This window comes from Hemitrygon akajei, chromosome 10 (assembly GCF_048418815.1).
Source record: "Hemitrygon akajei chromosome 10, sHemAka1.3, whole genome shotgun sequence".
Taxonomy (NCBI): domain Eukaryota; kingdom Metazoa; phylum Chordata; class Chondrichthyes; order Myliobatiformes; family Dasyatidae; genus Hemitrygon; species Hemitrygon akajei.
Genome location: NC_133133.1, coordinates 101719454 through 102007811, shown reverse-complemented (window position 1 = coordinate 102007811; position 288358 = coordinate 101719454). Strand labels below are relative to the sequence as shown.

Below are 288358 nucleotides of genomic sequence, written 5' to 3'. Positions count from 1 at the left end.
AAGTAGTAGATATCTCATTTGCCACAAACACGTGCTAAAATGGTTTTGTAGTAGTAAATGCCTCATTCCTCAAAAACCCATACCAAAAAAAGCTTTAAAGAAGTAGAATCAAGAAAATCTACAGATGCTGGAAATCCAAGCAAGAAATGAGACATCTAGTACTGTAAAACCATTTTGACATGTGTTTTCATGTTTTACAATATCTACTGTACTTCTGTGAAACCATTCTGACATGTTTCCAAGGGATACAATATCTACTTCTGTGAAACCACTCTGACATGTGTTTGTGAGGAATGAGAAATCTACTAATGTGAAACCTCTTTGAAATAGGTTTCAATGAGATCACCCCTCACTCTTCTGAATTCTAGTGAATACAGGTCCAGAGCCAACAAATGCTCTTCAGATGAGAAGCCAATCAATCCTGAAATCATTTTTGTAAACTTCCTTTGAAGCCTCTCCAGTTTCAGTACATCCCTTCTAAGATAACGGGCCCAAAATTACTCACAATACTCCAAGTGAGGTCTCATGGGTGCTTTATAAAGTCTCAACATTACATCCTTGCTTTTATATTCTAGTCCTCTTGAAATAAATGCTAACATTGCATTTGCCTTCATCACCACAGACTCAACCTGCAAATTAACTTTTAGGGAGTCCTACAAAAGAACTCCTAAGCCCCTTTGCACCTCAGAATTTTTGTATTTTCTCTCCATTTAGAAGATAGTCAACCCTTTCATTTCTTCTACCAACGTGCATGACCATGCACTTCCTGACATTATATTTCTTTGCCCATTTTCCTAATTTGTCTAAATCCTTCTATAGCCTCCCTACTTCCTCAAAACTTCCTGCCCGTCCACATATCTTTGTGTCAACTGCAAACTTTGCAACAAACCCATCGATTTCATCATCAAATCATTGAAATAGAACATATAAAATATCGATTCCAACACAGATCCCTGTGGCGCCACTAGCACCGGCAGCCAGTCAGAAAAGGCTTCGTTTATTCCCATTCTTTGCCTCCTGCCCATCAGCCACTGCTTTATCTCGGCTGGAATCTTTCTTGAATTGCCACGGGCTTGTAACTTGTTAAGTAGCCTCATGTGTAGCACCTTGTCAATGGCCTTCAGAAAATCCAAGTACACAACATCAACCAATTCTCCTTTGTCTATCCTGCTTGTTATTATTTTTTCAAAGAATTCAAACAGATTTATCAAGCAAAATTTTCCCTTGAGGAAACCATGCTGACAACGGCCATTTTATCACGTGCCTCCAAATTTTCTGAGACCTCATCCTTATTGATCAACTCCAACAACTGTCTAAATATTGAGGTCAGACTAAATGGCCTATAGTTTCCTTTGTTCTGCCTTTCTCCTTTTTTGAAGAGTGGTGTGACATTTGTAATTTTTCAGTCTTCTGGAATCCTTCCAGAATCTAGTCTTTGTTGAAAGATCATTACTAATGCCTCCACGATCTCTTCAGCTACCTCTTTCAGAACTCTGGGGTGTACATCATCTGGTCCAGGTGACTTCATAACTTTCAGACCTTCCAGTTTTCCAAGAACCTTCTCTCTAGTTACGGTATCTTCACATATCTCATGACCCCTGACACCTGGACTTCCACCATACTGCTTGTGTCTACCACTGTGAAAACTGATAGAAAATTCAGATTGTCTGGCATTTCGTTGTCCCCCATTATTATGCACCGTTTTCCAGTGGCCTGATATCCACTCACATTATCTCTTACACATTATGTATCTGAAGAAACATTTGGTTATCTTCTTTATATTATTAGCTAGCTTACTTTCACATTCCATCTTTTACCTTCTTAATGACTTTTTTAGTTGCCTTCTGTTGGTTTTAAAATCTTCCCAATCATCTAATTTCCCACTAATTTTTGCTCTATAATACATCCTCTCTTTGGCTTTATGTAGGGTTTGACTTCTCTAGTAGTAGATATATTATTCCTCACAAACCCATGCCAAAGTGGTTTCCTCGTAAATCAATGTCAAAGAGGATACACGGTGCTAGATGTTTAATTCCTCACAAACCCATGTTAAAATGGGTTCACAGTAGTAGATGTCTCATTCTTCACAAACCCATGTAAAAGTGGTTTCACAGTCGGAAATATTTCATCCTTGCAAACCCATGTCACAGTGGTTTGAGGCCACACTTGGAGTACTGTGTCCAGTTCTGGTCGCTTCACTATAGGAAGGATGTAGAAGCATTGGAAAGGGTACAGAGGAGATTTACCAGGATGCCACTTGGTTTAGAGAGTATGGATTATGATCAGAGATTAAGGGAGCTAGGGCTTTACTCTTTGGAGAGAAGGAGGATGAGAGGAGACATGATAGAGGTGTACACGATATTAAGAGGAATAGACGGAGTGGACAGCCAGCGCCTCTTCCCCAGGGCACCAATGCTCAGTACAAGAGGACATGGCTTTAAGGTAAGGAGTGGCAAGTTCAAGGGGGATATTAGAGGAAGGTTTTTCACTCAGAGAGTGGTTGGTGCGTGGAATGCACTGCCTGAGTCAGTGGTGGAGGCAGACACACTAGTGAAGTTTAAGAGACTACTAGACAGGTATATGGAGGAATTTAAAGTGGGGGGTTATATGTGAGGCAGGGTTTGAGGGTCAGCACAACATTGTGAGCTGAAGGGCCTGTAATGTGCTGTACTATTCTATGTAATAGTAGATGACTCTTATGCCAAAAACCAATGCCAAAACTGTTGAATAGTAGTTGCTGCCTCATTCCTTGCAAGCCAATGTCAAAGTGGTTTCACGGCAGCAGATGTCTCAATTCTCATAAATTCACACAATATTTCATAGTAGTAGATGTCTCATTCCTCAACAACCCATGCCAAAACAGCTTCACATCTCATTTCACCCAAACCCACTTTAAAATGGATTCATGGTAGTAGATGTCTCATTCCTCACAAATGCATGCCAAAGCAAATTCACAGTAGTATGTCTCATTCTCGCAAAACTGTGCCAAATTGGCTTCACAGCAGTAGATACCTAATTCTTCGCAAACAGGTATCAAATTGGTTTCACACTAGATGATGTCACATTCCTCACAAATCCATGCCAAAGTGGTTGCACAATAGTTGATGTCTCATTCAACCAAAACCCAGGACAAAATGCATTCAGCACAAACCCATGGTAAGGTAATTTCACAGAAGCATATGTCTTATTCCTTACAAACCAATATCAGAATAGTTTCACTGCAGTGGATTTCTCATGTCTCACAAACTCACGCCAAAACAATTTCTCACAAAACTCGCCCAAAATGGTTTCACAATAATGTCTCATTATATAAACCCAATAATGTCTCATATATTGCAAAACATGTCAAAATGGATTCACAGTAGTAGATGTATCTTTCCTCACAAAGCCATGTCAAAGTGGTAACACAGGAGTAGGTATATCATTCCTCACAAACCCAGTGGTTTCACAGTAGTAGATGTAATTGTAAGCCCATGTTAAAATGGGTTCAGAGTTCTGGATGTCTATTTTGCTGCACACCTATGCCAAAATGGTTATGTAGTAATAGAAGTCTTATTCATAGAAACATAGAAACCCTACAGCACAATACAGGCCTTTTGGCCCACAAAGTTGTGTTGAACATATCTTTACCTTAGAAATTACTAGTAATAACAGCCCTCTATTTTTCTAAGCTCCATGTACCTATCAAAAAGTCTTTTAAAAGACCCTATCGTATCCACCTCCACCACCATTGCCGGCAGCCCATTCCATGCACTCACCACTCTCTGAGTAAAAAGCTTGCCCCTGACATCTCCTCTGTACCTACTCCCCAGCACCTTAAACCTGTGTCCTCTTGTGGCAACCATTTCAGCCCTGGGAAAAAGCCTCTGACTATCCATATGATCAATGCCAATCATCATCTTATACACCTCCATCGGGTCACCTCTGATCCTCCATCACTCCAAGGAGAAAAGGCCGAGTTCACGCAACCTATTCTCATAAGGCATGCTCCCCAATCCAGGCAACATCCTGTAAATCTCCTCTGCACCCTTTCTATGGCTTCCACATCCTTCCACACACAACCCACTGGATCAAGGCTCAGGGTAATCCAACGAAATTGATCCTGGACAAGCCTCCATAAATGAAACCCTACTGGTTTCCTTGGCTGTAGAAGTCTAGGGAATATACCCATGAGATTGAGACAGCGCTCCCACCCCAAGCCCCCAGTTTGTGTGGATGCTGTGTAATTTGCTACCCTGTTACAATTCAGGACCAAGAAATTACAGCCAGCATACTACATATGACTAAAGGAATTATATTTATGAATCTTGAGTTAACTAATGGGTTAGTAAATGAAAATAAAGAAAAATAAAACAATAAGGGCCTTTATAATTATAATTGTCCAATGTGCACAATTTGGAGCTCAACTCTTCCCAAAATTCATTTTCATCAATCCTCAGTCAATCTTTGTTGCCTGGCTCCATCGATTCATGGTCCCCCACAGAGACGAATCCTACAATTGGTTCTCTCCAGCATCTTCCCTCTTAATCTCCCGCCGAACAAAGGACCCACGTCACATTCCAAAGCACCTGTTATCTCTAACCATAACCCAAACACTCTTCCACAGAAAAACCATTACGTTAGCAGTGAAACCTTTCCCAGGGTGTCACACATGTAATATTGGATCACTTTTCTCATTATACTTGTTCATTTATTTCTCTTTCTCTAGTTTTAGGACTTCTAAAGATCTGAATACATTTTAGGTCATATTTATGCAGAAGTAGAGAAAATTCTACAGTGTTCACAAACTTTCTAGCAGTATTGTTTGTTCCAATGTACATGTGACAAATAAAGCTAATCTTTAAAATTAGTATCCTGCAAACTGCTGACCACAGCTACATAATAACCAATCTTGTCTGCTTATTGGTTTCCATTTCTGAACTTGCAACTCCAAAGGTGCCAGAATCTGAATCAGAATCAGGTTTATTATCACCGCCATGTGTTGTGAAATTTGTTAACTTAGCAGTAGCAGTTCAACGCGATACATAATATAGGAGAAAAAATAAGTAATTCAATCAATTACAACCTGTCAGAATGCTCTCCATGGTATATCTATAGAAGTTTTCGAGTGTATTTGTTGACATACCAAATTTCTTCAAACTCCTAATTGTCATTGTCTTGCCTTCTTTATAACTACATCAATATGTTGGGACCAGATTAGGTGCTCAGAGATCTTGACACCCAGGAACTCAAAACTGCTCACTCTCTCCACTTCTGATCCCTCTCTGAGGATTGGTATTTATTCCTTTGTCTTACCCTTCCTGAAGTCCACAATCAGCTCTTTCGTCTTACTGACATTGAGTGCCAGGTTGTTGCTGACTAGATTGATCCTGAAATTTGTCACTTCATAAGATAAAACATTACTTCCCTTTTCTGAGGCTTGAAATAAAAAGCAGGGTACATATCCAAGCCTATCTCTTTTGGCAAGGTTGTCATCCTACACCCTTGTATGGTTTCATTGTCAGCAGACACATTCTCACTCTTGCTTCAAGTTTCAGCAAAATTGTTTACTTCAAAGAACATCTCCATGTATTCCGAAGTTCAAAAGTTCGAAGTAAATTTATTATCAAAGTATATACATGTTCCCATATACTACCCTGAGATTCATCTTCTTGCAGGCATTCACAGTTGAACAAAGAAATAAAATAGAAGCAAAGAAAAATGCAGCTGAGCAAGCAATAATCAAAAAAAGACAAAAACAAAATAATAATAATATATAGACAACTAACAAAAATACTGAGAACATGAGTTGTAGAGTCTTTGAAAGTGAGTCCATAGGTTGTGATATCAGTTCATTGTTGAAGTGAGTGAAGTTATCTGTGCTGGTCACAAGCCTGATGGTTGCAGGGTAATAACTGCTCCTGAACCTATGGTGTGGGTCCTAAGGCTCCTGTACTTCCTGCCTAATGGTAGTAGAAAGAAGAAACCAAGGCTTGGCTGGTGGGGGTCCTTGATGTGGCTTTCTTGTTTACACCACTGCTTGTAGATGTGATTTTCCTATGATGGACTGGGCTGTACAGATAAGATGAGAACTCTTTATGCACTTCAGCATAGAGGACACGATTTCCATTTTAGGTGGGTTGTATCTGATCGGCCATCTTCTACTGTTCCCACTTTAACAGTTACTAGGCTTCCCTCAATGTCTGCATGCATTCTTCTTTCTTTCTCCAGTGTGTTCTGGTCTGAATTTGAGGCCCATCATTTCACAGAAATAGGGAAGTCTTCTTATTCAGAATGTTGTGAATCTTTGTGATGGCATTAGAAGCAGATACATTAAGGATATTTAAGAGACTTTTGATAGGCACATGGATGATAGATAAATAGAGGATTATGTGTTTAGATTGATATTAGATTAGGTTAAAAGGACAGTACAATGTCATTAGGTGAATGGCCTGTACCGTAATGTATTGCTGTATGTTCAATGTAATTGGCTTCCCCAGAAAACCCAGTATGCACAGTCACTGTGTGGAGTCAAGGCTGTGATGTTAAATTTTAAAGGAACCAGGAAATGTTGGACTCTAGTATGAAAGTGGATTTGAGGTTGAAATTAGTCCATGTCTTTCTGAATAGCAGAGAAAGCCATTCCATTTTTCCTGTAATCTTAGATCACAATTTCAAGGGACAATTTTTTCAAGCATGTAGAAGTTAAGTGACAAGATGACTAAGGATTTTTAAAAAATGGAAGGGATTAATTAACAGACAGAGGAGAATCTCCTTTAAAATTTCTCTGCAAAAGAACTTGTGAGATTATGGAAATGTCTGGACATAGGAAACCAGTGACAAAGTTTGGCCAAGGTTAGTCTCATTCCTAACCTCACTAGTTGCACTAGTGTAGTGTTCATGTGGGTTATGTTCTGGTGCCTTCACATGCTCATCTTAAAAACCACGGTATTTTCACCACCACTTCTCTATCCACTAATGTAACAAGCCCACTCTTTATGACCTGATGTTGCTCCGTTTAAAAGAGAGTTCAATAAGAATGCAGATAGGAGTAGTTTAGTGGGATGTGTGCCAAGCACAAATAAATGGATCTAGCACCATGGTTGGCATGGATCAGATGATCCAAAGGGCCTGTTCGCACTCTGTATCATTCTATGACACTGACTCTGTCAAAAAGGATGACATTTTTGACCTTGAGCAAGTTAAAAATGTATCCATATTTAACAAACTGACATATTTGCACTGCTCTTGGATAACTTTAATATTGGTGTATTAAACCGTAAGGCATAGGAACAGAATTAGGCCAAATGGCCCATCGAGTCTGCTCCACCATTCAATCATGGCTGATCCTTTTTTTTTCTCCTCTTCAATTCCAGTTCCCGGCCTTCTCCCTGTAACCTTTGCTGCCATGTCCAATCAAGAACCTATCAATCTCTGCCTTAAATACACCCAAAAACCAAGCCTCCACAGCTGTATATGGCAACAAATTCAATAAATTCACCGTCCTTTGGCTAAAGAAATATTTCCGCATCTCTGTTTTGAAAGGGCGCCCTTCTATCCTGAGGCTGCGGCCTCTTGTCCTAGACTCTCCCACCATGGGAAACATTCCTTCTACATCTGCTCTGTCTTGGACTTTCAAAATTCATATTTCAATGAGATCCCCCCACATCTTTCTGACCCACAGCCATTCCTTTTATGATAACCCTTATATACCTGGAATCATCCTTGTGAACCTCCTCTGGATCCTCTCCAATGCTAGCACATCTTTTCTAAGATGAGGAACCTCACCAGTGCCTTATAAAATGTCAGCATCACATACTTGCTCTTGTATTCTAGACCTCTTGAAATGAATGCTAACATGGCATTTGCCGTCCTAAACGACTCAACCTCTAAGTTAACTTTCAGGGTGTTCTGCACAAGGACTCCCAAGTTCCTCTGCAACTCAGATTCCTGGATTCCCTCTACGTTTCAAAAATACTCCGCACATTTATTTCTACTACCAAAGTGCATGACCACACATTTTCCAACATTGTATTTCATTTGCCACTTTTTTGCCCAATCTGCGCAAGTCATTCTGCATCCTACCTCTTTCCTCAACACTACCTGCCCCTTCACCAATCTTCATATCATCTGCAAACTTGGCAACAAAGCCATCTATTCCATCATCTAAATCATTTATATACGGCATAAAAAGAAGTGGTTCCAACACCGACCCCTGCAGAATACCGCTCGTCACTGGCAGGCAACCAGAAAAGGATCCTTTTATTCCCAGTCACTGCCTCCTACCAAACAGCCAATGCTCTAAACACGTTCAAAGAACATGTTCAAACATGTCCTGATGAAGGGTCTCGGCTCGAAACATCGACAGTGCTTCTCCTTATAGATGCTGCCTGGCTTGCTGTGTTCCACCAGCATTTTGTGTGTGTTGTTTGAATTTACAGCATCTGCAGATTTCCTCGTGTTTGCTCTAAACATGTTACTAACTTTCCTGTTGGACAATGGTCTCTTAACTTGGTAAGCAGCTTCGTGTCTGGCTCCTTGTCAAAGACCTCCTGAAAGTCCAAATATACAACATCCACTACATCCCCTTTATTTATCCTGCTTGTAATCTCCTCTAAGAATTCCAACAAGTTTATCAGGCAAGATTTTCCCTAAAGGAAACCATGGTGACTTTGTCCAGTCTTACACAGAAAAATAGAAAACCTACAGCACCATACAGGCCCTTTGGCCCACTAAGTTGTGCCGAACATGTCCCTACCCTAGAAATTACTAGGCTTACCTGTAGCCCTCTATTTTTCTAAGCTCCATGTACCTATCCAAAAGCCTCTTAAAAGACCCTATCGTATCCGCCTCCACCACCGATGCTGGCAGCCCTTTCCACGCACTCACCACTCTCTGAGTAAAAAACTTACCCCTGACTTCTCCTCTGTACCTACTCCCCAGCATGTTAAACTTATGCCCTCTTGTGGCAACAATTTCAGCCCTGGGAAAAAGCCTCTAAACTATCCACACAATCAATGCCTCTCATCATCATATACACCTCTATCAGGTCACCTATCGTCCTCCGTCGCTCCAAGGAGAAAAGGCTGAGTTCACTCAACCTGTTTTCATAAGGCATGCTCCCCAATCCAGGCAGCATCCTTGTAAATCTCCTCTGCACCATTTCTATAGTTTCCACATCCTTCCTGTAGTGGGGAAACCAGAACTGAGCACAGTACTCCAAGTGGAGTCTGACAAGGGTCTTATATAGCTGCAACATTACCTCTGTTCTTAAATTCAATTCCATGATTGATGAAGGCCAATACATCATATGCCTTCTTAACCACAGAGTCAACCTGCACGGCTGCTTTGAGCATCCTATGGACTCGGACTCCAAGATCCCTCTGATCCTCCACACTGCCAAGAGTCTTAACATTAATACTATATTCTGCCATCATATTTGACCTACCAAAATGAACCACTTCACACTTATCTGGTTGAACACCATCTGCCACTTCTCAGCCCAGTTTTGCATCCAATCAATGTCCCGCTGTAACCTCTGACAGCCCTCCACACTATCCACAACACCTCTAACCTTAGTGTCATCAGCAAACTTACTGATCCATTCTTCCACCTACTTATCCAGGTCATTTATAAAAATCACAAAGTGTAAATCCCAGAACACATCCTTGGGGCACTCCACTGCTAACCGACCTCCATGCAGAATATGACCTGTCTAAAATCGCTCTTTGCCTTCTATGGGCAAGCCAGTTCTGGATCCACAAAGCAATGTCCCCTTGGATCCCATGCCTCCTTACTTTGTCAATAAGCCTTACATGAAGTACCTTATCAAATGCCTTGCTGAAATCCATATACACTACATCTACTACTCTTCCTTCATCAATATTTTTAGTCACATTCTCAAAAAATTCAATCAGACTCATAAGGCACAACCTGCCCTTTACAAAGCCATGCTGTCTATTCCTAAGCATATTATACCTCTCCAAATGTTTATAAATCCTGCCTCCCAGGAACTTCTCCATCAATTTACCAACCAATGAGGTAAGACTCACTGGTCTATAATTTCTTGGTCTATCTCTACTCCCTTTCTTGAATACAGGAGCCACATTCACAACCCTCCAATCATCTGGAACCTCTCCTGTCCACATTGATGATGCAAACATCATTGCAAGAGGCTCAGCAGTCTCGTCCCTTGCCTTGTACAGTGGCCTGGGGTATATCTCATCCAGACCCAGCGACTTAACCAACTTGATGCTTTCTTAATATCTACATGCTCAAGCTTTTCAGTCTGCTGCAAGTAGATACTACTATCACCAAGATGCTTTTCCATAGTGAATACTGAAGCAAAGTATTCATTACGTACCTCTGCTACTTCCTCTGGTTCCATACACACTTTCCCACTGTCACACTTGATAGGACCTATTCTATCATGTCTTATCCTGCTGCTCTTCACATACTTGTAGAATGCCTTGGGGTTTTCCTTAATCCTGCCCACCTTCTCATGGCCCCTTCTGGCTCTCCTAATTTCCTTCTTAAGCTCCTTCCTGTTAGCCTTATAACCTTCTAGATCTCTAATCTAGCTCTCTGAACCATTTGTAAGCTTTTCTTCTTGACCAGAATTATTACAGCCTTTGTACACCATGGTTCCTGTACCCTACCATAACTTCCCTGTCTCATTGGAACGTACCCATGCAGAAATATTCCCTGAACATTTGCCACATTTCTTCTGTACTTTTCCCTGAGAATATCTGTTTCCAATTTAAGCTTCTAATTTCCTGCCTGATAGCCCCATAATTCCCTTTATTCCAATTAAACACTTTTCTAACTTGTCTGTTCCTACCTCTCTCGTATGCTATGGTAAAGGAGATAGAATTGTGATCACTATCTCCGAAATTCTCTCCCACTGAGAGATCTGACACCTGACCAGGTGCATTTCCCAATACTAAATCAAGTACAGCCTCTCCTCTTGTAGGCTTATCTACATATTGTGTCAAGAAACCTTCCTGAACACACCTAACAAACTCCACCCCATCTAAACCCCTAGCTCTAAGGAGATGCCAATTGATATTTGGGAAATCAAAATCTCCCATCACGACAATTCTGCTATTATTACTCCTTTCCAGGATCTGTTTACCTATCTGCTCCTTGATATCCCGGTTACTATTGGGCAGCCTATAAAAAAACACCCAGTAAAGTTATTGACCCCTTCCTGTTCCTAATCTCCACCCACAGAGACTCCATAGACAATCTCTCCATGGCTTCCACCTTTTCTACAGCCGTGACATTATCTCTGATCAACACCATTTTGTGCCTCCCTCTTTTGCCTCCCTCCCTGTCCTTTCTGAAAAATCTAAAACCCAGCACTTGAAGTAACTATTCCTGTCCCTGAGCCAACCAAGTCTCTGTAATGGCCACCACATCATAGCTCCAAGTACTGATCCACACTCTAAGCTCATCCGATTTGTTCACAACACTCCTTGCATTAAAATAGACACATCTCAAACCTTCAGTCTGACGCATCCCTTCTCTATCACCTGTCTATCCTCCCTCATGCGCTGTCTCCTAGCTTCCTCTGTTTGTGAGCCAGCCGCCTCTTCCCCCCTCTCTTCAGTTTGGCACCTGAGAATATTTCTATCATGTAGAAACCTTTGATTTCTGTCCATACAAGCAGTCCTTGCATGACCTTTATCCTCCTCCACCTCACTATCTGCTCTAACACTCTGGTTCCCCTCCCCCTGCAAATCTAGTTTCAACCCCCTGGAGCAGCACTAGCTAACCTACCTGCAAGGATGTTAGTCCCCCTCCAGTTCAGGTGCAAACCGTCCCGTAGGAACAGTTCCCACCTTCCTTGGAACAAAGCCCGATTGTCCAGAAACATGAAGCCCTCCCTCCTGCACCATCTCCTTAGCCATGTATTTAGCTGCATTATCTTCCTATTTCTACTGAGAGCAACACTGAGATTGTAACCCTACAGGTCCTGTCCTTCAACTTTGCACCTAACTCACTAAACTCTCTTTGCAGGACCTCCTCCTTCTTCCTATCCATGTCGTATAAATCTACATGGACCATGACATCTGGCTGCTCAGCCACCCTCCTGAGAATACCAAGAACTCGATCAAAGATATCGCAGATCCTGGCACCAGGGAGGCAACAGACCATCTGGAATTCTCGATCTCTCTCCCAGAACATCTTATCTGTCCCCCTAACTATTGAATCATCTATCACTACTGCTCTCCTCCTTTCCCTCCTCCCATTCCAACCAGTCTTGGTGCCAGAAATGCGACCACTACAACTTATCCCTGGTAGGTCATCCCCACCAACAGTATCCAAAATGGTATATTTATTGTTGATGTTTCTTGTCCTATGTCACCGAGTACTCCATCACTTCAACCTTAAAAATTGACTCTAACATCTTCCCAACCACTGAGGTCAGGCTAACTGTCTATAATTTCCTTTCTGCTGTGTTTCTCCTTCGTTACAGAGTGGAGTGACATTTGCAATTTTCCAGTCCTCTGGCACCATCTTCCCTGAATCTCACAGAAAATGGTAATTCTATTTGTAGGCAGACTGCTGTCAGTTCTTTCCTTGAAATCTATTAAACAAGTAACAAAGCAAGAGTCTTCTGCTGACTAAGCAATGATTTTTTCATTATATTCTTCAATTTCTTCTAATAGAATTGTCTGAAACAATTACTTAAAAGAAAAATTATAATTTGAATGTAGAAAATGTACTTGAGAACTTGTCCACTAAAATTCATTTTGAAGAGTTTTACAAAGCTTTCCCTTCTGCAAGAAAACTGCTTCCCAGGTCAGCTAAATGTTGATAAGCTTCATTAACAAGCCAGCACACAAAAGAAAGCAATTATGAATTCCTGAGCCTACTACAGCAACATGTCCTTTCTAACCATTTTTTTGCCATTAATAAAATTACACGGAGTCATTCACAGGACATGAATCAGTATAATGTATTTACTGTAAAATAAATGCACTTGGCAAGAAAGCAGGAATAGACTTCAGCAAAGTGCTATCCCTTTGGAAACTTGAGATCAGGCCTGTTGATTAATCTTTTCCAATTTGTGCTTTTCTGGAAATAAGAACACCATGTTAATTTGTCTCTATTCTTCTCTCTAGAATGCATACTGATCGCCAAACAGCAAGCAGTGCAACAAGGTCAAACCAAGAGAATAATATTATTTCACAAATGTACCTGAGATAACAAGCTTTTCCTTGCCATCCTTCAAAATAATTAAGACCATAAGAAATGGGAGCAGAATTAGGCCATTCAGCCTATTGAGTGTGCTACGCCATTGCATCATAGTTCAAAGGTCCAATTTAATGTCAGAGAAATGTATACAGTGTACAATGTCCTGTGTATGTTACTAAAAAGGGCTTCTTTGGTTTGTTACGAGTAGGAATGTTTCTTTGTCTGTTAAATGTTTCTCTTGCCGTTGTTTCGCTTTAGAATGGCTGATAAGGTAATTGTATTCATTTGTTAATCAATGGGGAATGTTATTGTGTTTTGTGAGGCTGGGAACTTGGGGGAGGGGTTGCGTGGGCTTGGGGGTGGAGGGAGTCGGGAGGGAGACGCCGAGGAAGGAGGACGTGCACTCGGAAGACCACCGGGGAGTCCGAAGTGGAAGACGTGGAAGTCGGGAGGGCAAGCGACGAGGAGTCGAATGGTTCGCTGGTTGAGCTCCAACGAGTGCACTAAACTGACTGAACTTTGATAAGTTGGCGCCTTTTGTTTTTTTCTTGTATATATATATTTATTGTATTGCCTAATACTCTTTTAATTTTAGTAAACTCTTTAAAGTGTATTTCATACCGGTATTTGTTGTGGGTTTGATAATGTTGGCGGGCGCGAGGCATAAACGCGATTCTCACAGCACCTGCGTGTACGGGAGGTGGGTTGGTGTGTGGCTGGATCTCCTTTTCCCCTAGACATGTACCAGCCTGTTGGGTAAGTGTTACAACAGTATACATCTTGAAATGCTTTTTCTTCGCAAACATCTACAAAAACAGAGAAGTGCCCCCAAGAATGAATGACAGTTAAACGTGAGAACCCCAAAGTCCTCCCCCAGCTCCCCCCTCCCACACTTAAGCAGCAGCAAGGCAATGAAACCCTACCCCTGCAAAAAAAGTGCACCCAGTACTGAGCACAAGCATGAGCTAGGCAATAACAAAGACACAGACCGTTATTAACCGTGGTCAATTTATTATCCATCTCAATCCCATTCTCCTGCTTTCCCAGGTGGATGGGAACTGGAGTGATAGTGAAGAAGATGAGGTAGTTGCTTTACAAACAGAGGCAATGTACAATGAGACTCGTAGCAAGGAGAGGCTGATGATAAGGCAAATTGCAGTCAACAGGATGAGTTGAAATGTAAAAGGCTGACAAAACTGAAAAAGATGAATGCAGGACCAAAGGTGTTCTATTTGAATGCGCGGAGTATACGGAATAAGGTAGTGAACTTATAGCACTGTTAGAGATTGCCAAGTTCACTGTTTTAGGCATCACTGAATCATGGCTGAAAGAAGATTATAGCTGGGAACTTAATATCCAAGTATACACATTGTATTGAAAAGACAGGCAGGAAGGCAGAGGACGTGGTTCCATTGGCAAAAATGATATCACATCATTAGAAAAAGGTGACATAAGGTCGGAAGGTATTGAATCATTGTAGATAGAACTAAGAAACTACAAGGGTACAGACCTCCCATACAGTAGTGATATGGTCTACAAATTACAATGAGAGAGATTGCCCAAAAGGACAATGTTATAATAGTCATGGGGTATTTCAATATGCATGTAGATTGGGAAAATCAGGTCGCTGTAGGATTCCAAGAGGGGAAATTTCTAGAATGCCTACTGGTGACTTTATTGAGCAGCTTGTGGTTGAGCCCACTAGGGGATCAGCTTTTCTGGATTGTACATTCTGCAGTGAACTGGAATTGGTTAGGGAGCTTAAGATAAAAGAACCCTTAGGAGCAAGTGATCATAATATAATCGAATTCCCCCTGAAAATTAAGAAGGAGAAACAAAAGTGAGAAACAACAGTGGAGTAAAGGAAATTACAGAAGCATGAGAGAGAAGTTGGCCAGAATTGATTGAAAAAAAACTCTGGCAAGAATGATGGCAGAGCAGAAATAGCTGGAATTTCCCAAAGCAATTTGGAAAGTGCAGGATATATACATCGCAAAGAGGAAGAAGTATTCTGAAGGAAAAATGACCCAACCATGGGTAACAAGGGAAGTCAAAGCCAAGGAGTGGACATGTAGTTGAGCAAAAATTAATAGGAAGTTGGGGGATTGGGAAGCCTTTAAATACCAACAGAAGGCAATTAAAAAAGGCATTAAGGAGGAAAAGATGGAATATGAAAGTAAGTTAGCCAATAATATTAAAGACGGTACTAAAAGGTTTTTCAGATAAAGTGTACAAGAGAGCCAAGAATGAATATTGGTCTGCTAGAAAACGATACTGGAGAGGTAGTGCTGGGGTCAAGGAAATGGTGCATGAACTGAATAAGTATTTTGCATCAGCTTTCACAGTGGACACTAGCAGTCTGGTGGAAATTCCAGGTATCAGGGGTCATGAAGGGTGTGAAGTTACCATAACTAGAGAGAAGGTTCTTGAGAAACTGAAAGGTCAGAAGGTAGATAGGTCACCTGGACCATATCATGCATGCCCCAGGGTTCTGAAAGAGGTGGCTAAAGAGATCATGGTGGCATTAGCAATGATCTTTCAAGAATCACTAAACTCTATAATGGTTTCAGAAGACTGAAAAATTGAAAATGTCACTTCACTCTTTACTCTTCAAGAAAGGAGAGAGCCAGTTGGTCTGACCTCAGTGTTTGTGAAGCTGGTGGAGTCAATTATTAAGGATGTGGTTTCAGGGTACTTGGAAACACATGATAAACTAGGTCGTAGTCAGCATAGCTTCCTCAAAGGAAAATCTTGACTGACAAATTTGTTGGAATTCTTTGAAGAAATAACAAGCAGGATAGACAAAGGAGAATCAGTTAATGCTGTGTACTGTACTTGGATTTTCAGAAGGCCTTTGACAAAGTGCCACATGAGGCTGCTTAACAAGCTACGAGCCTGTGGTATTACAGGAAAGTTTCTAGCATGGATGAATCAGTGGCTGATTGGCAAGAGGTAAAGAGTGCAAATAAAGGGAGCCTTTTCTGGCAGGTTGCCAGCAGCTAGTGGTGTTCCACAGGGGTCAGTGTTGGGATCAATTCTTATGTTATATGTCAATGATTTGGTTGATGGATTTGATGGCTTTGTTACGAAGTTTGCAGATGATATGAAGATAGGTGGAGGAGAAGTTAATTTTGAAGAAATAGGAAGGCTACAGAAGGACAGACACGTTAGGAGAATGAGCAAAGAGATGGCAGATAGTATATAGTGTTGGGAAGTGTATGGTCATGCACTTTGGTAGAAGAACTGAAAGGGTTGACTACTTTCTAAGTGGAGAGAAAATACAAAAATCTGTAGTGCAAAGGATTTGGAAGTCATTGTGCAAGATTCCCTAAAGATTCATTTGCAAGTTGAGTCTGTAGTGAGGAGGGTAAATGCAATATTAACATTTATTTCAAAAGGACTAGAATATAAAAGCAAGGATGTAATGTTGAGACTTTATGAAGTACTAGTGAGGATTCACCTGGAGTATTGTGTCCAATATTGGGACCCCTTATCTTAGAAAGGACATGCTGAAACTGGAGAGAATTCAAAGGAGGTTCACAAAAAATAATTTCATGAAGAGTGTTTGATGGTTCTGGGCCTACATTCACTGGAATTTAGAAGAATGAGAGGTGACCTAATTGAAACCTAGCAAATGGTGAAAGGCCTTGACTGCGTGGGTGTAGAAAGGATGTTTCCTATAGAAGGAGTATCTAAGACCAGAAAACACAGCCTCAAAATAGAGGGGCCTCCTTTAAGAAGGGGGATGAGGGGGAATTTCTTTAGCCTAAGAGTACTAAATTTGTGGAATTTGTTGCCACAGGCAGCTGTGGAGGCCAAGCCGGTACGTATATTTCATGAAGAGTTTTGTATATTCTTGATCAGTCAGGGCAAGAAGGAAATAGGGAGAAGGCAGGAGATTGGAGCTGAGAGGAAAAATAGATCAGCCATGAAGAAATAGCACAGGAGTCAATGGGCCAAATGGCCTAATTTTGCTCTTATATCTTATGGAAATCTTTGATGTCCTCATTAATCAAGAACCATCCTCCACTTTAAATATATCCAATGACTTGGCCTGCACAGCCACCTGTGCTGAATTCCACAGTTTCACCACTCTCTGGCTAAAGAAATTTTTCCTCATCTCTCCGCTGGTCCTAGACTCAACTGCAAATGAAACATACTCACAACATCCACTCTACCTCGGACAATTAATATTTGATAGGTTTCAATGAGATCCTCCCCCTCATTCTTTTAAACTCAAGCATGTACAGGCCCAGAGCCATCAAACACTTCTTATTTGATCATATACATGAGAAAATTTGCTGATGCTGGAAATCCAAAGCAACACACAACTTAATGAGTAGTATCTCTCTGCTGTAATACTTGGAGAACCCCATTACACTCCTCAGAATAGTCCCTCCAAATCTGTATGGTCACCTGCTAATCCAGTCGATATTTTGGGCTGAGACCCTTCATCGGGACTGGAAAAAAAGGTGAGAAGTCAGGATAAGAAGGTGGAGGGAGGGGAAGAAGTGATACTAGGTGATAGATGAAAGCCTTAGAGGGTGAAGAAAAGAGCTGGGAAGTTGAGTGGTGAGAGATAAAAGGCTGTGGAGGGGGAAGCTGATGGGGACAGGGTGGAAGATCATGGATGAAAGGGAAGGAGGAGGATCACCAAAGGGAGGTGATGGGCAGATAAAGGTTTAATGTGAGAGAAGGAAAAAGGAATGGGGAATGATGAAGGGGGGAGTGGCAATTACTGGAAGGTCAAGAAATCAATGTTCATGTCATCAGGATGGAAGCTACTCAGATGGAATATAAGGTGTTGCTCTTTCAACCTGAGTGTGGCCTCATCACAGCAGCAACCTGAATTTCCAATCTATTGTCATACCACTGTAAATTTCCTTTACCCCACTGAAATACAGCTACATCAGACTGTATTTTCTCCCTATCAAAGTTCAAATTGAACTCAACCATATTGGGTTCACTGCATCCTAAGGGTTCCTTTACCTTAAGCTCCCTAATCACATCCGGTTCATTTACATTACACCCAATCCAGTATAGATGATCCCCTAGCAGGCTGAAAGACAAACTGTTCCAAAAAGGCATCTTGTAAGCATTCAATAAATTCACTCTCTTGAGAACATGATTTTCCCAATTTACCTGCATGTTAAAATCTCCCATGACTTTCAATAACATTGCCCTTTTGACATGCCATTCTAGTTCCCATTGTAATCTGTAGTCTACATCCCAGCTACTATTTGGAGGCCTGTATATAATTGCCATCAGGGTCCTTTTGCCCTTGCAATTTCTTAACCCAAACCATAAGGATTCAACATCTTCCGATCCTATGGCACACCTTTCTACTGATTTGATGCCATTCTTTACCAGCAGAGCCATGCCACCCCCTTGGTCTACCTTCCTTTGATATATAACATTTTGATAACCCTTTCATTCCTTGGATCATTGTTTCAAACATCCTCTGAACCCTCTCCAATGCCAGCACATATTTTCTTAGATAAGGGGCCTAAAACTGCTCACAATATGGTCTGACCAATGCCTTATAAAGCTTCAACATTATGTCCTTGTTTTTATATTATCTTCCTCTTGAAATGCAAGATAACATTGCGTTTGCCTTGGTGGGACTAATATTATGAGTTTCTCCCTGTTTAGAAAATAGTCCATTACTGTATATCTTCTACCAAAGATATAAAGTGCATGACCATTCGCCTAATGTGCGCATTCTCCCAATGTGTCCTAAACCTTCAGGGGCCTCTCAACATCTGCAACATTTTTCCAACCTCAAGTCAGAATAACTGACCTATAATTTCATTTCTTCTGTCTCCCTTTCTTCTTGAAGAATAGAGTGACATTTGTAATTTTCCGGTCCTCTAGAACCATGCCAGAATCTAGTGATTCTTGAAAGAACATTACTAATGCCTCCACTATCTCTTCAGCTACCTCTTATGGAAACCTGGTGTATAGTCCATCTGGTCCACGTGGCTTGTCTACCTTCAGACCTTTCAGCTTCCCAAGCACCTTCTCCTTAGTAATAGCAATGACATTCACTTCTTCCCCCTAACAACCTCAAATTTCTTGCATATTGCTAATGTCTTCTACAATGAAGACCATGCAAAATACTTTAAAAAGTTTATCTACTATTTCTTTGTCCCCTATTACTACCTCTCCGCGATCACTTTTCCAGCAGTCCAATATCCACTCTCATCGTTTACTCTTATATATCTGGGAAAATCTTTAGGTATCCCCTTTTCTATTATTGCCTAACTAATCTTCATATTTCATCTTTCTTTATGTCTTTTTAATTGCCTTCTATTGGTTTTTAAAAGTTTTCTAATCTTCTACCTTTCCACTACTTTTGTTATATTACACATAGTATTCTCTTTGGCTTTTATGTTGGTTTTGATTTCCCTGTCAGTCACAGTTGCCTCATCACCCCCCCCTTTAGAATACTTCTTCTTTGGCACGTATCTATCCCGTGCCTTCCAAATTGCTCCCAGAAGCTCCGGCCATTGCTGTTCTGCCATCATCTCTGCTAGTGTCCCTTTCCAATCAACTTTGACCAGCTCTTCTATCATGTCTTTATAATTCCCATTACTCCACTGAAACACAGATACATCTGACTTTAGCTTCTCCTTCTCAAACTGCAGGGTGAATTCTATCATATCATGATCACTGTCTCCCAAGGGTTTCTTTACCTAAAGCTTCCTAATCAAATCTGTGTTGTTATGTCCAGAATCGCCACTCTCTGTTTGGGCTCAAACACAAGCTGCTCTAAAAAGGCACCTCGTAAGCAGTCCACAAATTCCCTCTCTTGGGATCCAGCACCAGTCTGATTTTTCCAATCTGCCTGCCTGCAAAATCCAGACAGGCTCAAAATGCCAGTTTTAGTGAATTTGGGGAGGGGTGCAATGTATGATAATGTAATTGGTGGAAACGTACATGATTCACAACCACCAACATTGAGTTGGGGTTCACTTTAAGAGAGTGGTCTGACGTGGTGACATAATTACATGAAGTACTGCTACTGCACTTTGTTCAGTGTTTGGATTACAATAAATGAGTTGTTAGAGCTTTTCTTAAACATAAGATGCCTCATATCATTTTTTTGTGTGAAAACCTATAGGAGAAAGTAAAGGATAGAAGTGCAAGGCTTATAAGTCTGTGACTTGTGGCATACTGCAGGGATCAGATCAGATCAGACCTTGTTGCTTGTGATAGATAGTAACAACTTGGATATGATTGCAGCAGGTATGATTTATAACCTGCAGCTGGCACATCAGTTAGTGGCATGTGGATAGCAAGGAAGGTTGTCTAAGGCTACAGCAGAATATAGATCCAATAGAAAGTTGGAGAGCTATTAAATGGAATTGTTTGATCCAACAAGTCATGTTGATGCATTTTGGAAAGCTAAACAGGGGTTCAAAGTTCAAAGTAACATTAGACCATAAGATACAGGAGCAGAATTAAGCCATTTGGCCCATCAAGTCTACTCCACTATTTCATTATGGCTGAGCAATGTATCAACCTCTGCCTTAAATATACATAAAAAGTTGGTTTCCACAGCTGCCCATGGCAAAGAATTTTACAGATTCACCACTCTCCACCGAAAGAAATTCCTCTGCATCTCCATTTTAAAAGGGCATCCCTCTACTCTGAGGGAAGTTAAAATCACCCATGATAACAACCCTGCTATTTTTGCACCTTTCCAAAATCTGCCTCCCAATCTGCTCCTCAGTATCTCTGCTGCTACCTGGGGGCTATAGAATACTCCCAATAGATACAACTGGTATCATCCACAACAACACTGCACAACAGCATTAAACAATAAGGGCTACACAGCAATATTTATGTAATTCTCCAGAAAGCCACAATACTAAACACCACTGGAATAATCTGTAAGTTCCTTTCCAGCAATTGACAAATGTACATGCTTGGCTATGCCCACATTTCAGATTTTACCAGCTTCAGCTGCAAAAAAATGAAAATAATAATAATAACTTAATCATAAAGCACTTTTCATACAAGTTCATAGTGCTTTTCAATGCAATAAAGTGCAAACGTGAAAATAAAAGACAGTGATGTTAGTTAAAAGCAAGGTTAAATAAATAGGTTTTGAGCTGACATTGAAAGGTATCAACTGAGTCTGCGTCCTTTATAATTTTAGGTATTAAGTTTAGCAGTTTAGCAGGTTAAAAGCTGACCTGTCAATAACTGGAAACACTTCTAACAGGGATTCAATATATATTTTAGTAGTGAGCAGACCCGGAGGGGCGAAGGGAAAATTAAAACCTTCTACACATAATTGGCAAAGATGCTTTGAACATGTATAACAGCTTTCAAATTGACGAGACAGCCTTTACACTAATGACAAAAATGCAAGTATTTTATCCTAAGTAAAATTCATCACTTTTGAAAGTTATAAGCTATTTTCCTGTGACCATAAACAATGTGCTAGCTTTGACCAATACTTAGCTGAGCTTCACACTCTGAGTAAGTCCTGTGAGTTTGGAGATTTGAGAGATTTACTAGTTAGGGACAAAATAGTTTGCAGAATCTTTGTTTGGCACAACATTGTGGGCCGAAGGTCCTGTATTATGCTGTAGGTTTTCTATGTTTCTAATCCCAGATAATGGATTTAGAGAAAGATTCTCCATTAAAAGATTTAACGCTGGAAAAAGCTGTGGTTATGTGTTGGACAGTAGAGACCACAGAATCTCAAGCTAAGGAATGGCACAGGGCCGAAACAACTGTGCATGCTGTTGAGAGGGGCAAAGCACAAAGTGTTTTCCAGAGCAACAGCATAGCAAAGAAGTAGGCTCAAACAGCAAATGTGGAGGTAAGCATGTTCCGAAGATGTGTCCTGCTAGGATTGTGGGAAGCAAAATCAATTTGCAACATGCTGCAAAGCTGGATCCACCAAGAAAAGTGCACATGGTTGCTGAGGAAATGAATGAACCCTAACCCTAAAGAGATCGCTACTGATCATAGAAGAGTGAGAACAACCAATATTAGGTCTGAGTGCATGTAAAAAGCTCAACCAGATGAAAAGAGTTTTGTAGTAACTTCACAGTCCAAAGATGACCACACTTTACTCATGGGAGAGTACACAAATGCCTTTGAGTGGCTCAGCTGCTTACCTGATGTAACTCGAGAAACTCAAAACAACATCTATGAGAGCTCCAGAGAGGTTATGTAAGCGAAGCACAAGAACTCCACTTTCCATAGACATCCATACCAGTTACACCTGCATGACAGTCAGGATGCCAGTGCTAAGCAGAATGATTATGATGAAGAAGCCGCCTATCTTGCTTCCACATTATGCAACTTTGGCTCAAAATCTCTCATCAACTTCCAGTTGAAGACAGGAAATCAGAAATATTTCCATGATCCTCTCTGAAGTTGAAGAAAACTAAAAAAAGATGGTGAGACCATAAAGACTCAAAGGTCAGAACAACAGCACCAATTCAACACAATGCTGCAATCTATGATACGTAGTCAATAGAAGGAGATCTGTGAATTGAGACAGAATCAATTGAAACTTGTGATTTTCTTTCACTGATCACATGGATGTAGTACAGGGCTCCATTTTGAGGCATTTTGAGCAAGACAAGAACAGAGACAAGCAGATAGGATCTTGGAAGAGCCTTGTGAAAGAAATGAACATATAAACCAGAGTTCTCAAAAGGACACTAATTGTAATGCTGCAAGTGAAAGCAAGACATCTGTGGAAACAACTAGCAGATCAAGAAGGATCACTAAATGACCATAAAGATGGACTGAAAGTAGCTGGGTAAATAAAGAACTCTATTTCCTTGTTACAATAAAGTTAATGTAAATATCCATGTTGGAAAGCATTATTTTTTCTTTCTATGTTCTATAACATAGCACTGTGTTTGTTTTTCTTTAAAAGGTCAAAGATGTGTAAGTATATATGTACATAATGAAGAACTACAGTTCCTGGTGTGCAATGTGGGTGGTTCACCTGAAACCAGAAGTAACATTGGCACACGCTCAAGTCAAGCTGGAGCCATATTGTAAATAAATATGTTAGTTTTACGCTTGCTAAGTTAGTCCTTTATCAAGAACTAACATAACACATGCCTGGAGAGCACATTCCAGGCATCCACCACTATCTGAGTCACCAACCCACCTGGCTCCTCAATACCTGCCCCCTGGTGTTAGACATTTCAATCCTGGGAAACAGGTACTCACTGCCCACTCTATCTGTGCCTCTCATAATCTTATCAAACTTTATCAGATCTCCCCTCAGTCTCCAGTGCTCCAGAGAAAACAAACCAGGTTTATCCAACCTCTCATGATAGCTTAAGTCATCTAAACCATACAGCATCCTGGTAAACCTTCTGCACCCTCTCTAAAGCCTCAACATCCTTCCTATAGTGGGGCAACCAGAACTGCACACAACACTCCCGATGTGGCCTAACCAGAGTTTTATGAAGTTATAACATAACCTCTTGACTTTTGAACTCAATGCTTCGACTAATTAAAGCAAGCATTCCATAAGCCTTCTAAACCATCTTATCAACCTGTGTAGCCACTTTCAATGGGCAATGAACTTGGATCTCAAGATCTCTCTGCTCAGCAATGCTGTTAAGGACCTTAAACACAAAATACTCTGCAGATGCTGGTGTCAAAGCAACACACACAACACGCTGGAGGAACTCAGCAGGTCGGGCAGCATCCATGGAAATGAACAGTCAACATTTTGGGCCAAGACCCTTCATCAGGACTGAAGAGGGAGGGGGCAGGGGCCCTATAAAGAAGGTGGGGCGAGGGTTGGAAGGAAAAGGCTGGTAGGTGCCAGGTGAAAAACCATTACGGGAAAAAAAACATTACGGGGAAAGATCAAAGGGTGAGGGAGGGAAGCAGGGAGGGGATAGGCAGGAAAGGTGAAGAAGGAATGTAAAGGGAAAGCATTATGGGTAGTAGAAGGAGGCGGAACCATGAGGGAGGTGATAGGCAGCTGGAGGAGGAGGCAGAGGGAAACTGAGATGGGGGAAGGGAGGGGGAGGGAATTATTGGAAGTTGGATAATTCAATGTTCATGCCAAGGGGCTGGAGACTACCCAAATGGTATATGAGGTGTTGCTCCTCCAACCTGAGTTTGGCCTCATCATGGCAGTGGAGGAGGCCATGTATGGACATATCCGAATGGGAATGTGAGGCAGAGTTGAAGTGGGTGGCAACCGGGAGATCCTGTCTGTTGTGGTGGACGGAGCGGAGGTGCTCGATGAAGCGGTCCCCCAATCTGCGTTGGGACTCATCGATATAGAGGAGGCTGCACCAGGACCTTGTCCTTAACAGTGTACTATCTCCTTGCATTTGCCCTACTGAGGTGCAACACCTCACATTTATCCGAGTTAAACTCCATTTGCTATTTCTCAGCCCATATCTGCAACTGATCTATATCGTACTATATTCTTTGCCAGTCTCCTACACTCTGCACAACTCCACCAATCTTGGTATCATCTGCAAATTTACTAATCCATCATCTATATTTTCATCAAAGTCATTTATATACATCACAAACAGTAGAAGTTCCAGCACAGATCCCTGCAGTACTCCACTCATTACAGACCTCCATCTTGAATAAGTTTCTTCAAAAACTACTGTCTGTCTTCTCTATGCAAGCCAGCTCTGAATCCAAACAGCCGATTTGCCATGAATCCCATACATCTTAATCTTCTGGATTAGCCTCCCATGAGGGACTTTGTCAAATGGCTCACTAAAATCCATGTAGACAACATCCACTTGCCCCACCCTCATTAATTTCTCTTATGTCAATAAACTCAGTCAAGTTGGCCAGGCATGACCTGCCATGCACAAAGTCATGCTGACTCTCTCTAACAGACCACGGGTTTCCAAATGCTTACATATCCTATTCCTGAGAATTTTCTCCAGCAATTTCATTAAAACTGACGTGAAACTCACCAATCTATAGTTCTCAGGATTTTCTCTTGTTCCCTTCTAAAACAGATGTACTGTATAACATTAGCCACTCACCAGTCCTCCAAGATCTCACCAGTGGCTAGAGAGGAAACAAAGATACTGGTCAAAGGCCCAGAAATCTCATCTCTTGCCTCTTCAATAACCTAGGGTTTATTCCATCAGACCCCAGGAATTTATCCACCTTATTAGGAATCCCAACACTTCCTCCTCCTTGACCTTGTTATGTACCTCGTAACTGGGTGTCAGACCAGCAAAGACAGAAGTATCTGTTGGAGTCTGGTGGTACCAAAACTAAAGGTGTTTATTAGTAAACTACACTGTACAGTATCAAAAGTGCAAATATACATATAAAACAAGTTAGCAATAACAAACCTAAAAGTGTAGGAATAATAATTAGCAATAATAAACAAGCTCTATCGATGTCTAGGGGTAAATGAATTGTCATAGAAAAGTATAAAGTTCAGTTCATGCATGCTGAGGTAGTTATGGTTGTTGTGTTGTAATCATTGGAGAGAGAGAGAGCGAGCGAGATGTAACAGCTGCAGCAGGCAAACCTTCTATTGCTTTCTGATTCCGTCATGTCGTTGTGGTCATTCAGTTATGACCCCTTCCATCCTTCAGCTAGACCGTTCTTCTGTGGTGGACTCATCACTCTGGCATGAGTGGACACACACGCAAGTCCCCACCGGCTCTGCTGTAACACTGCACTTTATTGACCGATCTCCTGGTTCGGTCTCCGAAACCCCCACCTTTCTGTGGGTTCACAACACTCAGTCAGTGGCCACTGGTGTGTCTGAAGGGTGTCTCTCCAGACCTGTCTTTTATCCCTACTCACGGGGTCTCAGCTATCCATCAACTCTGAATGACTGTGTCTATCAAATCAGGCCACTCCTGCTGTCTCCTGAGGAATGTTAACGAGCAAAGTAAAGTCCTTGTAGTGAAAGGTAAATAATCCAGGAAGAGTCAAAATACAATAAACCAACAGTCTCTCTCTCCCTCTTATCTGTAGCAGATGTTCTTGCCTGGGCTTTATCTCTCTCTCTGAGTAGCAGCATAGCAACAGCAATAGTTTGTAGTTCTCAGGAGGGTGGGGGGGAAATGGTTAACTCTGCACCCCATTGTCCATCAGGTCTGTCCATCACTCATAACAACCTTTAAATGTCCTAACACACTTATACATTCAACACTTATCTCCTGGTACTCCATATTCTTTTCCTTGGTAAATATTGAAGCAAAGTACTCATTAAGTAATTTACTCACATCCTCCACATGCAAGAAAAAGCTCCCTCTTTATATACATCACAAACAGTAGAGGTTCCAGCACAGATCCGTGCAATTGTGATGTATAGTGTGGTCCAATCTTCACCCTAGTTACACTCTTGCACTTGATGTAAGTTGATTCCTTAAGGTTGTTATAGCCGGGGATGGTAATGGGGTCAAGCTCCCACTACCTATTAAATGCTCCCAATGGTATGTGACTCAAATAGCCTCTAACAACCAAGTCCAGCTCCTGGCCTTCACATGTGGCTTAGCTACTAAACCCAGTGGAACTGTTTATGCTGATAGGAGAAGGAACAAAGGTGGGCTACTGGCTCCTTAAAACCAGTCACTTCAGACAGATGGGGCTCATCAGCAGTGGTTGGCACCTCACCTAGAAGAAGGAAATCTCTGATGTCAAACCTTCACTGCCTTGCAGCTATACCCACTCATGGGGAAGGCTTCGAGATTAAAAACTCTGAGGGAAAAATCCAAGGTTGGAGTCCCTAAGGTAGTTCTACATTCGGTTCAATGCTGACTGACAACTCTGTAATGTTGCTGGTGTCAAACTGCATCAGTCTCTGCTGTTCCTTTGGGTTCATTGGATGCGTGGAGAGGGGGAGCTTGGTATATGGGCAACAGCTTGCTCTCTATATTGACTGGCTTTCACATGTAAACAGCAAGAACGCAACATGCATGGTCAACCCTGACCAACGGAAACCTCATAATCTCATCTTGATATATGTATAGAATGCCTTGAGATTCATTTTAATCCTATTTCCGAAGAACTTCCATGGTCCCTCCTGGCTTTCCTACTTCCCTTCTTTAGCTCTTTCCCATCTTCTTTATACTCTACATGTGCTTTGTTTGATCCTAACTTCCAAACCTTTACATACTAATTCATTTTTCTTTTTGACTGAATTCATCATCTCTATGGACATTTAAGGTTCTCTTATCTTTCCATTCCTGTCCTTCATTCTAACAGGAACATACCTTTCCTGTATGCCATGTTACTTTTAGTTAAAGGCTTTTGCTGCAGCTGACCTTATTCTTAATTGCTCATATTTGTTGACAGGATAATAACATTTTAAAAAAAGCTCATTCAGACTCATTGCTCTCCCTTCTAACGTCAGTACAAGTGAGGCTTCAACAGCTCACAACCTTGGAGATCAGAGCACTCACTGTGTCTGGAGCAGTCTATGGAAAGTCTCTACCACTGAAATAAATGAATGCTTATTTGTAATCCTCTTCTTGACCATTCCACATTCTCTCCTGATTGCAGAACTGAAAGAACCAGGTGCAGAACTGAAAGCACTTGTCTCTATGTTTCAATGTGTTTATAAAGTTTCAACATTACATCCTTGAAAAGGATTTTCAAAAGGTATGTATATTTCACCATATACAACTCTGACATTTTTTGCAGGCATTCATAGTGGAACAAAGGATTACAATAGAATCAATGATACACGAAGACTGATAGGCAAAGGTACCTTTGGGTTTGAGCCCATAGTTCTCTGAAAGTGGCAACACAGAGTGGTGAATGAAGCATATAGAATGCTTGCCTCATTGGGCAAGGCTTAGATTATAAAAACTTGGATTTTATTTTGCAACTTTACCAAATGGCATCCATAAATTTGTTGATGATATAACCATTGTTGGCAGATGGTGACAAGTGGACAAACAGGAGCAAGATAAACTAGTTAGTTGAGTGATGCCATGACAACTACCTACGGTCAATTATGGATAACTCTGAACATCCTCTACATAGCACCATCCAGAGACAGAGAAGCAGTTTCAGCGACAGGTTACTATCGATGCAATGCTCCTCGGACAGGATGAAGAGGTCAATACTCCCCAATGCCATTAGGCTTTACAATTCTACCGCCAGGACTTAAGAACTTTTTAAAAGCTATTATTAATGCTTTTTGAGATAGTGATTTAGATGCATATCATATTTTTTACTGAGTTAAGTATTGTATGTAAGTAGTTTTGCTACAACAAGTGTATGGGACATTGGGAATTTCCCCATGGGGATGAATAAAGTATCTATCTATCTATCTATCTATCTATCTATCTAGCACTCAACGTCAGTAAGACCAAAGAGCTGATTGTGGACTTCAAGAAGGGTAAGATGAGGGAATACAAACCATTTCTCATGGAGGATCAGAAGGGCTACATCACCATCTGGTATGGGCAGGGTGGGGTTGATTCTGCACAAGATCGAAGTAAGTTGCAGAAAGTTGTAAAATTAGTTATCTGCATAATGGGTATTAGCCTCTGTAATATCCAAAACATCTTCAAGGAATGGTGCCTCTGGAAGGTGGTGTCCATCATTAAGGACCCCCATCTCCCAGGATATACTGTATTACCATCAGGAAGGAGGTATAGAAGCCTGAAGGCACACTTTCAGGATTCAGGACAGCTTCTTCCCCTCTGCCATCCGATTCCTAAATGGACATTGAACCTGTGAATACTACCTCACTACTTTTTTTAATTTCTGTTTTTGCACTACTTATTTAACTTAGCTATGTGATATATACATAATGTACTTCATTTTTTTCTGAAGTTATCATATATTGCATTGTACTGCTGCTGCAAAGTTAACAAATTTCACCACATATGCTGATTTTGTCTGATTCTGAGGGGTATACATAAGGTAAATGCAAGCAGGCTTTTATCAGTTGAGGTTGGGTGAGACTAGGTCATGGGTTAAAGGTGAAAATTTAAATGTTTAAGGGGAACATGAGGGGGACTTTGTCACTCAGAGGGTTGTAAGAGAGCGGAATGAGCTGCCAGCACAAGTGGTGAATGCGGGATCAATTTCAACACTTAAGAGAAATTAGGATAGGGTTATGGATGGGGTGGGCATAGGGGATATGATCCAGGTGCAGTTCAATAGCATTAGGCAGAATAATAAACAGGCTGAAGGGCCTACTTCTGTGCTGTAGTGCTCTATAGCTGTTTGACTCTGTTTCTGTATAACTCTCATATGATGCCAGAAATTGGAGTGCAACAATTCAGCTACAATGTAAATATTGTGCTTCATCCACAGCAAGATACTAGTTCAAAGTCATTTTCATCCCTATTTTCTAATACTGCTTTTTGTGACATTCCCAGCTTCCCACTTCTCCTTCACCTGGCTTTACCTATCACTTGCGAGCTTGTTCTCCCCTCTCCTCCTCCCCCTTCCTTCTCATTCTGGTTTCTTCCATCTTCCTTTCTAGACCTGATGAAGAGTCTTGACATTGATTCATTTCGACTTCTGGAGAAACCCTCCTGGTCCAATGGGCCGCACTACTCAGCAACACATCTATTTAACATGAGCTTAATCACAGGACAATTTGCAATGATCAGTTAACTTACTGACTGGTATGTCTATTGAGGAAACCTTATGTCCCTTGTGGGTACCTAAGGAAACCCATGCACTCACAGGAAGGAGGTACAAAGCTACGCGAGTGCCTGTCTAATTCCCTAGTAATGATTCTTCAGCAGGCAGTCAGTCCCAGATCATAGAAACATAGAAAACCTACAGCACAATACAGGCCCTTCAGCCCACAAAGTTGTGCCGAACATGTCCCTACCTCAGAAATTATTAGGCTTACAGATAGCCCTCTATTTTACTAAGCTCTATGTACCTATCTAAAAGCCTCTTGAAAGACCCTATCATATCCACCTCCACCACAGTTGCCGGCATTTCATTCCATTGAAAATCATAACAGCTTTTTGATTCTATCTTTCTTCTATTTTTATGCAATGTTTTAAATATTCTGAAAGTGATGGAAGTTAAAAACTTTAAAATATGGAAAGTTACAGCAGAAGGGGTAAGTCTTTTAGGTAATGTTAGAACTATAGTCAAGATCGAATGGCTGGGAACAAACAGAATGTTATTTATTTAGAGATACAGTGTGCACCACTCAGCAACCCACCAATTTAACTCTAGCCTAAGCAGAGGACAATTTACAATGACCAATTAACCTACTAACTGCTACGTCTTTGGACTGTGGGAGGAAACTGGAGCACCTAGAGGAAACTTGCACACTCATGGGAAGGAGTTGTAAATTTCATACAGAAGATGCCAGAATTGAACTCCGAACTCCAACTGTAACAGCCTGAGCTTTACCAGCATTGCACTAACCACTAACTGTCCTACACAAGGTTGGAACATCTACCCTATCTATATCCCTCATAATTTAGAATGCAACCTCATTTTAATCTACATATTGCCATTTCTTTGGGTCAGCAGCACAACAGGCAAAACAAGGAGGGAGTCAGCCAAAAGACAGGAAGATGTGTCTCCCAGCTGAAAAGGAGGTCTCTCTGGAGGGGAACTGAACACCAAGGTACAGAAGTACATTCATATATTCATCTCCTTTGGAGAATGCATCAGGATCTCCTTTTTCCCAAAGAATGTGGTGACAGAGATTTAGCACACCTTGGAGTTAAGAAGAACGTTAAGGCTTGCCTTCCCTGTGAATGGGAATGGGGCTTTTTTGCTTAAGGCTCTTCCCAGTCTGGCATTTAAAACAGAAAGTAGCACATTGTACATTTGTAAGGCTCTTGAACAGACCATGAAGATGAGCTCTTGATCTCAGTCTACCTCATTGTGGCCTGTGCACCTTAATTGTTTACCTGCACTGCACTTTCTCTGTAATTGTAACACTACATTCTGTTATATTTTTTCTTTTGTACTACCAATGGACTACCTGAATGGCAAACAAATGAAGGGCCTCAACTTTTGTTAAAGTGGAATCCCAATGGCCATGATTTGAGAAGCGCTATGCTGTTGTAGCTGAACTCACACTTTGGATAACCTCAAATGGAACTTGAGATATTGGCCATCGGGTACTGGACAATGGGTGAAAGTGGCCAGTCTTTTCTACTGCAAATATGATCAAAATTCTGTAAGAGATAAGGGAGTTCCAGAAAGATATAAAGCAGCAGCTAAATGATATTATGTCAGAGCTCGTCAACGTCAATCAAAAAATAGCGGTGGCAGATCACGTTCAAAACGTTGAACGAATACTGAGTAAGACAATAAAAATATTAAATCACCAAGAAGGTAAACTGCTTGACCTGGAGGGAAGATCACGGCGGAAAAATATCAGAATATACAACGTTCCCGAAGGAGCGGAGGGCTTGTCTATGACAGAGTTTGTCGGAAAGTTGCTGTGGGATGCGCTGGAGCTTCCTTCAACTATGGAGCTGGAAATCAAGAGCGTGCTACTCCTGAAACGTACCCGGGATCAGCCACGCTCAATAATAATTAAATCCCTTCGGTACAGTACCAAGACTGAGATTCTTTGAAGGGCCTGCAGTAAGAAGAGGGTGTTCTTAGGTGATAGATTAATATATTTTGACCAAGATTACCCCCCAGCGATCCTGCAGAAACGTAAAGATACTCTGAAGTAAAGCGAGTACTAAAGCAAAAAAGGATTAGATTTCAAGCTCCATACCCTGCTAAACTTCGAGTGTTTTCTGAAGCTGGGTCGCAGTTGTACCAGACAGTGGAAGAGGCGACTACAGACATGAAGGCCGGGGGTTGCCCGTCAGAGTGATCAAACCGAGGAAAAGCCTGGCAGAGGAATTATCCCACTCCGCTTGGGAAATAGTGCGAGAATCAAGAAGGCAGGAGATGGGAGGAGGCCAAGAGAAGTATATCAGAAAGAGACCGGGAGTTTTCCAAGGAGAGTCCTCACCCACTCCAGAAGAGCCATAAGGTTTGGCTAACTTTTAAAATGCTGAGAAGCTAAACAGAAGCAAAAGTAGATGGTGAGATGTGATATACCTATCTCGAGAAGTACTTATTATAACATGGATTTTATATTACTTATAAAATTACTTATTATTCTTTATTCACTCACTTATTCCTTTTTCCCCACCAAAATGAGAATATATATGAGAGTATATGTGTGTGTGTGTGTGTGTGTGTGTGTGTGTCCATATATATAAGGAGTACACAGGGAAATCTTATCTGTGTAATGGATTTGTTCACTGACTTTTATGAATACTGCAATGGGGGCCCTCAACTCACAAGTAGGAGGGGTTATCCCCTACAGCTAGATATTTCCTCTAGCTCAACGCAGGGTCATCTACTGGAGACCTCAGCCTTGGAATCACACGTTCATTGCCATTTTTCTTATTATTTGCGTTTCTTGGTTCTTATTCGTTCAGGGAGTAGATCAATTAAGTTTTATTCTAATTTCAATGATACATTGACAGATAAATATTGATGGCTAAGGACAAGGGAAAATTCATTTCTTTTAATGTCAATGGGCTATTAAATCCAATCAAATGTAAGAGAATTTTATCCAAAATGAAAACAGAACAAGCCCATGTAGTATATTTACAGGAAACTCATTTAAGTGATAATGAGCATAAAAAACTAAAGGGAATGGGCTTCATTAATTTGTTTTTCTCCTCATATAAATCAGGACATAGGAGAGGAGTTGCTATTCTTATCTCAAGTAAGCTAAATTTTGAAAAAGTATTCAAAATGGGAGATAAAGAGGGCAGATATATTCTGGTAAGGGAGAATATAGACGGAACTTCATTTACTCTATTGAATATGTACGCACCCCCGGGAAGTGATATTGGTTTCTTTCAGAAAATTACTGATATTATGGTAACGGAAACTGAAGGTCTCCTGATATGTGGGGGAGACTTAAATTTACAATTACAACCAAACTTAGACTCTTCCAATAGAAAAACCTATGAAACAAAATCTTTACATAAGAAAGTTAATACACTTTTGAGGATGTTGGTTTAATTGATATATGGAGGGACCTTTTCCCCAACAGAAGGGATTACACTCATTATTCTGCTCCCCATTCTGTATATACAAGAATAGACTATTTTGAAACATTTGGAAAAGACAAAGACAAAATAAACACCTGTGGAATTGGGACAAGAGATGTAAGTGACCATGCACCGATATATTTATCTGTTGATTTTGACCTACAACCAAAGAATACTATTTGGAAACTAAATTCAAGTCTACTCAATGATCCATACTTTAAGGACCAAATTGAAAAAGAAATTGGTCTCTATTTAGAATTTAATGATAATGGAAAGGTTTCTCCTCCCATTTTATGGGATACTCTGAAGGCTGTCTTAAGAGGGAAAATTATAGCGATATCTTCATATAAGAAAAAAAATAAGAAATAAAACATTCGAGGAATTACAAAATAGGCTGAAGGAACTAGAGAAAAACACAAATTGAATTTGGCACAGGATACATTAGGGGAAATTAAAAGAATTAGGAATGAAATTAATAGTTTGGCTATGCAAGAAATCAGGAAAAATTTAATGTTTCTGAAACAGAGACACTATGAAAGCAGATCAAAATCTACGAAAATACTGGCATGGAAACTGGGAAAAAAAGATAGCAGAAAATACAATTCATAGAATTAGAGACCCAAGAACGAAAATGATAAAAAATAAGCTAAGTGAAATTCAAGAAGCTTTTGAAGTGTTTTACAAAACTCTATATTCCAAAGTTCCAGGGGGAAGCATAACCCAAATTGACACCTTCTTGAATTCTCTAGAGTTACCCACTTTAAGCCAAGAACAAAATACAACGATGACTGCTGACATAACTGAAGTTGAATTAAAAGCTGCAATTAGTAGGCTTAAATTAAGCAAGTCCCCACGATCAGATGGGTATACAGCAGAGTGGTACAAAGAATTTAAAAATGAGTTAATTCCTGTTTTACTCCACACACTGAACTGGGCTCTAAAAAAGGCACAAATGCCACTCAGTTGGAAGGAAATGATAATCTCAGTAATACTGAAAGAAGGCAAGGATAAAATGGAACAGGAGTCATTTAGACCAATATCCATACTTAATGTAGATTATAGATTATTTACCTCCATCGTGGCCAAATGATTAGAGGAGTTTCTACTCATACTGATACGTAACAATCAGACAGGTTTTATACGACAACGCCAGACACAAGACAATATACGAAGGACACTTCACATTATGGATCATATACAAAAAAAAATCGAAGCAATAGTGATAAGTGTGGACACTGAAAAGGCATTTGATTCGGTTAATTGGAATTTTCTTTACAGAGTTTTACGTAGATTTGGTTTCCAAGACACAATTATTAAAACTATACAGACACTATATGACAATCCTACTGCTAGGTTTAAGATCAATGGATATTTATCAAATAGTCTTACCCTAGAAAGGGGCATGAGACAGGGTCATGCATGGTCAGTGCTACTCTTCACGTTATATCTGGAACCATTAGCTCAATACATCAGACAAAATGAGGATATCAGGGGAATTACTATTAAAGGGACAGAGCATCAATTAGCTTGTTATGCGGATGACATTTTGATCTATTTAGGGCAACCAACATACTCTTTACCTAAATTGATGCAATCCTTTGAACAATATGGTCAATTATCAGGATACAAGATCAACATAGATAAAACCCAATTACTTTCATATTACTATAGCCCACCAAGAAAAATTGAAAGTAGATATCCCTGGGCATGGCACACAGAGTCTTTCAAATATTTGGGCATCATTATGCAGAAAGATTTGGCAAAATTATCAGAATGTAATTATCAGCCTTTATATAAAAAAATTAAGGAAGATATGGCAAGAAGGAACTTGATTCATTTTTTCAGTCTCAGTTCAAGGATTGAGTCTATTAAAATGAATATACTGCCCAGACTGTCATATCTCTTTCAGACCCTACCAATAGAGATTAATCAAAATCAATTCAATGAATGGAACAAGTTGTTATCAAGATATATTTGGCAGGGTAAAAGGCCTACAGTTCATCTCAAATCTTTGCAATTAGCAAAGAAAAAGGGGCGGATGGGACCTACCTTCTCTTAGAGATTATTATTTTGCAGCACAGTTGAGAGCTGTGATATGTTGGTGCAACCCATCATATGACACTCAATGGAAAAACATTGAGGAGCGGGTACTTCCCATCCCCATACAAGCAATTTTGGCTGATAACAACCTGCAAAAGTACATAAATACTATTGATAACCCATGGTTGAAATTGACTCTTCAAATATGGAAAACTACTATAAAAGAATATCATCTAGATGGAGATATTGCAATTCTTAAATGGTGTGCCTATGACTCTGATTTTACACCAAATAAATTGGATGCTAGATTTAAGGACTGGACAGCTAAAGGAATAACAGTTCTTTGCAACATAATGAAAGAAGAAACACTGTTCAGTTTTGAAATGCTTAAAGAGAAACACTTATTGGAAAAACAAGATTTTTATCGGTATTTACAGATGCGACAATATGTTAATAAGATGCTTAAAAATGTAACCAAGGCAAGTACATGCTTGATAGAGCTCTTTAGAAAAGCATATAATTCAGGTAATGGTAGTAGTATAATTTCAAGCATGTATAAGAGGTTGTCAAATCTCAAAACACATTCAACTTCATACATTAATACAAAATGGGAGAAGGAAGGAGGGATAATTATATCTGAGGAAGAATGGACAATAATATGGAGGTATCAATGGAAGTGTACCAATTCACAGAAATGGAGGGAGTTTGGATGGAAAAACTTGATAAGGTATTTTATTACACCCTCTCAGAAATCCCATTATGATAGTAACCTCCCTGTTTACTAGAGAAATTGTGGAAATTAAAATGCAAATCATTATCATATTTTTTGGGACTTCCCTGTTATCAAAAACTATTTGAGAAGGATACACAATGTCCTACAAGACATCTTTAAATGTGAAATACCCTTAGAGAGTAAGACCATATATTTTGGATATATACCTCAAGAATGGTTGAAAAGAGAGAAATATTTAATGAATATACTGTTGGTGGCTGGTAAAAAAGACTCTTACTAGGAAATGGTTATCACAGGAGAGCCCAACTTTAAATACATGGATGGAAATTACAATGGACATTTACAAAATGGAGAAGATAACAGCATGTGTTAATCATAAGCTGGAACAATTTGATTCATACTGGGAAAAATGGTTTAACTACATAATGCTTCGTAGGCTTGATTTTATTCTCACAGTTCAATGAATATGTTGTAAAAAAAAATCACTCCCTACTTGTACATGGTTCTTTCCTTTTGCTTTTCTTTTTCTTTCCACTCTTTTCTATAAGTGTATACCTCAGATAAATACTTTGTGGAGATTTGTGATATATATGATTATATGATATATATGTACAATGTCTGAAATACATCTTATGGAAATGATTGATGATGAACTTCAATAAAAAAATAATTTACAAAAAAAAAAGGAAAAGGAGCTGTTTTTGAAGCTGATGGCCCTGGTGTGGATGCTACGTAGCCTCCTCCCTGATGTGAGTGGTACAAAAAGTCCATGAGTTGGTTGGATTGGATCCTTCACTGTATGGCTGGCCCTGTTTGACACCTTTCTGTACATTTCTCCTTGCTTGATGGGAGGGGTAGTGGGGTGTCAGTGATAATTGGGCAGTTTTGCTTGTCCATTGTAAAGCCTTCCTGCAGTGCCATACTGCAGTTTCCATACCATGCATATTAGGATGCAAATCTGTAGAATGACTTGAGTATAGATGTGTATAGTCTAGCTCTCTTCAGCATCCCCAGGAAAGAAGGATAAGATCGTGTTGGGGGTCAAATGCTGGTGAGGCCCACAGTTAGAGTAGAGAGAACCTACAGGGACAATAAGAATGTGGGATTTGAGAAAAAGGATTGGTCAAGATCTTTTTTCTTCTTTTTCAACATCATCATTATGTGCCTTGTCATGTGACATGGGTGGCCATGGCCTCATGACCATGATTGTTCTTGACAATTTTTTCTACAGTAGTGGCTTGCCATTATCTTTTTCTGGCTAATGCCTTTAGAAGACATGTGACTCCAGCCATTATCAATATTGCTCAGAGATTGTCTGCCTGACATCAGTGGTTGCATAACCAAGATTTGTGATATGCACAGGCTGCTCATATGACCATCCACCACCTGCCTCCATGGCTTCACATGACCCTGATCAGGGGGCTAAGTAAGTGCCACAGCTTGCCCAAGAGTGAAATGCAGATTGGCAGAAGGAAGGAGCACCTTACACCTCCATTGATAGAGATGTTTCTCCACCTTGCCACCCTATTTCTGTTGTAACTTCAACCAACAACTCTGTCAACCACTTCATTCTGTCTTTGGGGTGAATAAGAAGAAGATGCCTTTGGAACCAGATTTCTCCTGTTTATGTTTGCTGCTGATGATGACAATTACTCATTTTCTTCTTTCTGGAGGACAGAGGGAAGACTGTCCAATGATTGAATCATCGACCAAGTGTGGTTGTGAGGAGTTTGGGCTACTTAAACACAAGGCTCCAAGCATCCCTAATTGGTAGAAGTATCTGTTCAGTGAATGCTGCCCTTGTATAACATAGAACATTTTGAGGATAACAAGGATGTTTAGAAATTGGATTTAGCTGTGTTTGGTGAGCTAAATGTGACTATTTAGCATCTAGAGCCAGTTTGGATTCCCGAGAATAAATAAAAAAAATTGTTGAAAGCTTGTTTAGAACAATATTAGTATGATTTATACCCCAAAGCAATTGCTAAAATGGAGTCTGCATAATTTAGTTTCACATATCTCCTGACTCAATGTTCAGGTTGGGGCAACAAACCTTAAGGGCACATTCTCTAGAACAGCATAAATAATAGACATTGATGTTCCCATAGAGGACACAGAGGAGGCAAACTGCAGGAGATTAAGATTTTGGTTCTGCAATCACATAATTCCTGATCTTCATTGACCGAGGCAATAAAGAATACAGTAAATGTTGGTTAATCACTGACAGCATAGTATCAAGTTAGACAACCAATTTAATGTGCCCTTTACTGTATGAATTAATCATGTGATTAATGCAACACTAGTACCCAGTATCATCCCTATAGCGCTATAGGACTATTCAAACTAAAACTTCACTCCATCTTAAAAGTTTCTTCCCCATAGGTAGTTAATCTGATTGGCCATTCTAGTTTGGTACTCCCATCCACCTCTATCTATTACCCCTGTAAATGCACTGCAATGTAAACACTTTAAACCACTTTTTATAAAGCTGTTTACATTGTAAATACATGCTGGTATTACAGTATGTAGTTACACAACACAGCAGTGTCAAAACTTTCTGAGGAGACTGGGGTGTACAGGGCTCCCCACACCTATTCTAACAACATTCAATAGGAGCACCACTGAGTGTCCTGTCTGTCTGCATCATTATGTAGTGTGGAGGCTGCAAGGCATCAGACTACAAGACCTACGAGATAGTAAAAAAACACCAAGAGGATCATTGGGGTCTCCCTTCCCCCCATTTGTGACATTTACCAAGATGAAGCCACCATCAATCCCTCAATCTGTTTGACCCACTCCAATCAGGAAGTATCAGGACTAGAACTATCAGACTACACTGTACAGCATACATTGTAAATACCTGTTTTGCACAGACTGGAACAGCATTCCAATCTTGTTATAGACAATAGGTGCAGAAGTAGACCATTCAGCCTGCACCGCCATTCTGAGATCATGGCTGATCAATTACTATCAATACCCAGTTCCTGCCTTGTCCCCATATCCCTTGATTCCCCTATCCATAAGATACCTATCTAGCTCCTTCTTGAAAGCATTCAGAGAATTGGCCTCCACTGCCTTCCGAGGCAGTGCATTCCAGACCCCCACAACTCTCTGGGAGAAGAAGTTTTTCCTTAACTCTGTCCTAAATGACCTACCCCTTATTCTCAAACCATGCCCTCTGGTACTGGACTCTCCCAGCATCTGGAACATATTTCCTGCCCAATCCCTTAATAATCTTATATGTTGCAATCAGATCCCCTCCCAATCTCCTTAATTCCAGCGTGTACAAGCCCAGTCTCTCTAACCTCTCAGTGTAAGACAGTCCGGACATCCCAGGAATTAACCTTGTGAATCTATGCTGCACTTCCTCTACAGCCAGGATGTCCTTCCTTAACCCTGGAGACCAAAACTGTACACAATACTCCGGGTGTGGTCTCAGCAGGGCCCTGTATAAATGCAAAAGGATTTCCTTGCTCTTGTACTCAATTCCCTTTGTAATAAAGGCTAACATTCCATTAGCCTTCTTCACTGCCTGCTGCACTTGCTCATTCACCTTCAGTGACTGATGAACAAGGACTCCTAGATCTCTTTGCATTTCTCCCTTACCTAACTCTACACCATTCAGATAATAATCTGCCTCCCTGTTCTTACTCCCAAAGTGGATAACCTCACACTTATTCACATTAAACGTCATCTGCCAAGTATCTGCCCACTCACCCAGCCTATCCAAGTCACCCTGAATTCTCCTAACATCCTCATCACATGTCACACTGCCACCCAGCTTAGTATCATCAGCAAACTTGCTGATGTTATTCTCAATGCCTTCATCTAAATCATTGATGTGAATCGTAAACAGCTGTGGTCCCAATACCGAGCCCTGTGGCACCCCACTAGTCACCACCTGCCATTCCGAGAAACACCCATTCACCATTACCCTTTGCTTTCTATCTGCCAACCAGTTTTCTATCCATGTCAATATCTTCCCCCCAATGCCATGAGCTCTGATTTTACCCACCAATCTCCTATGTAGGACCTTATCAAATGCCTTCTGAAAATCGAGGTACACTACATCCACTGGATCTCCCTTGTCTAACTTCCTGGTTACATCCTCGAAAAACTCCAATAGATTAGTCAAGCATGATTTGCCCTTGGTAAATCCATGCTGGCTCGGCCCAATCCTATCACTGCTATCTAGATATGCCACTATTTCATCTTTAATAATGGACACTAGCATCTTCCCCACTACTGATGTTAGGCTGTCAGGACGATAGTTCTCTGTTTTCTCCCTTCCTCCTTTCTTAAAAAGTGGGATAACATTAGCCATTCTCCAAACCTCAGGAACTGATCCTGAATCTAAGGAACATTGGAAAATGATTACCAATGCATCTGCAATTTCCACAGCCACCTCCTTTAGTACCCTAGGATGCAGACCATCTGAGTTGTCCTGAGCAATGACAAAAAAAGTTCTATTCTAGTCTTTATATAATTCTTTATTCTGTATAATTGTCGAAAGTTGTTGCATTTTGTTGCATGTCATGCCAATGCACAACGTCAATTTCCAAATGCATATAAGTACATTTAATCCTTCATTTTTGCCTACAGAGGAGTGTCCTTCCCAGCTGACTTGTGCAGGAATTAACAATTAAGCTTGATTGATTTTATGTCCTTATGGCAGACAATCTCTTCTGTTTCATTGATACCTAACTTGTTTAATTACAAATGAAAAAGGGATCTGTTTGTGTACTGAAGCACAGTGTTGGCATTTAACTCAGATCTAATGATTTACTGATCCATTGTGTTTACAGTTTAGCTATTATAAAAATTTTCAAAATGTAGACAAGTTTAGCAATATCTAAAATGCTTTTCATTAAAATATGTTTATATCTTTGCCACTCCTTAAATATGGAAGTTGCACGATCATGATAACCTGCTTACAGCATATTGCAGTCAGAATAATAAACCATTTATAGTATGTAAACAGCTGTTTGCTTGTCCGTTAAGGTTACAGTTAGTACAGAGCTTTTTATAGCAATTTTCCTCCAGCTAAGTTCAGTACATCTCCTCAAATTTCAATTCATATTTGCATTAAGTCACAGTGGCAATATTTTCCGAGAGCTAATTTCTTTGCAGTTGACAGCCACTGCAGTGCAGTGGTTGTAGCAGCAACCCACTCCCTACAAACTCCTGACGCATTCTGCACCTCCTCTCCATTTGTAATAAAATTCCAACATCCTCAGTGAATAATAGACCACCCGGCAATGATCATACCTTCAACAACACTTCATTTCTGAACAGAAAGAGCTAGTACTTCATGAATCCCTAGCAGTATTTGGGATCAGGAACAAAAACATGCACATCTGTATATCTATCACTGATAGAAACAGCTATTCCTTATCCAAGAGTAGTCAACAGTGTCACCTTCATTTAGAAGGCTGAGAAGATTCCAGTGATGTCTTTGGGGTGACCAATGATATTGCAACATTGTATCTGTAGAGAAAAGTGAAATAAATTTTAAATGGTGGGAGGGGGGAAGCATCACAGTGAAAGTTGAGGTTTCTCTTTCAATGTGGTCATTCAGGTGGCTGAACAATGCTGTCTCTCAGCTTCAGTCACCCAGTTTCAATCAGATCTCCATGGCCTGTACAAAGTTTGCATGTTCTCATTTTGATGATGCGGATTTCTTCTGTGTGCTCCACTTTCCTTCCACATCTGATAGACGTGCGGGTTCGGAGGATAATTGATCACTGTAAATTAGTCCAGGTATGTCAGTGAATGGTGGAGTGAGAGCTGATGGGAATAATATTAATTAGGATAGGATTACAGACCATCTCCAGGTTATGGACACTCCTACATATGAACAGGCTCCCGTATATTATTTTTATATAATTCTTTGTTATTTTATGTAAACATATTTTTATAACATTCATTATTCTGTATAAATGCTGATGTTGTTACTTTTTTGTTACATGTATCACCAACACAGAATGACAATTTCTTTATTCAACATGGTGAATAAAGTTGATCCTTAATCCTTGGTATGCAGACACACTCATTTCAATGAATGGCAGAACTATTTTATTCACTGTCTTCACTTTTAGTAACCATTCTTTTATATCAGTCTTAGGTACTTTTGAGTTATTCATTACAATATTGTGGAGATGTGATTACCATATCAATTGATTTTGGGTATTTTTTGACTTACAGACAAAATATACTCATGGATTCATAAAAGCAGAACTGTTTCCTTGCCCAGAAATGACCTTTTCCTCATTATGACTTGATGTTGGACGCTAACAGCAATACACAAGGCTAAGCTGATTTCCCTTCATGTGTCCACTGTTATGAACAACTGGAGTCAATTAACTCTGAAATATGGATTTATTTGTATTACAATGTGCTGTTGAGATTTTTGCCTGCTCCTTGGGTATTACACTGATGTAGAGCAGCACCATGGTTCAGTTGTAAAGTCACTGCCTCACAATGCCAGCGCCTGGGTGCAGTCCTGACTTTTGGTGCTGTCTATGTTGAGCTTGTTACAATGTAGGATTCTACCACATTTCAAAGACCAGAAGATTGGAAGGTTCATTACCCGTTGATATTTGACCCTAGTATGTAGGCGTGGTAGAACCTGGGATGAGAATAGAAATGGATTTAATGTGGTTGATGAAGAGTACAGATGGTAGATCAAAGGCCCTGTTTCCTCTCAAATTCTATGACCCTGAGGGATCATTTAAATCATGTGAAATATGTGACATGATTCTTAAGCAGAGCCTAAAATTTTAAATCTAATACATAGCATTTAAAACTAATGGGTATTGATCACCAGTGGTAGTTAAGTGGAAACTGACACTACAACACCAACCATTTTCTAGGAAGGTTGATTCGAAAAGTGACACAATATTGCTGCAGGTAGTGATACTGTCTAACAGTTCCCACAGCCTAGGTTCAATTCTGAGTTCAGGCATTGACTAGATGAAGTTTGCACCTTCAAAGTTCAAAGTGAATTTATTATCAAAGTACATTTATGACACCATATGCTATCCCTGAGATTTATTTTCTTGTGGGTATTCACTAAATACAAAGAAACACAATGAAAAACCTCACAAAACAAAGACGGGCAAACAACTGATGTGCAAAAGATGACAAACTGAAAACACAGGATGAAAAAAATATATAATAAATAAATATGCAATAAATATTGAGAACATGCGATGGAGAGTCTTTAAAGTGAGTCCATAGATTGTGGGAATATTTCAATGATGGGGTGAGTGAAGTTCAGTGAAGTTATCCCCTCTGGTTCAAGACCCAGATTCAGTTCCTGAAACTGGTGATGTATGTCTTGATACTCCAGTATCTTCTTCCAGATGACAGCATGGCCTGTGTGGTGATGGTCCCTGGTGATGGATGCTGTTTTCTTGTGAAACCTTCTCCCTATGACCACATGGATTTCCCTCTGGTCCAATTTTGTCCATTATCCCAAAATCATAATGGTAAATTGATTGGCAGCTGCAAATTGCCTCTACCATTAAAGGTGACAAAAAACTGGGAGAAGTTGATGATTAGGTGAGAAAAGGGTGCAGTGAGGTAAGTGGGGGAATAGGATTACTGGATGTGCCCTGATAACCAGCGGCCAGCATATTGTTAGGAGAACCATAGAACTGTAGAACACTACAGCACAGTACAGGCCCTTCAGCCCTCCTTGTTGTGCCGACCCATATAATCCTTAAAAAAAAGGTGCTAAACCCACACTACACCATAACCCTCCATTTTTCTTTCATCCATGTGCCTGTCCAAGAGGCTCTTAAATATCTCTAATGTTTTAGCCTCCACCACCATCCCTGGCAAGTCATTCCAGGCACTCACAACCCTCTGTGTAAAAAACTTACCCCTGATGTCTCCCCTAAACTTCCCTCCCTTAATTTTGTACATATGCCCTCTGGTGTTTGCCATTGGTGCCCTGGGAAACAGGTACTGACTATCCACCCTATCTATGCCTCTCATAATCTTGTAGACCTCTATCAAGTCCCCTCTCATTCTTCTACGCTCCAAAGAGAAAAGCCTCAGCTCTACTAACCTTGCTTCATATAACTTGTTCTCCAAACCAGGCAACATCCTGGTAAATCTCCTCTGCACCCTCTCCATAGCTTCCACATCCTTCCTATAATGAGGTGACCAGGATTGAACACAATACTCTAAGTGTGGTCTCACCAGAGATTTGTAGAGTTGCAACATGACCTCTCTACTCTTGAACTCAATCCCCTTGTTAATGAAGCCTAGCATCCCATAGGCTTTCTTAACTACCCTATCAACCTGCGCAGTGACCTTGAGGGATGTGTGGATTTGAACCCCAAGGTCCCTTTGTTCATCCACACTCTTAAGTAACTGACCATTAATCCTGTACTGTCTTCTGGTTTGTCCTTCCAAAATGCATCACCTCACACTTGTCTGGATTGAACTCCATCTGCCATTTTTCTGCCCAACTCTACAGCCTGTCTATATCCTCTTGTAACCTTCGACAACCTACAGCTCCATCCATAACTCCTCCAATCTTCGTGTCATCTGCAAACTTACTCACCCATTCTTCCGCCTCTACACCCAGGTCATTTATAAAAATCAAAAATAGCGGGGGTCCCAGGACAGATCCCTGCGGCACTCCACTAGTCACCAACTTCCAGGCAGAATACTTTCCTTCCACAACCACCCTCTGCTTTCTTCCTTTAAGCCAATTTTTTATCCAAACAGCTAAGGTTCCACTTACCCCATGCCTCATGGACCTTGTCAAATGCTTTGCTAAAGTCCATGTAGACCACATCCACTGCCCTACCCTCATCAATTTCTTTTGTTACATCTTCAAAAAACTCAATCAGGCTCGTGAGGCATGATCTTCCCTTCACAAAGCCATGTTGACTATCCATGAGTAGACTGTACTTCTCCAAATGCTCTTAGATCCTATTCTTAAGAATCCTTTCCAGTAGTTCGCATACCACCGACGTAAGACTCACTGGTCTATAGTTCCCAGGTTTCTCCCTATTAACTTTTTTTAAACAAGGGAACTACATTTGACATTCTCCAGTCCTCCGGCACTTCCCCTGCAGCCAAAGAGGATTCAAAGATCATAGCTAATGCTCCTGCGATCTCTTCTCTCAATTTCCACAACCTGGGGTGTATCATGTCCGGCCTTGGGGATTTATCAATCTTAATGTTTTTAAGAAGATCCAGCACTTCCTCTTCCTTAATCTCCACATTGTCCAGCACACAGGCCCACTCTACTTGGACCTCATCCTGATCAAGATCCTTTTCATTTGTGAATACTGAAGCAAAGCATTCATTTAGGACCTCCCCAACCTCCTCTGCTTCCAGGCACACCTTCGTTCTCGTCATCCTCCTATTCTTCACATATGCATAGAATGCCTTGGGGTTCTCTTTAATCCTACATGCCAAGGCTTTCTCATGCTCCAAGGAGGTATGAGATGTAGAAATATCTATAGATGTCTTTACAAGATTTCCATTCAAACTAATCCAGGATATTCTTTTACTGAAAGCAAGTTGGTTAATACATGCTGATGAGAGGTCATTTTTTTTCTTTGGGTAGGAGCTAGAGTATTATTGTTGCTTCCCATATCTTCTTCTTGGCACAAGAATTACTGCTTTTGGAATGATGGCTAAGCTAACACTTGGAGTATGCTGTCCATTTTTGGCCATCTCAGTACAGGAAGGATGTGGAAGCTTTAGAGAAGGTGCAAGGGAGATTTATCAGGATGCTACCTGGATTGGAGAGCATGTCTAATGAGGAAAGGTTGAGCAAGCTGGGGCTTTTCTCTCTGGACTGAAGGAGAATGAAAACTGATTTGATAGAGGTGTTCAAGATGATAAGAGGTATAGATTGAGTGGATAGCTGGAAACTTTTTCTCAGAACAAAAATGGCTAATATGAGGTGGTATCATTTTAAAGTGATTGGAGGAAAGTATAGGGGAGATTGTCAGAGGTAAGTTTTTTTTATATGGAATGTAATGGTTGTGTAGAGTGTGCTGCCAGGGATGGATTGGTGGCAGATACATTACGGGCATTTAAAAAAATCTAATTAGGTATGTGGATGAAAGAACAATGGAGGACTATGTGGGAGGGAAGTGTTAGATTGAGATTAGGACTGGTTAAAAATTGGCACAACATCATGGGCTGAAAAGCCTGTACAATTCTGTAACTGTTCTATGTTCTAACTATATAGTGTATCTTCCTTTTTATCTATGATTACTACACCTACAATGTACAGTACACACCCTTTAGCCCACATTGTTTGGTGCCTCTACTGCTATCCCATGCTCTATGTAAAAATACTTACTTCTGTTAACCCTCTGTACTTTCCTCCAATCACTTTAAAATTATGGTCCCTTGTATTAGCCATTTCTGCCTTGGGAAATATTCTCTGGTTATCCATTCTATCCATGCCTCTTATCATCTTGTACACCTGTATCAAGTCACCTCTCATCCTCTTTAGCTCCAAAGAGAAAAACCCTAGCTTACTCAACCTATCCTCACAACACATGCTCTCTAATCCAGGCAGCATCCTGGTAAACCTTCTCTTTAAAGTTTCCACATCCTCCAGAAATGAGGCAACCAGAAATGAACAAAATGTACCTATTGAGATAAGAGAATGCTGAAAATCCTGGAAGAAACGGGACTCCTAACAAATTTTGAAGTTCAGGCAGTATTTGTAGAGGGGGAAGAGAAGAGAACATAGAACTGTATGGCACAGGAACAGGCCCTTTGACCCCAAGATATTATACCCAATTAATTAAACTAGTAGCTAAATGCCTAACTAAACTAATTCCTTCCTACCTGCACAGTGTCCATATCCCTTAATTCTCTGCATATTCATGTGCCTACCTAAGAAGCTCAGGAACATCTCTGTCATACTTGCCTCCACCACCACACCTGGCAGCACATACCAGGCACCCACCACTCTCTGGGTGAAAGAAAAACTTGCCCTGCACACCTCCATTGAAAGTAGCCCCTTTCATCTGCACATCCTGTGGAATTAGAAAAAGTGTCAACTCTTCAGGTTGATGACCAGTCTAAATGCACATTTACAACACATATTCTCATCGGGCAGTATATTAGGAAATTGATTAATCAGGATCAAAGGTTATGGGGAGTAAGCAGGAGAATGGGGTTGAGAAGGGTAATAAATCAGCCATTGTAAAATTGCAGAGCAGACTTGATGGACCCCAATGCCTGAGTTCTGCTCCTATGGTCTTATGGTCTAAATTAAATTTATGCAACTCAGTGATTTATCTGAAATATGCATTCAAGATCCTGATATGCTTTGCTGACAAACAAGAGAAAATCTGCAAGTGCTGGTAATCCAAGCAATGCAAAATGCTGTAGGAACTCAACAGGCCAGGCAGCATCGATGGAGAAGATTAAACACTTGATGTTTCAGTCTGAGACACTTCATCAGGACTGGAGATGAAAGATGAGAAGCTAGAGTAAGAAGGTGGGAGGAGGGGAGGAAGAAATACAAGGTAGTAGGTGATAGGTGAAACTGGGAGGGGGAGGGGTGAAGTTAAGAGCTGGGAAGTTGATTGGTGAAAGAGATAAAGAGCTGGAGAAGGAGGAATCTGATAGAAGGCCATGGAAGAAAGGGAATGGGGAGGAGCACCAGAGGGAGGTGATAGGCAGGTAAGGAGATAAGGTGAGAGAGGGAAAAGGGGACGGGGAATGGTAAAGGTGGGAGGGGGTGTGGCCAATACTGGAAGTTCAAGAAATCGATGTTCATGCCATCAGGTTGAAGGCTACCCAGATTGAACATAAGGAGCTGCTCCTTCACCCTGAGTGTGGCCTCATCTCAACAGTAGAGGAGGCCATGGAGTGACATATAACATATAACCGTATAACAATTACAGCATGGAAACAGGCCATCTCCGCCTTTCTAGTCCGTGCCGACGCTTACACTCATCTAGTCCTACTGGCCCGCACTCAGCCCATAACCCTCCATTCCTTTCCTATCCATATACTCATCCAATTTTACGTTAAATGACAATACCGAACCTGCCTCTACCACTTCTACTGGAAGATCATTCCACACAGCTACCACTCTCTGAGTAAAGAAATTCCGCCTTGTGTTACCCTTAAACTTTTGCCCCCTAACTCTCAAATCATGTCCTCTTGTTTGAATCTCCCCTACTCTCAATGGAAAAAGCCTATCCACGTCAACGCGCTCTATCCCCCTCATTATTTTAAATACCTCTATCAAGTCCCCCCTCAACCTTCTACGCTCTAAAGAATAAAGACCTAACTTGTTCAACCTTTCCCTGTAACTTAGGTGCTGAAACCCAGGTAGCATTCTAGTAAATCTTCTCTGTACTCTCTCTATTTTGTTGACATCTTTCCTATAATTCAGTGACCAGAACTGTACACAACACTCCAAATTTGGCATTACCAATGCCTTGTACAATTTTAACATTACATCCCAACTCCTATACGCAATGCTCTAATTTATAAAGGCCAGCATACCAAAAGCTTTCTTCACCACCCTATCCACATTAGATTCCACCTTCAGCGAACTATGCACCATTATTCGTAGATCACTCTGTTCTACTGCATGCTTCAATGCCCTACCATTTACCATGTATGTCCTATTTGGATTATTCCTACTAAAATGTAGCACCTCATGCTTATCAGCATTAAACTCCATCTGCCATCGTTCAGCCCACTCTTCTAACTGGCCTAAATCTCTCTGCAAGCTTTGAAAACTTACTTCATTATCCACAACACCACCTACCTTATTCCATGTTGGAATAGAGATGGGAAGTAGAATTAAAATAGATGGGAGATCCTGCTTTCTCTGGCAGACAGAGCAGAGGTACTCAGTGAGGCGGTCTCCCAATCCATGTTGGGTGTCATCGATATATAGCCATATCAGGAGCACTAGGTACAGTAAATGACCCCAACAAGCTCACAAGTGAAATGTTGCCTCACCTGGAAGGACTGTTCAGGGTCCTGAATGGTAGTGAGGGAGGAGCTGTAGGGCCTGCCAACCTGATGCTATGACTCGATTTCTCGAACTTCTGGTAATGGGTCCCCCTTCTCTTTCACCATTCCCATTCCCATTTCCCTCTTTCACCTTATCACCTTACCTGCCCATCACCTCACTCTGGTGCTCCTTCCCCTTCCCTTTCTTCCATCATCTTCTGTCTTCTCTTATCAGATTCCCCTTTATACAGCCTTTCACCAATCAACTTCCCAGCTCTTTTCTTCACTCCTCCCCCTCTCCTGGCTTCAACTATCACCTACTACCTTGTATTTCTTCCTCCCCTCCTCCCACCTTCTTAATCTGACTTCTCTTCTTTTTTCTCCAGTCCTGATGAAGGGTCTCTGACTGAAACGTCGACCGCTTTACTGTTTTCCATAGATGCTGCCTGGTCTGCTAAGTCCCTGCAGCATTTTGTGTGTGCTTTGCTGGCAGATGGGAAAGAAGCTAGAAGACTGGTGATCAAACAAATTTTGTCAAGCTTACTGGCACACTGATTATTTAAAAGGGACTCCCGATTAGTGCTCAAGGTTGGGTGCTTGTGTTTCGAGAATCAGTCATCTTGTGGTGTCTCTCGGTCAAGCTGCTGATATTCTGTTGAAATTCCTATGAATAAACTCTTGTTTCTGTCTCTATCTGGAGTCTCTCATTGCCCACACTCAGTTCAGTCTGACGAAACAGAGTCAATCCCCTGCCCAACATGAAAGTACCCAACTTTGAAAATTAAGATCTTGCAGAGAAGATCGCATTAAAACAGCAGAAAATGCTGGAACTACTCAGCCAGTTAGGCTGTGTGAAGAGAAAGTGTTTCAGAATCTTCAATGTTGAAGAATCTTTGTTAGAATAGTCTGCTTTATTTCAATGCAAGCAAATAGTTATACTTGCATACATTCATCCAGTTCCTACTTCTCATCAACTGCTCCTTCACCATTCCATGCTCTTTGTTTGTCAAACTTACTCATTTTGTGTCTAATTTATCAAACAAATTAAATGAATTCATTAAAAAATCATTTACTTTTAACTCATTTCTATGGGTCTTCATTTTGACTCACTTTGACTTTTAAAAGCAACTGCTGGATGTCAAAATTTTTAAAAGGTAATCTCAGAACTAGTTACCCAGATGTGGGAAGTGGAACAAAGTAAATTATAACTTGACCTAATGAGACAACTGGCTTTCTGTTGTACAGTTAATGTCTGTGATTTTTATGAAGACTCTCAGTGACTTCCATTTTATTTTAATGGATCTAATGAGCAGCAGCCACTAAGTGAAATCAGATGTAATCTAATGGTTCCAGGAGTATGGAGAATCATGCCTGTTTTTAAAAAAAAAAATATTTTCCCAAATCATTCTTTCCAAGCTAACAGGAAGAGAAATGCACCTTTAGTCACTAAGGGGAATCATTTAGTATGTGAGAAGGTTGGCCTTCAGTTGAATTTACTTCCATTGCCTTTAATGGGACCATCAGATTAAAGAAACTGCATAGCAGGGCTTAATGGGCCAAATGGTCTTCTTTAGTGCCACAACACATTTATATTGATCCAGCACATTGCTAGGATGATTTTCCAGGATTAAACTTTCCGCTGTATTGCTGGTCGATAAGGGTATCACTGTTTAATGCTTCTGTTGTCTCTGGGTATCTTTGAAAGCCATTTTCCTGAGATCTTCCTTGGCTCAGCCATACCAGGAGCTGGAATGTTACACTGAAGCTGTATAAGATGTTGATGAGACCTAATTTGGAGTATCATGTGCTTTTTGGTCACCTACCACCAAGAAAGATATCAACAAGACTGAAAGACTGCAAATAATTCACAAGGATGTTATCAGGACTTGAGGACCCGAAGTTATGTAGGACTTTGTTCCCTGGAGCATGAGAGAATAAGAGGAAATTTGATAGAGGTAAACAAAGTTACGAAGTGTATAGATATGATAAATGTAAACAGGCTTTTTCCACTGAGATTGGATGAGACAAGAACTCGTATGTTAAGGATGAAGGGTGAAATATTTAGGAGGAACATGACGGGGACATTCATCACTCAGAGGGTGGAAATGGTGCACCTGGGTTCGATTTCAGCACTTATGAGAAGTTTGGTTAAATACATGAATGGGAGGAGTATGGTCCAGGTTCAGCTCGATGGGACTAAGCAGATTAATAGTTCAGCACGGACTAGATGTGCCGTGGTGTTCTGTGACTTTAAAAGTCGAGGAACAAGTGCAGCGGTTAAGTTGGAGTTCTCACCTTTTTAAAAAAAATTAAAATGTATTAGTATTAAAAAAAATGATGGAGATGCCAGATCAAATCTGAAGAGTTCCCAGTTGGGAGGGGTACCAGGAATACCTCTCCATCTACGTGTGACAGAACAAGTTTCACAGCCCTAAACTATGTGATAACGCAAAGTGCCTCTCTCTCCGACTGTTTTTGAAAAAAAATGTTACGGAGCTGTGAGATTGAGACTAATCCAGGGAGCTGCTAAACAATTATAAGAGTTATAGGGACAGTTCCAGCACTGACGCCCGTGTAGGATCTCTGAGGATATGTTTTATCCTGTGCGTATAGCGGACGACTTAATAGGTAAAGATGTTTTATATAAGACCATGAGTTCCACTTTCAAACAACACCTAGAATGGCAGAACACTGTTCTCCTTTAAGAATTTGGTAGTGGGCAGTGATACGGCGAGACCTTTGTGAAGGGTCTGCTTTGATTGGTGGATATCTAAACACAGGGCGTGTCTGTCATTCATGAAACTATTTGCATGGTGGAAATTTCCACTATCTACTGTAAAATGCTGAGGATATCCCTTCCGAAATAGTAATTATTCGTTGCCCTCGTCTAGTTACGTGATTCACATTGTAATATTAAGGTGGGTTTGATTTACTCTAAAACGCTTTTAATTAACATAGTATTTATTGCTTTATTCTCCAATTGTAATGCAATTCAAATGGTTTCAAACTGAGCAGTAGATTTTAAGCGGGAAAGGGGTTTAGTATTGTTTCTGGATCCACTGCTGCTAAATGTTAATTAGTGGTTTAAAATGTAAATAAGTATTTATAAAGGATTGCCAAATGTGTGAGTATAAACATTTAAAGCCAAGTTGAACTCAACTATGTACGATAGAAAAGTAAGAATTGTTAAGCCAATATTGTATTTGGTTGAGCTTAAAAGCAGAGTGCTTTGATTCACTTTCTACACATCCTATTCCATGTGCATCTGCGCGTTTGAAACTCGCCTGGTGTGTGTAGCTTCTTTCACTATTTCTGAGGGAAAACTCCATTTGTAGGGATCTCCGCCGAAGCTCTTTTATTTGTGATAAAGGGTACCGCACCGTAATCGCCTTTGTTCGAAACATGATGATTGAGCATTTTTTTTTAAAACCAATTCTCTGGTGGATTCTGCCCAAGTGAGAACTGTTCATTGTGTCGTGTAGGGAGAGGCTCTGTAATATGGAGGCTGTCTTTTTTTTAAAAAGTGTAGTGGCTGTCTGCTGAAGGTGTGGTTATTATTACTTGACGTTTTAGTATATGTGGATGCGATGGTAGGTTGCAGTATTATTTTTGTTCCTCAATGAAGGTTTGTCCATGTCACGAACAAGCAGACCTCGGGGCGAGGCGGCATTCTCCACTGCTCGAGATAATCTGTACAACACAGGGCGGCGGCGAGCGTCCGTCCCGCGAATAGGGAACTCCTCTCCTCGATGGATGTCCCTTCCTGTAGAAGGCAGAGCGCGCAGGGTCGGCACTTCCCCAGATAAGCAACGCTAGATATTTTTATCATCCTCCTTCACTAAGTCTTCCTGTTTTCTAGAGTTCGGCATTCTCCGTCATCCCGGAATGTAAATGCACAATCCCTATCAGCTGGTTTAGGGTCCATCAGTTGCCCCCTAAACCTCTCCGCCTCGCTTTTCCCCTTTAAGATGTTCCTGGAAACCCGCCTCTTTGTCACGTGCTCTAATATTTTAAAAAAATCCAAAGGTTGTGGGGAATCTGAAATAAAAACAGAAAATGTTTGAAATACTCAGAATCTGTGGAGGAGGGGGAAGAAACGCAATTAACATTTCAGGACCATGTCCTTTGGTTAAAATACACGTCTCACGCCTGACATTAACACAAGATTCTGCAGATACTGGAAATCCAGAGCAATTGATACAAATGCCAGACGGACTCAACAGGCCAGGTAGCATCTATGGAGAGGAATAAACAGTCCACGTTTTGGGCTGAGACCCTTCATCATGTAGGGTATCAACCTGAAACAAACTATTCAAAGTAAATTTATTATCAAAGTATGTGTATGTCACCATATACTACAGGTATGCAGACGCTCATAGGAGAACAAAGAAATACAATTGGGTCAATGAAAAACTACACACAAAGACTGATGAGCAACCAATATACAAAAGACAAACTGTGCAAGTATTTTTTTAAAGTAAATAAATAATTCTGAGTACATAGGTTATTCCCCTCAATCGATGCTGCCTGACCTGCTGAGTTCCTCCAGTATCTTGTGTGTGTGGTCCTGAAATATTAACTGTTTCTCCCTCTTGAGATGTTGTCACCATCTATCCTGCTAATTTATCATAGCAATTTCAGTCTGGCAATAAGCTTGGGAAGTTCTGTTCTCTGAAATGCATGGTAATAATGCAAGTTGTTGGTGCTCTTGCCCACTTGCCCCAAGATTTGTGATCACTGAGCCTCGCCAATAGAGGTGATCAGAGAGGAGGCTGTGAGTGTAGTCTCTGCTCCTCATTTATGTACCACACCCAACATACCTCTACAACTTACCTGCAACTGAAGAGATTGCAGAGAGGCCATTAATGTGAGCATTTGTTTCTGCTCCTCATTCAGATACTACACCCCCCCCCCCCCACCCAATGTACCTCCACAACCCACCTGCTGCCAGGGAAATCGGAGAGAAGCAATTGATGCTGCAAGTGAAGTTTCTACACCTCATTCATAATATTAAATCTTTACTCTGTTCAGGTAGTTTATAATTTGAACCAAAGCATATAAGGGGAAAACTAATTTCCACTTCTGCTGGGCATCTTTCCCCAATAGTGGAATCTGACTGCATGGTGGCTAGCGTAACACTTCACAGCACAAGCTATGGATTTGGATCCAATTCCCACCGCTATCTGGAAGGAGTTTATACATTCACTCTTTGACAAAGTGCTCTAGTTTCTTTCTACATAGACATATGAGTTAGTGTTACTAAGTTGAGAGCATGCTATGCTGGTGCTGGAAGCACGACAACACTTGTAAACTGTTCCCTGGCAAATCCTTGATGCAAACGATGCATTTCACTATATGTTTCAATGTAATGTGACAAATGAAGCTAATCTTGCACTTCATTACGTCAGTGGAACAGTGCTGTCTTGTTGCTGTTGCATGATCTGAGAAAAGTCGCATCTAAATCTAATTGCACAGTTGGAGATTAAAGAACCTCTGGTATAATGTGTGCAAGGCTTGTAATATTTCTGATCTTACCAGGCTAATATTTTCTCCTATCCAAAATGGATCTATTGTGTGGAATTCAGTTGCCATTTTCAAAATACTTTGGCATATCTGTAGAATTTTGATGGTGACCCCTTTTCCTCATTCTTACTTGTGCACAAGTTGGCACTGCTTGTTAACATAATGAAACCCATTGCTCTCTAGCATTGAGTGGCTGCTGTGTCTTGATTACACATTGTAATTGCTTCATTAATCAAGGGGAGTAAACTGAGTGGCAGTATATGGTGTTGTAGCTTTTCCTGAAGGTTGCTGGATTTGCTATCCCCACAAGTAGCTACTCCAACACTTCAATTCAACATGCTCTTAGTAGCTGGGAATGCTGCATTTGATTCCTAATCATTTGGGAGTGGTGAGATTTGCATGATGGACTTGAAATAAATGATGATATGTTGACCAACCCATTCAACTGCCTCTGAAACTGGAACTAAGTCAGATTCTCTGCTCTTTCAGTGGGAATGGAAAGACAGAACTTCAACTGGGAATAAAAGCTCTGCTTGGGGAGACAAAACTAGGCATCCAGGTAACATGACCTACCCACCAGAGTTGGTGTTGCTTTATCATGGTGGAAATGCTGTTCATGTTGGCTTCCTCCAGTGTGTCTGTCCTTCCAGCTGATTCTCAGAATCTTTTCTAAGGTTCTGTGGTGGTTAGTACAGGGCTTTTGGGTGTCTGTGAAAGACAACTGCTCTAAAGATCAAAAGTTTTGTTTGGATTTGTAGGTCACAGTCCTCAGACTTTTTCCCTTAATCTTGCATGGTGTGGAAATGATACCTCTGGTGAGCAGAAGCTATGTTCTTTAATCTACACTGCTTTATCCATTTCATCCAGCTATTCTGGAGGCTTCTATGTATGGCAAAGCTGACTTGGTCTAATAACACAAGTGCAGGATCAAAATAGGCATGTGTGGAATACCACTGAAACGTAAGCATCTCCAATGCACAGCTCCATATCATTACTTACCATTGTCCCATAAGCTGCTAAATTCTTGCAGATGCCTTTGCCACCTACCAATTGAATCGAATATCTACATCTTTTACTCTCTTCAGGTCACTGTCAAATTTGCTGGTTCTTCAACCCCAAGTCCTGCTATACTAAAACCTTTCCCTGGACTGCATTAACATCCATTTTTTTACAAATCAAATACCATTGAGCTTTTCACATTCTTGATGAATGAACTAGCATAACATCCCACAGCTAAAATCTTTGCCCCACATTCTGTTTTCATAATGTCGCTTGTGAAGTCCCATTCGCTGGAAACCTTTCTTCAATTCATTTTAGATAAATCTATTATATGACCGAAGAGCATGTTCATCTGGGTATATGACATTTACTAGTTGTTGATAAACTCTTGATTGCAATTGTTTTATGTTCATAGGTTCAATGTAGATTTATTATTAAAATTCATGCATATCACCATACGCTATTCTAAGATTAATTTTCTTGCAGGCATTTACAATAGAACACAAATACAATACAGTTAATGATAAACTACACAAGATTGACAAACAATGTGCAGAAAAAGGGAAACTGTGCAAAGACAAAGAAAACTACAAATAAATAAAACCAAACAGAAAGTGTAGCATCTTTAGGTAATTATATTTTGATTGCTGCAAAGAATCTCTGATTTCTTGTTAAGATATTAACATTTGATTGAAGCATTTAAATATTATATACATTATCCCCACACACCACACACATGAAAATCAGAGGGCAGGGTACCCTGATGGTGATTGTTTCAGTTTTGTCCAGCTGGCCTTGTTTTAGCACAAGATATCATGGCTATACAGCATGGGCCAAAACATCCATGACAATCAAGATGCCTTCCTCACTGGTCCCATTTGCCTGCATTGGGCTCGTATTCCTCTAAGCTTGCCCTATTCGTGTGTCTGTCCAAATGTATTTTAAACATTGTAATAGTACAGCTTCCTCTGCTAGCTCAGCCTTTTCAATACACAATCAAAGTTTTCATTTTTCACATTATGCAATGTCTTTCTATTTTTCATTCACTTCTGTTCATTACACAAGGTCACCACCTTTCTGACGGTGGTGTCTGAAAAGAGGATGCTGTCCATCTTGGACAATGTCTCCCATCCACTTCATAATGTACTGGTTAGGCACAGGAGTACATTCAGCCAGAGACTCATTTTACCAAGATGCAACACTGAGCGTCACAGGAAGTCATTCCTGCCTGTGGCCATCAAACTTTACAACTCCTCCCTTGGAGTGTCAGACACCCTGAGCCAATAGGCTGGTCCAGGACTTATTTCCACTTGGAATAATTTACTTATTATTATTTAATTATTTATGGTTTTATATTGCTATATTTCTACACTATTCTTGGTTGGTGCGACTGTAACAAAACCCAATTTCCCTCAGGATCAATAAAGTCTGTCTGATTCTGGTTCACTTCTCAGAACTTTCTGTGATGTGCAGGTATCCGCACGTTGCCTGGGAACCTTCCCAGGCCTTGTTGAATTTTCCATTTGTGACATCAGTGCTCAAAAAAAGTTTCAGATTTGCAAGGTTTTCAGATTTTGGATTTTCAGATAAGGGATACTCAAATCTGTAGTTTAATTAGTCTTGCCCAAAATAGTGAGCTGAAGGACTTGTTCCTGTGCTGTACTGTCCTATGCTCTAATTAGTATATGAACAAACTTTATTAATGTCATTCAGCAGGTCAGACAGCATTTTAAAAGAGGTAGCTGAAGAGATTGAGGAGGCATTCATAATGATCTGGCAGGAAATCACTAGATTCTGGAATGGTTCTGGTAGACTGGAGAACTGCAAATGTCACTCCTTCAAGAAGGGAGAGAGGTAGGAGAAAGGAAACTATGGACCAGTTAATTTGAACTCAATGGTTGAGAAGATGTTGGAGTCTATTATTAAGGATGAGGTGTTGGGATACTTAATGATAAAATGGGCTATAGTCAGCATGGTTTCCTCAAGGGAAAATCTTGCTTGATAAACCCAAAGGAATTCTTTGAAGCAATAACAAGCACGATGGACAAAGGAGAATCAGTCGATATTTTGTACTTTGATTTTCAGAGGCCTTTGACAAGATGCCACACATGACGCTGCTTAACAAGCTACGAGCCCATGGTATTACAGGAAAGATTCTGGCATGGTTAAAGCAGTGGTTGATTGGCAGGTGGCAAAGAGTGGGGAATAAAGGAAGCCTTTTTTAATTGGTTGCCAGTAACAAATGGTCTGTGTTGGGAAAGCTTTTTTTATGTTGTATGTGAATGATTTGGATGATGGAATTGATGGCTTTCTTGCAAAGTTTTTATAGATGATATGAAGATAGGTGGAGGGGCAGATAGTTTTGAGGATGTACAGAAGCTACAGAAGGACTTGGACAGATTAGGAAAATGGGCAAAGAAATGGAATACTTTGTCAGAAAGTGTACTGTCATGGTAGAAAAAGTAAAGGGTTTGACTATTTTCTAAATGGAGAAAAAATATTAAAAAAATGGGGTGCAGAGGAACTTGGGAGTCCTTGTGCAGAATTCCCTGAAGTTTAATTTGCAGTTTGAGTCTGTGGTGAGGAAGGCAAATGCAATGTTGCCATTCATTTCAAGAGGACTAGATATAAAAGCAAGGCTGTAACGTTGAGACTTTATAAAGCATGGTGAGGCTTCACCTGGAGTATTGTGAGCAGCTTTGGGCCCCTTATCTTAGAAAAGATGTGCTGAAACTAGAGAGGGTTCAAAGGAGGTTCATGAGGCAGAGGTTGATAGATTCATGTTGGTCAGGGCATAAAGGAATATGGGGAGAGGCAAGAGATTCTGGCTGAAAGGAAAATTAGATCAGCAATGATGAAATGTTGAAGGAGACTTGATAGGCCATTTGGTCCAAATCTGCTGCTATTTCTTATGGTGTTATCTATGAAAAGGAGTTAAGTGTAGATGTTTTGGGCTGATCATAGGTTCTGAAGAAGGGCCTCAGCCCTAAGCATTGATAGTTTATTCCTTTCCATTGATGCTTCCTGACCTGAGTTCCTCCAGCATTTAGTGTGTGTTGCTCTGCATTTCCAGCATCTGCAGTTTTTTTTTATTTACTAATGTTATTCTTTCAAACTTTATTTGCATGTGTAGCTTCTAAGCAGGAACATGAATAATCATCTTCAAACTTCAGTAAAGATTTCAGTAAGTCAACACCTTTAGTTTTAATCAAATCTCACATAAGAAAATCTGCAGATGCTGGAAATCCAAGCAACACATACAAAATGCTAGAGGAACTCAGCAGACCTGGCAGCATCAATGGGGATGGGTTGGGGGGGGGGGGGGAAGGTACACTCAATGTTTTGGGGCGAGACCCTTCCTTAGTTTAAAAGTATGATCAAGTTTTAAGCAGAATTGTCTTCTCAGCTGTTGCTATTTTGCACAACGTTATAATTAATTCACATGTTGATCACAAGTGCAGTGTAGGGTTTGAATTAAGGAAAAGGCCCTTCTAATGGAATTATTACTGAAAACTATTTGAGTGCCTAGTGTTGACAGAAAAAATATCTATTTTGTTTGTTTTTTCTAACCAATACTTGTACAAATAATATGTTGTATAGAAAGCAATTTCTTGATTTAGTCTTCAGTACAAATAGTAAAATAAAATTTTAAATTGCTTTCCTGTTTGAGAGATGAATTTCCTTCTGTGACATGATGCTCTGCAGATGCCAAAGTACTATTGAATTATAGAAGAAGAATTATTGTAATATAGGAATCAGACATCCAGTTTCCTGTTAATAACACATAATCTGCTTTATCTATGCTATTCTTTGTGGGATACATATTTTCCATGACTGAGAATGATTTTCAATGCAAAGCATTGCTGAGCCGCATTCTTGCGTCACAATTGTAATGGTGTTCCCATAGTGTGGATGTACAGTATACAGATACGTTCTTGCGTCACAGTTGTGAAGGTGTTCCCATAACATGGATGTAATTATACAGATACATTCCCATAGTGTAGATGTACAGTATACAAATACATTCTTGCATCAGTTATAAAGGTGTTCCCATAGTGTAATGTCCAGTACACAGATTGTTACGTACACACAACCCTGTAAAAGTATCAGCAGCAGTAGGACACACCTGGAGTCTGGTTTCTCTGTTAACAAAACACTACTTTATTAGTAACTATATCATATAGTAACTTAAACCCGGTAAATCAAGAGTTAACAGTGTTATGCATATATAGGTGTAACTAAAGTTCCCAAACCTATTGAAACTTAAGTGGCAAGAGTTACAGTCTTACGATGGTATGTAAGAAAAGTTCAGTTCAGATGCAGGATTGAAATGAGAGAGCGAGAGAGAGATACTTGTAATCTGAATAAACAGGTGTTGTCGATCCTCCTCCTCGATGTCCTCAATCTTCCCAGTCAGCCGAACATGACCAACTTAAGAGTGCCATCTTCAAGTGATAATCTACCAACCCAGGCAAGGGTCAGACACACCGGTAGATTCCACAGGGTTGCCCTTTACACGCACTAATTCCTCTTAATCGATCCTCAGCCCCACCTTTTGTGGGTACTTATAAGTTCAGTGGCAATTTCCGCCACCAGCCTTCCTGCGTCTCTGCGTCTTACAGACATGGTTCTTAAAGGCACAGTCCATAATGATTAAAACTTAAGATTCCATCGCAAGATACATTCCCATAGTGTAGAAGTACAGTATATAGATACATTCTTGCATCACGGTTGTAAAGGTGTCGATGTACAGCATAGGCTTCCAGGATTTGGTCCCTTTGACAACAATGTATTTCCAAGTAAAGGCTGGTCAGGAAGTAAATTGGAGAGGAATTTTCAGGTGGTAGTGTTCTCTCTTACTGTCTTTGAATAAGATGAGATTAGCTTTATTTGTCATATGTACATCAAAACATACAGTGAAAAGCTTTGTTCATGTCAGCTGGGGGGCAGTCCACAAGTGTCACCATGCTTCCAGTGCCAATGTAGCATGCCCACTACTTAAGTTTTGGAATGTGGGAGGAAACCAGAGCAGTCAGAGGAAACCCATGCTGTCACAGAGAAAATATACACCTTCCTTGAACCTCGGCACATGGATTGGGAAAACCAGCCAGTACTAGACCTTGAGAATTTGTAGAATGTCTAAGGGATGACTTTTTAGAACAGCTTGTTGTTGAGCCCATGAGGGTATCGGCTGTGCTGGATTGGGTGTATTGCAGTGATCTGGAGATGAGAGCTCAAGGTTAAGGAACCGTTAGGGAACAGTGATCCCAATGTGATTGAGTTTACTTTGAAATTTGAGAAGAAGAAATTAAATTCTAATGTGTTGGTATTTCAATGGAATAAAGGAAATTACAATGGCATGAGAGGTGAACTGGCCAAAATGGACTGGAAAGGGACACTAGCAGGAAATGACAATGGCAGAGCAGCAATGGCTGGAGTTTCTGTGAAAAATGAGGGAAGTGCAAAACAGATTTCTTCCAAATAAGAAGAAATCTTCAAATGGAAGAAGGACAAGTGAAATCAGAGCCAAGGTAAAAGCAAAAGAGGAAGCCAAAGCTAGTGGGAAGATAAAGGATTGAGAAGCTTTTTAAAAACTTTCAGAAGGAAACCAAGAAGGTCATTAGTAAGGAAAAGGTGAATTTTAAAAGGAGGCTGGCGACTAATGTCAAAGAAGAGTGAAGGCATTTTACTACTTGGGGTAAAAGAGAAGGAAAACTGCGCAGGAAAAGTTTTAAAAAGAAGACCGGCATATCCAGTGGGCAGTGAGAGGTAGCAGAGTGATAGGGCTTTGGCTCAACGGGCTTAGGTGGTAACGAGGCTAGGTTGGTTTACCTGTTTTAATTGTGGAAAGGAAGTATGTGTGTGAGGCCGGTTTTCTGTGATTGGTGTCAAATGCGGGAGGTCCTGAAGCCTCCCGGACGGACATATCTGCACCCGGTGTGTTGAGCTGCAGCTCCTAAGGGACTGTGTTAGGGAACTGGAGATGCAGCTTGATGACATTTGCCTGGTCAGGGAGAGCGAGGAGCTGATAGAAAGGAGTTATAGGCAGGTGGTCACATTGAGGCCAAGAGAGACAGACAAGTGGGTCACAGTCAGGTGAGGGAAGGGTAAGAGTCAGGTACTAGAGAGTACCCCTGTGGCTGTACCCCTTAACAATAAGTACTCCTGTTTGAGTACTGTTGGGGTGGGGGGGAGACAGCCAACCTGGGGGAAGCAACAGTGGCCGTGCCTCTGGCACAGAGACTGACCTGGTGGCTCAGAAGGGTACGGAAAAGAAGAGGAAGGCAGTAGTGATAGGTGACTCTAAAGTTAAGGGGTCAGACAGGCAATTCTGTGAATGCAGGAAAGAAACTCGGATGGTAGTTTGCCTCCCAGGTGCCAGGGTCCAGGATGTTTCAGATCGTGTCCAAGATGTGCTGTAGTGGGAGGGAGAACAGCCAGAGGTCGTGGTACATATTGGTACCAATGACATAGGCATGAAAAGGTAAGAGGTCCTGAAAAAAGACTACAGGGAGTTGGGAAGGAAGTTGAGAAGCAGGACCACAAAGGTAGTAATCTCGGGATTACTGCCTATGCTACGGGACAGTGAGTATAGGAATAGAATGAGGTGGAGGATAAATGTGTGGCTGAGGGATTGGAGCAGGGGGCAGGGATTCAGATTTCTGGATCATTGGGACCTCTTTTGGGGCAGGTGTGACCTGTACAAAAAAGGACGGGTTGCACTTGAATCCCAGGGGACCAATATCCTGGTGGGGAGGTTTGCTAAGGCTGCTGCGGTGAGTTTAAACTAGAATTGTTGGGGGATGGGAACCGAACTGAAGAGACTGGTGAAGAGGCAGTTGGCTCACAAATAGAGAAAGCTTGTAGAGAGGGAGGATAGGCGGGTGATAGAGAAGGGATGCACTCAGATGAACGGTTTGAGATGTGTCTATTTTAATGCAAGGAGTGTTGTGAACAAAGCAGATTAGTTTAGAGCGTGAATCAGTACTTGGAGTTAGGATGTGGTAGCCATTACAGAGACTTGGATGGCACAGAGACAGGAATGGTTACTTCAAGTGCTGGGTTTTAGATATTTCAGAAAGGACAGAGAGGGGAAGCAAAAGAGGTGGGAGCGTGACACTGTTGATCAGGGCTGTCACAGCTGCAGAAAAGGTGGACGTCATGGAGGGATTGTCTACAGAGTCTCTGTGGGTGAGGTTAGGAACAGGAAGGGGTCATAGCTTTTCTAGGTGTTTTTTATAGGATGCCCAATAGTAACAGGGATATCGAGGAGCAGATAGGGAAACACATCCTGGAAAGGTGTAATAATAACAGAGTTGTCCTGATGCGAGATCTTAATTTCCCAAATATCGATTGGCATCTCCCTAGAGCAATCGGTTTAGATGGGGTAGAGTTTGTTAGGTGTGTTCAAGAAGGTTTCTTGACATAATATGTAGATAAGCCTACAAGAGAAGAGACTGTACTAGATTTGCTATTGGGGAAATGAACCTGGTCAGGTGTCAGATCTCTGTGGGAGAGCATTTTGGAGATAGTGATCATAGTTCTATCTCCTTTACAATAGCATTGGAGAGAGATAGGAACAGACAAGTTAGAAAAGCATTTAATTGGAGTAAGGGGAATTATGAGGCTATCAGACAGGAAATTGGAAGCTTAAATTGGGAACAGATTTTCTCAGGGAAAAGTGCAGAAGAAATGTGGCAGATGTTCAGGGGATATTTGTGTGCAGTTCTGCATATGAGCCAGGGAAGTTATGGTAGGGTACAGGAACTGGTGTACAAAGGCTGTAATAAATATAGTCAAGAAGAAAAGAAAAGCTTACAAAAGGTTCAGGGAGTTAGGTAATGTTAGAGACCAAGAAGATTATAAGGCTAACAGGAAGGAGCTTAAGAAGGAAATTAGGAGAGCCAGAACCGGCCATGAGAAGGCCTTGGTGGACAGTATTAAGGAAAACCCCAAGGCATTCTACAAGTATGTGAAGAGCAAGAGGATAAGATGTGAAAAAATAGGACCTATCAAGTGTGACAGTGGGAAAGTGTGTATGGAACCAAAGGAAATAGCAGAGGTACTTAATACTTCAGTATTCACTATGAAAACGGATCTTAGTGATAGTAGTGATGACTTGCAATGGACTGGAAAGCTTGAACATGTAGATATTAAGGAAGAGGATATGCTGGATCTTTTGGAAAGCATCTAGTTGGATAAGTCACTGGGACCAGATGAGATGTACCCCCAGGCTACGTTGGGAGGCAAGGGAGGAGATTGCTGAGCCTCCGGCAAAGATCTTTGAATCATCAATGGGGACGGGAGAGGTTCTGGAGGATTGGAGGGTTGCGTATGTTGTTCCTTTATTCAAGAAAGGAAATATAGAGATAGCCCAGGAAATTATAAACCAGTGAGTCTTACTTTAATTGATGGAGAAGATCCTGAGAGGCAGGATTTATGAACATTTAGAGAGGTATAATATGATTAGGATTAGTTAGCATGGCTTTGTCAAGGGCAGGTCGTGGCTTACGAGCCTGATTGAATTTTTTTGAGGATGTGACTAAACACATTGATGAAGGAAGAGTAGTAGATGTAGTGTATATGGATTTCAGCAAGGCATTTGATAAGGTACCCCATGCAAGGCTTATTGACAAAGTAAAGAGGCATGGGATCCAAAGGGACATTGCTTTGTGGATCCAGAACAGGCTTGCCCACAAAGGCAAAGAGTGGTTGTAGACTGGTCATATTCTGCATGGAAGTCGGTGACCAGTGATGTGCTTCGGGAATCTGTTCTGGGACCCTTGCTCTTTGTGATTTTTATAAATGACCTGGATGAGGAAGTGGAGGGATGGGTTAGTAAGTTTGCTGATGACAAAGTTTGGAGGTGTTGTGGATAGTGTGGAGGACTGTCAGAGGTTACAGTGGGACATTGATAAGATGCAAAACAGGGCTGAGAAGTGGCAGATGGAGTTCAACCCAGATAAATGTGAAGTGGTTAATTTTGGTAGGTCAAATATGATGGCAGAGTATAGTATTCATAGTAAGGCTCTTGGCAATTTGGGGGATTAGAGGGATCTTGGGGTCTGAGTCCATAGGACGCTCATTAGTCATGGAATTGAATTTAGGAGCCGAGAGGTAATGTTGCAGCTATATAGGACCCTGGTCAGACCCCACTTGGAGTACTGTGCTCAGTTTTGGTTGCTGCACTACAGGAAGGATGTGGATTCCATAGAAATAGTGCAGATGAGATTTACAAGGATGCTGCCTAGATTGGGGAGCATGCCTTATGAAAACAGGTTGCGTGAACTCGACCTTTTCTTCTTGGAGCGAAGGAGGATGAGAGGTCACCTGATAGAGGTGTAGAAGATGATGAGAGGCATTGATCGTGTGGATAGTCAGAGGCTTTTTCCCCCAGGGCTGAAATGGTTGCCATAAGAGGACACAGGTTTAAGGTGCTGGGGAGTAGGTACAGAGGAGATGTCGGGTAAGTTTTTTTTTTACTCAGTGTGGTGAGTGCATGGAATGGGCTGCCGGTGACAGCGGTGGAGGTGGATACCGTAGGGTCTTTCAACAGATTTTTGGATAGGTGCATGGAGCTTAGAAAAATAGAGGGCTATGTGTAACCCTAGTAATTTCTAAGGTAGGGACCTGTTCAGCACAACTTTGTGAGCTGAAAAGCCTGTATTGTGCTGTAGGATTTCTATGTTTCTAGCCAGGGCAGTAAAGGGTATGGGAAGAAGGCAGGGGAGTGGGGATGACTGGAAGAATTGAATCAGCCCATGATTGAATGGTAGTGCACACTCAATGTCCTACTTCTGCTCCTATATCTTATGGTAACACAGATGGTTCTTTCTACAGCCATAGAATGCCACTGGTGAGTGTGGTTTCAAGCTGAAGCTGAACACTACAATGACATTTATGATGGTAGAATCAGCCCCCTGGAGTAGCTGACGCAATGTAAAATTGAACAGAATAATTAAGAGGATGAAATGTTACTTCCTGCATAAATTCTTTTTTTCACTGGCAAAATGTTTGGAAACTGAAAAGGTGATTAGAATGCATGGAATTTGTGACCTACTTGTAAAATGAAGGTTTTACAAGCAGGAGGAGATGGAATTTGAACACAGAGTTGGCTGATGGTTTGTTTCCATAACTATCTGTTCAAGTAAATAATAAATAATCTGTTTGAAGTAGTGGCTAGCCTGTATCAAAAATCTAAATCAAATTCATCGATAAATTGCAATTGAGTTTAAAGGTGACTGCAGCATTTTTAATTGCCAGAATACCGTCTAGAGAAATTATGGAAGCTTTTGTAAGTAAATAATGAATGAGTAGTAATAACAGTAATATCAACTGAAGAGATGCACCAAGTAGAAAATATACGTACCTGAGTTATACAAACACTGGTGTAGAAAGGAGGTGCGAGTATAAGGGAACCATGAAATGGATGAAGATCAGGGAATACAGTCAGGAATAGATGACAGCTTACTGATTGGGTTAACTATTAAACACAAGATTCTGTAGTTGCTGGAAATCCAGAGCAACATTAAATGCTGGAGAACATAGTAGACTGTTTTGTTCCTTTCTATACAGTGGTGTGAGAAAGTTTGTGAACCCTGTAGAATTTTATCTTTCTTCATAAATATGACTTAAAATGTGATCAGATCTTCACGCAAGTCCCAAAATTAGAGAAAAAAACAAATAACACCAAATTATACAAATAATGCACTTTTTTGTTTATTTATTGAGAAATTGGTCCAATATTACATCTATTTGTTAGAAAAAAAAGTATGTGAACCTTTGGGATAATACCTTATACAACATCTATTTGGAGTCAGGTGTGCCAATGAATGAGATGAGATTGGAGGTGTGGGTTGTAGATGTGCCCTGCCCTATTTTTTTTAAAAAAGACACACAAAATCAGGCTGCTGACCGAGCCTGTTCTTCACAAGAAAGATCTTTTTATGTGCACCATGCCTCAATCAAAACAATTTTCAGAGGACCTTAGAAAAAGAATTGTTGTGATTCATGAAGCTGGAAAGGCTACAAAAGCATTTTTAAAGACCCAAGTATTCATCAGTCCACAGTAAGGTAAATTGACTATAAATGGAGGAAACTTGTACCCTAGGAGTGGGCATCCTATAAAGATCACACCAAGAGCACAACATGCAATGATGAAGGACGTGGAAAAATGCCGAACGGTATCAGTATCATAAGCTCGTGTTCTACTGGTAACACCCTCCCTTGGTGCCATTCTACTGACTAATGTTTTTTTTGTAATTTATTTTTTTTATTGAAGTTCATCATCAAACAAACATTTCCATAAGGTGTTTCAGACATTGTACCTATATATCATATATATCACAAATCTCCACAAAGTATTTATCTGAGATACACCTTTATAGAAAAGAGTGGAGAGAAAAAAAACAAGCAAAAGGGAGGAACTATGTACAAGTAGGGAGTGATCTTTTGTTTTTACAACATATTCATTGATTTGTGAGAATAAAGTCAGGCCTATGAGGCATTATGTAGTTAAACCAATTTTCCCAGTATGAATCAAATTGTTCCAAATTTGATAAAATTCTCTTATGTTTGATTGGATTTAATAGCCCATTGACATGAAAAGAAATGAATTTTACCTTGTCCTTAGCCATCTGTATTTATCTGTCAATGTACCATTGAAATTAGAATAAAACTTAATCGATCTACTCCCTGAACAAATACGAACCAAGAAACGCAGATAATAACAAAAATGGCAACGAACGTGTGATTCCAAGGCTGAGGTCTCTAGTAGATGACCCTGTGTTGAGCTAGAGGAAATGTCTAGCTGTGGGGGATAACCCCTCCTACTTGTGAGTTGAGGGCCCCCATTGCAGTATTCATAAAAGTCAGTGAACAAATCCATTACACAGAAAAGATTTCCCTGTATACATATACATTTATATAATGTATGTGTATATATACGTATTCTCATTTTGGTGGGGAAAAAGGAGTAAGTGAGCGAATAAAGAATAACAACTAAGTAATATAAAATCCACATTATAATAAGTATTTCTTGAGATAGGTATATCACCATGTTTCATTTAGCTTCTCAACATTTTTAAAGTTAGCTAAACCTTATAGCCCTTCTGAAGGGGGTGAGGACTGTCTTTGGGGAAACTCCCTGTCTCTTCCTGATATATTTCTCTTGGCCTCCTCCCGTCTCCTGCCTTCTCGATTCTCGCATTATTTCCCAAGTGGAGTGGGACAGTTCCTCAGTCAGGCTTTCCCTCATTTTGGTGACACTGACGGGCAAACCTCTGGCCTTCATGTCTGTAGTCGCCTCTTCCACCGTCTGGTACAACCGCATCCCATTGTCATAAAACACTCGAAGTTTAGCAGGGTATGGAGTTTGAAATCTAATCTTATTTTGCTTTAGTACTCGCTTTACTTCAGAGTATTCTTTGCGTTTCTGCAGGACCGCCGGGGGGGGGGGGGGGGGGGGGGGGGTGGTGGTGTAATCTTGGTCGAAATATATTAATTTATCGTCAAAAAACCACTCTCTTCTTACCCCAGGCCCTTTGTAGAATCTGTGTCTTGGTGCTTTACCGAAGGAATTTAATTATTATACAGCTTGGCTTTCTGTCCTGGGTAGGTTTCGGAACCAGCGTGCGGTGCGTCCTCTCGATTTCCAGCTCCATAACTGAGGGAAGATCCAACGCGTCCCACAGTAGCTTTTTGACAAACTCCGTCATAGACGAGCCTTCCACTCCTTCGGGAACGTTGTAGATTCTGATATTTTTCCGCTGTGATCTTCCCTCCAGGTCAAGCAGTTTACCTTCTTGGTGATGTAATATTTTTATTGTCTTACTCAGTATTCGTTCCACGTTTTGAACGTGATCTTCTATCTTCTCGATTCGAGTCTCTGCCACCGCTATTTTTGGATTAACGCTGGCGAGCTCTGCCTTAATATCCCGGAGCTGCTGCTTTATTTCTTTCTGGACCTCCATTATTTCTTTCAGGATTTTGAAAATATTCACCGCTTCGCCTGAATGAGGCCCAGTAACCGCCTTGCTTGCACGCGGTCGGGTCGGAGAGCCGCTTGCTGCACTCCTCTTAGATGCAGGCTCTGCAGTGTTGCTTTTTTTATTCCCATTCTTTTTCCCCATACTTGCCCCTCTTTTCAGTTCAAATATTCTTCGAAAAATATTATGCTTGATGGAATAACGGGGCTTAATGCGTGTTTTTCCGGAGGATCTAGTGACTTAAGCTGCCATTCTCGATGATGACGTCACCGGAAACAGACTGATTTTTTTTTTAATATGGCTAGTCTCCAGGTAGTGGCAAGTTTCTGTGAACTAGTCATAATCCAAACAGTTTGGAAATTAGAAATGTGGTTCTGAGCCAGCAGACCCAATAGGAGCCAGAAAATCCATTCTACCAGTCTCATAAATACTTGTTCATAAGACCATAAGGTACAGGAGCAGAATTAGACCATTCAGCCCATAGTCTGCTTCGCCATTTCTTTATGGCTGATCCAATTTTCCTCTCAGCCCTAATCTGCTGCTTTCTCCATGTATCCCTTCATGTCCTGACCAGTCAAGAATCTATCAACTTCTGCCTTAAATATACCGTAGATTCCGGATTATAAGCCGCTACTTTTTTCCCACATTTTGAACAGCTTTGAACTCTGCGGCCTATAATCCAGAGCGGCTAATACATGGTTTTTTTTCATGCCGCCTCGTAAACATTTTGCCTCGTAACAGTAGACCAATAAAATTGATGAGTAGTTCACAGAGGTCCAATGAAATTGTACGATAAATCAAGCGCACTTTCACAATTAAATTATTGTAAATCAGTCATTTGTACTCACCCTCATCAACATGGAAAATACTCGAAGAAAAGCAAGACCCGAGCACGTCAGACCCGATTAGACCCGATCGCATTGCGCAAGCGCATTAGACCCGATCGCATTGCGCAAGCGCGTCAGACCCGATTAGACCCGATCGCATTGCGCAAGCGCGTCAGACCCGATTAGACCCGATCGCATTGCGCAAGCGCGTCAGACCCGATCGCATTGCGCAAGCGCGTCAGACCCGATTAGACCCGATCGCAATGCGCAAGCGCATTAGACCCGATCGCGTTGCGCAAGCGCGTCAGACCCGATTAGACCCGATCGCGTTGCGCAAGCGCATTAGACCCGATCGCATTGCGCAAGTGCGTCAGACCCGATTAGACCCGAGCGAAAACGCTGCTTTTAAGTTAAAGTCGATCAATAACTTTTCCTGGTAGGCTGCAGTATATATATTTTTACCAGTCGCTAGGAGATATTGGAATGTTGTTCGTGCTGTTCAGTAAAAAAGTATATGCAACGTAATTTGTGTTACCGATACGTATGTATATTTAAAAGTAGCGGTGCGGCCTAAAATCCGGTGCGGCCTTTACAATTTAAAAAATTGATTTTATTTCTAAAATTAGAGCCTGCGGCTTTTAATCAGGTGCGCTCTGTAGTCCGGAATCTACGGTACATAGACTTGACCTCCACAGCTGCCTGTGGCAAAGAATTTCACAGATTCATCACTATCTGGCTAAAGAAATTTCTCCTCATCTTCATTCTAAAAGGATAGCCCTCTATTCTGAGGCTGTGTCCTCTGGTCTCTCACCATAGGAAACATCCTCTTCACATCCAGTCTATCAAGGTCTGCCAACATTTGATAGGCTTCAATGAGGTCACCCCTCATTTTTCTGAATACTAGTGAATACAGGCCCTGAACCATCAAATTTTCTTCATATGACAAGCTGTCCAATCCTGGAATCATTTTTGTGAACCTCCTTTGAACCCTCTCCAGTTTCAGTGCATCCTTTCTGAGATGAGGTGCTCCAAACTGCTCACAATACTCCAAGTGAGGCCTCACCAGCGCTTTATAAAGTCTCAGCATTATATCCTTGCTTTTATATTCTAGTCCGCTTGAAATGAAACTAACATTGCATTTGCCTTCCTCCCCACTGACTCAATCTGCAAATTAACCTTTAGGGAATCCTGCATAAGGACTTCCAAGTCCCTTTGGACCTCAGTTTGTTTGTATTTTCTCTCCATTTTGAAAGTAATAATCTTTCATTTCTTCTACCAAAATGCATGACCATACACTTATTGGTGCTGAATTCCATCTGCCATTTCTTTGCCCGTAGTCTTTCAAAATCCAAGTCTTTCTGTAGCCTATCTGCTTCCTCAAAACTACCTGCCTCCCCACCTATCATCATTGCCTGCAAACTTTGCAACAAAGCTTTCAATTCCAATATCCAGATCATTGATTTATATAGCGTATCAAGTATCAGTCCCAACAGTCTGCTGTGGAACACCACTAGTCACTGGTATGGACTGTGCATAAGTGGAGTGTTCATGATCTGAGGAGGGCTGATAATAAGTGATTTGTGTAACAGTGCAGCATGGACATGATGGGCCAGAGAGCTGGTTTCTATGCTGTTATTCTCTGACGGACCTACACATTTCTTCTCTCTGCTTTCTCTCCAAGCAGTGTATTAGTCACCACTAACATCTGAATTACTTGCTGATAGTGTCTCTGTTCCACTGTGCTGCCTACCTGGTTGATTGTACACATTCTGAAGAAGGCCAAAAATCTTTGAAATTCTGCAGCTGACATACTGCTCAGATTGTTTGGTTGATATTATGTGGTAGAAGAGACTGACATCTAGAAACTTTAGTGTTGCCTATGTGGAATCTGTGTTCCTCCTATCTGACTGCTCAGTCAGATACTGAATTCTTCATAGGTACTTGACTGTTTAATTAACATCTTAAAAGTAAATTTTATTATCAAAGTGCATATATGTACTGCAATTTATTTTGTTGTGGTCAATCACAATAAATACAAGAAATATAATAGTCTCAATGAAAGAATGTACCCAACAGGACAGTCAACAGTGCACAAAGCACCAAACTGTGCAAATCAAAAAGAAACAGATGAAAAAGGAAACCCTAATAATAAATAAGCATTAAGTATTGAGAAACTTGAAAGTGATTCCACAGTTTGGTGTTGTGGTAAGTGAAGCTGAATGAAGTTATCCCCTCTGGTTTAAGACATGACGGTTGAGGGATAATAACAGTTTGTGAATCTAGTTGTGAGGGACCTGAGGCTCCTGCATTCCTTCCTGATGGTAGCAGTGAGAAGAGAGCATGGCCTGGGTGGTGGAGGGTCTTGATGAATGCTGTTTTCCTGCAATAGTGCACTATGTAGATCAGGCAGGAGTTGCTGTTTCATCACCAACCTCTCAAAGGACTTCATCACAGTAGCAGATTACCATGTTCTTCTGGTGCAACAGTATAATTGATACTTCCTTGAAGCAGGTGGGTACCTCAGACTGCCAAAGTGAGAGGTTAAGATATTGGTGAAGTCTCCAGTTGATCAGCACAGACCTTTAGTACTTGGCCAAGTATCCTGTTTGGCCAGATGCTTTCCATGCATTCGCCCTCCTGAAGGATGCTCTCACGTCGGCCTCAAAGACTGAAATCACAAGGTTATCGGGTGCTGTGGGAGTTTGTGAAGGTGCCTCCGTGTTTTGATAGTCAAAGTGAGCACAGAAGACATTGAGTTCAACTGGAAGTGAAGAGTTATTGTCACCTATTGTGAGAGGTAATTACTTGTTAAGATGTGCATTAACACGAAGTAGTTAAAATTTTAAGCTTTTGCTAAACTGTTAATACGTATGTGACTAACTGCTTGTAGCCAAAATGCTGAATTCCAGACATGTAACCGCAAAGATGGTGAAGTAAGTTACTGATAATAAAATAGAGGATGTAACGGTTGATCGTGGGTCCTAACAAAAGACAACCCTAAGTATGGAATGGAAAAGTACTGAGCTCAAAATTGTGTACCTCCTAGCTCTTCTGAGCCGGGAGGGGAGGAGTTAAGAGAGACATATAAAAATCTGAACTGTGTAAGGCTCGGGGTTCCTTTTTTTAAGGCACCCAGCTCTGCAGACCTGTTCTAATAAACTTTGTTTCCTTGAATTTGTCCTTGGCCATTATTCGGGGGCAGGACGTTTCTGACACCTATGTAACTTGGTTTCACTTTGTGGGAAGAGATAGCATTCAAGCCCTGCCACAGCTGTTAAGCATCCTTCAGAGATTCATGTTTGGTCTGGAATTGCCACATCACATTGAGATAGCTTTCTGGAGATTGTACCTGGACCCCTTGTATCTTATTTGGTTGACAGACCTGATTAGGCCCATAGCAGATTGTGAATGTCATGGTTCATCCAAGGTTTCTTGTTAGGGAAGAGTCAGAACACACCTCTAGGACTTTCTAGCCATAGTGTAACAGTAGTCGAGTGTGCAGCAGGTGGTGAATTGATGATGATTGAGCAGAGGCTATTTTCAAAAAAGCCTGATTGAATTCCCCACCAATGATTTGAAAGACATCAGGGCAGGCTGTTTCTTGTCTGCTAATAACAACATTCAATATGTCGAGTGTTTTGTTTTTATATAATGCCTGCTTTTGGTGATATATATTTGGGAAGTAGCTCATATTTTGCAAGGTTGCAGCATGAACCTTGATTGTACTACAGTACAGGTCTTTCAACCAGCAATGTCGTGATAACCTACTCTAAAATCTGTCTAATCCTTTGCTCCTACATTACCTCCATTTTTCTATCATCCATTAGTTTCTTAAATGCCCCAATTGTATCTAACTCTACCATATTTTCCTCCAATCGCCTTAAGGTAAAACCCCTCCCAGCCATTTCCATTCTATGCACTTTATCTATACCGCTTATCTTGTACACCTCTGTGAAGTCACCTCTCATCCTCCTTTGCTCCAGTGAAAAAAGATCTATCACACTCATCCTAAGATATGCTCTTGTCCTTCAGTGAATGAGTTGACAGTATCTTGGAGCTCAGACTCCAAACATGCACAAACTACAAACTTCATCGACAACGTAATGAGGTTGTGAGGCCTTGGTTCCAGAGTGAAGTCACTGAGTTGAACAGTTTACCAGTATAACTTCACTCCAACAAGTGAGGAAAAAAAAGTTGGGATAATGATCCCCACAAAATGCGGGATGAACTCGGCAGGTTAAGCAACATTTACAGAGGGGAGTAAGCACTTTGCCTGAACTGCTGACTATTTATTCCTCTCCATAGATACTGTTTGATCTGCTGAGTTCCACCAGCATTTTGTGTGTTGTTGAAAGATTTTGGCCCAAAGTTTCAACTGTTTATTTCCCTGCTGAGCTCCCTAGGTGTGTCTGTGTATTGCACTTCCAGCATCTGCCCAATCTCTTGTCTTCAGGGCAATGCCATAGCTTTGTTTAAACTATGGAGATGTGCTTTATTACAGACTCATTGGATAGTATCATGGTTTGCATTTTAGTATGGAGTAAACATTACATGGAGATTAATATAAGGAGGGTGTCCTCTAATGCCAGCCCATCTAGAGTGTTTACTATGCCCTTAGTTTTTTTTTGGTGTTGCTGTTCAATGAAGATCATGCCACAATAGCTCTAGATTAACACAATGCACACCTCTGATTCAGAGAATATCACTCTTTGGCCATGCGGAGCAGAGTGTGGAGAAATCCTGACAATGGCTTTTGCTGTGACTGGAACCTCTTTAAACATTTCCAGAGTCAGATTTCTCTCCTTCCTAGAAGATGATCAGAGTTGTGATATCTCTGGGGTCCTTTATTACATCTTCCTGTCCCCAGATGTGGAGAATACGATTTTAATTGAAGCTCTTGCCTCTGTTTTACAATGTTATTAGGGATACCTACTATTTTGTTTCTGATGCCCTGTGATTGTTTTGGGACTTGGCTTTCTCAACTTTGTGTCGGCTTATGACTAATGATATGCTACAGGGATTGGAGTTGGACAAGTTTTTGTTAACAATTTGGTGAGAATGTAGGTTACATGATTAATATGTTTGCAGATGATGCTAAAATCATTGGTGTGGGAGGTGGTGAAAAAGGCCAAGACACAGATCATCTTGGAAAGTGGGCAAAGGAATAGTGGATGGAATTCAATACCAGGAAGTGATGCCTTTTGGGAAATTAAAGCAGAACAGGGTGTACACAGTCCATGACAAAGCTGTGGGGAGAGTTGCAGAACATGGAGGCCGATGAGTACCAGTACATAGTTCTCTGTATAGCTAGTCAGGATGGTGAAAACGTATGGAATGCTTGCTTCATGGGATAGGCACTGAATTGGAATGTGTCACATCCTCAGTCAGGCCCACTGCCCAAGGATAAAAGACAGCAGCGGGTCGCTTCAGAGAAAAAGAGCTTTGACCAGCAATAATTTGATGTTTGGGACCCTCAACACAGGGACCCCCAGGGCTGTGTCCTAAGCTCCCCCCTTTACTCTCTGTATATCCATGACTGTGTCGCCACCTACAGCTCCAATCTGCTAATTAAATTTGCTGATGATATTACATTGGTTGGCCTAATCTCAAATTAGGCCAGGGCGAGGCCGCCTACAAAAAAGAAGCCATCACACTGACACAGTGGTGTGAAAAATAAAGCTTTTCCCTCATTGTCACAAACAAGGGAGCTGGTTGTGGATTACGGGAGGAACGGAGACAGGCCAACCCCTATTGACATCAATGGACCTGGGGTTGAGAGGGTGAACAGCTTGAAGTTCCTCGGCATACACATCACCAAGGATCTCACTTGGTCTGTACATACCGGCTGTGTGGAGGGAAAAAAAGCACAATAGCACCTCTTTCGCCTCAGACATTGGAAGAAGTTTGGCATGAGACCCCAAATCCTAAGGACTTTCTACAGGGGCACAATTGAGAGCATCCTGACTGGTTGTATCACTGCCTGGTATGGGAACTGTACTTCCCTCAATCACAGGGCTCTGCAGAGAGTGGTGCAGACAGCCCAGTGCATCTGTAGATGTGAACTTCCCACTATTCAGGACATTTACAGTAACAGGTGTGTAAAAAGGGCCTGAAGGATTAATTGGGGATCAAAGTCACCCCAGGCACAAACTGTTCCAGCTGTTACCATCCGGGAAATGGTACCGCAGCATTGAAGCCAGGACCAACAGGCTCCAGGACAGCTTCCACCAGGCCATCAGACTGATTAATTCACACTGGCGCAATTGTATTTCTAAGCTATGTTGACTGTTCTGTTGTATATTTTACTGTACATACTATAATAAAAATACAAAAACTTGCACAGACGTAAGGTAAAGATTTTTACTCTTCGCATATATGAAGGATATAAGAAATAAAGTCTGTTTCCGGTGACGTCATTGTCGAGAATGGCAGCTTAAGTCACTAGCTCCTCCGGAAAAATGCGTAATAACCCATCAAATATAATATTTTTCAAAAAATATTTGAACTGAAAAAAGGGGCAAGAATGGGGAAAAGAAATGGAAATTAAAAAAAGCGACACTGCAGAGTCTGTGTCTGAGAGGAGTGCAACGAGCGACGCTCCGACCTGACCGCGTGCTAGCGAGGCGGCTGCTGGGCCTCATTCAGTCGAAGCGGTGAATGTCTTCGAAATCCTGAAAGAAATAATGGAGGTCCAGAAAGATATAAAGCAGCAGCTCTGTGATATTAAGGCAGAGCTTGCCAGCGTTAATCAAAAAATAGCGGTGGCAGAGTCTCGAATCGAGAAGGTGGAAGATCACGTTCAAAACGTGGAATGGATACTGAGCAAGACAATAAAAATAATACATCAACAAGAAGGTAAACTGCTTGACATGGAGGGAAGGTCACGGTGAAAAATAATCAGAATCTACAACGTTCCCGAAGGAGCGGAGGGCTCGTCTATGACAGAGTTTGTTGGAAAGTTACTGCTGGACGCGTTGGATCTTCCTCCGGCTATGAAGCTGGAAATCGAAAGAGCCCACCACGCGTTAGTCCCAAAACCTACCCAGGACAGAAAGCCACGCTCAATAATAATAAAATTCCTTTGGTACAGCACCAAGGCAGAGATTCTACGAAGAGCCTGGGGTAAGAAGAGAGTGTTTCTAGAGGATAAATTAATATATTTTGACCAAGATTACCCCTCCCCCCGTGGTTCTCCAGAAACGCAAAGAATACTCCGAAGTAAAGCGAGTACTAAAGCAAAATAAGATTAGATTTCAAACTCCGTACCCTGCTAAACTTCGAGTGTTTTATGACAACGGGACGCGGTTGTATCAGATGGTGGAAGAGGCGACTACAGACATGAAGGCCAGAGGGTTGCCCATCAGCGTGACCAAAACGAAGGAAAGCCTGACTGAGGAATTATCCCGCTCTGCTTGGGAAATAGTGCGAGAATCGAGAAGGCAGGAGACGGGAGGAGGCTGAGAGAAATATATCAGGAAGAGACCGGGAGTTTCCCAAAGACAGTCCTCACCCCCTTCAGAAGAGCCATAAGGTTTGGCTAACTTAAATGTTGAGAAGCTGTGCTCGCTTCGGCAGCACATACTAAAATTGGAACGATACAGAGAAGATTAGCATGGCCCCTGCGCAAGGATGACACGCAAATGTTGAGAAGCTAAACAGAAGCAAAAGTACACGGTGATATACTTATCTCGAGAAATACTTATTATAATGTGGATTTTATATTACTTAGTTGTTATTCTTTATTCGCTCACTTACTCCTTTTTTCCCCACCAAAATGAGAATATATGTGTGTGTGTGTGTGTATATGTATGTATCTATATAATAATAGTACACAGGGAAATCTTTTCTGTGTAATGGATTTGTTCACTGACTTTTATGAATACTGCAATGGGGGCCCTCAACACACAAGTAGGAGGGGTTATCCCCCACAGCTAGACATTTTCTCTAGCTCAACACAGGGTCATCTACTGGAGACCTCAGCCTTGGAATCACATGTTTGTTGCCATTTTTGTTATTTGCATTTCTTGGTTCTTATTTGTTCAGGGAGCAGATCGACTAAGTTTTGTTCTAATTTCAATGATAAATACAGATGGGTAAGGACAAGGTAAAATTCATTTCTTTTAATGTCAATGGGCTATTAAATCCAATCAAACGTAAGAGAATTTTATCCAAAATGAAAACAGAACAAGCCCATGTAGTATATTTACAGGAAACTCATTTAAGTGATAATGAGCATAAAAAAACTAAAGAGAATGGGCTTCACTAATCTATTTTTCTCCTCATATAAATCAGGACATAGGAGAGGAGTTGCTATTCTTATCTTAAATAGGCTAAATTTTGAAAAAGTATTTGAAATGGGAGATAAAGAGGTCAGATATATTCTGGTAAGGGGGAATATAGACGGCAATTCAGTTACTCTATTGAATATATACGCATCCCCGGGAAGTGATGTTGGTTTCTTTCAGAAAATTACTGATATTATGGTAACAAAAACAGAAGGTTTTCTGATATGTGGGGGTGACTTAAATTTACAATTACAACCAAACTTAGACTTTTCCAATAGAAAAACCTATGAAACAAAATCTTTACATAAGAAAGTTAATACACTTTTTGATTGATATATGGAGGGACCTTTCCCTGACAGAAGGGATTACACTCATTATTCTGCTCCCCATTCTGTATATACAAGAATAGACTATTTCATAACATTTGGAAAAGACAAAGACAAAATAAACACCTGTGGAACTGGGACAATAGACGTAAGTGACCATGCACCTATATATTTATCTGTTGACTTTGACCTACAACCAAAGAATACTATTTGGAAACTAAATTCAAGTCTACTCAATGATCCATACTTTAAGGAACAAATTAAAAAAGAAATTGGTCTCTACTTAGAATTTAATGATAATGGGGAGGTTTCACCTCCCATTTTGTGGGATACTCTGAAGGCGGTCTTAAGAGGGAAAATTATAGCGATATCTTCATATAAGAAAAAAAAGGAATAAAACATTAGAGGAATTACAAAATAGGCTGAAAGAACTAGAGAAAAAACACAAATTGAATTTGGTACAGGATACATTAGGGGAAATTAAAAGAATTAGGAATGAAATAAATAATTTGGCTACGCAAGAAATCAGGGAAAAATTTAATGTTTCTGAAACAGAATTTAAAAATGAGTTAATTCCTGTTTTACTCCCCACACTGAACTGGGCTCTTAAAAAAAGGCACAAATGCCACCCAGTTGGAAGGAAGTGATAATCTCAGCTATACCGAAAGAAGGCAAGGATAAAATGGAATGCGGGTCATTTAGACCAATATCCGTTCTTAATGTAGATTATAGGTTATTTACCCCCATCATGGCCAAATGATTAGAGGAGTTTCTACCCATACTGATATGTAATGATCAGACAGGTTTTATAAGACAACGCCAGACTCAAAACAATATACGAAGGACACTTCACATTATGGATCATATACGAAAAAATAAAATCGAAGCAATAGTGATAAGCATGGACGCTGAAAAAGCATTTGATTTGGTTAATTGGAATTTTCTTTACAGAGTTTTGCATAGATTTGGTTTCCAAGACACAATTATTAAAACTATACAGACACTATATGACAATCCTACTGCTAGGATTAAAATCAATGGATATTTATCAAATAGTCCTACCCTAGAAAAGGGCACGAGACAGGGTTGTGCATGGCCACCACTACTCTTCGCGTTATATCTGGAACTATTAGCTCAATACATCAGACAAAATGAAGATATCAGGGGAATTACTATTAAAGGGACAGAGCATAAGTTGGCTTGTTATGCGAATGACATTTTGATCTATCTAGGGCAACTTTCTCTTAGAGATTATTATTTTGCAGCACAGTTGAGAGCTGTGATATGTTGGTGTAACCCATCATATGACGCTCAATGGAAAAACATTGAGGAGCGGGTACTTCCCATCCCCATACAAGCAATTTTGGCTGATAACAACCTGCAAAGGTACATAAATACTATTGATAACCCATGGGTGAAATTGACTCTTCAAATATGGAAAACTATTATAAAAGAATATAATCTAGAAGGAGATATTGCAATTCTTAAATGGTGTGCATATGACTCGGATTCTACACCAAATAAATTGGATGCTAGATTTAAGGACTAGACAGCTAAAGGAATAACTGTTCTTTGCAATATAATGAAAGAAGGAACACTGTTCAGTTTTGAAATACTTAAAGAGAAACACTTATTAGAAAAGAAAGATTTTTTCAGTATTTACAGATGCAACAATATATTAATAAGATGTTTAAAAATGTAACCAAGGCAAATATAGGCTTGATAGAGCTCTTTAGAAGAGTATATAATTCAGAAAATGGTAGTAGAATCATTTCAAGCATGTATAAGGGGTTGTCAAATCTTAAAACACATTCGACTTCATACATTAAAACAAAATGGGAGAAGGAAGGAGGGATAATTATATCTGAGGAAGAATGGACAACAATATAGAGATATCAATGGAAGTGTACCAGTTCATAGAAATGGAGGGAGTTTGGATGGGAAAAACTTGATAAGATATTTTATTACACCCTCTCAGAAATCTCATTATGATAGTAACCTCCCTGTTTACTGGAGAAATTGTGGAAATCAAAATGCAAATCATTATCATATATTTTGGGACTCCCCTGTTATCAAAAACTATTGGAGGGGAATACACAATGCCCTACAAGACATTTTTAAATGTGAAATACCCTTAGAGAGTAAGACCATATATTTTGGATATGTACCTCAAGAATGGTTGAAAAGAGATAAATATTTAATGAATATACTGTTGGTGGCTGGTAAAAAGACTCTTACTAGGAAACGGTTATCACAGGAGAGCCTAACTTTAAATGCATGGATGGAAATTACAATGGACATTTACAAAATGGAGAAGATAACAGCATGTGTTAATCATAAGCTGGAACAATTTGATTCATACTAGGAAAAATGGTTTAACTATATAATGCCTCATAGGCCTGATTTTATTCTCACAAATCAATGAATCTGTTGTTTTTTTAAAAAAAAGATCACTCCCTACTTGTACATAGTTCTTTTCTTTTGCTTGTTTTTTCTTTCCACTCTTTTCTATAAGTGTATACCTCAGATAAATACTTTATGGAGATTTGTGATATATATGATTATATGATATGTATAATGTCTGAAATTCATCTTGTGGAAATGTTTGATGAACTTCAATAAAAAATTACAAAAAAAAAGAAAGTCAATTAAATTAGGGCAAATTAAAGGAAGGCAGAGGTGAGCACAGCAGCCTTTGTCTGAGTGGACGTAGTCTGAGTGGTGACCATGTGGTTCTTTGAGGCTTCTGTGAAGAGGGGCTTCACTCTAAGGAAAGAAAAGCTGAAGTTGAGTAGATGCAGCATAGTTAGAGATAGGCAGGTATGATGTAGGTGACACTGAATCATGGCTGAAAGATTATAGCCGGGAGCATAATGTCCGAGGATACCCAATGTATTGAAGGGACAGTTGGAAGGCAGAGGGTTGCGGCATTGTTCTGTTGGTAAGAAATGAAATCAAGTCATTAGAAAGGTGACATGGGATTGGAAGGTGTTGAATCCTTGTGGATAGAGTGAAGGAACTGAAGGGTAAAAAGACCTTGAAAGGAGTTGTATACAGACCACCAAACAGTAATAAGATGTGGCTTAGAAATTACAATGGGAGATAGAAAATGTATGCCAAAAAGGGCTTAAGGTAAGATAACCCTTGGGGAGTAAGTTATCATAATATGAGCCATTTCTCAAATTTTAGGGTGAATTCGAAGCTAAAGCCAGATGCATCAGTATTACAGTGGAGTAAAGAGAATTACAGAGGCATGGCAGAGGAGTTGGTCAGAATTGATTAGAAAAGAAAACCGGCAGGAATGATGGTAGAGCAGCAATGGCTGAAATTTCTGGAAACAATTTGGAAGGTACAGAATATGTACATCCCAAAGAGTATCTAAAGAAAAGATGATACAACTGTAGCAAACAAGATAAAATAAAAGCCCAAAGAGAGGGCATCTAATAGAGCAAAAACTAGTGGGAAGTTAGAGGTTCAGGAAGTTTTTTAAAAAAAAACCAACAGAAGACAAATAAAACGTCTTTAAGAAGGTAAAGATGGAATATGAAAGTAAGCTAGCCAATAATATTAAAGAAGGTACCAAAAGTTTCTTCAGATACATAAAGTGTGAAAGAGAGCTGAGAGTGGATCTCAAACTGCTGAAAAACAATGCTAGAGAGGTAGTAATGGGGGACAACAAAATGGCAGACAAACTGAATAAGTATTTTGCATCAGTAGTCATTGCGGACGACGCTAGCAGTATGGTGGAAGTTCCAGGTGTCAGGAGTCATGACGTGTGTGAAGTTACCACAACTAGAGGGGTTTCTTGGGGAAAGTGAAAGGTCTAAGAGTAAATATGTCACCTGGACCAGATGGTGTATACCCCAGGGTTCTGCAAGAGTTGACTGAAGAGATTGTGGAGGCATTAGTAATGATCTTTCAAGGATCACTAGATTTAGGAATGGTTCTGGAAGACTGAAAAGGTGCAAATATCACGAGAGAAGCAGAAGAAAGGAAACTATAGGCCAGCTAGTCTGACCTCAGTGGTTGGGAAGATGCTGGAGTTGATTGTTAATAATGTGGTTTAGGGGTACTTGGAGGCACATGATAAAGTAGGCCATAGTCAGCATGGTTTTCTCAAGGGGAAAATCTTGCCTGACAAATCTGTTGAATTCTTTGAAGAAATAACAAACAGAGTAGAACAAAGGAGAATTGGTTGATGTTGTGTACTTGGATTTTCTGAAGGTCTTTAACAAGGTGCCACATAAGAGGCTGCTTAACAAGCTACGAGGCCATGGTATTACAGGAAAGTTTCTAGCATGGATAAAGCAGTCTCTAATTGGCAGGAGGTATAGAGTGGGAATAAATTCTGGCTGGCTGCTGGTGACTAATGATGTTCCAAAGGGTCATAGTATTGGGACCAGTACTTATTACATGTCAATGATTTGGATGACAGAATTGATGGCTATATTGTAAAGTATGAAGATAGGTGGAGGGCACTTTGAGGAAGTAGAGAGGCTACAGACAGATTAAGAAAATGGGCAAAGAGGTGGCAGATGGAATACAGTGCTGGGAGATGTATGGTCATGCTCTTTGGTAAAATAAACATAAGGATTGACTATTTTCTAAATGGAAAGAGAATACAAAAAGTTGAGTTGCTAAAGCACTTGAGAATTCTTGTGCAAGATTCCCTAAAGGTTAATTTGCAAGTTGAGTCTGGTGAAGAAGGTAAATGCAATGTTTACATTCATTTCAAGAGGACTAGAATATAAAAGCAAGTATGTAATGTTGAAACATTTATACAGTGAGGTGAGTTCTCATTTGGAGTATTGTGAGCAGTTTTGGCCCCTTTATCTTAGAATAGATGTGCTGAAACTGAAGAGGCTTCAAAAGAGGTTCACAAAAATAATTCCAGGATTAACTGGAATTAATGTTTGATGGTTTTGGACCTGTATTCACTGGAATTCCGAAGAATGAGGGTTGATCTCATTGAAACCTCTCAAATGGTGAAAGGGCTTGTTAGAGTGGATGTGGAGAGGATTTTTCCTATGGTGGGAGAGTCAAAGACCAGAGGACACAGCCCTCAGAGTAGAGGAATGTCCTTTTAGAATGGAGATAGAGGTATTTCTTTAGCCAGAGTGGTGAATATGTGGAATTCTTTTCCACAGGCAGCTGTGGTGGCCAACTCTTTATGTATATTTACTGCAGAGATTTGTAGATTCTTGATTGGCCAAGGCAAGAAGGGATACAGGGAGAAGGCAGGAGATTGGGGCTGAAAGGAATATTGGATCAGCCATGATGAAATGGTGGAGAGACTCAATGGGCCAAATGGCCTAATTTTGCTCCTATATCTTGTGGTCTTGTGTACATGTTGGCAATGTACATTAAATATTGTGTGCAATTCTGATTGCTATTCTATAATAAGGATGTGATTAAGTCAGTGTGCTGGAAATATTTTCATGATCATTAACATGGGGGCAGAATTAGGCCATTTTATTCATAGTCTGCTGTGCCATTCCATCACGGCTGATTTTATTATCCCTTTCAATCCCACTCTCTTACCTTCTCCCTGTAACCTTTGACACCCTGACCAATAAAGAATCTATCAACCTCCACTTTAAGTGCCATCTGTGGCAGAAAATTCCACAGATTCACTACACTTTAGCTAAATAAATTCTTCCTTATCTCTGTTCTGAAGGGTTGTCTTTGTATTGTGAGGCTGCACCCTCTGGTGCTAGACTCCCCCCACTATAGGAAGCATCCTCTCTGTCTCAACCTTTTGATATTACCAAGATGGAAGGATTTGGGTTTTGAGAAAAGACTGGATAGGCTGGCACTGTTTCCCCAGGAGTACTGGGGACTGAAGAGTGACCTTATAAAAGATTATAATTGACATGGATGAGGTGGATAACTATGGTCTATTCTCCATAGCAGAGATAGGTAAAGTTACAGGGAAAGATTTCAAGGGAATGTGAGGGGCAAGTTCTTTCATATGGGGGATGGGTAGGTGTAGCAGGCTGTTATTGGATGTGGTAGAGGTGGATACAGTTACTACGTGTTATTTCCACCCCCCCCCACCCCCCGCCAGGATAGGGGAATCTAAAATTAGAAGGCATTCTGTAGGTTTAAGTTGCAAGCTATAAAGAGCACCTGAAAGGCAAGTTTTCACAGTGGGCCTATGGAATGAACTGCCAATGGAAGTTAGAGTGACGTTATTACAATGTTTAAGATATATTTGGAGAGATATATAGAACATGTTTAAAGGGAGATGGACCAAATGTAAGCAATGTAACAGGCTCTAGGAACTACCTTGGTTGGCCTGCAGGCCACAGTGCCTCCAGAAGAAATCAAGACTATCAGGAAAGTCACATTCATCCTGCTGTTAAATATAGGCATGTCACCAAGAGCATTCCTATCTCGGATTAAATGGAAACCTTCTTATTTATGTTGAATACTCCAAATTTAGGAGCACCTTGCTCTCTGAGCTAGCATTGCTATATTAGAAAACATGGATGGGTATGGATGCTGCATGTTTAATGTACAACACCCCTCTCTTTCCCCCCCCCCCCTCTCATTTCCCAGATGCCATTCCTCTGGCTGTACAAAAGTACCTTCAGAAGAGTGAATGAAGCAGTACTGGTTTGATTGCACTTAAAGGGAGAAAGAGTTCCTCAACACTTAGAAAAAGCTTATTTACAATGTTTGTTGCACAAAATGGTAAAAAATCTGAGAGGTTGGATCTGGGAGATGCACAGGTGTGCCTTTCATTCCTTTTGTAGAATAAGTTAGACAAGTCTGATCAGTAACAGACTTGCTTCCTCACGTTGAAGTTATTCGTTTATTCTTTACAGATTCTCTTGAAGATCTCTGTAATAAGTGATGCTATTGTTACTATGAGACTGAGGCCTCTTATGCTCAGCTGCTTCCTGCTTCTGTTAACTTTTTTCTTCTTGCCACCCAGCTAGTGATCTAGTTTGATGTCTTTTGGTGGTGGGGGTGGAAGAAGCAACCAGATCAAATTGCTGTTTGAGCACAAGAGAGGTGAGTGCCGGGGCTTTTCAACTGCCTAAGAAGCTATTAACCAATTAAGGGTTGAAACCTAACACTCATCCTTGGTTTTCAGTTATGATCCATAGTAAAACTTGTTGGGAAGCAGCTGGAATAATCTTTCCCCTTCCATTATGTTTGGGAAGTACCACTTATTTTCTGAATATTGGAATTTTAAATAAAGAGAAAACAGCTTAACAAAACTAAAAACAGACAGAAGAATCTGACACTTTTATTAAAATCCTCAGTCAGTATTGGAATACAAGAAGTAGCGCTCTGCAGGATGAATGTGACTCTCCTGATGGTCTTGATTTCTTCTGGAGGCACTGTGGTCTGCTGGCCAACCAGGGTAGTTCCTAGAGCCTGTTACATTGCTTACATTTGGTCCATATCCCTTTAAACATTATATATATCTGTCCAAATGTATTTTAAACATTGTAATAACTTCCATTGGTAGCTGTGGGTCATAAACTTTAACTCGTTAACTTGACAGCACTTTTCCTGATATTAACTTGGTCTTCATCTTTTATTGTGGAATGAATATCAGAGAAACTGCTTGTTTCTGTATCTCACTTTATTTTAGCAAAAGTAGGAAGGCATTTATCTGGGTGAACCACCATTCTACTGTCTATATCATTAATGGTAACTGTCCCAGTTTTTATAAACCATTATTCAGAGTGGAAGTATATGGTGATATTGTAGCGATGTACTACATACAGAGCCAGAGACGACAAGCCGTTTCGAGACTAGTTTATTCAAACTTCGCGGCGCTGGCATTTAATCCCTAGCGCCTGCCCTCTCCGGCTGGCAATGACGTCAGAGGTGCATTACCAAAGTCTCCCCCCCGCGCGCTGGCTATTTGTCAGCCGGTTTGCCTGCGCAGAAAGTGGGTCGCCACATAACCCCCCCCCCCCGAACCGGCGATACACCCCTCAATGTCCACAGTCTGGATCAGCCTCTGTTTGGGAGGTCTGCCTCTGCGCCGCGGTGCCTGAACCTCGACCAGCTGCGCCAAGTGCACATGGGCTGGTTTGAGTCGGTCCACCGTGAAAACCTTCTCTTTCCCCCCAATGTCCAGAACGTACGTGGACCCGTTGTTGTTGATCACCTCGTACGGCCGCTGTAGCGGTGCCCGGTGTCCACCCCTTCATACAAACACAAACTTACAGTTCTGCAGGTCTTTGGGTACATGGGTCAGGGTCCGTCCGTGCTGTGAAGTCGGTACGGGGGCCAGGTTACCGAGCCTTTTGCGTAGTCTGTCCAGGACTGCTGCGGGTTCTTCCTCTTTTCCCCTTGGGGCTAGTATGAACTCTCCTGGGACGGCCAGAGGTGCGCCGTACACCAACTCGGCCAACAAAGCATGCAGATCCTCTTTGGACGCTGTGCGAATTCCAAGCAAGACCCAGGGAAGCTCGTCCACCCAGTTAGGTCCTCTCAGGCGAGCAATGAGAGCTGACTTCAGGTGACGGTGGAAGCGTTCCACTAGTCCGTTCGACTGTGGGTGGTAGGCAGTAGTGTGGTGTAGCTGCGTTCCCAATAGGCTGGCCACAGCTGACCACAGGCTGGAGGTGAACTGGGTGCCTCTGTCGGAGGTAATGTGGGCCGGTAACCCGAAGCGTGCTACCCAGGTTGCGATTAGTGCTCGGGCGCAGGAATCAGCAGGTGTGTCAATGAGCGGGACCGCCTCTGACCACCTTGTGAACCAGTCTACCATAGTTGGGAGGTACCACACTCCTCGGGACACTGGTAGGGGGCCCACGATATCCACATGAATGTGGTCGAACCTCTAGTGGGTGGGTTCGAACTGCTGTGGCGGGGCTTTAGTGTGCCGCTGCACCTTGGCTGTTTGGCACTGTGCGCACTTTCTGGCCCATTCACTGACCTTGCAAAGTCCGTGCCACGCGAACTTGCTGGAGACCAGCCAGACGGTTGTCCTGATAGATGGGTGTGCCAAATCGTGTATGGAGTCAAAAACTCACCACTTCCAGGCTGCCGGGACGATGGGGCGAGGTTGGCCGGTAGCCACATCGCACAGGAGGGTCCTCTCACCTGGGCCTACGAGAAAGTCCTGCAGCTGCAAACCCGAGACTGCGGTCCTGTAGCTGGGCATCTCTTCGTCTGCCTGCTGCGCCTCCGCCAGTGCTGCATAGTCCACCCCCAGGGACAGGGCCTGGACAGCTAGTCTGGAGAGTGTGTCCGCCACAATGTTGTCCTTTCCCGAGACATGCTGGATGTCCGTCGTGTACTCGGAGATGTAGGACAGATGTCGCTGCTTGCGAGCCGACCAGGGATCGGACACCTTCGTAAACGTGAAGGTCAACGGTTTGTGGTCCGTGAACACGGTGAACGGCCTGCCTTCTAAGAAGTACCTGAAATGCCGGATTGCCAGCTACAGTGCCAACAGCTCCCGGTTGAAAGCACTGTACTTGAGTTCGGGTGGTCGTAGGTGCTTGCTGAAGAATGCCAGAGGTTGCCAGCGCCCCTCGATGAGCTGCTCCAGCACCCCACCGACTGCTGTGTCGGATGCGTCCACCGTGAGGGCGGTCGGAACATCCGTTCTGGGGTGCACCAGCATCGCGGCATCTGTCAAGGCTTCCTTGGTTTTAACGAAAGCAGCCGCGGCCTCCCCATCCCAAGTAATGTCCTTGCCTTTATCTGACATCAGGGTATACAAAGGGGGCATGATACGGGCTGATGAGGGAAGGTAACGGTGGTAGAAGTTCACCATACCAGCGAACTGCTGCAGGCCTTTGACCGTGTTGGGCCGGGCAAAGTGGCGGATCGCGTCTAACTTGGCGGGCAGAGGTGTTGCCCCGTCTTTGGTAATCCTGTGGCCCAGGAAGTCGATGGTATCGAGACCAAACTGGCATTTGGCCGGGTTGATCGTGAGGCCGAAATCACTCAGGCGGGAGTAGAGCTGGCGGAGGTGGGACAGATGCTCCTGGCGAGTACTGCTGGCTATGAGGATGTCATCCAAATAGATGAATGCAAAGTCCAGGTCGTGTCACACCGCATCCATTAGCCGCTGGAACGTTTGTGCGGCATTCTTCAGGCCTAACGGCATTCGGAGGAACTCGAACACGCCAAACGGGGTGATAAGTGCTGTTTTGGGGATGTCTTCAGGGTGCACTGGGATTTGATGGTATCCCCGGACGAGGTCTACTTTGGAAAAAATTCTTGCCCCGTGCAGGTTTGCTGCAAAGTCCTGTATGTGCGGCATGGGGTAGCGGTCTGGAGTTGTAGCCTCGTTCAATCTACGGTAGTCGCCGCATGGTCTCCAACTCCTGGCTGCTTTGGGCACCATGTGCAGGGGGGAGGCCCATGGGCTGTCTGACCTCTGTACGATCCCCAATTCCTGAATCCTCTTGAACTCCTCCTTCATCAGGCGGAGCTTTTCCGGGGGGAGCCTTCATGCGTGGGCGTGGAGGGGTGGTCCCTGGATTGGGATGTGGTGCTGAACCTCGTGTCTGGGCATGGCTGCCGTGAACTGCGGTGCCAGAATCGATGGAAATTCTGCTAGGATTCTGGTGAATTCGTTGTCCGACAGCGTGATGGAGTCCAGGTGTGGGGCCGGAAACCTGGCTTCACCCAGGGAGAACATCTGGAAAGTCTCGGCATGTACCAGTCTTTTCCCTTGCAAGTCAACCAGCAGGCTGTGAGCTCGCAAGAAGTCCGCCCCCAGGAATGGTTGGGCCACTGCAGCCAGTGTGAAGTCCCACGTGAACCGGCTGGCGCCGAACTGCAGCTGCACTGTGCGGGTGCCGTGGGTCTGTATTGTGCTGCCGTTTGCGACCTTCAGGGTGGGTCCTGGCTTCCTGTTGCAGGTGTCGTACCCCATCGGGGGCAAGACGCTGATTTCCGCTCCAGTGTCGACCAAGAAGCGGTGTCCCGACTGTTTGTCGCAGACGTACAAGAGGCTGTCCTGGCGGCCAGCCGCCATAGTCATTAGCGGCAGCTGGCCCTGGCCCTTGCAGGGCAGGTGACAACAGCGGGCTTCTGTGTCCCACCGTTGGTGGTAGAAACACCACTGTTCACTGGCCTCCTCAATCCTTCCTCTCTGTTGTGTGCCGGGCCTGGTCTGGTCTGCTGTTGGGCGTGTGGCCTGGTAATCTGACCGACGGATGCCACGCTCTCCCTCTTGGCTTTCCACAGCACGTCTGCCCGGGCTGCCACCTTCCGGGGGTCGCTGAAATCTGCGTCGGCCAGCAGCAGATATATGTCCTCGGGCAGTTGCTCTAGGAATGCTTGCTGGAACATGAGGCAGGGCTTGTGTCCGTCAGCCAGGGCCAGCATCTTGTTCATCAATGCTGACGGCAGTCTGACTCCCAATCCATGCAGGTGAAGCAGGCGGGCACCCTGCTCACGCCGTGAGAGGCCAAAGGTCCCAAAGAGCAGCGCTTTGAATGCGTAATATTTGCCTTCTTCCGGGGGCGACTGTATGAAATCCTCAACCTGGGCGGCCATCTCCCAGTCAAGGGCGCTCACCACGTGGTAGTAACGCGTGGAATCAGAAGATATCTGCCGAATCTGGAACTGGGCTTCTGCTTGGCTAAACCACACGCGTGGTCGCAGCGTCCAGAAAGTCGGCAGTTTTAGCGAAACTGCGTGAACAGATGAAGAGTCGGTCATCTTTGGTCCAAATGCCATTTGGACCGTCGGGGTCACCAATGTAGCAATGTACTACATACAGAGCTAGAGACGACATGCAGTCGGTAAGTCGTTTCGAGACTAGTTTATTCAGACTTCGTGACGCTGTCATTTAATCCCTAGTGCCCGTCCTCTCCAGCCGGAAATGACGTTAGAGGTGCATTACCATAGTCTCCCCCCGCGCGCTGGCTATTTGTGAGCTGGTTCACCTGCGCAGAAAGTGTGTCGCCACAACATATACATAATTTATTTTGACTTTGAGTGGTGGCCCTTTCAGTCTATTATTATTATTGACTCAGGAGATGCTTAACATTATAAAAAAGCAGAATTTTCCGATTGTGTAAACATATGATCCTCAGAAATGAAAAGCAGCAAAATATATTCGCCATTTTATTTAGGCAATCTACTGGAATAAAACATTTTCCAGACTTATTACGCAGTATTATTAGGTCAAATGTGTGGCTTATAAAGGCAGTTCTGCTTGTAATAAGATTATTAATAGAGTTTAAATTCATTGTGGGAAATTTTGAGATTGGAACTTGGAAATAAAACAGAAGGTTAACACCTTTTGTGTCAAATTCCTCTCTGCTATGTCAGCATAGGCATTAACACTGTTAATTGTCCACTACAATTCTAGAGATTTGGTTCAAATGATGCATTTTTAAGGTATTGATCATCTGTGATTAGGAGGGTACCAAGAAATGTCCATATTCACTAGAATGTTTGAAGGTGGTGTAGGGAGGTTTCATGTTGAAAGTTTTATAGGACTTTATGGAAAGATGTGCCACACCAGACAAATTGTTTATCGATATACGCTCAGTGGCCACTTTCTTTGACGACACCTGTCCCTAATAAAGGGGCCACTGAGTGTATGTGTGGGCCTCTGCTACTGTAGCTCATCCACTCCAAAGTTCAATGTATTATGTATGCAAAGATGCTCTTCTGCACATCCCTGTTGTACTGTGTGGTTATTTGAGTTAGTTTTGGGGTTTGCTTCCTGTCAGCTTGAACCATTCTCTCCTGACACCTCGTTAACAAGATCTCTCTGTACATCCTTCCTGTTAAGTGATGGTCTATAATTTTGATGCAAGTAATTACCCATGTCAATGGTTCCCAACCTGGATGCAAGGAACCCACTCCTAATCGATCAGGGATTCCCAACCTGGGGTCCATGTTAATGATGAGGCTCCATGGCATTTAAAGATAAAACACACTACTAGGGACTCCTGGAATTGGGAAGGGCCCAAGGATTACAAAGGATTCATGGAGTTTTATTAGCATTGAGGTAATTTAGTTAGAATGTTTACAAAGGTAAAATAAATATATTTGTGTATACCCAGGACACTGATTTCCCCCCCCCCCCCCTTTGTTGTGGGACTGATGGTGATCTCTGGGAGAGTCCCAGCTCCTTGATAAGCTTGGGCTATGATGTATTTAAGCACTTGGTGGTGCTGGTTATGAAATACATTTTCCACTAAATTTGAAAAGTAGGAGGTTCATTCAGGAACAACTAACCTAAGGTTTTAAAAACACCATCCACACCTTAATGAGAGATGATGGTATCAGTGAATGACGTTAAAACTTTTGGTGCTAACAGTCTGAGAGGAGGGCTGTGCCTTTCACTAAACAACACAGTTGGATGTTAACTAACACTGTTACTTTCAAAAAAAATTCCTTTATTCATACAGTTTAGAATAAAATATAGAGTACATTCTTGACAATCACTAGTACAAACCGTGCCAATATTTTACATCAGTGATATCACCTTTCCTTTACATATATGACATGATAAATAGACCAGTACAGCATTAGAAAAGGCCCTTTGTCCCACACATCTGTGACAACAATGATGCCAAATGAAACTAATCCCACCTGTCTGCATGTGGTCCCTATCCATCTATTCCCTGCCTGTTCATGCTCTTGTCTAAATTCCTCTTAAACATTTGCTATCCTATCTGCTTGTGCCACCTCCCCTGTCAGCACATTCCTCCATTTTCTATGTGTGTTTGGGGGCGGGGGGAGCTTTCCTCGTAATTCTCTTTTTAAACTTTCCCTCTCCCCCCTTTAAGTTCTTACCCTTTTGGTATTTAACCTGAAAAAAATACTCTATCTGGAGAACAATTCACATTTGTCTAACCTCTCCTCGTAGCTAATAGTTTCTAATCAGATAACTTCTACACCCTCTCCAAAGTCTTTACATCCTTCTTATAATGCAGTGACCAGAACTTCATGCAACACTCCCTACGTGTAAACCCAAGTTTACACATCTGTAGTGTATTTGTGCCTGTACTGTAGGGTGCCACAAAACAATGAGTTTCACAACTTGTGTTTATGTTCAAATTTATTGTCAACCAACCATTCCTCTGGGGCCAAGATGCAAAACACAGTGCAGACAGTAATACGCAGCACAAGGCACATATAACACAAAGATAGCAGTAAACATCCAGTCACACTGAATGTATTGCCCAAGTCCTGATGGTAGATGGTGCATGGATGATTGCCAACAAGAGCAAGCCCTCAGCAGTTCGTGGATTAATGTGCACAATCCACCTTGTCTTCCACTGAGTGAACACTAGAGGGCAGCACCAACAGCAGACAACCCCTCTGGTGTCTCATGGCTAAGAGGCCACGCAGCTTCCCTGCTGTGTGTCCCACCAGTAGACCAATGAATTGGACCTGCAGTATTCTCCATTACCAATGTTCACATTGGTAAGGTGGATTACAGACTCTCACCCCTTCCCCACCCTGGCAGTCCTCATGTTGTGTCATACTATTCTGGTTGTGTCAGATGGATCTGTCAGGGAATATCTTCCTCACCACCAACCATGCAAGATCATGATGCTTCATGTTACTTTGCACTGAAATCAATAATTAGATGCATCGCCACCATCTTGTTTTCAGTTTATATGAGCTAAGCCATTGTTGTCTTGATTTGACTGGTGAATGCTGCCTCTGGAGAGGTTTATGGTATTGTTTGTAAGTATTCAGAAACAATGAATAAACACAGAGAATTCCTCCCTAGTCTCTTCCACTTTTCAGCTGCAGCAGAAACCCTCTTCAATGAATTTCGCCTTCTCAGACCAAATTCTATCAATGCTCCAATTGTAGCTTGTAACAATTCTACAATATCCGACTTACCCGATGCTCCATTGCCCTATCCCACACCAACTCCCATTTGCCCATTATCCTGACTTTAATGATCCACCAATCATTAAAACCTGACATTTGTGTTTAATGTTTTCAAGCTGTTTTGGGATTAATTTATTTCTTTATTGAAGATACTAACTTTTTATTTTAATTATTTAAAAGTTGGTGAACATTAGATATTTTCAGAAATCTTTACAGCACTATTTGATAGCTGGCAAAGCGACCATAGTCTGTACTGGTTGTCAGAATTGCCAAGAATTATGGGACAAATCCTCTCCGTCCCATCCTTGCAGTTGATTAGATCCTCCGTGCCAGACCTCAGAATGCACAGCAAAATTGGAGCTTGTTATTCATACTTGGTTCAGTTGGGGATAATTGGTAGATGACAATTTTCGATGGTGGGTAAGAGCCAGGCCAAATAAAGTCAGATCTTGAAGGGATGATAGTGCATACGACAGAATGGTGCAGCAGGATATCAGTAGGTGTTAATGCCATTACAGAACTGGCCACCCAGATTCAGTTCCACCACTGTCCCAAAGAAGTTTGTATGCTCTCCCCATAACCACATGGGTTTCCTCCAAGTGCTCCAGTTTCCTCCCACATTCCAAAGACCTACGTGTCAGTAGGTCAATTGGTCACATGGGTGTAGTAGGGCGGTGGGAACTCATTGGGTTGAAGGGCCTGTTGCTGTCCTGAATTTCTAAATAAAAACAAAATTTTAAAATGAGTACGGTTATTGAATTGGATTTTAGATATAGCTATGTTATCTTTGGTATGAAGTTTCAGTGAACTGGATTCATTTTCTTTGCCTGTACAACTGCAACCAAAAATAAATGTACTTGCATTTAGTAATTTGATCTTCACTTGCACTCTGATATCCCACTTCAGATGAATAACTAGAAGTGTCGTATCATTTATCAAACAATAATTTTTTACAAGAGCTTGGTCAATTTTTTAGTTATTCTGACAACCATTACTTGCATAAACTAAGGATTTAAAATGTCATGAAATCCTAACAGGATGAGATATCTATTAAAATATTTCTTATTTTTAAGACTAAACTTTTGTATTCGAGAATTGTTCAAAAACCATCCACTAAGTCTTCCTCACATTCACCTTCATTTCTTCCTGGTTCATCTATAGATTTTTAAAAGTTTATCATATGTACAGTGATCCCCCCTCCTCTCTCCCCCCTCCTCTCTCCCCCCTCCTCTCTCCCCCCTCCTCTCTCCCCCCTCCTCTCTCCCCCCTCCTCTCTCCCCCCTCCTCTCTCCCCCCTCCTCTCTCCCCCCTCCTCTCTCCCCCCTCCTCTCTCCCCCCTCCTCTCTCCCCCCCAAGGGTTACTGCTTCTCTCTTGGTGCCATTCAATCTAAGATTGCCATCCTCGTGGATTGTGGGCCTTCATCTTCAGAGTGCTTTAACCTGAACTCTGACCTCTGCTCCTTTATTTACTGCCCTAACCTCTCACTCCACTCATCCCTGTCCCTACCCAAATCTGACACCCAACTCTTCCAATGATATCCCCAAAATCTATCCCTACAATCTTGAAAAGTGTCTGAACCATGAGCCCAATGGACATTGCAGCTCAGTGCCATCAGTCACTGTCCTAGCTGAGGCAGCATTTCACCTGTGAAACTGCTGGGGTCTTCTATAATGTCCAGTACACTCAATGCAGCCTCTATTTTGGTGAGATACATAGTAAACTGAGGGGCCACTTTATTGAATGCCTCTCCAAAATGAACTTACCAGTAGACCAACATTATAATTCTGATTCTCATTTGCATAGTGACCTGTGGGTCCACGGCCACCTCTTGTGCCATGATGAGGGTGGTGGAGCAGCACTCTGTATTCCGTCTGAGTAGCCTCCGTCCTGATGGTATGACGTGATCCACTTGGTGTCTCCTTCCAGTAATAACATTTTTCCCTCCCACTCCCCTCTTCTATTCCCCACTCTGGCCTTTTATCTTCACCTCCCTCTGGAAACCCTCCTTCCTCCTATGGCCTACTCTCCTCTCCTATCAGATTCCTTCCTCTCCAGCTCTTTACCTTTCCCACCCACCTGCCTTCACCTATCACCTTTAGCTATTTTCCTTCCCAACTGCCACCCTTTTTATTCTGGTGTCTTCTCCATTCTTTTCAAGTCCTGAAGAAGGGTCTCAGCCTGAAACATTGACTGTTTACTCATTTCCATTGATGCTGCCTGACCTGCTGAGTTCCCCCCAGCATTTTGTGTGTGTTACTCCGGATGATGGCCTCAATTTTGAGTATTTCATTCTTGTGCTGTATTCAGATCTATAAAACAGCCTTTGCAACTTCCCCAGCCCATACAATGATTGAAGCTATGCTTTCATCCTGGTAGTTCCTAAAGTCTATAATTTCGTCATTCTAAATTCTCCTTCGTACTTTACAGCCTTCAAGGCTGCATCTTCTAATAGTGGTCTTTTTTTACACGTGACTTGTGCTACTTTATAAATTCCTAGTCTCTTGATTCAAATTCATTTGAGAACATAGGTTCTTCATGATGTCAGTTCCCATAGTCCAATATCTATGGTACTAATAATAGACATGACTTAATCACCAGTATAGTTAAAGTGAAGTTTACAACCCCTCTGAAAACGGAGATTTGTCCGTGTGCCAGGATCCAAAATATAATTTTCTTCATTGTTGATGTAGGTTGATTAATGAATTGTCTGGCCATTTTGAGAGAACTGCTTGAGTAAATCTTTTCCTTTTCAACATGTCGATGTAAGTAATTCCCTTTTTGTTAGGGAACACTGCATTCAATCATGTGACTATAAGACATAGGAGCAGAATTAGGCTATCTGGCCTATCAAGTCTGCTCCACCATTCAATTATAGCTGATCTTTTTTTCCTCCTCAACTCCAGTTCCTGGTCTTCTCCCCGTAACCTTTGTGATGCCATATCAAATCAAGAACCTAACAATCTCTGCTTTAAATATGCCCAATGACCTGGCCTCTACAGCTGCAATTGTGGCAACAAATTCCACAAATTCACTACCCTTTGGCTAAAGAAATTTAACTGCATCTCTGCTTTGAAAGGGCGCCCCTCTATCCTGAGGCTATGCCCTCTTGTCCTAGACTCTCCCACCTGGGGAAACATCCTTTCCACATCTACTCTGTCTAGGACTTCCAGCATTCAAAAGGTTTCAATGAGATTCTCTCCTCCCCCCCCCCCCCCCCCACCCCCATCCTTCTGAGTTCCAGTGAGTACAGACCCAGACCCGGAGCCATCAAACATTCCTCATATGATAACCTTGTATTTCTGGAATCATCCTTGTGAACCTCTTTTGGACCCTCTTCAATGCCAGCACATCTTTTCAAAGATGAAAGGCCCAAAGCTGTTCACAATATTCAAGGTGCGACCTCACCAGTGCCTTAAAGCCTCAGCATCAGGTTAAGATTTACCTACATATCATATTTGCATACTTTTATACTATTTGTTTGCTGCGCATTTGTTTTTTTTTTTAAATGTGTTCTGTTGTGTTTTGTGGCTGCCTGTAAGGAGACAAATCTCAGTTGTACCATATATAGTATAAAAGCTTTGATAATGTACTTTGAACTTTGTTAACTTTGGCAATAAATATAATGCCTCAATTTGTTTTGAAAGAAGTCTGCCGAGAGGTTGTGCATCACTCTATTTCACAAGAGATGGCTTTCAGCTTTTCCACTTTCATAGAAACATAGAAAATAGGTGCAGGAGTAGGCCATTCAGCCCTTTGAGCCTGCACCACCATTCAGTATGATCATAGCTGATCATCCAACTCAGAACCCTGTACCTGCCTTCTCTCCATACCCCCTGATCCCTTTAGCCGCAAGGGCCATATCTAACTCCCTCTTAAATATAGCCAATGAACTGGCCTCAACTGTTTCCTGTGGCAAAGTATTCCACAGATTCACCACTCTCTATGTGAAGTTTCTCCTTATCTCAGTCCTAAAAGGCTTCCCCTTTATCCTTAAACTGTGACCCCTCATTCTGGACTTCCCCAACATTGGGAACAATCTTCCTGCATCTAGCCTGTCCAACTTGGGATGTTATCCTGGGAAAATTGGTTTTACTGATTTGGTTTTGCTAGAAAAAATATTGAAGTTCTTTTGAAAAGCCTAGATAGAGTGGATGTGGAGATGATGTTCCCTATAGTGGGGAAATCTAGGACCAGAGTGTATAGTCTCAGGAGAGAAAGGACATCGCTTTAGAACAGAGATTGTGAGGAATTTCTTTAGCCAGAAGATGGTGTGTCTAGGTGATTTCTGGTGCTGCTCTCCAGTATTTGCTGTAGGAACTGGCAACCTGTTCTGGATATCCACTATTCTTTCAGAGAAAGACATGTGTCTAAATATTTAATCTAGTTATAAGGCAGCACGGTAGCATAGCAGCTAACATCATGCTTTACAGTGATAGCAACCGGAAGATTGGGATTTAATTCCCACGTCTGTAAAGAGATTGTGCGTTCTCGCCGTGATTGTGTGACCTTCCACTGGGTGCTCCAGCTTCCATGCACATTCCAAAGAAAGTGCAGGTCAGAATTAGTAAGTTGTGGGCATGCTATGCTGATGGCTGATGAGTGGTGATATTTTCAGAATGCTCCCAGCACGTGCTTGGACTGTGTTGATGCAAACATGGCATTTCAATATATGTTCAATGTTTTGATATACTTGTGACAAATAAAACTAATAATTCTTTATGTTTAGAATGCAAGAAAATAGGAGCCTTCATCAACGTTCCTGGTAACTTTCTCAAAAAACTTTTAAGATTGGTTAGACATGATCTAACATACACAAAGCCATGGTAACTATCCTTAATTAGTCCATGTCTATCCAAAATTTGTATATCTGATCCCTCTGAATATCTTCCAATAACTTCCCCACTAATATCAGATTCACCAGCCTATAATTATCCTTTCTTGAACAATAGAACAAAAGTTCAAAGATCAATTTTATTATCAAATATATACAGAATACAACTCTGAGATTTGTCTTATTCAGATAACCGTAAATACAGATAACCATAGAGTAGTTAAATGAAAGCTAACAACCACCCCCATCACACACTATTTGTAATCCCCCTGCATGAAAAGAGAAAGAAAACAAAACTCTCAAACTCCAATCCGCTCCCGCCCCACCCCACCATCATTCTCTCGCTCAAAAACTAACAGATCACCCACATGGAGAAACAACGAGCGTATCAAATCCCAAATCCTCAGCCTGCCAAATGGCAGCAAGAAAGAGTGGGTGAGAACTCGGGAGAAAGTTCAGTGAGAACTGCAGCAGATTGAAAAGCTTGAGAATATAGATATTAAGAAAGAGGATGTGTTGGAGCTTTTGGAAAGCATTAATTTGGATGTCACTGGGAGAGGGCTACTGTGAGAAGCGAGGGAGGAGATTGCTGAGCCTCTGGCAATGATCTTTGTATCATCAATGAGGATGGGAGAGGTTCTGGAGTATTGGAGGGTTGCGGGTGTTGTTCCCTTATTTAAAAAAAAAGAGAGTAGAGATAGCCCAGGAAATTATAGACCAGTGAGTCTTACTTCAGTGGTTGGTAAGTTGATGGAGAAGATCCTGAGAGGCAGGATTTATGAACATTTGGAGAGGCATAATATGATTAGGAATACTCAGCATGGCTTTGTCAAAGGCAGGTTGTGCCTTACGAGCCTGATTGAATTTTTTGAGGGTGTGACTAAACACATTGAAGAAGATAGAGCAGTAGATGTAGTGTATATGGATTTTAACAAGGCATTTGATAAGGTACCCCATGTAAGGTTTATTGAGATAGTAAGGAGGCATGGGATCCAAGGGGATATTGCTTTGTGGATCCAGAACAGGCTTGCCCACAGAAGACAAAGTGGTTGTAGACGGGTCATATTCTGCATACAGGCCGGTGACCGAGGGTGTGCCTCGGATCTGTTCTGGATGGCAGCGGGTCAAACAAGGAGTGACCGGGGTGTGTACTATCTCTGGTTATGCTGATTACTTTCCTGCTGAGTCTGCTGGAATAAATGGTGTCCAGACCTGGGAGCTCCATCCTGACAATTCACTGGGCTTCCTTCACCACACGATGCAGGTCTTGTCGCTCAGCAGCTGTGCAGCTGGCATACCACACTGTGGCGCTGTTGGTCAGGATGGTTTCAATTGTGTTTCTGTAGAAGTTAAGCAACAGCTTTTGTGGGAGTTTGGCCTGTTTCAGTTTTCTGAGGAAGAAGAGTCTTTGTTGTGCCTTTTTTTTTTTACAAGCAGCGAGGTGTTGGCGTTCCAGGTCAGCTGCTTTGACAACATAACTCCCAAAGCACTTTAGGTTTTCCACACTTTCCACTACCTCTCCATGTATATGGAGTGGTGTGTGTACTCTGTCCTTTGATCACCTGAAGTCAATTATCATCTCTTTTGTTTTTAGAAGTGTTAAGGACCAGGTTGTTGTCCTTGCACCACTCCGTAAGATGATCCACCTCGAGCCTGTAGGCTGTTTCATCTTCGTCTGAGATCAGGCCAACCACTCTGGTATCGTCTGCAAATTTACTTATGGAGTTGGAGGTGTAGATGGGGGTGCAGTCATGTGTGAAGAGTGTGTAGAGCATAGGTTTCAGCGCACAGCTGAGCATAGTATTAATGGTAAGACAGTGGTAATGGCAGTGTAGAGGATCGGAGAGATCTTGGGGTCAGAGTCCGTAGGACACTCAAAGCTGCTAGGCAGGTTGACTCTGTGGTTAAGAAGGCATACGATGCATTGGCCTTCATCAATCATGGGATTGATTTTAAGAGCTGAGAGGTAATGTTGCAGCTATATAGGACCCTGGTCAGACCCCACTTGGAGTACTGTGTTTATTTCTGGTCGCCTCACTACATGAAGGACATGGAAACCATAGAAAGGGTGCAGAGTAGATTTACAAGGATGTTGTCTGTATTGGGGAGCATGCCTTATGAGAATGGGTTGAGTAAATTCTGCCTTTTCTCCTTGGAGCGATGGAGGATGAGAGGTGACTTGATAGAGGTGTACAAGATAATGAGGCATTAATCGTGTAGTCAGAGACTTTTCCCCAGGGCTGAATTGGCTAACATGAGAGGGCATAGTTTTAAGGTGCTTGGAAGTAAGTACAGAGGAGATGTCAGGGTTAAGTTTTTTTTTTATGTGGAGAGTGGTGAGTGCGTGGAATGGGCTGCCGGCGGCAATGGAAACGATAGGGTATTTTAAGAGAATCCTGGATGGCTATGTGGAGCTTAGAAAAATAGAGGACTATGGGTAAAGCCTGGGTAGTTCTAAGGTAGGGACATGTTTGACACAGCTTTGTTGGCCGAAGGGCTTGTATTGTGCTGTATGTTCTATGTATCTAAAAAAAACATAGAACTGAAAAAGCCAATATGAACTACAATTTGAACTACAGTCCAATCCATAAATCTCAGAATTTCAATAACATAGTGATGCGCATTTAATTTTGCTGGTGGCGGAGGGGGATAATTGTTTGCTGCCACTTGTGTGTGGGAGAGGGCAGCTGGGGGGTACTTCAGGGTTCCCATGTTTAACTGTTGTTGATTCTTTGGGGCACTTCTCTGTTTTCATGGATGTTTTGCGAAGAAAAATTTCAGGATGTATATTGTATACATTTCTCTGACATTAAAGCTGACCTTTGAACATCTCAGAGCATCAGGACTCCGATGGCAGTGGCACAATCCCAGCGGTCTCTCTGAGAACTGCTCACTCTCCTCCACATTTGCCTCGATGTCTCAATCTTCCTTGATGCTTTAATCAGTGAACAAGGTAGTCGATCGTGGCCCCTCATCACATCGCTGAGCTTCTCCTTGTGGCAGCTCGTGTTCTCATTCCTCTCCTGGAGTTTTCTCGGGGACAGTACAGTGCTAGCTCACTCATTTGAACTACAGACAATAAGTCACAGGCTCCAACAGTTTCTAAAACAAAAATTAAGATGAAAGGAATAAGTAGAAGACACAGAAAATCTAAAATTACTGACTATTTGCATCCGCAAAGGAAACAGCATTATGAAGGACCCCATGCACCCGTCATACAATCTCTTCTCCCTTCTGCCGTCTGGGAAAAGGCTCCGAAGCATTCGGGCTCTTACGACCAGACTATATAACAGTTTCTTCCCCCAAGCTATCAGACTCCTCAATACCTGAAGCCTGGACTGACACCTTGCCCTACTGTCTTGTTTATTATTTATTGTAATGCCTGTACTGTTTTTGTGCACTTTATGCAGTCCAGTGTAGGACTGTAGTCTAGTATAGCTTTGTGTTTTTTATTACGTAGTTCAGTCTAGTTTTTGTACTGTGTCATGTGAACCATGGTCCTGAAAAACGTTGTCTCATTTTTACTATGCACTGTACCAGCAGTTATGGTCGAAATGACAATAAAAGTTGACTTGACTTGAGATGTTACCCGAGGAATCGTTGTTCGCTGGCACTATCTTGACCAGATGTTGCAACATTAGCTCTCCTCCAGTCCTCTGGTACCTCACCTTTTGCTAATGATGATCTAAATAGCTCTGCCAGTGCCCCAGCAACTTCGGCACTTACCTCCCACAGGGTCCGAGAGAGTACCTTGTTAGCCCTGGGGATTTATCCACCCTAATTTGCCTCTAAACAGCAAACGCCCTCTCTGTAACCTGTACAGAGTCCATGAATTTGATGCCTCTTTGCCTCATTTCTGTAGACTCTGTCTCCTGAGTAAATACAGATCTGCCCATCTCTTATTTCCATGCATGGATTATCATTCTGATCTTCCAGAGGACAAATTTTGTCCCTTGCAATCCTTTTGCTCTTAGACATATCTGTAGAATCCATTGGGATTTTCCTCCACCTTGTCTGCTAGCGAAACACCATGCTGCCTTTTAGCCCTCCTGATTTCTTAAGTTTTCTCTTGTATTTCTTGCTCTCCATAGGCACCTCATTTGTTCTGGCCTTCCTACGGCTCCTTTTTATGTTCTTAATCAGAGCCTCCGTATCTCTTTAAAACCAAGGATCCCTACACCTGTTATCTTTACCTTTTATTCTAACAGGTACATACAAGCTTTGTACTCTCAACATTTCACTTTTGAAGGCCTCCCACTTACAAAGAACTGTTTAGTTGGAAAACAGCATGTTCCAATCAAACAACACACACAAAATGCTGGTGGAACACATCAGGCCAGGCAGCATGTATCTGAAGAAGCACTGTCGATGTTTCGGGCCGAGACCCTTCATCAGGACTAGGGTCTCGGCCCGAAATGTTGACAGTGCTGCTTCTTATAGATGCTGCCTGGCCTGCTGTGTTCCACCAGCATTTTGTGTGTGTTGTTTGAATTTCCAGCATCTGCAGATTTCCTCGTGTATGTTCCAATCAACACTTGCTAAATCCTTTCTGATATCTCCTCAGCATTTTTCTCCAGCCCTGCTGAATAGTCTTGGCCTGGAACATCATCTGAACTCTTTTCCATAGGTTCTGCTTGGCCTGCTGAGTTCCTCCAGCATTTTGTGCATGTAGGTATCATCAAAATTGGCTTTTCTCCAATTTAGATTCTCAACCCCAGGACCAGACCTATCTTTTTGCATATTTACTTTGAAACTAATGGCATTGTGATCACTAGATACAATGTGTGCACCTACACAAACCTCTGTCACCAGTCCTGTCTCATTCCCTAACAGCAAATCAAGTTTCCCACATTCTTTTATTGGGACCTCTATGCACTGATTAAGGAAACTTTCCTGAATGCATTTAACGAACTCTATCCCAACTTGATCCTTTTATAGCATGGGAGCCCCAGTCAATATGTGGAAAGATAAATTCACCTACTTCTCTGCCCTGCTATTCCGTATATCATGACTAATCTTCCTTAGACTAGATCTCCTCTTTTATTCTAGTTCCTCAGCCTCTATTTCCTCCAACTTTCAGAATTTTAATCTATTTCCTATTCAAATGCTTCCAGTAATCTTGCTGTAGAGCCGGCAAAAGATGCACCACCCTCTGAGAAATTTTGTCTCCTCTGGTAGAGCTGTCTAAAGATGCATCACCTCTGAGACGAAGTTCCAACATGTCTCAGTGTTAAATGGCTACTACCCCTGTATGTCCCTCATATGAGACTGTCCCAATTGTGGAAACATCCTGACATCTACCCTTCTGGAATATTCTGCATATTTCAGCAAAATCAACCCTCTTTCTCTAAACTCCAAAACATACCATTTTATTTTTTTTTAATACACTCATGATTGGACAGCCTCTCATCCCAGGAATCTCTGGTGAATCTCTCTTGGACTACCTCCAATGCTGGTATGATTTTTATCTAAATGGACTTTGTGGCCCATTCTTCTTTCAGATTTTCCTTTTGTGAAAACAAATTATCTTTAGACTCTCCTGATTATATTCCTAGGAAACGCCAAACATTCTGTTTGTAACTTTAGCAACTCCCAGGAGATTGTTAGTATACTTGCATCTTTCAAGAGAATGTGGATTTCAGAACTTTGAGATATCATCACAGGGTCATGCACTTTATGCCAAATCATGTAAACCCATTTAAACACAATCTTTGCAATAGAAAGAATTGATAACCAAATCAACAAATTAGTCCTGGCGAAGGGTCTCAGCTTGAAACGTCAACTGTACTAGTTCCTATAGATGCTGCCTGGCCTGCTGCGTTCCACCAGCATTTTGTGTGTGTTGTTTGAATTTCCAGCACCTGCAGATTTCCTCGTGTTTGCAACAAATACTACGCCTTCTCTCAGTTAGTTTCACAATTAGCATTTCACTGTTAATCAAATAAATTGACATCGGTTCTTTCAATCAAAACTAGAAATCCCAAATCACTTCTGGAGTACTCAAGTTAACTTTCCACAATGTTTGAGTTCTAGCCTCATGCTAATTCATTCCACATTCCTCGATAGGTTGTAGAATAAGCATATTGTTCAATGGAGAAGCTGTCTTAATTCCTTCTTCCTACTTTTTAATTATTCAAAGTCTATTTATTTCTAACTTTGTTTTCATTTTCACATTAGCATTGCCATCACTGTACTTGCTTATGGCTGCTCTGTGTCCCAGTGCATTGGAGTGAAACTCAATGTGCTGCCTCTGGCTGTTTCATTTTGCCTTCAGTCCTTGAATACATATATCAGACATTCCTCCCTCACATCTCAGGATCTCAGGAGCTTAAAAGTCAATCTTGTTTTTCCAATAATCTCAATTTCTTAAGTAATCTTACTATTACTGTTGGTAAATCTGATGAGTTAACATAGTGATTAGTGTAAAACATTACACCACCAGCTGTAAGATCAGAGTTCAATTCCCACTGGTGTCTGTAAAGAGTCCGTATGTTCTTCTCATGACTGTCGATTTTCTCCAGGTGCTCGGCTTTACTCCCACATTTTTAAATTGGAGCTAGAGGATGCAAGTGAAGGAGTAAGGAATCTCAGAGAGAAGCCATTATTTTTTATACTGCTTGGGGAAAAGAGGCTGGACTACACAGGCGCGTGACGTCAGCCGGTAGAGCGCCAAAGGTTTAAAAAGGCGACCACCATATCCAGAGGGAGCAGAGTGGGACGGCTTTGGCTCAACAGGCAGGGGTCCCCGGTAAGTTTTGTTTGTTTAGAGTAGAGAGAATGGCAGGCAGGATGGTGGAATGCTCCTCTTGCAGGATCTGGGAAATCAGAGAGACCTCTGATGTCCCTGACCACGACACCTGCAGGAAGTGCATCCAGCTGCAGCTTCTAACAAACCGCGTTAGGGAACTGGAGCAGGAGCTGGATGACCTCCAGATCATTCAGGAGAATGAGTTTATAGATGGTAGCTACAGGGAGGCAGTTACGCCAAAGGAACAGTGACCCGGTAATTGGGTTACAGTCAAGCAAGGGAAGGGGAAAGGGCAGGCAGAGCAGGGTTCCTCTGTGGCCATTCCCCTCAACAACAAGTATACTGATTTGGATACTGTTTGGGGGGGGGGGGTGGTGACTTACCTGGGTCAAGCTGCGGCAGCCATATTTCTAGCACTGAGTCTGGTTCGGCAGTGTAGCAGGGAGGGTGAAAGAAGAGGAGAGCAGTAGTGATAGGGGATTCAATAGTTAGAGGTCCAAACAGGAGGTTCTGTGGTCGTGACAGTGACTCCCAGGTGGTTTGTTGCCACCCAGGGGCCAGGGTCAGGGATGTCTCTGATCGTGTGCACAGCATTCTGAAGTGGGAGGGTGATCAGCCAGATGGCATGGTACACATCGGTACCAATGACATAGGAAGAAAGAGTGAGGAGGTCTTTAAGAGTGAGTGTAGAGAGCATGGTAGGAAGTTAAAAAGCAGGACCTCGGGTGGTAATCTCAGAATTGCTACCTGTGCCATGTACCAGTGAGGGTAAGAATAGGATGCTCTGGAGGATGAACACGTGGCTGAGGAACTGGTGCAGGGGGCAGGGTTTCAGATTTCAGGATCATTGGGACCTTTTCTGGGGCAGCCGGGACCTGTACAAGAGAGACAGGTTACACCTGAACTACAGGGGGACCAATTTCCTTGCAGGGAGGTTTGTTAGTGCTATTGGGGAGGGTTTAAACTAGATTTGCAGAGGGGATGGGAACCAGAGTGACAGAGCAGACAGTGGAGCAGAGGTGAAAGTAAATGATAAAAGTTCATGCAAAGTCACAAATAGAAGACTTGTGTCTATTGGTAATAATCTTCTGAGGTGTCTATTTCAATGCGAGGAGTATTGTGGGGAAGGCAGACGAGCTGAGGGCATGGATTGACATGTGGAGTTATGACATTATAGCCATTAGTGAAACTTGGCTACAGGAAGGGCAGGACTGGCAGCTTAATGTTCCAGGGTTCCGATGTTTCAGACATCATAGAGGCTGAGGGGTTGGGGGGGTGGCATTGCTAGTCAGGGAAACTGTTACAGCAGTGCTCAGGCAGGACAGATTAGAGGGCTTGTCTACGAGGCCATATGGGTGGAGCTGAGAAACAGGAAAGGTATGACCACATTAATGGGGTTGTATTATAGACCATCCAATAGTCAGTGAGAATTGGAGGAGCAAATCTGCAGAGAGATAGCAGACAACTGCAGGAAACAAAGTTGTGATAGTAAGGGATTTTAATTTTCCACATTGATTGGGACTCCTATACTGTTAAAGGTCAAGACAGGTTAGAGTTTGTAAAATGCATTCAGGAAAGTTTTCTATATCAATATGTAGATGTACCAACTGGAGAGGATGCAATATTAGATCTCCTATTAGGAAATGAGTTAGGACAGGTGACGGAAGTGTGTGTAGGGGAGCACTTTGGGTCTCATGATCATAACGCCATTAGTTTCAACTAGATCATGGATAAAGATAGATCTGGTCCTCGGGTTGAGGTTCTAAACTGGAAAAAGGCCAAATTTGAAGAAATGAGAAAGGATCTAAAAAGTGTAGATTGAGACAGGTTGTTCTCTGGCAAGGATGTTGTTGGTAAGTGGGAGGCCTTCAAAGCAGAAATTTTGAGAGTGCAGAGTTTGTATGTTCCTGTCAGGATTAAAGGCAAAGTGAATAAGAATAAGGAACCTTGGTTCTCAAGGGATATTGGAGCTCTGATAAAGAAGAGAAAGATATATAACATGTATAGGCAACAGGGAGCAAATAAGGTGCTTGAGGATTATAAAAAAAGTGCAAAACAATACTTAAGAAAGAAATCAGGAGGGCTAAAAGAAGACTTGAGGTTGCTTTGGCAGTCAAGGTAAAGGATAATCCAAAGAGCTTCTACAGATATAATAAGAGAAAAAGGATAGTAAGGGATAAAATTGGTCCTCTTGAAGATCAGAGTGGTCAGCTATGTATGGATCCAAAAGAAATGGGAGAGATCTTAAATGTTTTTTGCATCTGTATTTACTAAGGAAACTGGTATGGAGTCTATGGAAATAGGCAAACAAGTAGTGAGGTCATGGAACCTATACAGATTGAAGAGGAGGAGGTGCTTGCTGTCTTGAGGCAAATCAGAGTAGATAAATCCCGAGGACCTGACAAGGTATTCCCTTGGACCTTGAAGGAGACTAGTATTGAAATTGAAGGGGCCCTGGCAGATATATTTGAAATCGGATTCAGTTTATTGTCATTTATAAACCACAAATACAATGCAGTTAAAAAATGAGACAACATTCTCCGGAATGATATCACGAAAAAGCACAAAACAGACCACACAAGAAAAACCACATAACGTTTGGTAATCCCCAATCCAGAGTCCGGAGAGGCTGCTGTAATCGATATCGTGCTACCGTCTTAGCACGTTCCCTGGAAAGGAACTACAAACCCACCAGACAAACCTAAAGCAACAAGACCTGCACAAAACCACATGGTTACATATAGTTATAGTTAACATATAGTTTCAACAGTACACACAATACCATAATTGATAAGACTAACTGACAAAGATTGTAGTGATGTGCTACACACAGCACTGAAATAAGTCGTTTCGAGACTAGTTTATTCAAACTTCGCGGCGCTGGCATTTAATCCCTAGTGCCCGCCCTCTCCGGGCAGAAATGATGTCAGAGGTGCATTACCAAAGTCTCCCACCACGCGCTGGCTATTTGTGAGCCGGGTCGCCTGCGCAGAAAGTGGGTCACCACATAACCCCCCCCCCCCCCAGAACCGGCGATTTTAAACCCCCCCCAATGTCCACAGTCTGGATCAGCCTCTATTTGGGAGGTCTGCCTCTGCGCCGCGGTACCTGAACCTCGACCGGCTGCGCCAAGTCCACATGGGCTGGTTTGAGTCGGTCCACCATGAAAACCTCCTCTTTTCCCCCCAATGTCCAGAACGTACGTGGACCCGTTGTTGTTGATCACCTTGAACAGCCCCTCGTACGGCCGCTGTAGCGGTGCCCAGTGTCCACCCCTTCGTACAAACACAAACTTACAGTTCTGCAGGTCTTTGGGTACATGGGTCAGGGTCCGTCCGTGCTGTGAAGTCGGTACGGGGGCCAGGTTGCTGAGCCTTTCGTGTAGTCTGTCCAGGACTGCTGCGGGTTCTTCCTCTTGCTCCCTTGGGGCTGGAATGAACTCCCCCAGGACGGCCAGGGGTGCACCCTACACCAACTCGGCTGACAAAGCGCACAGATCCTCTTTGGGCGCTGTGCGAATTCCAAGCAGGACCCAGGGAAGCTCATCCACCCAGTTAGGTCCTCTCAGGCGGGCCATGAGAGCTGACTTCAAGTGACGGTGGAAGCGTTCCACTAGTCCGTTCGACTGTGGGTGGTAGGCAGTAGTGTGGTGTAGCTGCGTTCCCAACAGGCTGGAGGTGAACTGGGCGCCTCTGTCGGAGGTAATGTGGGCTGGTACCCCGAAACACAGGGTGCCGTAGGTCCGTATCGTGCTGCCGTTTGCAGCCCTCAGGGTGGGTCTCGGCTTCCTGTTGCGGGTGTCGTACCCAGTCGAGGGCAAAACGCTGATCTCCGCTCCGGTGTCGACCAAGAAGCGGCATCCCGACTGTTTGTCCCAGACGCACAAGAGGCTGTCCTGGTGGCCAGCCGCCATAGTCATTAGCGGCAGCTGGCCCTGGCCCTTGCAGGGGGGGTGACAACGGTGGGATTTTGTGCCCCACCGCTGGTGGTAGAAACACCACTGTTCACTGTCCTCCTCACCCCTGCCTCTGTGTTGTGTGTGCTCCCACGCCGGGTGTGGTCTGGTAATTTGACCGATGGATGCCATGCTCTCCCTCTTGGCTTTCCACAGCACGTCTGCCCGGGCCGCCACTTTCCGGGGATCGCTGAAATCTGCGTCGGCCAGCAGCAGATGTATGTCCTCGGGCAGTCGCTCTAGGAACGCTTGCTCTAACATGAGGCAGGGTTTGTGTCCGTCAGCCAGGGCGCCAGCATCTCGTTCATCAATGCTGACGGCAGTCTGTCTCCCAAACCGTCCAGTTGAAGCAGGCGGGCACCCCGCTCACGCCGTGAGATGCCAAAGGTCCCAATGAACAGCGCTTTGAATACTTGATATTCGCCTTCTTCCGGGGGCGACTGTATGAAATCCGCAACCTGGGCGGCCGTCTCCTGGTCAAGGGCACTCACCACGTGATAGTAACGTGTGGAATCAGAGGATATCTGCCGAATCTGGAACTGGGCTTCTGCTTGGCTAAACCACACGCGTGGTCGCAGCGTCCAGAAAGTCGGCAGTTTTAGCAAAACTGCGTGAACAGATGAAGAGTCGGTCATCTTTGGTCCAAATGCCATTTGGACCGTCGGGGTCACCAATGTGCTACACACAGTGCTGAAATAACGACTCGCAGTCGGTAATTCATTTCAAGACTAGTTTATTCAAACTTTGCGATGCTGGCATTTAACCCCTAGCGCCCGCTCTCTCCGGGCGGAAATGACATCAGAGGTGCATTACCAAAATCTCCCCCCCCCCCTCCCCCCCGGTGTGCTGGCTATTTATGAGCTGGTTCACCTGCGCAGAAAGTGGGTCGCCACATCACATAGTTTCAACAGTGCACAACAATACCGTAATCTGATAAAGAGCAGTCCATGGCATGGTTTAAAAGAAAGTCTCAAAGTCCCGACAGCCCATCATCTCACGCAGACGGTAGAAGGAAGAAAAACTCTTCCTGCCATGAACTTCCAGTGCTGCAGCTTGCCGATACCGCACTTTGGGAGCCCCGACCACAGCCAACTCCGAGTCCGTCCGAAAACTTCAAGCCTCCGATCAGCCCTAAGTGTCGGTATCTACAGGCAAGGTGCCGGAGGATTGGAGGATAGCTCATGTTGTTCTGATGTTTTTAAAAAAGGCTCAAAGTAATCCAGAAAATTATAGGTAAGTTTGATATCAGTAGTAGGTAAATTATTGGAAGGAGTTACTAAAAGATAGTAACTTTTACAAGTATTTGGATAGACAGGGACTTATTAGGGAGAGTCAACATGGCTTTGTGTGTGGTAGGTCATGTTTAACCAATCTATTAGAGTTGTTCAAAGAGTTTACCAGGAAAGTGGATGAAGGGAAGGCATTGGATGTTGTCTACGTGGACTTCAGTAAGGCCTTTGACAAGGTCCCACATGGGAGGTTAGTTAGGAAGATTCAGTCGCTTGGTATTGTTACGTACCCCGTAACTGGGTGTCTGACCAGCAGAGAAAGGAGAATCCATTGGAGTCTGGTGGTACTAAACTAAAGGTGTTTATTAGTAAACTACACAATACAATATCAAAAATGCAAATATACATATAAAACAAGTTAGCAGTAATAAACCTAAAAGTGTAGGAATAATAATCAATAATAAACAAGCTCTATCGATGTCTAGGGGTAAATGGATTGTCATAGGAAAGTATAGAGTTCAGTTCATAAATGCTGAGGTGGTTATGGTTGTTGTGTTGAAATCGTTGGAGAGAGAGAAAGCGAGCGAGAGGTAACAGCTACAGCAGGCAAACCTTCCATTGCTTTCTTAATCCGTCGTACCGTTGTGGTCATTCAGTTATGACCCCTCTTCTTCAGCTAGACCATTCTTCTGTGGTGGACTCGTCACTCTGGCGTGAGTGGACACATGCACAAGTCCCCACCGCAACACTGTGAGCTTTATTGACCGATCTCCTGATTCGGTCTCCGAAGCCCCCACCTTTCTGTGGGTTCACAACACTCAGTCAGTGTCCACTGGTGTGTCTGAAGGGTGTCTTTCCAGACCTGTCTTTTATCCCCACTCACGGGGTCTCAGCTATCCATCAACTCTGAATGACCGTGTCCATCAAATCAGGCCACTCCTGCTATCTCCTGAGGAATGTTAACAAGCAAAGTAAAGTCCTTCCAGTGGAAGGTAAATTATCTAGGAAGAGTCAAAATACAGTAAATCAACAGTCTCTCTCCCCCTCTTATCTGTAGCAGATGTTCTTGCCTGTGTTTCATCTCTCTCTCTCTCTCTCTCATGTGCAGCATAGCAACAGCAATAGTTCGTAGTTCTCAGGAGGGTGGGGGGGAAATGGTTAACTCTGCACCCCTTTGTCCATCAGGTCTGTTCATCACTCATAACACCCCCATCCTTCTGGGAATTTTTACCAGGGTGAAAATTAACTAATAAAGCATATTACAGAATTTAACTAAATACAGAAGTGGTCTTAACTACAAGAATAATACAAGTACACTTTAAAATAAACATCTGGATAAACAGTCAGCAATTACATTCTCACTCCTCTTTACATGTTGTATTTTAATATCGAATTCCTGTAACAACAGACCCCAACTTAATAACCTCCTATTTTTATTTTTCATGTTAGCCGAAAATACCAATGGGTTGTGTTCTTAGCTTAGGTGTATATTACAAAGTGTGAACCAATACATGTGTGATTATACAGTGGTACATTACAGAAGTTTGTGCAAATACTAATCTCTATTTTACTTTTAAACTTAACATTCAATCTTCATGATGTTTTCTTTATTTATTCATTCACAAAAAAAAATCAAATTCCTGCAAAACCAGATCCTGTTATTCAAAGTGGCATTTGGTCAACCCTTGCCTGTTTTCCACTTAACTCTCATGTGGTTAGCTTGCTCACCAGCTTGGAATAGGCCTTCACAGACTCCTTTCACAGGAGCTATCTTATCACCAATGTTTTCCAAACTAAGCCCATTTGCTGAACTTCCAAACCACTCATTAATTTTAAGCAGGTCATTAATTTTATCTTCAGGATCTTAAATTCTGTTAGTTTCTCGTTTAACATCTGCAGGTGATCCCTCTTAGTCAAAACAACACTAAGTTCTGCCTCTCCAACTCACATCCTTGAACAACATCACCAAGTTGTTTATCCTTAAATTCCAAAACAAACTGTAATTGATTCGCAAGCACCTTGTTAACAAACCACTGTTCAGCTAACGGTCCCTTCACTTTAATTAACAGTTCTGAAACCAAACCCGACTTTAAATTTTCTTTATTCAGAAGTCTAGGAACAATACTTTTCCCTTTCCCTTCAATAATATTCACATCACCAGCTTTCATCTCATTACTAACTTTTAACACAAGTGACTGAGAATTCTCACTTTCTCCTGGTCCCTTTCTTCACTGAACTAAGTCTATCTGACCCAAAAGAACTGCATTCTTTTTCAACTAAGTCAGATACCTCAGACTTTTTCTGAGCTTCAACACTAGGTTCAGTATCCTGTGACTTCACATCCTCCTTATCCTGAACACAGGCCAATGGGACATCTGCCTCTCCCAGGCTTTCAATACCAGTCCCCTTTTCAAATTCTAAGTTCCCCTGATCCTCCCAGGTACTCTCTGGGCAACTCCCCTTCGGAGTAAACTCAACCTTGCGGGTTAAGACAACTTCATCTGCTAATCCAGCAGACTCCCCCAAGGTAGCAGCATCCTTTTCATCAAGGCTACCCTTACATCATTGGGAACACACTTAACTTCAACTGAAAACAGTTCTGTCAAGGCAGACAGATCATCCGTGTCCAACCCTGGACCTTCTAACTGCCTCATCTGTTTCTCATCTTTACTCTGTGCCTCCATAACCTCCTTCCTCACTCCTAAGTGTCTGCCTAGGGGTATCTTATGGGTCAGGTTCAAAATTCCATTCCTTGACAACACTAAATCTGCTTCGTCTCCCTTACTTTCCTTAGCTCCACTATTCTCCGTTTTACCATCCTCTAACCCCTCCTGGTACAAGATCGGTAAAAACGTCTCTGCTAAATCAACCCTGGACTCAAACTGTCTCCTTTCTCAGCCGCCTTTCTAGACATGCTGCAAGTGATTGCGCATGCAGGATAAATCTTGGAATCTATGGGCGGGTCCTCAGCACTTACGGGCTTACTTGTCAGCTTCACTGCTGAATACACGTCACCACCTGCCAGATCGTTACCAAGTAGGACGTCCACGCCGTCCATCGGTAGTTTCGACCGCACCCCTATTTCGACTGGTCCAGATACCAGGTCACATTTCAGAAACATCCTGTGCAAAGGTACGGCCTCGGTCCCTTTCCCGATACCTCTTAACACAATCTCCCCAGTCTCAGTCTCAGGACCAAAGTCTAACACCTTCCTTAGAATCAATGACTGATCAGCCCCAGTATCTCTCCAGATCCGCACTGGAACTGGGGTTTCTCCTTCCTTCACAGACACCGTCCCTTCCGAGATAAACTTCCAACGCCCCTCTTGGGCTCTATCTAACTTTGCCTTCCCCATCGATCTGTTGACCGACTCAATGCAACCAGTCGGGACTGCCGTTTTCCCTTTTCCTGTCTCCTCCTTCGGAGCAAAGCACTTAGATGCTATATGACCAGCTTTCCCACAATTATAACACATAAAGTTGGGAACCTTCCTGCCAGCCTGCTTTTCCTCCTTCTTACCTTTTCCACTAACTCCCGGCTTATTCTCTGACTTAGTCGGTGGGCTTTCTCTGCCGTCCCTACTGCCTTTCTGGTAGCTCTTATTTAGAGAAAACTTTGTCTTGTGGGTTAAGGCATACTCGTCTGCTAACTTGGCAGTCTCTGTCTCCTTCTCGTCCAAGTACGTCTTCATACTCTCAGGGATACAACCTTTGAACTGCTCCATCAGTATTAACTGTAACAGTTTATCATAATCTCCAACGACACCTTTTTGAGGCGCACCAACGCTCACAATACATTTGCATCTCACGGGCAAACTCTAAATACGTGTGGTTCCACGGCTTTCTCAAGTTCCGGAACTCCTCAGTACAGCCCTTTTTACTTCCTCGTAATCCTTAGACTCATCCATAGACAATGCCGAATATGCTTGTTGAGTCTTCCCCCTAAGTACGCTCTGTAACAGAACAGCCCATTTCCCCTTAGGCCAGTTCTGATTCACAGCCACTTTCTCAAAACGAAGGAAGAACTTATCGACATCCATCTCCTCGAATGGAGGTACCCACTGGATCTCCTGACCAATCTTGAGCCCCTCATTTGGGTTTGGAAGATCACGGGCATCTCCCCTGCAATGCCTTTAACCTCTCCTTTCCAGCGCAAACTGCCTCTCTTTCTCTCTGTCCTCCCTCTGCCTTGCAGCAGCTTCTCTCTGCCTTGCAGCTTCTATCTTCTTTATCTGGAGTTCATGCTCCCTTTTCTCCTTCTCCGCAGCCAACCTTAATCTTTCTATCTGTACCTGAAGCTCACCCTCGACTGGTTTTTTCTCAGGGAACAGGTCCAATACAACTGACGTGAACACACCCTCGGATACGTAATGCACAGCTATTGCTCTCTGTATATCCAACTTGCTCATTGACGATTTCACCGCCGAGAGATTTAATTGTTTTGCAACGCTCACCAATTCCGCCTTCCTGGCATCCTCTAATGCCCCCGAAGTCGGATCTCCTGATTCGGTCTCCGAAGCCCCCACCTTTCTGTGGGTTCCCAACACTGTCAGGGTCCACTGGTGTGTCTGAAGGGTGTCTCTCCAGACCTGTCTTTTATCCCCACTCAGCTATCCATCAACTCTGAATGACCGTGTCTATCAAATCAGGCCACTCCTGCTATCTCCTGAGGAATGTTAACGAGCAAAGTAAAGTCCTTGTAGTGGAAGGTGAATAATCCAGGAAGAGTCAAAATACAGTAAATCAACAGTCTCTCTCCCCTCTTATCTGTAGCAGATGTTCTTGCCTGTGTTTCATCTCTCTCTCTCATGAGCAGCATAGCAACAGCAATAGTTCGTAGTTCTCAGGAGGGTGGGGGGGGGGAAAATGGTTAACTCTGCACCCCTTTGTCCATCAGGTCTGTTCATCACTCATAACAGTATATATGGAGAGGTAGTAAATTGGATTAGATATTGGCTCAATGGGGAGAAGCCAGAGAGTGGTAGTGGAGGATTGCTTCTCTGAGTGGAGGCCTGTGTTTGGTGGTGTGCCACAGGGATCAGTGCTGGGTCCAGGTTGTTATTTGTCATCTATATCAATGATCTGGATGATAATCTGATAAATTGGATCAGCAAATTTGGAGGTGTAGTGGACAATGAGGAAGGTTCTCAAAGCTTGGAGAGGGATTTGGACCAGCTAGAAAAAATGGGCTGGAAAATGGCCGATGGAGTTTAATGCAGACAAGTGTGAGGTATTGCACTTTGGAAGGACAAACCAAGGTAGAACATACAAGGTAAATGGCAGGGCACTGAGGAGTGCAGTAGAACAGAGAGATCTGGGAATACAAATACATCATTCCCTAAAAATGGCGTCACAGATAGACAGAGTTGTAAAAAGTGCTTCTGGTACATTAGCCTTTATAAAGCAAAGTATTGAGTATAAGAGTTGGAATGTTTTGGTGAGGTTGTATAAGACATTGGTGAGACTGAATTTGGAGTATTGTGAGCAGTTTTGGTCACCGAATTACAGGGAGGATATTAATGTTGAAAGAATGCAGAAGAAGGTTTACAAGGATGTTACCCGGACTTGAGAAACTGAGTTACAGAGAAAAGTTGAATAGGTTAGGACTTTCTTCCCTGGAGCACAGAAGAATGAGGGGAGATTTGATAGAGATATATAAAATTATGCTGGGTATAGATAAGTGAATGCAAGCAGGCTTTCTCCACTGAGGCTAGGGGACGGAAAAAAACCAGAGGACATGGGTTAAGGGTGAAGGGGGAAATGTTTAAAGGGAACATTGGGTGGGGAGGGCTTCACACAGAGTGGTGGGAGTGTGGAATGAGCTGCCAGATGAAGTGGTAAATGCAGGCTCACTTTTAACATTTAAGAAAAACTTGGACGGGTATATGGATGAGAGGTGTATGGAGGGATATGATCCAGGTGCAGGTCAGTGGGACTAGGCAGAAAAATGGTTCGGCACAGTCAAAAAGGGCCTGTTTCTGTGCTGTAATGTTCTATGGTTCTATTCCAAAGGCATACAAGTTAGGGTTACTAAGTAAGCATGGTGATATTTGTGGGATGCTCCCAACACATCCTTACAGTGTTGGGCCTTGATGCAAAACAAAGCATTTCACTGTAGCTTTTGATGTACATCTGACAAATGTGCGGATGTCTGGTTGCCTTTTCTAATTTGAGCTGTAATCTTTCCATGAGTGGTTTGTTATTAAAACTGAAATTCTACAACTTCAATGTAGCAAAATTATTCTAAAAGATTTAGCCTGGTGTGAGAATACCTAGTGTGTCAATGTGCGTGAATGGAAAATTCTATAGAAGATGGACAACAACACACAAAAAATGCTGGTGGAACACAGCAGGCCAGGCAGCATCTATAGGGAGAAGTGCTGTCGACATTTCGGGCTGAGACCCTTCATCCTGACGAAGCATTTTTTGTGTGTGTTGTTTGAATTTCCAGCATCTGCAGATTTCCTCGTGTTGTTTGCTCTATAAAAGATGGATTTGGTCTCGTACATTATGGGTAAAACCCTCCCAGCCATTGTTCACATGTACATGAAATGTTGTTACAGGAAAGCAGCATCCATCATCAATGAACCTCATCACCCAGGCCATGCTGTTTTCTCACTGCTGCCATCAGGTGGAAGGTACAAGAGCCTCAGGATAGGCAACACCAGGTTTAAGAACAGTTAGAACCCATCATCCATCAGGCTCTGGAACAACAGGATAACTACATCCATTTACTGAGATGTTTCCAACAACAAATGATCTCACTTTAAGGACTTATCTTTTTCATTACTGCTGACTATATTTGCATCTGCAGTTTGTTGTCTTCTGTACTCTGGTTGATCTTTCATTGACCCTGTTACAGTTACTGTTCTATAGGTTTCTTGAGTATGTGGCACAAAAATGAAACACGGGGTTGTAACTGGTGATGTGTATGCAGTCTGATAATAAAACTTGCTTTGAGCAGTGTTAACAAACAGAACAAAAATTAAGCAGTGTGAGAGCAGAAGATCAAAGGCCCCATGAAAGAATTGTGTTTTAAGGAGGAATTGGAATTGTTTTATTGTCGTCAGATGTACAGTGAAAGCTTGTCTTCCATATTGTTCATGAACACTAGATACAGAGATGTCAGGGGTAAGTTTTTACGCAGAGTGGTGAGAACATGGAATGGGCTACCGGCGATGGTGGTGGAGGCAGAAACGATAGGGTCTTTTAAGAAACTCCTGGATAGGTACATGGAGCTTAGAAAAAGAGGGCTATGGGTAAGCCTAGGTAATTTCTAAGATAAGGACATGTTCGGCGCAGGTTTGTGTGCTGATGGGCCTGTATTGTGTTCTATGTTTCTAAGATCAATTCATTATGAAGTACATTGAGGTGATAACAGGTGAAACATTCTTCAGAGGTAATGTTGCAGCTATATAGGACCCTGGTCAGTCCCCACTTGGAATACTGTGCTCATTTCTGGTCGCTTCGCTATGGGAAGGATGTGGAAACCATAGAAAGAGTGCCTAGGAGAATTACAAGGATGTCACCTGGATTGGGGAGCATGCCTTCTGAGAGTAAGTTGAGTGAACTCTGCCTTTTTTTCCTTGGCGTGACGGAAGATGAGAAGTGACCTCATAGAGGTGTATAACATCAACTGTACTCTTTTTCCATAGATGCTGCCTGGCCTGTTGAGTTCCTCCAGCATTTTGTGTGTATTGGTACCATCATAATTGGCTTTTATTGAATTTAGAATCTCCTCCCCAGGACCAGACCCATCTTTTTGCATATTTACTTTGAACTAATGACATTGTGATCACTAGATACAATGTGTGCACCTACACAATGTCACCAGTCTTAGTAACCAGAGACCTCTGTCACCAGTCATGTCTCATTCCCTAACGGCAGATCAAGTATTCCACACTATTGGGACCTCTATGCACTGATTAAGCAAACTTTCCTGAACACATTTGACGAACTCTATCCTATGTAACGCTTTTACTGTATGGGAGTCCCAGTCAAAATGGGAAAAGATAAATTCACTTACAATAACAACCTTGTGTCTTGCAACAATCTCCAATCTCTCTACAAATTTGTTCCTCTAAATCCCTCAGAATGTTGGGTGGTATGTAATATAGTCCCTTTAAGGTGGTCACATATTTCTTATTTTTCAGTTCCAGTCATAAAGCCTCACTAGGCGTGCTCTCCAGTTTGCCCTGACTGAGCACTGCAGTGACATTTTCCCTGACTAGTAACACCCCCGCTTCTCCTGTTCTGTCACATCTAAAACAACAGAACTTCTGAACATTGAGGTGTCAGCCCTGCCCTTCTGCAACCATTGTTTAAGAAAGGGGGGAGGCAGCAAAAAGAAAATTACAGACCTATTAGTCTGACATCGGTAGTTGGAAAATTATTGGAGTCGCTCCTCAAGGCTGAGGTTATGAATTACCTTGCGGTGCATGACAAAATAGGCCCAAGCCAACATGGTTTCATGAAGGGAAGATCCTGCCTCACGAACCTGTTGGAATTTTTTTGAAGTAATCTCGAATAAGATTGACAAGGGAGAGGATGTGGATGTTTTTTTAATTTGGATTTCCAAAAGACCTTTGATAAGGTGCCGCATAAGAGGCTGCTTAATAAGATGAGGGCCCATGGAATTACAGAAAGGATATTGGAATGGGTGGAGCATTGTCTGATAGGCAGAAAGCAAAGAGTAGAATACAGGGATCCTATTCTGGTTGGTTGCCGGTTACTAGTGGTGTTCCGCAGGGGTTGGTGTTGGGGCCTCTTTTTACGCTGTATATCGACGATTTAGATTATGGACTAAATGGTTTTGTGGCTAAGTTTGCGGATGACACCGAGATAGGTGGAGGAGCAGGAAGTGTTGAGGAAACGGAAAGGATGCAGAGAGACTTGGTCAGTTTAGGAGAGTGGGCAAAGAAATGGCAGATGAGACACAATGTTGAGAAATGTACGGTTGTACATTTTGGAAGAAGAAACAATCGGGCAGATTATTATTTAGATGGGGAGAAAATACAAAAATCGGAAGTGCAAAGGGACTTGGGGGTCCTAGTGCAGGATATCCTAAAGGTTAACCACCAGGTTGGATTGGCAGTGAGGAAAGCGAATGCTATGTTGGCATTCATTTCAAGAGGAATAGTGTATAAGATTAAAGAGGTGTTGATGAGGCTCTATGGGGCACTGGTGAGACCCCATTTGGAATACTGTATGCAGTTTTGGGCCCCCCCATCTTAGAAAGGATGTGCTGATGTTGGAGAGAGTTCAGAGAAGATTCGAGGATGATTCCTGGAATGCAGGGGCTAACATATGAGGAGTGTTTGTCGGCTCTTGGATTGTATTAATTAGAGTATAGAAGAATGAGAGGGGATCTCATAGGAACATTTCGAATGTTGAAAGGGTTGGACAGAGCAGATGTGGAAAGGCTGTTTCCCTTGGTGGGTGAGTCCAGGACAAGAGGTCACAGTCTTGGAATTAGAGGATACCCATTTAAGACAGATGAGGAGAAATTTTTTTAGCCAGAGGGTCGTGGATTTATGGAATTCATTGCCACATACAGCTGTGGAGGCCCAATCATTGAGGGTTTTTAAGGAGGAGATTGATAGGTATCTAATTAGTCAGGGTATCAAGGGATATGGGGAAAAAGCCGGAAATTGGAACTAGATGGGAGAATAGTTTAGCTCATGGTGGAGTGGCGGAGCAGACTCGATGGGCCGAATAGCCTATTTCTGCTCCTTTGTCTTGTGAACCAAGTCTCACTAATGGGTACAACATCATAATTCCAGGTGTTGATTCATGCCCCAAGCTCATCTTTATGATAATATTTGCATTGAAATATACGAAGCTCAGTACATTAGTCGCACCATGCTCAACTTTTGGTTCCTGACTTTGTCCAAGGTCTTAACAACATCTATGTCCACAACCTTTCCACTAACTGTTCCGGACTGTGGTTCTCATTTCTCTGTAACTCTAGTTTAAACCCCATCGTGCAGCATTCCCTCTAGGATGTTCATCAACTTCCAGTTCAGATGCAAACCTTCCCTGGAATAGAGTCCAATGATACTAAAATCTGAAGTCCTCCCTCTTGCAGCATCTCTTTAGCCACGTGTTAAATTGTATGATCTTCTATTTCTTGCCTCACTACCACGTGGCATGGGTAGCAATCCTGAGCTCACAACCCTGGAGGTCCTGCCCTTTGTTACATACCAGCAGCAATAGATCAGAAATTGAGTCGGGTTGTGATGTTAAAATCACTATCTTTATTAGTATCTACTCATAATATAAGAAATTAAATGAAATAAACAAAGATAACTTTGTGTGTGTGTGGCTTATGAACAGTTCTTAGTCTTAAGATTGAGATGGCAAAGTAGAAAAGGTGCAGTAATCCACGGAATAAATGATGGGAAAGATCTGTAAATCCACGTTAAAATGTCGAGAGAAGGCAATTATGCAGAATTCCATTGATATCATGCTGAGTAAATGAGGTAAAAGTTGCTGAAGATATTATCTGTTGAGTCATTCCAAAATCCACGTAGAAATACCACAAAGTGACAGTCACAGGAATATCCCTTCACACAAGTGATTACCACATAACACACCCGAATCCAAGAAAGTGGTTCCACAGGATGCTCCAACAAAATCCATATATGAATCATCCGAAGTGACAGTCACACATTCAATATGCATGGTATGCCGTTTATCAACCCAATCTTTTGGCCCTCATCCGCGGGTTCCGCATGCGCGGATTCAACCATCCGCGGATAGGGAAAACTGGGAAGTTCTCTCTCTAGCACTTGTTGTTTGAGCATGTACAGACTTTTTTCTTTTCATTATTCCCTAAACAAAGTATAACAACTATTTACATAGCATTTACTTTGTATTAGGTATTATAAGTGGGAACATGTACATCTGGTATTATTTAGCATCAGTTAGTCAAACACGTACAGGTTTCCCCTGCTATCCGAGGTAGTGTTCCTATGAAATGGTTCATAAGCCGTAATGTTGTAAAGTGAAGAAGCAATTACCATTTATTTATGTACTGTGTATGTTAACCAAAATGGCTTTTTTAAAAGTAAAACTGCTTCTTTGTTATGCTAACTGGAGAGAGAGTGTTGTCTGGCAGAACATTCTCGAAGCTTCTCGCAGCCTGTTTAGGTTTAGGATTGCTGATAACGGGGATTGTATTCATTTGTTAACCAATGGGGTTGGATGTCTTATTTTTTCTTGCGGGTCTGGGAGCTGGGGTTTTGCAGTCTTTTCGGGAGCGGGGAAGAAGATGCTGAAAAAGGTGGACGTGTGCTGTGCTGCACTGCTCGGTCGACCATTTCAAGTGGTACCAGGTGCGAGGTCATGGAGGATGGCTGAAGTGAAGGGTCGTCAAACGGTTTGATGGTTGAGCTCCAACGATGTGCACTAGATTGACTGAACTCTAAGTTTTAGCGCCTTTTACTTTCTTTTCCTTCATATCTACTGTATTGTTAGTAATCATTTAGCTCTAGTAAAATCTTTAAAGTATATTCTATAACTGTATCAGGTGTGAGTTTGATATTGTGTGTGTGACGCTGCACTAACTTGTTTTCCACAGCACCTGTGTATACGGGAGGCGGTGTTGGAGAGTGGCTGGAATTTATCCCCTAGACATATACCAGCCTGTCGCGTAAGCATTACATTTAAATGGGGGAAAATTTGTGACGTTTGCAGACCCAAAAAATAACTACCAAATCATGCCAAATACAGGTAGTCCCCGAGTTACGAACTTCTGACTTACTGACAACTCGTACTTACGAACAGAAGAAGGAGAATGCTGTCCGCCATTTTAAGTCATTGCCGTTGACACTGAGTGTTTAACTTTGTATTTGGCTTAAATTTTCTTGGTAAGATTCACCCTGACCCCGCCACCCCTATTCCGGTCGGCTGGTAGCGCAATGAGATCAGCACCAGGCTGGAAAACGGAGGTTCCCAAGTTTGATTTAGCGATAGACTGCTCCTGTGCCAGGTTGATGTTGATCCAGTGACTCCCGTACCATCCGTGCCGGATTGATGTCGAGCTCGTAACTTGACCTCATAAAAACAAAACACTACCACCTTCAGTTTAAATTCCCATGTGGAATATTGTGGAGGATCAAATACCCAAACCAGCACAGCCCCCACTTGTCCCATTTAACCTGTCTCGGTGTGGTGGAGTTTAGGACCCAGGGAATTCAGTGTGGTGGTCCTTAGGACCCCGTGGACCTCAGGACCCACCACACGCAGTGTTTCTGTTCCATTGACGGGAAGTGATCACGATTGAAAATAAAGTGGAAATAATAAAGCGTTTGGAAAGAGGTGAAATGCCATCGGTCATTGGAAAAGCTTTAGGCTACAGTCAGTCAATGATCGGAACAATTTTAAAGGATAACAGATAAAGTGAGAATAATGGAGCATGTGAAAAGCCCTGCCCCGATGAAAGCTCCAATGATTACTAAGCAACGTAGTGGTTTAACTTGTGTTTAAGTGTTTTATATGCATGGAAAAGTAAAATATATACTATATACTAAGACAAACTTTTGACTAACTGAAGCTAAATAATAGTGGATGTACTTGTTCTGACTTGCGTACAAGTCTGACTTAAAGACGGACTCAGGAACGGAACTTGTATGTAACCCGGGGACTGCCTAGTAACACAAAACCTAAAATAACAGTAACATCTAGTAAAAGCAGGAATGATATGATAAATACACAGCCTATATAAAGTAGAAATACTTCTCTGCAGTTGTTGCAGCACTGTCTAGCGTAGCGAAAAACTCACGCAAGCGCTCTCAGCAGAAACACTTGCTCCAGTAACCTTTAAGCTATGAAGCTGCCAACTCATACCAAATAACACAAAAATACACAGCCTATATAAAGTAGAAATAATTTTATGTACAGTGTAGTTTCACTTACCGGAATTGGTAAGACAGTGAGCACCCTGATGATGGTGTGTTAGGCTGAGTCATCGGAGGTTGGGGTAGTGGGAAGGAGGGGGAGACTGGGGTGTCATCTCATCGTCATCTGTTTCCATCAGGGCAGGCAGGTCACCTTCTATTTCTGCCTGCCTCGATGTTGAAGGTCGAGGTTCGTCGTCTGCTGTGGCTGATATGGAAGGCTTGAAAAACGACAGCATGCTTGACTGTTTAGCTTCACACATTTTTCTATCATACAGTTCTTTGTAAGCACTCAAACCATCCTGCAAATATGCCCTAAACCTACGTACCCTTTCAAAATTAAAGTCATACTTTTCTGCAATCATTGCAGTGTTGTCAATCGCAGCAAAAATCTCATGCAATTGCTTCTCGTTCAGTTCCTGGACAACTTCACTTTCGGGACATTCGCTACTGTGTTTGGTTTTGATTGTTATCCTTTCCTCTTGCAATTGCATCAGCTCTTCATCTGTTACTTCTTGGTCATTGGATGCCAAAACCTCTTCAACATCATCTTCGTCAACTTTCACAAACCCAGCCTCCTTAGCCAAACTCACTATTGCTGTATTTATTGTTGACGGTTCAAAGCCTTTAAAATCGTTCACTGCTTCAGGGCATAGTTTCCTCCAAATGCCATTTCTTATCGAAACTGTTAGCCTATTGAGAGCATCTCCAATGTCGGCGATTGCCAGTTTTATATTGTACTCTTTCCAGATCTCTCGCAAAGATGCTTCAGAGTTGCCCTCTCTGTCAATGGCACTTACAATAAAACACATCACATTTTTCATATAGAAAGCCTCAATTGTGGCTGTTAGGCCTTGGTCACACGGCTGCAGCAATGAAGTTGTATTCAGCGGTAATAACGCAACACAAATGTTACCGCCATACTAGGTAATGCCAGGTGGATGAGCAGCACAATTATTGACAATCACAAAACACTTATTATCGAGGTTATTTTCTCTACAGTATTTTTCAACGAAAGGACTAACGTATCCACCCATGTACTCGTGGGGGGGGGGGTAAAAGCACTTGGGTATTCCAACCACTTGGATGTGAACAGAACACAATGGGAAGTGTTTTCTTATCAATGCCTTTAAGTGCCTTCGATTTTTCTGAATGGTACACTAGTAGAGGCTTAAGGGCAGCATCACCAATGGCATTAATAATAGACATTAGGATAAACTTGTCCTTCGATGCCTTGTGTCCCTTAGCCTGCTTTTCTTCTATCGAAATAAATGTCTTGCTCGGCAATTTTTTCCGATAAATTGCAGTTCTGTCACAGTTAAACACTTGCTTATATGAATAACTGCCTTCTGTAATTATTTTCTTCAGATCTGCTGGGAACTTTTTGGCAGCTTCAGTATCAGCCAAAGCACTCTCTCCAGTAAACTTTAAGCTATGAAGCTGCCCTCACCTCAGAAACTGATCAAACCACCCATGACAACCTTTAAAATCCACTTTTGCAACACCTTCATCACCATCGTCCAGTGCTTTCTGTTTCAGCTTATTAAAAAGACTGATTTCTCCTTAAGTATAAGATAACTTAACAGAACACCTTACTTTGTACACCCATCAATCCACTCAAGCAGTAGACTTTCCATTTTATCCATTATTGAATGCCGACTAAAAGAAACAACTTTGCTTCGAGCAGAACCAACAGTAACATTGGCAGCTTTCAGGATTTTCTCTCTGCATGTAAATAGTGCGAATGGTGGACGCAGGCAAGTTCAACGCGCAAACAATGTCCTTACTTCATTCACCACGATCGAAATGCTAAATTATGTCTAGCTTTACACTAAGTGTAACACTCTTACGAGCTCCTTTAGGCTTTTCCGATACCTTAGAACTCATCTTGGTAAAAGATGCACAAAATAAATCGAGATGAAGCACAGATGCTCATAGGCACGTGTTTAAGCAATGTTGGCTAGAATGCAGTTCCGGGGAGAAGCTTGGCTGCTTGGGGCGTGCACTGCCTTTTTTCGTAGAAGTGAAAACACCTTCCATTAGCAAAAACAGGGTACTAATGTAGGTCTTTCGTAACAGCGAGGTGTCATAAAGTGAACGCTTGGAAAATGGGGTATTGCAGTATATAGTATATATTTTACCTTTCTATGCATACAAAACATTTAAGAAATGTATGTATTTCAATAATTAAACCACTGCATTGCTTAGCAATAATTGTAACTTTCATCGGTGCAGGGCCTTCACATGCTCCATTATTCTCACTTTATACTTTAAAATTGTTCCAATTGTTGACTGATTGTAGCCTAACGCTTTTCCAATGACTGATGGCATTTCACCTTTTTCCAATCGCTTTATTATTTCCACTTTCAATTGCGATCATTTTCCATCAACGGAACAGAAACACTGCGGACTCAGCAGCAGCCGTGGATGACGGGTCCCGAGCTCCGCTGGATCCTAAAGTCCACCGCACTGAGACAGGTTAAATAAGGGACTTGAGCATCCGTGTTTTTTGGTATCAGCGGGAGGTCCCAGAACCAATCCCCATGGATAAGGACGGCGGATTGTACTGATGTCATAGTCCCGACTCATCCAAGCATTTTTAAAGTGACACCCACAGTACTTAGGAACTATCTTCCTGAACTCCCTTTGCAAAACCTCGCCACTCTTCCTATCTATGTCATTGGTACCTAAGTGGACCAAGACTTCTGGTCATTCACCCTCTCACTTAAGAATACTGAGGACTCAATCCGAGATGTCCCAGACTCTGGCGACCAGGAGGCAACATGCCATCTGGGAATCTCGTTCTTGTCCATAGAGCCTCCTCTCTGTTCCTCTAACTAACAAATTCCCTATCACCACAGCTCTCTGCTTCTTCCCAGCATACCACCCCACCCCCAACATTTTGTTCTCAGTTGCAGAGCCAGGCTCAGTGCCAGCAACCTGACTGCTAAAACTTTCTTCTGCTAGATTTCACATACCCCGCCCCCCCCCCCCCCCCCCGACAGTATCCAAAGTGATATACATATTGTTGAGGGGGATGGCCACAGGGGTATCATGCACTGGTTCCCTAACCCCCTTTCCCTCCCTGACTGTCACCCAGTTTCCTTTGTGTTGCACCTTGGATGTAACTACCTCTGTGACCTATCCATCATCTTCTCTGTACCACCCCCCCCCCCCCCAGCCTCCAAAATGATATAGAGTTCATCCAACTCTTTACTGTAGATCGTTAGAAGCTGCAGCTGGATGCACTGCTCACAGGTGTAGTGAGAGACTGGAGGTCTCCCTGCTTTCCCACATCCTGTAAGAGGAGGTTTCCATCATCCTGCCTGGCAACTCCATTGTTCTAACTAGGCAAACATAAAGGAGGACTAATATACTGTCATTGGGGTGGGGTGGGGCGGTGTCTCTACCTACAGCATTTTCTTTTTTTTGCCTTCTCTGATTGAAACTTCTACTTGCTAAATCCTCAGAGCTAATGCCTCAAAGTCTCTTCTCTAATTCTGTCCTCTCCAATGATAGCCACTCTGACAATGCTGTTCCAAATGCCCCTACCTTGCTTTAATTTGTTCTTGTCGGTCAATTAGGTGATGCTCAAAGCTACAAACTGCCACGAATCACTGCCTCTTCAATTCATTTGGTGAATCTGAGTGAACTATGTCTTTTCAGGCTTCTGATGTCTCTGATTGGGCACTTCCCAAAGCTCTTTTATATTTATGTTTATATTTACATTAGCACATTTCCATGTCTTCTGCTCTCTGGTTGATTTTTCACTTATCCCGTTGTAGTTACCACTCTATGGATTTTGAATGTTCACAGAAAAATGAAGCTTGGGGTTGTATATGATATATGTACTTTCATAATAGAATTTACTTTGATAAACCCTTAACAGCTACAAAGAAAGCGCACTACAGGTGAATAACAAGGTGCAAAATCATAACGTGGTTAAGAGTCCAACTTATTGGACTAGAAAACTATTTAATAGTCTTATAACAGTGGGGTAAAAGCTGTTCTTGAGCCTGTTTGTATGGGCTTTCAGGCTTTTGCATCTTCTACCTTATGGAAGAGTGAGAATGTCCAGGATGGGTGGGGTCTTTGATTATGCTCGCTGCTGTACTGATGCAGTGAGAAGCATAGACAGTGTCCATGGAGAGCAGGCTACATTCTGTCATGTGCTGAGCTATGTTCACAGCTCTCTGCAGTTTCTTGTAGTCACGTACAGTGTAGTTTCACTACCAAATTAATCAAGAGTACATGAAGAAGAAGAATTGAAGGAGTACATATCCCAGAGTAATAGGACTAGCAGAAGGTTGTGGGTGTTACGCTGGCACCAGAAGCAAGGCAATAGCTGCCCTCCAGCACATTGCAAACCATAATGTCCATTTCACTATGTTTCAATAAACATGCAACCAATAAAGCTTATCTTCAAAAATCTTTAATTTTAGTAGGGGAGAAGCATGGGAAGAGTTTGATTGTAATCATGGAATAATGATAGTGAAGTTGTATTACTATACAAAACTGTAGAATTCAGCAGATAGAAAGTGTTTGATTATTATCCCATAGTTACGGTAAACTTGTATTACTGTGGAATTCTACTGATGGCAGCTTGATAATGATAAACAGTGATTTTTGGATCAGATATATTGTGCTTGGTAATATTGACAAACAGTCCTTAAATGGAGGTCTTTGATTTGTGGATTTGATGATTGGCTCTCTTGTGTACTCCCCTTTTTGGTCATCTGTTCGCCTGTCTACATGATACAATCAGTTCAAGGTCTTGTGTGCAATAGTAACCAAGTTGCTTTTGAGAACCATCCTCCACACAACTTGAGAGAGAACGTGTTCAGGTATATCAGTTTATGTAGTATAATTAAATGAATGTATGTAGTTATTATATATATTTTAGATTTGTTATTGCTTCAAATATACTTGTGGGATACACAATATTATTGAAAATAATGTTAAATCCATTTTTATAAATTGAAATACTGAATGTTAGTTAATTTATTTCTTACAAGCTTTCTGCGAAACAGACTAATTTGAGAAATGAGATTTTGTTCAGTAAATTGTATCCTCTTTATAAAAAAAAATTCCTATGCACTCTAGGTTTCTTTTATCTGATAATATTCACATTTTTAGATATTTACATTGGGTAACAGATCAAATGACAACTTACAATTACAGGGAATAACTTTATTGCTTGCTCGAAGTGTAGGAATGATGGAAATGTCAGAAATATAAAATGAATATTATAAACAAGTTTATTAGAAAGCACTTTGGGGAAAAATATTATTGCTATATTTAAACCATATATAACAATTACAGCATGGAAACAGGCCAGCTCGGCCCTTCTAGTCCGTGCCGAACGCTTACTCTCACCTAGTCCCACCAACCTGCCCTCAACCCATAACCCTGCATTCCTTTCCTGTCCATATACCTATCCAATTTTTTTTAAATGACAATATCGAACCTGCCTCTACCACTTCTACTGGAAGCTCGTTCCACACAGCTACCACTCTCTGAGTAAAGAAGTTCTCCCTTGTGTTACCCCTAAACTTTTGCCCCTTAACTCTCAACTCGTGTCCTCTTGTTTGAATCTCCCCTACTCTCAATGGAAAAAGCCTATCCACATCAACTCTATCTATCCCCCTCATAATTTTAAATACCTCTATCAAGTCCCCCCTCAACCTCCTACACTCCAAAGAATAAAGACATAACTTGTTCAACCTTTCTCCGTGACTTAGGTGCTGAAACCCAGGTAACATACTAGTAAATCTCCTCTGTACTCTCTCTATTTTGTTGACATCTTTCCTATAATTTGGTGACCAGAACTGTACACAATACTCCCAATCTGGCCTCACCAGAGCCTTGTACAATTTTAACATTACATCCCAACTCCGATACTCAATGCTCTGATTTATAAAGGCCAGCATACCAAAAAGCTTTCTTCACCACCCTATCCACATGAGATTCCACCTTCAGGGAACTATGCACCATTATTCCTGGATCACTCTGTTCTACTGCATTCTTCAATGCCCTACCACTTACCATGTATGTCCTATTTTGATTAGTCCTACCAAAATGTAGCACCTCACACTTATCAGCATTAAACTCCATCTGCCATCTTTCAGCCCACTCTTCTAACTAGTCTAAATTTCTCTGCACGCTTTGAAAACCTACTTCATTATCCACAGCGCAACCTACCTTAGTATCATCTGCATACTTACTAATCCAATTTACCACCCCATCATCCAGATCATTAATGTATATGACAAACAACATTGGACCCAATACAGATCCCTGAGGCACACCACTAGTCACCGGCCTCCAACCTGACAAACAGTTATCCACCACTGCTCTCTGGCATCTCCCATTCAGCCACTGTTGAATCCATTTTACTACTTCAATATTAACAATTGAACCTTCCTAACTAACCTTCTGTGTGGAACCTTGTCAAAGGCCTTACTGAAGTCCATGTAGACAATATCCACTGCTTTACCCTCGTCAACTTTCCTAGTAACCTCTTCAAAAAATTCAGAAAGATTTGTCAAACATGACCTTCCATGCACAAATCCATGTTGACTGTTCCTAATCAGACCGTCTATCCAGATAATTATATATACCATCTCTAAGAAGACTTTCCATTAATTTACTGACGTCAAACTTCGAGGCCGATAATTTTGAGGTTTACTCTTAGAACCCTTTTTAAACAATGGAACCACATGAGCAATACACCACTCCTCCAGCACCATCCCTATTTCTAATGACATTTGAAATATTTCTGTCAGAGCCCCTGCTATTTCTACACTAACTTCCCTCAAGGTCCTAGGGAATATCCTGTCAGGAACCGGAGACTTATCCACTTTTATATTCTTTAAAAGTGCCAGTAATTCCTCTTCTTTAATCATCATGGTTTCCATAACTTCCCTACTTGTTTCCCTTACCTTACACAATTCAATATCCTTCTCTTTAGTGAATACCGAAGAAAAGAAATTGTTCAAAATCTCCCCCCTCTCTTTTGGCTCCACACATAGCTGTCCACTCTGATTGTCTAAGGGACCAATTTTATCCCTCACTATCCTTTTGCTATTAATATAACTGTAGAAACCCTTTGGATTTATCTTCACCTTACTTGCCAAAGCAACCTCGTATCTTTTAGCTTTTCTAATTTCTTTTTTAAGATTCTTCTTACATTCCTTATATTCCTCGAGCACCTCATTTACTCCATGCTGCCTATATTTATTGAAGATATCTCTCTTTTTCCTAACCAAGTTTCCAATATCCCTTGAAAACCTTGGCTCTCTCAAACTTTTAACCTTTCCTTTCAACCTAACAGAACTTGAAGATTCTGTACCCTCAAAATTTCACCTTTAAATGACTTCCATTTCTCTAATACATCCTTCCCATAAAACAAATTGTCCCAATCCACTCCTCCTTAAATACTTTCACATCTCCTCAAAGTTAGCCTTTTTCCAATCAAAAATTTTAACCCTGGGTCCAGTCCTATCCTTCTCCATAATTATATTCTATCTAATGGCATTGTGATCACTGGAGCCAACGTACTCCCCAACACGTACCTCCATCACCTGACCAATCTCATTCCCTAACAGGAGATCCAACACTGCCCCTTCTCTGGTTGTTACCTTGATGTATTGCTGCAAAAAAACTAACCTGAACACATTTTACAAACACCAAACCATCAAGCCCTTTTACAGAATGGGCTTCCCAGTCTATGTGTGGAAAATTAAAATCTCCCACAATCACAACCTTGTGCTTACTACAAATATCTGCTATCTCCTTGCAAATTTGCTCCTCCAATTCTCGGTCTCCATTAGGTGGTCTATAATACACCCCTATAAGTGTTACTACACCTTTCCCATTCCTCAATTCCACAAATAGTCTCTCTAGATGAGCCCTCTAATCTATCCTGTCAAAGCACCGCTGTAATATTTTCTCTGACAAGCAACGCAACACCTACCCCCTTTGTCCCTCTGATTCTATCACACCTGAAGCCACGAAATCCAGGAATATTTAGTTGCCAATCACACTCCTCCTGCAACCATGTTTCACTCATAGCTACAACATCATATTTCCAGGTATCGATCCATGCTGTAAGCTCATCCACCTTTCTTACAATGCTCCTGGCATTAAAATAAATGCATTTAAGGAATTCTCCACCTCTTACTCTCTGTTTATCCCTAACAGTGCAAACAACTTTATCTTTTTCTTCCTTCTCCCCTACATCTTCGGTCTGAGCACTCCCCTTCTCTATCACCTGCCTATCCTCCCTCACACACTGTCTACTAGCTTTCTCTATTTGTGAACTAACCTCCTTTCTCCTAGTCTCTTCAATTTGATTCCCACCCCCCAACAATTCTAGTTTAAACTCTCCCCAGTTGCCTTCGCAAATCTCCCTGCCCAGATATTGGTCCCCCTAGGATTCAAGTGCAACCCGTCCTTTTGGTACACGTCACACCTACCCCAAAAGTGGTCCCAATGATCCAGAAACTTAAGTCCCTGCCCCCTGTTCCAATCCCTCAGCCATTTATCCTCCACTTCATTCCATTCCTACTCTCCCTGTCACATGGCACAAGCAGTAATCCCGAGACTACTATCTTTTGCGGTCCTTCTTCTCAACTCCCTTTCTAACTCCCTATATTCTCCTTTCAGGACCTCTTCCCTTTTCCTACCTATGTCATTGGTTTCTATATGTACCACGACCTCTGGCTCCTCACCCTCCAACTTCAGGATATCTTGGACACGATCAGAAACATCCTGGACCCTGGCACCAGGGAGGCAAACTACCATCCAGGTCTCCTGACTGCATCCACAGAATCGCCAATCTGACCCCCTAACTATCGAGTCCACTATTACTACTGCCTTCCTCTTCCTTTCCCTACCCTTCTGAGCTACAGGGCCGGACTCTGTGCCAGAGGCACGGCTCCTGTTGCTTCCTCCAGGTAGGCTGTTTCTCTCTTTCCCCCCCCCCCCCCCCAACAGTACTCAAACCTAATTAAATAAAACAGAACTAGTTTTTGTAACTATCTTACACAAGGAGAAAGCAGTTCTTTACCACAGAAAATAAAATATAAAAAGTTAAAGAACAACTGGGCCCCTACCCTGTGAAGGTGCTGCAAGTAGCCACAGATTTTTAATGTTGGACTGTACTGATTTATGCATACACCCAGTGGCCACTTTAATACTACTTGTACCTAATGAAGAAGCCACTGAGCATATGTTTGTGTCATTCTGCTGCTGTAGCCCATCCATTTTAAGGTTCATGTGTTGTGCATTCAAAGATATTATTCTACACAACACTTGTAATATATGGTTATTGTTGCCTTTATTGTCAGCTTGAACCAGTCCGGCCATTCTCCCCTGACTTCTCATTAACAAGGCATTTTCACCCACCAAACTATCACTTTTTTTTGTTTTTCACACCATTCTCTGTAAATTCTAGAGACTGTTGTGTGTGCAAATACCAGGAGATCAGCAGTTTCTGAGATACTCAAACTACCCCATCTGGCACCAACAATCATTACATGGTTAAAGTCACTCTGATCACTTTTCTTCCCCATTCTGATATTTGGCCTGAACAACAACTGAAGCTCTTGACCACGTCTGCATATTTTAATAATTAAGTTGCTGTCACATAATTGGCTGTTTAGATATTTGCACTAATGAGCAGCAGTAAAGGTATACATAATAAAGTGGTCAATGAGTTCATACTTGGTAATTTTCCACCCAGGAATATATTTTGTATGTACAATGTCCTGTGTATGTTACTCAAAATGGGTTTTTTTGGTTTAAGAGTAGGAATGCTTCTTTGTCTGATAAGTGTTTCTCTCGTAGTTGTTTTGCTTTATACTTACTGATATGGTAATTGTATTCATTTGTTAACCAATGGGGAATGTTAATTTTGTCTTGTGAGGCTGGGCACGTGGGGAAGGGGTTTTCGCGGGCTTTTGGTGGGGAGTCGGGAGGAAGACGCCGAGGAAGGTGGACGCGTGCTGCACTGCTCGGAAGACCACCGGGGGGGTCCTAGGTGCGAAGACGTGGAGGTCGGAGGCAAGCGACGAGGAGTCGGATGGTTCGATGGTTGAGCTCCAACGATGTGCACTAAACTGACTGAACTTTGATAAGTTGGCGCCTTTTGTTTTTTTTCCTTGCATATATATTGTATTGCCTAATACTCTTTTAATTTTAGTAAACACTTTAAAGTGTATTTCATAACGGTATTTGTTGTGGGATTGATACTGTGGGCGGGCGCGAGGCATAAACTTGATTCTCACAGCACCTGCGTGTACGGGAGGTGGGGTTGGTGTGTGGCTGGATCTTCTTTTCCCCTAGACATATACCAGCCTGTTGGGTAAGTGTTACATGTACCTCAAAATACTTGTAAGAATTCTAATTATTGTGAAGCCAGTTAAGTTGTGTAATATCTCACTGTCAGTGCCCTGGAATTGTACAATTGTAATAGCCAATGACAAACCACAATTGTCATATTTGTGTAAACTCAATTGCAAGGAAAATATTTTGCAGCCCCATCACGGGCACATACCATTAGATAAGGTACATTCATGAGAAAAACAAATTAAAGCTAATTTATAAACAATGTTTAGATTAAATTCAACTTTATTGTCATTGTGCCGAATACAGATACAAAGCCAAATGAAATGCAGTTAGCATCTAACCAGAAATGCAATGAAGTGTTATTTACAAAATAACTGTGAATAAAAAGTAAGTGCTACAGTACACAAATATTAAAAAGTACTGAAACAGTACAATATGGGTGCAATACTGCTTAGCACCGTGATGTGAGGTTCAGCAGGGTCACAGCCTTGGAAGAAGCTCATCCTGTGCTTGCTGGTGCGGGAGCAGAGGCTCCTGTAGTGTCTACCGGATGGGAAGAGAGTTTAAAAAGTCCATGGTTAAGGTGAGATGCATCCTTGATAATGCTTTTCGCCTAGCCCAGGCAGCGTTTATCGTAGATGTTCTCAATGGTGGGTAATTGAGTGCCGATAATCCACTGGGCAGTTTTCACCACACGCTGGAGCGCTTTGTGGTCCGATATGGGACAATTACCATACCACACTGAGATGCAGTTGGTGAGTATGCTCTCAATGGTACAGTGGTAAAAGTCGGTCAGTATCCTGGGACAGAGGTGAGCTTTCTTGATGCTCCGCAGGAAATAAAGGCGCTATTGCGTCTTTTTAATCAGGATGGAGGAGTTCAGGGACCAGGTGGGATCCTCAGAAATATGGACACCAAGGAATTTGAAGCTTGATACATGCTGCACTACAGCTCCATTGATGTAGATGGGGACACGAGTGTGGCTCCTAGCATGCCTGAAGACCACAATGATCTCCTTGGTCTTCTGAGTGTTAAGGTCCAGGTTGTTGTCGGCACACCACGCGGCCAGGTGCTGGACCTCGTCCCTGTAGGCCGTCTCGTCATCCCCTTGATCAGGTCAACCACTTTTCCTCAGCCTTCGCAAAAAGTAGAGATGCTGCTGGGCTATGGAGCTGGTGTTGAGGGACCAGGTGAGATTCTCCATCAGGTGAACACCAAGAAATTTGTACAGGCCTTTTAGTACAGGTCATACCTTCCCAAGAAGAGAACCCAGTGATTCAGAAATCTGAAACCCTCCCCCATGCACCACTTCTTCAGCCACTCTGTGCTATCACCCTATTCCTGCCCTGACCAGCATGTGTTACTGGGAATAATCCAGAGATTATTATGTTGGAGATCCACTCATCTGCCTCTTCCCTAGCTCCTCCACTCACTGCGCAGGACTCTCTTCCCCTTTCTACCTATGTCATTGGTGCTGATGTGCCTCACGACCTCTGGCTGCTCACCCCTCCCCTTGAGAATCTTCAGTGGCTCTGAGACATCCTGAACCCTAGAATTTGAGAGGCAACACACCATCATTCTGTGTCCTCATTGGCCTCAGAAGCTGCTGTCCATCTGCTAAGCTAGCAAGTCTTCTGACACGATCACTCTGCCTTGCTTTACCCTTCCCTTCTATATGTCAGAGCCTGTCACAATGCCACTGGCCTATCCGCTGCTGCTGTGGCTTGATAGGTTATTCCCATCACCCCCTGCAGGATCCAAAGGATTGTACTTGTTGAAGGGAATGGCCACAGAGGAACCCTGCACCAATTGCTTGCTCCTCTTAATTCTGCTGGTGGTCCCCCCCAACTGCTCTCTGAAGCATACACTCTGGGTGTGACCATCTCAGTAAAAGTCTCATCCAAGGTTTACAGCCTCCGGATGATCTAGAGTACATTCAGCTCCAGCTCCAATTCCTTGACCTTGTCTGTCAGGAGCTGCAGTTGGATTCACTTCCTGCAAATGTAGTCAGCAGGGTGACTTTCAGGTACCCTGAAATCCCATATCTCACAGGAAGAGCATCCAACTGCCTGTACTACTATCCTGCCTACACTTGTTATACCGCTAACTTCTCAAGCTTAAGTTCTAGGCAGTGCCTGTTCTTGCCAAAGCCTGGCTAGTCTAACACTGTCCACTCCAACAATGGCAGCTCCATTTGCACCTCACTTCTCTTTATTGGTCTTTGCTGATTGCTTAAGAGATCACTACGATTGCAGGCTGCCAAAAAGATCCAAAAGGCCTGGAGCTTTTTCTTTTAAACCTCACTGTCTCACCAATGAATGACTTCTCACGCTGATTACATCCTGTCAAACATGCATTGAACTAGCTTTCAATGTTCAGATCTCAGGATCTATATTGAATACAACAGTAATCAGTAGCTAAAACTGAACTGTGATACAATGGGAGATCATGAGCTCAAACAGGAAAATAAGCAATTCAAGCTGATGTGTGGAATCTTGTCTTCAGTGAGGAACCAGAGATGACGCTTCTGGATGAACTGGTGAAGAAAAATAAATCTGACAAGATGCAAGAACACAGAATAGAGGGGTGTCCTTTTAGAATGGAGATGAGGGAGAATTTCTTTAGCCAGTGAGTGGTGAATCTATGGAATTGTTTGTCACAGGCCAATGTGGAGGCCAAGTCTTTATTGTCACCAAACGATACTAGAGCGTACAATCATCACAGCGATATTTGATTCTGTGCTTCGTGCTCCCTGAAGGACAAATCAAAGTAAATATAATAACTGAAATTATAAATCATAATTAGAAAATAGAAAAGGGTAAGTGAGGTAGTAAGTCAGGTCCGGATATTTGGAAGGTACGGCCCAGATCCGGGTCAGGATTAGTTCAGCAGTCTTATCGCAGTTGGAAAGAAGCTGTTCCCAAATCTGGTCGTAAAAATATTCAAGCTCCTGAACCTTCTCCTGGAGAGAAGAGAGACAAAAAGTGTGTAAGCTGGGTGGGTCGTGTCCTTGATTATCCTGGCAGCACTGTCTCTGACAGCGTGCAGTGTAAAATGAGTTCAAGGATGGAAGTTTGGTTTGTGTGATGTGCTGGGCTATGTTCACGATCTTCTGCAGCTTCTTCCAGTCTTGGACAGGACAACTTCCATACCAGGTTGTGATGCACCCTAGAAGAATGCTTTTTACGGTGCATCTATAAAAATTTGTGAGGGTTTTCGGGGACAGGCCAAATTTCTTCAGCTTTCTCAGGAAGTAAAGGCGCTGGTGGGCTTTCTTGGCAGTGGACTCTGCTTGGTTAGACCAAGTCAGGTCATTTGTGATATTCACCCCGAGGAACTTAAAGCTTTTGACCTGTTCCACCTGCACACCACTGATGTAGATGTAGTGCAGTCCGCTACTCCTTCTGAAGTCAACAACCAATTCCTTCGTCTTGCTGACGTTGAGGGATAGGTTATTGTCTTCGCACTGTTACGAATGTGCAGCAACTGAGGGGCCGAAGGGTACAGAGTCGCCCCCTCCTTTTTGAGAATCGCAAGATCACTATTAATTCGGGTCTGGGACCCAGGAAATGAGAGAGAATCCACAAGGTTTGGAATGTGTCCTGGCCTCAGCAAAACAAAAACCCCTGATAACGGCCATTGTCTCTTGGAGACGGAATTGTGTATTGAGTACTGTACTATTCATTGAAGCCCTCGGGACGACCAGAGTGGGCTGGTTGAGGGATTGCATCATCCCAACCTGATTGACATCTGAGACCCCGTGTCTGAGACCCTGTGAGTAAGGATAAAAGAGGGTCTGGGGAACAATCCCTTCAGACACACCAGGAGAAACGCTAGAAATCCCGTGACCGTGTTTTAATAGTGACAGCCGGTGGGGGCTCGTGTGCGTCCTTCCCTTACCTGGGATTGGCGGGCTCACCACGGAAGAACGGCTTTAGATAAAGGAGAGGCCACGAGTGAACGACCACACCAACGGGACTCCCGACGGATCGAAACCATAAAAGGAAAAGCCGTCAAGTTTTTCTCCCCAAAAAAAATCTCTCTCTCTCCAACCAAAGGCTGCAGCCTGCATGAACTGAGTGACTTTTATATTTCCATCGGACAATACATTTATCCCCTAGACAACGATAGAGCTTATTTCTTATTGATTATTATTATACCCGCACTTTTAGATTTAGTATTGATGACGTATATTATCTGTATGTTTGTATTGATATTATTTTTGAGTATTTTTACTAATAAATACTGTTTAAAAACAGTACCATCAGACTTCAAAGGACCTCTCTATCTTTGCTGGTAAGTGACCCAGTTACGGGGTTCATAACAGCACCATGCCTCCAGGTTCTTAATTTCCTCTCTGTACTCAAACTCATCATTACCCAAGATACAGCCTACAATTGTGGTGTCATCAGCAAACTTGTATATCGAGTTCGATGGAAACTTGGCTACACAATCATGGGTGTACAGTGAGTACAGCAGGGGGCTGAGTACACAGCCTTGTGGGGCACCGGTGCTCAGAGTGATTGTAGAGGAGGGCTTGTCCCCTATTTTTTTTACAGCCTGGGTCCTGTCTGAGGAAGTTGAAGATCCAGCTGCAGATCTGAGTGCTAAGACCCAGGTTCCGGAGCTTAGGAATTAGTTTATTTGGAATCATGGTATTAAAAGCAGAGCTGTAGTCAATGAAAAAGAGCCTTACATATGCGTCTTTATTCTCCAGGTGTTCTAAGGAGGAATGTAGTGGCAGAGAGATAGCATCTGCCGTTGACCTGTTGCTCCGGTAGACAAATCGCAAAGCGTCGAGGTTGACCGGTAGGTTATGGTTGATGTGTGCCATAACCAATCGCTCAAAGCACTTCATAGCAATTGATGTCAGAGCCACAGGTCGGTAGTCATTCAGGCATGCCACCTTGCTTTTCTTCAGCACCGGGATTATCGTTGCCTTCTTAAAACATGAGGGGATCTTAGACTGAAGCAGGGAGCAGTTGAAGATGTCAGCAAACACTCCAGCTAGCTCGCTTGCGCAGGCATGGAGAACCCGTCCCGGGACACCATCTGGGCCCATCACCTTCCTTGGATTTATCTTCCGGAAGGCCCTTCTAACGGCATCCTCGGTGACGATGAATCTCGATGCCACCAAGTCCGGTTCATCCAGAGGGGGCGGGAGGCTCCTCTTCTGTTCAAATCTTGCATAGAATACGTTAAGTTTGTCAGGAAGAGAAGCGCTACAGTTATTGATATTCCCAGCCTTTTCTTTGCGCCCAGTGATCTCATTTAGACCCTGCCATTGTCTACTGGCATCCCTCTGGTTAGCCTGGGCTTCCAACTTGGCTCAATATTGCCTCTTGTCGCCCTTAATGGCTTTCCAGAGTTCACGCCTGGATTCCATGTAGCGACTGGTATCTCCGGACCTAAAAGCCGCAGCTCTAGCCTTCAAAAGGGACTGGACCTCATAATTCATCCAAGGTTTCCGGTTAGGGAATACCTGGATCGTCTTGCGAGACACAGTCCTCTGTGCATTTCCAGATAAAGTCCGTGACAGCTGAGGCATAGTCATCGCGGTTAGCTGCCAAGTCCTTGAATACTAACCAGTCCACTGATTCAAAGCAGTCATGGAGGACCTCATACATTTCCTCTGTCCAACGCGACACCACTTTTGACACCGTGACCTCCCGCTTGAGTTTCTGTTTTTAAGCCGGGAGGAGGAGTATGGCCTGATGGTCCAATTTTCCGAAGTGAGGTCGTGGGATGGAATGGTAGGCATCCTTGAGTGCTGTGTAGCAGTGGTCAAGTATGTTCGGGCCTCTAGTGGAGCAGGAGACATGTTGGTATAACTTTGGCAGTGCTGTTCTGAAGTTGGCCTGGTTGGTGGAAGTGTCCTGCGGGGATCGATCGGCGGGTCACGTCATCGGGCACTCCAGGTCGGACCGAGTGACGGGGGAGGCTCCACTGCCACTTCCAACTGCCGGAGACCTGGGCTGTCGATCGGGTTGGGCCCCGAAGCCAACACTTAATCCAGAGGGCTGGGCTGCCAGCTGAAACAAGTCCGTGAACTGAGTCACGGTTGCAGAGTCCTCCACTCCAGCCGAGCCCCAGGCTCGATTTCTGAGGTCGGCAGTGGAGGCCTCACTTCCAGCAGCTGTGGATAGCCACTAACGGGGCTCTACAGTGGTTGCTCCTGGGAAGCGTCTGGGGTACCTTGAGGTCTCTGATGTCGCTTCTGTGTGATCGTCTGTTTCGGAGAGGTGCTGGTCGGAATGGGCCATGTTTCCAGGCGCTCCAACACTGTAGCAGGCCGTAGGTCTCTGGGAACATGGTGGACTTCGGACCAGGCCTCGCTGATCGGGTCCAGGTGTGGTCCAGAGTTGAAGAAGCAATTCTGGCACGTCGGTGATCTCCAGCTGGGTCAATAGCTTCACCAGGGTGTTGTTGATCTTGCTAGATGTAGCAAATTGGAGGTTTAGAGGGGTTTCTCGGGTATAGGATAGTGTAGAGGGCAGTTTGCTCGGGAGAGCACGCGCAGAGTCGCCAGATACCGACACCATCTTAATAATATGAGATTTATGTAGATTTGAGGCAGAGGTTGATAGATTTTTGACTGGTCAGGGCATGAAGATATTTGGGGCAAATGCAGGAGATTGGGGCTGAGAGGCAAATTGAATCAGCCTTGCTGAAATGGTGGAACAGATGCAATGGACCAAATGGCCTAATTCTGCTCCTATCATGGTCTTATGATGAGGAGAAGATAATGTTCCCCTGTCACTATAGTGACATGTTCTGTCACAAGCTGCTTTACTTCTGAAGTCACTGGAAGTGAACTGAAGCAAATAGAAGCTACTGTGAGCTGCAGATGGACCAGGGATAAACTTTGAGAAATACCATTCTGGTAGAATGAGCAAGATGGGCCAAGTGACTGTCCTCGACTGGAATTATTTAGAGGGTAGGGATTACTCCATTTAAGCTTCAATTAGCTCCGTGCCTTGTGGCTTCAGATCTCAGAAGTGGGATTTCAACCTTCCAACACATAGACAACTGCATCAGAATGAACATAAATGGTTGGGAATCCATCAGTTAAAACTACTTCACATAGCAGAACTCTGAATAGAAAAATAGAAATGAAAGGCTATGAATCAATTTTTCCTACTGCCTTGACAAGCTTGTTCATGAGTGAATGTCCCATGGAAATGCTCTGTAAAGGTTGAGGACTTTGGAAAAGATAAAGGTTCACTCTTCCTCTTAACTGAATTTCTTACACTAGAACATGGGGAAGAAACATTAGTGTCACAATAGTTCAAGATATTTCTATATGTAAAATTTGATGTACAGGCATTCAGTCTTTGGCCTGACATTAGTCTCTACTCCCACCCAACCACTTCTGGGCATGGTCCTTTCAGATTTTGTCCCAATTAGGCTGTAATCAAATCTATCCTATTCATCTTGGCAAATAGTGCAGTGTGGCTATTAGCTGAATTCTTTTAAAACCCCTCCCCTTCCCTTTCACCACTAAAACAGAAACTGTTCTTTCAGCATCTGCTCTGGAGCTTTGCCTCATTGTAAATTTTGTTAATTTAGGCTGGAATTGGTAAATATTGATTGAGTTCTTGTCAACTACTTTGAGGAGTTGCACTGAGTTCTCGTGGGATGTAAGTTCTGGTAACCAAAACAATGAGCTGCCATACAGTTAAATTGCACAGTTGGATTTAAACTAGTATGAAATGTTTGGTCTTTCAGTTCATGAAATTCATTTTAATGAAAAAACTTTTTGTTTCAAAGGTAATGTTGCAATCTCTATTAATTTTGGGACATACTATTAATAAATCATCGAGCCACCTGCAGAGAAAGTCACCATTTGGCACAATATGGCTGTGCTAGCTCTTTCAAAGAAGTATTTAAGTGGCTCCACTTCACTATTCATTTCCTAATCTCCTGTAAATCATTACCTTTTCAATATTTATCTAATTCTCTCCTGTAAGTATGTGTTGGCAGATGCTCCAGTGACCTTTCATCATTTCAACCAATTTATAAAAGTTCTCTGTAAATAAAAGTAGTTTCTTACAACATCCCCTCCCTTATGCCCATACCACCAGTGCATCTGAGGAACTCCAGACCTTTCAATCTACTGCATTATGACCTTTCACTATATTGCCTACTTGCACTGCATTTTGGTAGCTGTCAGACTTTATTTTGCATTCTGTTTTTGTCTTGCCTTGTACTACTTTAATTGTCTTGAATACTGTTCATACAGATCACATCATAAATACAACTGAGGATTTTCACTGATCTCAGCACAGTCCCAATAATAATAATAATAATAAACCAATTCCCTGATTTCAAAGATTCATGAGAATGTTGCCAGGGCTTTGAGAGCCTGAGGTACAGGGTGAGTCTGGGGCTTTTCATTGGAACATAGGAGACTGAGAGATGACCTTATAAAGGGTTATAAAATCGTGCAAGGCATCAATAGGGTGAATGCACTGTCTCTTTCTCAGGAACTAGAATTCCAAAACTAGAGAGCATTGGTTAAGGTGTGAGGGAAAAAGAGTTAAAAGGAATCCCTCATTGTGAGTATTGGAATAAACTGCCAGAAAAAGTGATTGTAACAGATACAATAACAACATTTAAAAGACTGTTAGATAGGAAAGGTTTAGAGAGATTTTATTCAAATACAGGCAACATTAGCAAGCTTAGATAGCTGGCATGGACAAGCTGATTCTGTGCTATATTGCTTAATAGGTAATTTGGAAACCCTGCATTTCAGTTAGTGATGTACCTGGTTGTTTGACATCTATCCTTTACTATGATTTACTCAGTCTTTCAAATTGTTTAATGCAATCTCAACAGCCACTGTAAAGAATTCCATATTTCACAATTCACAACGAGGAGAACAAATTACTTCCTTAGTCATTAGAGATTATATTTTTTTTCTGTCTTTTATATGTTCTTTAAATGGTTTAATTTTCTTGAGAATTCATAACAATGGTTTGAATGTTGGGGAGAAAATTCACATATTTTCCCACATAAGTATTACAGAGTTCAGAATAACGGTGTGTGTGTTCATTATGGTGAAGTTTCAAACTTGCTACCTGTTCTTTTCCGATGGCACTGAATCATTGAACAATGTATAGTCCAATTGTGAAATGTAACAGTGTGATCAATCGCTGGAAGATTCACTCAAAAACCAATGTGGTTAGAACTGCAAGCAACTGTTAAATGCTAAAGTTACACTTTACATTTACTACTTTAGAAGTCTTCTGGTGTTTTCTTATTAAATTCTAACTTTTTTATTTTTGAGTGCTTTTGAATATCGGTTTATCCAGCTGTTAAGGTTATCTCAGTCATTTCATTGGTATGATTTATCCAGGTTTCCATGAGCGATAAGATGTTTACACATGTAAAGGTGAGCTATATACTTGGCAGCGAGGAACCGGCTCAAACTTGTCAAATCTAATGTACTGTTTAGACTTGGTACATAAGTCAGCAGCAAGAAGGGCTAGCTCACTACTGGTAAAAGCAACACAACACAAAATGCTGGATGAACTGAGCAGGTCAGGCAGCATCTATGGAAAAGAATAAACAATCAACATTTCAGAATGAGACCCTTCATTGGGACTGGTGAAGTGTCTTGATTTGAAACATTAACCATTTATTGCTTTCAATAGATGCTGCCAGATCTGCTGAGTTCTTCCAGCATTTTGTGAGTGTTACTCTGAAGTTCCAGCATCTGTAGAATCTCTTGTGTCACGGGTGTTGTGTCATGATATTCTGATAATAACACGTTTGTAGCCTACTCTGGTTGTTACATAATTAAATTGTTGACGTCAATGGAAAGAACAAGTACTTTGACAAATATACAGTTGACCTTTTACTGATGTTTTACAAAGGAGTAAATATGTATTGATAGGACTGCCAGCTATTACAAATAGTATGTTGACTCAATGAAATCTCTTTTTCCACCCGTCTATTAACAGAACAGTGTCTAGGAGATCTCTGCAGACATTGAAACGATACATCAAAACTTCTAAAATATTGCTGGTTTCTCTCTCTTTACTGGCTTTGTTTTGACTGAAGATATGGATCGCATGGAACTAGACAGAGTAGGAAATGAGGCTGACGATGAGACCAACAGTGATGACAGTATCGATGATGGCTATACCAAATTACCAGATCTAGAGAAAGCTACAATTAGCAGGTAAGCATGAGATGATGGAAGCTTGTATTTTATGCAGAAGTTAATCTCTCTGACATGAAAGCTTAATTCATATTTTGGATTTAAATTCGTACTTTAAAGTTTCAACTAAAGTGAACTATTTGTTCAGCTATGAGGGGTATAGATGGGGTAAATGCAACCAGGAATTTTCTCCTGAGTTTGGGTGAGACTACAAGAGATCATTGGTTAAGGGTGAAATATTTGGGGAGAACGTTGCCACTCAGAGGGTGGTGTATGTGTGGAGCAAGCTGCCCACTGAAGTGTTAGATGTGAGTTTGATTGCAACATTTGAGAGAGGTTTGGATAAGTATATGGATGGGAGTGATATGGAGAGATATGGTCCAGGTGTGGGTTGATGGGACTAGGCAGAAAAGCTATTTATCATGGACTAGATGGGTTGAAGGGCCTTGTTCTGTGCTGGAGTGCTGAGTCTGACTATTTAATGGGCAGTGTGAGAAGAGTTAAATTCACTTTAGTTGTCTAAAGTAAAAGCTGAGCTTTTGTCTGCAGATAGCAGCAGTGCACTTGTGTACTGAGTTGGAGAAATATGGATTTGTGGGAACAGTGATATATACTATACCATAGGGGTAGAAGACTATGAACCAAGTCTGGAAGATGAGATTATTAGGAATGGCTGCTAGTCAGCAATGAACAAGTAGGCCAAATGCCTTTAACAATACTGCATCAGTAAATGGCTCTATCAAGTTGAATATTAAAAAAAATACCTTTATTAACCACAAGTAATGTTATCATAGCAAAAGATGAATCTGAATGAATTTACCTGAATATTCACTCTGATGGTATACTGTGGCTTCATTGTGGGCCATCTATAGAATCAATTGTTCTCCCATGCAAATCCCAAACCAGATTTTTGGCACCAAACAGGACAAGGGAATAACATACCTCCACAGTAGATTCCTCCGTAAGTCACCCATTCCTTCCTCATTGCTGATTCTAAATCCAATAACTCCCTTCCAGAAGGACTGCAGTAGTTCAAGCACATGGCTCACCAGTACTTTGCGAAGTCTCAACATCTATATCCTTGTTTTTATATTCCAGTCCTCTCACAATGAATGCTAGCACTGCACTTGCCTTCCTCCATGCCGACTCAAACTGGAAATTAACCTTTAGGGAATCCTGCATTAGGACTCCAAGTCCTTTTGCACCTCAGATTCTTGAATTTTCTCTCCATTCATTTTCTCTACCATACTACAGAACCATGCATTTCCTGACACTGTACTCCATCTGCCATTTCTCCACCCATTCTCCAAATCTAAGTCCTAGTCCTTCTCTTGCCTCTCTCCTTCCTCAACCCCACCTGCCCCTACCCATCTTTGTATTTGGCATCAGAGCCGTCAATCCTGTCATCCAAATCATTAATCATCCAAAACTTGAAAAGAATCTGTCCCAACACAGACTTCTGTGGAATACCACTAGTCACCAGCAGTCAACCAGAAAAGGCTCCCTTTATTCCCACTCTTTGCCTCCTGCCAGTAGGCTAATACTCCATTCATGCTAGTATATGTCCTGTAATACCAAGTGCTCTTAGCTTGTTAAGCAATCTTGTGTGTGGCACCTTTTCAAAGGCCTTCTGAAAGTCCAAGTAAACAGCATCAACCGATTCTCCTTTGTCTACCCTGCTTGTCATTTCTTCAAAGATTTCCAACAGATTTGTCAGGCAAGATTTCCCCGTAAGGAAACCATTCTGACTTTTCAGCCTATTTTATCATGTACCTTCAAAAACCCCAAAACCACATACTTAACAATTCACTCTAACTTCTTCCCAACCACTGAGTTCAGACTAACTGGCCTATAATTAGCTTTCTTCTGCCTCTCTCACTTCTTCAAGAGTGGAGTAAAATTTGCATTTGTCCAGTCAACCTGAGCAATGCCAGAATCTATTGATCCTTGAAAGATCATCACTAATGCCTCCACAATCTCTTCAGCCACCATTCTGGGGTGTAGACAATCTGGTCTGACTTATCTGCCATCACACCCTTCAGTTTCCCAAGCACTTTCTTCCTAGTAATGGCAACTTCACTCACCTTGGCCCCCTGACACATTCTAACTTCCAACATACTGCTAGTGTTCGTCATAGTGAAAACTAATGCAAAATACTTATTCAATTTGTCTGCCATTTTCTTGTCCTCCATTACTATCTCTCCAGTATCTTTATTTTGAGTGGTCCAATATCTAGTCTTGCCTCTCTTTTACAATTTATATATACGAAGAAACTTTCAGTATCTTTTTTAATATTATTGGCTAGCTTACTATGTGTTCTATCTTTTCCTCCTCTAGGACTTTATTAGTTGCTCTGTTGGTTTTTAAAAGCTTCAAATTCCTAACTTCCCACTAATTTTGTGTGTGTGTATACACATACATGTACACATGCCTCTGAAATTCCCTTTCCATCCCTTTACTCCACTGTGATACTGATATATCTGACTTTAGCATCTCCTTCTCAAATTGCAGAGTGAATTCTATCAGATTATGATCACTTTCCTCTAAGGGTTCCTTTACCTTAAGCTCTCTAATCAACTTGGTTTATTGCACAACCCCCAATTCAGAATAGCTGATTCCCTAATGGGTTCAAACATGAGCTGCTCTAAAATCCATCGCAAAGGCATTCTACAAATATCTTCTCTTGGGATCCAGCACCAATCTGATTTTTCCCAATCCACCTGCATATTGAAATGCCCCATGACTATCATAACATTGCTCTTTTGACATGCATTTTCCATCTCCCATTGTGATTTGTAGCCCACATCTTTGCTACTGTTTGGAGGTATGTATATAACTCCCGTCAGGATCTTTTTAACCTTGCAGTTTCTTAGCTCTATCCACAACGATTCTACATATTTTGAACCAATGTCACCTCTTTCTAATGATTGCATTTCATTTTTTTACCACTAGAGCTGAGCCACACTCATGCTAACTTGCCTGTTCTTTCGATACAATGTGTATCTTTGGACATCAAACTCCCAGCTATAATCTTCCTTCAGCCATGATTCAGTGGTGCTCACAATATCATACATGCAAGTCTGTAAATGTGCTACAATTTTATCTACCTTATTCTTTGTATTGTGTGAATTCAAATATAATACCTTCATTCCTCTATCCATCACCCTTTTTGATTTGTCCCCCTTTTTATGTTGCAATGCAACTTGTTCACTGTAATTTTGCCCTATCGTCAGACTCTTGTTGCTAACAGTCTCGGTACATGCTGCCGTGATTTGTAAACCAGCTGCCCCATCCCCGGCCCTATCACTCCAGTTCCATCCCCTCCCAAATAGCTCTAGTAAAACTGCCTTTAATGATGTTGGTCCTCCTTGGGTTCTGGTGTAACCTATCCCTTTTGTTTACATTGCACCTTCCCCAGAAGAGATCCCAAAGATTTATTCTGGGGTAGAGGACATTATCATAAATTGCCACAACTGGTCAAACCAAAACTTCATTCTTCATCCTTGTGTAACACGCTGTAAGGTTTCACTGCTAATGTAATGGCTTCTTTGTAAAGTTCACTGCTGAGGTAACGGTTTCCCTGTTTGGGTTATGGCTGGAGATAACAGGATGCATGTTGGGCAATAAGAGATTGCTGCTGTGTCTTGTGAGTCTGGAAAGATGTTATTTTGCGGTCTTTGGTCGAGGAGAGGTGAAGAGGGAAGACGCGTGTGGAGAGAGCTGGTAGACCACCGGACACTGTGGACTGGGATCTGAGGGTCCAAAGGTCGGTGACACTCGGAGGAGACCGATGGTGGAAGAAGGACTACTGAGTGAGCTCCAGCGTGACTTTGACTTGACTTGGGACTTTTTTATTTTCATTACTAACCCTATATTCATATTAAGATTCATAAAGTTCAATCACTTAATTGCATATGGTGTACTGTCTGATATTTTGCATTATGGGTTTGTAACTGGGGGTACATTACACAGCATCCACGCAAATGCGATTACCCAGTTGGGTGAGCCTGAGGGTTACACTTGTTTGGTATGTCCTGCTACAAAACTGAATGTGGTTTGTTCCATTCAAACCCTGTTTTAAACACTGGGAATATCTGGAATTATCCTTGGGCTTAGAAGATTGAAGGGAAGTGGTTAAGAACTGATCTATACTGAAGAAGATCCAAAGGACTCCAAGCTCTTTTTTTCCCTAAATCTCACACTGTCTCACCAACAAATGACTGCTCATGATGATTGCAACACACCAAATATGCATTGAACTAGCATCCTATGTCTAGATCTCAGGATCTATATTGAATACAACAGTATTCAGTAGATAAAACAGAACTGCTCGATACAGTGGGAGATCACGAGCTCAAACTCGAATAGGAGCAATTCGGACTGATGTTCAGAATCTTGACTTCAAATTAAGTGATAAACCTGAGAAAAGGCTTCTGGATGAACTGTTGAAGATAAATTAATATGATGAGATGCAATGATGAGGAGAAGGTAATGTTCCCCTGTCACTATATTGGCACGTTCTGTATAATAGTAACTAGACAACCTGCTTTGCTTCTGAAATCTGGTTCCATTGAAGTCAGTGGAAGAGAACTGAAGCAAACACTGTGAGGTGTAGATGGACCACAGATTAAGTTTTTAGCAAATGCCATTCTGATAGAATGAGCAAGATGAGCCAAACGGCCTCAACTAGAGTTAGCTAAAGGGTATGGGATTAGGTTGGATTTGGCTCCCTACCTTATGGCTGAGATTCCACAGACTGTTGCCTCACTGAGATTTGCTTCCTATCCCCAGTCAATTTGTTGATGAAGATGATGCTGAAAGTCAAAGGTTTTTAACGAGTGGATTTTTAAGGAAAAGAAAATATGAAGAATATCAAGAAGAATATGTGAGTAATGTGTCAAACATTTCATTTTGACTCTTGTGTGGTTGATTGCTTCTTGTAAGTGCTAAGATTTGTACTTGGAGATGCACTGACGTGGCATTGTATTCCTTGCAGCATCCTGGGATGATATCATTTGGTATGTCAGCATTTAATCTCAGCAATGCTATTATGGGCAGTGGCATCCTCGGCTTATCCTACGCTATGGCCAACACTGGAATCTTACTGTTTGTGTGAGTATTGATGTCAATTTACTGTCCAGGATTCAGTCTGAAGCACAACAGATACCAAAACAACTAGAATCCTGGCACTTCATAGAACTGTACTAGATGACACAAGAAGATAACAGATAGTGGATCACCTTAGTGTCCCAGTCATCACCAATGTGTGTTCAATTCCCACCGCTGTCTCTAAAGAGTTTGTATCTTCCAAACACCATGTGGGTTTCCTCTCACAGTCCAAAGACAAGAGTTTCAGGCTAGTGAGTTGTAGGCATGCTATATTGGCACCAGAGCTGGCTGCCTCCACAACTCACTGATTTGATCTGACACAAAAGAACCATTTCACTATGTTTTGATGTACTTATGACGAATAAAGCTGATGTTTAAATTTTTAGTTTAGAATAAGGATGAAAAATAAATACTCGCATTTATTTTCATGGTAATTTAAATGCTCTACCATGCCACCCCAGCAACCTCTCAACCCTAATTTTACCTTAACCTAATCACAGTTCAATTTATACTAAGCAATTATCCTACCGTGTACATCTTTAGACTGTGGGAAGAAAGGGAAGGACTTGGGGGGGTGGGGGGGGGGGAACTTAGGCATTCCACAAAGAGGACGCACAGAAACTCCTTATAAAATGATGCTAGAATTGAACTCTGAATTCCAGAACATCCTACCTGTAATAGCATTACACTAGCTGCTGTGCTACTGTGACACCATCAAAGAGTGTTAATATAGTAAACTATGACAGATAATGTGGGCACAGAAAGCTTCCACAAACTGGAATATAGTGACAAACTGATTATCTGCTTTGGTGATGGTGATTGAGAAATAAATATTGCCAAGAATAATTTTCCTTTGAAATAATAGCCAACATCTTTTTAGTTCCTGCTAAGAACTTTGGTGTAGACCCAGTTTATTGCACCTCTGCACCTGAAATAATGTGCAGATATGTGATGTGTGACCAGTTAAATGCTGTTATACCTTGTACAGAAATTGCTCACAGCAGTAAGGCTTTCGTCAGATTGAATTTTCCAGCAGGTAAAATTGCACACATATACAAATTTCCATTATTGTGCTGAAATTAATGATTAGCTTTATTTGTCAAAAGTACATTGAAACGTACAGTGGAATGTGTTGTTTGTGTCCATGACTGACACAGTCCAAGGATGTGCTGGGAGTATCCCATGAGTGTCACCATGCTTCCAGCACTGTCTAGCAGAAATAGCATGTCCACTAAGCCTAACTAGTAATACTTTGAAATATGGGAAACCTTACGGTGGCCAGAATTGAACTGTCATCGCGATTGCTGGCACTGTTGAGTGTTACACTAACCACCATGCTACTGTGCCTCCCTGCATGTGTTCGACATTCAAAGTAAATTTTATTATCCAAGTGTATCACCATACACAACCTTGAATTTCATTTTCCTGTGGGCTTATACTCAACAAATCTGTAGAATAGCAACTATAACAGTGCAAAGGACAACGAGCTGTGCAAATTCAAATAGAAGAAACAATAATATAAATGAAAAAGCAATAAATATTAAGAACCTGAGATAAAGAGTCCTTGAAAGCAAGTCCATTGATTGTGGGAACAACAGACTTGCTAATGAGAAGGATCAGATTGCCAATATTTCACTTGTTATTTCTGTAAAGAGAGTTACTGTATATCAGAGCTCTGGGCTGGCATTTCTAAATGTATATGAAGGTAACACATTTTCTGTGTCTATAATTATCTGTAATCTATGTACATGGGCAGGCACAGTGTTTAATTCAAGATTTAGAGGAAGGGGTCAAGATATTATTGATTTACTAGGCAATCTTTTAAGGACAAAACCGTGAGAGTTTAACAGATTTGTTCAGAACCAATACAATCTCAACTAGTTTTTATGTTTTTACCAATCCTTACCAAAACCTAATCTGGTCTTTTTGAGTTTGTTTGATTCCAAACAAATCATTTGTATCAATAAACATACTGGAAAACCAAGTTTTCATGACTTGTGAACAAAGGTTTTCAGAATTGATCATCCATTTAGAATATAGGTGAATGAGAGGAAACTATTAGGATGACTATTTGAAGCTGGTTACATTGTCTCACAAGACACAGCCATAAACAATATATGGCATCAAAAATAAAATTGGGGAATTGTTCCAACATTTCAATGAAATCTAATTATTTTTATGGTTAATAAATATAATAGCTAATCCAATTGGCATCTAGTGGTTCCAGAATCCTGGCCACTCTGATTTAGCAAAAGGAACGTTTGGAATCACTCTGAACGTTGATTTAAATTGCTGAGACGTTGAACTGGAATTCATGTGTCCTTTATGATAAATAAATTTATGCACATCAGAGCATATGATGCCAAAGCTGCTGCTGGTATTGACCAGTTACCAGTTACCTGAAGGACAAAGAGAAAAGAGAAGATGATGTTTCAGGAGTTGGTCCTGACTGGCTGTAGCATTTTCTGACTTGAATCTGGTTATTTAACCATCAGCGTTGCCTTGCTGTTTGCCTGGGACTGGTAAAAAAAAATCAAGTTAAATTGAGTTTATATTCCAAACCATAAGAGTCAATTGAAGCATAAAATGCAGCATTCTGTAAATTGTTTCAAATAAAATGTTTCAAATTTCAAAGAGGATAGTGAGGGATAAAATTGGTCCCTTAGAGAATCAGGGTGGTCAGCTATGTGTGGAGCCGAGGGAGATGGGAGAGATTTTGAACGATTTCTTCTCTTCGGTATTCACTAAGGAGAAGGATATTGAATGGTGTAAGGTGTGGGAAACAAGTAAGGAAGTTATGGAACCTATGACAATTAAAGAGGTGGAAGTACTGGCGCTTTTAAGAAATTTAAAAGTGGATAAATCTCCGGGTCCTGACCGGATATTCCCCAGGACCTTGAGGGAAGTTTGTGTAGAGATAGCAGGAGCTCTGACGGAGATTTTTCAGATGTCATTAGAAACAGGGATTGTGCCGGAGGATTGGCGTATTGCTCATGTGGTTCCATTGTTTAAAAAGGGTTCTAGAAGTAAGCCTGGCAATTATAGACCTGTCAGTTTGACATCAGTGGTGGGTAAATTAATGGAAAGTATTCTTAGAGATAGTATTTATAATTATCTGGATAGACAGGATCTGATTAGGAGTAGCCAGCATGGATTTGTGCATGGAAGGTCATGTTTGACAAACCTTATTGAATTTTTTGAAGTAGTTACGAGGAATGTTGACGAGGGTAAGGCAGTGGATGTAGTCTATATGGACTTCAGCAAGGCCTTTGACAAAGTTCCACATGGAAGGTTAGTTAAGAAGGTTCAGTCGTTAGGTATTAATGCTGGAGTAATAAAATGGATTCAACAGTGGCTAGATGGGAGATGCCAGAGAGTAGTGGTGGATAATTGTTTATCGGGATGGAGGCCGGTGACTAGCGGGGTGCCTCAGGGATCTGTTTTGGGCCCAATGTTGTTTGTAATATACATAAATGATCTGGATGATGGGGTGGTAAATTGGATTAGTAAGTATGCTGATGATACTAAGGTAGGAGGTGTTGTGGATAATGAGGTGGGTTTTCAAAGCTTGCAGGGAGATTTATGCCGGTTAGAAGAATGGGCTGAACGTTGGCAGATGGAGTTTAATGCTGAGAAGTGTGAGGTTCTACATTTTGGCAGGAATAATCCAAATAGAACATACAGGGTAAATGGTAGGGCATTGAGGAATGCAGTGGAACAGAGAGATCTAGGAATAACAGTGCATAGTTCCCTGAAGGTGGAGTCTCATGTAGATAGGGTGGTGAAGAAGGCTTTTGGAACGCTGGCCTTTATAAATCAGAGCATTGAGTACAGAAGTTGGGATGTAATGTTAAAATTGTACAAGGCATTGGTAAGGCCAAATTTGGAATATTGTGTACAGTTCTGGTCACCGAATTATAGGAAAGATATCAATAAATTAGAGAGAGTGCAGAGACGATTTACTAGGATGTTACCTGGGTTTCAGCACTTAAGTTACAGAGAAAGGTTGAACAAGTTAGGTCTCTATTCATTGGAGCGTAGAAGGTTGAGGGGGGATTTGATCGAGGTATTTAAAATGTTGAGAGGGATAGATAGAGTTGACGTGAATAGGCTGTTTCCATTGAGAGTAGGGGAGATTCAAACGAGAGGACATGATTTGAGAGTTAGGGGGCAAAAGTTTAAGGGAAACACGAGGGGGTATTTCTTTACTCAGAGAGTGATAGCTGTGTGGAATGAGCTTCCTGTAGAAGTAGTAGAGGCCAGTTCAGTTGTGTCATTTAAGGTAAAATTGGATAGGTATATGGATAGGAAAGGAGTGGAGGGTTATGGGCTGAGTGCGGGTAGGTGGGACTAGGTGAGATTAAGAGTTCGGCACGGACTAGGAGGGCCGGAATGGCCTGTTTCCGTGCTGTGATTGTTATATGGTTATATGGTTATATAAATGTTTGTACTTAAAGTTCAAAGTAAATTTACTATCAAAATACACGTCACCATATACTACACAGATTCATTTTCTTGTGAGTATTCACAGTAGATTTTAAAAAAACAGTAGGTTTAATGATAAACTACACACAGACTGACAAACAACCAGTGTGCAAAAGATGACAAAGTGTAAAAATACAAAAGTAAAAATAAAGTAATAAGTTATAAATATTAAGAATGTGAGTTGTTGAGTCCTTGAGAGTGATACTATCGATACTTGGAGAAACATAGTTATGTCCACCTTTTTATGTAAATCATCTTTTGTTTTCCAGGATCCTGTTACTTACAATGGCAATATTGTCCTTGTATTCAGTCCATCTCTTACTAAAAACTGCAAAAGAAGGAGGTATGTGAGTAACACACAAGATGCTGGAGGAAGTCTATGGAGAGGAATAAATAGTCGATATTTTAGGCTGAGACCTTCATTAGGACTGGCAAAGAGGGGGGCAGAGGCCAGAATAAGGTGGTATAGTGGAGGAGTAAAAGCTGGTAGGTGATGGATAAGACTAGGTGAGGGGGGAGGTGGGAGTGGGTGTATGAAGTAAGGAACAGAGGGGATAGATGGAAGAGGTGAAGGGCTGAAGAAAAAGGAATCTGATAGGAGAGGACGGTGGACCCATGAAAGAAAGGAAAAGAGGAGGTGAACCCGAAGAAAGTGACAAGGAGGTGAAAAGAAGACGAAGGGTAAACAGTAGGGAATGGGGTATATAGGTGGCTTTATACAGATGTTGCAGATGTTATTTAGCAAAACGAGCTAAGCTATAGATGTGTAAATTCAGCATTGGTGAGACCAGTACAATTTCTCCCCAGCTTACAAAGGGCCAACCTATACACAGACCATTCATGTGATGGAGGGGTTGGAACACTGCGGGGCTGGATGGATCAGATAGGGGCTGCAGATTTCTCTCCCTTCTATGAACTTGGTTCACAGCTGACTTCTGACTTCGACTTGTGTGAGGTCAAGAACCTGGTAATGACCTGTAAATGGTGTATTGCATGAGACCAGTGTTATCCCCAGATTAATTTTCCAATGTAATGAATGGCAAAATCTTTGGCAAAGAGCATAACTAAGAAAATGACCCAAGTATTCCCCATTTTAAAGTACTATCCGAGTAGTAGTTTTCCTAGCAGGAAGGTTTGCTAGCGTTGCACAGAGTGGGGGAGGGATGTTTTAAATTAGACTTGCAGGGAGATGGAAACCAGAGCTTCAGAACAGATAGTGGAGTGGATGTGAAGAAAGATGTTGTTAAGCCTACAAACAAGGTCCGGAATCAAAAGGTGGGACTAATGTTCTAAGCTGTATATATTCCAATGCAAAGAGTATTGTAGGAAAGGTGGATGAGCTTAGGACTTGGATCAGCACATGGAATTATGACATTGTAGTCATTAGTGATGCTTGGTTGCAGGAGGGGCAGGGCTGGCAGCTCAGTGTTCCAGGGTGATAAAGATGTGATAAAGTGGGAGGGATTAAAGGAGGATGAGTGGCATTACTAGTCAGGGATATGTCATTGCAGTGCTCAGTCAGGATAGATTGGAGAGCTTGTCTAGTGGGGATTTATGGGTCGAACTGAGGAATAAGAAAGTTATGACTGTGTTAATGGGGCTATATTATAGACCTGCCAACAGTCCACTAGATTTAGAAGAACAAGTTTGCAGAGAGACATAAGGTTGTGATAGTAGGTGTTTTGAACTTTCCACATATTGACTGGGACTCCCATACTGTAAAAGGGATGGATTAGAAATTAAAGGCTTATTGAATGAGGAATGATTGATGGCTCTGGGCTGTTACTCACTGGCATTCAGAAGACTCAGTGGGGGAGGAGAAATCTTTGAAATTTATTGAGTGTTGAAAGGTCTTGATAGAGTGGAGGTGGAGAGGTTGTTTCCTATGGTAGAAGGGTCTAAGACCAGAGGACACATTCTCAGATTAGAAGGATGCCCATTTAGAAAAAAGTTGAGGAGAAATTTCTTCAGCCAAAGGGTGATGAATCTATGGAATTCATTGCCACAAGTCGCTGTAGAGGGCAGATTATCAGGTGTATTTAAGGCGGAAGTTGATAGATTCTTGATTAATCAGGGTGTGAAAGGTTATGGGGAGAAAGCATGAAAAAATAGGGTTGAAAGGGGAATGGATCAGCCATGATGAAATTGTGGAGTAGACACTGGAAAAATGGCAGATGGAATATTATACAGATAAATGGGAGGTGTTGCACTTTGGGAGGACTTACACGGTGAGCAGTAGGGCACTGAGGAGTGTGGTAGAGCAAAGGGATCTGGGAATACAGATCCATAAAGTGGTGTTGCAGGTAGATAGGGGCGTAAAGAAAGCTTTTGGCTCATTGGCTTTCATAATTCGACCTATTGAGTAAAGGAGTTAGGATGTTATTTTGAACTTGTATAAGAAGCTGATTAGGCCTAATCAAGTCAAGTCAAGTCAACTTTTATTGTCATTTTGACCATAACTGCTGGTACAGTGCATAGTAAAAATGAGACAATGTTTTTCAGGACCATGGTGTTACATGACACAGTACAAAAAAAACTAGACTGAACTACATGATAAAAAAAACAACACAGAGAAAGCTACACTAGACTACAGACCTACACTGGACTGCATAAAGTGCACAAAAAACAGTGCAGGCATTACAATAAATAATAAACAGGACAGTAGGGCAAGGTGTCAGTCCAGGCTTCAGGTATTGAGGAGTCTGATAGCTTGGGGGAAGAAACTGTTACATAGTCTGGTCGTGAGAACCCGAATGCTTCGGAGCCTTTTCCCAGACGGCAGGAGGGAGAAGAGATTGTATGAGGGGTGCATGGGGTCCTTCATAATGCTGTTTTCTTTGCGGAAGCAGCGTGTAGTGTAAATGTCCGTGATGGCAGGTAGAGAGACCCCAATGATCTTCTTAGCTGACCTCACTATCCGCTGCAGGGTCTTGCGATCCGAGATGGTGCAATTTCCGAACCAGGCAGCGATGCAGTTGCTCAGGATGCTCTCAGTACAACCCCTCTAGAAGGTGATGAGGAGTGGGGAGTGTTGTCCCAGTTTGGTCACCTACCTACAGGAAAGAAACCAATAATATTGAAGGAATGCAGAAAGAAGGACGTTGCTGGGACTTGACCTGAGTTACAGGGAAAGGTTGAATAGGTTTGGATTTCATTCCCTAGAATGTAGAAATTGAGGGGAGATTTGATGGAGGTATACAAAAGTAAGGGATATAGATATGGAGGTCATGGGTCAAGGATGAAAGGTGAAATGTTTTCGACGGGGGGGACCTTTACTCAGAGGGTGATGAGTGTGTGGAATGAGCTGCCAGTGCAAGTGGTGGATGAGGGGTTGATTTCAACATGTAAAAGCAATTGGGATGGGTACATAGATGACGGGTATGGAGGGCTACGATCTGGGTGCAGGTTGATGCGACTAGGCAGATTAATGGTTTGGCCCAGACTAGATAGGCTGAAGTCTGTGTTTCTGTGTTGTAGTGCTTATCATACTCGATGACTGTGTCAGATCTCAACTCTATAAAAACTGTGCAGTTATTATTTTGTTTAACAAATGTTTTTTTTTTAAATCAGGCTCTTTAATTTACGAGAAATTAGGAGAGCGAGCATTTGGGTGGCCTGGGAAAATTGCAGCTTTCAGCTCTATAACATTGCAAAATATCGGAGGTATTGACACTTATGTAAACTCTAGATTCAGTAATTAATTACTTTTATCATATTGATTAATGATAAACTATAAATCTATTTGTTTTTGTTTTGTTAATCTGAGGACTAACTCTTAGACTTCGGGTTGTATGATACCAGATAGAAAAAATTATCTTGAGTTTAATATTGCAGAGAAAGCTTTTATTTGCAATAAGCTAGGATAACATTTATTGGCACTTAAGGGAAAAACTTAATTTGTTGGACTGTCTTGATAATTAACATTCTTTTACAAAAAATTTCAAGAGGAATGGATATGGTCTTACAGCTGAAATGATGCACATGAACTTTCAAATGGCTTTTTAGCTTGTTCATAGAAAAGAAGTCAATAAGGATGAAATGGGCAGTGGCAGCATGAATGTAAAATTGACAAAGGGTTAGAAACTAAGAGAATGAAAATTGTTCAAACTGGGGAAAAATGAGATTCCCAGGGTTCTTTATTAGAATCATTGCTTGGGTTTAAATTTAGGGATGCAAGAATAGTTAAAAATATTCAGATGATACAACACAAGATGTTGCAGATGCTGGAAATTCAGAGCAACACACACAAAATGCTGGGGAAACTCGGCAGGTCAGGCTGCATCGATGGGAAAAGAATAAATAGTCATGTTTTGTGCTGAGACCATTCATTGGTCTCTGATATAATATAAGACATGTTTTGGTAAACAGTGAAGATGGCAAGAGAGTAAAACTCCATCTGGTATATCATGTCCAATACTTGGCTCAGCATTTTGAGATGGGTATGAAGGTTTTACAATTATAGAGTGGAGATTTAACAGATTGGTTATCCTATTAATTATTAGAAGAGATTATAATATAGATATTCTAGATTGGGGGTTCATAACCTGGTGTCCATGGACCCTTGGTTAAAGGTAAGGCTCCATGGCATAAAAAAGGTTAGGAACTCCTGCTCTTGATAAACTGGGGTTCCTCTTATAACCACATAACAATTACAGCACTGAAACAGGGCATCTCGGCCCTTCTAGTCCATGCCGATGCTTACACTCACCTAGTCCCACTGGCCCGCACTCAGCCCATAACCCTCCATTCCTTTCCTGTCCATATACCTATACAATTTTACTTTTTTTTTAAAGCTCTTTTAGCATCTGAGAGTGAGGAGACTTCAGGGAGCTGTTTGATTCCATAGTCTAAAGAAGCAGAAAGATCAGTAACCAGAGAGCACAGCTTAATATGAGGGAAAGCAGTAATATATGGAAAAGTTAGCATTTAGCATGCACTGCCTGACAGGTGAGGAATACAGATTCAGTAGTATTTCTCAATGGGTGTTAGATAGCTAAATGCAGAGGGCTGTGGATAAAGAATGGAAAACTGGAACACTTCTGAAAGCAGCTGTACAAACTTTACAGGTCAGGTACCTGTTGACATTCCCAAGCCAAGTTTTCAAATATGGCTAACACAAGTCTGTTTATTTCATTTGTTTTAACAATACAGTTTAATTTCTACATCAAAATATTATCTAGGTGTTGGTAATATATTTTGTACATATCATAAATCATTGCAAATTGTATTCCTGCCAGTGATGAGCAGAGGTTTGTGCAAGATTTTTAGGGATGTTCTGAAGGTTATCTGTAAAGACTGAAGCAGTAATGCTTCTAATTGTTTAAATTCCTATGCGGCACTGGAACGAGTAATGTCAATGGACACACATTCTTGGTTTGTACATTAATGAAATAATACATCTAATTTATTTAATTGAATATATGGACAATTTTGCAAGTTTCCTTATCTGTGGGTGTTCTTTTCTACTTCGTTCTTATTCTACGCAACCCAGAAAAACTAATACCACCAAGAAGTACTCCAGAAGATGAAAAATCTATTCTATCTCAAACACGAGGAAATCTGCAGATGCTGGAAATTCAAGCAACACACACAAAATGCTGGTGGAATGCAGCAGGCCATGCAGCATCTATAGGGAGAAGGCTATCTATAGGAGGGGGGCCCCTCCTGTCTTCTATCATTTCGGATTTCCCCCCATCCCTCCTACTTTGAAATCTCTTACTATCTTTGCTTTCAGTTAATCTTGATGAAGGGTCTCAGTCCGAAACATCGACAGTGCTTCTTCCTGTAGATGCTGCCTGGCCTGCTGCGTTCCACCAGCATTTTGTGTGTTGCTTTATTCTATCGTTTCAGATGACTTGACATTCCATTATACCATCTAACAGGGATTTTTTTTTTTTTTAAAGCAATATGATACTGCTGAGATTCAGCAGATCAACTCCAACCACACTCAGAAGTAGAATGTTGCACAATGAAGTTCACGCAAAATATCAGAATATATTAGGAACAGATACCAGCCTGTAAAATATAGCAAATTTATCCTACAATTCGCAAATTTGCTAATGGTAATTTTTTTCTGAAATTGAATTAAATGTATACTAATAAAACACTTCCTATTGCAGCTATGTCAAGTTATTTGTTCATTGTGAAATATGAACTGCCAGAAGTTATTCGGGCATTTATGGGAATTGAAGAGTTCAGTGGGTATGTATCTTGGCTTTAAAATTAACATGTTTTGTATCAGTATTTTTTTCAAATTGTTACGAACCCCGTAACTGGGTCACCTACCAGCAAAGATAGAGAGGTCCGTTGAAGTCTGATGGTACTATTTTTAACAGTATTTATTGGTAAAAATACACAAAAATAATATCAATGCAAACATACAGATAATATACGTCGTCAATACTAAATCTAAAAGTGCAGGTATAATAATAATCAATAAGAAATAAGCTCTATCGTTGTCTAGGGGATAATGTATTGTCCGATGGAAATATAAAAGTCACTCAGTTCATTCAGGCTGCAGCCTTTGGTTGGAGTCGAGAGAGATTTTTAGAACTTGCCGGCTTTTCCTTTTATGATTTCGATCCTTCCAGAGTTCCGTTGGTGTGGCCTCTCCTTTAGCTAAAGCCGTTCTTCCGTGGCGAGCCCGCCAATTCCCAGGCAAGGGGAAAGGACGCACGCGAGCCCCACCGACTGTCACTATAAAACGCTGTCACGGGATTTCTAGCGTTTCTCCTGGTGCATCTAAAGGGGTTGTTCCCCAGACCCTCTTTTATCCTTCCTCATGGGGTCTCAGATGTCAATCAGGTTGGGATGATGCAATCCCTCAACCAGCCCACTCTGGTCATCTCCTGAGGGCTTCAATGAATAGTACAGTACTCAATACACAATTCCATCTCCAAGAGATAATGGCCGTTATCCGTGGCTTTGTCTTGCTGAGGCCAGGACACATTCCAAACCTTGTGTATTCTGGACATCTCTCTCTCATTTCCTGGGTCCCAGACCCGAATTAATAGCGACCTTGCAATTCTCAAAAAGGAGGGGGCTACTTTGTACCCTTCGGCCCCTCAGAGTTGTGGCACATTCGTAACACCCCCCTTCCTTCAAAGGCTTTTTACCATCGGTAAAAATGAATTAATACAGAGTCTTACAGGATTTTAGAATCTAACACAATACAAAAGAGTTTTTTTTTTCACTACAGAGTAATACAGTTATACATTCAATTCAGCATCTAAACAGTTAGCGATTACATTGTCACTTCCTTTAATATCTTAACGTCTTGTACCTTACTAAAGTCTTGTAGCATCAGACTTCAATTTGCTAACCACCTATTTTTATTCCTTTTCTTCAGCAAACAAAAACTAAAGAGTTGTGATCTTAGCTTACGTGTATACTACAAAAGTTCATGCAAATACTAATCTTTATTGTTACTTTCAAACTTAACAGTCAGTCTTCCATGGGAGTTGTCTTTATTATTCACATGCTTTGTCAAAATTCCTTAAAACCGGATCCTGTTAGTTAAAATGGCATCCCATCAACCCTCGCCCCTTTTCCAGTTAACTCCCACGTGGTGAGCTTGTGCACCAGTGGGGAATAGGCTTTCGCCTGCTCCTTTCATAGGAGTTATTTTGTCAACAATGTGTTCCAAACTTAGACTTTTTTCCGAATCTCCACACAATTCTTTAATTTTAAGCAAGTTGCTAGTTTTCTCTTCAGGACCCTTCATGCTATTAGTTTTCAATTTAAGAACTGCAAGTGATCCCTCTTTGTTCAAACAGCATTTCAAATTCTGCTTTTCCACACCACACCCTTGAATAACAATAGCGTGTGGGGCACCTTTACATTCCAAATCAACCTGTAATTGATTCGCAGGCAACGTGTTACCAAGCCAATGTCTCTGTAGCCTGGTTGCTGTTTTTGACATCAATCCAGACTTTAAATTTTCTTCATTCAAATTAGGAACTACACTTTTCCCTTTTCCTTCAATAATAAGATTCATCTCACCGCCTTTTATCTCCGCACTAACTTTTAACACACCTTCGAACACCAACAACTGGGAATTCTCACTTCCCACTATTACTAAGGTTAACCCTTTCTTCACTGAACCAAGTCCATCTGACCCACAAGGACTGCATTCCTTTTCAACTGAATCAAATACCTCAGACTTTTTCTGAGCTCCATTACTAGGTTCAGTACCACGTGCATCCACATCTTGAACACACTCAAACGGGACATTTGCCTCTTCCAGGCTTTCAATACCCGTACCCTTTTCAAATTCTAAATTCCCCTGATCCTCCCAACTACTCTCTGGGCAACTTCCTTCCGGAGTAAACTCAACCCCATGGGCTGAAACAACCTCATCTGCCAACCCAGCAGACTTCTTCAAGGTAGTGGCATCCTTTTCATCTAGGACTGCCCTCATTTCATTATCGGGAACACCTTTAGAATTTTCAACTTCTTCAAACAGTTCTGCCAAACCAGACAGATCATCCATGTCCAACTCTGGACCTTTTAACAGCCTTATCTGTTTCTCATCTTTACTTCGTGCCTCTATAAATTTCCTCCTGGCTAAGGGCAGGACTACCTCCTCTCCCTTACTCTCTTTCACTTTCCTATTCTCCGTTTTTTCCACCCTCTAAACCCTCTTGGTACAGGGTCGGTAAAAACGTCTCGGCCAAATCGATACTGGCCGGATTTAAATAGCTCTCGTTCTCAGCTGCCTTTCTCAACATGCTGCGAGTGATCGCGCATGCGGGATAGATCTTGGAATCTAGGGGCGGGACCTCAACACTCACAGGCTGGCTCGTCAGCTTCATTGCTGACCAAACCTTACCACCGGCTAAATCGTTACCAAGAAGGACGTCCACGTCAGTTCTCGGGAATTCTGATCGCACCCCTATTTCAACTGGTCCAGATACCAGATCACAATTTATAATGATCCTATGCAAGGGCACCGCTTCTGTCCCTTTTCCTATTCCTCTCAAAGCTACCATTCCTGTCTTGCAACCAAAATCCAGTACCTTACTGCTAATCAATGACAGTTCAGCTCCCGTGTCTCTCCAGATCCGCACTGGAACTGGTGTGTCTCCCTCTCTCACAGACACGGTTCCTTTTGAAATACATTTCTCAGACCCTTCTCGTACTCTGTCTACCTGGGGCTCTCTCGTCGATTTACTGATCACCACAGCACATCCTATAGGGACTGCTGCTTTCCATTTTCCTGTCTCCTTCCTCGGAGCAAGGCACTTGGATGCAATATGACCCACCTTTCCACAATTAAAACAGGTCAAGCCAGGACCTCTCCTGCCATCTTGCCTCTCCTCCTCAATTTTACCACTAGCTCCCGGCTGAATCTCTGCCTCAGCTGGCGGGCTTTCTCTACCGTTCCCACGGTCTCTCTAACTCCTTGAGCTGGAGCGCATGCTCCCTTTGCTTGTCTGCTCTTTCTTTTTCTTTCTCGGCCCTTTCTTTCTCTTTTTCAAATGCTTCAAGCTGTTTTAATTTAATTTCATGTTCCAACCTTAATTTCTCCAACTCTAACTGAGCCGTCCCACTAGCGGGTACCTTTTCAGGGATATTTTCCAATACTCAGCCGAAAACACATTCTTCACAATATAATACTGAGTTATGGCCCTCCGTACCTCCAGCTTTTCATTGACAACCTCACCTCTGCGAGGTTTAGTCCTTTCGCAATATTTATCAAGTCCGACTTTGTGGCCACCTCTAGCGCCTCCAGAGTCAGTTTTTCTATAAATTCCTCCACGTCCATCTTTGCTGGTTTCCCGTCTGGCTACCCGCGCAACCAGATCCAAGTTTGGACTTACAAGCCCGATTCACTGGCCCTCCAATTTGGTATCAAATCTCGAGACGAGGCCCCAAGTTGTTATGAACCCCGTAACTGGGTCACTTACCAGCAAAGATAGAGAGGTCCTTTGAAGTCTGATGGTACTATTTTTAACAGTATTTATTGGTAAAAATACACAAAAATAATATCAATGCAAACATACAGATAATATACATTGTCAATACTAAATCTAAAAGTGCAGGTATAATAATAATCAATTAGAAATAAGCTCTATCATTGTCTAGGGGATAATGTATTGTCCGATGGAAATATAAAAGTCACTCAGTTCATTCAGGCTGCAGCCTTTGGTTGGAATCAAGAGAGAGATTTTTAGAACTTGCCGGCTTTTCCTTTTATGATTTCGATCCTTCCAGAGTTCCGTTGGTGTGGCCTCTCCTTTAGTTAAAGCCGTTCTTCCGTGGCGAGCCCGCCAATTCCCAGGCAAGGGAAAAGGACGCACGCGAGCCCCACCGGCTGTCGCTATTAAACGCTGTCACGGGATTTCTAGCATCTCTCCTGGTGTGTCTAAAGGGGTTGTTCCCCAGACCCTCTTTTATCCTTACTCACGGGGTCTCAGATGTCAATCAGGTTGGGATGATGCAATCCCTCAACCAGTCCACTCTGGTCATCTCCTGAGGGCTTCAATGAATAGTACAGTACTCAATACACAATTCCGTCTGCAAGAGACAATGACCATTATCCGTGGCTTTGTCTTGCTGAGGCCAGGACACCTTCCAAACCTTGCGTATTCTGGACGTCTCTCTCTCATTTCCTGGGTCCCAGACCCGAATTAATAGCGACCTTGCGATTCTCAAAAAGGAGGGGGCTACTTTGTACCCTTTGGCCCCTCAGAGTTGTGGCGCATTCATAACAAAATACAGTACCATATATCACAATGAATTCTGTATTTGACCCACATTCAACCACTAGATGTGAGGAGCATTTATAATCTCGCGTAGAGGTTAGAAATAAACCACAGCCTCTCAAGTCTGGCCAAGCAGTTAGTAACATTTTCTCAGATTTGCCGGATCTTTGCCCATTCTATATACCTTTGTGGCCTCCTTATATGTTGTTGTTGTTGTGTTTTTTTTTTGCAACTTACTTTCTTATCTTTGTGTCATCAGCAAATTAAGCAACTGTATTTTCAACACTGTAATTCAAGCCATTTTTATAAATTGTAAGATGTTGAGACCTCAACACCCATTTCTGTGGCAAACAGTGCGCTACATCATACTACTAGTTATACATAACATGTTTCCTGTGTTGGCCAGCCAATCTTCTTTCCGTACTAACACATTACTTATTACAGTCGGCCCTCCTTATCCGCGAGTTCCGCATCCACAAATTCAACCAACCACAAATCGAGAAAACCCGGAAGTACTCTCCAGCACTTGTTGTTCGAGCATGTACAGACTTTTTTTTCTTGTCATTATTCCCTAAACAATGCAGTATAACTATTTTACATAGCATTTACATTGTATTAGATATTGTAAGTAATCTAGAGATGATTTAAAGTATACGGGAGGATGTGCGTGGGTTATCGTGGATCGGGATCGAAAAAAATAGGAAGTTCTCTTACTAAGTAAGTCGGAACAGGTACATCCGGTATTATCTAGTGTCAGTTAGTCGAATATTTGTCTTAGTATATATTTTACCTTTCTATGCATATAAAACACTTAAGAACGTATGTTTCAGCACTGGGCTCGGGAGCCAGTGACAGACCGTTTTCGAGTGTGCTCTCCATCCGTGCCTGGTTGATGTGGAGGATCAAAAACTCAAAACCCCAAGACCCAATAATTAAACCACTGCGTTGCTTAGTAATAATTGTAGCTTTCATTGGGGCAGGGCCTTTCTCACTTTATCCTTTTAAATTGTTCGGATTGTTGACCGACGTAGCCTAACGCTTTTACAATGACCAATGGCATTTCACCTTTTCTGATCGCTTTATTATTTGCACTTTATTTTCAATCATGATCATGATTATTTTCGTGAACAGAAACACTGCAGATTCAGAACTGCACAGGGTCCTAATGTCCACCGCACTGAGACAGGTTAAATAAGGTCTGGGGTTCCACTGGGTCCTAAGGTCCACAGTATTGAGACAGGTTGAATAAGGGACTTGAGCATCCGCGTTTTTTGGTATCCGCGAGGGGTCCCGGAACCAATCCCTCATGGATAAGGAGGGCTGACTGTACACCCAGATATTTTTTGGCAAAACTTTTGATGCAACGAATTATCCAATGCTTTCTAGAAATAAACTACGACACCAATTTCATCTTTATCCACAGCAAATGTTACTTCTGTTATGTTTTGCAACTCTAGAAAGTAATTGAAAGAAAAATAGAGCAGAGAAATGTGTCTACTTATTTTAGTGAGGCACACAAGTATGGCGTAGTGGTGTAATGACATGCAATAATGTAAACAAAATGCTTAATAAAATCATTTATTTACACTATTAATCAAATATAACTGAAATATTAAATACACTACATTACTCCCTGCTTAACTATAAACTCCAATGCAACAAAGAATGCATCTCTGCTATACCCACATTTATTCTGTAATACAACTACTATATAAACATCCACAGCACAATATATTTTAAATTGTCCCATTCAGGCCTAAAGATTTAATCACTAGCGAGAATTTCTTACTCTTGTGTGAAAACATCTTTCCTGACAGTGGTTGGGGTGGGGGGGGGAGTGGTCACTCTGTTTGGCAGGTGTGACTTGTGGCTGTGAAACAATCTCTGTTTTGGGGCCTCCTCCAGGATGGTTACAGGAGTTGACTCTGGGACTGCAGGAAATGCTTCTGACCGCTCTGGACAACTTTCTTCTCTAACAATGGACTATACTTTCCTCAACTGTTTGATGTGGTGTCTCCAGATGATATTAGATGCTATTCCACTGTGTAGGAGAGTGGTCCAGTTCTGTCTTTAATCTTTGAGTACCCACTTTTGATCATCTCTGTAGTCCCTCACCAGGACTGCTTGTCCAGGAGTGAAACATAAAATTTTATTTGAGGACCCTCAATTTGTCTCAGCTGCTTGTCCTGCATACTCATCTGAGATTTGAGTTTGAAGAGATCCAAGCATGAGCACAGGGATCGACCCAGGACCCAGGAGCCTGGTGAGTTGTTGGTTGTGGAGTGTGCTGCATTGTGATATACAAGAAAGAAATTGGTGAGTTTCTGATTCAGTATCAGTGTATTGCGTTCTGCTGACGTTGCTCACAGTGCGTTCTTTAGACTCTGGAAAAACCATTCCGCCAAGCCATTTGTAGCTGGATGGTATGGTGTGGATGTAAATTGTCTTATTTCATTCATTTTCGGTAACAAACTGTGGCCCATTGTTCCTGACTAAGTGTTCTGGAACACCGCTACTCGAGAAGAGGCTTCTCAACACATCAGCAGTGTGTGAGGCTGTAGTGGAGACTTGGGAACACTTCTGGCTACTTTGTACTGCATCTGCAACTGTTGTGCCCTTTGAACAGTCCAGTAAAATCCGCATGGTTTCTCTGCATGGTAATGCAGGCCATTCCCAGGGATGGAGAGGTGCTGTCTTGGCATCTTCTGCACATGTTAGCATCCCCAACAGTGATCTGCATGTAGCTTAGCTTGCGTAGTACAGCAACTCACAAATAAGGCAACCCCTGACAAGGGAAAGTTCATCCCAGCACTGGTAAGAATGGGGGAGCTGGGATTTCTGCTGCACATTCCAGCTATTTTGAGTAGTCGTTTAGACCTGAGACAGAGTGGGGTCTTTCCTGGTTTCTTTTTCGATTATCCCTGCCGTAAAAGGAAACTTTCTATTTACATTAGGGAGAATATGTCAAGAAGAGTGTCTACTTTTGTAAATTTTTCTGGTATTTCCTTTCCCAAGGGTAAACAGGATGATCAATTAGCATTTCCATGATTAGTTACCCTCTTGAATTCAATCTTGTAATTATGCCCTCAAAGAAGCAGAGCCTATCTCTGCATTTGCCCTGATGCTTTGAGTAGAACACACTCCTGAGCTTTGAAAATAGACACCAGTGGTTGATGAGGGTAAACTCTCTTCTGTACAAGTGCTGGTTGAAATGTTTTACACCCCAAACCAGATACAAGGCCTCTGTCAATCTGTGTGGAATTTTTCTCTGCATGGTAAGGGAACATGATGCAAAGGCTATGGGGTGTTCACTTCCATTACTCATAATGTGACATGACTGCACCTATACCATAAGGACAGGCACCACAGGCAAACTTTACTGGCAAGGTGGATCATAATGTGCGAGTACAGTGTCTGATGTCACCACTTCCTTTGTCTTTTGGAAAGTCACCTGACACTGCTTTGCCCATTGTCATTTCTTCCTGATCTGTAGCAATGAGTTCAAAGGGTGGGACAGAGTAGCCAGGTTTGGCAGGAACCTGTTACAGTAATTAACAAATCTTAAAACCAGAATTGTGACATCTTCTTTGGCTTTGGGGCATCCACCACTGCTTGAATTTTCTCAGCTCACTTGTGCAATGTTTGTGTGTCAATAAATGATGCTGATTTCAAGAATTTCAAGAATAGTGCTTATGGTGAGAAACACTGGACTCCCATCTCCATCTGTAGATAGGCTAAGTCCACTTTGCAAACCTTTCTGGAGGGAAACACTTAAGCAAAGATATCTTCTAGTCTGGGCAGAGGATATTGATCTACTTTCAGTATTGGGTTGATGGTGACATTAAAATCACCACAGATCCTAACAGACTCATTCTTCTTGGCTACTGGGATCATTAACATTGTCCATTGTACTTATGTATTTTTTTCTTCTATATTATGTATTGCACTGAACTGCTGCTGCTAAGTTAACAAATTTCACGCCACATGCTGGTGATAATAAACCTGATTCTGATTCAACCTTGGAAAGAATTCCTTCATCCTCCTTGTGACCTAGTTTACTGGTTACCTTACCATGGATCTTTATAAGGAACTGGACTAGTTTTGTAAAACCTGGGGTGTGGCATTTTCATTTAACACTACTTTACACTTTGAGTTTTCCAGCACCATCCTTGAACACTGCTGTGGCATCATCCAGTACCTTTCTTCATTTGCTTTCAATTGACTTTTGTAGCGGATGTGGCATGCAAATAGTGGATAGATCTCCAATCGAGCTGTAGTTGTCTCAGCCAAATACAGCCCCATAATGCTGGCCCTCCTGTTTTTACTGCACACAAGCCCAATGTGGCTTGTTGGTTGTTGTATTTCACTGTTATGGATGCCATTGCTACAGGAGTAAAAGTTCTTAGCTGGATACCTGCAGGCTTCTTTTCAGTATCTCTGAAATACCATTCGCTCATTTTGTGAAATGACTGAAATTGGTGAGCCAGTATCCAATTCCATTTTTATTACTTTCCATTCACTTCAGCTGTGAGCCATATTGCTCGTCTCGTTAGTTTTCACATTGTAAATCTCAAGTCTTTCTAGTCCAATGTCACTCTCATCATTATCAGATTTTTCATTAACAGAAAGCAGATTAGTGCTCTTTTTGAAACTGCAGCTTGACTTTTTTTAATTTTTATCTCTTCCCTGTGCAGTCAATTTATTACTTCTGCCCAAAATTCTGTGTTGGTTCTAAATGATTCTGTATTATGTTCACAATATCAACAAAGCTCATCTTAGCAGGTTTGCTTGGAACAGTTAAACTTGAAAGCAAACTGTATATTTTTTTCGACCCACTGCACTCAACGTTGGCATTGTTTTTCAGCAATTTAATTTGCTTCAAAATACTGCTTAGTTTGTTCAATCTACATCTAGTTATCTTTTGTGCACTCAAATCATCTATCTTTCCAATGTAACCAGCCATTTTTAAAAATATTATTATCATCATCATCATCATCACCTGGTACTTACTGTTTATGAACCCAAAAATTCCATCCATTTTCTACCTTTTTTAAAAATAGAATATCTTTCTTCCCTTCCAAAGGAGGGGAAAGATGTGCTGTGCTTTTTTTTCCACTTTAATGCCCCTCTAGAACCCCCCCCCCCAAAACACCTGTCTTTGTAAATGTCCTGAGTAGTGGGAAGCGCACATCTACAGATGCACTGGGCTGTCCGCACCACTCTCTGCAGAGTCCTGCAATTAAGGAAGTGATGCATCCAGTCAGGATGCTCTCAGTTGTTCCCTTATAGAAAGTTCTTAGGATTAGGGGCCCATACCAAATTTCCTCAACTGTTTCTACTACATTAGACTTGAGACAGGCTCACATTCCTCTAATCTAACTTGGCTGATAACAATTTGCATGAGTCATTTAATGATCCAGTAATCATACCTTTCAGCTTCCACTTCACTTCTGAATTGTACAGAACTATTTGTCCTGTCAATGTCGTAGGTGCTTATGTGTACAACATTGACGTCATTCCACAGCACATCAAATTTCTCTTAAGCAAACATCCCAAATTCTAGAACGAGAGAAAATACGTTCTTCTGCACTTGTTCCTTGTGCAGAGAATTATTTCATTCCTGTCACTGCTCTGTCTATTGATTGGTTTCTCTACTTCTGGGACAAACTCAGTCCAATCGAAACCAGTTCAGACCCATGGGATTTCAGGCTGAGTCGCCAGCACCCCTGTTCAACCCCATGGAGGCTGGCGACCCTGTGCTCCTGACAACTGGGTTTGTCTACCTGTTGCACTTTATCCTGAACAAAATTGGAAGAATTTGCAACTGAATATTTGGTAATTTCCTGGGAGTTTATTGTCACAGGGATCCAGGTCGAAGTAACACTTGTATGTCTGAGTTGTGGTTGCAAAATGTAATTGAAAAGGATTTGATGAATGAAAATGCAAGAAGTCTCTAATGAAATAATCATGTCTCTTACAGACAATGGTATACAAATGGCAATTACCTTGTTGTGATTGTGTCGCTGTGCATCATCCTGCCTCTGACGTTTTTAAAAAATTTAGGTAAGCTTTAATTTTAAGTTTAAGTGAACTTGGAAGCATGAATTGGAAACATGTTCTCAGGGAAACGTATGGAAGAAATGTGGCAAATGTTCAGGGGATATTTGCGTGGGGTTCTGAGTAGTAGGTACGTTCCAATGAGACGGAAAGGATGTGGTAGGGTGCAGGAACTGTGGTGTACAAAGGCTGTTGTAAGTCTAGTCAAGAAGAAAAGAAGAGCTTATGAAAGGTTCAAAAAACTAGGTAATGATAGAAATCTAGAAGATTAAGGCTAGTAGAAAGGAGTTTAAGAATGAAATTAGGAGAGCCAGAAGGGGCCATGAGAAGGCCTTGGTGAACAGGATTAAGGAAAACCCCAAGGCATTCTACAAGTATGTGAAGAGCAAGAGGATAGTGTGTGTGGCCTCCGTTGGTCATAGTTGACCATGGGTACTGCGCCTCTGGTAGTTACTGGTTTGTCGAGCAGCGTTGACTGTGGCTATTGAGGCTGATCCTGGAACGGCAGGCTCTGCCACAGTTGCTACATTTGTAGGGCATCGTGGAATTGTTTTCTGCTGTCTGCTGTGCTCTCCGTTTAGCTCTTCGCTCCTCAAACTGATGCAGGATCACTCTTCCGCCTTGCTCTAGGTGTTGCTGAAGAGTACCTCACCATTTGTTGCTGTCATCTGCTGTGTCCTCTCAGCAGTCTGTGTTGATTTTTAAGGCTTTCATGTCGTGCTTGCAGAGGTCCTTGAAGCGAAGCTGGGGTCTACCAACGTTCCTCTTGCCTATTGCTACTCCTCCGTGGAGGATGTCCTTTGGCAATCTACCATCCTTCACATGACTGACGTGGCCCAGCCAGCACAGTCTGTGTTGTCTTAAAAGCGTGAATATTGTGGGAAGTCTAGCATGGGAGAGGACCTCGGAGTTCGAGACTTTGTCTCTCCAGGTGATACCGAGGATGTGGCGAAGGCTGCACAGGTGAAAACTATTGAGTTTCCTCTCCTGCTTGGAGTAGATGGTCCAAGTCTTGCTACCATACAGGAAGGTGCTGATAACGCATGCATTGTACACAGCAGTCTTGGTCTTTGTAGCAAGTTTCGGATTCTCCCAGACCCATGAGGAGAGTCGAGCAAGGATTGATGCTGCTTTGCTGATACGCCTATTGATTTCAGCACCAAGGGAGAGAGTGTCGTTAATGGTCGACCCCAAGTATGTGAACTCGTAGACCACTTCTAGAGCGTAATTGTCGATGGTAATGACTGGTGTCTCCACTACGTTCTGGGCAAGGACATTAGTTTTCTTAGGCTGATGGTAAGCCCGAAGTCCTTGCATGCCTTAGAGGAGTGGTCCATGAGAGTTTGTAGTTGCTGTTTGGTGTGCGAGGTTATAGCAGCATCATTGGCAAAGAGCATATCATGTATTAAGATCTTTTGCACCTTTGTTCTTGCTCTCAGGTGCGCAGGGTTGAACAGCCGCCCATCGGACCTGGTGTGCATGTAGATGCCTTCTGTCGCCGTCCCAAATGCATGCTTCAATAGCAGAGAGAAGAAGATGCTGAATAATGTTGGGGCCAACACGCATCCTTGTTTGACTTCACTACGAATAGTGAAGGGTTCTGATGAGCTGCCACCATACTGAACAGTAGCCCTCATGTCGTGATGGGATGACTTGATGATACTTTGGAGTTTCGGGGGACAGCTGATCTTGAGGAGAATATGAACGAGCCCATCCCTGCTGACAAGGTCGAGTGCCTTGGTCAAGTCGATGAAAGCAACATAGAATGGTTTCTGTTGTTCCCTGCACTTCTCCTGGAGTTGACGGAGTGAGAAATTCATGTCGACAGTTGATGTCCTTGTGTGAAAACCACATTGGGACTCAGGGTAGACCAGTTCTGCCAAAGTTTGTAGACGTGCCAGAGTTACACAAGCAAAGACTTTGCCGACAATACTCAGGAGGGAGATACCCCTGTAGTTGTTGCAATTGCTCCTATCACCCTTGTTGTACAAAGTGATGATTTTGGAGTCGCACATATCCTGTGGTATGGCTCCTTCCTTCCAGCACTGATGGAGGACCTCATGCAAAGGTTGGAGGAGTGAGCTCTTGCAGTGTTTGATCGGGTCTGGAGGAATCCCATCATTGCCAGGAGTTTTCCCTGGGGCCAGACTGTCAATTGCCTTGCTGAGGTCCTCAATGGTTGGTTCGGAGTCAAGTTCATCCATGACTGGTAGACAATCGATGGCTGAGCTAACAATAGTATTTTCCCTCTAGTAGAGCTTAGAGTAGTGTTCTACCCAGAATTCCATCTTCGCTTTTATCCGTGATTATTTCACCTCTGGATGGCTTCAGGGGTGCTGACTTGCTTTGCGATGGGCCAAGGGCCTTCTTGATATCATAATACATCGATCTGATGTTGCCTGTCACAGCTGCTGTCTGAATGTCCTCACTGAGCTGGAGCCAGTACTCATTTGCACACTGCCTTGCAGTCTGTTGCACTTTGCTTCTAGCAGCTCGAAGTGCCTGGAGTGTTTAGTCAGATGGTAAGCGCTTGGTGTCGATGACATGAGTCATGATGTTGGACTTTGCCTCAAACCAGCCATTGCTCTTTGTGGTCTTTCTTCCAAAGATAGTGCTGGTTCATGGATGGTGTCGTGAAGGTATGACCATTGTTCTGTTGCAGTAGCTCCTTGCGAGGAGGTAGTCATAGCACCCTGTACTGACTTGACAAACTGCGCAACCTTTTCTGACTGTTTCATCTCTGTTGTGTTGTTGCGAGGTTTTCCAGTTTGTTTGGAGTGGTGGATTTTCTTTGGACACAGTTTGATCTTGCAGCATACTAAAGCACGATCAGTATTGCAGTCTGCACTGTGATATGTATGGGTGATTAGTACAGAGTTGATGAAAGAGCACCTGGTGATGATCACGTCTAGTTGGTGCCAGTGTTTAGACCATGGATGTCGCCATGAGACCTTGTACTGCGACTTCGTCTGAAAGTTGGAGTTAGTTACACACAGGCTGTGATAGGAGCAGAACTCCAGGAGACGTCCATTGTCATTTATTTTGCCAATTCCAAAATGGCCAAGACAAGACGGCCAGGAATCGTTATCAGCTCCCACTCTGGCATTGAAGTCACCAAGGACAACGAGGTGCTCATCACTGGGAATATTCCTGACACAGTTTCTAATTCTTCGTAGAAGATGTGACAAATCAAGGACCAATAGGACCAATCAAGTGTGACAGTGGAAATGTGTGTAAGGAACTGGAGGAAATAGCAGAGATACTTAATAAATATTTTGCTTCAGTATTCATGTGGAAAAGGATCTCGGCGATTGTAGTGATTTCTTGCAGCGGACTGAAAAGCTTAAGCATGTAGATGCTAAGAAAGAGGATGTGCTGGAACTTTTGGAAAGCATCAAGTTGGATAAGTCACTGGGGCTGGACGAGATGTACCCCAGGCTACTGTGGGAGGCAAGGGAGGAGATTGCTGAGCCTCTAGCAATGATCTTTGTATCATCAATGAGGACAGGAGAGGTTCCGGAGGATTGGAGGGTTGCGTATGTTGTTCCCTTATTCAAGAAATGGAGTAAGGATAGCCCAGGAAATTATAGACCAGTGAGTCTTACTTCAGTGGTTGGTAAGTTAATGGAGAAGATCTTGAGGGACAGGATTTATGAACATTTGGAGAGGCATAGTATGATTAGGAATAGTCCGCATGGCTTTGTCAAAGGCGGGTTGTGCCTTACGAGCCTGATTGAATTTTTTGAGGATGTGATTAAACACATTGATGAAGGAAGAGCAGTAGATGTAGTGTATATGAATTTCAGCAAGGCATTTGATAAGGTACCCCATGCAAGGCTTATTGAGAAAGTAAGGAGGCATGGGATCCAAAGGGACATTATTTTGTGGATCCAGAACTGGCTTGCTTACAGATGGCAAAGTGTGGTTGTAGACGGGTCATGTTCTGCATGGAGGCCGGTGACCAGTAGTGTGCCTCAGGGATCTGTTTTGGGACCCCTACTCTTTGTGATATTTATAAATGACCTGGATGAGGAAGTGGAGGGATGGATTAGTAAATTTGCTGATGACACAAAGGTTGGGGGTGTTGTGGACAGTGTGGAGTGCAGTCAGAGGTTACAACAGGACATTGATAGGAAGCAAAACTGGCCTGAGAAGTGGCAGATGGAGTTCAACGCAGATAAGTGTGAAGTGGTTCATTTTGGTAGGTCAAATATGATGGCAGAATATAGAATTAGTGGTAAGAATTAGTATAGAATTAGTGGCAGTGTGGAGGATCAGTGGGATCTTGTGGTCCAAGTCCATAGGACTCTCAAAGCTGCTACGCAGGTTGACTCTGTGGTTAAGAAGGCATACAGTGCATTGGCCTTCATCAATCTTTAGATTGAACTTAGGAGGCGAGAGGTAATAATGCAGCTATATAGGATTTGTGTGTGTGTGTTTATTCATGTGTACAATCCAAGGTTTTGGATGTGTGTGTGTGTGTGTTACACACAGACACACACACACAGACACACACACACACACAAACCACCCACCCCCCAACTTAGAATACTGTGCTCAATTCTGGTCGCCTCACTACAGGAAGGATGTGGAAACCATCGAAAGGATGCAGAGGAGATTTACAAGGATGCTGCCTGGATTGGGAAGCATGCCTTATGAGGATGGTTTGAGTGAACTCAGCCTTTTCTCCTTGGGGCAACGGAGGATGAGAGGTGACCTGATAGAGGTGTATAAGATGATGAGAGGCATTCATCATGTGAGTAGTCGGAGGCTTTTCCCCAAGGCTGAAATGGCTAGCATGAGAGGGCATAGTTTTAAGATGCCTAGAAGTAGGTACAGAGGAGTTGTCAGGGCTAAGTTTTCTTTTAAATATATATTTTTTCCTTTTTTTTTCAACAAACAAACAACAAAAAAAAGCACATCCACAAAAACCACGACCTTAACAAAATCAAATTAAATATTGAGCAGCAAAAGGGAGAATAATATAAAGGCAAAAGTAAACATACACAGCAGAGGTGCACTGCACCAAAAAACCTCAGTCCTCACACCGTAAGAAAGTCCAATACAGGGCCCCATATCCTTTCAAAGATGTCCCCTCTGTCCACATTACATAGTCTCAGTCTCTCCAAATGTATTTGCCAGTTCTCTCAGCCACATATCGTACGTAGGCACAGAGTCCATTTTCCACATTTGGAGGATTAACTTCTTAGCAAGTACCATTCCAAACAATACAGCCATTTTTTTTCAAACTTATTGGCTGAAGATAGGGAACTTGTTGCTCCAAAGATGGCTATGAGCGGGTCTGGTTCCCATCGCTTCCCATAAACCTCAGAGAAACAGTGAGAAATGCTTTTCCAGTATGCATAAAGCTTACAACATGACCAAAATGAATGTGACAAGTTACTGTTCTCAGATTTATATCTATTACAAACTGGTGAAACATCAGGATAGAAGCTGTGCAACTTTTCTTTGGAATAATGGAGTCTGTGTGTTGTTTAAAACTGTATAAGTCTGTGTCTGATGTTGACCGAATAATCATGTATACTCTGTCAATTCTATACCCAATTCATCCACTCATGCCTGTTTAAGACCTGCAGTATTCACCCAAGCTCCATTGTGTAGGATCTGGTAAAAATAGGATACAGCATGACGAGTAACTGGATCAAATTTATTTATTGTCTCCAAGGACTCATGTTTGTCTAAAACTTCGAAATTAGGTATATATTTCCTAACATAATCTCGAATTTGTAAATATCTAGAAAAAACTAGATGCAGGGATATTGTAAACTGCTTGTAACTGCGCAAATGAGGCAAAGTTTCCATTAATATATAGGTCACCTACACTACAAATGCCACTCTGTTTCCAGGACGAAAAACTCTCAAACTCCAACCCGCCCCCGCCCCAGCCCACCATCATTCTCTCGCACAAAAACTAACAGATCACCCACATGGAGAAACAATGAGCGTATCAAATCCCAAATCCTCAGCCTGCCAAATGGCAGCAAGAAAGAGTGGGTGAGAACTCGGGGGAACATTCAGTGAGAACTGCAGCAGACTGAAAAGCTTGAGAATGTAGATATTAAGAAAGAGGATCTGCTGGAGCTTCTGGAAAGCATTAATTTGAATAAGTCACTGGGAGAAGGCTACTGTGAGAAGCAAGGGAGGAGATTGCTGAGCCTCTGGCAATGATCTTTGTATCATCAATGAGGATGGGAGAGGTTCTGGAGTATTAGAGGGTTGCGGATGTTGTTCCTTTATTAAAGTAAGGGAGTAGAGATATCCCAAGAAATTATAGGCCAGTGAGTCTTACTTCAGTGGTTGGTAAATTGATGGAGAAGATCCTGAGAGACAGGATTTATGAACATTTGGAGAGGGATGATTAGGGATACTCAGCATGGCTTTGTCAAAGGCAGGCTGTGCCTTACAAGCCCAATTGAAATTTTTTGAGAATGTGACTAAACACATTGATGAAGGTAGAGCAGTAGATGTAGTTTATATGGATTTTAGCAAGGCATTGGATAAAGGTACCCATGTAAGGTTTATTGAGACAGTAAGGAGGCATGGGATCCAAGAGGACATTGCTTTGTGGATCCAGAACAGGCTTGCCCACAGAAGACAGAGTGTTTGTAGATGGGTGATATTCTGCATGGAGGCTGGTGACCAGTGGTGTGCCTCGGATCTGTTCTGGGACCCCTACCTTTTGTGATATTTATAGATGACTTGGATGAGGAAGTGGAGGGTTGGGTTAGTAAGTTTGCTGATGACACAAAGGTTGGGTGTGTTATGGATAGTGTGGAGGGCTGTCAGAGGTTACAACAGGACATTGATAGGATGCAAAACTGGCCTGAGAAGTGGCAGATGGAGTTCAACCCAGATAAGTGTGAATTGGTTCATTTTAGTAGGTCAAATATGATGGCAGGATATTGAATTGAGTTTGAATTGAATGGTCTTTATTGTCATTATACACATGTACAATGAAACTCTGTTAGGCTTCCTCTCAGGCAATCAAACAAAGCGGTAGATAAAAACAAGACAGTAATAGAAAAACAGTGTTAGGTAGATAAGTAGCAGAAAATGAGTTGCAGCAGCACCAGAATATCACAGTAACACACAAAGTGCCATTAGTGAATTATTTGAGTCCTTGTGTGTGCTCACAGTTTAAGTCATTGTTCTGTGGGAGTGGTGTGATGGAGGCCACAGCTCTGGGGTAGAAGCTGTTCCTCAGTCTATTTGTTCTGGCTTGTAGTGTCCTGAACCTTTTGCTGGACGGCAGCAGGTCAGACAGGGAGTGGCCGGGGTGTGTAGTGTCTCTGGTTATGCTGATTACTTTCCTGCTGAGTCTGCTGGAATAGATGGTGTCCAGTCCTGGGAGCTCCATCCTGACAATTCGCTGGGCTGCCTTCACCACACGATGCAGGTCTTGTCGCTCAGCAGCTGTGCAGCTGGCATACCACACTGTGGCGCTGTTGGTCAGGATGGTTTCAATTGTATTTCTGTAGAAGTTAATCAACAGTTTTTGTGGGAGTTTGGCCTGTTTCAGCTTTCTGAGGAAGAAGAGTCTTTGTTGTGCCTTTTTTACAAGCAGCGAGGTGTTGGTGGTGTCAACTGTTTTGACAACATAACTCCAAGGAACTTTTAGTTTTCCACTCTTTCCACTACCTCTCCATGTATATGGAGGGGGGTGTGTACTCTGTCCTTTGATCTCCTGAAGTCAGTGATCATCTCTTTTGTTTTAGGAAGTGTTAAGGACGTTGTCCTTACACCACTCCATAAGATGATCCTGTAGGCTGTCTCATCCTCGTCCGTGATCAGGCCACTGTGGTATCGTCAGCAACTTTAATTATGGAGTTGGAGGTGTAGATGGGGGTGCAGTCATGTGTGAAGAGTGTGTAGAGCATAGGTTTCAGCACACAGCTGAGCATAGTATTAATGGTAAGACTCTTGGCAGTGTAGAGGATCAGAGGGATCTTGGGGTCAGAGTCCGTAGGACACTCAAAGCTACTAGATAGGTTGACTCTGTGGTTAAGAAGGCATATGATGCATTGGCTTTCATCAATCGTGGGACTGAGTTTAAAAGCAGAGAGGTAATGTTGCAGCTATATAGGACCCTGGTTAGACCCCACTTGGAGTACTGTGCTCATTTCTGGTCGCCTCACTTATATGAAGGACGTGAAAACCATAGAAAGAGTGCAGAGGAGATTTACAAGGATGTTGCCTGGATTGGGGATTGCCTGGATTGCCTTATGAGAATAGGTTGAGTAAGTTCTGCCTTTTCTCCTTGGAGCAACGGAGGATGAGAGGTGACCTGATAGAGGTGTACAAGATAATGAGAGGCATTAATCGTGTGGATCGTCAGAGGCTTTTCCCCAGGGCTGAATTGGCTAGCATGAGAGCGCACAGTGTTAAGGTGCTTGGAAGTAAGTACAGAGAAGATGGCAGGGGTAGATTTTTTATGCAGAGAGTGGTGAGTGCATGGAATGGGCTGCCAGCGCCGGTGGTGGAGGCAGAAACAATAGGGTCTTTTAAGAGACTCCTGAATGGCTACATGGAGCTTAGAAAAAAAGAGGGCTATGGGTAAAGCCTAGGTAGTCCTAAGGTAGGGATTTTTTGGCACAGCTTTGTGGGTCGCAGGGCCTGTGTTGTGCTGTAGGTTTTGTATGTTTCTATGTTTCTAAGCTGTTTATCTGATGGTCCTACACTTTCTCACACTAGTAAAGCAAGGTTTTATTCTGCTAGGTATGTAGGCCATGTCACAACACCAACAAGACTACTCAAATTGACCTGGCGGAATGGAGTTTATTATTACCACATTAGATTAAAAACAAATGTAAATGTCCTTCTACTGTGGCACATCAAGAAATTGGCCTCAAGCTATCTTCTCTCCCTGTACAGCACAGGAAAGTTAATAATTGTGAATTTTCTCAAGTTAACAGTTGTAAATTACTCAGTATCTTATTAGTATCTTGCTGACAGAAAAGCCTTAAACTGGCAGTGAAATAGTTGGGCTCAAATTAAATCATTTATTACATTTTGTCCCATTTGAAATCAGCTATCAAATTATATTTCATTTTACGGGCAGTTTTCTTGGAATGAAAACAACTAGCACAGAGCACATTAGAGGATGAACAAGCAAATCACTTCTATTGATAAAGGAAGCTGAAGGTCATCAAGTAAATCTCCAGACTGCTGAAATATTTTGACAGTGGAGGGGGAGAAAGAATGCTTCTTACACAGTAAGAATCTTCAGTACACAGTAGTTATTAAGAAACAGAATTCAGAAGGATAGAAGGTAGAACATGGTATATTATAGCACACAGGTCTTTTGGGCCACAATGTTGTACTGATCTTTTAAACTACTCTACGGTCAATCTAACTCCTCCTTCATACATAGCCTTCATTTTTCTTACACCCATCTGCCAATCTGAGAGTTTCTTAAATACCCCTCTACCACCACCCTCTGTATACCAAAAAAAAAACACTTACCTCTGACATAGTTTCTTCCAATCACCTTGAAATTATGTCCTCTTGTATTAGTCATTTCCAGCCTGGGGGAAAAAACTGGCTATCCCTAAGACATGGGAGCAGAATTAGGCCATTCAACCATTTGAGTCTGCTCTTCCATTCTATATGGCTGATTTATTATCCCTCTCCACCCCATTTTCCAGCCTTGTCCCTGTAACCTTTGACACCCTGACTATTCAAGAACCTATCAACCTCCACTTTAAATGTACTGAATGACTTGGCCTCCACAGCCGCCTGTAACAATGAATTCAACAGATTCACTACTATCTGACTAAAGAAATTCCGCCTCATCTCTATTCTAAATGGATGCCCACCTAGTTTGAGGCTATGTCCTCTGGTCTTATATTCCCCCACTATAGGAAACATCCTCTCCACCTCTACTCTGTCTAGACCTTTCAATAGTTGATCGGTTTCCACGAGATCCTTCCCCCCACCCCCACCACTCCTTCTAACCTCCAGCAAGAACAGGTCCAGAGTTATCATGTGCTCCTCACACAGTAAACTTTAATTCCTGGAAACATTCTCATGAAGTTCCTCTGGACCTCTCCAATGCCAGTCTAGCCACTCTATCTACGACTTGTATGCTTCTGTGAAGTCACCTGTCAACCTCTGACAATCAGACGTGGTCTCTAGTCCAGGCAGCATCCTCTGTATTCAGACAATGATTGATGTGAATGAATTTCAGGGGAACCTGGTTAAGATTAGAAAAGTAAAGTAACAGAAGTTAATGCTAGTGAATGTATTTAATGCTAGTGAAAACAGAAATGTAAATGGTGAATAAGTGCTTAGAGTTTTCTGTTGCTGAAATTTCTAAATAATTTTGTGTCACTTGATGCTCAAATCATATGGAAATGTTTTTTTAAAAAGATATTTTTCACCCATCATGAAAGCAAGAAAAAAATTCCTGATTTTATAATATTAACTCACTGAATTCCTGCAATGAAAGAATGTCTAAGTATCTAATAGTTTCCTTTTTCTGAACAGGTTATCTTGGATACACAAGTGGATTTTCTCTTTCATGTATGCTGTTCTTTGTTGGAGTTGTGAGTATGGGCAGTCTATATTACAATTGCTGGTACCACAGGCAAATTTGTTCTCCATAAGTTAGAATATGACACAGAGATAATCTGAATTTGTCTTCACATCTGGGCATCACAGGCATAGAAGTTTAAAGTTATCAGAAATGGTGAACCAGTAGTGGCCAATTACGGCTTTAACGCCATGGGTTCATTTCTATCTCTGATAATTTCATATAACCTCCTAGTTTGTACCAGGCCAAGCAGAAAGTTATTGGGCGGAGTTCTTATTAAAAGGCGAGTTCCTTACAATTGTAATGTACTTCCTCCAACCTCATGGGGTTTTTGCACGTGCTCCAGTTTCCTCCCACATCTCCAAATATGTGTAGTTAGTTTGCCTCTGAAACTTGCCTTTTGTGTGTGATAGGGTTAATGAGAATGTTTTGAGAATATATACCAAGGAAACTAGTGGGGCACCATGATTGCTCTGTGAGTCTGCAGAGACTCGATGGAGTGAAATGTCATCTTGACTTGAATTAATGCACCTCTGTCTGTAGCAAACTAATACTTAACGACAGAGTGATTAAAGGGTAGAAGAAAGTGTGTTTACTTCTGTCAATAAACATTGGTGCAGATTGCACACATCCTCACTTGCCTACAAAATTGCAGTGTGTAATAAACCAGCATTAAATCATTGCAGTGACATGGCTCCCAATATGTTTCTGACATCACTGCCATGATAGCTCCACGAGGTACTGCAACCCTCCAGTGGCAACCACACTGCAGAGCAAAAGGAACAGAAACTTCCATTTGCCCTCTGACTGTTCCTACAGTCAAAGGCCTTTTTTACAGTTTCCAAATATTTCTGATAATCAGAAACAGTTGAATAAAATGTTAAGATGTTTAAAACTATAAAGAAAAGGTGCAATGTAATGCACACAAAATGCTGGTGGAACACAGCAGGCCAGGCAGCATCTATAAGGAGAAGCACTGTTGACATTTCGGACCGAGACCCTTCGTCAGGACTAACCAAAAGGGAAGATAGTAAGAGATTTGAAAGTAGTGGGGGGAGGGGGAAATGCAAAATGATAGGAGAAGACTGGAGGGGGTGGGATGAAGCTAAGAGCTGGAAAGGTGATTGGCAAAAGGGATACAGAGCTGGAGAAGGGAAAGGATCATGGGACGGGAGGCCTTGGGAGAAAGAAGTGGGGGGGGAAGCACCAGAGGGAGATGGAGAACAGGCAAACAACTAAATATGTCAGGGATGGGGTAAGAAGGGGAGGAGGAGTATTAATGGAAGTTAGAGAAGTTCGAGGAACAACACCTTGTATACCGGCTGGGTAGCCTCCAACCTGAGTTTGGATTCATTTTGACAGTAGAGGACGCCATGGATAGACATATCAGAATGGGAATGGGACGTGGAATTAAAATGTGTGGCCACTGGGAGATCCTGCTTTTTCTGGCGGACAGAGCGTAGGTGTTCAGCGAAACAGTCTCCCAGTCTGCGTCGGGTCTCACCAATATATAAAAGGCCACACCGGGAGCACCGGACGCAGTATACACACCAGCGGACTCATAGGTGAAGTGTCGCCTCACCTGGAAGGACTGTCTGGAGCCCTGAATGGTGGTGAGGGAGGAAGTGTAAGGGCAGGTGTAGCACTTGTTCTGCTTACACGGATAAGTGCCAGGAGATCGGTGGGAAGGGATGGGGGGACAAGTGGACAAGGGAGTCGCGAAGGGAGCGATCCCTGCTGAAAGCAGAAATGGGGGGGGGAGGAAAAGATGTGCTTGATAGTGGGATCCCGTTGGAACAACTGTCAAAGCGAATCCAAACTCAGGTTGGAGGAACAGCACCTTATATACCGGCTGGGTAGCCTCCAACCTGATGGCATGAACATTGACTTCTCTAACTTCTGTTAATGTCCCCTCCTCCCCTTCTTACCCCATCCCTGACATATTTAGTTGTTTGCCTGTTCTCCATCTCCCTCTGGTGCTTCCCCTCCTCCTCCTTACTTTCACCCGAGGCCTCCCGTCCCATGATCCTTTCCCTTCTCTAGCTCTGTATCACTTTTGCCAATCACCTTTCCAGCTCTTAGCTTCATCCCACCCCCTCCGGTCTTCTCCTATCATTTTGCATTTCCCCCTCCCCCCACTACTTTCAAATCTCTTACTATCTTTCCTTTCAGTTAGTCCTGACGAAGGGTCTCGGCCCAGAACATCGACAGTGCTTCTCCTTATAGATGCAGCCTGGCCTGCTGTGTTCCACCAGCATTTTGTTTGTGTTGTTTGAATTTCCAGCATCTGCAGATTTTCTCATGTGTGCAATGTAATGAATGTATTTAAAGATGCGGCATGGTAGGGTAATCGGTGGTGGGGAAAATGCTAGAGTCGGTTATCAAAGATGTGATAACAGCACATTTGGAAAGAAGTAAAATCATCGGACAATGTCAGCATGGATTTGTGAAAGGAAAATTATGTCTGACGAATCTTACAGAATTTTTGGAAGATGTAACTAGTAGAGTGGATAGGGGAGAGCCAGTGGATGTGGTATATTTAGATTTTCAAAAGGCTTTTGACAAGGCCCCACACAGGAGATTAGTGTGCAAACTTAAAGCACACGGTATTGGGGGTATGGTATTGATGTGGATAGAGAATTGGTTGGCAGACAGGAAGCAAAGAGTGGGAGTAAACGGGACCTTTTCAGAACGGCAGGCAGTGACTAGTGGGGTACCGCAAGGCTCAGTGCTGGGACCCCAGTTGTTTACAATATATGTTAATGATTTAGACGAGGGAATTAAATGCAGCATCTCCAAGTTTGCGGATGACATGAAGCTGGGCGGCGGTGTTAGCTGTGAGGAGGATGCTAAGAGGATGCAGGGTGACTTAAATAGGTTAGGTGCAAATTCATGGCAGGTGCAATTTAATGTGGATAAATTTGAGGTTATCCACTTTGGTTGCAAGAACAGGAAACCAGATTATTATCTGAATGGTGGCCGATTAGATAAAGGGGAGGTGCAACAAAACCTGGGTGTCATTGTACACCAGTCATTGAAGGTGGGCATGCAGGTACAGCAGGCGGTGAAAAAGGCAAATGGTATGTTGGCATTCATAGCAAAAGGATTTGAGTACAGGAGCAGGGAGGTTCTACTGCAGTTGTACAAGGCCTTGCTGAGACCGCTCCTAGAATATTGTGTGCAGTTTTGGTCCCCTAATCTGAGGAAAGACATTCTTGCCATAGACGGAGTACAGAGAAGGTTCACCAGATTGATTCCTGGGATGGCAGGACTTTCATATGAAGAAAGACTGGATTGACTAGGCTTATACTCACTGGAATTTAGAAGATTGAGGGGGGATCTTATTGAAACGTATAAAATTCTAAAGGGATTGGACAGGCTAGATGCAGGAAGATTGTTTCCGATGTTGGGGAAGTCCAGAACGAGGGGTCACAGTTTAAGGATAAAGGGGAAGCCTTTTAGGACTGAGATGAGGAAAAACTTCTTCAGACAGAGTGGTGAATCTGTGGAATTTGCCCTCGTGATCCAATAGCTTACAGAACACCACTGCACACAATGGCACGTTCAAAGGAGAGTGAAAGATCAGGCACATTCACATCTCAGACATTAACATTTCTGACTTCCACGCTGCAGTGTACAGGCAGAGAATCCCATAACCCATTAGCATGTCTCTGGTGGTTTACTACAGATCTGCCATAATCAGACTAAGTGATTTGTTTCCCTGTACTGTGTGTTATGAAGGATTGTCCTATACTGTACATTTTGCACAAAGTGAGTTTCCATGATAAAGCTGCTGAAATATTCTTTCAGGTGATATACAAGAAATCTCAGATTCCCTGCCCATTGCCTGCATTTGGTTACTCTTCAGAAAATCAGACCTCACTAGCAAATGCTACAGGACATGTTTTAACAGTGTATCCAGTTGTTTTCAACAAATCCACTGATCATGACGCAAACCTCATGATTGACTTTATCAACGGACACACAGTGACACAGAGCGAAGGTGATTCTTCCATCATCCACACTAATGGTTTCAGTTATGCTGCTCGTGATGGAGATGACATGTGCAAACCCAAGTATTTTGTATTCAATTCACAGGTATGCCAGAGTTTAAGTGTATTTAAAGGGAAGTTGCTTTGTGTACTAGACCACTATTAGATGAAGTTTTCTCTTTTTGTAGACAGCCTACACCATTCCCATTTTGGCCTTTGCCTTTGTGTGCCACCCTGAAGTACTCCCAATCTACAGTGAACTTAAAAAGTAAGTACTGCACATAGATCTTTATAGCATTGTAATTTGACAATTGTAAAGATGCACATAAAATATTAAAAGATTAAGGTCCAAAGGGAGTTCTTTTGGGCTGTAAATCACTTTAAAACAAAAAGAGACAATTCTGATTATCTGCATTTCGAATCAATCCCACTTCCCATTTGTTGGTCTGTGACTCTGCAGGTTATGGATCCTTAAGTGCTAATCTAAGTTGGGAGATAGAGTGTCGCTTCACAGCACCAGTGACCTGGATTTGATCCTGAGTCAGGTGCTAACTGTCTCACATCTTCACGTTCTTCCTGTAACTGTATGGGAGTCCGCTGGGTGCTCTGCTTTCCTCTCACATCCTAAAGGAAACGAGCCTGTCTTCCCTATATTTCCAGTTTCTGGAAGGATAGCCAGGATCCTGAAGAAATCTGGATTAATACCATCCACAAGCTCGTAAGGAAGTTCAAGTCATAGCTTATGTAGATGAAAGATGACCTGGGACTCAGGTTGGCTGGCATTCACAGGACTCCCTGTGAATGTGGAGCAACATGTATCAGCCAGGTGGGGGAGATGGTGGAAACTCGCATCGAAGAGCACAGGAAGGGTATTTGCTTAGAGAAATTGGTGGTAGCAAAACACTGCATTCACAAGGGACATGGGATTGACTTTGGCACAAACTACTGTGTCACACAAACAGCTTTGGGGACTGCTTGATAAAGGAAGCCATTGAAATAAAACTAGAGAAAAAGAATTTTGACAAAGTCTATCTCGCTCTTAGTAAGAACTGGAATTCAATTGTAAAGAAGGTGAGAGAGCATAAACCTGATTGGATGAGGACTAACCAATCAGAAGGGACAGAATACAGGGATATAAATACCACCAGACTAGACTTGCCCAGGCATTATTCCTGAAGAAGATGGCAGAGTTTCCCATCAAAATATTGGTTATAATAATAATGTGCTTTATTGATCCTGAGTGGGAAATTCTTTCATTATAGCAGTAACATTTAAAAACACACTTAGCAGTGTGCCGACTTAATGAATAATATACATAATAATACCTGTACCCGGCTTGAAGCCTGAGAACAGTTTATTCGCATTATATGCCGGAAAAGCACTAGATCCTTTTCATAATCTCTCTCGTCTATCTGCAGAAAACAACTCTAGTCTTTCCTCATTACTGTAAATTTCCAGCCTTGGCAACATGCCCATTATATTGTCCTACTTCCCCTGCTCAGGAATTTAAATCCACTTGTTCTAAGTTCAAATTAAATTTATTATCATACAGTATATGTCACCATATACAACCCTGAGATTCATTTTCTCACAGGAATTCACAATAAATATGTAGAATCAGTGAAAAACCATCCACAACAAGGTGAACAAACAACCAATCTTCAAAGAACAGACTGTGTAAATACAACAAAAAAACAAAATAATAAGCAATAAATATTGAGAACATTAGATGAGGAGTCCTAGAAAGTGAGTCTACAGATTGTGGGAACAGTACAGTGATAGGGTGAGTGAAGTTATCCCCTCTGGTTCAAGGCCTTGATGGTTGAGGGGTAATAACTGTTTGTGAACCTGGCGGTGTGAGTCTGGAGGCTCCTGTATCTTATTCCTGAGGGCAGAAGCAAGATGAGAGCATGACCTAGGTGGTGGTGGCTCTTGTGATGTGTGCTGCTTTCCTGTGACAACATTCTTGTTTAGATGTGCTCAGTGGTGGGGGGGGGGGGGGGTGTTATCCGTGATGTACTGACTGTGTCCACTACTTTTTGTTGGCTTTTCCATACAAGGGTATTGGTGTTTCCATGCCAAGCTGTGATGCAACCAGTCAATATACTCTCCGCTACCCATGCCAAATTTTCACAAATTTCTAAGGAAGTAGAGACACTCTCATGCTTTCTTTGCAATCGTACTTGCATGCTGGGCCCAGGACAGGTTCTCTGAAATTTATAACACCAAGGAATTTAAAGTTGCTGACTCTCTATCCCTCTGATCCTCCAATGAGGACTGGCTCATGGACCTCCTGAAGTCAATAATTAGCCCTTTGGTCTTGCTGACATTGGGTAAGAGGTTATCGTTGTGGCAACACTCAGCCAGATTTTCAGTCTTCCTTCTGTAAGCTGATAAGTCACCACCTTCGATTTGCCCATTGGCAAAGATGTTATCATCACACTTCAAACTTCAAATTTAAACCTGGCTTTGGGGCAGTGCTGAGTCTCACAGTCATCAGTGTAAAGTGAGTAGAGCAAGGGCTAAGCACAAAGCCTCGTGGCGTATCTGTTCTGATGAAGATTGTGAGGAGATGTTATTGCCAAGCCAAACTGACTGGGGTCTGCAAGAGAGGAAAATGACTTGTCAATTTCTTGCTAAGCTGACATTTCAGGGTCTTAATTTGCATTAGGAGTCTGATCACCATTTGTTAGACAAATAGCTAATGCTAGGTCCCTGGAACAGGAAAGGAACCTTTCATTCTATAACAAGGGTATCCACGCTCACCCCATTTTCCTGTGCCGTAATAGAGAGAGTCCCTCTTGTCTTTGCCTACCACCCCATCATCCTCCACATCCAACATCTTATCCTCAGTGGCCCAAGTGCTACACCTGCCCATACACCACCACCCTCATCTCATTCTAGGTGAGGCAACACTTCCCCTGCATATCCACTGGGGGTGGGGGGGGGGGGGGTCATCTGTTGTGTCCAGTGTTCCCAATGTGGCCTCCTCTGCATTGGAGAGACCCGTTATAAATTACGGGGACTACTTCACTGATTACCTGCACGCCAATTGGCACAAGCGTGACTTATCACTGGTCAATCAGAATTAAAATGTGTGACGTGTCGATCCATGGCCCCCTCTAGTGCCATGGTGAAGCCACGCACTATGGAGAAGCAAAACCTTATTCTGCCTGAGTACCCTCAAACCTGATGACATGAATATCAATTTCTCCTTCGGTGAACAAATTTCACCCCATCCCTACTGTTCCCCACTCTGACCTTTCACTTCTTCTCCCTCCTCTTTCCTTTTCTCCTAAGGTCCACTTCTCTCTCCATCACATTTTTTTATTCTCCAGTCCTTGATCTTTCCCACCCATCCAGCTGTTCTTATCACCTTCCAGCTAGCCTCTTTCCCCCTCGCCCCCACCTTTTTATTCAGGCATCTTCCCCCTTCCTTTCCAGTGCTGAAAAGTGGTCTCAGCCAGAAACATCGGTTGTTTACTTTTTTCCATAGATGTTGCCTGACCTGCTAAGTTCGTCTGGCATTTTGTGTGTTACACAGTATAGAACTGAAAGATTTTTTATTTTTCAGCCGATCACAAAGGAAAATGCAACATGTCTCCAATGTGTCGATTACTGCAATGCTTATCATGTACCTTTTAGCTGCTACGTTTGGCTATCTGACCTTTTTGGGTGAGTCTGAATTTAAGGAGTGGTGAACAAAAATCTCCTGTGTTGAGCTTGATGTAAATGTTATCATTACATGCTACAAATTGTTGATGTGTGTGTTTTATTTTAGTTTTACAGTCAATTGAATGCTGAATATATTAGTGGCAAATTAAGTTTGGATGGAAGGAGCCGTTCACTTGAAGGCTGAGTTAATGGTGTTGCTGTTTTATTTTCTGCACAGGACAAGTTGAAACAGAATTGCTTCATACTTATACTAAAGTTTACCAATTTGACATCGTGATTCTGTCTGTTCGCTTGGCTGTGCTGGTAGCTGTCACACTGACGGTTCCCATTGTCATTTTCCCGGTAAGCAATAACGTGGCTCTTGGGAACCAACAGCTTTCAAACACACCAGTATTACTGGTAAAAGAAGTACCTTAAAAGGGCGGCATCCATCAATAAGAACCCTCTCCATCCAGGACGTTTCCTCCTCTCAGTACTACCATCAGGACTTCATCCCCTCTGCAGTCAGATTTCTGAACCATCCAAGAACATCACCTTGTTATTCTTTTACATGATTAATTTATCTTTTATTGTAACTAGCAGTAATTTGTTCTGCCTGCACTGTACTGCTGCGACAAAGCAAATTTCACAACTAATGTCCTTGACAATGGGTCTGGTTCTGATCCTGTAACCTTCCATCTTAAGGGTATAAAAATAGGATGTACTTTGAGTATGGGGACTCTACCAAAAGAGTTTGTCTGTTTGGCATAATGAATAAAGACCTGTATTTTTTTTTATATATACATTTGACATTTATGTAGAAACTCATCACCCTTTGGTGAACATAATTTGCACAGCAGCGCAAGCTAAACAAGGCAGGTGAAAACTCAGCATTTTATTGAGCATTGATTGGGGATAGTTTATTTGGGAAGATTAAGATTTAGTTGATTGGCCAAAATTAGGAATTAGCTAATTATGGAAGTTGATTAAGGAAGATTAGGCATTAGTTGATTGGTGAAGTTGATTAGGAGTTAGTTAATTAGGAAATGTTAGGGATTGGTTTGTTAGGAATTGATTAGGGAAGATTAGGTATTAGTTACCGTATTAAACATTAATGATTAGGGAAGTTGGAGTTGTCAGATTAATTTTAAACATTCATAGAAGCAATGTGGTTTTTAATTTTTGAAGAATGTGAGCATGGCCCATTGCTGTCATCCATCTTAAATCTAAAGTTCTTGTAGGATGCAAAGATCCAAAAGATAATTGAAGATAGTGTAACTCATTTCCTAATTTGGAATGAGGGTAAATGGATGGCTGGAATAGGGAAAAAGAAATGAATCTCAATCAGCTTTCTTATCACTGGCATATGTCATGGAATTTGTTGATTTGCAGCAGCAATACAGTAAAAGGCACAAAAATTACTATAAGTTACAAAAAGCAGTAGATACAGCCCAGTCCAGCACGGGTAAAGCCTTCCTCCTCCTACCACCACTGAATACATCTATAGGTAGCTTTGACACAGGGAAGTAGGATCTATCATCAAGGACCCCCATCGCCCAGGACATGTTCTTTTCTCACTGCTGCCATCAGGATGAATGTACAGGAGTCTCAAGACCCACACCACCAGGTTCAAGAATATTTATCAAGCTCTTGAACCAGAGGGGATAACTTCACTCATCCCCTTCACTGAACTATTCTTACATCCTATGGACTCACTTTCAATGACTCTCTATCTCATGTTCTCTATTTATTGTTCATTTATTTATTACTATTTCATCTTTCTCTTTGTATTTACAGTTTGTTGCCTTTTGCCCACTGTTTGTCCACCCCTGTCAGTGTCGTCTTTCATTAATTATAGTTATTGGATTTATTGAGTATGCCTGCTAGAAAATTAATCTCAGGGTTGTATATAGTGATATACAGTATATGTATCCTGATAATAAATTTACTTTTTGAACTGTAAAAATAAATAAATAGTGCAAAAAGATGAATAACAGGTAATGTTATGAGTTTGTGGACAGTTCAGAAATCTGATGGCGGAGGGAAAGAAGCTGTTCTTAAAATGTTGAGTGTGCATCCTCAGGCTTCTGTACATCCTCTCTGATGGCAGTAATGAGAAGACAGCATGTCCCAAGACGTTGAAGGTCCTTAATGATTAATGTCATCTTCGTGAGCCACTGAATTTTGAAGACATTCTCGATGGCAGGGAAGGTTGTGAATGTGATGGAACTGAGTGCATCTACAAACTTTTGGAGCCTCCATACTAGCTGTGATGTAACAGTCAGGATACTTCCCACCATACATGTGTTGTTTTAAAGAAAACAAAAAAAAAATTGGTAGAGTCTTTGTGACATACCAAATCTCTTCAAACTCCTAATGAAGTAGAGTCACTGGTCTGCCTTTGTGAAGGGGAGGAAATCTTGTGTCTTTATCATTTCTTGTCTGTGTGTCTGCAGGCTCGCACTGATGTGGTTGATTTTACCGTCCTTTAAAATGGATGAGCAAGCCATTAATGCAAGGTCATTTGGGTGTGGGCAATAAATGCTGTCCAAACCCTCTGAATAATAAGAAAAAAATCAAACCCCTTCATTTTGACATGTAGTACTTTCTTGGACAGTAATAATCGGGTTGGATGCACAAGTATAAACTATGGCTAACTCTGCTGGGAAAGAAAGCTGTCTTCTATAAACATTAAGGAAATGCCATCTGACGTGTTACATTTCCAACTGTACTTTTATAATCATAAACTAAAATGAAGAGTCCAAAATGTACAGAGGAACACCTTCCTTAAGTGGCTATAAGACCCAGCAAGTTCGGAATAAACTAATACCTAAAGGTGAACAAGAGCTGAGATGGTGGAATTCCTTGCATGAATTCTTCCATTGACATTTATGTTCAAGCAACTTTGTGATCTGTTTATAGTTTAAGGCTACAGAATTAGGATGAAGTACTAAAGTTCCATTGAAGCATAAAGTTAAACTCAAGCCAACAATGGATGATCTGAACCCAGCACAGTCATGAGGACGCGGATTGTTTTCTGATGCCTGACCCAACCTGAATCTAGGTTTGGGTCAGAAAATCATGGATCTGCTCTTTAGGCTCTGGCATGTCTAATCCAAACTAGGTTAGAAACAAATTTGTATCTCCCCCTCCCAACCCCCCCCCCCAAAAAAAAACCTGCAGAAATTGAAAATCTGAAATAAAAACAGAAAATACTGGTATTGCTCAGCACATCATGTGGTACCTATGGAGTTAATAGAACCATAGAACATTACAGCACAGAAATAGGCCTTTTGACCCTCCTTGGCTGTGCCGAATCATTTTTCTGCCTAGTCCCACTGACCTGCACCTGGACCATATCCCTCCATACACCTCTCATCCATGTACCTGTCCAAGTTTTTCTTAAATATTAAAAGTGAGCTAGCATTTACCACTTCATCTGGCAGCTCATTCCAGACTCCCACCACTCTCTGTGTGAAGAAGCCCCCCCCCATGTTCCCTTTAAACTTTTCCCCCTTCACCCTTAACTCATGACCTCTGGTTTTTCTTCTCCCTGAGCCTCAGTGGAAAAAGCCTGCTTGCATTCACTCTATCTATACCCATCATAATTTTATATACCTCTATCAAATCTACGCTCCAGGGAATAAAGTCCTAACGTACTCTCTGTAACTCAGTTTCTCAAGTCCCGGCAACATCCTTGTAAACCTTCTCTGCACTGTTTCAACCTTATTAATATCCTTCCTATAATACGGTGACCAAAACTGCACACAATACTCCAAATTCGGCCACACCAATGCCTTATACAACCTCACCATAACATTCCAACTCTTATACTCAATACTTTGATTTATAAAGGCCGATGTACCAAAAGCTCTCTTTACTACCCTATCTACCTGTGACGCTACTTTTAGGGAATTATATATCTGTATTCCCAGATCCCTCTTCTACTGCACTCCTCAGTGCCCTGCCATTTACCTTGTATGTTCTACCTTGGTTTGTCCTTCCAAAGTGCAATACCTCACACTTGTCTGTATTAAACTCTATCTGCCATTTTCAGCCCATTTTTCTAGCTGGTCCAAATCCCTCTGCAAGCTTTGAAAACCTTCCTCACTGTCCACTACACCTCCAATCTTTTTATGATCAGCAAATTTGCTGATCCAATTTACCACATTATCATCCAGATCATTGATATAAATGACAAATAACAATGGACCCAGCACTGTGGCACACCACTGGTCACAGGCCTCCACTCAGAGAAGCAATCCTCCAATACCACTCTCTGGCTTCTCCCCATTGAGCCAATGTCTAATCCAATTTACTACCTCTCCATGTATACCTAATGACTGAATCTTCCTAACTAACCTCCCATGCGGGACCTTGTCAAAGGCCTTACTGAAGTCCATGTAGATAACATCCACTTTCCTTGTAACCTCCTCAAAACTCTAATAGATTTGTTAAACATGACAAATGTTTGTCATGTTTAACACAAAGCTGTGTTGACTCTCCCTAATAAGTCCCTGTCTATCTAAATATTTATAGATCCTATTTCTTAGTACTTCTTCCAATAATTTACCTACTACTGACGTCAAACTTACCTATAATTTCCCGGCAAACACGAGGAAATCTGCAGATGCTGGAAGTTCAAACAACACACACAAAATGCTGGTGGAACACAGCAGGCCAGGCAGCATCTATAGGGAGAAGCGCTGTTGACGTTTTGGGCCGAGACCCTTCGTCAGGACTAACAGAAAGGAAAGATAGTAAGAGATTTGAAAGTAGTGGAGGGAGGGGGAAATGCGAAATGATAGGAGAAGACCAGAGGAGGTGGGATGAAGCTAAGAGCTGGAAAGGTGATTAGCAAAAGTGATACAGAGCTGGAGAAGGGAAAGGATCATGGGACGGGAGGCCTCAGGAGAAAGGGGGGGGGGGGGAACACCAGATGGAGAACAGGCAAAAAACTAAATATGTCAGGGATGGGGTAAGAAGGGGAGGAGGGGCATTAACGGAAGTTAGAGAACTCAATGTTCATGCCATCAGGTTGGAGGCTACCCAGCCGGTATATAAGGTGTTGTTCCTCCAACATTTTGGATTCAGTTTGACAATAGAGGAGGCCATGGATAGACATTATCAGAATGGGAATGAGATGTGGAAATAAAATGTGTGGCCACTGGGAGATTCTGCTTTTCTGCCCTCAAATTTACCTGGTCCATTTCTGACACCTTCCTCCCCTTTCTTGATTTTTCTGTCTCCATCTCTGGAGACGGCCTATCTACTGATATCTACTATAAGCCTACAGACTCTCACAGCTACCTGGACTATTCCTCTTCCCACCCCGTCTCTTGCAAAAATGCTATCCCCTTCTCACAATTCCTCCGTAGCCGCCACATCTGCTCTCAGGATGAGGCTTTTTATTCCAGGACGAAGGAGATGTCTTCATTTTTTAAACAAAGGGGCTTCCCTTCGTCCACCATCAACTCTGCTCTCAAACGCATCTCTCCCATTTCCCGCATATCTGCCCTCACCCCATCCACCCACGACCACACTCGGGATAGGGTTCCCCTTGTCCTTACCTACCACCCCACCAGCCTCCAGGTCCAACGTATAATTCTCCGTAACTTCCGCCACCTCCAACAGGATCCCACTACCAAGCACATTTTTCCCTCCCCCCCCCCCCCCCTTTCTGCTTTTCACAGGGATCGCTCCCTACGCGACTCCCTTGTCCACTCGTCCCCCCCATCCCTTCCCACCGATCTCCCTCCTGGCACTTATCCTTGTAAACGGAACAAGTGCTACACCTGCCCTTACACTTCTTCCCTCACCACCATTCAGGGCCCCAGACAGTCCTTCCAGGTGAGGCGACACTTCACTTGTCAGTCGGCTGGTGTGGTATACTGCGTCCAGTGCTCCCGGTGTGGCCTTTTATATATTGGTGAGACCCGACGCAGACTGGGAGACCATTTCGCTGAACACCTACGCTCGGTCCGCCAGAAAAAGCAGGATCTCCCAGTGGCCACAAATTTTAATTCCACGTCCCATTCCCATTCTGATATGTCTATCCATGGCCTCCTCTATTGTCAAAATGAATACAAACTCAGGTTGGAGGAACAACACCTTATATACCGGCTGGGTAGCCTCCAACCTGATGGCATGAACATTGACTTCTCTAACTTCCATTAATGCCCCTCCTCCCCTTCTTACCCCATCCCTGACATACTTAGGTTTTTTGCCTGTTCTCCATCTCCCTCTGGTGTTTTCCCCTCCCCTTTTCTTTCTCCGGAGGGCTCCCGTCCCATGATCCTTTCCCTTCTCCAGCTCTGTATCATTCCGCCAATCACCTTTTCCAGCTCTTAGCTTCATCCCACCCCCTCCGGTCTTCTATCATTTCGCATTTCCCCTTCCCCCCACTACTTTCAAATCTCTTACTATCTTTCCTTTCGGTTAGTCCTGACGAAGGGTCTCGGCCCGAAACGTCGACAGCACTTCTCCCTATAGATGCTGCCTGGCCTGCTGTGTTCCACCAGCATTTTGTGTGTGTTGTTATAATTTCCCGGATTACTTTTAGAGCCTTTTTTAAACAATGGAAAAACATGAACTATCCTCCAATCCTCTGGCACCTCACCTGTAGATACCAACATTTTAAATATATCTGCCAGGGCCCCTGTAATTTCAACACTAATCTCCTTGAAGGTCCGAGGGAATACCCTGTCAGGTCCTGGGGATTTATCTACTCTGATTTGCCTCAAGATAGCAAGCACCACCTCTTCTTCAATCTCTATAGGTTCTATGACCTCACTATTGTTTGCCTTATTTCCATAGACTCTATGCCATTTTCCTTAGTAAATACAGATGCAAAAAACCCATTTAAGATCTCCCCCATTTCTTTTGGTTCCATACATAGCCGACCACTCTGATCTTCAAGAGGGCCAATTTTATCCCTTGGTATCCTTTTGCTTTTAACATACCTGTAGAAGCTCTTTGGATTATCCTTCACCTTGACTGCCAAAGCAACCTCATGTCTTCTTTTAGCCCTCCTGATCTTAAGTATTTTTTTTGCACTTTTTATTCTCATGTACCTTATTTGCTCCTTGTTTCCTATTCATGTCATATATCTCTCTTCTTTATCAGAGTTCCAATATCCCTCGAGAACCAAGGTTCCTTATTTTTATTCACTTTGCCTTTAATCCTGACAAGAACAAACAAACTCTGTACTCTCAAAATTTCTGCTTTGAAGGCCTTCCACTTACCAACGACATCCTTGCCAGAGAACAACCTGTCCCAATCTACGCTTTTTAGATCCTTTCTCATTTCTTCAAATTTGGCCTTTTTCCAGTTTAGAACCTGAACCAAATCTATCTTTATCCATGATCGACTTGAAACTAATGGTGTTATGATCACTGGAACCAACGTGTTCCCCTTCACACACTTCCGTCACCTGTCCTAACTCGTTTCCTAATAGGAGATCTAATATTGCATCCTCTCTAGTCAGTGCCTCTACATATTGATATAGATAACTCTCCTGAATGCATTTTACAAACTCTAACCTGTCTAGACCTTTAACAGTTTGGGAGTCCCAATCAATAAGTGGAAAATTAAAATCCCCTACAATCACAACTTTGTTTCCTGCAGTTGTCTGCTATCTCTGCAGATTTGCTCCTCCAATTCTCGCTGACTATTGGGTGGTCTATAATACAACCCCATTAATGTGGTCATGCCCTTCCTGTTTCTCAGCTCCATCCATATGGCCTCGGTAGACAGGGCCTCTAATCTGTCCTGCCTGAGCACTGTTGTAACATTTTCCCTGACTAGCAATGCCACCCCCCCCCCCCGCCCCCGCCACCCTTCATCCCTCTGCCTCTATCACGTCTGAAACATCGGAACCCTGGAGCATTAAGCTGCCAGTCCTGCCCCTCCTGTAGCCAAGTTTCACTAATAGCTACAATGTCATAATTCCACGTGTCAATCCACGCCCTCAGCTCGTCAGCCTTCCCCACAATACTCCTTGCATTGAAATAGACACACCTCAGAAGATTATTATCACAACACACAAACCTTCTATTTGTGACTTTGCATGGACTTTTAACATCATTTATTTTCAACCCCGCCTCACTGTCTACTCTGGCACTCTGGTTTCCATCCCCCTGCAAATCTATTTTAAACCCCCACCCCCCCAATAGCACTATCAAACCTCCCTGCAAGGATATTGGTCCCCCTGTAGTTTGAGTGTAACTCATCTCTCTTGTACAGGTCCCAGCTGCCCCAGCAGAGGTTCCAATGATCCTGAAATCTGAAACCCTGCCCCCGCACCAGTTCCTCAGCCACGTGTTCATCCTCCAGAGCATCCTATTCTTACCCTCACTGGCATATGGCACAGGTAGCAATTCTGAGATTACCACCCTTGAGGTCCTGCTTTTTTAACTTCCTACCAAGCTCTCTATACTCACTCTTCAGGACCTCCTCACTCTTTCTTCCTACGTCATTGGTACTGATGTGTACCATGACATCTGGCTGCTCACTCTCCCACTTCAGAATGATCAGAGACATCCCTGACCCTGGCACCCAGGAGGCAACAAACCCTCCGGGAGTCCTGTCCTGATCACAGAACCTCCTGTCTGTACTTCTAACTATCAAGTCCCCTATCACTACTGCTCTCCTCTTCTTCCCCCTCCCTTCTGCATTGCAGAACCAGACTCAGTGCCAGAGATCCAGCTGCCACAGCTTGTCCCACGTAAGTCATCCCTCCAACAGTATCCAAATCGGTATACTTGTTGAGGGGAATGGCCACAGGGCAGCCCTGCTCTGCCTGCCCTTTCCCCTTCCTTCACCTGACGGTAACCCAATGTCATGCGCCTGCGCAGTCTAGCATCTTTTCCCCGATCTGTAAAAAATAAATGACTTCTCTCCAAGATGTCTTTAGTCCTTCACTCACAGCCTCTTGCTTAGATTTAAAAAGACTGTTGAAAAATTCCTCTCCTTTTTAAATCTTTGGCGCTGTACGTCAATGCTTCATATCAGTGAGCTGAGGAGAAATACTTGCTTAGTTTTACTGTACTCTACTGCTACCTGTCCTGCTTAATATTTCCAGCCTGTATTTTTCCAAAACCTCTCAGCATATTTTTTGGTTTATTAAATGCAATGAGGGATATTGAAAAAGTTTGTAACCCAGATTTTCTAAGAAACCAATCAGATGAGAGGATAGTTCAGCAAATCACTGTTTCAAATGCATTTTGTTTTCTTTCTTTTCCCTGCATCTAAGGATGTTGGTTCACCTCTTCACCATGATGAAATGGATCTTGCTAGTTTTGATGCCTTTTCTTATATGGAAGAACCTAAACAAGGCAGTCCACTGCAATTTAGTATAAAATTGTTAACTCAATTGAGGCAGAGATGGGTATTGTTGGAAAAAGATTGGTATTTTTAAGTTCAAATTGAAAGAGATGATAGACTGAGTTAAGAAAGCTTTATCTGATAGTGAACTATTTCCACTTATCTGTGAGTGGATGAAGCCGACAATATGGAATTATTCACTTCCATTTATAAAAAAGGTGCAGTTAGTTCCATTAAATATAGAATATTTTCTGAAAAGTTTGTGTATGCAACTTATCATTCTCATTTAGTTTCCTATTTTGGAGCGCTGCTGCTTCTTTGGATGTGCCCAATTCTCAACATGCTGCTGCACTACAAAGAACAAAGATAGTACTCCATAACCACAAGAGATTCTGCAAATGCTGGCAATACAGTGCAACAAGCACAAAACTGAAGGAACTCAGCAGGTCAGGGGGCATCTATGGAGAGGAAATAAACTGTCTCTGTTTGGGCACGAGACCTTTTCCTCAAGACTGATAAAGAAGGGGGGAGGACACCAGAATAACAAGGTGGGGGGAAGGGAAGGAGTATAAACTGGCAGGTGATAGGTGAGAGCAGGTGAGGATAGTATTCCATTGCTGTCTAAAGGTTATGTCCTCTGATGTAAATGAACAAACATTTTGCTATGGCATGAATTATCAGACCAATGACTCCATAACATGCTGCTTAAAAGATTGCTCAACTGGCACTAATATTTCAGCAGCTAATTTACTCATACTGAGAGACGAGCAATTGTTTAAACAAAAATGAACAAACATAAGTGAGTCATGAGAAATTAGTGAATGCATTATCATTTAAGGATGCTCTAATGGGGATTTGCATGTGAATGTTCTGTGGCCAACTGCTTTATTTCTCTTCCACATAAACCTGAAGTCTTATTAATCTCAGAAACCCCATGTCCTAATTAGCAGTGTCTTTCAACCCTGTGTTTGCTGGCCTACACTGGTTCATAGTTGAGTAAAAGGTCAATTTAAAACTTCCATCTTTATTTTCCAATCCCTCTTGGTTTTACCTCTCATCATCTCCAGCTCTTGGAAGTGTCTATATTCCTGCAGTTCAGAATACCTTGTAATATTACCACCACCGTGTAGTATAGCAGTTAGTGTGAAGCTATTAAAGCTTGGGGTGTTGGAGTTCGGAGTTTAATTTCAGTATCATCTGTAAGGAGGTTGTTTGCTCTCCCCGTGACTGTGTGGGTTTCCTCCAGGTGCTCCGATTTCCTTCCTCAGTCCAGTTAGTACATTAATTTGTCCTTATAACTTGTCCTGTGACTAGGCTAGGAGGTTTTTGTATGGTGTGGCTTGTTGGGCTGGAAGGGCCTGTTCTGCACTGTATCTCTAAATGAAAAATGAAATTAATATACTGATAGACAAATGTTCAGTTGTCAGAGCACAAACCTTGGTAGCTCTTCTTCACTTACCTCGTTAAGATGTATGTTTAAGCCTTTTTTTTCTAAAATCATCTGCAATCCAGTATTAAATCTGTGAAGCAGACTAATCTATTAAATATCCCATTTAGATGCAGATTATTGCTCGTGTTTGTGGAGTTGGAGAAAATGAACTGAGTGTAGAAGATAAAAGGCATAGATTGAGTGGATAGCTGGAGACTTTTTCCCCAATGCAAAAATGGGGAAATAATGGGGCATAATTTTAAGGTGATTGGAGGAAAGTGAGGTTTTTTTTGTGCAGAGTGTGTGAACACCCTGCCAGAATTCTTTGTAGAGGTAGATACATTTGGGACACTTAAGAAACTTTTGATAAGCATGTGGACTCCACAGCAGTGGCTCCTCGACAGGCATCACTTGCCTAAATGCTGAACTGGCTCCATGACTGTGAGCCAATTTTTGGGAAACTCTTCAGTTCATATTTTGTGTATTGTTTACTTGTTTTGTTCTTTTTTCACACATTGGATGTTTGTTAGTAATTTGTTTTCTTTTGTGGGCTCTGTTGTGTTTCTTTGTTTTGTGGCTGCCTGTAAGATGATGAATCTCAAGGTTGTATATGGTATACGCACTTTGTACTTTGCCCTCCATTCTTCTATCATCTAGAGTTCAATGTAGGAAGGAAGAGTTAGATTGATCTTGGAGCAGGTTATAAGGTCAGCACCACATTGTGTACTGTGCTGTAGAGTTCTGTGCTCTGAGTTACAGGGACAGACAGACAGACATACTTGATCCCGAGGGAAATCAGGTTTCGTTACAGTCGCACCAACCAAGAATAGTGTAAAAATATAGCAATATAAAACCATGAATAATTAAATAATAATAAGTAAATTATGCCAAGTGGAAATAAGTCCAGGACCAGCCTATTGGCTCAGGGTGTCTGACGCTCCGAGGGAGGAGTTGTAAAGTTTGATGGCCACAGGCAGGAATGACTTCCTATGACGCTCAGTGTTGCATCTCGGTGGAATGAGTCTCTGGCTGAATGTACTCCTGTGCCTAACCAGTACACTATGGAGTGGATAGGAGACATTGTCCAAGATGGCATGCAAATTGGACAGCATCCTCTGGAATATACAGTTATTAAATGTATAACATTTTGAATACACAATTAGTGTATGCAAGGCTGGAGAGGCCTTGGAGTGTTGCTGGAGAGCCTGTTCGGAAGGTTGCTCATTTTAAAATATATGCCATATTTCTAACTCGGTTATATTTAAATATGACAAACTTTTTTGATTTGTAAATGTATGCAATTTTGAAGTTATAGTAACATGTTATTAGCTTGTAACTATTTAAAGCATATCCACACAGTTGCCACTTCATTAGGTACACCTTGTTAATACAATATCTAATTAGCCAGTCATATATATACACACACCACAGTCAGTCTGTGTTGGCAGGAACATGTCTGACTCCATCACACTGAACACTGGATCCCCACAAGGCTGTGTGCTTAGCCCACTGCTGTTTACATTGCTAACACATGACTGTGCAGCCAGATTCAAGGAGAACCTGATCATTAAATTTGCTGATGATACCACAGTGGTGGGGTTCATCAGCAAAAGTGATGAAGCAATGTACAGGGAGGAGGTTAAACACCTAGAGAGGTGGTGCAGAGACAACAACTTGATGCTTAATGTCACCAAAACCAAGGAGATGATCATTGATTTCAGATGGTCTCAGCCTGAGCACACACCCCTCAGCATCAGCGGCTCCACAGTGGAAAGAGTGGAAAACATCAAGTTCCTTGGGGTGCAGATCTTGGACAATCTCACCTGGTCCAGGAACACCACTGGGATTGTGAAACAAGCCCAGCAGAGATTGCACTTTTTGAGGAAGCTTAAACAAGCATCACTCCCCGCTAACATCTTAACTACATTCTACAGAGGCGTGGTTGAGAGTGTGCTGACCTTTTGCATCACAACCTGGTACTCCAGCTGCAGTGCTGCCGACAAAAAAGCCTTGCAGAGGGTGGTTAGGGGAGCAGAGAAGGTTATTGGGGTCTCCCTACCTTCTGTCCAAGACCTCTTTCAGAGTCGATGCCTCCAGAAGATACGGTACATCATTAAAGACTCCTCACACCCTCTCCATGAACTGTTTGGTCTTCTGCCATCAGGTAAATGTTACAGGAGCATCAAAACTAAAACCACAAGGCTACTAAACAGCTTCCTCCCACAGGCAGTCAGACTGCTTAAATAGCTGCTCTACCTGACTCTGCTTTGGACACTTTTAACTTGCACTAGACGCTTATAACTTGATTTTAACTGACATGTGGCTGTTGTGTTTTACTATTTATTGTTATGTTTATTATTTAGTCTTGCATTTGTTATGTTATGATTCCACTGCTCCTGGGAAATGCTGTCTCATTCTGTCCTGCAGAGTTGATGTACGGTTAGAATGACAATAAAGTTTTTGAATCTTGAATCTTTTTGAATCATATGGCAGCAACTCAGTGCATAAAAGCATACTGACAAGGTCAAGTGGTTCAGTTGTTCAGACTAAACCAGAATGGGGAAGAAATGTGATCTAAGTGACTTTGACCATGGAATGATTGCTGGTGTCAGATAGGGTGTGTGTGCATCTCAGAAAATGCTGATCTCCTGGGACACAAGAATCTCTAGAGTTTACAGAGAACGGTGCAAAAAAAAAACCGCAAACGGCATCCAGTGAGCGCGGGCAAAAATGCCTTGTTAATGAGAGAGGTCAGAGTAGATAGGCCAGACTGGTACAAGCTGACAGGAAGGTGATAGTAACCTAAATAACCACACATTACAATAGTGTTGTGTGGGTGAGCATCTCTGAATGCAGAACACGTTGTACCTTGAAGTGGATGGACTACAGCAGTAGAAGATCATGAACATGCATTTAGTAGCCACTTAATTAGATACCTCCTGTAGTGTAGATGAAATTCCATTTGCTTTGGAACTCCATCCAAAGTAATGGAAGTGGACTGCCTCATTGAGCTTTAATGTACGATATTCAGTGATTATGATTACATTATAATTGCAGAGAGGATGATCAAATAAGTCATTGCCTCAATATCTTGACAAAAGCAAAATTTGCAGATTCTGGAAATACAAAATAAAATCACAAACTTCTGTAAAGTTCGGGCAGCATCTGTGGGAAGAGAAACAAATGATTCATGTTTTTACCTTCCACTCCTTGCATTCATAGTTTGGATGAAGCATTTTTAAAACAAAATGCCCATTTTGTATGATACAGATCTTAGAAGCATTTTTCTAAGATGGCAAGTTTACATAGAAAGCTATTCAGCAGTTGAACCTTTACTGCCAAATAGAAAAAGTTTTCATTAATCAATAGCATGTTTACCAGACAAAATTTGTTTCATCAATCTCCTCTGAAATATTTTCTTATGTGCCTCATTTGTTGTGCTGAGGCCTTTGCACATTGCATTCCTGTGTATTCATTAAACTGATCCACGTTTCAAGATTCCGTCTTGGTTCTCCTAGTCCGTGGTATGAAAACACTCCTGTGTAATTTGTGCACTACATCCAGTAAGCAAATTTAGAAAATCTTCTCTGCATAAATAAAAAAAATACATCACATACAAGCTTAAGACCAGTTTTATAAAGTTACTGTTGTGCACTTTGTTAAATCTCCCAGTATTCATTAAAACCAATGAACATAGCATTTTACCATAATCAATGAATTATTGACTGAAGTAATAGTGGTTTATTACAAATGGAGGCTCAACACTACAGGGTTCTGACCAACCCTGGAAGAGGTTGTGCATTGTACTCCAGTTCTGACATTTGTTCATGATTTACAGATAATAACAATGTCCTAAGTAATCAAGGATTGAAAAGTCTGTCCCCAGTGTCAGTTTTTAATAGTTACTGAATAAATTATTTTTTGTGTGTATATTTAATTTAGAGAAAGCCTAATGCATCTCAAGTATTAACATTGCTTTTTCACTGATGTGATACTTTTTTTAATGCAAGGAAACACTGTTTAAAAGAGATCTTAATGTCAGTATGGATCAGTGGTGACATCTTGTTGGCAATGAACACAAGTACACCTCAAGGAAGCATACTTAGCCCACTGTTCTACAATCATGACTGCATGGCTAAACACAGCTCAGACACCATCTGTGAATTTATAGATGACACCAAATGGGACCAGGAGCCATAGTGGAGGGAGGTAGTTTGACGAATTGAGTTGTGTTGCAACAACAATCTTGCATTCAATGTCAACAAGTCCAAGGAATTGATTGTAAGCTTTCAGGAATGGGAAGTCAGGAGGAAACATCAACAAGTCAGTGGCTTCAAGTCCCTGAGTGCCAGCTTCTCAGAGGATCTACCTAGGGCCAAACACATTGATGCTATCATGAAGAAGGCACACCGATGGCTCTAATTCATTTGGAGTTTGAGGAGATTTGGTGTACTAACACCAGATGTAAGGTGAAGAACATTCTGGCCAGATTCATTCCAGCCTGGTATGAAAACTCACGTAATACAGGATCATAAGAGAGTGCAGAGGATTGTAAACTCAGTCAGCTCCACCAAGGGAACAGCCCTCCCCCGCCAAGTCCATCTTCAAAAAGAGGTGCCTCAAGAAAGTGGCTTCCATTACTCAGAGCCCTCACCTTCCAGGACATCCCCTCTTCTGCTTGCTACCACTTAGATGACTGGAGACCCACACAATGATTTAGGAACAGCATTTTCCCCTCTGCTATCAGATTTCTGAGCAGTTCATAAACAGTACTTAATTATTCAATTTTTGCATTATTTATTTTTTTACTTCATAGTAATTTTGTATCTTTGTGACTATCCCACTGCTACAAAACATCAAATTTCCTGAGATATAAGTAAGAGATAATAAACCTGATTCTTTCATTATTAAATTCTAATGGCTGACAGATGGAAACTCCTGTGTTGACTTGCCTCTATTTCAGCAAAGCCTTTTTTTTAAACAATGTTGAGAATTAAGATAACAAAATTGTGTATGATATAGCTGACATGCCAATTGGAAAGCATTTCTTTCAATTTTATGTTTGTTTATTGTTGATACTACAAAATTAGTTGCAAAATTTTAGAGGCATTTTGTAATCTATTTCATCTCTGTAGATCCGAGCATCAATCCAGGAACTATTATTTCCAAGGAGGTCTTTCAACTGGATACGACATATTGGAATTGCAGCAATCCTTTTGGTTTTAAACAACCTTTTAGTGATATTCGTTCCAAACATTAGAGATATTTTTGGCTTCATCGGTAAGCTCATGGGTACAACTGGGGTTATTTATAGTTAGACTAGACAGAGAATCACACACATCATGAATATTTATGGTTTTTGCTTGTATTGCAGGATCATCTGCAGCTACAATGCTCATTTTCATTCTCCCCTCAGCATTTTATATCAGACTGGTAAAGAAAGAGTCAATGAGATCTGTGCAAAAGATAGGGGTAAGTAAATGTAAAGTATAGCGACCTTTATTGGACATTCACTTTGCTGACTGATGTTCCCCGTATAGTGCTGGAGATAATTTCTCTGTCAATCAGCCTGCAGCCCGAGTACATAAGCTATAGGAGGAAAATTAGTCCATCTGGCCCATCAAGTCTGCTCTGCCATTCAGTGATGGCTGATCCGTGTGTGTGGGGACAACACTAGGGTTGTGGATTGCATGCCATAGGATTACCCAGCTCTCTGAAACATACTGGCAATCTATCTGGTTCCCTATCAATCTGCTTGACTCCACTCTTTAAGAAAGGAGGAAGGCAGCACAATTATAATTTCCTAATTATAGACCAGTTTGCCTAACCTCAAGACCATAAGACACAGGAGCAGAAATAAGCCATCTGGCCCATCGAGACTACTCTGTCTTTAAATTATAGCTGATCCTTTTCTTTTCTCCTCCTCAACCCCAGTTCCCGACCTTCCCCCTGTAACCTTTGATGCAGTGTTCAATCAAGAACCTATCAATCTCTGCCTTAAATACGCCCAACGACTTGGCCTCCGCAGCTGCATTTGGCAACAAATTCCACAAGTTCACCACCATTTGGCTAAAGAAATTTCTCTGCATCTCTGTTTTGAAAGGGCGTCCCTCTATCCTGAGGCTGTGCCCTCTTGTCCTAGACCCCCCCCACCCCCACCATGGGGAAACAACTTTTCACATCTACTCTGTCTAGGCCTTTCAACATTCGAAAGGTTTCAGTTTGATCCCCCTCATCCTTCTGAATTCTAACGAATAGAGACCCAGAGCCATCAAACAGTCCTTGTATGATAACCCTTTCATTCCTGGAATCATCCTTGTGAACCTCTTCTGGACCCTCTCCAGTGTCAACACATCTATACTAAGATAAGGGACCCAAAGCAGTTCACAATACTCAAGGTGAGGCTTCACCAATGCCTTATAAAGCCTCCAGATCACATCCTTGCTCTTGTATTCTAGAACACTAGAAATGAATGCTAACATGGTATTTGCCTCCCTCACCACTGACTCAACCTGCAAGTTAACCTTTAGGGAGTTCTGCACAAGGACTCCCAAGTCCCTTTTCATCACAGATCTTTGAATTTTCTCCCCGTTTTGAAAATAGTCTGCACATTTATTTCTACTACCAAATTGCATGACCATGTATTTTCTAACATTGTATTTCATTTGTCACTTTCTTGCCCATTCTCCTAATCTAAGTCCTTCTGCATCCTACCTGTTTCCATGACACTACCTGCCCCTCTACCAATCTTCATATCTTCTGCAAACTTGGCAACAAAGCCATCTATTCCATCAACTAAATCATTTATATACAGCATAAAAATAAGTGATCCCAAAACTGACTCCTGCAGAACACCATAAGTCACTGGCAGCCAACCAGAAAAGGATCCTTTTATTCCCGTTGTAAAGACCTCTGCTGTAATAGACATATAGAACATAGATTAGTACAGCACAGTCCATGCCCTTTGGCCCACAATGTTGTGCAAACCCTTAAACCCTGCCTCCCATATAACCCCCCCCCCCACCTTAAATTCCTCCATATACCTGTCTAGTAGTCTCTTAAATTTCACTAGTGTATCTGCCTCCACCACTGACTCAGGCAGTGCATTCCACGCACCAACCACTCTGAGTAAAAAACCTTCCTCTAATATCCCCCTTGAACTTCTCACCCCTTACCTTAAAGCCATATCCTCTTGTATTTAGCAGTAGTGCCCAAGGGAAGAGGCACTGGCTGTTCACTTTATCTATTCCTCTTTAATATCTTGTATACCTCTATCATGTCTCCTCTCATCCTTCTCTCCAAAGAGTGAAGCCCTAACTCCCTTAATCTCTGATCAAAATCCATACTCTCTAAACCAGGCAGCATCCTGGTAAATCTCCTCTGTACCCTTTCGACCAGAACTGGACACAGTACTCCAAGTATGGCCTAACTAGAGTTTTATAGAGCTACATCATTACCTCGCAACTCTTAAACCCTATCCCTTGACTTATGAACGCTAACACCTCATAAGCTTTCTTAATTACCCTATCTACCTGTGAGGCAACTTTCAGGGATCTGTGGACATGTACCCCCAGATCCCTCTGCTCCTCTACACTACCAAGTATCCTGCCATTTACTTTGTACTCTGCCTTGGAGTTTGTCCTTCCAAAGTGTACCACTTCACACTTCTCTGGGTTGAACTCCATCTGCCACTTCTCAGCCCACTCCTTCATCCTATCAATGTCTCTCTGCAATCTTTGACAATCCTCTTCAACACCACCAACCTTTGTGTCGTCTACAAACTTGCCAACCCACCCTTCTACTCCTACATTCAAGTCGTTAGTAAAAATCACAAGAAGTAGAGGTCCCAGAACTGATCCTTGTGAGACACCACCCTCCAATCTCAATGTACTCCCTCCACCATGACCACCTGCTTTCTGCACGCAAGCGAACTCTGAATCCACCTGGCCAAACTTCCCTGGATGCCATGCCTTCTGACTTTCTGAATAATCTCTGCCTGATCTTGCCTCTCAATGGCTTGAGCTGCCAATGGGAATGGCTGCGCTGGCAAAACCAAGGAGGATGGAGAAGAAGACTTGATTATGTTTGACGTAGTGTAGACACATCAAACCCTCCATTTTTCCCTTCTCTCCATGGCAACCTTCTGACCACATTGCAGTAGCCAGGGCAATGATTCTTTAAGGTTCCCAATGCTCTTACTGGCAATCAAGTAGTACTTATCATGTCTGTTGGCAATATCTATTGAGTTCCATTTCAATGCAGGACCACAGAGTTATTTTCATTAAGTAAAAAAAGGATCCAGTACTTTCCTGCTGTATATGATGAATAAGCTCTTCTGTCTTCCAGCCGGGTACAGGTATTGATTTTAATCATTTTGATGACAAACTCTGCCACCTTCATCAGGGATGATGCCTGGGCCTGTCTAGTCTGGTGGTATTTATACCCCCATCGTCTGTCCCTCCTGATTGGTTTGTCTTCATCCAATGGGATTTCCATTCTACCACATTATTTATAATCAAGTTTCAGTTGTCACATTAGAGTGAGACCTTCATCTTTGTTAAAATACATTTTCTCTACTTTTATTTCAATGGCTTCCTTTACCACATGGTATCAAAAGCCATTGGCGTGACACAGTAGTTTGGTGCTATCGAAGTCAATGCAATGTTTTGCTACCACTGATTTCTCTGACTAACCCAAATGATACAGCTCCTGTGCTTCTTGATATGCCTGCATCAGAAGTTAGAGGTTAAAAAAGAGCTGAGTCCCTGGGTAACTGGATGTTGCTTCAAATTCCAACTAGTTCGCTGAGTCAAGCATGATCATAAATCAACACTATTCTTTGATGCACAAGACATAGAACAGTACAGCATAGGAACAACCCCTTTGGCCCACAATATCATGTAATACCAATTAAATTAGTAATCAAATAGCCAAATTAACTAATGCTGACACAGGCAATAATCCTACATATTACTATTTCCACCACACTATCCCTTGGTCATAGTGAAGTACAACACGGAAACAGGCCCTTTGGCCCATCTAGACCATGCCAAAACCACTTAAACTGCTTACTCCCATCAACCAGCACCGGGACCATAGTCTTTATCAGCCTCATTGGAAAAAGCCTCTTTGTATTTACCCTATCTATACCCCTCATAATTTTGTATACCTCTATAAAATTTCATCTCAATTTTCGATGTTCTATAAAATACAATCCTAATCTATTCAATCTTATAACCCAGGTTCTCTGGACCCTTGTAAGTTTTTTCTGTACTCTTTCAATCTTATTTACTCGTGCAGGTAGGAGACCAAAATTTCACACAATACTCCAAATTAGGCCCCACCAACATCTGATACAACTTCAACATAACATCCCATGTCTTGTACTCAATACATCTGATTTATGAAGGGCAATATGACAAAACCTCTCTTTACAACCCCATCTACCTGTGATGCTGCTATCAATCTGTCTTCCCAGATCCCTTTGTTCTACCACAGTCATTCACTTGTGTAAGACCTACCCTGGTTGGTCCTACAAAAATGCAACAACTTGCACACTATGCTTTAAATTCCATCTGCCTTTTTTTTTTAAGCCCTTTTTTCCTGCTGACCCAGATCCTTCCGCAAGCCATGATAGCCTTTCTCACTGTCTCCTGCACCACAATCCTGGTGTCATCCACAAATTTGCTGCTTCAGTTAGTTACATTATCATCCAGATCATTGATGTAGATGACAAACAGCAATGGACCCAGCTCTGATCCAGTCAGAGAGGCAACCATCTACTACCACTCTCTGGCTTCTGCCTCAAAGCCAATGTATTGTCCAGTTTACTATCACATCTTGAATGCTGAGCAATGAAACCTTTTTGACCAGCCTGCCATGCAGTACCTTGTAAACTGCCTTGTGAAAGTCCATGTAGATAGCATCCACTGCCTTGCTTTTATTGACTTTCCTGGTAACTTCCTCAAACAAAAACCCTACAAGATGGTTAGGCATGACCTACCATGCATGAGGCTGTGCTGAGTATCCTTAACCAGTCCTTAAACGCTTGTATATCCAGTCTCTTGGACTACCTGCCAAAAACTTTACAGCAACTGATGTCAGACTCATAGGCCTATAATATCCTGGTTTATGTTTGCAGCCTTTTATTAAATGGCAGATCAACATTGGCTATCCTCCAATCTCCTGTCATTAACGATGATTTAAATATCTCTGCTATGCCCTGGCAATTTTTACACTTGCCTCCCACAGGGTCTGAGGGAACACTTTGTCAGGCCCTGGGGATTTATCCACCCTGATTTGTCTCAGGATAGCAAACACCTCCTCCCCTAATCTGTATAGGGTCCATGAAATTGATGTCACTTTGCCTCACTTCTATAGACTCTGTGTCTATCTCCTGCATCAATACAGATGCAAAATAATCATTTAAGATCTCCCCATCTCTTTTGCCTCCACACATGGATTATTGTTCTGATCTTCCAGAGGACCTATTTTGTCCCTTGCAATCCTTTTGCTCTTAACATATCTGTAGAATCCCTTGGGATTCTTCTTCACCTTTCTGCTAGAGCAACCTCATGCATTCTTTTGGCCTTCCTGATTTCTTAATGTTCTCTTGCATTTCTTGTATTGGATACACACCTCATTTTTTCCTATCTGCCTATAGCTGCTACTTTTCTTTTAATCAGGGCCAATATCTCATGAAAAGCAAAGTTCTTTAGACTTGTTGTCTTTTATCTTTTATTCTGACAGGCACATACAAGCTTTTCACTCTCAAAATCTCACTTTTGAAGGCTTCCCTTTTACCAAGTACACCTTTGCCAGAAAACAGCCTGTCCCATTCCACACTTGCCAGATCATTTCAAAAGTAGCCTGCCTTCAATTTAGAATCTCAACCCACAGACCAGACCTGTCATTTTGCATATTTACATTGCATCCAGTGACCATAATGCCATTAGGTTCAAAGTGTTCTCCTACACAAACTACAGTTACCTGCCCTGTCTCATTCCCAAATAACAGATGCAGTATCTCGTTGGGACTTTTATGTACTAATGAAGGAAATTTTCCCGAACACATTTGACAAACTCTGTCCCATCTAGTCCTTTTCCACTATAGGAGTCCCAGACAATATGAGGAAAGATAAAATCACCTACTATAACAACCTTGCATCTTGCAACAGTCCACAATCGATCTGCAGATTTGTTCCTCTGAATTCCCAGGGCTATTGGATGATTTGTAATATAGCCCCATTAACTTAGTCATACCTTTCTTATTTCTCTGTTCCACTCATAACACTTCATTAGTTGAGTTCTCCAGTCTGTCCTATGGGAGCACTGCCATAATATCTATTCATGCCACCACTCTTTTAATCCCTCCCACTCTGTCACATCTAAAACAACGGAGCCCTAAAAATTGAGCTGCCAGTCCTGCCCTTCCTGCTACTAGGTCTCACTAATGGCTACGATGTCATAATGCCAGATGTTGATCCCTGCCCTGAGCTCACCTATCATAGAAGGTAGAATAGTACAGCTCAGTACAGGCCCTTCAGCCCACAATGTTGTGCTGACCCTTAAACCCTGCCTCCCATATAACCCCCCACTTTAAATTCCTCCATATACTTGTCTAGTAGTCTCTTAAACTTCACTAGTGTATCTACCTCCACCACTGAATCAGGCAGTGCATTCCATGCACCAGCCCCCCTTGAACTTTCTATCCCTTACCTTAAAGCCATGTCCTCTTGTATTGAGCAGTGGTGCCCTGGGGAAGAGGCTCTGGCTGTCCACTGTATCCATTCCTCTTAATATCTTGTATACCTCTATCATGTCTCTTCTCATCTTCCTCCTCTCCAAAGGATGAAGCCCTAGCTCACAACCTTTGATCATAAAGCATACTCTCTAAACCAGGCAGCATCCTGGTAAATCTCTGTACCCTTTCCAATGCTTCCACATCCTTCCTATAATGAGGCGACCAGAACTGGATGCAGTACTCCAAGTGTGGCCTAACCAGAGTTTTATAGAGCTGCATCATTACCTCGCGTCTTTTAAACTCTATCCCTCGACTTATGAAAGCTAACACCCCATAAGCATTCTTAACTACCCTATCTACCTCTGGGATGACTTTCAGGGATCTGTGGACATATACCCCCAGATCCCTCTGCTCCTCTACACTACCAAGTATCCTGCCATTTACTTTGTACTCTGCCTTAGAGTTTGTCCTTCCAAAGTGTACCACCTCACACTTCTCCGGGTTGAACTCCATCTACCACTTCTCGGCCCACTTCTCTACCTTTCCTATAATACTTCTTGCATTGAAATATGTGCAGCTCAGGACACTAGCTGCACCATACACAACCTTTCAGTTCTTGACTTGGTCTAATGTCTTGCCAACATCAGCTTCCATAATAGACAATAGGTGCAGAAGTAGACCATTCGGCCCTTTGAGCCTGCACCACCATTCTGAGATCATGACTGATCATCTACTATCAATACCCAGTTCCTGCCTTGTCCCCATATCCCTTGATTCCCCTATCCATAAGACACCTATCTAGCTCCTCCTTGAAAGCATCCAGAGAATTGGCCTCCACTGCCTTCTGAGGTAGTGCATTCCAGACCCCCACAACTCTCTGGGAGAAGAAGTTTTTCCTTAACTCTGTCCTAAGTGACCTACCCCTTATTCTCAAACCATGCCCTCTGGTACTGGACTCTCCCAGCATCTGGAACATATTTCCTGCCCAATCCCCTAATAATCTTATATGTTGCAATCAGATCCCCTCTCAATCTCTTTAATTCCAGCGTGTACAAGCCCAGTCTCTCTAACCTCTCTGTGTAAGACAGTTCGGACATCCCAGGAATTAACCTTGTGAATCTACGCTGCACTTCCTCTACAGCCAGGATGTCCTTCCTTAACCCTGGAGACCAAAACTGTACACAATACTCCAGGTGTGGTCTCACCAGGGCCCTGTACAAATGCAAAAGGATTTCCTTGCTCTTGTACTCAATTCCCTTTGTAATAAAGGCCAACATTCCATTAGCCTTCTTCACTGCCTGCTGCACTTGCTCATTCACCTTCAGTGACTTGATGAACAAGGACTCCTAATCTCCCCACTAACTGCTCTTTCACTCTGGTTCCCACCCTTGCAGTAGCTTCATGACTTGGACCAATAGTTTGAATACTTGTCTGTCTAATAGTGTTTTTTAATTATTAAAATGTGCTACTTCTGATTTTATGTAAGAATTGTTTTTGAAGTGGAATTATGAATGTTTATCTTTTGGTCTTGTTTTCTAGGCTACTATTTTTCTCGTAATTGGCATTATTTTTATGATTGGAAGTTTGACCCTTATTGTCATCGATTGGATTCACAATCCCCCAGGATCAGGTGGCCATTAATTTGCAAATTGGTGTTGCATCCTCAGTATAAGCCTGGATATAGAGACAGTGCAAGTGAATGCCATTCTTTTACTTCAGACAGCAAAATTCCAGAGACTTGAGTGTACCCTCAACGTGAAGGCTATATGCCAGCTGGAGATAAAAAGCTCTGCTTAAATTAATTTTAAATTAATTTAATAAAAGGAGGATTGCCCTTACAAGGGAATTTTGTAAACTTTGCTTAAATTAATTTTAGATTGCAGAGGGGTGGGGGAAGGTTAGAAGACTGGAGGAAAAGGAGAATTTTCCTTACAAGGGATTCTGTTCATTCTGCTTAAATTAATTTTAGGTTGCGGAGAGGTTGTGGGGTGGGGTAGAGACAGAGAGGGATGGGTAACACTGGCTGTGAATATATACAGAGCAACACCACAAGAATAATGTATATTAAATTGCTTTTTGTTTTTAACATGGTAATGCGTGTTTGCTACTATAATACAGAAAACCTGTTGTCTCTGAGGTTATGATAGTGTGTACATAGTTTTTAAATAGTTAAACAGGTGTGCATTTTTAAATTTACAAGTCAAGGGAGTTGACTGCTTCTCCCTTATTAAGTACAGAAAGTGTAGTTAACTTGTGTAATCTACTGAGCCAATGAAAAGAATGCCACACTCACTCACCTCTATGAATTCCACTAAGTCATTCAGCTTTTCAGTTAAAAGATTACATCTGGAAATAACATATTACCAGAAATGTATTTTGTGTTGCTAATCATGGTCCAGATCCTATAGTACATCACTGTTAACTGGACTTGCACTCCCTCCCTCCCTAATTCTATACCCTTGGTTCCAGTCAGACTCATCAGCTGTGGATACAACTATACAACTCAAATTACTGAGTTTGGAAAGTAACCTGGCTTCATTCTGAACTTTAACCTACTGAGATTTACAAAAACTGGTCGCTATTGTATCCTTAATGAAACCAGAACTTTAGTATCATGACAACATTATTTGGTACTTTATTGAGTAAATTCAGAGCTCAGCTTGAAACTTTTTATCCATTTCACACAAGCCACTTAGCTTCGGCCCTCCTCTGTGCAATAGTGCATTTGTATATATTTATCTTTTTATTACTAAATGGAATTTCTCTTCTAAATGGAGCTTTGCAAGTATTTAATTAAATGTCAAGGAACAAGTGTGTGTTTATTAAACATATTGCCTTTCAAACAAAAGTAAGAGCAAAATGTTCTAATAATGAACTACATTTAGTTGAGCTGCCACTAGTGGTTAAGGCTGTTCTGCAATAGTCAATTATATTTTCATCAAAGTACATAAATTACATTTTAATGTGTTGATAATATTTGAAATTAAAATGTATAAGACTTTTTGTTTAGTTATTTTTAAAAAAATATTCTAGTGAGATAAATAATTCAAATTTATTTTTAGAAAACTCTGCAAAAGCTAGTTTAATGTAGTTGTTTTACTTGTTGAGTTACAGCCCAGTTTAACTATATCTAAAATGTCAATGCAAGTCATTGGTTAAATGTACAAATTACATACGGTGCTCAGAAGCAACTCTGGTTTCTGTCCTTATTGATCTTGTTTAAATTAATGTAAAATAAACTCAGATTTCCCTAATTTGCAGATAATAATCTGAAATGATACCAAACAGATCTTTATGCCTTTGAAACACAGAGCTTCAATGTACTATAATTTTCTCCTCAGTTTTCAAATGTCATGTTTCTGCATTACTTCACAAATATATGTATCATGATGCCAGGAGCTGTGGTGTTAGAGAAGAGGAGAAATGTCAGTGGACTTCATTTTATCTAACTAGTCAAAATGTTTTTTATTTATAGATATGTTGTGATAAGTAAATATCTCTGCTGGTCTAGGTGTACGTGCTTTGAGTACCAAAGTGGTGATTGGAACTGAGTTTTTATTTATTGTCAATAGGGATGTCCACTGAGTTTGTATAAGCTTTTGACTGGTGAAACTCTACTTTTAACAGCTATGTTATGTAACTTTTCTATTTCACAAACCTTTAGTGGCTTGGTTTTGGACAATTACCATGTGTCCTTGATTGAAACCAAGGAGGAAAGTAGGATTGGAAAGGGGAAAAGACAAATCTCTATTAAGGCAAAGAGAGTCTCTATTGACAAAGAGGTCTATAATGCTTGGATATGTATGTATTTGTCTATTCGCACAGGCAAACAGCTTTTCTTGATAAGCATGTGTAAGCTTTGATTCCTTAACCTTCTCTGTGAAATGCTGGACAGCTGAGGGAAATACCTCTGTGGTCATGGTTTTAATTTGTATACTGACTAAAGCTCGCTGTTATGAACATTCTGTCCCTCAAGGTTTGACGTTTGCCTTTAAGCCCTAGTGACATAAGGCACTGTGCCATAATGTATATAACATATAATTACAATAAATGCCAGATTGGAGGAATGTTCAGAGATTGACGTGCAAATATTTGGATAAACACTTTTGTAAGTCTGATGAGCAGATGGTCTGAAGTCCTTATAAGGAATTTCTTTGGGTCAGTATTAATAAATTAGCTACAGAATGACACGTAACATTTTCTACTGTGAGTTTTTATTTAATCCAACACATGATCTTTTCAATGAATGTGTACCTTAATGTCTGTGATCTCAAAAGCCTCAGCAGTGTACCTTAAAAACAGTTTTGTTTTCTGTTATGAATTATTCAGAGTGTGAATGTGTTTATGTAGGGATGGCCAAAGGTGCTGGAAAAGGATTCGAATTGCATTTTGTTTACCTGGTAAACTGTTGTATGATTTAACTGTTTTTCGAACACTGGGCTCATTTTCATCAGAAACAATTGTGAGGAAATGTAAAATGTTAAATAAAGCTGTAAAATTCAAAATGAAGACCCTTGTTCTCTTTTTGCCAGCCATCTTTAAAAGCAAAGAATAATAAATTTGCCAAAATATCACTTGCTTAGACATTGGGTTAACTAATGCAGATAGACCCAACTTGTTATGGGTACCTTAAAGTGCAGGCGCATGGGACATGTGGAGCCAGCCCCCTATCTTTGTTTATCCAGAAGCTCATCAGGAAGACCTGCACAATGGGCTCTTTTCAACATATTAAGAGAGATATTAGCAAGAGCTTTATTTTCATTTATTAATCAGCATATTAACAGGCCATTCTGGCTCACCACGTCTTTGGAAAGTGGGAGGAAACTGGAATACCCTGAGGAAACTCCTTACAGACAGCAGTATGAATAGACCCAAATGACTGGTACTGTAAAAGCATTAAGCTAATTGCTGTGCTACTCTGCTGTTCCCAGCACTGGGGGTGTGGGGGGGGGGCACACTTTTAACACTGGCTTCTCAATCTTGCTAGAGAAACCTAAATAATCGCAAAGACACTGGATAGGAGCTGAAGAATTGATCAAATACAGATGACTCTCAATTACCTTTTCAGACATGCTGGGAAACTGTTCCTGATAAGTGCTTGGAGGAAGTATCCACATACATTCATTTCAGATTCAGATTTATTACCACAAATACATTGAACCAAACAGTGAAATGTATTATTTGCATTAACAACAACACACCCAAGATGTGCTGAGGCCAGGCCATGTGTTGCCACACATTGTGGTCCAACATATTAGGTCCACAATGCTTTTCTTATTAAACAAAATATACTTTATTCAAAAATAAAATTATATACAATAACCATTCAAAGACTTTCAATTCTTTACAGTTGATTCCATTACTGTCTTTACATTTACAAAGTTCAAAGGTTTTGCCACCCATGTGGTCCACAATGCTTGGCAAAACAACACAGAGCATACCAAGCAACAACAGCATTCCTTCCTTCCCACCTACCCATGCACAATCAAAGCCCTTTAACCTCAGGCTGGGCTTCTTCAGCCTCCAGCCAACCTGTGTAGACTAAGCCCCAAACTCCATAGTTTTGAAGTGGTGGGACCTACAGGTGGACCAGAAGCAACAGCTAGGACTACAGAAAGCTCAGGAGATTGGCAATGTGCCATGGGATGAAGTTGCAGCCATTCAACTTCAGGCAACGGTGTTTGATCTTGTCTGTGAAGTATGCAAGATTTACACTTGGAGTAAGTTATCACTTGGTGCAGCTTCTAGGAGACTTTATATAGATAGTAGTACAGCACATTACAGGCCCTTTGGCCCACAATGTTGTGCTGACCCTCCAACCCTGCCTCCCATCTATCCTCCCACCTTAAATTCCTCCATATACCTGTCTAGTAGTCTCTTAAACTTCACTAGTGTATCTGCCTCCACCACTGACTCAGGCAATGCATTCCATGCACCAACCACTCTCTGAGTGAAAAACCTTCCTCTAATATCCCCCTTGAACTCTCCCCCCCCCCCCCCCCCCCCCCCACCTTACCTTAAAGCCATGTCCTTTTGTACTGAGCAGTGGTGCCCTGGGGAAGAGGCGCTGGCTGTCAACTCTATTCCTTTTAATATATTGTACACCTCTATCATGTCTCCTCTCATCCTCTTTCTCTCCAAAGAGTAATGCGCTAGCTCCCTTAATCTCTGATCATAATCCATACTCTCTAAACCAGGGTAAATCTTCTGTGTACCCTTTCCAATGCTTCCACGTCCTTCCCATACTGAGGTGACCAGAACTGGACACAGTACTCCAAGTGTGGCCTAACTAGAGTTTTATAGAGCTGCATCATTACATCGTGTCTCTTAAACTCTATCCCTCGACTTATGAAAGCTAACACCCCATAAGCTTTCTTAACTACCCTGTCTACCTGTGAGGCAACTTTCAAGGATCTGTGGACATGTACTCCCAGATCCCTCTGCTCCTCCACACAACCAAGTATCCTGCCATTTACTTTGTACTCTGCCTTGGAGTTTGTCCTTCCAAAGTGTACCACCTCACACTTCTCCAGGTTGAACTCTATCTGCCACTGCTAGCCCACTTCTGCATCCTATCAATATCTCTCTGCAATCTTCGACAATCCTCTACACTATCTTTGAGTCGTCTGCAAACTTGCCAACCCGCCCTTCTACCCCCACATCCAGGTCGTTAATAAAAATCATGAAAAGTAGAGGTCCCAGATCAGATCCTTGTGGGACACCACTAGTCACAACCCTCCAATCTGAATGTACTCCCTCCACCACGACCCTCTGTCTTCTGCAGGCAAGCCAATTCTGAATCCACCTGGCCAAACTTCCCTGGAACCCATGCCTTCTGACTTTCTGAATAAGCCTACCGTGTGGAACTTTGTCAAATGCCTTACTAAAATCCATGTAGATCACATCCACTACACTACCCTCATCTATCTGCCTGGTCACCTCCTCAAAGAACTCTATCAGGCTTGTTAGACACAATCTGCCCTTCACAAAACCATGCTGACTGTCCCTGATCAGACCATAATTCTCTAAATGCCCATAGATCCTATCACTAAGAATAGGAAAGCTCTATTTCCCACCACAGACGTAAGGCTCACTGGGCTATAATTACCCGGACTATCCCTACTACCTTTTTTGAACAAGGGAACAACATTCGCCTCCCTCCAATCCTCCGGTACAATTCCCGTGGACAACGAGGACATAAAGATCCTAGCCAGAGGCTCAGCAATCTCTTCCCTCACTTCATGGAGCAGCCTGGGGACTATTCCATCAGACCCCGGGGACTTATCCGTCCTAATGTATTTTAACAACTCCAACACCTTCTCTCCCTTAATATCAACATGCTCCAAAACATCAACCTCACTCATATTGTCCTCACCATCATCAAGTTCCCTCTCATTGGTTAATACCAAAGAGAAGTATTCATTGAGGACCTTGCTCACATCCACAGCCTCCAGGAACATCTTCCCACTTTTATCTCTAATCGGTCCTACCTTCTCTCCTGTCATCCTTTTGTTCTTCACATAATTGAAGAATGCCTTGGGGTTTTACTTTACCCTACTCGCCAAGGCCTTCTCATGCCCCCTTCTTGCTCTTCTGAGCCCCTTCTTAAGCTCCTTTCTTGCTACCCTATATTCCTCAATCTGATCCTTGCTTCCTAAACCTCAAGTATGCTGCCTTCTTCCACCTGACAAGATTTTCCACCTCACTTGTCACCCATGGTTCCTTCACCCTACCATTCTTTATCTTCCTCATCGGGACAAATTTATTTTATCCCTAACATCCTGCAAGAGATCCTTAAAAATTGACCACATGTCCATAGTACATCTCCCTGCAAAAACATCATCCCAATTTATGCCCGCAGGTTTTAGCCTTATAGCCTTATAATTTGCCCTTCCCCAATTAAAAATTTTCCTGTCCTCTCTGATCCCTGCTCCCTGGCCTTCAGCATTATCATGAAAAAGGATAGAATCACTGTCCCCCAGATGCTCCCCCACTGACAGATCTGTGACCTGACCCGGTTCATTACCTAATACTAGATCTAGTATGGCATTCCCCCTAGTCAGCCTGTCAACATACTGTAACAGGAATCCATCCTGGACACATTTAACAAACTCTGCCCCATCTAAACCCTTGGAACTAATCAAGTGCCAATCAATATTAGGGAAGTGGAAGTCACCCATGATAACAACCCTGTTATTTTTGCATCTTTCCAAAATCTACCTCCCAATCTGCTCCTCGGTATCTCTGCTGCCACCAGGGGGCGTATAGAATACCCTCAGTAGAGTAACTGCTCCCTTCCTGTTCCTGACTTCCACTCATACTAACTCAAAAGAGGATCCTGCTACATTACCCACCCTTTCTGTAGTTGTAATAGTATCCCTGACCAGTAATGCCACCCCTCCTCCCCTTCCCCCCCCCCCCCTCTATCCCTTTTAAAGCACTGAAATCCAGGAATATTGAGAATCCATTCCTCCCTTAGTGCCAGCCAAGTCTCCGTAATGGCCACTACATCATAATTCCATGTATGTATCCAAGCTCTTAGTTCATCACCTTTGTTCCTGATGCTTCTTGCATTGAAGTACACACATTTTAGCCCTTCTTCCTTACTACATTTACACACTTTATTCTGCTTCTCTTTCCTCAAAGCCTCTCTATATGTTAGATTTGGCTTTACTCCATGCACTTCTTTCACTGCTCTATCGCTCCAGGTCCCATCCCCCCTTGCAAATTAGTTTAAACCCTCCCCAACCATGCTAGCAAACCTACCTGCAAGGATATTGCTCCCCCTTGAGTTCAGGTGCAACCCATCCAATCTGTACAAGTCCCACCTTCCCCAGAAGAGATCCCAATGATCCAAAAATCTAAAACCCTGCCCCCTGCACCAGCTCCTCAGTCATAGACATTACCTGCCATAGACCATCTATGTCTCCATGGTATGACTGAAAAAGGCCATAACATCAAAGAATATACTTTTTATTGAAAAGACAGGCAGGAAGCATAGGAACACACAAAATGTTGGTGGAACGTAGCAGGCCAGGCAGTATCTACGAAGGCATAGGTGTGTGACTGTTGGCAAGAGTTGGAATTACATCTTCAGAAAGAGGTGACATAGACATGAAATGTTGAATCTTTGTGGGTGAAATTAAGAAATTGCAAGGGTAAAAAAGACATTATGGAAATAATTTATTGGCCTCCAAATAGTAGCCAAGATGTGGGGTTAAGATTGCTAAGACAGCTGGAAATGGTAATGTCAATTGTAATGAGAAGATTTCAATATACAAGGCACTTGGGAAAAATTAGGTTGGTCAGCCATCTACTGACAATTGTTGGTATTGCAGGTATTACACTTTCCGCCACCACTGTTAGCCAGAAACTTGTCTTTATCAAGAAAAGCAAATGCAAGCTTCCAACTTATTGTAACACCACATAGAATATTTATAAAATCATATTCTATTGGCATGTCTTATTCTGAATGAAGTTTGAATTGTTCAAGTTATAGAAAATGTGTCAGTACTGTACAGAAAACTTTATATTTTTTGGATATTCTTAAGCAGGGACCTGGTAAGGAGTCTGTTAAAAATTTTCCTTCAGTTTCTTAAGATTAAAAGCAAAAATAAATAAATTCAAAAAAAGAGAATCAGAAGACACATGAAGCTTGAAAGCATGTACCACCAGACTCAGGGAAAACTTCCTTCCCTCTGTTTCAGGCTTCTATTCACTTGCACTCCTATAGACTCCCATACACTCACCACCAGGCTCAAGGACAGCTTCCTTCCCTCTGTTTTCACACTCCCATGTACTCCCCATACACTTACCACCAGTCTCAGGGACAGTTTCTGTCCCTCTGTTAGTAGACTCCTATACACTTGGACTCTTGGCCTCACTATCTCTCATTATGAAGAAGAAGAAGAAGAAAGCCCTTAACTCCAGGTGGAGTCATAGGGAAGCCATCATGACGGCTTTCTTGTTTTTATGAGACAGAGTTGCTAGCTCAACGCTCAACCCAGCACAGATGGAAAGCATGCAAAGGAGCGGGCTGGATTCAAACTCCGGAGCCTTTGCTCTGAAGTCTGGCGCTGATGCCACTACACCACCAGCCAGCTATCTCTCATGATCTTGCACTAATGTTTGCCAGCAGTGCACTTTTTAGAAGACATTACACTTTATTCTGCATTATTGTTTTACCTTATTCTAGCTGATTTCACTGTAATTATTTGATCTGTATGAACGGTATGCAAGACAAGCTTTTCACTAGACCTTGGCACACAATACAATAGTAAACCAATTCCAATACCCATGGGATAATGATGCACTCACAGAGAGAAAACCCAGAGTCATAGACTTATACAGCAGAGAATGAGGCCATTCTGCTCACCAAATCCATGGTAACTCAAGTATTGATCTATACAAACCCCACTTGGTCCATAGTGCATTCTCCACACAGGCAAGCTTGGAGGTCATTATCAAATCCAGATTACTGGAACTGTTGGGTCACGGCTCCACTAAATCAGCTGCCATGTGTACTGACTTCATACACCTCATAAAGCTGGGAGCAGAATTGGGCCATTCAACTCATCGAGTCTGCTCTGCCTTTCCATCATGGCTGTTTCATTATCTCTCTCAAACCATTCTCCTCCATTCTCTCTGTAACCTTTGACACTCTTAGTAATCAAGAATGTATTAACCTCCACTTTAAATATACATAATAATTTGACCTCAGCAGGTGTATGTGGTAACAAATTCGACAGATTTACCACCTCTGACATCTCTATTCATCTCTATTCCTCTTCATCTCTATTCTAAATGGATGTCCCTATATTCTGAGTCTATGCCCTCTGGTCCTAGACTTCCCACTATAGGTAACATCTTCTCAACATCCAGTCTTTCTAGGCCTTTCAATATTCAATAGAGTTCAATGAATCCCCTTTCATCCTTCTAAACTGTGAATTCTGGTCTTAGACTCCCCCACTACAGGAAACATTCTCTCCATTAATACCTTTCAATATCTGATATGTTTTAGAGGCTCCCCCCCCATTCTTCTACACTCCCACTATTGGAAACATCCTTTCCACATCCACTCTATCCAGAGCATTCAATATCCAATAGCATTTAATGGGATCTGTCTTTCACCTCTATGTGGAGAGCTTAATGGAAAGAACCTTAATGATCTAAGTTCTACAAATTACAAGGGGAGATAGAAAGTAAATGCGAAAAGGAGAATGTTACAATAGGCATGCACTTCAACATGCAAGTAGACTGGGAAAATCAGCTTGGTGCTCAATTACTGGAGTGGGAATTTCTAGAGTGCTTCTGAGATGGCTTTTTAGAGCAGCTCGTGGTTGAGCCCATGAGAGTATCAGTTATTCTAGATTGGATGTTGTGCAATGAACTAGAATTGATTAGAGAGCTTAAGGTAAAAAGAACTCTTAGGGGTAAGTGATCACAATATGATAAAATTCACCCTGAAATTTGGGAAGGATAAGCTAAAGTCAGATGTTTCAGTATTACAGTAGAGTAAAGGGAATTACAGAGACACGAGAGAGAAGTTGGCCATCATTGATTGGAAAAGAACACTGGAAGGGATGATGGCAGAGCAGCAATTCAGAAGGTGCAGGATACATACATCCCAAAGAGGAGAAAGTATTCTAATGGAAAGATGACACAGCCTTGGCTAACAAGAGTAGTTAAAGTCAACACTAAAGCCAAAGAGAGGGCATGCAATGGAACAAAAATAAATGGGAAGTTAGAGGACTGGGAAGCTTTTAAAAACCAATAGGAGGCAAATAAAAAAGTCATTAAGAGGGTAAAAATGAAATACGAAAGTAAGCTAGCCAACAGAATTAAAGAGGATACCAAAAGTTTCTTCAGATATGTGAAGTGTAAAAGAGAGGTGGGAGTGGATATCGGACCACTGGAAAACGGTGCTGGAGAGGTAGTACAGGGAGACAATGAAATAGCGGACAAATTGAATAAATATTTTGCATTAGTCTCCACTGTGGAAGACACAAGCAGTATGATGGAAGTTCCAGGTGTCAGGGGGCATGAAGTGCGTGAAATTACCATAATTAGAGAGAAGGTTCTTGGGAAGGTCTGAAGGTAGATAAGTCACCTGGATCAAATGGTATACACCTCAGAGTTCAGAAGAGGTGGTGAAGAGATCATAGTTGCATAAGTAATAATCTTTCAAGAATCACTAGATCTGGAATGGTTCCAGAGGACTGGAAAATTGCAAATGTCACTCCACTTTGCAAGAAGAGAGAGAAGCAGAAGAAAGGAAATTGTAGACCATTTAGTCTGACCTCAGTGATTGGGAGGATGGTTGGGGTCAATTATTAAGGATGAGGTCTCAGGGTGCTTGGAAGCTCATGATAAAATAGGCTGCAGTCAGCATGGTTTCCTCAATGGAAAATCTTGCCTGACAAATTTGTTGGAATTCTTTGAAGCAGTAACAAGCAGGATAGACAAAGGAGAATCTGTTGATGTTGTGTACTTGTATTTTCCGAAGGCCTTCAAAACGGTGCCACAGCAAGGCTGCTATAAGCCCATGGTATTACAGGAAAGACTAGCATGGATAAATTAATGGAAGATTGGTATGAGACAAAGAGAGGGAATAAAGGAATCCTTTTCTGACTGGCTGCCAGTGACTAGTGATGTTCCGCAGGTGTCTGTGTTGGAAACAATTCTTTTTACATTATATGTCAATGATTTGGGTGATGGATTTCCAGCTTGGTATCACTTTCGCCAATCACCTTTCCAGCTCTTAGCTTCATCCCACCCCCTCCGGTCTTCTCCTATCATTTCATATTCCCCCCTCCCCCCCCCCCACTACTTTCAAATCTCTTACTATCTTTCCTTTCAGTTAGTCCTGACGAAGGGTCTCGGCCTGAAACGTCGACAGTGCTTCTCCTTATAGATGCTGCCTGGCCTGCTGTGTTCCACCAGCATTTTGTGTGTGTTGTTTGAATTTCCAGCATCTGCAGATTTCCTTGTGTTGGATGATGGAATTGATGGCTTTGTTCCGAAGTTTGCAGACAATAAAAAGATAGATGAAGGAGCAGGTCGTTTTGAGGAAGCTGCCTACGTCTGCAGTTGCCATGTCAAAATTATTGAAGTACTGAAATCCTGAGGTTCATACACACACACACACACACACACACACACACACACACACACACACACACACACACACACACACACACACACACACACACACACACACACACATCCAAAACCTTGGATTGTACACATGAATAAACACACACACACACACACACACACACACACACACACACACACACACACACACACACACACACACACACACACACACAGAAACATAGAAAACCTACAGCTCAATACAGGCCCTTCAGCCCACAAAGCTGTGCCGAATATGTCTTTACCTTAGAACTACCTAGGCTTACCCATAGCCGTCTATTGTTCTAAGCTCCATGTATCCATCCAGGTGTCTCTTAAAAGTCTCTATCATTTCCTCCTCCACCACCGCCACTGGCAGCCCATTCCATGCACTCACCACTCTCTGTGTAAAAACACCTACCACTGACATCCCCTCTATACCTACTTCCAAGCACCTTAAAACTATGCCCTCTCGTGCTTGCCATTTCAGCCCTGGGAGAAAGCCTCTAACTATCCACACGATCAGAATCAGAATCCTTTATTATCGTCAAGTATGAGGACACATACAGGGAATTTGATGCCGGTTTCTCTGAGCTCTCTCTGTACAGAATTAAAAGCAAACAAAAACAATAGTGCAAATAATCATAAACTATATACAGTGAGGTCCACCTCATTGAATGTACAGGTGGACTTGATTTATAATAGACTAAAATTCAAGTATTCATAAGACTGATGGCATACGGAAAGAAACTGTTCTTGTACCTATTTGTCCTGGCATACAGTTATCTAAAGCGCCTACCAGAAGGAAGGAGTTGGAACAGGTGATGTCCAGGGTGCGATGGGTCTACAATAATGCTGCTTGCACGCTTCCTGACTCAAGATGCATATAAGTCCTGGATCAAGGGCAGCTTCACACCAATAATCCTTTCCGCAGCCCTGACGGTTCTTTGAAGTCTATTCTTGACTTGTTTGGTAGCTGATCCAAACCAGACAGTGATGGACAAACAGAGAACAGACTGGATTATTCCTGAATAGAACTGAATCAGCAGCTCCTGAGGCAGGTTGTACTTCCTGAGTTGACGTAGGAAATACAACCTCTGCTGAGCCTTTTTGATAAGAGTGTCCGCATTGGGTGTCCACTTTAGGTCCTGGGAGATTGTGACACCCAGAAATCTGAATGTCTCCACAGCCTACACAACACTGTTGAGTGTAGTGAGTGGGGGGAGTATTGGGGGGCTCCTCCTGAAGTCCACTGTCATCTCCACGGTATTGAGCATATTTAGCTCTAGATTGTTCTGACCACACCAGAGGGCCGGCCGTTCCACCTCCCATCTGTAAGCAGACTCATCACTGTCTCGGATAAGGCCAATGACAGTTGTGTCGTCTGCAAACTTCAGGAGTTTAACAGATGGATCCTGTGAGGTGCAGTCACTAGTGTAAAGGGAGAAGAGCAGTGGGGAGAGCACACATCCCTGGGGGACACCGGTACTGATTGTCCGGGTGCTAGAGATGATGCTCCCCAGCCTCACTTGCTGCACCCTGTCAGTCAGGAAGCTTGAGATCCACTGACAGATGGCAGGGGAGACAGTAAGCTGGGTGAGTTTGGAGTGGAGGATTTCTGGGACGATGGTGTTAAACGCCGAGCTGAAGTCAACAAACAGGACCCTCACAGAAGTTCCTGGGTTGTCGAGGTGTTGTAGAATGTAATGCAGTCCCATGTTGACTGCATCATCCACTGACCTATTTGCCCGATAAGCAAACTGCAGGGGGTCCAGCAGTGGGCCTAGTATGTCCTTCAGGTGAGCCAACACTAGTCTCTCAAAGGACTTCATGACCACAGATGTCAAAGCAATAGGCCTGTAGTCATTTAGTCCCTTGATAGTGGGTTTCTTAGGGACTGGAATGATAATGGAGCACTTGAAGCAATGAGGGGCTTCACACAGCTCCAGTGATCTATTGAAGATCCGTATGTAGATGGAGCTGATCAGCACAGGTCTTCAGGCAGGAGGGCGACACATGGTCTGGGCCTGGCGCTTTCCTGGTCTTCTACCTCCGAAACAGCTGACTCACCTCCCTCTCACAGATCCTAAGTGCAGGTACAAGAGAGTTGAAGTGAAGGGGGTAGGGGGAGCAGTTTTTGTAATGTGGGGTGAGAAAGCGGATACTAAGATGTCAGGGTGATGGATGATGGGGGTTGCAGGTAGGTCTGTGTTTTGGCTGGGGTGAATGAAGGTGTCGAATGTACAATAAAACTTGTTCAGATCGTCAGTCAGTTGATGGTTCTCCACAGCTTGAGGGAATGGTTTCTTGTAGCTGGTGATCTCTTGGAGCCCCTTCCACACTGACACTGGGTCGTTGTCTGAAAACCTGTTTTGCAGTTTTCCAATGTAGCACTTCTTCCCTGCCTTAATCAATGCCTCTCATTATCTTGTACGCCTCTATCAGGTCACCCCTCATCCTCCGTCGCTTCAAGGAGAAAAGGCCAAGTTCACTCAACCTGTTCTCCTAAGGCATGTTCCCCAATCCAGGCAACATCCTTGTAAATCCCCTCTGCGCCCTTTCTATAGTTTCCACATCCTTCCTGTGGTGAGGCGGCCAGAAATGAGCACAGTACTCTAAGTGAGATCTGACCAGTGTGTGGTTTGCACACGCACACACACATTCACATGGCGCACACAAATGCACACAAAAACCTTCACACAGTCCACACCAAGCAGACATTTACTCTAATACAGGCCCTTAGTCTCATGAGTCCATGTCAAACACACATTCACTCTAATACAAGTCCTTTGTCCTAAATGAGTCCAAATCAAGCACCTATTCACTCTCATACAAGCTCTTTCACCTGCATAGTCCACACCAAGCACCCATTGACTCATCTACATCTCCAACACCATTAATATCAACATGTTCCAGAACATCAACCTCACTCATATTGTCCTCACTGTCATCAAGTTCCCTCGCTCACTTCCACAGCCTCTAGGCACATCTTCCCACCTTTATCTCCAATCGGTTGAGGACCTCGCTCACTTCCATAGTCTCCAGGCACATCTTCCCACCATTATCTCTAATCGGTCCTATCTTCACTCCTGTCAACCTTTTGTTCTTCACATAATTGAAGAATGCCTTGGGGTTTTCCTTTACCCTACTCGCCAAGGCCTTCTCATGCCCCCTTCTTGCTCTCCTCAGCCCCTTCTTAAACTCCTTTCTTGCTTCCCTATATTCCTCAATAGACTCATCTGATCCTTGCTTCCTAAACCTCATATTTGCTGCCTTCTTCTATCTGACTAGATTCTCCACCTCACTTGTCACCCATGGTTCCTTCACCCCACCATTCTTTATCTTCCTCACCCATAGGCCTTCTTAACTATCCTATCAACCTGTGCAGTGATCTTGAGGGTTGTATGGATTTGAAACTCAAGGTCCCTCTGTTCATCCACACTCTTAAGTAACCAACCATTAACCCTGTACTCAGCCTTCTGGTTTGTCCTTCCAAAATGCATCATCTCACATTTATCTGGATTGAACTCCATCTGCCACTTTTGTGCCCAACTTGGCATCCTGTCTATATTCTCTTGTAACCTTTGACAACCTACAGCTCCATCCACAACTCCTCCAATCTTCGTGTCATCTGCAAACTTACTCACCCATTCTTCCACCTCTTCATTCAGGTCATTTATAAAAATCACAAAGAGCAGGGGTCCCAGGACAGATCCTTGTGGCACTCTGCTCATCACCAACTTCCAGGCAGAATACTTTCCTTCCACTACTACCCTCTGCTTTCTTCCTGTAAGCCAGTTTTTTATCCAAACAGCCAAGGTTCCACTGATCCCATGCCTCATGACTTTCTGGATGAGTATCTCATGGGGGACCTTGTCAAATGCCCTTGTAATGTCCATGTAAAGGACCTGTATTGGAGTCAGTGGCTGTTTGGCGTTGACTCACTAGGTCAAAGGGTCTGTATTAGAGTGAATGTGTGTTTGATGTGGACTCACTAGGTCAAAGGGTCTGTATTAGAGTGAATGTGTGTTTGATGTGGACTCACTAGGTCAAAGGGTCTGTTTTAGAGTGAACGTGTGTTTGGTGTGGACTCACGAGACTAAGGGTCAAGAGACTAAGAGACTAAGGTATTAGTGAAAATGGATGTTTGGTGTGGATTCGTGAGGTCGAAGTGCCTGTGCTAATGTAAAGGGTTGTTTCATGTGGACTTGCGAGACTAAGGGCCTGTATTAGTCAATGGGTATTTAGTGTGGACTCGCGAAGTCAAAGTGCCTGTACTAGTGTGAAGGGTTGTTTCGTGAAGACTCACAAGACTTAAGGCTGATTTATACTTCTGCGTCAAACATATGCCATAGGTATGGCGTAGCTGCGTACCCTACGCCGTAACCTGACACGCACCTCCCCAAAAATGTAACTATGCGTCGCGGCAACGACTGTGATTGGTCCGCTTGGTAGATTCACATTTCTGGTTGCTTCTCTGCCATTTTCAAATTGAGAGAGAAGGGAGAAGAAGAACGTGAGCTGCACGAGTTGGAAAATTCACCAAATTGAGGAGAGGTTAATTGAGGAAGTCCGGAAATATGTACACTTGTACGACTCTTCGTCGCCATACTATAAAGACTGCCAAATGGCATTAAGTTCGTGGAAAGAAATTTCCACAAATATCGGTTTGGACGTCATGGAATGCACAAAGAAATGGAAAAACTTGAGGAACAAGTATGTGCGTAACCAGAAAAGACTCGCCAAGAGGAGTGGGGACTGAGGCAGAAAAAAAGTGCCCGCACTTGTACTTGCTTCTTTCCTGGCTGGCACCACATATTAAGCACCAGGAAACAGAGTCAAATTATGATGACAACAAGGTAAATATGACATGTTCTTTGTATCATAAACCTCTCTGTTGTAATGTGAGTTTAGGCTAGCAAGCAAGCTAGCAATACTGTCTAGTTGTAAACACGGCATATTGATTTGCACGAAGATAATACTTATGTGAAACAAAAATGTAATATGTAATAGGCTGTAATTGTATCTGGCTTGCTCATGATGCAAACGCAATAACCAGTATGCTGCCAATGTAGCCATATGCCGTTTTCTTGTTTTCATAGCTCTGCCAATCCATGTACAAACACTGAATGCATGTATTACCTGTATGTATAATTACGAAGAGTAACTGAAACTATTTGCAATTTCTTTCATAATCACAGGATGGAAATGATTCGATCTCAAGGTTGTCCACTACTTCAGTTGCTGATGAAAACCAACCACCAGACATTCCATTTTCACGTGCAGAATCATCAAGTAGTGAGATATCTCCTCTGCCCCCCCAGCCATCTCCTCTATTCCCCCAGCAATCTCCTCTACCCCTCAGGTGATCTCCTCTGTCTCCCCACCCAAGGATGGCACAGAAGAAGAGGAAAGAACATGATAGATAGATAGATAGATAGATAGATAGATAGATAGATAGATAGATACTTTATTCATCCCCATGGGGAAATTCAACATTTTTTCCAATGTCCCATACACTTATTGTAGCAAAGCTAATTACATACGATACTTAACTCAGTATAAATATGATATGCATCTAAAATCACCCTCTCAAAAAGCATTAATAAATAGCTTTTAAAAAGTTCTTAAATAGTTTACTAAAATACATTGAATGGTAACTTAAGCTCAGTCCTAACCCTGGCACTTTAACATATCTTACCCCTGGCGGTTGAATTGTAAAGCCGAATGGCATTGGGGAGTAATGATCTCTTCATCCTGTCTGAGGAGCATTGCATCGATAGCATCGATAACTATCGATAGCATCGATGACTGGTTTCAGAAGCAGGTCCTCCAGTTGGATGAACGCAGGGTGGAACTGCAACTTAGACTGTTGCAAGAAAATGATGAGCTTGTTTGAGCAAACAGTTGTAGACATGCTGCAGAGGCTGCCAGAGAAGCACAGGTCAGAGGCAATGTTCCATCTCTACAAACTGATATTTGAGAGGCAGCAGCAGAAACAATGAACAAATCATATTTTGATATTTAATTAATGTAATATTTTGTCAGTTCCTACACTATACGTTTTCCACACTGATTTTTGGGCACTAAGCTATGTATAATTTTCAGTGCTTCATAACTTTGCACCTTTTGTTTTTTTTTATATATCACTTTGCACCTTGTATAATATTGTGCACGTTATTGCAAATAATTAACAACTTGATTTGATAACAGGACTTAATTCAAACAGCTACATGTTATTTATAGTCTCATTTATTTTACGTCCTTACAATTTACTGATTAAGTTGGCCACGACACACTATGTTGTTCTGCCATGGCAAAATTCCATGGGGTGAATGAACGAAGGCCATCAGGTCATTCTGTACACCAATGGCAGCTCGGGTGGAACAGCGCCTTGAAAGGTAATGTGGATCCAGAGATTCCAAAACGTTCGTGTCTCCTGCCACCACTCTTTGCCACACGCCTGGCTGAGGTGACCCTGCAGCATCTGAGTCTGCAAAATTAGCAGGGAAGTATCTGCTCGTAGGACTGTTGACTTCATCAGTGTAGACCAGGAGGCCGTGTAGAGCGATACAAGCTTTGACAATGTTCACTGCTTTGTCAGGCAGAAATTCCAGTGGTCGCCCGAGGATTCTCCACCTTGCCACCAAAATGCCAAATGTGTTCTCAATCACCCGCCTGGCTCTGGAGTGACGGTAGTTATAAACCTGCTTCTCAATGGTCATGTTCATCCCTATTTAGCAAAATGTAAAACATAAAACATACAGTATTAATGAATAGGAAATCATTATGTGCCAATGTCGCTGTGATCATTACAAACATTTAGGGGAATATGTATATTAAGTCACACAAAGCAAGCACTATTACATGAAATTAATTTTCATTGAATTCAATGTCTGTGACATACCTGGAAAGGGACGCATGAGATTGTCGTGTAGGGGGAACGCAGCATCACCAACGATTACATGCGGGATTTTGACTCCTGTTCCAGGAAGATTGGCTGGTGAGGACAGGTTCAGTTTGTGTTCAAGCAGCATAGAACCAAATCTGCTCTCCTTCAAGATGCCCCCGTCACATTCCCATCTGTATCCCCCTACATCCACCACAGTAAACCGATATCTGGTGTCGCAGGTAGCCATCAGGACAATGGAGTGTGTGCCCTTGTAGTTGTAGTAGTCGCTCCCGGCGTGCGGCAGTACCTTCACATGTTTTCAGTCTTTGCTGCCGACACAGTTCGGAAAGTTCCATAGTTGCCAAAAATCAGCTGCAATAGCTTCCCATTGGGTGACTGAAGGGCAGGGAAGGAACTCTGGCTGCAATGCTTTCCATAAAGCTATACAGACCTCTGAAATTATGGAGGACACTATGCTTGTTTGTAGCTAAGTGCTACAGTCTGTTGACTTCCACCTGAAGCTAAAACTCGAATGGTGATTGCCAGTCTCTGTGTAATGTCTCTGCGTACTGTGTGTACACTGACACAAAATAAATGTTCGGAGATGATGAACCAAATCTTCAAATCTACCTGCCGACATCCGAAAATATTTGAAATGCATTTCCTCATCTATGTCTCTCAGTGGCCAGTCAAGCACAGGAAATTCATCCTCCTTCTGCCTCAATCCGTTCAATGATTGTACACACCATCTCCTCCAATGCCTTCTCTCTTTTCTGCATTGCAGTAATTTCAATAAAAGTAACTCTTGCTCAGCATTTATCAGCACCAACTCCAACATGATGCATTCAGTAGTCACCGTTGTTTGAAGTACACAAAGAAACTCAACACGAAAAAACACAACACAGTGGCATAGAAACCCCACCACCAACTAGTGTTTTGGCGGTGAATTCCAGAGCGACTCAGATACACCAACGCACAAGTATAAATGCTCACAATGGCATAGGCCACGGCCTAGCCCATACGCACAAGAATAAATCAGCCTTAAGGGCTTGTATTAGTCAATGGATGTTTGGTGTGGATTCAGAGGACAAATGGGTTGTTTTAGGGTGAATGGGTATATGGTGTGTATTCACTCAACAAAAAACCTCTTTTAGAGTAAATGGGTGGTTGGTGTGGACTCACGAGGTCAAAGTGTCTGTATTAGAGGAAATTGGTATTTGGTGTGGACTCACTACACAAAGGATCTGTAGTAGAATAAATGGGTGTTTGATATGGACTCACTAGACCAAGTGCCTCCATTAGAGTCAATGGGTGTTTGGTGTTGACTCACTAGACAGTATGCAGTACTGTTTGCAGTATGTGGGAAGTCAGAGCGAGCACAATTGTCCCTGATAACTACACCTGTAAAAGGTGCATCCTGCTGCAGCTCCTGACAAACTGAGTTTGGAAACTGGAGCTGGAGCTGGAGGCACTTCGGGTTATTCATGAGGCAGAGGCAGAAATAGACAGGAGTTACATGGAGATAGTCACCCCTGAAAGTTAAGAGGCAGGTAGCTGGGTGACTGTCAGGAGAGGGAAGGGGAATAGACAGAATGAGCAGAGCACCCCGGTGGCTGTTCCCATCAATAATAAGTATATTGTTTTGGATACTCTTGGTGGGGACAACATACCAGGGACAAGTTGCAGTGGTTACGTCTCTGGTGCTGAGTCGGGACCCTCAGCTCAGAAGGGAAAGAGGGAAAAGAGGAGAGCAGTAGTGATAGGGGATTTGATAGTTAGGGGGACAGATAGAAGGTTCTGTGGAAGAGATCAAGAATCCCGAATGGTCTATTGCCTCCCTGGTGCCAGGGTCTGAGATATCTCAGATCAAGTTCTCAGTATTCTCAAGAGGGAGGGTGAGCAGCCAGATGTCGTTCTCCATGTAGGGACCAATGATGTGGATAGGAAGAAGGAGGAGGTCCTGCAAAGAGAATTTAGGAAGTTAGGTGCAAAGATGAAGGACAGGACCTCCAGGGTTGCAATCTCAGGATTGCCACCCATGCCACGTGCTAGTGAGGCAAGAAATAGGAAGATAATGCAGCTAAATAAGTGGCTAAGGAGTCGGTGCAGGAGGGAGGGCTTCATGTTTCTGGACAATTGGGCCTTGTTTCAGGGAAGGTGGGACCTGTTCCGATGGGACGGGTTGCACCTGAACTGGAGGGAGAAAAACATCCTTGCAGGAAGGTTTGCTAGTGCTGCCCAGGGGTTTAAACTAAATTTGCAGGGTGAGGGGAACCAGAGTGTTAGAGCAGATAGTGAAGAGGATAAAGGTCATGCAAGAGCTGCAAGTATAGTACATGGAGTAAAGCCATATCTAACATATAAAGAGGCTTTGAGGAAAGAGAAACAGAATAAAGGGTGTAAAGGTAGTAAGGTAGAAAGGCTAAAGTGTGTATACTTCAATGCAAGAAGCATCAGGAACAAAGGTGATGAACTGAGAGCTTGGATACATACATGGAATTATGATGTAGTGGCCATTACAGAGACTTGGCTGGCACCAGGGCAGGAATGGATTCTCAATATTCCTGGATTTCAGTGTTTTAAAAGGGATAAAGAGGGCAGAAAAAGGGGAGGAGGGGTGGCATTACTGGTCTGGGATACTATTACAGTTACAGAAAGGGTGGATAATGTAGCAGGATCCTCTATAAGTCAGTATGGGTGGAAGTCAGGAACAGGAAGGGAGCAGTTACTCTACTGGGGGTATTCTATAGGCTCCCTGGTAGCGGCAGAGATACCGAGGAGCAGATTGGGAGGCAGATTTTGGAAAGGTGCAAAAATAACATGGTTGTTATCTTGGGTGACTTTAATTTCCCTAATATTGATTGGCACCTGATTAATTCCAATGGCTTAGACGGGGCAGAGTTTGTTAACTGTGTCCAGGATGGATTCCTGTCACAGTATGTTGACAGGCCGACTGAGGGAATGCCATACTGGATCTAGTATTAGGTAATGAACCAGGTCAGGTCACAGATCTGTCAGTGGGTGAGCATTTGGGGGGACAGTGATCACCACTCCCTGACCCTTAGCATTATCATGGAAAAGGATAGAATCAGAGAGGACAGGAACATTTTTAATTGGGGAAGGGCATATTATGAGGCTATAAGGCTAGAACTTGCAGGTGTGAATAGGGATGATGTTTTTGCAGGGAAATGTACTATGGACATATGGTCGATGTTTAGGGATATCTTGCAGTATGTTAGGGATAAATTTGTCCCGGTGAGAATGGTAGGGTGAAGGAACCATGGGTGACAAGTGAAGTGGAAAATCTAGTCAGGTGGAAGAAGGCAGCATACATGAGGTTTAGGAAGCAAGGATCAGATGGGTCTATTGAGGAATATAGGGTAGCAAGAAAGGAGCTTAAGAAGGGGCTGAGAAGAGCAAGAAGGAGTCATGAGAAGGCCTTGGTGAGCAGGGTAAAGGAAAACCCCAAGGCATTCTTCAATTATGTGAAGAAGAAGAAAAATGGATGACAGGAGTAAAGGTAGGACCGATTAGAGATGAAAGTGGGAAGATGTGCCTGGAGGCTGTGGAAGTGAGCAAGGTCCTCAATGAATACTTCTCTTCGGTATTCACCAATGAGGGAACTTGATGACGGTGAGGACAATATGAGTGAGGTTGATGTTCTGGAACATGTTGATATTAAGGGAGAGGAGGTGTTGAAGTTGTTAAAATGCATTAGGACGGATAAGTCAGCGGGGACTGATGGAATATTCCCTGGGCTGCTCCACGAGGTGAGGGAAGAGATTGCTGAGCTTCTGGCTAGGATCTTTATGTCCTCGTTGTCCACAGGAATGGTACCGGAGGATTGGAGGGAGGCGAATGTTGTCCCCTTGTTCAAAAAAGGTAGTAGGGATAGTCCGGGTAATTATAGACCAGTGAGCCTTATGTCTGTGGTGGGAAAGCTGTTGGAAAAGATTCTTAGAGATAGGATCTATGGGCATTTAGAGAATCATGGTCTGATCAGGGAGAGTCAGCATGGCTTTGTGAAGGACAGATCGTGCCTAATAAGCCTGATAGAGTTCTTTGAGGAGGTGACCAGGCATATAGATGAGGGTAGTGCAGTGGATGTGATCTACATGGATTTTAGTAAGGCATTTGACAAGGTTCCACACGGTAGGCTTATTCAGAAAGTCAGAAGGCATGGGATCCAGGGAAGTTTGGCCAGGTGGATTCAGAATTGGATTGCCTGCAGAAGGCAGAGGGTTGTGGTGGAGGGAGTACATTCAGATTGGAGGGTTGTGACTAGTGGTGTCCCACAAGGATCTGTTCTGGGACCTCTACTTTTTGTGATTTTTATTAACGACCTGGATGTGGGGGTAGAAGGGTGGGTTGGCAAGATGGCAGACGACACAAAGGTTGGTGGTGTTGTAAATAGTGTACAGGATTGTCAAAGATTGCAGAGAGACATTGATAGGATGCAGAAGTGGGCTGAGCAGTGGCAGATGGAGTTCAACCCAGAGAAGTGTGAGGTGGTACACTTTGGAAGGACAAACTCCAAGGCAGAGTACAAAGTAAATGGCAGGATACTTGGTAGTGTGGAGGAGCAGAGGGATCTGGGGGTACATGTCCACAGATCCCTGAAAGTTCCTCACAGGTAGATAGGGTAGTTAAGAAAGCTTTCATAAATCGAGGGATAGAGTTTAAGAGGCGCGATGTAATGATGCAGCTCTATAAAACCCTAGTTAGGCCACACTTGGAGTACTGTGTCCAGTTCTGGTTGCCTCACTATAGGAAGGATGTGGAAGCATTGGAAAGGGTACAGAGGAGATTTACCAGGATGCTGCCTGGTTTAGAGAGTATGGATTATGATCAGAGATTGAGAGAGCTAGGGCTTTACTCTTTGGAGAGAAGGAGGATGAGAGGAGATATGATAGAGGTGTACAAGATATTAAGAGGAATAGACAGAGTGGACAGCCAGTGCCACTTCCCCAGGGCACCACTGCTCTGTACAAGAGGACATGGCTTTAAGTTAAGGGGAGGGAAGTTCAAGGGGGATATTAGAGGAAGGTTTTTCACTCAGAGAGTGGTTGGTGCGTGAATGCACTGCCTGAGTCAGTGGTGGAGGCAGACACACTAGTGAAGTTTAAGAGACTACTAGACAAGTATATGGAGGAATTTAAGGATGGGGGGTTATATGGGAGGCAGGGTTTGAGGGTCAGCACAACATTGTGGGCTGAAGGGCTTGTAATGTGCTGTACTATTCTATGTTCATGGGATTTCTTCGCTAACACAGAAATTGGAGTTCAAGAGAATTTTTTTTTCAGAGATCCATACGGATCCATTGATGAACAAGGAGGTGCCATGTGGAAAGATGATGCCAGAGGTTTTTGTAGACCCAGGCGACTTTTTCCAGTTCATCTACAGAACAGCTTATCCTTTTTCTCTTCTGTCTTTCTTTTCTTTTCAAGGTGGCTTGGGTTCTATCAGAGTTCATGATCTACAGTTCTTTGCAAGCAGTAACTCTTCAGACCAGCTGTGCTTTCTCAAGGAAGACATGTGCCTATGAGGATTGGCCCTGTAGATGATCCCGTTCCTCACTGACTGAAGAGCTATGGGAGACTGAAGCATTGGGACAGCAGACAGTGTGTGCAGCTATTAGAAGAAGGCCTCTTTACTCGAGCGATATTCTTTCTCCACCCCCTCCCCTTTCAATGGTGAGTTAGATCCTGTCAGTCCTCAAATTGGAAGGGTTGGAAAAGTGACACGGAAGACTGTAACATCAGGTCAGCAAACTACTGGTCTCTGCCTTTATTGTTGCAGGAGCAACCTCTCTCTCCCTCACTGGAGAGAGGGAACCTGTCTGAAATACTGGTGCTGGGTTTGGGCTGTAGTTTTTGATGGACTCTAGATCAAGGTCTCTGCTATTGCTTCCATGGTGGGGGGGCGGGGGGGGGGAATGCTGTACTTATGCTGGTGCAAGGTAGTGGAGGGGCAAGGTCAATGCATGTGCATGGGAGGGGCACGGGGGGTTTTGGGATTATGTGATATCTGTGAAGAGTTAGAATTTTAGGTTGTATACTGTATTAAATTGAATCATTTGACAAGACATTGAGCAGAGGTTGCTGCATGGTCACTGCCCACTGCCCTAAGACACTGACATTAGGCTGCTCGATTTCTCATGAAATTTGATATGGTGATGGGACTTCCCACAGTGTTGTCAGCTATTAGGCTGGGAAGCTCCCCCATGGAATGCAAGTACAATGGATCCATGAAACAAAAGGGAGAAATCTGCTGCTGGGAGGATGAATCCTGAAGCTTTTCATTCAGTACTTTTGTTAATTCACTTTCAGTTGATTCTATTGCATGGGATGTGGCATGCAAATATTGGATGGATCTCTAATCAAGTTGTAGTTGTCACAGTCACTCACGACTTCACAATGATATCCCTCCTGTTTTTACCACATACAAGCCCACTGTGACTTGTTGGTTGTTATATTTCATTGTTACAAATGTCATTCCCACAGGAGTTATCCAACTAGAGAAAAGATATTTGCAGGTTTCATTTCTGATGGTTGGAGCAGTCAAGCAGTCAATATGTTTAGTATACATCAGCCAGTTATCTTTTGTAAAATTGAATACATCTATCTTCCAATGTAGCCAGTCATTTCTGCATTTTTTAATTTATGATTATTATCACCAGGCAATCACTGTTTCTGAACCTGTGTACTTGTCCATTTTCTGCCTTTTTTAACTTGAAAATATCAAATGAAGAAAAAAAAGTAGAGAAATAAAACATACTGTGATTTTTTTTAACGCAAGTGTCTCAGTACACTTACTTCTAACTTGAAAGTCTCGCTGCACTTTATTTTTAACTCAATCATCTAACTGCATTTCAACAGCCATCTCAGGTTTGTTTGAAACTTCCTCATTACCATGGTTTTGTTCTCTAATGTAACTAATTGAATGTAAAGACATAGAGCTGGGAGATATGTCTTAGTATTATATTTGCTTTAGCGAAGTGCGCAGTTATGATGTGGTGTGCAATTCACATACTTTTACATATAACCTGTATTGAATTATGTAAACAACAAAGAATGCTTAGCCAAACACATTTACAATATTACTCAAGTATTAAATACACACAGGGGCACCTCAGAAAATGCAGGTAATGGAGGACAAGTGTTCTTGTTGATTAAACACTGGCATGAGATGATTCTGGGTGCCAAGCAGGTCACCTAGAATATCTGGGGATGGATGTCGCATTATGGAGACAGTAGAATTTCAGGGGCTTTTGATTGCAAAGGCAAGGTTCCCCTTGCCTTCATACTGTTAACTAGCTTCTTGTAAACAATCATATCGGCATCTTTTTTTAATTTGTTTAGGACCAGATAAGGCAGTTAGTCTGTTCCTGATTTCCCGCCATGACTGGTGTAGAAAGATTCCACTCATATTCCATTTTGAAACCTTACAGTTCAGCTTCTGCCTCTTCCATGGACAAAACCACTCCAGTCTGTGAACTCTCTTTTCATTTCTCCTTGTTGACAGTGAGACTGACCAACAGTGGTTGACATCCACATTTGCTTTTCACACCAGTTTTATTTTTTGGGGGTTAGGATTAGATCTTTCATTCTTTTTATTAACCTCCTTATTATCTCCTCATGTGGAAGAGACCAAAGTATTTTGCATGCTGTAAAATACGAGTTGGGATTCTCTGCACCAGACCAGCAAGTCTCTCAAGTTCTTCAGGTGGGCTACTGGAAGTTATCTCATGCCTGATCTACTTAAGTTACTTGAAAACGATTGACTGAACCCTTTGGATGACACTGATCCTTCATCGAGAACTTCTTCAATCATCGATGCTAGTGCAGATACAGTTTTCTCCATGTTGAAGAACCCATTGAAGTCAGCATCCCCCAGTGAGTGTTCAGGCAGGACTGCTTCCTGTGGAACTTCTTGGTCAATTTCTGATGCAAAATCAGTAGCAATCTCTAATTGGGCAGCACCATTGCATTCCATTCTCTACCTTTTTTAGGGGTTTCTGATCAAATCCTCCACCTCTTTGCCCATCTTGAATCCTTCAGTAGCACTTTATCAACAAAGCCTGTCAGCTCTACTGTTTCTGATTGACCAGTGAGTCCAGCAGAAAACTATTATGGTTCTTCCGTAGAGAAATCACATTTGCATCCACTCTCCAAAACACATTTGCCATCACCAAACTCTCTCCTAAAGTGCTTTTCCTTGTAGTGTCATTCCCTTCCTTCTCTAACATCTCTGTCATGCAAGACTTTGTCTCTGCTATCCTGATCAAAGGTTCTTGATGTTAAAATGTGTCCATTTTTATTTCTCTGCTGGCAACCCAACTGATGAATATTTTCAATCTCTACTTTCCAATGGGCTTCCAGGTCATCGACTATCGGAGTAATTGATCACATGTAGCCACCTCTGAAGCTTCGGCACAGAGGACTGAGTACAACATCAAGAAATCCTTTATTCTCTTTCATGGATCTGCAATTCTTTGCTTGAGATCTACTCTCTTCAAATCTGAAGCATAGTCCTTCTTTGTTCTTACTGTAGGTTCTCACAAATAAACCATGAGGCTGACAAAAAAAAATGTACAATTCATTTATTGAACTCCAAAGCAATGAGCACAAAGGCTGGTAAATGCCCTTTATGTAATTAGCTCATCATGTCAGACCAGCTGCTTAAGGTGAACCCCAACCCAATGTCAGTGGTTGTGAATTCTGTACGTTTCCACCAATTAAATTACACTACATAGGCCCCACTAGAATTCACTAAAACCAGCATTGTAAGCCTGTCCAGAGCTCAGACTAACTGCCCAGCTTGGTTCTTATGTTCCATGGGTGGAGGAGCAGCAGAGTTCTCTGGCTCAGTGCTGACACACTCATGGTCATGTCGTGACAGCTGGGACATGGTAGCAGAATCCTCCAAATGTTGATGGATTCATTTAAAGCAGTCACCAAAACACCTCTTATTTATGATAACACGAGTGAATCTGCAGATGCTGGAAATAAATAAAAACGACGTTTTGGGCTGATGAAGGGTTTCAGCCTGAAACGTCGTTCTTATTTATGATAAAAGTCTTTTCTCGCCATTCCAAAATGCAGAACAGACCATCATAAGGGTGCCTAAGGGGATGTTGGTGTGCATCATGGTGGACAAAAACAATGTGGAATTTAGGTAAACAGGAACCCAAGTGTGCTGTACACCATGATGGAAGGTGAAAAGAAATTGAATTTACTGAGGAGGGTGGAACACTACTGAGAGGCCAAACAGTCAGTCGTGGGGTCAGGAATACAATCACCTGGCACTTGTAACAGCTGCCCGTATACTAACTCTGCCACAGACAACTGCAGATCCTCTTTTGGAGCAGTTTTGAGTCCCAGCAAAATCCATATGAGACGATCATACCAACACTCACCAGTCCAGAGATCTGATATGAATTGGTGATTGCGATCAGAGGAAATATCAGATGGGGTGCTAAACCGAGCAACCCAGGTGCTGATGAACACCCGAGCCATGTCTGCAGCCGTTGACAATGGTAGAGGGATGACCTCTGGCCACCTGGTGACATGGTCTGCCATGGTAAGGAAGTGCATGAAACCACAGGAGGGGGAAGAGGACCAACAAAGTCCACATTGACATGGTCAAACCATCGCTTGGGGACCTCAAAAGGCACCAATGGCACCTGAACATGACAGTTAATTTTTGCACCCTGACACTCCACACAGGCTACAGTCTACATGCACATCCTTCCTAATGCCGTGACACACATACTTTAGTGCAACCAGTTTCTATGACAGCTTCGAGCTGGATGAGGGAGGCCGTGTATGAAGTTAGAAACAGTCCACCTCCAGTTTGCGGGCACTATGGAGCAAGATCGACTGGTTGAGACTTCATACAGGAGAGTAACCCCAGCTTCACTGAACCTAATGTCAGCCAATCGCAGACTCTTGACTGCTGTTCATTAAGCCTGGACCTCAATGCCATGCTGGCATTGTCAACACTTATGCATTAACAACCAGCCATGAGAGTTAATCAGCCATGAGAGGTGGTCAGCCATGGCATTATTTCTCCCCTTGATATCAGTTGTCAGCTCTGGTAGGTAGACTAGTTAGCATTGCTGCCAAGCAGACCAAGGGTCTGAGGTTTTTTTTGGCGATCAGATGCAGAAGGTGTTTGTGATCAATAAACGCTGTAAATGGTGACCCACTAGAAAAAAACAAAATTGACAGACAGCAAGATAGAGACCAAAAAGCTGACAGTTAAAATGCTGTACTTCCTTTCGGGGGGGGGGGGGGGGAGGTGGAGCTGCTGGATGAAGAAGGCAAGTGGCTGCCACACTCCTCCAACCAACTGTTCATGCACAGCACCCACAGCATGGTCTGAAGTGTCAGTAGTAATGGCTATGGGTGTGTTGGGGAGGGAATGTGCCAGTAGGGTTGGATAGAAAGAGCTCATTTGGTATCAACAAATGCCCTGGTCAAGTCTGCTGACCAGTCAAACACTTGGTTAGGGATATTGCCTTTAAGTGGAATGAAGTAGTGATAGAAATCCACCATGCCTAAAAACTCTTGTAGTTTTTTAGCAGTGCAGGGCAGTGAGAATCTATATTAGCAGCTACTTTTGATGGGAAGGGTTTCACACCTCTGCAGAGATGCAATGGCTGAGATAGTTGACAATCCAAGCTGACATTTAGCAGGGTTAATAATCAATCCATGTTAGCTTAAGCACTCGAATGCTGTGTGGAGATGAGATATGTGTTCAGGTTTGGATGCACTGGCGACAAGTGTGTCATCCAGGTGAACAAAAAGAAAATCTAAGTCTTTTAAGAGTCCATCAGCCATTGGAAAGACTTTGCTGCATTTTTCAGCCCAAATGGCATGTGCAGAAATTCAGAGGCCAGCCATTTTGGAAGTGTCCTCCAAGCACACAGGCATCTGATAGTAGCCCCTGACTAGATCATAAGACCATAAGTCAAGGGAGCAGAAGTCGGCCATTCGGCCCATCGATTCTGCTCCACCATTTCATCATGAGCTGATCCAATCTCCCCTTTAGTCCCATTCCCCCGCCTTCTCAACATAACCTTTGATGTCCTGACTACTCAGATACCTATCAATCTCTGCCTTAACTATACCCAATGACTTGGCCTCCACTGCCGTCCATGGCAACAAATTCCATAGATTCACCACCCTCTGGCTAGAAATTCTTTTGCATGTCTGTTCTGAATGGGCGCCCTGCAATCCTCAAGTCATGTCCTCTCGTATTGGACTCCCCCACTATGGAAAACAACTTTGCCACATCCACTCTGTCCATGCCTTTCAACATCTGAAATGTTTCTATGAGGTCCCCCCTCATTCTTCTAAACTCCAAGGAGTACAGTCCAACAGCAGTCAAACGTTCCTCATATGTTAACCCTCTCATTCCCGGAATCATTCTAGTGAATCTTCTCTGAAACCTCTCCAATGTCAGCACATCCTTTCTTAAATAAGGAGCCCAAAACTGCACACAGTATTCCAAGTGAGGTCTTACCAGTGCCTTATAGAGCTTCAACATCACATCCCTGCTCCTATACTCTATTCCTCTAGAAATGAATGCCAACATTGCATTCACCTTCTTCACCACCGACTCAACCTGGAGGTTAACCTTAAGGATATCCTGCACGAGGCCTCCCAAATCCTGTTGCATCTCAGAACTTTGAATTCTCTCCCCACTTAAATAATAGTCTGCCCATTTATTTCTTCTACCAAAGTGCATGACCGTAAACTTTCGAACATTGTAATTCATTTGCCACTTCTTTGCCCATTCCCCCAATCTATCTAAGTCTCTCTGCAGACTCTCTGTTTCCTCAACACTACCAGCCTCTCCACCTATTTTTGTATCATCAGCAAACTTAGCCACAAAGCCATCTATTCCATAATCCAAATCGTTGCTATACAACGTAAAAAGAAGCGGCCCCAACACAGACCTCTGTGGAACACCACTGGTAACCAGCAGCCAACCAGAATGGGATCCCTTTATTCCCACTGTTTGTTTCCTGCCAATCAACCAACGCTCTATCCACGTATGTAACTTTCCCACAATTCCATGGGCTCTTATCTTGTTTAGCAGCTTCACGTGTGGCATTTTCGACGCAGATCGACTTTTGGAACAAAATAACTTTCTGGCTAAACATGCCAAAAAGTCTAGGATGTATGGGACTGGATAATGGTGGCCTCATTAAGAGATTGGTAATTGCCACATGGGCGGCAACCTCCATCAGACTTAGGGACCATGTGGAGAGTCAAAGTCCTGGGCTACTCAACCTGTGTACAATGACAAGCCTTTCCATATTCTCAAACTCAGCCTTCATGGTTGCCAGTTTTCTGGGTCTAGCCTATGCACACGTGCATGGACTGGCAGGCCAGCTTTGGGAATGTGGTGTTTGACTCCATGTTTTGTGACTGTAGTGGAGAATGTGGGCTCAGTGAGGTCTGGGAATTCACCCAGCAGTCGAGTAAACTCACATGCAGTGGTGCATGCACTTGACAGAGTTGTTGTGGGCAACTTACTGGTGGAGCAGGGTAACAACCCAAAGTCCTTGACAACCCACAAGTCAACAGTTTTTAAGATTGACTAATAGTCCTTGGGCACAAGTAAATCTACACAGAGCAGAAGTCTAGCCACTTCAGCCAGGATACACCAAGTCCCATGTGTATCATCGCCCACTGAAGCAGAGCGTCACCAGTCGTGTCCCGTAAGTCTTGATTTTGCTGCCATCAAGGCCTCCAGCAAGGTTTCTTTGCTGTTTGCCTTCTCATCAATAGGTGATGCCAGCAGCACACTCACTTGAGCACCCACATTGCATAAGAAGCATCTCCCTGAAAGGTGTCCATAATGAACAGAAGACGTCCTTGGCAGCTGGAACCAAAAGAGTTCACAGACCTCTGATGTCTAAATGCGCTGACGCTGTCAAAGCTGCAAGGCAGTTGGCACATCCTAGCATTCTTACTCAAATGAACATGGCAAAAGCACAGGCCTGACGTCATCTGTTTCACAGCCGCAGACTTCCTTATTGTTGGGGGCTTATTGAGGTAGAGAAAGGTGGGGGAATAATGCTCCGCTGCCTGGCTGAGTGTAGACTGTCAAGCATCCTAGGCTGTTCCCTATAGTCCTTCACGAGTGCATTAGTGAGGGCTAAGTGAACTTGATCAGGTATTTTCTACACGTAGAGCTCTTTAAAACTAAAACAAGGTTGATGATTTCCCAGGAGAGACATCATGTGGTCCATTAGCTCCGACAGCTGAGCATTGCTGAGGCCGAGTAAGGAGAGCAACTGTTTGGTGCGCTCAGACTCCAATCGTCCAAAAGTTTATAAAAAGTGAGTTTTCAGTAATCAGTATTTATCGTGCTCAGGCAGGTGTTCTAGTAGACTGACCACTCTTGCAGCCATGGAGTTTCCAAGTGATGCTTCCACATAGTAGAATTAGGTGTTGTTGACAGTGATTTCTCATAGCGTGAATTGGGCCTCGGGTTGTACAAACCAAGCAATGGCATTTTGCTCCTAAAACTCCGGCAGTTTCACAGTGACTGCATTGACCAACATGTTCAATAACTCTGGAATCAACTTAGAGCACTGGTGTCACCAATGTTGGTTTCACTGTGGCCCCATCTGTCCACTGGGTAATCCAATAGTTGTCTTTGTGTCCTGAAACAGATAAACATGCAAAGCTTCTTCATCCGGAGTGACAGTCACCCAGTCCATCCTCAGCATGCACCATCTTGTTTATATGTTTCTTTTTGTTTTTGGTTGGCAGAGTCTTTTTTTATTTTTCCAGGCATGTTCAGTGTGTCCCTTTTTGCTACAGCTTTGGCAGTCTAAATCCTTATACAGACACTCTTTTGCTGAAAGACCAGTTTTACCGCAATGGTAACATTGATTGCCAGTATGCGTCAAATTGTTAAAATCAGTAGAAACTTTATGAACTTGGGAAGATATGCTTAATAGCTGTGTTTCTTTAGCTGCCATCTCCATACATGTACTAATCTCAATTACCATCTGTAATATTATTCTGTGTTCTGTAGGCAAATGCTTCTGAATTGCTTCACTATGCAGACCACATACGAGTCTATTGTGTAACATGTCATACAGTGATTCCCCAAATTCACCATCAGCACCGTGACAAATTGTGAAATAGACTCACCTTCCTCTTGATTCCTTTAATGAAATCCAAACCTGTCAGCAATGATCAAAGGTTCATATGCATTGTATTTCTTGAAGACTTTAACTATGTCCTCATAAGGCTTATAACAAATTAAAAAAATTTTGCACCCATTACAGTCAGAATATCATCTGAAATTTGATTTAACTGTGCAAAATACTTAAATCTTTCAGTATATTGTTACGTATCCCGTAACTGGATCACTTACCAGCAAAGATAGAGAGGTCCGCTGAAGTCTGATGGTACCATTTTTAAACGTTTTTATTTATAAAGGGGCACAAAAGTAAGGTTAATACAAACATTCAGATAACATACGTCGTCAATACTCAATCTAAAGCGCAGGTATAGTAATAATCAATAAGAAATAAGCTCTATCGTTGTCTAGGGGTACTATATATATTGTCCGATGTATATCTAAAAGTCTCTTGCGGTCACGGCAGTTCCACCAGCTGCCGTCTTTTGGGTGTCGCGGTGGTGCACTTTGTGGGAGATAGAGAGAGATAGGTATAGAATGAAACAGTTACCCGGCGGGTTTTTTCCAACCTTTATGAGTTCGATCCGTCGGAGTCTCGTTGGGGAGTGGCCGTTCACTTGTGGCCTCTCTTGTAGCTAAAGCCGTTCTTTCGTGGTGAGGTCGCCAATCCCAGGCAAGGAAAAGACGCACACGAACCCCCCCACCGGCTGTCGCTATTAAACGCTGTCACAGGATTTCTAGCGTGTCTTCTGGTGCGTCTGGGGGGGCCGTCTTTACAACCTCTCTTTTATCTGAACTCACGGGGTCTCAGATGTCAATCAGGTTGGGATGATGCAATCTCTCTCCGTCTCTCCACCCATGTTGCCCTGAGGGTATACACATAGTACAGTTCCCAATTCACAAAGGTGTCTCCACGAGACAATGACCACAGTAGCCAGCTTTTGCCTCGCCGTGAAACGAGGGACACCGCACGTATCTCTCTCTTCTCTTGGGTCATTGACCCCCCCTTCACTAGGGCTCTTGCGATTCTCACAAAGGAGGGGGCTGGGATCATAACAATATGAACTCCATTGCTCTGTCATTTGGTCATATGACTCCTTACTTCCAAATATTGTCACCATTTTCAGACACAATTATGCTCCAGAAAGTTAACTAACCTTATCAGTCTCTCTTTCCCTCTCTTACTTGTTTTATTTTACCATCCTGTTCTCATTCGCTCCCCTCAGATTTTTCACTCACCACACTTCTCATGGCATGCGGTATCTTCTTTTCACTCACCCATTTTTCTTTCACTTGGACTTTTCTTAATGATGGAAACAAAACAATAAATATCGCAGGAGAATTTGTCACCACGTCGCCAGCTATGTTTGTGGTACTGGGAAGCTGGGTGGCCCTGAATAACACACAGGAACCAAAGTGTAGCTGTTTGTTCAATGACCCAGAATGCCTTCTCACATTACATTCAGTGTGTAACACACAGGGAAGCTTGGCAGCAACATGAACATAGAACAGTTGGCAGGATAAATTGGAAAGATAGGAGAAATTCAACAATTCAGAAGTTTAGACAAAAATTTTAAATGCTGAAGTGTTAACTTTATTCATCCCTCCATAAATACTGCAACACCTGCTGTATATTTCCAGTTTTCCATTTTCCAGTATTTTGCTTTTAAATGCTGCAACAGCATATTTGCAGAAATAGATGAATGGGACAGAGGGAAGGCTGTTGTGAAGAAACTACTCTGAACTAGATTCTTTTTGTGCATTAAGGAATAAATTAGCTTAAAGTTCTTTAGATATTACTAAGGACCACTTACACATTCTGTGAAGCAGATCAGTGAAATATTAACCACAAACATTTGAAGACTAAAGTTGTGTAGCTGATTCAGTGTGTAATTAACCATCTGTAAATATACCGTACAAACACTTTAAATAATCTTTCCTTCGGGGACTGACTCTTCAGTTCTGTCAAAGCAGCTCTTGTTAATTTTTTTTTGTCTATTTGCCTTTTGCTAATCACACATTTAAAAGGATAAATGGCCAAATGTTAAATTCAAACCTGGGTTGGACAATTTCACTCACTACAACATGGATTAACTAACTTGTTCCTGATATTTATTACTTATTTATTATTTTTGTTATTGTTGTTGTATTTGCATAATTTGTTGCTTTTAGTTGTTTAGACCCTGAGTAATGTATGGAGTGCTAGCCATCTAATTATAAACCATCATTAAAAAATACTACTCTGCTGATATTGATCTGTCACCATTAATTTAATGAAGAGAACTGGAGTGGCCAAATAGATCCATCCCTCTCGTATATCTTTCCTCATGAATCCCTAATACATAGAATAAGGCTATTCAGCCTATTGGCTATGCTAGTTCAAGGAACATCAGTCCATTCATTCAATTATTCCCCTGTAAATTTCTGTCCCAAATGCCAATCAATTCTCCTTTGATCCTCCTGTCAACGACCGTGGTAATATACCTATCAAATTAACAATTATTAATTAACCTATCAAAAGGCCTGGGGGAAATTCACGTGATCACAGGGAGAACAGGGAAACTCCCCATAAATAGCACCAGAGATTAGATTAGATTCAACTTTATTGTCGTTGTGCCAAGTACAGATACAAAGTCAATGAAATGCAGTTAGCATCTATCCAGAAATGCAAAAAATAGTGTTATTTACAAAATAACCGTGAATAAAAAGTGTGCTACAGCACACAAATATAAAAGTACTGAGACAGTACAATATGGGCATAATACTGTTTAGCGCTGTGATATGAGGTTCAGCAAGGTCATAACCTCAGGGAATAAGCTCTTCCTGTGCCTGCTGGTGCGGGAGTGGAGGCTCCTGTAGTGTCTACCAGATGGGAGGAGAGTAAAAAGTCCATGGTTAGGGTGAGATAGATAGATAGATAGATAGATAGATACTTTATTCATCCCCATGGGGAAATTCAACTTTTTTCCAATGTCCCATACACTTGTTGTAGCAAAACTAATTACATACAATACTTAACTCAGTAAAGAATATGATATGCATCTAAATCACTATCTCAAAAAGCATTAATAATAGCTTTTAAAAAGTTCTTAAGTCCTGGCGGTAGAATTGTAAAGCCTAATGGCATTGGGGAGTATTGACCTCTTCATCCTGTCTGAGGAGCATTGCATCGATAGTAACCTGTCGCTGAAACTGCTTCTCTGTCTCTGGATGGTGCTATGTAGAGGATGTTCAGAGTTTTCCATAATTGACCGTAGCCTACTCAGCGCCCTTCGCTCAGCTACCGATGTTAAACTCTCCAGTACTTTGCCCACGACAGAGCCCGCCTTCCTTACCAGCTTATTAAGACGTGAGGCGTCCCTCTTCTTAATGCTTCCTCCCCAACACGCCACCACAAAGAAGAGGGCGCTCTCCACAACTGACCTATAGAACATCTTCAGCATCTCACTACAGACATTGAATGACGCCAACCTTCTTAGGAAGTACAGTCGACTCTGTGCCTTCCTGCACAAGGCATCTGTGTTGGCAGTCCAGTCTAGCTTCTCGTCTAACTGTACTCCCAGATACTTGTAGGTCTTAACCTGCTCCACACATTCTCCATTAATGATCACTGGCTCCATATGAGGCCTAGATCTCCTAAAGTCCACCACCATCTCCTTGGTCTTGGTGATATTGAGACGCAGGTAGTTTGAGTTGCACCATATCACAAAGTCCTGTATCAGTTTCCTATACTCCTCCTCCTGTCCATTCCTGACACACCCCACTATGGCCGTGTCATCAGCGAACTTCTGCACATGGCAGGACTCCGAGTTGTATTGGAAGTCTGATGTGTACAGGGTGAACAGGACCGGAGAGAGTACGGTTCCCTGCGGCGCCCCTGTGCTGCTGACCACCGTGTCAGACCTACAGTCTCCCAACCGCACATACTGAGGCCTATCTGTCAAGTAGTCCACTATCCAATCCACCATGTGAGAGTCTACTCCCATCTCCGTTAGTTTGTGCCTTAAGATCTTGGGCTGGATGGTGTTAAAGGCACTAGAGAAGTCAAGGAATGTAATCCTCACAGCACAACTGACCCCCTCTAGGTGAGAGAGTGATTTGTGCAGCAAATACGTGATAGCATCCTCCACTCCCACCTTCTCCTTATACGCAAACTGAAGAGGATCCTGGGCGTGCCTGGTTTGTGGCCTCAGATTCTGTATTATCAGCCGCTCCATGGTCTTCATCACGTGCGACGTCAAGGCAACAGGTCTGAAGTCATTCAACTCCTTTGGTTGTGGTTTCTTTGGTACCGGGACAATACAGGATGTTTTCCACTGTCTGGGTACTCTTCTCTGCTCCAGGCTCATGTTGAAGATGCGCTGTAGTGGTTCTCCCAGCTCAGTCGCACAGGCCCTCAGTAATCGTGGGGAAACTCCATCCGGTCCAGCCGCCTTGCTGGTACAGATCTTCCTCAGTTGACCTTCCACCTGTGCAGCTGTAATCCTGGGCGTGGGCAAGGTCTCCTGTGAGTGGCTATTTTCCTGTGAGGGAAGTAAGCCTGGTGTGGATTTCTGCGGTGAGGATGAGATTGAGCTGTCGAACCTGTTGAAGAAGTTGTTCAGCTGGTTCGCTTTCTCCACATCTCCACTTATGTTCGCCCCCCGCTTTGCACCGCATCCGGTGATGATCTTCATCCCATCCCACACCTCCTTCATGCTTTTTTTCTGCAGCTTTTGTTCTAGCTTCCTCCTATACTGCTCCTTTGCCCCCCTTATCTGTACTCTGAGTTCCTTCTGAACTCTTTTAAGCTCCAACCGATCACCATCTTTAAAGGCCCTCTTCTTCTGGTTTAGGAGGCCTTTGATGTGACTAGTGATCCAGGGCTTATTATTGGGATAGCAGCGAACAGTTCTAACAGGGACAACGGCATCCACACAAAAGTTAATATAGTCCGTTGTGCATTCAGTGACCTCCTTGCAGTACCTCCACAGAGCCCCCCTTGCAGTACATCCCAGTTAGTAGTACCGAAGCAGTCTCTCAGGGCCTGTTCAGCTTCAGGAGTCCACTTCCTAAAAGAGCGTGTGGTAGTGGGATGCCTCATCACAATTGATTTATATCTGGGCTGTAACAAAACCAGGTTGCATCCTTGATAATGCTTTTTGCTTTTCCCAGGCAGCGTTTATGGTAGATGTTCTCAGTGGTGGGCAATTGGGTACCAATAACCCACTGGGCAGTTTTCACCACACGCTGGAGTGCTTTGCGGTCCGATTCAGGACAATTGCCATACCACACTGAGATGCAGTGGTGAGTATGCTCTCAATGGTACAGCGGTAAAAGTCCATCAGTATCCTGGGACAGAGATCAGGATTGAAGCTTAGTTGATGGACCAACTGGCCAACCATTAGTCACCTTGACCTAGCTGAGTTAAGACCAGGCAAATAATGATAAAGATTGTAATTTATTAATCTAGACTGTTCTTACTCATGAGTGACAGAGTTCAGGAAACAATTATATCAAGATCTCTTTCTTCCTGACATGCTACACTTTGCACATCTCATGAATTAAATTGGTTATAGTTTATCCAAAAATCATTATTTTCAGTGAGATCTATTTAGTGTGTATTTAATTGATTTCAACTCTCAAAAAGAGTTGAATAACTTTTGAGTCCAGAACATTAAGACCTGAAGGATGGGTTGAGCAGGATTTGGCCAAACAACCTGTTGAGCATGTTGCAACATTAAAGTAGATCTGATATGATCCCAATTTCAATTTCCTGCCCAATACTCAGCACCGTTGATTCTCTTAATGTACAAAATACTGTCTCATCCATAAAAGAACTGAACAATTCAGCATTGAGAGTTCCCTAGGTATAGAATTCAGAAGATACACAATACTTTTAGAGATTAAATTGTGCCACATCTAAATTTTAAATGAATCACCCTGATTTACATCAAAGCTCTTTGGTTCTAGATTCACATACAAGGGAATCCAAGACAGAGAACATTGGTGCAAATTACCAGACTAGGAATACTCTCACTATCCACGCTGCCAAACCCCTCCAGAATATACATGCTTCAAAAAGATCTTTCTAAAATCCTGTGAGTGTAAGACAAATCCACTTAATCTTCTCATATAAGATAACTCCTTCACATCCCGAATCAATCAAGACAACCTTTGCCACAGTTTCTCCTAGACAAGTAAGATGACTAAACAAGTTTGGGTCTCAAGCGGAGGCCAAAGAGGGTCTGTCCTTGGGTTAGAGGATTGTGTATGTGCATGGATGGATGGATGGGAGGGACAGCTCTTGTTCTGATGTTGTTGTTTTGTTGTGTTGTTTTATAGTGTTGCGTGTTGTTCTCCCAAATATGATGTGGGGCACCCCCATTGTCCAGCACATTGGCAAGTGTATTTGCACTGTTAACACAAATTTTCGATTTCACTGTATGTTTTGATGTACACATGATAAATCCATTTGAAATTTTATCCTGTATTTTCGCAGAAAAAGAAAAATGGGAATAGTGTAGGGAACCACAAGGCAATGCATTGTCGACACATAGAAGCATTCTGTGTGATGGAAAGAACACACTAGCTCGCAAACTATACCCAGCCACATGCACCACCAACCACAACCATTGTCACCTCCACAGGCTCACCTATGGGAAGAGTCAGCAGTTCCCAGATTGGCTGGTTAGTCACCTCAGGATCCACAAATTTAGAGTGGAAAAAATCCTCCTCAAGCCTGAGGGATTGCCTAATCAGAAGCAGGAAATATTGCAACAAAGCTTCTCTCCTTTTATGCTCCATAATGAAGTAAAATTATAATCTTCCAAGTTTAACTAAGTGGGAAAAATGGCAACAAAGGAGAGATTAGCTTTATTAGCTTTAATTACTTGGGTAATCTATAATCAGAAAATATACCCTAAAGAGCAATTTCTTGTTATAGAGCGAATCCACGCTTTCACTGTCTATTTATTAGGCCATTAATGATAATCTGCCTATAGCTTTGAATCTCATTCGTATCACAAAATTTGACGGAGGACTGCAACTCTTGATACATTGTTCAAACACAGCAATTACTCCAAATGAATAATAGAAGCAACGTTAAATTGTAATGTTGATTATATGACTTCCTGACACTTAGTTGTCCACAGGTCACAACAGTTGCTGTGTACGTGACAGTCTGCTTGATGCAAACATGAATCACAGCTATAGCTACAGCTGGAAACTTATGAGTCTAGTTATCATCACAATATCAGATCCTTGTTCTGATGATGGTATTAGACCATAACAGCATAAGATATAGGGGCAAAATAAAGCCATTTGGCCAATTGAGCCTCTTCCACCATTTCGCATGGATGATCCATTTCCCTCTGAGCCCCGATCTCCTGAATTCTCCCCGTATCCATTCATGCCCAGACTAATCAAGAATCTATCAATCTTTACCTTAAGTATGCCCAAAACCTTGGCTTCCATGGCCACCTGTAGCAATGAATTCCACAGATTCACCATATTCTGGCTAAAGAAATTCTTCCTCATGCCCATTCTAAATGGGCATGCTATTCTGAGGTTGTGTCCCCTGATCTTAGACTGCCCCACCATAGGAAGCATCCTCTCCACATCCACTTTATTGAGGCCCTTCAATATCTAATAGGTTTCAATGAGATTCCTCCCTCATCCTTCTGAATTCCAGTGAGTACAGGCCAGAACCAGCAAATGCTCCTCATATGATAAGCCTTTCAATCCCGGAATCTGTTTTGAGAACCTCCTTTGAAACCTCTCGAATGTCAGCTCATCCTTTCTAAGATAAAGGGCTCACAATACTCCAAGTGAGGCCTCACCAGTGTTTTATAATGCTGCGACACTACATGTATACTGTATATTCTAGTCCTCTGGAAATGAATGCAAACATTGCATTTGCCTTCCTCTCCACCAAGTCAACCTGCAAGTTAACCTTTAAGTAATCCTACACGAGTACTCCAAATACCTTTCTCCCTCAGATTTTTTAACTCTTCTCTCCATTTATAAAATAGTCTACCCTTTTATTTCTTTTTAGCAAAGTGCAGGACTATACACTTCCTGATACCATATTCCACGTGCAACTTCTTTCCCATTCTCCTAATCTGTCTAAGTCATTTTACCTGTTCCTGAACACTACCTTCATATTGTCCACAAATTTGTCCAAATCATTGATAAATAAGGTAAAAATAAGCGGTCCCAACACAGACCCCTGTGAAACAACCACTAGTCACCGGCAGCCAACCAGAAAAGACTCCCTTTATTCCCACTCTTGCCTCCTGCCAATCAGTCAATGCTCGATCCATTGCTAGTATTGCTCCTGTAATACCATGGGCCTTTAAGTTGTTAAGCAGCCTTATGCGGAGCACCTTGTCAAAAACCTTCTGAAAATCCAAGTAAAGAACATCCACTGATTCTCCTTTGTCTATCCTGCTTGCAAGATTCCAACAGATTCGTCAGGCAAAAATTACACTTAAGGAAACAATGCTGACTTTGGCCTGTGGTCTCATGTGCCTGCAAGTACCCTGAAACCACATCCTAACAATTGACTCTAACATCTTCCCAACAACTGAGGTCAAACTAAATAACCTATAATTTCCTTGCTTCTGTCTCACTCCCTTCTTGAAGTGGAGTGACATTTGCAATTTTCCAGTCTTCTGTAATCTGAATCTGAGAATCCATTGACTCTTGAAGGATCATTACTATGCCTCCACAATCTCTTCAGCGATCCCTTTCGGAACCCTGGGGTGTAGATCATCTGGTCCATGTGTCTTATCTATCTTCAGACCTTTCCCAAGCACCTTCTTCTAGAAATGACAACTTCACTCACTTCTGCCCACTGACACTCTCGAACTTCTCGCATACTGCAAGTATCTTCCACAGTGAAGACTGATGCAAAATACTTATCCAGTTCATCCACCATTTCATTCTTCCCTATTACTACCTCCCCAGCATCATTTTCCAGTGGTCTTATATCTACTCTTGTGTCTCTTTTATATTTTACACATCTGAAGAAATTTTTGCTATCCTCTTTAATACTATTGGCTGGCTTGCCTTCGTATTCTATCTTTTCCTTCTTTATGACTTTTTTAGTTGCTTTCGGTTGGTTTTTTTAAAATACTTCTCAATCCTCTAACTTCCTACTAGGTTTTGCTCTATAATATGCCCTCTCTTCTGGCTTTTATGTTGACTTTGACTTCTCTTCTCAGCCATTGATGTTTCATCCTGCCAGTAGAATACTTCTTCTTCTTTGCGATGTATCTATCCTTTGCCTTCTGAAATGCTCCCAGAAACTCCAGCCATTGCTGCTCTGCATCATCCACACTGGTGTTCCCTTTCAGTCAATTTTGCCTGGATCCTCTCTCATGCCTCTGTAATTTCCTGCTGTAATACTGATACACCTCCCTTTAGCTTCTCCTTCTCAAACTGCTGGGTGAATTTTATCATATTATGATCACTGGCTCCAAGGGTTCCTTGACCTTTAGTTCTTAAATCAATTCTGGTTCATTGCACAGCATTCAATCCAGAATAACTGATCCCCTAGTGTGCTCAACCACAAGCTGCTTTAAAAAGCCATCTAGCAGGCAATCTACAAATTCCCCCTCTTGGGATCCATCACCAACCTGATTTTCTCAATCGTGACTATGCATTTTCTATCTCCCGTAATTTGTAGAATGCATCTTTGCTTCTGTTTGGAGGTCTGGCTATAACTCCCTTCAGAGTCTTTTTACCCTTTTTACCCTCAGCTCTACCAACAACAGTTCTACACCTTCCAATCCTATGTCAGCTTCCTAATGATTTAATTTGAAATTTTACCAACAGAGCCACACCATTCCCTCTGCCTACCTGCTTGCCCTTTTGTCACAATGTGTATCCTTGGATGTTAAAGTCCCAGCTATAATCTTCTTTCAACCATGATGCCCACAACAATAAACATGCCAATCTGTTACTGTGCTACAAGTTCATGTACCTTACTCTGTATATTGTGCACATTCATATATAACTGCATGTATTCTTTAAGGTCTTACATGGTAACTACTGGGAGCATGTTTCCCTCATGGAACATTTTGGGACTACGGGGCATAATATAAAACCGTAAGACCGTTTGACATAGGAGCAGAATTAGGCCATATGTTACACCACTCTAAATGGAAATAATATTGCAATAATATTGTCATAGAGCGGATGAGTATGGCACATGGTTGAAAGAAATGGAGAGCCATGTAGGAGGGAAGAGTTGGACGATTTTAAAGGAGGTAAAAAGTTTGTGACTTTCTCGTGACTCAAAGGGCATGTGCTGTGCTGTACTGTACTCTATTACCATTTTCACAGAGAGAAATCTCTGTGAAATGCAGGACTAAAACTCAAGGCAGAGAAGTAAACCAACATTTGACAGAGGACTGCAACTCTTGATACATTGTTCAAACACAGCAATTTCTCCAAATGAATAATAGAAGCAACGTTAAATTGTAATGTTGATTATATGACTTCCTGACACTTAGTTGTCCACAGGTCACAACAGTTGCTGTGTACGTGACAGACTGCTTGATGCAAACATGAATCACAGCTATAGTTTTTCACTGGAAACTTATGAGTCTAGTTATCATCACAATATCAGATCCTTGTTCTGATGATGGTATTAGACCATAACAGCATAAGATATAGGGGCAAAATAAAGCCATTTGGCCAATTGAGCCTTTTCCACCATTTCGCATGGATGATCCATTTCCCTCTGAGCCCCGATCTCCTGAATTCTCCCCGTATCCATTCATGCCCAGACTAATCAAGAATCTATCAATCTTTGCCTTAAGTATGCCCAAAACCTTGGCTTCCATGGCCACCTGTAGCAATGAATTCCACAGATTCACCATATTCTGGCTAAAGAAATTCTTCCTCATGCCCATTCTAAATGGGCATGCTATTCTGAGGTTGTGTCCCCTGATCTTAGACTGCCCCACCATAGGAAGCATCCTCTCCACATCCACTTTATTGAGGCCCTTCAATATCTAATAGGTTTCAATGAGATTCCTCCCTCATCCTTCTGAATTCCAGTGAGTACAGGCCAGAACCAGCAAATGCTCCTCATATGATAAGCCTTTCAATCCCGGAATCTGTTTTGAGAACCTCCTTTGAAACCTCTCGAATGTCAGCTCATCCTTTCTAAGATAAAGGGCTCACAATACTCCAAGTGAGGCCTCACCAGTGTTTTATAATGCTGCGACACTACATGTATCCTGTATATTCTAGTCCTCTGGAAATGAATGCAAACATTGCATTTGCCTTCCTCTCCACCAAGTCAACCTGCAAGTTAACCTTTAAGTAATCCTACACGAGTACTCCAAATACCTTTCTCCCTCAGATTTTTTAACTCTTCTCTCCATTTATAAAATAGTCTACCCTTTTATTTCTTTTTAGCAAAGTGCAGGACTATACACTTCCTGATACCATATTCCACGTGCAACTTCTTTCCCATTCTCCTAATCTGTCTAAGTCATTTTACCTGTTCCTGAACACTACCTTCATATTGTCCACAAATTTGTCCAAATCATTGATAAATAAGGTAAAAATAAGCGGTCCCAACACAGACCCCTGTGAAACAACCACTAGTCACCGGCAGCCAACCAGAAAAGACTCCCTTTATTCCCACTCTTGCCTCCTGCCAATCAGTCAATGCTCGATCCATTGCTAGTATTGCTCCTGTAATACCATGGGCCTTTAAGTTGTTAAGCAGCCTTATGCGGAGCACCTTGTCAAAAACCTTCTGAAAATCCAAGTAAAGAACATCCACTGATTCTCCTTTGTCTATCCTGCTTGCAAGATTCCAACAGATTCGTCAGGCAAAAATTACACTTAAGGAAACAATGCTGACTTTGGCCTGTGGTCTCATGTGCCTGCAAGTACCCTGAAACCACATCCTAACAATTGACTCTAACATCTTCCCAACAACTGAGGTCAAACTAAATAACCTATAATTTCCTTGCTTCTGTCTCACTCCCTTCTTGAAGTGGAGTGACATTTGCAATTTTCCAGTCTTCTGTAATCTGAATCTGAGAATCCATTGACTCTTGAAGGATCATTACTATGCCTCCACAATCTCTTCAGCGATCCCTTTCGGAACCCTGGGGTGTAGATCATCTGGTCCATGTGTCTTATCTATCTTCAGACCTTTCCCAAGCACCTTCTTCTAGAAATGACAACTTCACTCACTTCTGCCCACTGACACTCTCGAACTTCTCGCATACTGCAAGTATCTTCCACAGTGAAGACTGATGCAAAATACTTATCCAGTTCATCCACCATTTCATTCTTCCCTATTACTACCTCCCCAGCATCATTTTCCAGTGGTCTTATATCTACTCTTGTGTCTCTTTTATATTTTACACATCTGAAGAAATTTTTGCTATCCTCTTTAATACTATTGGCTGGCTTGCCTTCGTATTCTATCTTTTCCTTCTTTATGACTTTTTTAGTTGCTTTCGGTTGGTTTTTTTAAAATACTTCTCAATCTCTAACTTCCTACTAGGTTTTGCTCTATAATATGCCCTCTCTTCTGGCTTTTATGTTGACTTTGACTTCTCTTCTCAGCCATTGATGTTTCATCCTGCCAGTAGAATACTTCTTCTTCTTTGCGATGTATCTATCCTTTGCCTTCTGAAATGCTCCCAGAAACTCCAGCCATTGCTGCTCTGCATCATCCACACTGGTGTTCCCTTTCAGTCAATTTTGCCTGGATCCTCTCTCATGCCTCTGTAATTTCCTGCTGTAATACTGATACACCTCCCTTTAGCTTCTCCTTCTCAAACTGCTGGGTGAATTTTATCATATTATGATCACTGGCTCCAAGGGTTCCTTGACCTTTAGTTCTTAAATCAATTCTGGTTCATTGCACAGCATTCAATCCAGAATAACTGATCCCCTAGTGTGCTCAACCACAAGCTGCTTTAAAAAGCCATCTAGCAGGCAATCTACAAATTCCCCCTCTTGGGATCCATCACCAACCTGATTTTCTCAATCGTGACTATGCATTTTCTATCTCCCGTAATTTGTAGAATGCATCTTTGCTTCTGTTTGGAGGTCTGGCTATAACTCCCTTCAGAGTCTTTTTACCCTTTTTACCCTCAGCTCTACCAACAACAGTTCTACACCTTCCAATCCTATGTCAGCTTCCTAATGATTTAATTTGAAATTTTACCAACAGAGCCACACCATTCCCTCTGCCTACCTGCTTGCCCTTTTGTCACAATGTGTATCCTTGGATGTTAAAGTCCCAGCTATAATCTTCTTTCAACCATGATGCCCACAACAATAAACATGCCAATCTGTTACTGTGCTACAAGTTCATGTACCTTACTCTGTATATTGTGCACATTCATATATAACTGCATGTATTCTTTAAGGTCTTACATGGTAACTACTGGGAGCATGTTTCCCTCATGGAACATTTTGGGACTACGGGGCATAATATAAAACCGTAAGACCGTTTGACATAGGAGCAGAATTAGGCCATATGTTACACCACTCTAAATGGAAATAATATTGCAATAATATTGTCATAGAGCGGATGAGTATGGCACATGGTTGAAAGAAATGGAGAGCCATGTAGGAGGGAAGAGTTGGACGATTTTAAAGGAGGTAAAAAGTTTGTGACTTTCTCGTGACTCAAAGGGCATGTGCTGTGCTGTACTGTACTCTATTACCATTTTCACAGAGAGAAATCTCTGTGAAATGCAGGACTAAAACTCAAGGCAGAGAAGTAAACCAACATTTGACAGAGGACTGCAACTCTTGATACATTGTTCAAACACAGCAATTTCTCCAAATGAATAATAGAAGCAACGTTAAATTGTAATGTTGATTATATGACTTCCTGACACTTAGTTGTCCACAGGTCACAACAGTTGCTGTGTACGTGACAGACTGCTTGATGCAAACATGAATCACAGCTATAGTTTTTCACTGGAAACTTATGAGTCTAGTTATCATCACAATATCAGATCCTTGTTCTGATGATGGTATTAGACCATAACAGCATAAGATATAGGGGCAAAATAAAGCCATTTGGCCAATTGAGCCTTTTCCACCATTTCGCATGGATGATCCATTTCCCTCTGAGCCCCGATCTCCTGAATTCTCCCCGTATCCATTCATGCCCAGACTAATCAAGAATCTATCAATCTTTGCCTTAAGTATGCCCAAAACCTTGGCTTCCATGGCCACCTGTAGCAATGAATTCCACAGATTCACCATATTCTGGCTAAAGAAATTCTTCCTCATGCCCATTCTAAATGGGCATGCTATTCTGAGGTTGTGTCCCCTGATCTTAGACTGCCCCACCATAGGAAGCATCCTCTCCACATCCACTTTATTGAGGCCCTTCAATATCTAATAGGTTTCAATGAGATTCCTCCCTCATCCTTCTGAATTCCAGTGAGTACAGGCCAGAACCAGCAAATGCTCCTCATATGATAAGCCTTTCAATCCCGGAATCTGTTTTGAGAACCTCCTTTGAAACCTCTCGAATGTCAGCTCATCCTTTCTAAGATAAAGGGCTCACAATACTCCAAGTGAGGCCTCACCAGTGTTTTATAATGCTGCGACACTACATGTATACTGTATATTCTAGTCCTCTGGAAATGAATGCAAACATTGCATTTGCCTTCCTCTCCACCAAGTCAACCTGCAAGTTAACCTTTAAGTAATCCTACACGAGTACTCCAAATACCTTTCTCCCTCAGATTTTTTAACTCTTCTCTCCATTTATAAAATAGTCTACCCTTTTATTTCTTTTTAGCAAAGTGCAGGACTATACACTTCCTGATACCATATTCCACGTGCAACTTCTTTCCCATTCTCCTAATCTGTCTAAGTCATTTTACCTGTTCCTGAACACTACCTTCATATTGTCCACAAATTTGTCCAAATCATTGATAAATAAGGTAAAAATAAGCGGTCCCAACACAGACCCCTGTGAAACAACCACTAGTCACCGGCAGCCAACCAGAAAAGACTCCCTTTATTCCCACTCTTGCCTCCTGCCAATCAGTCAATGCTCGATCCATTGCTAGTATTGCTCCTGTAATACCATGGGCCTTTAAGTTGTTAAGCAGCCTTATGCGGAGCACCTTGTCAAAAACCTTCTGAAAATCCAAGTAAAGAACATCCACTGATTCTCCTTTGTCTATCCTGCTTGCAAGATTCCAACAGATTCGTCAGGCAAAAATTACACTTAAGGAAACAATGCTGACTTTGGCCTGTGGTCTCATGTGCCTGCAAGTACCCTGAAACCACATCCTAACAATTGACTCTAACATCTTCCCAACAACTGAGGTCAAACTAAATAACCTATAATTTCCTTGCTTCTGTCTCACTCCCTTCTTGAAGTGGAGTGACATTTGCAATTTTCCAGTCTTCTGTAATCTGAATCTGAGAATCCATTGACTCTTGAAGGATCATTACTATGCCTCCACAATCTCTTCAGCGATCCCTTTCGGAACCCTGGGGTGTAGATCATCTGGTCCATGTGTCTTATCTATCTTCAGACCTTTCCCAAGCACCTTCTTCTAGAAATGACAACTTCACTCACTTCTGCCCACTGACACTCTCGAACTTCTCGCATACTGCAAGTATCTTCCACAGTGAAGACTGATGCAAAATACTTATCCAGTTCATCCACCATTTCATTCTTCCCTATTACTACCTCCCCAGCATCATTTTCCAGTGGTCTTATATCTACTCTTGTGTCTCTTTTATATTTTACACATCTGAAGAAATTTTTGCTATCCTCTTTAATACTATTGGCTGGCTTGCCTTCGTATTCTATCTTTTCCTTCTTTATGACTTTTTTAGTTGCTTTCGGTTGGTTTTTTTAAATACTTCTCAATCCTCTAACTTCCTACTAGGTTTTGCTCTATAATATGCCCTCTCTTCTGGCTTTTATGTTGACTTTGACTTCTCTTCTCAGCCATTGATGTTTCATCCTGCCAGTAGAATACTTCTTCTTCTTTGCGATGTATCTATCCTTTGCCTTCTGAAATGCTCCCAGAAACTCCAGCCATTGCTGCTCTGCATCATCCACACTGGTGTTCCCTTTCAGTCAATTTTGCCTGGATCCTCTCTCATGCCTCTGTAATTTCCTGCTGTAATACTGATACACCTCCCTTTAGCTTCTCCTTCTCAAACTGCTGGGTGAATTTTATCATATTATGATCACTGGCTCCAAGGGTTCCTTGACCTTTAGTTCTTAAATCAATTCTGGTTCATTGCACAGCATTCAATCCAGAATAACTGATCCCCTAGTGTGCTCAACCACAAGCTGCTTTAAAAAGCCATCTAGCAGGCAATCTACAAATTCCCCCTCTTGGGATCCATCACCAACCTGATTTTCTCAATCGTGACTATGCATTTTCTATCTCCCGTAATTTGTAGAATGCATCTTTGCTTCTGTTTGGAGGTCTGGCTATAACTCCCTTCAGAGTCTTTTTACCCTTTTTACCCTCAGCTCTACCAACAACAGTTCTACACCTTCCAATCCTATGTCAGCTTCCTAATGATTTAATTTGAAATTTTACCAACAGAGCCACACCATTCCCTCTGCCTACCTGCTTGCCCTTTTGTCACAATGTGTATCCTTGGATGTTAAAGTCCCAGCTATAATCTTCTTTCAACCATGATGCCCACAACAATAAACATGCCAATCTGTTACTGTGCTACAAGTTCATGTACCTTACTCTGTATACTGTGCACATTCATATATAACTGCATGTATTCTTTAAGGTCTTACATGGTAACTACTGGGAGCATGTTTCCCTCATGGAACATTTTGGGACTACGGGGCATAATATAAAACCGTAAGACCGTTTGACATAGGAGCAGAATTAGGCCATATGTTACACCACTCTAAATGGAAATAATATTGCAATAATATTGTCATAGAGTGGATGAGTATGTCACATGGTTGAAAGAAATGGAGAGCCATGTAGGAGGGAAGAGTTGGACGATTTTAAAGGAGGTAAAAAGTTTGTGACTTTCTCGTGACTCAAAGGGCATGTGCTGTGCTGTACTGTACTCTATTACCATTTTCACAGAGAGAAATCTCTGTGAAATGCAGGACTAAAACTCAAGGCAGAGAAGTAAACCAACATTTGACAGAGGACTGCAACTCTTGATACATTGTTCAAACACAGCAATTTCTCCAAATGAATAATAGAAGCAACGTTAAATTGTAATGTTGATTATATGACTTCCTGACACTTAGTTGTCCACAGGTCACAACAGTTGCTGTGTACGTGACAGACTGCTTGATGCAAACATGAATCACAGCTATAGTTTTTCACTGGAAACTTATGAGTCTAGTTATCATCACAATATCAGATCCTTGTTCTGATGATGGTATTAGACCATAACAGCATAAGATATAGGGGCAAAATAAAGCCATTTGGCCAATTGAGCCTTTTCCACCATTTCGCATGGATGATCCATTTCCCTCTGAGCCCCGATCTCCTGAATTCTCCCCGTATCCATTCATGCCCAGACTAATCAAGAATCTATCAATCTTTGCCTTAAGTATGCCCAAAACCTTGGCTTCCATGGCCACCTGTAGCAATGAATTCCACAGATTCACCATATTCTGGCTAAAGAAGTTCTTCCTCATGCCCATTCTAAATGGACATGCTATTCTGAGGTTGTGTCCCCTGATCTAAGACATAAGATTAGAATTAGGACATTTGGCCCATCTAGTCTGATCCACTATTCTATCATGCTGATTTATTATTCCTCTCAACCCCATTCTCATGCCTTCTCCCCATAACCTTTGACACCCTTACTAATTAAGGACCTGTTACCTCCACTTTAAATACATCATGTGACTTGGCCTCCATAGATACCATGGCTAAAGAAATTCCTCATTAACTCTATCCTTAAGAGATGTCCTTCTATTCTGAGTCTGTGCTCTCTGCTCCTCTACTCCCTTCTTATTGGAAACTCATGCAGTTAGGGGAGAACTACACCCAAGATTGAGATGATGAATTTCTTCTCTTATATTTCCTGAAGTGGTGGCCAAATCCCTGACAATATTAAAAACTAAAATACACATATTTGTTATCAAAAAAAAGTCTGGGGTTGTGCAGAAAGAGCAGGAGCTTGTATTAGTCATGATATTATTGAATGACCACGCAGATTAATGGCCTATTCCTGTTGGTACTTCTTATGGCTTTACTGAATATGTTCTGACAGATGTTTTTAACTTTCTTTGATCCTTCCTATTGTTAGTGATTGTAAACCTTCAGTAAAAAGTAAATCATGTGAAACATCTTTGAAAGGGAATATCACTCTGAATAGGTAGATGTGCACAAAGGGACGCTGAAACACTTTTTGTGCTTTATGTTGTGGTTGGAGAAATGATCTACGTTTAGAATGATAAAAGAAGATATACTGGAACTAATTCCTCCCATGGGAAGTGATTACTTAATTCAGAGAGGACACATTTTAAGATTAGAATTACTTTTGTTGCAAAATGCAGCATGTAAATTTCCTCTTCCAGTAGACTATGAAATTACATCAATGATCTTCAGATCTCACGCTTGAAGGTTAAGTGCAGTGTAGTTAAATGTGAACCCTTAAATAATGCCATTTTTAAGGGTCAACACCAAGGCGAAAGCCAAAACCGCAGCAGGAGAGCCAGGATCCAAACCAGGCTCAAGAGCAGAGGGTTGAGACCTCCTCTGCCTACCATCTTGTTAGTCACTGGAAAATAAGTTTGACAATCTCAGGGCAAGGCTACTGTATCAGTAGCAGATGGGGCAGATCTCACTTGCTTGTTACAATGAGACTTGGTTAATGGTGAATACTTCAGATGAAGCTATCCAACCAGAAGGTTTTATGATTTTCAGAACGGATTGACTCTTGAATACTGGTAAGAAAAGAGGTGGTGGCATATGCTTTTTAGTCAATTCTTGTTGGTGCATGGAGGGTGGGGTTATGTTGATTTCTTGTTCACCTGAATTAGAACAACTAACAATTAAATGTAGACCATTCTATTTGCCTCAGGAGAATGGTCTACATTTAATTGTCTTCTCCATAATCCTGACCACAGTTTACATATCGCCAACAGCCTTAAGCAAGCATTTGCAAAACTGCACGACATTGTCTGTAAACAAGAAACTCATTTCGAGTGACTCTAACTAGGCCTTTTTGAAGAAAACCTGCCCAGTTATCACCAGCACATCATCTGTTGCACCAGAGGCCCCAACTCACTGGACCACTGCTACATTCTGATAAGGAATGCCAATCATCCCTTCCCAAGTCTGCATTTTGGTAAATTGAATCCCCTGCTACCTGAATACAGACAGAGTGTAAAGAGCAGGGCTCCAGAGATCAAGAGATGGTTGCAAGAGGCTGAGGAATGGTTACAAGATTGCCTTGAGTCAGTAGACTGAGCTGTGTTCAAGAACTCATCTGAGGACCTGAATGACTACATTAGGGTGGTTACAGACTTCATTAAAACAGCTGTCGATGAGTGTGTCCACACAAAATTATTCAGGGTTTTCCCCAATCAGAAGCCCTGTATGAACAATGAAATCTGGAACCTGCTGAGAGCCAGATCAGAGGCATTCAAGTCTGGAGATCAAGAATGCTTCAAGCAGTGCAGGTATGATCTCCAGAAAGCAAACTCTTGGACAAAGTGGAAATTCTGTTCTGGAATCAATGTGGGATGCTCGACAACTGTGGCAGGGTTTGAATGCTATAACTTCCTACAAAGCTAAATCTTGCAACAAAGGAGACAGCAGAGTTTTGCTTCCAGATGAGCTCAATGTTTTCTATGCTTGCTTTGACTACTAGGACAGGAAGGAAACATCACGCCACTCCATATCTCCCGATGATCCTTTGGTCTCAGTATCTGAAGATAACGTGTGGGCTGCCTTCAAGAGAGTGAATCCAAGGAAAGTTTCCAGTCTGGATGGAATACCTGGCAGAGTACTGATGGCCTGTGCTGACCATCTGGCTGGTGTATTCACAGATATCTTCAACCTGTCACTCCGGCACTGTGTGGTACCCATCTGTTTCAAACAAGCTTCAATTGTACTAGTGCCCAAGAAGAGTGTGGTAACTTCTCTCAATTACTGTCACCCAGTGGCACTTACATCCAGTGATGAAGTGTTTTGAGAGGTCGGTGTTAAAGCATATCAGCTCCTGTCTGAATGGTGACTTGGATCTGCTCCAATTCACCTTCTGAAGCAACAGGTCTACAGCAGATGCCATCTCATTGGCTCTTCACACAACCCTGGGACATCTGGACAGCAAAGATGCATACATCAGGATGCTCTTTATTGATTACAGCTCAGCATTTAACATCATCATCCCCTCAAAACTAATCAGTAAACTCTAAGACCTGGGCCTCAATATTGGCTTGTGTAATTACATCCTGTATTTCTTCACTTGTAGACCCCAGTTAGTTTGGATTGATTTCCTCAGGAGTCAGTGGAGGTTCAGCATGTCATCAAAAATCTTGGCAAACTTCTATAGATGTGTGATGGAGAGTGTGCTGACTGGCTGCATTACAGCCTAGTATGGGAACACCAATGCCTTTGAGTGGAAAATACTACAAAAGGAAGTGGATTTGGCCTAGTACATCACAGGTAAAACCCTCCAACCACTGAGCACATCTACAGGAAATATTGCCATAGAAAAGCAGCAACAGTCATCAGAAGTCCACACCATCCAGGCCATGCTCTTTTCTCGCTGCTGCCATCAGATACTTGATGCACCATCAATAACTCTCTCTGAGACGTGAAGTCGAGATATCGGCTTTTATTGACTGGAAGAAAGAACAAGCAGTAGTTGACCACCATACTTCATCCTGGAGAATGAGGGACGGGCTCAGGCCAAGGGTCTGTGGGAGGAGCCACAGGAGCAGTCAGCAGGGGGTGTGCCCAGACAGGTATATGTAGTTCACCACAATACTGTAGAAGGTACAAGAGCCTCAGGACTCGCACCACCAGGTTCAAGAACAGTTACTACCCCTCAACCATCCAGCTCTTGAACAAGAGGGGATAGCTACATTCATTTAAGGACTCTGTTATATTGTTATTACATGCTCATTATTTATTGTTATTTACTTATATCTGCATTTGCACTTTAGTTTACAGTTTACAGTTCCTGATGATTACAGTTTCCAGATACTCAGTTACTGTTCTGAGTTCTGTTAGCAAGTATGCCTGCAGAAAAAGAACCTCAGGGTTGTATGTGGTGACATGTATGCACTCTGATAATAAATTTTACTTTGAACTTTGAACTTTAAAATCAAGAAATACATCTTTATAAAAAAGGTAGTGAAAAGTGCTTCCAAAAGGCCAATGACAAAGTTGACAGATCTACAAAGCAAAACACAAAATCCAGTCTCTTTAGTACTGAGATACATTGACAGATCTGCAATGCCAAATGCAAAATCCAATGTCTTTAGTACCCAGCTTCCAAAACATCTGGATGTTGGGAGTTGAAATGAACTTTGATAATGAACTTGAAAGAGGCTGATAATTTTAATTTGGTAAAGGTAGCAAGAACTTGGTGCAAAAATAAATTATTGAAATTCTGGTGGAAATCGCACCTAATCTAATTCAGTGGTGGAACAGCTTTGAAGACTTTCTATGTTCTCTATTTTTTCTATTTCTACTTATTCATTCACTCAAGGAGCTGATTTCCATTTGCAGAGGTTTCCACCCCTTTCCACAGATTCCTTGCAGTTGTGCTTTAAATTTTATTACTCACAGTAAAGTTCCCAATTATTCTAAATGATTTCACATGGACTTAGCAATCACTCAGCAGGGGGCCATAGCATAAAAATGGTTGGGAACCCCTGACTTAGAGGAATATTTCTCTTAAGTGCAGTTAATCAGTCCTGTCTGTAAGTTAGTAGAAAGAGGTTCTTTCTAACTCCTGCGAAAGTGAATTAGGCCAATTGTTCTCCCAAGCAAGGCTATATATTGATGATATGACCCTGAAAATGCTGCAGATGCTTGCAGAACAGTTGCATTTAATCAGATTCTTTTTGGGACTCACCTCTGTGCTGTCTGTCAACTCTCCTTACATGATTCAGTGTCAAATCTTAGTCCATATTGCACTGATGATGCTTCCTGGGGTTTTTGCTGCTGAAAGGCAAATTGCAATGAATAAGGGGCAGGCAGGGCTGTAAGACCCGAAAGATTTGCTGCTAACAACATTTCTGGGATGTGACAATTTCCTGGTGATAATGAGTCATTAACCAAGGATATTGTAGAGGCTGTGCTCATGTAAGCACAGAAACACATTTATATCAGCCTTTCATGCAAGGTAGCATTCCTGTTTCTGTGTCAAGTCCCTCATCCAAAATCATGACTGAGCAGAACTGTACTGTACTATTTGTTTTAAGATGAGTTATTAAAACAAGTCTTCACTTGGTGAGAGTGATTGGAAAACGCATCAATGGGATTATTGCAAGGAAAAATACAAGAAGTCTTCCTGGTAACCTGGCCAATCACAGCCAAGATGACTTAAACAGGTTGTCCAGTCACTAACCTGGGATCTTGCAGGGTGTATTTCTCATATATAAGTGAGTCACTTCAGAAGAGTTGATTTTGGTATAAATGCTCTGGGTTATTTTACTGTTGCAAAAGTATAAAGTTAAGGTCGTTTACCAAGTCAGTGCCTGTTATTCAGCAAATAGTTGTGATTGTGATAGTTGTGAGGGAGGATAGGCAGGTGATAGAGAAGGGATGTGCTCAGACTGATGGTTTGAGATGTGTTTATTTTAATGCAAGGAGTATTATGAACAAAGCAGATGAGCTTAGAGCTTAGAGCGTGGATCAGTACTTGGAGCGATGATGTGGTGGCCATTACAGAGACTTGGATGGCTCAGGGGCAGGAATGGTTACTTCGAGTGCAGGCTTTATATGTTTCAGAAAGGACAGGGAGGGAGGCAAAAGTGGGTGGGTGTGGCACAGTTGATCAGAGATAGGGTCACGGCTGTAGAAAAGGAGGAAGACATGGAGGAATTGTCTACAGAGTCTCTGTAGGTGGAGATTAGGAACATGAAAGGGTCAGCAACTCCACCAGATGGTTTTTATAGACCACCCAATAATAACAGGTACATTGAGGAGCAGATAGGGAGACAGATTCTGGAAAGGTGTAATAATAACAGGGTTGTCACGGTGGGAGATTGTAATTTCCGAAATATCAATTGGCATGTCCCTAGAGCAAGGGGTTTAAATGGGGTGGAGTTTGTTTGGTGTGTTCATGAAGGTTTCTTGACACAATATGTAGATAAGCCTACAAGAGGAGGGGCTGTACTTGATCTGGTATTGGGAAAAGAACCTGGTCAGGTGTCAGGTCTCTCAGTGGGAGAGCATTTGGAGATAGTGATCACAATTCCATCTCCTTTACCATAGCATTGGAGAGGGATAGGAACAGACAAGTTAGGAAAGTGTTTAATTGGAGTAAGGGGAATTATGAGGATATCAGGCAGGAACTTGGAAGCATAAACTGGGAAGAGATGTTCTCAGGGAAACGTACGGAAGAAATGTGGCAAATGATCAGGGGATATTTGCATGGTTTTCTCAGTAGATACATTCCAATGAGACTTGGAAAGGACAGTAGGGTACAAGATCTATGGTGTACAAAGGCTGTTGTAAATCTAGTCAAGAAGAAAAGAAGAGCTTACGGAAGGTTCAGAAAATTAGGTAAAGATCTAGAAGATTATAAGGCTAGCAGAAAGAATTTTAAGAATGAAATTAGGAGAGCCAGAAGGGACCATGAGAAGGCCTTGGTGAGCAGGATTAAGTAAAACCCCATGGCATTCTACAAGTATGTGAAGAGCAAGGGGATAAGATGTGAGAGAATAGGACAAATCAAGTGTAACAGCAGAAAAGTGTGAATGGAACCAGAATTGATAGCAGAGGTATTTAATGAGTACTTTGTTTCAGTATTCACTATGGAAAAGGATCTTGACGATTGTAGGGATGACTTACAGCGAGTTGAAAAGCTTGAGCATGTAGATATTAAGGAAGAGGATGTGCTGGAGCTTTTGGAAAGCATCAAGTTGGATAAGTCGCCGGGATTGGATGAGATATACCCCAGGTTACTGTGGGAGGCAATGCAGGAGATTGCTGAGCCTCTGGTGATGAACTTTGCATCATCAATGGGGACGGGAGAGGTTCTGGAGGATTGGAGGGTTGCGGATGTTGTTTTATAATTCAAGAAAGGGAGTAGAGGGGGGACGTCACGTGATGACGTAGGATCGAGACGTGGGATTCCAGCTCTCCCGTAAAAAGTAATAAAACAAAGTTTAAGTGAAGAAGAGTTAATTAATACCTTCTAGAAACTACTTATAAACAACTCAGGATTCTCTTTGGATATGTCTCCTAAACAGAAACAGAAGAGAACTACTACTTTGAAGACAGCGCAAGTCGGCGGGGAAGAAGGCCCAGCCATCTTGGCAGAGCCTCGTACTCAAGTTAGATCTCCTCCCAGCAACGTACATACCCCCTCTGATGGTGCAGGGCAGGAAGCTAAGGCAATATCAACGGTCTCTAAGAAGAAACAGCAAGAACAGCGCATGTGTGAAGAAACGAGTATGCACAAACAGGTGCAAACAGAACTACAAGTTCCAACTGCAACTGGAAGTGAAAATGAAAATGAATCAGAAGTAGAATCAGATTCTCTGGAAAACACAGATGAAGAAACAGACGAAGAAGAAGAAGAAGAACAGGAGGAAATTAAAGGTGGAAAATTTTCTGGAGACATAAGAGAAGTCCTGATACAAATGATGCATGAATTAAAAGTAATAAAAACAGATATTAGAAATGTGAAGATTATGCTTGATAAAGTGGTGGAAAAACAAAAGAAGAGGAACAAGAAAGTTAAAAAGTTGGAAGAAAAAATGGGAGACAACACTGAAAGAATGGATAAGATGGAAGATAATATTCTTGCCTGGACATCAGAAAGAAAACGGTTGATGGAAAAAGTAGATGTGCTTGAAAATTTTAGCATACGAAACAACATTAAAATTGTTGGTCTTAAAGAAGGTATGGAGGGAGAAGATTCAATAAAGTTCTTTCAAAAATGGATTCCGGAAACTCTGGAAATGGAAGAGGGAAGTCAGCTAATTGAAATTGAAAGGGCTCATGGAGCTTTAAGACCAAAACCTCAACAAGGTCAAAATCCACGTTCAATCTTGATAAAATGCTTAAGATATCAAGATAAAGAAAAGATCTTGAAGGCAGATGCTCAGGGTGCCAGAAAGAGAAATGGGCCATTGATGATAGAAGGGAAAAGAGTTCTTTTTTTATCCTGACATAAGTTATGACCTTTTGAAGAGGCAGAAGGAATTTAATTCAGTGAAAAAATCCTTATGGGAAAAGGGTTATAAATTTATATTGAATTACCCAGCAACATTGATAATTTTTCTGGATGATGAAGAAAGAAGATTTTTTACTGATCATCAGAAAGCGGAGAAATTCATACAAGAACTCCCTAATATTCGCGAGATGCAGTAAAGAATTATAGAAATGTAATGGATTAAAGATGAAGATTGAGATAGGGATTGGATTTGATGGACATTTATGAGTAGAAGAACACAAATATACTTTAACTATGTGATAGAAGGGGAACAAGAAAAAAGAAAATAATTGACATTAACTTTTTTTTCTCTTCTTCACTTATATATATATTTTTTTCTCTTTTGTTTTTGCGGGGAAGCTGAAGGAGCTTCTGATCGATGGCTGCAGGATTCACGTGCGCAATCATGGCAATTGCCATGACCCGTAAAACAGAGGGGGGTAATGTGTTCCTTTTTATTCACAACATTAGTTGAGGGGGTACTTTGTTTTGTTTTCTCTATTTCAATTATCATTTTTCTATTTTTCTTTTTTTTGCCTGGATGATTGGGGAGAGACACATAGCAACATGAAGAATTTTAAAGAGATTCCCCAAGGTAGTATGAATGATTAATTTACTTAATTTTTTAAGTTTTAATGTTAATGGGCTTAATGGACCTGTGTAAAGAAAAAGAGTTTTAACATATATTAAGAAAATGAAAGGAGATGTAGCTTTTTTGCAGGAAACACATTTAACAGAGACAGAGCATCAGAAATTAAAGAGAGATTGGGTTGGAAATGTTATTGCAGCTTCATTTAATTCAAAATCGAGGGGAGTTGCAATTTTGGTTAATAAAACCTTACCAATTAAAATACAAAATGTATTAATTGATTCTGTGGGGAGATATGTGATTATACATTGTCAAATCTTTTTGGAATTATGGACTCTTATGAACATTTATGCACCAAATGAAAATGATACAAAATTCATACAAGAAGTTTTTTTGAATTTGGCCGACGCACATGATAAAATATTAATAGGTGGAGATTTTAACTTTTGTTTAGACCCAGTTCTAGATAGGTCAACTAAAGCTGTTACAAAATCAAAAGTAATAAAGTTAACTTTATCATTAATGAAAGACTTAAATCTGATTGATATATGGAGAAAAATTAATCCAAGAGAAAGAGATTATTCATTCTATTCAAATAGACATAGAACTTATTCAAGGATTGATTTTTTCCTATTATCAAAGAATATTCAGGATAGAGTGAAAAGTGTGGAATATAAAGCAAGAATACTGTCAGATCATTCCCCCTTGATAATGACAATGATAATGATGAATAAGGAGGAATTGATTTATAGATGGAGATTTAATTCAATTTTATTAAAACATCAAGATTTTTATGATTTTATGAAAAAACAGATCCAATTTTTTTGGGATACAAATTCACATTCAGTTGAGGATAAATTTGTATTATGGGAAGCGATGAAAGCATGTTTGAGGGGTCAGATAATAAGTTATACTTCTAAAATTAAGAAGGAATATATGGTAGAAATAGATCAATTAGAAAAGAGATTACAAAATTAGAAAAAGAATCCCAAAGATATACGACAGAAGAAAAACGAAAACAACTTGTCAATAAAACATTACAATATAATACACTCCAGACGTATCGAACAGAAAAAGTAATTATGAGAACTAAACAGAGATATTACGAATTAGGTGAAAGATCATACAAGATTCTTGCTTGGCAGTTGAAAACAGAACAGGCTTCCAAAACAATAAATGCAATTAGAACAAGTGCAAATAAGATTACTCATAAACCTTTAGAAATTAATGAAACTTTTAAAAAATTTTACTCTGAATTATATCAATCAGAATCACAAAATGAGATTGCTGAGATGGACAAATTTTTATCACAAATAACTCTTCCAAAATTAAATTTGGAAGAACAGGACTAGATATGCCCTTTACATTAAAAGAGGTTGAAGAAGCTTTAGGATCACTTCAGAGTAATAAATCCCCAGGAGAAGACGGTTTTCCACCTGAATTTTATAAAAAAAATTAAAGATTTATTAATCCCTCCTTTTATGGAGTTAATATATCAAGTGGAAAGAACGCATAAACTCCCACAATCTTTTTCGACAGTGATCATAATAGTATTGCCAAAAAAAGATAGAGATCCTTTAAAACCAACATCATATAGGCCTATCTCTTTGATGAATACAGATTATAAAATAATAGCAAAAATTTTATCTAATAGATTATCTAAATATTTACCAAAATTAATACATATGGATCAAACAGGCTTTATTAAAAATAGACAATCGACGGATAATGTAACTCAGTTACTTAGCATAATTCATCTGGCACAAAAAAGAGAGGAAATGAGTGTGGCAGTTGCTTTGGATGCAGAAAAAGCATTTGATAGATTGGAATGGGATTTTTTATTTAAGGTATTGGAAAAATATGAGTTAGGAAAATCTTTTATAAAATGGATTAAAACCTTAAATATTAGTCCTCAAGCTAAAGTCAAATGGTCAAATTTCAACATCATTCCACTTAACAAGATCAGCTAAACAAGGCTGCCCATTATCACCTGCCCTATTTGTATTGGCGATAGAACCATTAGCTGAAATAATTAGAACGGACTCAGATATTGTGGGCTTCAGAGTTAACCAAGAAGAATATAAGGTTAACTTATTTGCTGATGATGTTCTGGTTTATTTAACAAACCCATTGCAATCGTTGCAAAAATTATCTTTTAGATTGGAAGAACATGAGAAAATATCAGGGTATAAAGTAAACTGGGATAAAACTGAAATTTTACCCCTTACCAAAGGAGACTAGTCAATGTCGACTAGTAACTCAATTTAGATGGCCAACAAATGGTATAAAATATTTAGGTATAAGAGTCGATAATGATATAAATAATTTATATAAACTAAATTATTTGCCATTATTGAAAAAAATAAAAGAAGATCTTGATAAATGGATGATGTTACCAATAACATTAATAGGTAGAGTTAATGCTGTAAAAATGAATATATTTCCTAGATTACAATATTTATTCCAAATATTACTAATACAACTGCCTCAGAAGTTTTTTCAAGTATTAAATAAATGTGTGAGGAAGTTTCTTTGGAAAGGAAAGATGTCAAGAATATCGTTGGAAAAATTGACATGTAAATTTGATTTAGGAGGGTTACAACTTCCAAATTTTAAGAATTATTACAAAGCAAATCAACTTAGATTTATTACATCTTTTTTTGATGAAGAAAAACCGGCATGGATTAGAATAGAACTAGATAAGATAGGAGAAAATATACCAGAAGATTTTATATATAAATGGGAATCCAAATGGATATGGGAAAAGAAAGAATCTCTTATATTAAGACATTTGATTGATTTATGGAATAAGGTAAATATGGATGATGAAATAAAGAAATCCTTATTAGCAAAAAGAACCTTAATTCAAAATAGGCTTATTCCTTTCACAATGGATAATCAACTTTTACATAACTGGTTTCAAAAAGGGATCAGATATATAGGTGACTGTTTTGAAGGAGGTATATTGATGTCATTTGATCAATTAAAAAATAAATATAAAATATCAAATAACGCTATTTTCTGTTATTTTCAATTAAAGGCCTGTTTATGAGATAAACTGGGTCAAACAATGTTAATACCAAAACCTAATGAAATAGAAATCTTAATTCAAAAAGGAAAAATTAAAAAATTTACATCTTGTATGTATAATTTGATTCAAAAACAGACAATTAAACCAGGAATTCATAAATCAAGACAAAAATGGGAAACTGATTTGAATATTAAAATTGATGAAAAAAATTGGTCAAGACTATGTCTTGATAGTATGATAAGTACAATAAATGTCCGACTTAGATTAGTGCAATATAATTTTTTACATCAATTATATATAACACCACAGAAAATAAATAGATTAAATTCAAATTTATCTGACCAATGTTTTCGATGTAATCAAGAAATTGGGACCTTTTTACATTCTACTTGGTCTTGTTCTAAAATTCAACCTTTTTGGATAAATTTAAGACTTTTACTGGAACAAATTATTGGAATACAACTCCCACATAGCTGAATATTATTTTTATTAGGTGATATTGAAGGGATAATTCTGAAACCTAAACTGAATAAATATCAGAAAAAAATTATAAAAATTGCATTGGCAGTAGCCAAAAAAGCTATTGCAGTTACTTGGAAATCAGATTCATATTTAACTATGGATCATTGGAATAATGAAATATTATATTATTAATATAATTAATATAATATAATAAATATTATTCATTATTCATTATTGAAAAATAATGCATTCCACTTGAAAAATTACTTATAATTTAAGAAATGAATAAGATATATTTTTGAAAATTTGGCACCCCTATCTACAAAAATTAGGATTAAATATATAGGTCCTTTAAAGATAAAATTATAAGTTATTTGGGGAAAATAAAAACTGAAGTTATTTTGAACTCCATGGAGTATGTGGGGATCCTCCGATATCCAGGCAATCTTTCTTTCTTTTTTCTTTTTTTTTTCTTTTCTTTTTTTTCAGATAGGGATCTAAGGGGGGGTGGGTTAAGGGGAGGGGGAGGGCCAATATTAATTTTTCACTATTCTAATATTCTATTCATTTTACGTAATTCTCTTAAAATTTTAATAAATAAATAAAAGTTAAAAAAAAGAAAGAGAGTAGAGTTAGCCCAGGAAATTATAGACCAGTGAGTTTTACTGAAATTACTTCAGTAAGTAGATGGAGAAGATCCTGAGAGGCAGGATTTATGAACATTTGGAGAGGAATAATATAATTAGGAATGTCAGCATGGCTTTGTCAAAGGCAGGTCGTACCTTACAAGCCTGATTGAATATTTTGAGGATGTGACTGAGCATATTGTTGAAGGTAGACCAGTAGATGTAGTGTATATGGATTTCAGCAAGGCATTTGACAAATTATCCCATGCAAGGCTTATTGAGAAAGTAAGGAGGCATAGGAGCAAGGGGACATTGCTTTGTGGATCCAGAACTGGCGTCTACAGTGGTTGCAGATGGGTCATATTCTGCATGGAGGTCTGTGACCAGTGGTGTGCCTCAGAGATCTGTTCTGGGACCCCTACTCTTAGTGATTTTTATTAATGACCTGGATAAGGAAGTGGAGGGATAGGTTAGTAAATTTGCTGATGACACAAAGGTTGGAGGTGTTGTGGATAGTATGGAGGGCTGTCAGAGGTTACAGTGGGACATTGATAGGATGCAAAACTGGGCTGAGAAGTGGCAGATGGAGTTCAACCCAGATAAGTGTGAAGTGGTTCATTTTGGTAGGTCAAATATGATGGCAGAATATATTATAAGACTCTTGGCAGTGTGGAGGACCAGAGGGATCTTGGGGTTCGAGTCTATAGGGCCCTCAAAGCTACTGCGTAGGTTAACTCTGTAGTTAAGAAGGCCTTCATCAATCATGGGATTGAGTTTAAGCGCTGAGAGGTAATGTTGCAGCTATGTAGGACCCTGGTCAGACCCCACTTGAATTACTGTGCTCAGTTCTGGTCGCCTCACTATAGGAAGGATGTGGAAACCAAAGAAAGGGTACAGAGGTGATTTACAAGGATGTTGCCTGGATTGGGGAGCACGTCTTATGAGAATAGGTCTAGTAACTCGGCTTATTTTCCTTTTGAGCGATGGAGGATGAGAAGTGACCTGATAGAGGTGCATAAGATGTTGAGAGGTATTGATTGTGTGGATAGTCAGAGGCAAAAAGCTGAAATGGCTAGCATGAGAGGGCAGTTTTAAGGTGCTTGGAATTCGGTACAGAGGAGATGTCAGGGGTAAGTTTTTTTACGCAGTGAGTGGTGAGTGCATGGATTGGGCTGCTGGCGACTGTGGTGGAATTAGATACGATAGAGTCTTCTAAGAGACTCCCGGACAGGTATATGGAGCTCAGAAAAATAGAGCTATGGGTCACCCTAGGTAATTTCTAAGGTAAGGACATGCTCGACACAGCTTTGTGGGCCGAATGGCCTGTTCTGTGCTAAAGGTTTTCTATGTTTCTAATCCATCTCGAACAAACGGGTCTTCCACTGATCGTTTGCTATGACCGGTTCTCCCCAGCAGCTTCTCTCTTCATCTCCTCTTGAACAAAAGACCCTCAAGGCCAACCTTATTGTCCCTCACCAAGAAAACCTCCCGCTAATTGGATGGCACACATTCCACATCATCCCTTATCTTCAATTGTAACCCAAATAGGCTGAAAGCAGAACAAACAGCTCTTACAGAGCTGCTAAATGAAATACCTACAGCATAACAGGAAACATGTGAACCAGGGATTATACTCTTCACCCACCACAAATAGATATGTCCTGATGACTTTGAAAATGATTTTGTCATCCCGTCATTAATAACACCATTCTCAAAGGAATTTTGTGATGTCAGAACCTCTAATCCATTTGTAAATGGTAGTGACATATCTCACTGGAGGATAGTTGCAACACTCTGTTCCCCTGATACTACATAGTCCAGCCTCTCTGGGGGTCTCTTGACTCTTTGAGACCTCCTTATCCCATCATCTACATCTTCATTTTCAGACACTCCTTGAGATACTTCTGGTCTATATGGCGAGGCATCCCCCGATCTATCACTCATGCCCTTCTGCAACTTGGATCCCTCTGCCACTTGGCTGTGCTCAGCTTCATTCCCAGTTACTTTAGAGCCCATCTGCACTTCAGGGACCAGCTGCAAGCCTGCCATTCCACTGCTAATCCTCCCCATTTCACCTGCCTCAGCGTGAGAAGTGTTGGGAATCTCTTCCTCAGACAGTGGGGAGTTAAGAAAAGGCAGCATATACCATACCCCCATTTCCTCATCCTCCGAGTCTGTATCCCATATAGAGGTGCAGGCTGGTCTAATTTATCCTGCTGCTGGTCCTTCAGTCTCTCCACATCACTGCAGAGTCCTCTTATAAGGTGTAGGGTCCAAGTCTGGCTCTAGGTCAACATACACCTCTTGTCCCAGAGGTAGAAGGTGGCTCCGATGGAGAATATTGACAGGCCCATTCCTATCCTCCGATTTCACTCAGAAAACTGGTATGTTTGGCATCTGACTCTCCACTACATAGGGCATAACTGCCCAGTGGACAGCCCACTTATGCTTCCCAGGTAGCCCAAAATTCTTTATGAGGACTCTGTCTCCAGGCATGAGTTGGGAGAACCGAACCTTGTGATTATACCTCCTCTTATTTCCTTGATTCTGCTTGGTAGCCGAGACCTCAGCTAATTCATAAACCTTTTTCAGCTCCCTTTTCATATCAGACACATATTTCAGACAAGTATTCTCTTTTAACAGCCTCACTCATGGGTATCTGGTAATATCACTCCTCAAGTCCAGTACACTGAACTACATTGCACTATTCAGGCATGCCAGCGCGTCCTCGATTTTCTGGACTGTATACTGGTCGGGGACTGTATGCCTGTTCAGAGTCCAATAGTCCACACACACACCCGTATCTTCCTATTCTTCTTCCTGGCCACCACTATCGGAGATCTTTAAGGGCTTCTGGACTCAGTGATGATCCCAGTTTCCTTCAGCTTCCTCAGATGCTACCAACTGACTTCCACCTCTGCAGGCGCCAGTTGCCGTGACCTTTCTCTGAGCAGGGTGTCCTCTGTCAGCAGAATGCGGCGAGTCCTCTTGGAACAGCTCACACCAAACTCATCAGTAGCAAAGACATCTTCCAGCTTCAACATTTTCTGTTGTTTATTCTCATCATCCAGTCCAGTACAGCCATGCACTTCCTCAAAAGCAGCTTGGAACATAGGGTGAATGGACAATGTTTTCAGAAAGCTCTCTCCAACTTTCTCCTTGCAGGCCTCCACCAGCCTCCTCACAATAGGAGTATTTGTTCCCGCAAGAATTGAAGCTTCATGTCTCTTGACCAGGTCCAGACAAACCAGCACTAATGTATCAAGGACCTCAGCTACTCCCACATCTGCCTCCGAAAACTCCAGCTTCAGTGACAAGTAACCATTATCCGGATAATCATCTGTACTAAGTGTTACGAATGAGGAGCAACTCTGATGGGCAGAAGGGTGCAAAGTCCCCCCCCCCCCTTTTTGAGAATCGCAAAATCGCTATTATTTTGGGTCTGATACCAAGGAAATGAAAGAGATAATAGCAAGGGCAGTTGTTATTGACAACGCTCATGAAAAATTGATGAGAGAGAAGCCACAGGTTGGAATGTCTCCTATTGACAAAAAGAGAGATTACTGCTATTGTCTCTTGAAGAAGGAATTGTGTATTGAGTACTGTTCTATTCATTAAAACCCCTCAGGGGGCAACCAGCATAGTCTGGTTGAGGGATTGCATCATCCCAACCTGATTGACACCTGACACCCCGTGAGTGGGGATAAAAGTAGGGTATGGGGAAACACCCCTCAGACGCACCAGGAGAGACGCTACGAGACCGGTGGGGGGCTTGTGTGTGTGTCCGCCCTTGCCTGGGTGACGAGTCCTCCACGGAACAGTCTAGCTAAAGGATGGAGGTGTCATACGTGAATGCCCACAACAACAACGCATCGACGGATCAAGATCGTAAAAGGAAAGTCGGCAAGTCAATAGCTGTTACTCTCTCTCTCTCTCTCCCTCTCTCTATCCAACAATTGCAACACAGTGATCAGCAACTACCGCAGCCTGCATGAACTGAACTGAACTTTATATTTCCATCGGACAATTCATTATCCCCTAGACAACGATAGAGCTTATTTCTTATTGATTATTATTATACCTGCACTTTTAGGTTTAGTATTGATGTCGTCTATTATCTGTATATTTGCATTGATATTATTTTTGTGTATTTTTACTAATAAATACTGTTAAAAATAGTATCATCAGACTTCAATGGATACTCCTATCTTTGCTGGTAAGATACCCAGTTACGGGGTTCATAACAACTTGGGGCCTCGTCTTGAGATTTGATACCAAATTGGAGGGCCAGGGAATTGGGCTTTTAAGTCCAGATTTGGATCTGGTTGCATGGGTAACCAGATGGGAAACCAGCAAAGATGGACATAGATGCATTTACACAAAACCCGACTTTGAAGGCGCTAGAGGGGGCCACAAAGACGGACTTGGTAAATATTGCGAAAGGACTAAATCTCACAGAGGTGAGGTTGTCAATGAAAAAGTGGGAGATGCGGAGGGCCATAACTCAGTATTATATTGAGACAAATGTGTTTTCGGCTGAGGTATTGGACCAGATCCCTGAAAAGGTACCAGCTATTGGGACGGCTCAGTTAGAGTTGGAAAAATTAAGGTTGGAACAGAAGAAAAGGGAGTATGAGCTCCAGCTAAAGGAGGGAAAGTGGGAGCATGAAATTAGGTTAAAACAGCTGGAAGCAGCTGAAAAGGAGAAGGAAAGAGCTGAAAAGCAGAAGGAAAGAGCTGAAAAACAGAGGGAGTATGAGGAGAAGGAGAAACAGAGGCAGCATGAGCTGGACATGGAGAAGTTAATGCAAGAGAGAAGGGTCCAAGGGGCGGACTGAGAGGAGAGGTTTAATGTCAGTAGGGAGTTTAGGTTAGTACCTCCGTTCGAGGAGACGGATGTTGATAGTTATTTCTTGCATTTTGAAAAGGTGGCAGTGAATCAGAAGTGGCCCAGAGATCAGTGGGTGGCGTTGTTACAAAGTGTGTTAAAAGGGAAGGCACACGGGCATATACGGCGTTGTCTGTGGAGGAGGAGTATGAGAATTACGAGGAAGTAAAACAGGCCATTCTTCGGGCCTACGAATTGGTACCTGAGGCATATAGACAAAAGTTCAGAGATTTAAAGAAAGTGTGGAATCAGACGTATGCAGAGTTTGCCTATAAGAAGGGTGTGCTCTTGGATCGTTGGTGTGCGGCAGAAAGGATGGAAGAGGATTTTCGGCGTTTCAGAGAGTTAATTCTGACTGAGGAATTTAAAGGTTGTATTTAAAGGATGATATCCGGATGTATTTGAACGAGAAGCCGAATAAGTCCATATCAGAATTTGCCAGGTTCGCAGGTTGTGCCCTAACCCACAAGACAAAGGTTTCCTCGAATAAGAGTTACCAGAAAGACCGTAGGAACGGTAGAGAAAGCCCGCTGGCTGAGGCAGAAATTCAGCCGGGAGCTAGTGGTAAAAGTAAGGAGGAAGAAAGTCAAGCTGGCAGGAGGGTTCCTGGCTTGACCTGTTTTAATTGTGGAAAGATGGGTCATATTGCATCTAAGTGCTTTGCTCCGAGGAAGGAGACAGGAAAAGGGAACGCAGCAGTCCCTACAGGGTGTATTGTGTCGATCAGCAAATCGACGAGAAAGCCCCAGGTAGATAAAATATGAGAGGGGCATGAGAAATTTATTTCTGAAGGTATGTGAAAGAGGGAGAAACACCAGTTCCAGTGCGGATCTGGAGAGATACTGGAGCTGAGCAGTCATTGATTCTCAGTAAGTTACTAGATTTTGGTCCTGAGACTGGAGAGGTAGTTTTGAGAGGTATAGGAAAAGGGACAGAAGCTGTACCTTTGCATGGGATCATTATAAATTGTGACCTGGTATCTGGACCAGTTGAAATAGGGGTACGGTCAGAATTACCGAGAGATGGCGTGGATGTCCTTCTTGGTAATGATTTAGCAGGGGGTGAGGTGTGTGCAGCAGTGAAGCTGACGAGCAAGCCTGTAAGTGTTGAGGTCCCGCCCCTAGGTTCCAAGATCTATCCCGCATGCGCGATCACTCGCAGCATGTCGAGAAAAGCAGCTGAGAAAGAGACCAGTTTAAATGAGTCCAGTGTTGATTTGGCTGAGACGTTTTTACCGACCCTGTACCAAGAGGGGTTAGGGGATGGTAAGACAGAGAATAGGGAAAGAGAGTAAAGGAGAGGAGGTAGACCTACCCTTAGCCAGGAGGAAATTTATAGAGGCACGGAGTAAAAATGAGAAACAGATAAGGCTGTTAGAAGGTCCAGGGTTGGACATGGATGATCTGTCTGGCTTGACAGAACTGTTTGAAGAAGTTGAAGAATTTAAATGTGTTCCCGATAATGAAATAAGGGCAGTCCTAGGATGCCATTACCTTGAAGGAGTCTGCTGGGTTAGCAGATGAGTTTGTTTTAACCCGCAGGGTTGAGTTTACTCCGGAAGGGAGTTGTCCAGAGAGTAACTGGGAGGTTCAGGGGAACTTAGAATTTGAAAAGGGGACAAGTATTGAAAGCCTGGAAGAGGTAGATGTCCCGTCTGAGTGTGTTCAAGATGTGGATGCACATGGTACTGAACCTAGTAATGAAACTCAGGAAAAGTCTGAGGTATCTGATTTAGTTGAAAAGGAATGCAGTCCTTTTGGGTCAGATGGACTTGGTTCAGTGAAGAAAGGGTTAACCTTGGTACTAGTGGAAAGTGAGAGTTCCCAGTTGTTTGTGTTAGAAGGTGTGTTAAAAGTTAGTGAGGAGAAAGGTGGTGATGTGGATATTATTATTGAAGGAGAAGGGAAAAGTGTAGTTCCTAAATTGAATGAAGAAAATTTAAAGTCTGGATTGGGGTCAGAAGCAGTAACCAGGCTGAAGGAACAATGGCTTGTTAACAAGGTGCCTGTGAATCAATTACAGGTTGATTTGGAATGTAAAGGTACCCCACTCGCAAATGTTATTAAAGGGTGTGCTGTGAAGAGGCAGAATTTGAAATGTTGTTTGGACAAAGAGGGATCACTTGCAGATATTAAACTGAAAACTAATAGAATGAAGGGTCCTGAAGATAAAACTAACGACTTGCTTAAAAATAAAGAATTATGTGGAAGTTCAGAAGATGGGCTAAGTTTGGAAAACATTGTTGATAAAATAACTTCTATGGAAAGAGTATGCAAAAGCCTATTCCACACTGGTGAGCAAGCTAACCACGTGAGAGTTAAGTGGAAAAGAGGCGAAGGTTAAAAAAAAATGCCACTTTAACTAACAGGATCTGGTTTTAAGGGATTTCGACAAAGCATGTAAATAATAAAGACAACACCATGGAAGATTGACTGTTAAGTTTAAAAGTAAAATAAAGATTAGTATTTGCATAAACTTTTGTAATGTACTACAGAATAATCACACATGAATTGGTTCACATTTTGTATTATATACTTAAGATCACAACCCTTTAGTTTTGTTTTGCTGAAGAAAAGGAATAAAAATAGGTGGTTATTAAATTGGAGTCTGATGCTACAGGAATTTATTAAGAATTTGATATTAAGATACAGCATATTAAAGGAAGTGATAGTGTGCTCGCTGACTGTTTATCTAGATGCTAAGTTGAATGTATAACTGTATTACTCTGTAGTTAAAAAACTCTTTTGTATTGTGTTAGATTCTGTAATTCTGTAAGACTCTGTATTAGGTAATTTTCCCCTTTTGGTGAAAATTTTTAGAAGGATGGGGGTGTTACGAATGAGGAGCAACTCTGATGGGCAGAAGGGTGCAAAGTCGCCCCCCCCCTTTTTGAGAATCGCAAAATCGCTATTATTTCGGGTCTGATACCAAGGAAATGAAAGAGATAATAGCAAGGGCAGTTGCTATTGACAACGCTCATGAAAAATTGATGAGAGAGAAGCCACAGTTTGGAATGTCTCCTATTGACAAAAAGAGAGATTACTGCTATTGTCTCTTGAAGAAGGAATTGTGTATTGAGTACTGTTCTATTCATTAAAACCCTCAGGGGGCAACCAGCATAGTCTGGTTGAGGGATTGCATCATTCCAACCTGATTGACACCTGAGACCCTGTAAGTGGGGATAAAAGTAGGGTCTGGGGAAACACCCCTCAGACGCACCAGGAGAGACGCTACGAGACCAGTGGGGGGCTTGTGTGTGTCCACCCTTGCCTGGGTGATGAGTCCTCCACGGAACGGTCTAGCTAAAGGATGGAGGGGTCATATGTGAATGGCCACAACAACGCATCGACGGATCAAGATCGTAAAAGGAAAGTCGGCAAGTCAATAGCTGTTACTCTCTCTCGCTCCCTCTCTCTCTCCAACAATTGCAACACAGTGATCAACAACTACCGCAGCCTGCATGAACTGAACTGAACTTTATATTTCCATCGGACAATTCATTATCCCCTAGACAATGATAGAGCTTATTTCTTATTGATTATTATTATACCCGCACTTTTAGGTTTAGTATTGATCTCGTATATTATCTGTATATTTGCATTGATATTATTTTTGTGTATTTTTACTAATAAATACTGTTAAAAATAGTATCATCAGACTTCAACGGATACTCCTATCTTTGCTGGTAAGATACCCAGTTATGGGGTTTGTAACATAAGACTCCAGATCTCTAGTGCACTGAGTGGTGTCGATGGTAAATGCGTCAAATACTGGTTGTAAAACAAATGGTACAGCAGAGTAACCTGAGAACCAGTGTGAAGTATGGCTCCAGTGTAAATACCCTCAATCTGTAGAAATACACTGGAACTTGGCCCCACTAAGCCTTCAGGAATAGGGTGTTTTGCTTGATATGTTGCTGGGAATGTGTTCCCCCCGAGACACCAGGCCATTCCCTGACTGGGTCTCTCCACTTAGGTACTTGGGGACTTACTCTCCGAGGGGTTTCCCATCGTTCACATTCCTGTCTGGTGTTCCTCTTCACCACAGTTATAACAGACAATACCGGCTGCTCCCCTCCTCATGGGACCCTGGCCATTAGCAGCCCTCTGCATAGTCCTCGGGGGTCCACCTCCCTATCAGCTCAATCGTACGGGGGGGGGGGGCACACCCGCTGATAACAACTGGGACATCTCAGTCCTAAATTCTGCCACAAGCTCCTTCACCACTCCCCGGGGTGGGTTATCAGTGGTCACCTAAATTCCACATGTGATAAACATGGACACAATAAGCTAAGTGCCCTCCTTCCAAGAGAAAAATATCTATGCTGCTATAATTAAGATAGGAGACCAATATACAAAGACTTAGATGTAGTGGTCAACATAGACAGAGTACATAGATTAGCGGTCTAAAGCTGGGATGCCATGTACACTCAGTGGACACTTTATTAGGTACACCTATACACCTGTTCATTAATACAAATATCTTAACAGCCTATCATGTGGCAGCAATTCAATGCATAAAAGACATTCTCAAGGGGTTCAGTTGTTGTTCAGACAAAGTGTCAAGGACAGAACCAATTAAACGTTCAAAGTAAAATTATTATCATCACCATACACTACTTTCAGATTCATTTTCTTGCAGGCATTCACAGTAGAGCAGAGAAATACAGTACAGTAAAACTGTGCTGCCAAATTCTTAAACACTCTTGCTTCATCCCTTTTAATGGAAGTATTTACCTCTGTAGATACAACTTTACTTACAGTTGAAGGCTGGTTTCTCCATACAGCACTAAGATTCTCTGTTATGACTCTACAAAGCTATACGCCTTCTACTGGTAGAAGTACAGAGATTATTCTTGTGTTTAAAGATTCAAGATGGTGTATTGTCATTCTTTGGTACATGAGCATAAAGGAGAACAAATGATTGAGAGTTCAGCAGCACCATATTTTCAAAACTATGGTTGACAGAAACCCTTGAATGGAAACTTTGAAACACTAAGAATTTAAAACTAGCTCCATTATTGAGGGCTGGAGAAGCTGCTGCAACTCTGCGTGCAGCCATCTTCAAAGTCTTACTAGAGAGATCAAGATTAAAACTACTTATTTAAGTAACAAGAGAAAAAGGCCATTGTCATAAAATATCTTCTCTCTTCCTGAGTGACTGGTTATTTCAAATAGATGAATCATTCTTTCCAGGAAGTTAGCATGAATCACCAAACCGAGTTGCTCCACTGGATGTGTGACTATGCTTTTTTCAGATGTTCCCTCTCAGCTTGCACTAATGTCATTGTGATTATTTTCTCACATAATTTATGTTCATTTATGTGCATAAAGGTGCAGCAGAAGGATAATTGTCATTGCATTTATACCCTCTGTACATATGCCGGTAACAATAAATTTCAACTTCCTTTGGATTGTTACAAATATTAACCCTCAGTAATAGTGATCAGAATGAGAATCAAATCAAACTACCCGGTAAGTTGTTTCACTGGATATGTTGTTCTGTACTTTCTGAGGTTTCTTGGTTTCTATTAATATTTTCTAAATTATTTGACCAGAATAAAAAGTCAAGATCCACAGAATTGAATGTGGACACAATATTGTTGGCCAGAGAGAACGAAAATCTACAAATCAAAAATAGGAATGAGGCAAGTAAAAATAGACAAACCAAAACTGTTTTTTCTTGCCACGTGGTCACAGGAATGGTGGTGATCATTTTGTGAGACTAGTCTTGCAGCCTCCATTTAGTGAACTGTTGAATGAACTGGTTCTTTTTCAGGAATAACACAACAACTGAACACGGACACTGTGATTTTTCTGCAGATGACCTGACACTATTTTCAGATGAGAAGCTTTTTATTATGTAAAACTGCAGAATTGTAGAAGGAACAGCCTGTGATTGTGTTGTCTGGGCCCAGCATTTGGCTGATCTGGTTGAACTGGTTTGAACTACGCTAGGTTCAAAAGAATGAATGAAGCTGAAACATTATAGATTGATCTGATAAGGAAAAGAATAAGAACGGAGGATTTGGGAGCACAGGCAGCCACAACCATCACAGAAGGGATGACCTTATGTCAAAACTGTGGAGACTACACTGGGATAAGAGGAATGCCTGGACCCCTTTTCCTGGGTAATATCTTTTCTCTTCTTTGACTGTTAATGGAAGGTCAGAGAAACCTAGTGAATGTGCATACAGGTACTTTGTTGTGTAAATCATGTGTTTGTTAACTGAACCAACAAGGTACTTCTCAATAAATACAAATTCTTTCTAGGCCTAACTGATCACTATTGTTGAGGATCAATATTGTAACAATCCAAAGGCAGTCCAACTTTATTGTTGCCAGCATACATACAAGGGGTATAATGCCATGAAAAATATCTTTTTTGCAGCAGTATTACACAAACAAGTTAAACATAATGATACTAGTGCAAGCTGAGTGAGAAAAAAAATCATCTGATGTAGCATTAGGGTTTTTCAAATTGGGTTAAGAACCTGATAACTACATGTCAGGGACACACAGCCCCGTAATGAGGTTCAAATCACTTGATTTAAATTTAGGTCCCCAAATATATCTTGGCCTCAGTTCATTTCTTGCTAAATCCATGACTTAGTTACCTCCGGATCACTTCTCGCTAAATCTTTGACTTGGCTATCTCCAGATCTCCAATGCTCTCCTAGCCTTTGACATTCCTTCTGCACTCTGCTTATGTGTGGGAGGGAGGTGGCCAGGGGGAGGGGTACCTTGGGGTTCTAACATTTAACTGTCGTTCATTCTTTGGGGCACTCCTTCTTTGATATTCCTTCTCTCTCAATGAGGTAATCTTTTATTGATGCTCCATTTAGCATCAATGCACTATGATAACTCCCTCATTAAGCAGTCTTAAATTTTGAATTCTCATGGGTGTTTCCAAATTCTCTGTAATGCTATCCCTCCCTATTTCATAATCATTTCATTTCTTGTAAATCTCTGATTCATCAGTGTACTTCCTGTTCTAATCTATTCTTATTCATCATCATCATCATCATGTGACATACTCTGCCAGAGCCTTGGCGACCGCTTTCTTCCACTGCGATCTGTCGGCAGTCAAACCTCTTGCATCTCTGGCAGTGAGGGTGGTCCACTTCTTGATGTTGTCGATCCAGGTTGTCCTCTGACTGCCTCGGGAGCGGCTTCCTTCTACTTTACCTTCAAGCACAGTGTATTCCAGTGTGTCATCAGTTCATGAGATGTTTTCAAAATAATGAAATTTCCTTTGGTTAATGGTTTCCAGAAATATTGGTTTTGTGCCAATCTATTCTAGGATGAAATTGTTAGATCTCCTTTCAATGTACAATACCCTGAGGATCTGTCTGTATGTCTACATCTCAAAAGCTGTCAACTTCTTTTCATCAGCTGCTTTTAGGGTCCATGTTTCACAGCCATATAGGGTTACTGGCCAGATGAGACTCTTGAGGAGACGTACCTTGGTGTCAGTGCTCACAGTTCTATCTTTCCAGATGTTCTAGTTTGGTAGTGCTTGTGCATGCCATTGCTAGCCTTTGCCTTATTTCCTTGCTGCATTCATTTGTGTCATTTAGTTCTGCACCAAGGTATATAAAGGAGGGCACTTGTTCAATCTTGTTGTTTCTGATGTAGGTGTCAGTTTGAATTGCAGTTTTGCTTACCACCATAACTTTGGTCTTTTTGCCATTTATCAGCAATCCAAATTCAGCAGAGACCTTTGCAACATTATTGAGTAGAGCTTGTAGGTCTTCTGTTGTGGCTAACAGGGCTGTGTCATCTGCGTATCTCAAGTTACTGATAGTTCTTCCTCCTATTTTAATGCCAGTGTTGTCTGGAATTGCCAGTCTCATGATCATCTCAGTGTAGATGTCAAAAAGGTGTGGAGAAAGGATGCAGCCTTGGTGGACTCCTTTCCTATTGCAGAATTATTCAGTCTTGCCAGATGTGGTCTGAAGGCTGGAGGATTGCATAGCATACAGTGTTTCTAGAAGAGCCACTAGGTGTGGTGCCACACCCATTTGAATTATTGTCGTCCACAGTTTGGTGTATTGAACACAGTCAAATGCCTTTGAATAGTCTATGAAGCAGATGTTCAGGGGTGTATTGACCTCTCTCATTTTCTCCATTATTAGGCGCATGTTGAAGAGCTGGTTCCTGGTACCTTGGCCACTCCTGAAGCCAGCCTGTTAGACTGCAATTTCTCTATCTACGTAGTTCTTTGGTCTCTCAGAGATGAATATGAGTAGAACTTTGCTGGTGTGTGATATCAATGCAATTGTTCTGTAATTATTGCACTGCAGGAGACCCCCTTTCTTGGGAATTGGAATGTAGACAGATTTGCACTAGTCTGTTGGCCATTTGCCAGTCTTCCAGATGGCACAGACAATGCGGTGCAAGATGCATGCCACTGAGGTGCCTGTTGCTTTCAGTAGTTCTGCTGGTATGTGTCTGGACCAGGTTCTTTATACTTTTTAATCTTCTCGGTTGTTCTTTCTTCTTCTGACAGGAGTGGCTCTGGTTCATGTTCTAGTGTTGTCCAGTCAGTGGCTTTGTCACGGTTTTCATTCTCGTGATTTTCATAGAGTTTCTTAGTGTACTCGAGCCACCTTTCCCTCACATCTGCATCTTCTGTCAGAACTTTTCCTTCGTCATTTATTGATTGCACCAATTCTTGGTGTGAAGCTGCCGATAAGTTCTTTTACTGCAGCATAAATTATCTTGCTGTTGTCTTTGTTGGCATCATTTTCCATGTTGGAGCAGATGCATTGTAGGTATGCCTCTTTGTCAAGTCTGCAGTTTTGTTGTACTTCACTCTTCAGCTCCTTGTATTCCTTACCTGTTGTTCCTTTCTGACCTTTCACCGATCTCTTCATTTCTACTGCATACAGCGTTTCATTTGAGATCCATTCTGTGCCTTTGTGTTTGCGTCGCTTTGGAATGTGTTTCTCTGCTGCTGTTGTTAATGCATCTCTTGTTGAGTTCCAAAGTTCTTCTGGTTCAACCTCTTCTTGTAAGTTCAGCAGGGCTTCAAAACTGTTGCAAACCTCTATGCTAAAAGAGTTTGGTATATCTGAGAGATCATATCTGACTGGTGGTTTTGCTCGTTTTACGTTCTTAACCCTGGGCTTCATCTTGTCCAACAACAGTTGATGATCAGTATCACAATCAGCTCCCGGATATGCCCTGCATTTCAGAATATTTCATTTCCATCTTTTGTTGGTGAGGATATAATCAACCTGGTTCTTGGTTTTACCATCAGGAGCTGTCACCAAGGGTG

General features: G+C 41.9%; 1 protein-coding gene, 1 non-coding gene and 1 pseudogene across 14 annotated transcripts; 2 read left to right on the top strand and 1 right to left on the bottom strand.

Moving 5' to 3' along the window:
* Positions 1-51762: 51762 nt before the first annotated feature.
* slc38a4 (solute carrier family 38 member 4) lies at positions 51763-214425 on the top strand. 13 transcript variants are annotated; one of them, XM_073058712.1, is made up of 18 exons: positions 51768-51863; positions 54958-55027; positions 142771-142891; positions 147662-147755; positions 147867-147982; positions 152734-152807; positions 156035-156127; positions 158584-158665; positions 169151-169233; positions 179734-179792; positions 183590-183877; positions 183960-184039; positions 187346-187446; positions 187664-187788; positions 203314-203458; positions 203553-203650; positions 211460-211550; positions 212394-214425. In XM_073058712.1, exons 3-18 carry the CDS (start codon positions 142773-142775, stop codon positions 212462-212464), a joined length of 1719 nt encoding a protein of 572 aa, XP_072914813.1. In that variant the 5' UTR covers positions 51768-51863; positions 54958-55027; positions 142771-142772; the 3' UTR covers positions 212465-214425. The 13 variants fall into 13 exon arrangements, 12 of the variants coding, with proteins under 12 accessions (XP_072914809.1, XP_072914813.1, XP_072914807.1 ...); XM_073058706.1 differs by having other exon boundaries at positions 51769-51863; positions 142671-142891; XM_073058710.1 differs by lacking the exon at positions 54958-55027 and adding an exon at positions 121038-121109 and having other exon boundaries at positions 51819-51863; positions 142671-142891.
* Positions 76842-76945, top strand: LOC140735042 (U6 spliceosomal RNA). Its single transcript, XR_012100663.1, has one exon. It is a non-coding gene; the product is annotated as a U6 spliceosomal RNA (small nuclear RNA).
* Positions 214426-237187: 22762 nt separating the features above from the next.
* LOC140734009 (eukaryotic translation initiation factor 4E transporter pseudogene) lies at positions 237188-277232 on the bottom strand (annotated as a pseudogene).
* Positions 277233-288358: the final 11126 nt, after the last annotated feature.

Coding starts and splice junctions, on each gene's coding strand:
- slc38a4 (XM_073058708.1), top strand. CDS start 142,773: ATGGATCGCATGGAACTAGACAGAGTAGGAAATGAGGCTGACGATGAG. Junction 147,756..147,866: donor AAGAATATCAAGAAGAATAT/GTGAGTAATGTG, acceptor TATTCCTTGCAG/CATCCTGGGATGATATCATT. Junction 184,040..187,345: donor ATCTACAGTGAACTTAAAAA/GTAAGTACTGCA, acceptor TTTATTTTTCAG/CCGATCACAAAGGAAAATGC.